The 278,867-nt window shown below is 39.2% G+C and overlaps 3 protein-coding genes across 4 annotated transcripts; 1 reads left to right on the top strand and 2 right to left on the bottom strand.

The window, feature by feature from the left end:
- Positions 1-1,200: 1,200 nt before the first annotated feature.
- On the bottom strand, positions 1,201-13,800 carry POMP (proteasome maturation protein). The gene is made up of 6 exons (XM_060770884.2): positions 13,691-13,800; positions 6,416-6,513; positions 4,146-4,206; positions 3,248-3,349; positions 2,633-2,726; positions 1,201-1,723 (listed from the first exon to the last, which is right to left on the bottom strand). The coding sequence occupies exons 1-6, from the start codon at positions 13,691-13,693 to the stop codon at positions 1,656-1,658; spliced, it is 426 nt and encodes a 141-aa protein (XP_060626867.1). The 5' UTR covers positions 13,694-13,800; the 3' UTR covers positions 1,201-1,655.
- A 44,958-nt stretch (positions 13,801-58,758) lies between these two features.
- FLT1 (fms related receptor tyrosine kinase 1) lies at positions 58,759-199,158 on the top strand. The gene is made up of 30 exons (XM_060770885.2): positions 58,759-59,013; positions 80,366-80,462; positions 80,778-81,001; positions 95,184-95,308; positions 101,586-101,748; positions 101,840-101,976; positions 105,324-105,498; positions 106,731-106,848; positions 111,737-111,906; positions 112,228-112,384; positions 128,542-128,656; positions 131,293-131,401; positions 137,829-138,116; positions 145,889-146,035; positions 150,502-150,633; positions 157,569-157,675; positions 160,009-160,144; positions 170,722-170,826; positions 173,489-173,602; positions 173,978-174,066; positions 176,213-176,372; positions 176,723-176,820; positions 179,107-179,229; positions 180,992-181,103; positions 183,777-183,876; positions 187,629-187,734; positions 188,689-188,831; positions 190,716-190,803; positions 192,004-192,095; positions 196,229-199,158. Exons 1-30 carry the CDS (start codon positions 58,947-58,949, stop codon positions 196,422-196,424), a joined length of 3,993 nt encoding a protein of 1,330 aa, XP_060626868.2. The 5' UTR covers positions 58,759-58,946; the 3' UTR covers positions 196,425-199,158.
- Positions 199,159-201,861: 2,703 nt separating this feature from the next.
- On the bottom strand, positions 201,862-270,834 carry PAN3 (poly(A) specific ribonuclease subunit PAN3). 2 transcript variants are annotated; one of them, XM_060770887.2, is made up of 19 exons: positions 270,030-270,834; positions 253,602-253,723; positions 249,030-249,096; positions 247,576-247,646; positions 239,644-239,805; positions 233,708-233,858; positions 231,845-232,092; positions 229,370-229,474; positions 227,690-227,747; positions 225,488-225,649; positions 225,079-225,195; positions 224,885-224,986; positions 217,389-217,554; positions 216,471-216,558; positions 213,776-213,915; positions 211,948-212,077; positions 207,924-207,988; positions 206,846-206,984; positions 201,862-204,878 (listed from the first exon to the last, which is right to left on the bottom strand). In XM_060770887.2, exons 1-19 carry the CDS (start codon positions 270,499-270,501, stop codon positions 204,738-204,740), a joined length of 2,706 nt encoding a protein of 901 aa, XP_060626870.2. In that variant the 5' UTR covers positions 270,502-270,834; the 3' UTR covers positions 201,862-204,737. The 2 variants fall into 2 exon arrangements, with proteins under 2 accessions (XP_060626870.2, XP_060626871.2); XM_060770888.2 differs by lacking the exon at positions 239,644-239,805.
- Positions 270,835-278,867: the final 8,033 nt, after the last annotated feature.

Raw genomic sequence — 278,867 nt, 5'->3', positions numbered from 1 at the left:
TCCTTGACAGAAGTCTGTGTTCCAGGGCAGCACATTAACCTGATTGCAGATGGAAGGATGATTTGATTTATACCACCTAGGGAGGTCATGATAGAGATGCGCTTCAGGACTGATCAAATGAGTTAATGCACTACACATCATTATAAGCTACAGCTCAGATAGAAAAACTGGCAATTGTATAGGGAAATCAGGAGGGTATGAAGTTAACTAGAACCTTACTAAAGATTTAGAACTATCTCTTGGGGTTTGTGCTAATCTGCCTGGCACTGTGAAGTCATGTAGGAAATTGGCATCTCTAAATGTGCCTCCTCTTGTAATCAAAAGTGAGGTGTCTCCTTTTCCTGGAAGATGAAACTGGCTAGCAAAGTGTGAAACATGTACAGCAGATATACAAGCTCTAGCAAGAAAACATAGCTCTCATATGGAGTGGAGCTATATCACTGTGTTTCCAAAATTAAAGCTCAGTGCTAAACTTGGGAATTACAAAGTAGTCTCTCTACAAAAATTTCATTTTACAGTTTAAAATGCCTGGTTTGAGTCACCCAAAGAACATTATTTCTGGTTACATAGCAGTCTGACATTAGAATTAGAAGCTAGACTTTATATAATCTATGCTTGGTATCCCAGTTGCATATTTTGCATGGAAAATGAACAAAATCAGAAGTTCACTAACAAATCAAGAGACCGGTTTTCTGGCACTAGTGCTTTGGTGGACTGTCAAAATACAAAGCACACCCTCCTCCCCAAAGGGGCATGGAAAGGTCTTTGTAATGTTAAGCAGTGGGGAACGGGGGTGCAATAATCTGTTTAAATATCAGTAACCTCCAGGAGTCATTTTTGGCCAGAAAATGGGAGATCCCAAAGGACTTAAAGACAACAATGAAGAAGGCTTTATTGTCAGTTACTGCTCATCTCTGGGTTGAAAGATAGCACCCCAGTGTTCAATCACAGGAAGCCCAACAGTGTATTGTGCAAATGTGTGATGGAAATGTCCAATTTGTGAGCAACAAAAACACACTTGGGCAGGGGCATTTTTGGTTGCCATAAACTGAAGAAACAAAATGTCTAAGTTATCTGAACAAGTGTTAAATCTAGACTAAGAAGAGCAAATCCTTCTATTATCCAAATGAAACCAAATGGCCCAATAACTAAAGTAGGTGTCTTCAGAGAGATCACTACATATTTGGAAAAGTCACAGCATTTGTTGAAAAATTTATTAGTTGTTTTAAAAGATGCCATGTGAAGTCATCCAGAACAGAGAAAGATTCAACAGCAAATATCTGTCATCAATTGCAAAGACTCTTTAACAAGAAGATCCAGTCTAATATCTTACAACCATTTAAAATTTCTTGTGCTATAGACATTTTAATGTGTAGACCTCTACATATGCAGACATGAAACACTATAGCCCTGAATATAGAAACTGTATTTCCTGATATATTTTAAATACCCAATTACAAGACATTTATATTGACAGTAAACACAGAACAAATGTCATATATTTCAAGCATTTAATGTGCCATTTTAATCCAGGTAGGTGATAAATGGTTTTATCAAACAAGCAGAACTACCACTTAATATGGTTTACTTCAATCTGAAGGGAAACATCTATAGTTAACACAGAATATTTTGTGAACATAATGCTGGACTGTATGTTATAATAAACCAAGTTTGCGTTCAGTCATCAGATGAGGCTCTCCCATTATTTCATTTTGTTCTGGATCTAGAAAAGAAGTATTTTATTAATTCAATATGAATTTGAGAGAACAAATGTGATGGTTAAAATAACAATGAACTACATATAGTTGTCTGCTTGCTGTTTGCTGTATTCCACTACTCTCTCAATTGCTAACTAAAGAGCACAGTTCCAACCATTTCTTTAGATTCGTAGAAGTAATTTAACCTACTTCGTTAGTCTCAGGGGGTAATTTCCTAAGATCAAGACAGGCTCCTGTCTTTGGCCTGTCTAATACAGCATCTTGTTTCCCCATACTTGGCCCATGAGGAGCCCACAAACAGCACTGTTGTTCCCATCAGTGTTGTGGCATGACAACACAGAATTGTTTGCGGAGATGTGGCTTCCATATCCCTGAAGCCAGATTTACTTATTACATGTACTGTCTGATTGGCAATGGTTCTCAGGGCAATTTAAAATAATTAAAACCCCAAATATTCAACAACATTACAATCAAATAATAATAAGGCTGGTTTCACTATTAAATCTCTAAAATGCTACAAAGAAAGCAATAACGCTAATAGTAAAAATAACAAATGACAGATTAAATGTCTACCAGAAAAGAATGGTTGCAACTAGGCATTTAACTGCATTCAATGGGGACACCAAACACACATTCCTGGGGGAGGGGACTCCCATACAAAGGGCCATCATAGAAATGTCTCTGTTCCTAATGTCACATCGCTATTGTGGCTGCTTGCACACAGAGAATAATGTAGGTAAGAGGATTCATGGAAAGCTACTTCAATACTTTGAGGCATGTAAACTATTTGACAGAATACAGGAGTGACTTCAACAAAAACTGCCATCCCAAGTCAACATGAGCAAAGCAGCATAAAGAGAGATTTCCACTGTTTTCAACATTCTGCATGATCCAAACTCTGGAAGGACCCTTACCATTCAGAATATCCTCAAAACCAATGCAGTCGTAGTTGCCTTTCAAAATATCCAGTGACAGGTTAGAGCTATGAAGGAAAGGGAGACGCTGGGCCTAAAAAAGACCACAGAAGGTCAGAAAATTTGTCATTCAACAAAATATTTAATTAATATATGGATAAATTAAAGGTTCAGTCAGAAAAACTTCTAATTGCGTCATATTCAATGAAGACTGAGTGCTACTGCAGCTTAACATTAATTTTTCAAATTCTACATAAACATTCACTGTATATTTTGAGTATGTGTTCCACTGTACTTAGTGTGATAAAGCTTTTCTTTGCACAATTATCTCTGTCCACCTTGCAGAACCCCACAAATAAAAGCACTGTTACACTCACTCACGATTTTCAGTTTGGTGCCCAAACATATATACAATCTTACAATCTTACTGTAAGATTTTTTCAGTGCATGACAAACCTGCTTCTGACAATGTCCTTTATTATTCCTACGTAGAGACAAGGGTCCACTTTTTCTGTGAATTTACTACTCATATTAAGTAGTTATAATTGTTTGATCAAGATATTTCCAAAATTAAACTGCTAGAGAAAATGAAGAAAAACAGCTGAAAAGGGATACCTGTTTCACTGCTTTGAATTCCATTTGCAGCTTAAGTGGTGCATGCAGTCCTTGAATATTTCTCAGAGTAGAAAAGTTCATTTTTTCTTGACTTAACGTAAACTAAAAAAGATGGTTAAAAATGAGTATTTTGTAAAATAACTGGGAATAGGTTTTCCTTGTTAAAAATATTTCTAACTGTCTATTTTACATATTCTACAATGCATATTTTACTAGCTTACTGCAAATAATTATAATTTCTTATTTTTCTATTTATATTTTTTCTGTAAAGAAATAAACTAATAAAAAGATAGCAAATTATCTCTCCTGGAATTTAGAAACGTTTATTTTAACTCCTTACAACATGTGGCTTTGTTGCTCTTCTGCAAGCTAAAAATACATCTGACTCCACCTAGTGGTTAGAGTAAGAGCATCAAGCAGCCCAAACATTACTTACTCCTTTCTTTTTCTCTTTCCTGCCTCTTGGGAACAGGCCAACCACCCACTTCTGCCTAGCAATCGAATGAGCAGAAGGGCCATAACTGCTACCTTCCCATGTCTAATTTATTTTTCTCTTCCCCGCCTCCTGGGAGCCAGCCAACCATCCACTTCTGCTTAGCAATCAAATGAGCAGAAGTGCCCATAACTGCTACCTTGATGGCAGGCAAAAGTGGCCAGCTTTCATACTTCCTGGAGGTAAGGAAGCCCAAAGAAAGCATGCCTGGTGGAGTGTCTCGCAACTCCGACTTGCCACCATTTCTGCTGCTGCCGCCGTATGGTGACCCCAGCATCCACAATTTTTTTACTATCTGCACAGCGTCCTGGAATCAAAGCCGTGTTGATACTGAGGATCCACTGAACCAAGATTTCTTCTACAACTGCAATATCTTCAAGGATAACATATAATTGGTCTACTCACATTTTTCTCTGATAGCTCCAAAGGATGAGAAGGAAAAAGTTCATTCTTCACATTTGCAAAGCTATAAACATCAAAATAAAGAAATAATACATACATACAATCTTTCCATAAAATCTTGTTTCCTCTACTAAGTTCCTAAACTGTTTTGAATGCAATAAAAATTTTAGACCTTTTAGTACCTGAAAATAATAATAATAAATGTGTTACCTACTTCTCCCCACAGCTTGGGGACGCATAAACTGCAGTCAAGATACTGCCAAACAAATTATTAAGAGCTTTTTTCTTTTTGCAACAAGGTAAATGTTTTTCTTCAAATTTCTTAACTCACCTAATGCTGATGATTAATTCATACTAATGGTTTTTGAACAATATTCCCGGAATCTCTGAAGTTTGTCAGTGAGAAACACTTTTTTTCTCTGGATCCCAGCTGTTTTAATGTTTCAATGATCTATTTTTCAATTATTTGATTGTTTACACGCTTATTTGTTTCACCACTCTTATCCTTGGACTCTGGGAATTTTTATGAAATAAAAATCAGCTATGGTGGCCAATTTTCCTGAACTCTCTCTTTGCATTGTGCCACTTTGGGGGGAAAGGGTTCTATGAGCCAGCTGAAGGGAAAGAGTTAGTCCACAATAGGTTCAACTTGTTCCCACGGTGTAGAAGTGTAGATATTTGCATAGCTGTTTCTCTCCAGGAGGTAGGATACAGAGAAAATGCAGCAACCTGCTGCTGGAGGAAGAAAAGCAAAGAGCTTTCCATCCAGTCCAATAGACTGAGCTGCCTCTTCTACTTCAGGGAAGCAGGAAGCACTCAGAGGGATCATAATTATGTGGAAAGTGTCTATATTTAAAGTTTTAGTGACATCTAATTTATCAAGACAAAATAACTGGGTGTAACTTTTAAAGATTGTCTCAGCCTTTTAACACAAATAATATTTTGTAACCAGGGAAGTGACCAGCCCTCATGGAACCAATGGGTTCCTTCCCCTTTAAAATCACAGATGCAGAAATGATGGACAGGGAAAGACTTCCAATATCCCTGATCATGTTTAGTATAGATATATCTTATGACTTTAGTATCACCTTTACTGAACTCTGAATTCATATTTTTTTTAAAAAAAAACATAAAGGGGTGAATAATTTTTGGTCCTAAAGATGTTGCTAGACATTAGTTGCCACCATGGGCTATTCTGGGTAGGGCTGAAGGGAGATGGAAATGGTATAGATGAACCTGCCCTAGCAACATTTTCTATTTATTCTAAGTTGACCGAGAATTACCGGTATCATGCCCACCTAAACAAAGGCTGTGCTATATAAAACAGATGATGTTATGGTAGATTGGCTGGCATATATATTAAGAGGGTGAAATCTGAGTTTGCTCCCATCCTTTGCATCAGTTGATTAAGTACACACTGTACTTAATCACCACACCAGTTCAGTAAAATCAGCAAGCGGTTTATTGAAGGAAATATATAAGCAAAACAATAAAAATGGTAAAAACAGTATAGTCCAAAACAGTATAATCCAAAGATAATAGATAGTCCATTAATTTCAAGGTACAAAGGTAAAAAAACCGGATCCAAGGATGCAAAATCCAGAAAAACAAGATAGCATGGAAATCCAATACACAGAACAGGAACCTGACAAAACTGGAAACATGAAACTAGAAATCTGCTTGGAAACAAGACGTTCATGAAATTCCAACTGTTGCCCAGACTGATCTAAAATCCTTTCCCGTCTCATATAAAGCTTTTCCTGTCTAATGAAATTAAAAGAAAACATTCCGTCTACCTTTACAACCAGATAAGGATTTCTTTTCCCTCTTTTTTAATAAATGGGCAGACCTTCAGGGAGCCCGGGAATTTGCTCTTAGTTTACAAAATTCTTGCCTTCTATCTTCTATCTCATTAACTTCTGCACCTAACCAATCATTCTTATAAGACAGTGGATCCCTTTCAGGAATTTGACCTTCAGAATCTATTGGATAAGCAGTCCATTCATTTTCAAGCCGAGAAACCTCGGGCCTTTCAACAAGGCCAGGATTTGAAAACTCAGGCCAGACACAATCACAGGCTGAACTATAACAGTGTCAAGTAAATCTTGGCCAAACTAGCTCTACACAAATTGTTTTGAGGAAAGTTTTATCATGAGCACATATTAGTCAAGGAACAGAATAGAAAGAACACTTCAGAGTGAGAGTATGTAACAGACAAAAATTGCATCTATGTAATATGTGCATCTATACTTGAATGGTTTTCCATTGCTTACCCTCTATGTATCACACCATGGCTTTCAAATGCTTCTCCTGCTGAAAAGTCAGCAATTGGAATAGTATCCTTTAGCTGAGATCCAAGCCCTCTGGTGTTCTGAAAAAGATAGGAAGGAAGCACTGAGAACACTTTCATACCAACATATTAAATCAGTCAAATTAGGCTACATGTAGTTTAGTCTCAGGTCCAAGATGACTAGCTGTGGCTCTGCAGATCTTTTTTGTTTACAGATCCCATAAGCCCAAGCTAGCAGAGCCAACTGTGAAGGATTGTGGGAGATGCAATCCAAAACCATACAAAGAACCATAGCCAATCTTTAAATTTTGTAATTACCCATTCTTAGAAAACATACTACTCAAATGTTTCCTTAAATGAGTGATGAGTAGAAAAAGGAACAAAGCATATACATTCACCATAACATCTTATTTAATCTTTTAGACATATGGTTGTTAATTGCCATCAAGGTGGCTATGAATAGATGACCTCCATGACATTCTGACATTACCAGCCCTGCTTGGATCCTGCAAACCTGTGGCTATGGCTTCCTTGATTTTGACTATCCACCTGCAATATGATCTTCCTCTTTCTCTTAAGAGATTTTACACCCAAGTTTAGTAGTACTCAAATTAGGCTGATCTGGATATATCAAATTCAAACTATGGCTCCTCTGGAGTAATGTGTTCTGTGGTAACAGATTTCATACTTCCAGCATTATTCTGAAGTGCCTTACTGACAGGCTCAGAGATTTTTCATATGTTAAACTATTTGCTTAATTCTTTGTGCTATACACCTTGTTCAGCTAGCAAAAAAGAACTGGCGCCAACATTCCAACTGCAATTCTAACAAGGGAAGCCTAAAAGCAATTTTGACTTCAATGACTTGAGGTGCAGAAGATGAACAACCTGCCCTCCCCAAAAGCATACACAGTTAATCAGAAATATAAGAATTTTCTCAATCTTTTTGAGGCTTGTTTAATAAGACTTCACATTCCTGCATACTGAAAGCCAGCTTTCTACCACTCATCCAAACCAAGGCATAACTCCACTAATGAGCTTGCAATTTGCCAATAGCTTTAAAAATGGGGTTCCTGCCTATATGTCAACATACGACTGTTTTCAAGTGTCTCTACTGCTTGCCCTCTCCTGTCCTGCAGAGGAACAGAGACAACTGAAAAAGCATAAATATGGCTAACTAATAACAAATGTTTTTAAGGATCACAACCTCCCTGAAGTGTAATAGTTTGTCTATATGACAGTAGGATGATGGGCAACCTCATGGGCTCCCAAAGGTCTGGACCAAAGGCCTTGAATAACTCTCCAGAGTCATTTTCTGGAGCCTAGGAGATGGGGAATTTCAGAAGTTTCTCCAGGAGAAGACAGTATCTAACTGTTTGCAATTATCAAGTTATTTCATTTTCCAATCCTTAGGTTTAAAAGAAAAATAAGCAGTCTTATTGAGTCTTTTGTCTCAACACCTGTCTTCCAAATGTCACCTGTGATTTCTAGGACATGCTTAAGAACTAGATAGGATGGATAAAGGTACACAGAAAGCCTGGGACTGTTGAAAGTAATAACTGAATCTGATTTGGAATACAGCTTCCAGCTCTATCTTCAGTTAGGCATCCTATACTTTTCTTCTCCATAAAAGGCATCAAAACCATAGGTATATTTAGAATTCTGAGCACCTGATTACTCTAAATAGCAACACAGCGGATGGAAATTAAGAACACATTCCAAAAATGGTGAGGGGATATAGAACAGACTAATTCATAAGTAGAGATGCGCTGACGTAATATGGACAACGTACAGGAGACGAGTGGGAGCCAGGATTCCAACAAGTACAAGCAACATTTCTGTTTCCTTTCCCACCATCAGCTTTTCTTGTTTATTTAAGTTGCATTGTTTGTGTCTGTTACCAGTCTGTATAACTTTTTGCACCACATACAATCCTGGCTAGAATCTCCAGGCACTTCCTTTACACAAACACCCTCCTGTATTTTGCAAATATTCGGAGTGCATAAATTTAAAACAAGTTGAATTATTACAGCACGAGGTCTGAATTTGGATAGATTTAAATAAATAAGAGAGTGAACTACAGGAAACCCCTCCGACAGCGACACTGACACTACGGTGCTATTGCTTCCCTGTGGAAGCAAGATGTTTGCAAAGTAAACTAGGCAGAATGCTTGGGAATGTCAGTAGATGGTGACCTGTCGAGAAACTAGAAGATGAAAGGTCAGGCCCAGGAGCAGAGGAAATTACTTTAGTCCTTCAAGGGTGTTTCATGTTATAGTGTTCTTAAAGGTAGGATGAAGCTGCCAGATATAAATAACTAGGCCATTTATAAATAAATAGTCCATTTCTCTGCCAGCACCCCTTTCTGCAAGAATCTTACCAGCCTTTTCCAGCCACTATACCCAGTGTGAATCCAAGCCAGTCTCCTGTATATAACTTGCTTTTTAAATATATGGATAATTTTATTCTTATATTTTATGTATTCCCCAGCCCAACATGCTCCATTAATAACACTATGTAACACGATTTTTGTTTCTGGGTTATAAATGTCATTTCCTAATTGGTTCTATCATAAAAGCATGGAAAAAGTCCTGTAGCACATTTTGCTATAGTTTTTCAATGAATATCACCTAGTCTTAACCAATTCAACATAGTTTGTGGCAGTCACAAAAATGAAGTTTCTGGAGTATAACAACTACTTTCAAAGTACAGGGTTAGTCAAAATGCATAGGCCAATAAGCCATTCAATTGAATGGCTTATTGGCCTATGCATTTTGACTAACCCTGTAAATACCACACAATTAAACAGAAAATAATGCTTTAAAATGAGGAACATTTTTTTCAAATTTTGTCACATAGTGTAATTGTTTTTTTCTACATTTGATACTTTTTATTGTTTTTTTGTTGATGCTAAAAACTCATCAAACATAAAGAGTATAATGTACTCCCACAGAACTGTTCATGATTAAAAAGAAATTGGCTACTTGTCAAAAGCCTGGCTACTTGTCAAAAGCCCATTTTTCAGAAAAGTCCATGAAGCCGTTTCTAACTCTTATTTATTTATTTATTTATTTATTTATTTATTTGCTTTATTTGTATACCGCATTTTTCAGCCTATATAGGCGACTCAATGCGGTTTACATGCAATTAAAACACAACAATTACACAACAAAATCAATAGCATCAATCAACAACAATAACAAATCAAACATCGCCTCCGTAAAATCAGATCCGTTCTCATAATCCTTGTGCCATTCCTATGTTCCATTTACCGTCTTCCTATGTTCAGTTGCACTGTTTAACCAAACGCTTGTTCATAAAGCCAAGTCTTGACCTTTCTCCGAAACGCCAGCAACAAAGGTGCCTGCCTGATGTCTGCTGGTAAGGCATTCCATAGCCGAGGGGCCACCACTGAGAAGGCCCTGTCTCTCGTCCCCACCAAACGCGCCTGCGATGCAGGCGGGACCGAGAGCAGGGCCTCCCCAGACGATCTTAATGTTCTGGTCGGTTCATAGGTGGAGATGCGTTCAGAGAGGTAAGTGGGGCCAGAACCGTTTAGGGCTTTGTAGGCTAAAGCCAGCACCTTGAATTGTGCTCTTATCTCCATGTCAGGAAGAACTGCAGAGAAACTTAACTATGTTTCTAGAATAGAGATGAAATACCTTCCACTATTTATCAACCACATTTCTTTACACTATAATGTTTATAAAGGGCACAGACACCTCACCAAACTACCAGAACAGTAGTCAATTCTTACAGCCCAGCCTACATAAGCTTTAAAATTGATGAAATAAATTTTCTGGGGCAGTTTTCCAGAAAATATGCATATAGATCTCATATAAATTATATGCACACACACACAAATGTACACATACATATACACACATATTTTGAATATTGATAATATTTTTCAGAAGAAAACATAACTAGAAGAAGGAAAACCTCATAACCTTTTAAAAAGAAAAAGAAAAAAAGAGTACTACAGTGACATTGCAAGGAGCAGTTAAGGCAGACCCTTACTCCCCCAAGTCACAGATTGCTTTTTGACAAGGTACAACTCAATGAGAAATATGATCATAAAATAAATATCCACAAGATGCGCTCTTATCTCCAACTTCACACATGGCATGGCTCAAAAGACGGTATGAACTGAAACAAAGGGAAATCAATTTTTGCAAATGTAAAGACTGGTGAAGAAGGAAGATAAAGAGCAGAATTGTGTACTATGCATTGTGGCTGAATGAATTGCAGTTTGAGCATCCCTTATCTGGTCATCCAAAATCGGAAATTATCCATAGGGGTGATCTGGGATAGTAAGTGACGCCTTTGCTTTCACATGGTTTAATGTACACACACTTCATTTCATTCTCAAAAATTTTAAAACGTGTCTAAGGTCATCTTTAAGCTAAGTGTAGTAAAACAATCAATAACGTTTCTGCCTCCAGTGGCACAGCAGGTTAAATGGCTGAGCTATGAACTTGCTGACCGAAAGGTCGGCAGTTTGAATCTGGGAAGCAGGGTGAGCTCACACTGTTAGCCCCAGTTTCTGCCAACCTAGCAGTTCGAAAACATGTAAATGTGAGTAGATCAATAAGTACCACTTCAGTGTGAAGGTAACAGTGCTTCATGCAGTCATGCCAGCCACATGACCTTGGAGGCGTCTACAGACAATGCTGGCTCTTCAGCTTAGAAATGGAGATGAACACCACCCCCAGAGTCAGACATGACTACACTTAATGTCAAGGGAAACCTTTACTTTTATCATTATGTTTGCAAGCACATAAGGAGAAGGACAAATTAAATATTCAGCATTATAAATGAGCTCAGAACATGGAAATGACTGCTCCTTTGGGTTTATATCCTTTTGAATTTATAACGTCTTTTAACATTTTTATCAATTTGAGAACTTTTTGTCTTGTATTAGTTGAGTTACATTGTATTGTTAGTTTTTGTTTAATTAGGTGGTAATGTCTTGTTATTGCTTACGTTAAGATTTACTATGTCATTTTAAATTTATGTCATGTCATATTTATTGATTAGTTGTATTACACGGCATTTGAATACTGTCATTTTATGTTGTGAACAGCCGTAAGTCCCCATTGGGGCCATAGGGCGGGATACAAATAAAGTTTATTGTTATTATTTGAAACCTTACCTTCCTCCTTCCCCAGCCTCTACATTGGAAGCAATTGATTTTCCTTCTTGTTTCAAATAGATGTCTCGTTTAGACATGTGTCCCATTCTCAGGGTGCTGCTACACCAGGCGTGGGCCAACTTGGGCCCTCCAGGTGTTTTGGACTTCAACTCCCACAATTCCTAACAGCCTCAGGCCCCTTCCTTTTCCCCCTCAGCCACTTAAGATCAGGCCTGGGCCAACTTGGACCCTCCCTCCAGGTGGTTTAGACTTCAATTTCCACGATTCCTAACAGCCTCAGGCCCTTTCCATTTCCCCCTCAGCCACTTAAGTGATCCAGTGAATGAAAACACATCCTGCATAGGGTTGTTGTATGTTTTTTCGGGCTACATGGCCATGTTCTAGAGGCATTTCTCCTGACGTTTCACCTGCATCTATGGCAAGCATCCTCAGAGGTAGTGAGGTCTGTTAGAACTAGGAAAAAGGGTTTATATATCTGTGGAATGACCAGGGTGAGACAAAGGACTCTTGTCTGCTGGAGCTAGGTGTGAATGTTTCAACTGACCACCTTGATTAGCATTTGATTGCCTGGCAGTGCCTGGAGCAATCTTTTGTTGAGAGGTGATTAGATGTCCTTGTTTGTTTCCTCTCTGTTGTTGTGCTGTTCTAATTTTAGAGTTTTTTTTAATACTGGTAGCCAGATTTTGTTCCTTTTCATGGTTTCCTCCTTTCTGTTGAAATCCACATGCTTGTGGATTTCAATGGTTTCTCTGTGTAGTCTGACATGGTGATTGTTCGAGTGATCCAGCATTTCTGTGTTCTCGAATAATATGCTGTGTCCATCCTGCATATCATAAAAGGAAAAGAATGGGGCCTGAGGGGGAAAAGGAAGGGGGCTGGGATTGTTAGGAATTGTGGAAGTTGAAGTCCAAAACACCTGGAGGGCTCAAGTTGGCCCATGCCTGACCTACACTGTGGAATGAATGCAGTTTGGTACCACTTTAATTGTCAGAGCTCAATGCCACGGAATCCTGGGATTTGTAGTCTGCTGAGGCGCCAATACTTTTTTTGGCAGAAAAGGCTGGAAAGCTTATAAAACTACAACTCCCATGGTTCGATATCTTGGAGCCATGGCAGTTAAAGTGAGGTTGGAAATGCATTAATTCTTGTTATTGTTTAATTGTTTAATTTAATTGTTTGAAGCAATTAATTTAATTGTTTAAATGTTTATTTAATTGTTTATGGAGCCCCTGGTGGCACAGTGGGTTAAACCTGGGTGCCGGCAGGACTGAAGACCGACAGGTCGCAGGTTCGAATCCGGGGAGAGGCGGATGAGCTCCCTCTATCAGCTCCAGCTCCTCATGCGGGGGCATGAGGGAAGCCTCCCACAAGGATGATAAAAACATCAAAAATCATCCAGGCGTCCCCTGGGCAATGTCCTTGCAGACGGCCAATTCTCTCACACCAGGAATCACTCCTGACGCGACAAAAAAAAATTAATTGTTTAATTATTGTTATTGTTTTTATTGTTTCTACTGTTTTTATATGGCTTATGTTATATGTTAATGTTTTTAATTATATTTTATGTTGTTGGGGGCATTGATTGCCGACTGTAAACCGCCTGGAGTCATCGTCGGGCTGAGAAAGGCGGTATATAAATGTGGTAAATAAATAAATTCTCATTTAGACGGCGACCTCACTGTACCTCAGAGATATCTCATGACTATATTTGAGAACCTTCCAAAATTCATTTTAAAAACCCTCAAATCCCAAACACTTGTGGGCCCGAGCATTTCGAAGAAGGGATGCTCCACCCAGTGGTTCTCAACCTGGGGTCCCCAGATGTTTTTGGCCTTCAACTTCTAGAAATCCTAACAGCTGCTAAACTGGCTGGGATTTCTGGGAATTGTAGGCCAAAAATATCTGGGGACCCCAGGTTGAGAACCACTGGAGGCGAACCAGGACCGGCCATGTCTCCGGGGCGAAAAAGAAACCATCTCCGGCGGAATGCCCACATTTCCCTCGATTGGGGCTTCACCCCACCCACCTCCTTTGCAGGCCCCCTCCCCTCACAGGTGTATTTATGTGGACTCACTCTCACCCCTCTTCCAGCCCCTCCGCTTACCATCTTTGCACAGTCACTAGGCACCAAGGACTTCCTTCCGGCTGCGAGGAGCGATGGGAAGAGGCGCGGTGACGTAAGCACGCCCCTCCCGCGCGCATAGGGAGAGAGAGAGAGAGTGAGTGAGTGAGAGTATCACGTGACAAGGATTCGGGCAAAAGAAAACGAAGAGCCCGCTTTCTCCTTCTGTGCGCGCGAGAGGCAGGGGGGCGGGGCTTGGAGGCGTCGTGCGCCTGCGCACTTGGGGGACCCTGATCTGAAAAAGGGAAGGAGGGTGGAGGGGTGGAGAGCAGAGCTTTGCTGCAAAAGTTTTAGAGCTCTTAGAATCAAAGAGTTGGAAGAGACCTCATGGGCCACCCAGTCCAGCCCCCTTCTGCCAAGAAGCAGGAATATTGCATTCAAAGCACCCCTGACAGATGGCCATCCAGCCTCTGTTTAAAAGCTTCCAAAGAAGCTCCTGGGCAGAGAGTTCCACTGCTGAACAGCTCTCACAGTCAGGAAATTCTTCCTCATGTTCAGATTGAATCTCCTTTCTTTTCTTTCTTTTCCTACTTCATGTCATTGACTGTGAAATCCATGCAGTCCGACATCACTGTGACTGCCATTGGAATTGAAGGAGCCCCCGGTGGCGCAGTGGGTTAAAACCCTGTGCCGGCAGGACTGAAGACCGACAGGTCGCAGGTTCAAATCCAGGGAGAGGCGGATGAGCTCCCACTATCAGCTCCAGCTCCTCATGCAGGGACATGAGAGAAGCCTCCCACAAAGATGATAAAACATCAAAATCATCTGGGCATCCTCTGGGCAATGTCCTTGAAGACGGCCAATTCTCTCACACCAGAAGTGACTTGCAGTTTCTCAGGTCGCTCCTGACACGACAAAAAAAATGGAATTGAAGAGTTCCAAGGTCTTTAATCTTCCCTGCCAAATGTTGGCACCTCACCTCACCCACCTGACATCCGCCGGGAAGTAGCAATCAATAGTGAAGGGACCAAAGCAGTGACATCTCCAGCTCATCCCCTGTTTGGATATAAGCCAGCACATCAATGAATGCATTTTCTCAAGTCGCTCCTGACACACACACACACACAAAAAGCCCAGAAGAAAACCAGCAGGCAATTGAGCTGCCACAGCATGGGAGTTGGTTTCTCCCTGAACGATGCTCCAAGTAGTAACCTGGCTGCCAATTTCTGGACCAGCTGAAGCTTCCAAACTATCTTCAAAGGCAGCCCCACAAAGAGAGTGTTGCAGTAGTCCGAATGGGATGTGACTGAGGTGTGGACTACCATTGGCCAAGTCAGGTGTCTCAAGGTACAGGTGCAGGAAGAAATAGCTTCCTAAGATCTACAGGGATATTCCCAGGAACACCTCAGCAAGCGAAAGTCCCAAAATGGCAGGCTAAAACCTGGAGCCTCAATCAGTGGCTGATACCAAATGAGAAATATGGGCACATAGAAGACTGGGTTACTTGGAAGGTGCTGAACAGACTGTGCTCTGGCACCACGAGATACAGAGCCAACCTTAAGAAATGGGGCCACAAAGTGGAGTCCATGACATGTGAGTGTGGAAAAGAGCAAACCACAGATTTACTACAATGCAGTCTGAGCCCTGCAACATGCACAATGGAGGAACCCCTTACAGCAACATCAGAGGCACTCAAAAGCGGCCAGCTTCTGGTCAAAGAAAATACAGTATAATGCCAAGTTTTTAACTTTATTTGTATTTTTTTATACATTTCAACTGTATTCTCAATTCACTTCAGACACAATAAAAAAGTCAAAATCAGCTACCATATAAAGAATTTCAGCCTGTGCTCAAGCGTTTTCACTAACCCAGTACATGGTTTGGGAATTCCTAATTCAGAAATGTCTCAATTTTATTTATCTTTAAAAGGCATGTAGGAAATGCGCAAATGTAATAATGATCATGTGCAATGTGATATTATGGATTGGTGCCCTGTCCTTTTATGATTTCATATAAGCGCCTTAAGAAGGCTTTATGAGCACCCATGGACTGGAACGTTTTATGAGCAACTTAAGACATGCCTCTTGTTTCTTCTGTAAGGTCACCACCGACAATGCCAAAAAGGATTGTCAGAGTAGAAGGAAGGGCCAGGTGTTTGCGAGGAGAAAGCACTCACAATTTGACAATTTAATGACTTCTTTTGGAGTCTTTTCTGGTCTTGGAATTACATGGATGAGGGTTGCTCACCAGATCCTCCTCCCTCCTCGCTTTTATGCTAAAAATATTTGTCTGCCTCAGTTCTGCAAAGATGGTAGAAAAATGCTCTGAAAATAATTATTTATTTGTTCGTTTGATATCCTTGGGTACACTTTATCTGGTTCTGGCAGCATTTGCAGCTTTAGAGCAGAGCTTTCTAAACATTTCACGTTGGTGGCACACCTTTTTAGACATGCATCATTTTGTGACACAGTTATTCAGTTCTACTAACAACCCAGAGGTTAAACCAACCATGTATAAGAGATACATACATAAATTGTAATAAAATGTGTGGAGACTCATCATATCTCATGAGAACTTTTCATTTACATTTAATTTGTTGTTTATTTGTTCAGATGCTTCTGACTCTCCGTGACCTCATGGTAAAAGGTCTAGAAACCAAGCCCCATGAAAAAGGATTGAAGAGATGGATAATTTAAGCATGGAGAAGTTTGACATATAATTTGATTGCCATCTTTAAAAGCTCTATAGAAAGTTTCTATAGAAAGTTTCTATAGAAAGTTTAATGTGTTGTCCATTAGATCCCTATTTTAAAGAGCATCTCCTCTGCTGTTATTTTATATTTTATATAGTGATCTGTTATAGTATTCTATATGTTATCTGAGGAGAAGGGCCAAGGATCCTACCATGCTACAACTTTTGCAATAGCACCAAATAGAATCTGAATGACAGTTGACATTACAATCATTTCCACATTTGCAAATTTGATTATTCATGGATTTGTTTTTCTAAGAATCTCGAGTTCCTCCATTGTGACTTTATGGTCAATTACTTCCAGTCATGCTGGAAGACAGGGGCCTCATCTACACTACCTTATAATGCAGTTTGAAACTGCATCATATGGTCAGTTTTAACTGTGTTATATGGGTTAACACTGCCCATATAACATTTCAATCTGCATTATATGGCAGCGTAGATAGGGCCCCAGAGATTTCTATTATTATTATTATTATTATTATTATTATTATTATATCCTTCAGGAAGGAAGAGGGGCCAACCAAGGGCAAGATGGATGGATGGCATCCTTGAAGTGACTGGACTGACCTTGAAGGAGCTGGGGGTGGTGACGGCCGACAGGGAGCTCTGGCGTGGGCTGGTCCATGAGGTCACGAAGAGTCGGAGACGACTGAATGAATGAACAACAACAATCCTTCAGTGCAATTCTATGGTCAGTTTTCAGCAGATTTGGCCATTCCTAGAAAAGAATTCTCTCAGGTTAAAAAAAAAGCAATGCTTTATTTGTGGTTATATATATATATACATTTATTACGGCCAATGACCAGCATAAAAAAGGTACAAGTGACAGGGTGTGCAAGTGTCAGAGTACGCACACATGTACAAGCACAAGTACAGAAGTATACAAGCATCAGGTTACACACACATCCGGGTATCAGGAAGCAATGTTAAAACAGAGTTTAAAACCCAATATTGAATATGGTAATTAAAGTGGTGTTAAACATTCAAATACTAAGATATGAATGATAAAATATATGTTAAAACTTTCTAAGTCTGTGTCAGCATCTTGGGGCAACAAGCCATAGCTGCTGCACAGAAGCTAGCAATCCTGACAGTGACCTTGGGGTGTTAGTCAGACAGGAGATAATCTGTATAAAATCTTGCAGATCTCCCTGGTAGACTTTCTAGAATTGGATTTATAAAATGTTTACGAAGGTCACGGTAAAAAGAGCAGTACAACAAAACGTGCTTCACAGTTTCCACTGTCTCGTCCTCACAGGACATAGGCGTTCATTGTATGGTACTTTGTTGTATCTCCAATACAACAGTGGTTTTTCACTTTTACAGGGGCCCTGTGTTCCTAACCCCAGCAAATGGGGCCTTTTAAAAGAAGTTTTGTTGAATGGAGAAGGGATAATTTTGTATCATTTTTACATGTACTGGTATTTTTAAAAGAAATGTTTTTTACACTTTTGCCATTCATTTTGCTATTTGTGTATTTATTTATTTATTTGCTATATTTATATCCCACCCTTCTCACTCCAAAGGGGATTCAGAGCGCCTAACATATAAGGCACAATTCAATGCTACACAACATACATCGAGCAAATAAATATATACATTAAAAACTGCTAAAAACGTATCAAACATTAAAATCCAGTTATTAAAATCACGTAATTCAATATCAAAATCCAAGGCCATTCCAACTGTCATTGTACCATTCTGCATTCACATCTTGTATCCTGTTATCTTGTATCCTGTTATGTTTGCAACAATGTATAGCTATAAGTAATAAATAGTCATATGTTAGTTTGGTTTAGTGCTGATAATTTCATACATTTTTTTCTTCTGGACAGTGCCACTACACAGGAACTTAACTTTTTAAAAAGTTTATCCCGTTCTATTTTATTTTTGAAAGAAAAGTATAAAGTTCCTGTTTAGCAGCAGTGTGTTGAAAAAAAAATCAGGATTGTCACTGAATATATTTATTTACTAAATGTTTGAGTTTGTCGATCAGGATATGAAACATTTACATTTCAAAGTCATCCTTGTAGGTATAGGATATAGACAGGACACCATCGCCACACGTACATTATTGACATCATCTCTTATGTTTAGGCTATATAACATAAAGGAATGTATTGTTGTGGTAAAGATCTCATTTGCTTTTAAAGGCAGACTTCCACATTAAATTTCTAGACATAAATAGAATAAGATGTTTTGACAAATAGTCCCCTCCTAACTTGCCCTTTTGTTTCAGCTACATTTGTAATTAGAGGTGTAATCCTATCATATTCAGTTGGAAGAATGTCCCACTGAATTGAATGCCCCTAATTTCTTTGAAAACCGCTTTGAGTCCCCCCAGAGGTGGTAAAAGCAGTATACAAATACTGTAAATAAATTTCCAACTCAACACATCTGGGATTAAATACAAAAACAGAGCATTGGTAGGGCAAAGAAGTGGTGTGTAGAGTCAAATAGCTGCATGTTTTCTAAGCAAATTCTATAAACCCAAATTGGTGTATACATAAATAATGGCATTTCCAAATTGCAGTTTCCTCATCCTCGCTGTGAAGGAGTGTCGTTATTAAACTGCTGCCACCAATTGTAACGATGACCGTTTTAATGCCACCGAATACCACCAATTGTGAAGGTGCACGTGGTAAAACACCCACTGCCACCTAATCTATGAGGGAAGCCGGGCAACGATCAATATCAGCCTAGGAACTATTTTATAAAGGGACTGTTTCTGGCTGACTTTATTATTGCAGGCTGTTCAACTTAGAAGAAACTGTATCAGGCAAGGCTTGAGGAAAACAGCAACAAGTTTATTTTAACAGGAGTATAACAATGTATAACTGTTCTTCAAAAGAGGCATAAATCTTGATGGTTACATTGGAAAGGTTTCATGAGTAAACTCAGGCAAACACTTCATAAGGTTTCACAGCTGGCACAACAGGCTTAAACCCAGCCAAACCTTGATTCTTAATTCAGAATCAACAACCCCCTGTACCGGGTCCTTCTCTGCAACCACTTTGGTCACCAATTGATTCCCTGAATCTCTAAGAGATTCAGTTTTTCCCTATAGCACACTGGCTACAGACACATTCCCTGAATCTCCACCAAAAGATTCAGTGTCTTTTTCAGCAGCTCTCCGGCCACTGACTAATTCCCTATTTCTCCCACTAGAGAAATTAGTCTCTTCCTGTAGCTCACCGGCTACAGACTGGATTTTTAAAACACAGCTGCCCCTGAAGAGGCGGTTGGCTCCGCCCCCGTTGCTATGGCAACTTAGCTAACATCAAGCCACTCCCACAAAACATAACCTCCCATACTTACCATCCCTAAACCATTGTCCAAACTACACATAACCAAAGGAATAAAATTTACACATCGTCACACCTCCCAACCCATAGGGATTATTTTTGACTTTTCTATCAACTAGAATGGTCAAAAATAATTTGGATAATACCAACATCATATAACTATATACAAACCATATATTGATCAGTTATCCAATATCATCCATGTATGCAATATCAAAGTCTCACATCTCCAACATTCCTCCCATCTCCTTTGCAACATACTTGGCTAATTTCCCTGTGACTCTACTGACATACATTCTCAATATTTGTATATATATCAGTCCTACAATATCATTAAGTCCTTCAAAATCATGAGGAAGTCTGAACAATTTGAAGAGATTCAAGTCTCTATAGTCAACCACAGGTTGTTCACAATCAAGAGTCTCTTGGTTCTCCACGAAGTTACCACGCTGCTGTAGGAAATTTTCTTCCTTCTCTTCTTTTGCTGCTGGAGCTTCTTCCTTCAGCCTGACCTTCCAATTATCAGGAACAGTTCTGCTTTCATTGAGATTCAAGTCTCGAATAAAGGCTTGCTCCAACCTAGCATCAGGTCTTAATGAAGAATTTGTAGTTCCTTGAACATCTCTTCTTGGTATTGAAGAGAATCCGCCACCGTTGGAAGAACAAACAAGAACATTGTCTTTCTCTATTGTAGTCTCATCACTGCTGTCTGGATGAACCTTTAAACCTTGGAACTGGAGATTTGTCTTTTTATCAAGACTAACATAGTCAGTGTATATCCCTTTTCTTAACAGTCCATCAGCTTGGTTTTTATCCTCTTCTTTTTCCGATGTATGATGAGATCTTCTCTCTCTGCTTACTTTCTTTTCATCTGTAGGCATTTTGAAGTGTTCATGTTTAGCAAGAAGAAGCTGATCCAATGTTTCATTCTCAGCAAAATGTCCTTCTTCTTTTTGATAAGTTTCATTTAGATTCTTAACTTTAATCACAGTTCCGATCTTCAAAACTTCTTTTGTGCGATCATCTGGAACCTCCATAGTGAATGAATCATGCCTGGAAGTTATCTTCACTTCAACTAGTCTTTTAGGTGTGTTGATCTCTGCTTTACAGAAGGTTTTTTGATGTTTTGTACTCTCAACCATGTCTATTGTAGCTGAAGGTAATACCTCCTCCAAAGTCAACGACTCCTCCAGCTCTCCTTTCTCCCCAGAATCCATCACTTGTTCTGCAGGAACCACTGTCCCTACATTCTCATCACTAGCTCCATCTGGGTGCTCATCATGTTTCTGAGGTACCACACTTTGGGTGTAAGAAACAGCTGGAGACTTGTGGTCCAAAACTTCCCCGCATAGAACTTCATTTCTGATTACAAATTGGTTTGGTTTTTCTGGGGTTAACTCTGTCTTTTCGGTTTGAGTTGTATCAAACAAGGTCTGGAGTGTGTTCTCAGCCTTTTGTTCTTTAGAGATTTCATTTTCTCCTTTCGTCCCTTGAACCAACTCAGTTACAATAAAACTTGCTTCGGGTTTCGGTCCCATAGGTTGACAGATGGGTAAACATGAAGTGTTTTGTACTCCAGTCTGTTCCACAGTCAGGTCTTTTCCCTCTTTAGGTGACTCTGATATTTTTTTAATTCTTCTGACCAGGTCATTTCCAATCAAGCATGAGTAAGGGATCTCTGAACTCATGGCAAAATCCCACATGCCTGTCCAATTGCCATATTTTATAGGTAAAGAGACTACGTTTGAAGTAATCGCTGGTCCTAAGCCTTTTAAATTAATCTGAGAAATAGGATTTTGATACTTCTCAGGTACCATCTTTGTATGAATTACACAAACTTCGGAACCCGTGTCTCTCCATCCATGTAACAGGTTTCCATCTATTTTGATGGGTTCCAAATAGTCATTTGGGACTGTGTTTAACATCACAAACAAACACTGTCTTTCTATCTGTTCCCCTTTTTGAACCACCTCAGTGCAATCTTTCTTAGCACTGGGTTCCATTTCTTCTTCAGGGGTATTTCTGAAGAAGAAAGTGGACTTCTCTTTTTTTAGGAGATTACATTGATACTTAAAATGTCCTAATTTTCCGCAATGAAAACAAGCCTTATTTCCCTCAGCACTGTTAGGCTGCATGGCGCCTGCCATCCTACAGGTGGTGTCTTCTACTGAAAAGCCTCTCCCTGGCTGACTGTGAGGGGATTTTTTAAATGGCAGTTGGGATTGTCTTGTTTCCTTTTTGACTCCTTCTTCTTCTTTAAATCCTTCCTTTAAAGTAATCAACTGGTCCACCATGATAGCTGCTTGTGCTGAAGTTTCGGGGTTTCTATCCTGTATAATCCATTTATAATCAAGGGGGACCTGTTGATAAAACTGCTCCTTTTGAATTAAGTTTTTGAGCTGCTGGAAGTCATTTACCTCAGCGCCTTTGATCCAGCTCTCAAAGTATTGTGCTTGTTTGGAAGCTAATTGAGAATAACTCTCATATTTTCCTTTTTTGATCATCCTGAACTTCATCCTATAAAATTCAGGTGTCAGCTGCAATTTCTGTTGGACTTCTCGTTTAAACTTAGAGTAATCTCTATGTTCTGTCTCTGCCATGTCGCTGTAAATCTCCAGGAGTTTACCACAAATCTGTGGCCTTAAATATGCCATCCATTTTTCCTCAGCTACATTGAAGTCTCTACAACATCGTTCGAAGGAAATTAAGAACTTTTCGATATTATCTTCTTTATTGTATCTTGGGAATTTTCTCAAAATATGATCCATAGGGATCTCCTCTGGTCTCTCCTGTATATTCACTTGTGTCTGAGGGAGAGTTAAACGTCGTTTTTCAATTTCTAATTCCATTCTCCGTAATTCAGCCTGCCTAACTCTCTCCTCAGCTTGTCTGATTTTTTCCCTCTCCTCAAACTCCATTTCTGCCTGTCTCTGTTGGGCTTCCATTTCTAATTTCCTTAACTCTATCTGATATTTATACTGTAACTCAGACATAGGAGTTTGGTCTGAGTCTGAGCTTCCCTCTTCTTGATAAGACTCAACCTCCTTTGTTACTTTGCCTTGCTTTTTAGCCGCCATCTTTGGCTCCAACTTTTACCTCAGGATTTTTTCTTTAGGCGATCTTAGGCACTAAATTAGATGTTAAACGTATCCCACCGCTTGCCGCCAATTGTGAAGGAGTGTCGTTATTAAACTGCTGCCACCAATTGTAACGATGACCGTTTTAATGCCACCGAATACCACCAATTGTGAAGGTGCACGTGGTAAAACACCCACTGCCACCTAATCTATGAGGGAAGCCGGGCAACGATCAATATCAGCCTAGGAACTATTTTATAAAGGGACTGTTTCTGGCTGACTTTATTATTGCAGGCTGTTCAACTTAGAAGAAACTGTATCAGGCAAGGCTTGAGGAAAACAGCAACAAGTTTATTTTAACAGGAGTATAACAATGTATAACTGTTCTTCAAAAGAGGCATAAATCTTGATGGTTACATTGGAAAGGTTTCATGAGTAAACTCAGGCAAACACTTCATAAGGTTTCACAGCTGGCACAACAGGCTTAAACCCAGCCAAACCTTGATTCTTAATTCAGAATCAACAACCCCCTGTACCGGGTCCTTCTCTGCAACCACTTTGGTCACCAATTGATTCCCTGAATCTCTAAGAGATTCAGTTTTTCCCTATAGCACACTGGCTACAGACACATTCCCTGAATCTCCACCAAAAGATTCAGTGTCTTTTTCAGCAGCTCTCCGGCCACTGACTAATTCCCTATTTCTCCCACTAGAGAAATTAGTCTCTTCCTGTAGCTCACCGGCTACAGACTGGATTTTTAAAACACAGCTGCCCCTGAAGAGGCGGTTGGCTCCGCCCCCGTTGCTATGGCAACTTAGCTAACATCAAGCCACTCCCACAAAACATAACCTCCCATACTTACCATCCCTAAACCATTGTCCAAACTACACATAACCAAAGGAATAAAATTTACACATCGTCACACTCGCACTTAAAAAGCCTTATGCTACTCTTCTGCCATTTAATACAGAATGGGTTTCTGACAGTAAAGATAAAAAAGAAGAACAATGATGAGTTACACATGGAAAACAACAACATCCAAATCCACTATAAAATTCATCAAATGAACCAGGGTTGGATAAAAGCTTCATTTGAAACTGCTGTATGGGTAGAATTAATGCATAACTGCAATGGATCAATGCTATGGAATCATTGGAATTGTACTTTGGTAAGATCCTGGCATTCTTTGGTAGAAATTACCTTAAGACCTTTTAAAACTACATTGATCATTATCCCATAGCAATGAGCCTTGAGAGTTAAAGTGATGTCAAACTGCATTCAGTCGACACGTAATCTCTGCTCTCGGAGTAATAATCTGATCTGTCCTTTGGGCCTTTGAATGCCATGAGGGATAGAATTAAGACCACTTTAATTGCCCTGCCTCAGTGCTAGGGAATTAAAAAATATTAATACACTTTATTTCTATTCCGCTTTATTTCACCAGAGGGACTCAGAGCAGATTACAATATACACATATGAGGCCAACATTCAGTGCCTTTTACACACAGTGAACATTGACATGCAACACAAAAGTAAAGTCCTTTCCCTTTTTCCATCTCTGGTGTCTGGAGGCATTGCTCAACTACAGCCATGGGGAGATGCTCTTGTTTGATTTTTCCATGCCAGGGAGCATGTTATCCATTGACATCACCAATTGTGTTGTTGGCACATCTGCATATCTGCATGGGGCGCCCTTTTACCCTCCCGCTGAGGCAGTACCTTTTAATCTTTCATTGCATGCTTTCGAACTGCTAGGTTGGCAGAAGCTAGGGCTGACATTCAGGCTCTCACCCCGACTAGCAGTTTTGAACTGCCAACCTTCCGGACAGTAGATTTCCTGCAGCTAGCGGTTTAACCCGCGGTACTACCACGGCCCCTAGAATTCTAGGGGTTGTAGTGTCACAAGGTCTTTAGCCTTCACTGTTGGTGTTGGTGTGTCACCAAACTACAATTCCCATGATTCCATAACATTGAGCCATGTCAGTTAAAGTGGTGCATATGTATAAACACTACTCCTGCCTCCACCCAGTTCCTGACCTTGATGTGTGATCATCACCACATTTGAATTGCTTCCTCCTGTGTAACTTTTGTCCCACATTAAATGATATATGAGGCTGAATCTACACTGTCTTATATCCCAGGATCTGATTCCAGATTATCTGTTTATTCCTGGTTATCTGGCAGTGCATCCTCATATAGTCCAGTTCAAAGCAGATATTCTGGGACCAGATCCTGGGATACTGGCCAGTGTAGATCCAACTTAAGGGAAAAAGCTTTATCCGGTTGGGAAAGATTTCTTCAACCAAGACTTTGTCAACAGCCATTCATGAACTTCTTAAAGCGAAAGTCCTTTTTTATTTGCATTCATGAAATAAAATAAACACATTCTCTTTGATCGCTAACCAACCCTTTCTTGTTAATGTGCACAAGACTTTTATGTCTCAGTGTTCATTGTACATATAATTATTTGAAAAGTGATCTTGTTCTAAATTATTTAGTTTTTTCTGAATTTTAGATAAACACAGGCATGTTTTGCTAACGAATAAAAATAAATTTCACACAACGCTGCAAAACGTAGCAAAGATAATAATGTGTAGGCGTCAGTGTGTTCCAAAACAAGACTCTCTGGGGGCCCTTTTTAACACACAGCTACGTTAAAATCGTGTTCCGAAAGCTTCAGGAAACCCCTACTTGAACCCACCCTTTCCTGAAACTGGTGAAAGTATTTTTAAAAGGACTGCAGTGAAAAAGGTTACAGCGAACCCACTGCCAAATAGATATTTTTGGGTACTTTTGCCAATTATTTCAGCATTTAATATATTAATTATTGTAATGTTCAATAGTATGCTGAATGGAACCAGAATAAATATAATAAGGAACATAAACTTCCCAGTTGGAGCAGTAACTGGGGCAAATCTGTCATAATATGGTTTATATTTTTAAAATATGTTGCTACTGTACAAGTTCAAAAACAGAGAAGCCGGTATTGAAACTGCACATGCATGATGCTGAAATAGAAAAAGTTTGAATCAAGAAAAAGTATGAAATTAGGTTGCTAGATCAGGACTATCATAGGGTACATCTACACTTTAGAATTAATGCAGTTTGACAGCACTTTAACTGCCATAGCTCAATGCTATGGAATCATGGGAATTATAAATAAATAAATAATAAGATCTTCTGGGGAGACCCTGCTCTTGGTCTCACCTCCTTTGCAGGTAAGGTTGGTGGAGATGAGAGACAGGGCCTTGTCGGTGGTAGCCCCTCGGCTGTGGAACTCCCTCCCAAGTGACATCAGACTAGCCCCCTCCCTTGTGGCCTTTAGAAAAAAAACCCTGAAAACTTGGATGTGGAGCCAAGCATTTGGATAATTGATTAGGGGAATACGTGAACATGGAATGGTACAATGTTAACTGGAACAGCCTGGACTATGGTATTGGATTATATGATTTTAATAATTTTAATGGTGATATGTTTTTAGCTGATGTTTTAATGTATATGTTTTTATTTGCTGGAGATGTATTGTATGTAATGTATGGCATCGAATTGTGCCTCTATATGCACCGCTCTGAGTCCCCTTCGGGGTTGAGAAAAGTGGGATATAAATATGGCAAATAAAATAAAAAACAAAGTTATCTATAATATTTCAGGCTACAAATAATTATTCAGTAACTTTAGAAGCACTGCCTGTTATTGCTCATTGTATGTGTAAATCAATTTTGTTTTTTCCACCATAGTCTACATTTTAAATTCCACTGTATATCCACTGGCATATTTTTGTTTATTTTTTCTTTCATTTATTGTACTTCTATATCACAAGATAACTAGCCTTTTCTAGACACATTTAATCCATAGGTATTTAAAATTATAATAAAAATGTGTCCCGTCCCCCCAGTATCTTATATAAGGGATTTACACAGTTAATGTTTTCATTCTCATAGAGAATTCTGTACAAATGACTAGTCCACAGGGAACAGATTCCAATGTATCATGGAGTGAACAGGAACAAAAGGCTTACTGTCGAAGGAACCTATTTGTCTACCGTGAGACACTCTGCTGGGAGTGTAACATTTGTAAGTGATCACTAGAGGTTGCTCAGTAGCTAGGCATGCTCAAATGGTGGTGCAGTATAGCGTTGTTTGAAGTGCCAGCTCTGTTTGGGCATCATGCATGTGGAGGTTAGATAATTGTCCTTCTTTCATTTAAGCCTGTATGGCAACAGGGCGAAAGCAAGGTAGATTTGGAAATTTAAGTGGAGAGTGTCTAAAAGTACAGGAAGCATTTTATGGCCAAGTTAAACATGATAGGGGAGAGGCATTGATGCATATTCTGATGTATTTTTTTCTCTTTTGCTGAAAGCTGCTGTGAGGGAGGGTCTTTAACTGGATTTGTACCACAACTCTGGGCAAGAATATCCTAACCCTTCCGTTCACACTGTACCATGGCCTCATCCAACTCCACAGAGAGAGGAGCATGTACACTCATACTTTGTGTAGTCGTTTTTTTCACTATGCAATTTAAAAGGGCTATTCAGATTAAGGCTGTACCATAGGAAGAAGGGATAAACTCCATTCTGCTACCCCCCCATCCTTGGTCCAAATAACTTCCTCCTGTTGACCATGGCAACTTGTAGAAGTGAAACATCCCATTTGTTCAGTTTCTGGAAGGTTGTGAATTATGTATGCATGGCCATTCCTGTGATGGGACACAAACCAATGCACTCAAATGAAAAGAGATTCCTCCTAAACATTAGGAAGTAACAACTCTTCAACTGTGGAATCAATCGAATGTATGGAGCCCCCTGTGATGCAATGGGCTAATCTCTTGTGCCAGCAGGACTGCAGACTGAAAGGTTGGTGGTTCAAATCTGGGGAGTGGGGTGAGCTCCCATATGTCAGCTCCAGCTTCTCATGCAAGGACATGAGAGAAGCTTCCCACAGGACAGTAAAACAGCTGGGCATCCAATGGGCAATGACCTTGAAGTTGGCCAATTCTCTTACACCAGAAGCAACTTCCAGTTTCTTAAGTCACTCCTGACAAGGAAAATAAATAAATGCATAAGGTGTCCTTGTAGTAATGGCTGTTTTTTAAAAAATGCATGTTGCTGCCATATTTCTGTGATATTTCAGAATGGGAGAGGGGCTCAGATTAAAAATAAACTCATGCTTCCCCCTTTTACTCTATGTTGATTGACTCGTGTGCATTTAGAGCACTTTAAATTAAAAATAATTTGTCAGTTTTGCTTCTTCGTTATTTCAGCTGTTATACTGAAATTGTAATGGAAGCACTATATTTATTGGCAATAATAGTATTCATAGGAATGATATATAAATGTTATCTTGGCTTTTGTATGGATGAAACTTAGAAACTCTTACTACAACATAATACACGGAAATAGAAATCTCTCTACATGTCTGGCAATGTCATTAAGAATTTGTACCATAGTTTTCTAACAGTTCCATAAAAGTCTAAACATCTGATACTATTTTAAACAGAAATACACAAAATCCACTTTGGTGGGTCTTTTCCCAGGTTCCCATTCATCTCTGCCAATGTCTCTTAATCCAGACCCACAGCCAGTACTGGCTTTCAATCCTGGATCACCTTCAAAGCACACTGACAACTACACACTGCTTGTGAGATAGACATTCATTGTTCATTTTAGACATTCATTCTTCATTACTTGGAGACCACCGCCTCCTTTTTTTCTTAACCCAAGCCAGGATCATACTGTGCTGAGTATGAGGGACTAATGCAATAATCTTCTGTTAACTCCAGACCTTTGCCTTACATTTTGTCTGGAAAAATATTTTTGCCACTTAGCATTTTATGTAGTCTTTTCCATGATAAAAATGCCTAATTAATAAGTACAGATTTGATTAGATTTAACATTTTCAAAATCAGGATTTTTTTTCCATTTATTTTGTTGCCTGCTCAAAATAATTTTGCAATATTCTGTGAACTTCTTCAAACAAGGAATATTCTGAATAATTTATCTTGCTTCCCTCCTGCCCCATGATTTCTGAAGTTATCTTAGAATTGGGTCAGAATCCAATGTAACCATATCAAGTATCAGTAGAATTAGGATGTTCTTCCTCTTGTCCTCTTACTGCCAGCTTCCATGGGAACAGATACTTGCTCCTGAAGTTTTCACAGCCCAGATTTTTAGTATGTGTAGGAGTTACAGGTGAGGGCCTGTCCAGGCAGTACCTTTATCCCAGGAGCTTCCACAGCAAACAGGAGGTTGGCCAGATGCTGTTCCCTGTAAACACGGAAGCAATCGCTACAAAAGGCAAAAATAAATGAGATTTCCAGGTGTGGGAATATCATGGTTTTGAGCCGAATATGCAGATCTTCGCAGGTTTTAGATGTTTGTTCCTGATTGAAAGAAGGTGACAGTTGAGTAGAACGCGAAAACTTTGTTTGTGTGCCAGAAACTTCATGAAATGTGTGGAGGGCACATTTTCTCCCGCCAGGACAAAGTTGTGGCCCTCTAGTCAACATCGCACATCTTTTCACAATAAGAGCAATCAGGAACAGACATATATAACCCAGGAACAACACCCTGTCTGCACAGATGTCCCTGGAGTTCTGGTTTCGGCTGTTGCTTTTGGCATTTGTGGATTTTTTGTTTTTGTCTGTTGGTGTGTTTTCTGCTGCCCTGGACACTAGGATGCAGAACAATGGCTTCAAACTACAGGAAAGGAGATTCCACCTGAACATTGGGAAGAACTGTCAGAGCTGTTCAGCAGTGGAACTCTCTGCCCAGGAGTGTGGTGGAGGCTCCTTCCTTGGAGGCTTTTAAACAGAGGCTGGATAGCCATCTGTCAGGGGTACCTCAAATGCAATTTCCCTGCTTTTTGGCTGTTCAGACACTCAAACCACAACACCATGTGGGCTCCTAATCAGGCCAAATATCTTCAGTTTTGAAATGAAAATAATTATTGATCTTGTCCAAACTGCAGTGTTTCTATTCAACTTTATGACAATATGTTGGACGAGCCCTATTTTACACTGACAGATATAACTTAGGGTGAATCTACTCTGTAGAATTAATGCAGCTTGATACCATTTTGAAGTGTCACTGTGGCACCAACACTCTTTGGCAGAGAAGGCTAAAAACTGTATAAAAGTTCCACAGCAAGTTCTACAGCATTGAGCCATGACAGTTAAAGTAGTGTCAAACTACATTATTTCTACAGTGTAGATGCACTAAGAGTCTTAAACATTAGTAGGTATTGTTGTAGGTTTTTCCGGGCTATATGGCCATGTTCTGGAGGCAATTTTTCTCCTGACGTTTCGCCTGCATCTGTGGCAAGCATCCTCAGAGGTAATGAGGTCTGTTGGAACTAGGAAAAACAAGGTTTATATATCTGTGGAATGACCAGGGTGTGACAAAGGACTTTTGTTTGCTGGGGCTAGCTGGGGCAAACAAAAGTCCTTTGTCACACCCTGGTCATTCCACAGATATATAAACCTTGTTTTTCCTAGTTCCAACAGACCTCATTACCTCTGAGGATGCTTGCCACAGATGCAGGCGAAACATCAGGAGAAAAATTGCCTCCAGAACATGGCCATATAGCCCGGAAAAACCTACAACAACCCATGGATTCCGGCCATGAAAGCCTTCGACAATACATTAGTAGGTATTATTAGTAAGATTTCAGGAAGGCATCCGACTTCTTCGGGTTTGCATGATGAACTGGGCTGCTGCCCCAAAGACTCACATCAAATTAATTTTTTGGTTTTTAATGTGCCACATAATTTTGCTTTTGTTTTTCTTGCTGCAGATTAATATGGCTGCTCCCAATGGAAAGTGGCAATTGAGAAGATACATATTTGGGTTAATCATTAGGTAGGTGGAGTGGGATTGGCAGCTCTTTTTAGCTTTTAGGGTGCAAAGCTCTTACATTGCTATACATAATAAAAGGACTAAGGCACAGCTACAAGCGCTTGGTCATTAGAAATGTCTGTGTTTAAAGATTATTTTTCTATACGTCAGCTTGCACGGGTCACTTCTCTTTTGTTCTTTCCCATGCTAAAAAGCCAAAGAAAACCACATAACGCTATTCCTCCCTCTGTTTTACCAAGGCAGAGTGGAGTATTTTGCCAAAAATAAAAGGGCTAGTTATTAGTCCCCTGTGGATTCTTTGAGATCTACTCGAAGACTGTTTGGGGTATCTTCTAAATGTTATTTGATAAAAGCTGCGGCTGGATACCCTACTGTTCTTAAAGAGCATGCTGAGGCAAACCACTGTTAGGATAGGCAAGGCTGCAGATTTGTTTATTCTCATTTCTCTGCTTGTTTCCCTGAACACATATGGTCAGTGTTTTTGTTTTGACTAATTTTGAGGTGCTTTTTTAAAAAAGTGCCACAATGTGAGAAAATATGTCAAATGACCTAATCTTTGCTGAAGGGTTATTTGTCTGTGAATGAAGGAAAATGTAGACAGTTCACATCCATATCCACTGATACAGCCAGAAGGAAATGGATAGTCTTCACAAATGCTCAGTTAACACTTTTAAGGAACAATGTTTAATTTCAACAGCGGTGCCTATTATAAGAACACTTTAATTCTGCACAGGAAGTAAATCTCTTCACACCATAAGCTAAGTAGACAATAAAAGGCATTCAATAACATCTGCTTTTCTAGTTGAACATCTATAGATTCTTGCACTTGTACGGAAATATTTATATTCCACCGACGGTGCGTCTAGGCTGCAGAATTATTGCAGTCTGACACCACTTTCATTGCCATGGCTCAGTGAAATGGAATCCAGGGATTTGTATTGATGAGGTACCAGTATTCTTAGGTAGACCATCTAAAGCAGGTATGGGCAAACCAGGCCTGGGGGCCGGATGTCTCTCACCATCCTATCCTTCCTTCCTTCTCATTCCTCCCTCCTTCCCTCCCTCTTTCTTGTTTCCTTTCATCCTTCTTTCTTCCCTCTCTTTCCCCTTCCCTTCCTCCCTCTCTTAACTTCCTCTTTCTCCCTCACTCCTTCCCTTCCACCCTTTCATCCCTCCTTCCTTCCCTCTCTCCCCCTTTCTCCTTCCTTCCTTCCTTCCTTCCTATTATATTCTTCTCCCAAATGGGTCCCAAGTTATCCTATAACAAGGTTAAAGCAGGTAAAGATTAAAAATCTGATTATAAAGAGTTGAATTAAATTAAAATTAAAAAAATAGTGTATTAAAACTTCAATAAAGCACAGCCCACATGCACACTATAAAAATATATCCCGTTAACCAATTACATCAAATGCCTGTTTAATTTTTCTTTAATGTCTTCACTCAAGAGCAAAAGAAGTCGGTTTGTTGGTTTAGGAAGAGTGCATTATCTTTGTCATGTATATTGTTAACCACTACAAGTCACCCTGGGCTGAGAGAGGCAGTATACAAATGTAGTAAATAAATCAATAAATAAATATTGAAATTGAATCCAGACAAGACAGAGGTTAGTCTTATGGTTAGTCTTAAGGCCGAATGGGGCATAGGGTTACAGCCTGCGCTGGATGGGGTTACACTCCCCCTGAAGACACAGGAGTTCTCCTGTATTCATCATTGAGCCTGGAACCCTAGGTTTTGGAGGTGACCAGGGGAGTGTTTGCACAATTAAGATTTGTACAGCAGTTGCACCTTGGGAAGCCATGGTAGCTCATGCTCTGGTTACATCCCTGAATAGACTACTGTAACACACAATATGTGGGGTTGCCTTTGAAGACTGTTCAGAAGCTTCAAGTGGTCCAACGGGCAGCAGCCAGATTACTCACCATAGTGGTGTACAAGGAGTATACAACCCGCCTGTTACGCCAGCTCCACTGGCTGCCAGTCTGCTACTGAGCACAATTCAAAGTGCTGGCTTTAGCCTATAAAACCGTAAATGGCTCTGGCCCTGCTTATCTGTCTGAACACATCTCCCTCTATGAACCATTTTGGAGATTAAAATTGTCTGGGGGAGACCCTGCTCTCGGTCCCGTCTCCTTTATAGACACAACTGGTGGGAACGAGAGACAGAGCCTTCTCAGTGGTGGCCCCTCAGCTATGGAACTTCCTCCCCAGTGAGATCAGATCGGCCTCTTCTCTCCTGACCTTCAGGAAAAAACTTAAGACGTGGCTTTGGGACCAAGCTTTTGACAAGTAATTGGACCGGTATAATAAGTAACCATGAAACACTTTGATTGACAAATGAAACGGCCCTGGATTATGTTTTGCTTGGTGTGATTTTAATTGTTGATTTTAATAATTCTGCTTGAAACTGTTTGGTTTTAATTGTAATTGTTTATTTGATATATGTGTATATGGCATCAAATTGCCTTGAGTCACCTCTGAGATGAGAAATGTGGGATATAAATATGATCAATAAATAAATAAATAAATCAGAAAAATCTTAAAATACTATTTTTTTACAAGAATCATCTAGATCAAAAAGTCTTTATTTTCAGTTGGAACAAAGCATGCTGTCATTTGAGAAACCGTCTCCAGCAAGAATGCTAGGAAAAGTGTCTTCCGAAAGTATACAGTTTATCTGTATAGATAGAAAGGAGGACATAGTAATGTAAAAATAGAAAGGATACAGTATCTTATAAATAGAAAGGAAACAGTTTCATTGTGCAGTAAAGATGATTTTGGAGTACCTTTAAAATATGACGTCAATAAATCAGAATTTTTCCCCCCATAAAGACTGCCTACTCAGCCAAGATAGTATGACCACAAGTGGTAACTGCTGCACAATTTCACAAAAGTATCTTTCTTAACTTAAAAAAATATCAGTGGCTATATATGATCAGTGGAAACTTACCAGTTTTGGACATGATTGGTCATAAATACTTCTTAATAAACAGAAACCTTTTGTACCTGCTTCAAGTTGCCTATATAAAGCTTTAGATCTACCTCTGATCGACAGCAATAAATGTGAGCCCAAGGACTATCTGATTGCCAGATAAAGGGACGTGGATTTGATTTATGTATATCCCAATCCTTAGAAAGCTTAAGGTGGCTTATGTGGAATTCCCTGTGTTTTCTTATCCAGGCATTCACCAGGTCTCCATCTGTATGTGATCAGCAATGCTATACATCTGTTTCTTCCAGCTTATACACTGGAAACACAGTAGATGTGTTACAACTGATCAAAAGAAATTTGCTCCAAAGACTTGAGAAATTGGAACTAGAATATTCTGGATGCAGCACAACAATTTTTGGAAAGAACTAGTTAGATTAATGTGAATTGTAGTACACAGAACTCCAGGTTAGTAGCAGGAAATATTTACTTACTTACTTCCTTACTTCCTTTATTTATATTTTGCCTTTCTCACCCTGTAGGGGACTCAAAGTGCCTTACCAACTCCAGCAAAAATTCAATGTCACATCATAAAGCAACAATAAAACAAGCCAAATTGAACCGAAATTTTTAACAGTTACAACATATAAACAAATCGACACACATAAAAGCAATAAAACAAAAACATAGCAGATTAAAAACATAACAAAGTGCCAAGTCTTGGTTTCCATACTTATTGATTTTTCATAGTCGTTATTCAAGCTGTTGAGGTCAATTCCATAATATCCTATTCTCCGAATGCCTGTGTACATTATCAGGTCTTTAGCCTTTTCCTAAAGACCAGGAGGGATGGGGCCAGCCTGATGTCACTGGAGAGGGAGCTCCACAACTGAGGGCCCACCACTGAGAAGGCCCTGTCTCTCATCCCCACCAGTTACACTTGCAAGGTGTGTGTGTGGAGGGGGGGGGCGGGAACCAAGAGCAAGGCCTCCTCAGCAGATCTTAAAGCTCTGGTAGGCTCATAAAGGGAGATACATTCAGACAGGTAAATTAGACCAGAACCATTTTGTGCTTTATAGGCCAAAGACAGCACTTTGAATTGGGCCCGGTGGCAAACTGACAGCCAGTGGCTTCAGTTTGTATGCTTCCTGTACATTGCTTCAGTAAGAAATCTGGCTGCCGCCCGTTGGCCTACTTTGAGCTTCTGGACAGTCTTCAAAGGCAGTCCCACCTAGGGTACATTGCAGTAGTCTATATGAGATGTAGCAAGAGTGTGGACCACTGTGGCCAAGTCTGGCTTCTCAAGGTATGGGCAAATTTTAATTGTGGAAATACTCCCCTAGCCACCACTGAAACCTGGGGTTTCAAGCTCAGCAATGAAACCCCCAAGCTGCTAATCTGTGTCTTCAGGGGGAAGTGTAACTCTGTCCAACCCTATACCCTATTCGGCCTTACGACTTACCAGGAGTATCTCCGTCTTGTCTGGATTCAGTTTCAAAAGGGAAATCTTAAGAAAGAGGGATCTGGAAGAAATCGGATAAACAAGATAAATGATATTTTAAATGTGTCTTTGGAAAATGTCACATGTTCAGTGCTGTAATAGCAAAGACTGACTTCTTTGTCATATTGTGTGACTTTATGATGGGTGAGTACCTATCATCCCACACCGCTATATCAGCATGGTACAACCTCCTGTTAAGTAACTTCCTGCTTATATGGATAGTGGAAGGATTAGACTTCTGTCATAGAAAGAAAGAAAGAAAAATATTAGTTTGCCTTGGCAATGGCTGCTCATCACAAAAAAAATCTGAAATAGTTGTCTGCTATGCTGTATCTCTTTTGGGTCAGCTTTTCAAATCAGTGTATTTATTTCCAGGTTGGGATCTAGCTTAATGCTGACACAGTAACTATGATTCTAATTATTGCGTGCTTCCCTGCTTCAGTCTTTAATTTGTGTTGTGCTGTTTTTGTAGGTTGTTACTCCCATTCTATATATTGCTTTTTGTGTGAGTAAAATAATAATAATAATAATAATAATAATAATAATAATAATAATATAATTTACAACATTGAGGGAAGTCAATAGTAGTAAATTGCTTAAAGTGTGAAAGACAAAGAGTGAATACTGTAAAAACACAATCCAGAGCAGAAGAGAAAACTGCCGAAAGAAGGCTCTCCATGGACAGTTCCTGGGGAAAATTGAGAGCCAAATTGACAAAGAAAAAACATGGCTGTGGCTCACAAATGGAACTTTGAAAAAGGAGATGGAGGACCTGATTCTGGCAGCCCAAGAACAAGCCATTAGAACAAATGCAATCAAAGCCAGAATTGAAAAGTCGACAACAGATCCCTGCAAGGAAGAAGATGAAACAATAGATCACATCCTCAGCTGCTGCAAGAAGATTGCACAGACTACAAGCAGAGGCATAACACTGGTGCTCAGATGATTCATTGGAACTTGTGCCACAAATACCATCTGTCTGCATATTAAAATCATGTAAACAACAATTTATACACATCTATAACTATAAAACATAAAATAAGCAATTTAAAACAACAATGACATACATTCACATTCTTGTGGCATCATGTCAGTTTATATTGCACTTTGTTCCAGTCCATAACATTATGGTGTTTCTTATCACTCCAGCTTAGTTTTCTTCACTAAAGGCCTGTCTAAACAGGAAAGTTTTTAATTGGTTTTTGAAAGAAAAAAAGGGAGGGGGTTATTTTAATTTATTTTGGGAGAGTGTTCTACAGAGTTGGGGTGGCCACTGAAAATGCCCTCTCCCTTGTCAATGTCAGTCATATTTGTGACGGTGATGGAAGTGAGAGTAGGGTCTCACCAGAAGATTTTAAAGACCAGGCCAGTTGGTATGAGGAGATACGGTCAGATAAGTAAGTTGGACCTGAACCATTAGGGCTTTAAAGGTCAAAACCAGCACCTTGAATTGGGCTCAGAAACTAATTGGCAGCTAGTGCAGGTGCCGTAGCAGAGGGGTTGTCCGCTCTCCGGGTCCAGCACCTGTAAGTAAACTGGCTGCAGCTTTTTGGACTAATTGAAGTTTCCAGGCACTCTTCAGGGACTGCCCCATATACAACCTCTCACAGTAATCTAAGTGGGATGTAACCAAGGCGTAGACCACCATGGCCAAGTTTGGTTTCTCAAGGTACAGGCACAGTTGGCACACAAGTTTTAATTGTGCAAAGACACTCCTGGCCACCACTGCTGCCACCTGGGCCTCCAGGCTTAGCGATGAGTCTAAAAGGACCCCCAAACTGTGGACCCGAGTCTTCGGGGAAGTGCAACTCTGTCAACACAGGTTGCAATCCTATACCCTGATCTCCCTTATGATTGACCAGGAGGGCTTCTGTCTTGTCTGTATTCAATTTCAATTTGTTCATCCTCATTCAGTGCATTACAGCTGCCAGATACCAGTTCAGGGTCTGAGCGACTTCCTTGGCTTTCGGTGGAAATGAGTCATAGAGTAGAGTGTCATCTGCATACAGATAGCACCGAACTCCAAAACTCCGGATGATCTCACCCAGAGACTTTATGTAATTGTTAAACAACATAGGAAAAAGTATAGAACCCCACAGGACAATGGGTGTGAACAAACAATGTTTCAGATATTTACACACCAACGCACAAAATTTGGGAAACAAACAAGATGCAGGAAGGTAAATATGACTTATGAGCATAACAGAGACCTGCTGAGATGACTCCCATCATGGAAATATTACAATAAAGGGTGTGATCTCTTCAAAAAAATGGATATGGCAGAAAAAGAGGAGGTGCAGCATTGCATGTCAAAGACAAATTCAGTTCTACAGAAATACATGAGAGTGCAACCAGTTGAGAGCATTTGAGTCAAAATAAATGGTGAAAGAAAGGGATGCAACATTTTTGCATGTAGTAATCTCAAAAGTGCAAGAGTTAGACTCCAATTACTTGTGAGTGAGACTAACTCAACAAATTCTTGGTGTGCCTTGGAGAAAATTTCCTGCTTCAAAAGCTGCAAAAAGCATCAAGGAGATTGGCAAGCCTGGAATTGATCTTAATCAATCAGGAGTTGGTTGCTGGAATGAAAGTAACTGGTACTTTTGGGGGAAGTGACCATACCATGGTAGAATTCATAGTTCTGGGACAGGAAAAAGAAGAGAATAGTACAACTCCAACTCTGGGTTTCAGGAAATCTGACTTCAACAAGTTCAGGGAAATACTGGGCAAAATTCTATGGCTAGATGTGCTAAAAAAGGGGGGGGGGGATAGCCCACGAAGTGGGAATTCTTGAAGAAAGTATTGTAAAAAGCACAATCACAAACAATCTCATGAAAGAAGAAAAATTGGAAACATCTGAAAAAGCCAAATGGCTGCACAGTAAACTCAAAGGTGAAGTAAAAAGAAAAAAAGAGTATGTACAAACAATGGAAGGAAGGACGAATCACCAATGAAGAGTACAGATGTGTAGCCCAAGATTGTGGGAATATTATTTTTAAAACTCAAACTAAATCAGACCTACAAAAATTGGAAGGGGGGTGCGGGGTCAGGGTTCAAGACTCCCCCCCCCCCAAATTTTTCAGATTAAAAAATCACCCTAGTTTACTCATGAATTGGTTAACCAGTTAAAATTCATGAATAAACCAGGGTTTGTTTAAAATATAAAATATTTGCCGGGGTGAACCTTTATCCAATCCCCCTAGAGGCCTACTCAAAATAAACTGAGTTTCTCAGATACATTCCAGGGAGGAGAATGACCAGGGAGACAGTGGGGTTGCTTTTCAGTAAAATTAATAAAATGCTAAGAGATCACAATGAAGAGACAGAACCACTGAATGCTTATTTTGCTTGTTTTCTCCCCAAAAGAGAATCGTATGCTTCCATGCAACAGGAGAGACTTTGGCAAGTGATTTGAATTGCAAATAGAGATTGATAGGGAGTTGTTCAGGAATTACCTAGGTAACCTAAACAAGTTTAAAATGCAGGGCCAGATGAACAGGATCCCAGAATACAGAAGGGATATGCTAACATACTCTCTGTTCCATGTGCCACATTTTTTTTGCAGAATCTTAGAGAACGGATGAGGTGTCAGAGGACTGGAGAAGGAGAATCCATGACCATCATACCAGGAAAAATATTAGAATGGATTATACTGGAGTCAGTCTGTGGTTATCTTGAAGACAATAAAGTGATCTGAAGAAGCAAGCATGGGTCTGCCAAGAACTAATCCTACCAAACCAATCTTATATCTTTTCTCAATCGAGTTACTAGTTTAGTAAATGGTGGAAATGTTGTGGATGTCATGTATCTGGATTTGATTAGCTTCCACATAATCGTATTTTTATTCTTTTTACTTCCTCTGGGGAGGATCTTCTCTCGCTCCTACCCTGTCACAAGCACGTTTGGTGGGGATGAGAGAGAGGGCCTTCTCAATGGTGGCCCCCCAGCTCTGGAATTCCTTCCCCAGGGAGATTAAGTTAGCACCCACCCTGTCCATCTTCCGCAAAGAACTAAAAACATGGATGTTCCATTGTGCCTTCCATTAGACAACCTCCCAGATAACCTGGCCCAATCATGATTGAAAATCTCATCCTTGCACTTTACTACTGCTTTATACCCAAAGTCAAAATGCCTCGTTTTATACTGCCCACTATCCCTAATGTTACCACTTGACTTACACATTCTACCCACCAGCGCTATCCTTACAATTGAGTTGCACCAGTCTGCCTACCTGTGCTCAGGAATTGTTTATTATTGCAGGTTCATTGTGTTACAGTAAGTCGTAGCAGGATCAAGTGTGTGTTAAAGTTAAAACCTTATGATGTTAATTATTATGTGCAGCTGGTAATGTAGGTCAGCCAGCATATTTGGGCTACACCGGTGGGGTATAACTGTATGGATTTTAGAATACAGTTTGGAGAGAAGCAATATGTTGTAATGCTGCTATGCTCTAACAGCGATGCTCTTTGCTATGGTGGAATAGCTATTCACTCAAGGTTTATGTTTTGCTCTCTCATTTGAATGAAGATGAAGAAGCCTTATTCTGTGTTACTTACAAAGACTATGTAAGTTTGTTGCACTGTTTGATTTTGTATGCAACACTGCAAGTTTATGCCTCTGCTAATAAGAGTAAAGTTTTTCTGTTCCCTTTTCCTCTTGCCTGTGTGGCTTTTGCATGGGACTTGGTTAAAAATTGCTTCTGCACAACACATTGGTTGTTGGTTTGATGGTTGCTCTTATATACAACTGCTGTTGTTTTTATTCTGTTTTGTTTTGCGTTGTGTTTTATCTTATTGTATTTTATATTTAAGTTGTGCATTTTAACCATGTTTGTTTCAGGCTCATTCCCCATTTAAGCCACCTCGAGTCCCTTCCGGGATATGGAGGCGGGGTATCAGAAAAAAGTTATTATCATCATCATTATTATTAGCAAACTAATTTTTATCAATAATGTAGATGATAGCTGGAGAGAATCCTCATCAAATTTCAAGATAACACAAAAATGTGAGGGCTGGCTAACACATTGGAAGATAGGAATAGAATTAAAAGAGATCTAGATAAACTAGAAAATTGGCAAGAAATTAATGACAGGAATTCTAATATGCAAAACTCTACATTTAGCTCCAACCCCCCCTCCCCAAATACACACAAATAGATTTTTTTTTGTCGTATCAGGAGCGACTTGAGAAACTGCAAGTCGCTTCTGGTGTGAGACAATTGGCCGTCTGCAAGGACGTTGCCCAGGGGATGCCTGGATGATTTGAATTTTTTTTTTAGTCATCCTTGTGGGAGGCTTCTCTCATGTCTCCGCATGAGGAGCTGGAGCTGATAGAGGGAGCTCATCCGCCTCTCCCCAGATTTGAACCTGCAACCTGTCGGTCTTCAGTCCTGCCGGCACAGGGGATTAACCCACTGCGCCACCGGGGGCTCCCACATATAGGATGAGGCATACTCACTTTATTAAACTAGAATAGTGCCACATTTTTGTACATGCCATAAGTGTATATTCCTCTCTTGACTGTGTGACTGATTCAGTTGTACAGAAGGACCAGGGCAGCAGGCTTGGAATGTGTGCCATCTTTAATGTACATGAAATGAAACATGTATTATGTACCCCACTAACAGTCATATCTTTCCATATTATCCTCAAGGCAGTTTCAAGGAATGTATGGAATGCCAGTCTGTCTGTTAAAAAATATTGCCTGGGTCAGTGATCATCCTGCAGGATGCACAACGCTGTTGACAGACACAAGCACTAGACATTTCTTAACAGGAAAAGATAAGTAACATCTGAAGAAGAGCCGCAGGTTTCCAAAAAGCAGTTGAGGAGACATTCCTTCCTGTCATGAGCTCCCCCTTCCACCACTAAAAAAAAAAGAGATTGCTTTTCTTTAAATATTTAACAAAACCAAGACTATCATCTGAATGTATTTCCTTCATATAAAAAAGTGGCAGACCAAACAACAGTCTTGGAAAGGAAGTAAACACGTCTTTGCATGAGTTTTCTTTATATGCTTATTTAAATAAATATTTTGAATCAATTAGTTCTTTAGTATACTACATAATTCCACAATGGACCAAATTCAAGAGTTTGCACATAACTAAACATTGGTTTAACAATATTTTCTGGATAGTGGGGGCACTTGGAATAATTTGCAATTTAATTTATTTGTTTATTTGTTTACTCCATTTCTATCCTGCTCTATCTCACCCTGAGGGGAACTCAGGGTGGTTTACATTTTGGCAAAATTCAATGCCACATTGTACATGAGAAAAAGCAATACATAACATAATTTAACTAAATTAACAAACATAAAAATATGAATTAAAACCATTAAGCATGTTAAACATTTTAAATAGAACATTTAAATCCCATAGTCATAATTCAGCTGCTTCATTTAGAAACTTCACTATTCATCATTAAAAGGAGAACTCAACTATAATATTTTATGGCTTATTCCTTATTATAGGATTAAAAAAGACAAAATACTGATACAAATAAAAAAAGACTGAAGGCAAATTTGGGAAACCCAATTAGACAGATTAATTGGTCTCTTTTTGAGGAATATGACAAAAGGGAAAAAAGGAGAAAAGAAGCAGGAGAAGAAAAAAGAGTAAAGAGAGAAAGGCTAAGAGTTGACTAAAGGAAAAGGAAAAGAGGAATAATAAAATATTTGACGAAGAAGAAATATAAATAATAAATGTATTTTGGAACATTACCGCACAGATAAGAAAATAGCTGCAAGGAACAGAAGTCACCAATGATGTGTATATAGTTTTTTATATTGGTGCATTGAATTTTGCTGTTTCTTGTGTGTTGTGAACCGCTGTGAGTCGCCTCTGGGCTGAGAACAGCGGTATAGAAGTAAATAAATAAATAAATAAATAGTGTTTTCTGTTTAGTTTCATAATTTTTTGGACTTTCTACATATATCATTATTATTATTATTATTAAGGTACAGTATTATTATTATTTTCCTTCTTTTCTTCTTGTATTACGTGTGAATCTATGTAATGTTTTTTGAAAACTTAATAAAAATCTATTTTTAAAAGGACTGGAAACATCTATAATAATAATAATAATAATAATAATAATAATAATAATAATAATTTATTTATTTGACCAGTCATATGATTATTTAAAAATACAACATGAGTAAAAGACAAGGCAAAAAGGTGAGGACAGCAGCTGACTTTCTGTTTACAGTCAGAATCCTATTTTCCTGAACTGGAAACATCTAGTAGATAGGTTGCTGGGCTTAGTACAGTGGGTTAAACCACTAAGCTGCAGAAAATCTTGCCGATCAAAAGCTTGGCAGTTCAAGCCTGGGTTGGGATGAGCACCCGCTGTCAGTCCCAGCTTCCTGCCCACCTAGTAGATTGAAAACAGAAATATGAGTAGATTGGTGGTGAGTTCTTCCTGAGTCTGTGCTGCTTAATATAAAATCTGGATTTTTTTTCTTGAGTAATGGGGAAAATGGCTCTATAGAATGAAATCAAATCCCCAAAGGTGAGAATGGGTTGGAATCTTCAACACAACAACTTTGAAGGAGTCCCTTTGGAATTGGTTGGACTTATTTCTGAGTACACATACATCGCTTTCTGCTGTTCTTGTTTCCTCTTGTGTATGCGCAATGTAGCTTCACATTAGGGTGTATCTTCCACTTTGCATTCATAGGGGACATACACCTTTATTCTAAAGATCAAAAGTCTTTCTTGGTTTCTTTTCACAGGCATCCTTTCTTACCACGTCTTTGTTTAAAAAGACAATAGGTTCTTGTATCAGTCTTATTGGCACCAGTTTTGTGTAATACAGGAAACACCATTTCCTTTTAGCACTGGAAAATTAACTTGGATCATGCCTTTTCCCTTTTTATTGCTAATCAGTACACACCCTGAGAAACCTGGCTTGTTGGTTCTGGAAAAAAGAAAGGGAAGCAACCCCAGCCTCCATTCAACATCCTCTCTCTGAAATGATTTACTCTTTTATTAGGATGATGGGTGATTTGAAGGAAGTCAGTGCAAATGTACTTGGAAGTAAGCAGTTTTGTTTATTTATTTCCAACTCAGTTTGTCTAAGAACATCTTCACACATTACTATGATTATCTTCATAGAATGCATGTCTGTTCTGACTTCTGCCAACTCCTTAAGATGGTTTAGACATAAGAGAAGATGGCAAGCTTCTGATTCCACCCTACTCTGCCCATCTCCTGCTCTTACCTTGAATGGAGTTTCTCTCATCTCTTGTCTTGTCTTCCCCTTCCATCCCTGTTTAATCATACTTTTGAATTTTCTGAAACTTGTAGTTTAATCTGTTGGGCTTCCTTGAAAATTATTCAGGGGCTACAACTGCCACTAAATACACAAATTTAGAGTAGTGGTCATCTCCCACCTGTTTGGACTTCATTTCCCAGAATTCTTGACCATTGGCCAAGCTACTTGAAGTTGGTGGTTTGGCCAATTTGAGAAACACATATATTATCTACTGGTAATAGCAGCAACTTTTCATGGATTACTGACTACTTGCTGGTGTCTCATAGAAGACACAGAAGACCGTAGAAGACAGGAGTAGAATACAAAACAATCTTAACTGAGTAGAGAGATGGGCCAGAACTAACAAAATGAAGGACAACAGGGACAAATGCAAGATACTCCACTTAGGCAGAAAAAATGAAATGCAAAGATACAGAATGGGAGACGCCTGGCTCGATAGCAGTACTTGTGAAAAAGATCTTGGTGTCCTCGGGGACCTACAAGTTAAACATGAGCCAATAATGTCATGCGGCAGCAAAAAAAGCCAATGGGATTTTGGCCTGCATCAATAGGAGTATAGCATTTAGATCCAGGGAAGTCATACTACCCCTCTATTCTGCCTTGGAATACTTTGTCCAACTCTGAGCACTGCAATTGAAGGGTGATGTTGACAAGGTGGAATTTGTCCAGAGGAGAGTGGTTAAAATGATCAATGATCTGGAGAACAAGCCCTATGAGGACCAGCTTAAAGAGCTGGACATGTTTAGCCTGCAGAAGAGAAGGCTGAGAGGAGACATGATGATGGCTTTGTATAAATGTGAAGGGACATCATAGAGAGGAGGGAACAGGCTTGTTTTCTGCTGCCCTAGGGATTAGGACGTGGAACAATGGCTTCAAACTACAGGAAAGGAGAACATTAGGAAGAACTTCCTAACTTTGAGAGTTCTTCAGCAGTGGGACTCTCTGTTCCGGAGTGGGGTGGAGGCTCTTCCTTTGGAGGCTTTTAAACAGAGGCTGGATACCCATCTGTCGGGGGTGCTTTGCGTGCAATTTTCCTTCTTCTTGGTAGGGGGTTGGACTACGAGATCTCTTCCAACTCTATGATTCTGTGATTCTAAGTATACTGCTAGTATGGATCTTCATTTCTACAAGATCTTCATTGAACTATTCTGGGGAGGTATATTACAGACCAAAGCCCCCTTAAGGCACCAGATCCCTCTGATTTTGGAAGCAAGATCAGCTTTGGTTAATACTTGAGTGGGATACCATCAATGAATACCCAGTGTGGTGGGTTATATTTCTAAGGAAGGAACAGGCAAAAGTTAAGTATTTTTTTGCCCCAAAAATCCCTGTGAAATTCATGGGATCACTACAAGTTGACAGGCAGCTTGAAGGCACATACACACACATATTACTATACAGTTGTCTGGCAGCAGAATTCACAGTGTGGCAATGCACTGTAGTTTAGGGACTTGGTGTTAGCTTTGAAATCAGGAAGAGACAGTACCTTGAGGCAGGATATGGGTGAATTCATGAATTCAGCCACGTTGTAAAATGAAGGAGCTTTAGTAAAATCACAGAAGAGTGGAAAGGCATTCCATTCCCACTTTCTACACATGATGCCAGTGTTTTAAGCCCATTTCATTATTTGCCATTTAAATATTTGTTTTCATTCATTAAAGGTCTTACAGGAAGACAGAAGAATAAGTGTGTGTGTATGTGTGTATGTGAAAGAGAGAGGAGGGGGAGATGGAAGGAGAAACTGAGATCTGAAACGGTTGCTTGGGGCAATTTCCAGATGGATGTTGCTTTCTTGGGACTAGACAGTGGTTCTCAGCCTGGGGTCCCCAGATGTTTTTTGGTCTACAACTCCCAGAAATCCCAGCCAGTTTACCAGCTGTCAGGATTTCTGGGAGTTGAAGGCCGAAACCATCTGGGGACCCACAGGTTGAGAACCACTGGACTAGAAGGTCAAGAAATACCTTGATTCCATTATAAGGAAAGGTTCCACTTCCCTCTATGAACTGGCAAACAATTAGAAACTAAACTCTTGCTGTTTTCATGAGAAAATGCTCTATTTTTTCAAAGAAGGTGAATGTTTGTAAATGAACAACAAACTTAAAAATAGATATATACTCAAGTATAAGCCAAACCGAATATAAGCCAAGACACCTAATTTTACCACAAAATCTGGGAAAACGGATTGACTCGAGTATAAGCCAAGGGTGGGAAATACATCAGATACTGGTACATTTCTAAATAAAAATATATTAATTGAGGCATCGCTAGGTTAAATGTTTGGGAATATTTATATAAAACTATAATTTAAGATAAGACTGTCCAACTCTGCTTAAATCTTTTTTCTAACCTTCTTAAATGTAAATGTGCTTATGTATCCTTCCACTAATAATAGAGTAAAATAATAAATGTAATAATAATAATAATAATAATAGAGTAAAATAATGGAAAGTTAATAACAGTAATAATAGAGTAAAATAATGTAATCATAATAATAGAGTAAACTAACAACAACAACAACAACAACAATAATAATAATAACAGTACAATAACAAATAACCTTGACTTGAGTGTAAGCCTAGGGGGACATTTTCAGCCTTTAAAAAAGACTGAAAAACTAGGCTTATGCTCAAGTAAATGCAGTAGTTAGGTTTCATAATATGTTTGCATGTGTCTCCAAGCTGCCTGGTCACTAATGGGGAGCCCATGACTTTCATATAGACTTGTCATATTCCAGGCTCTTCATTGCACTATTCTGGGGAGAAGTAAGGTGGGGCAAATTAGAGATAGGGTTTCCAGGTGCTCCTGAAGCAGTTTCCCCTTTTGCTTCGGTTCAGCACTAAGATTACCATAATACGTGAATCTAACACGCACCTGAATTTTGACTAGGGAATTTATCCAACAAAGGTGACCATTAGATTCAAGTGAACAGGGTATTTGCTGATTTTGAATGTAATGCCTAGATTCATCTTCCTGGCTGAGGTGAAGAACTGCCTAAAAACTGGACAGGCTTCTGCTCTTATCCATCATGTCCTGACAGCTTCCTAGATTCTAAAGAGAATCCTTTCACATTTTCTAGTGCAGCATGGAAACAGCTTTTGCAATGAATGCAAATCAACCTACGTTGGTTTTGATAGTGTTGTGTCATCTGCAGTGAACTGTGAATGATGAGCAGTTATCCCTGGTTCCTTATCCTTGGGGAAGTCATGGGTCTTGTAAGTTGGATCCTACAGAAGGAAGTTGGTAAGGCTTGGGCAATTCACCCAAAACCTGACTCGCTTGGGTTCATCCTCAGCAGTTTCTCTTACTCATTCTCCTATCTCAGGTTCCTTATCTTCCATCATTAGAAGACGGAAACAAGTTAACATGACTTACGTGATGGGGAAGAATGAAGCAGAAGACTTTCTAGGGCTGGGAGAGTGGTAATAACATTTGCATGTTTTTCCTAACTTCTCTGTTAAGTATAGGAATGTTTGGAATAGAAGATAACTTTAATGTCAGTAAGAATAAATTGTTATATAACTTACCCTGTGGCTTCTTCCTCTCAAGTGTGTGTTATCAAGGACAGGATATGAAACTACGAGATGGACATTGGCTAATACTACCATGAGACTGGGAATTTTCTGCAATGCCTTCAGGAAACACTCCAATCAAACTGGAAAGCTGAATCATTTTATTAAAAAATCATCATGTTCAGTGATGAATTGGTTCACGTACAAGATGGTTTTGTGGGACTCGAGAGATCTTGAGTCTGCTCTTGGCCCCGTCACTAGCTTCCTGTGATGTTAGACCAATTGCTTAGTTTCCGTGTGCCTTCATTTCCTTCTTGGTAAATTGAGGGTCACGGTGTTTGCTTACCTTCCAGCTGTGTGTTGTGGGAACAGACTCATTAGCACTTACTGATATATGTTAAAGGCATCGACATGAAGACATCTGGCTAAAGGACTGCTATTCTGGGTTGATTGTTGAGACCAGATGCATATCAAGGATGAGATTTTTTAAAATATAATTTTCTGATACACCACTATAATGCAACTTTTCTGCAATCCACATTCCACAAAAACTATTGATTCTGAAGTAGCTATTCTGTCCTTCAGCATGACAGTATGACCAGAGCGCCTTTGCACAGTTAAAACCCGTGCGCCAGCTGCGCCCATACCTTGAGATGCCTGACTTGGCCATGGTAGTCCATTCCTTAGTCACATCCTGTTTGGACTACTGCAGTGCTCTCTACATGGGGCTGCCTTTGAAGATAGTTTGGAAGCTTCAAATGGTCCAGAGATCAGCAGCCAGGTTACTAAATGGAGTGCCGTTCAGGGAGAGAACCACTCCCATGTTGCGGCAGCTCCACTGGCTATCAGTCTGCTTCTGAGCTAAATACAAAGTGCTGGTTCTTATCTAAACGACTTAGGTCCAGACTATTTGACAAACCGCATCTCCCTCTATAGACCAACTCAGACACTGCGATCATCGGAGGAGGTCCTCCACTCAATTCCACCCCTGTGTCAAGCACGGCTGGTGAGAACGAGAGAAAGGGCCTTGTCTGTGGCTGCCCCCACCTCTGGAGCCCTCTTCCTAAGGAGTTAAAGATGGCCCTCACCCTCCTTGCTTTCAAGAAACAGCTGAAGAAATACCTTTGCTCACTGGCTTATGAGAGGAGGAGTACTAGTTGGTAATACTACCATTATACCTCTGGTTAATAGTTGCCATCCGTATCTGTGCCCTGCTCACCTCACCAGCTCAGTAGATATCTTGAGCAATGAATAATCAATTTGCTCCAAGGAAATGGGAAATTATTGTTTCCATTCAATGTTTGATGTTTATTTATTATTTATTTCATGCATTTCTATCCTGCCCTTCTCCCCCCGAAGGGGGACTCCATTTTGTCATATGTCTGTTATAACAGGCTCTGTTTAGTTGTTTAAATTTTATTAGTATGCATATATTTAAATTTTGGGTTGTTTAAATTTTGTTAGTATGGATATATTGGCATTGTATTCTGGCATTGAATGTTTGCCTTTTATGTTTGGAATCCATTCTGAGTCCCTTCAGGAAGATAGAGCAGAATACAAAAAAAGATTGTTGTTGTTGTTGTTGTTGTTGTTAGCTTCCACTAGAAATTCCTAGAGAGAACATTTCTCTAGGCATTTGCAAGTCCTCTAGCATGATTCTATTTGTCATTTCTGACAGACATTGACCACAGAATCATGCTGTAGGATTTAGAGATTCCTAGAAAGATATCCTCTCATGATTCCACATTCGCTAGAGTTAAGGGTGCAAGGGTCATGCACCCTTAACTCTAGCGAATGTGGAGGACTGATTGTATTTATTTAAACCCATCTTATTTAGCAACAGTTGGTTGCTAAAGATTAGTCTATGAGACAATAGCTGGAGCAGCATTTTCTAATGAACTAAGATTTGACTCTTGTCCCTCTTCACAGGCCAACTAACCTTCCTAATGCCACGACCCCTCATGTTGTGGTGACCCCCAACCATAAAATTATTTTCATTGCTACTTCATAACTGTAATTTTGCTACTGTGATGAATCACAATGTAAATATCTGATATGCAGGATGTATTTTCATTCACTGAACAAAATTTAGCACAAATGCCTCATATGCCCAAATTTGAATATTGGCAGGGTTGGGGGTTGGATTGAATTTGTCATTTGAGAGTTGTAGTTGCTGAGATTTATAGTTCACCTACAATTAAAGAGCATTCCGAACTCTACCAACAATGGAATTGAACATGGCACACAGAACTCCCTTGACCAACAGAAAATACTAGAAGGGCTTGGTGGGCATTCACCTTCAGTTTTGGAGTTGTAGTTCATCTACATCCAGAGAGCACTGATAACTCAAACAATGATGGCTCTGGACCAAACTTGGCACAAATATTCAATATGAACACTGGTGGAGTTTGGGGAAAATAGACCTTGACATTTGGGAGTTGTAGTTGCTGGGATTTATAGAGCTCCCGTGACCAACAGAAAATACTGGAAGGGTTTGATGGGCATTGACCTTGAGTTTTGGAATTGTAGTTCACCTACAACCAGAGAGCACTATAGACTCAAATAATGATGGATCTGAATCAAACTCAGTTCCGAAGACCATCAGAAATATGTGTTTTCTGATGGCCTTTGGTGACTCCTCTGACACCCCCCTTGTGACCCTCCAGGGGTCCCAACTCCCAGGTTGAGAAACACTGTATTAGAGTAAATGTGACCCATAAGGTATGAACACCTACTATTAACATTTCTATTCCTTGACTGCTTCCATATGACCACATTCTTACAATGCTTTGGGTTTTCAAGGTTCATGACAAACTCATATTGGCATCACACTTCAGGTAAGGATATGGGAGAGATAAATTTGTTGTAGTGCAGAGCAATGATGTCAACATTCCACTGTCATGAGGGTGAAAAATTGTATAGGATAGGCCTTCAAAGAAATAGCCATGTCAGAAAAAGGAAATGTGGATATGAATGTGTGGGTGGGTAAATCAAGTGGTATCTTTAAGGTTAACTGATCTATTTTAGCGTGAATGTTCATAGTCATGGATACCTATCCATCTAATCATGAAATCTCAAGGTAAAATAGACCACTTAATCTTAAAGGCAATGCTAGATTTTTCTTCCTTCCTTCCTTTTTTCTCCTTTCTTTTTATAGGGCAGGCCTGCTAGTCACTTCCTTTGGGGTAGGGGGTGGGAGCAGGTAAAGGCCATGCACTTTCTGAGTAACTGTTAATGCATCTTGAAGCTATTCAAGCAATGCTAGGCTCTTAAGTTTGTGAAGGCTAAAGGATCTGGAGCAAAGTTTCAGGAATTTATGATTTTCATGAATCCATCAATTGTCATCATCTGTTGCCTTTGAGTATGATGGGAACTAGAATCCAACAACATCTGGAAGGTCACAATTTCCTCATAAGTCATTTTTATTATGTTGATGTTAAACCACACCAATTTTATTCCAAGAGATATACACTGCCCATCTGTTTCAGTGTTACCAATGTAGTTCAAAAGAAAAACACAGTGATGAGTAGTATTATTGGTCTATTGCATATTGACAGCAAGTTCAGCTTGTTGTTTTTTTTTTTAAAGTAAGGTTTCTTGAATTTAGGACAGTGATCATCTTGATGTCAATTTTTATACAATAAGCTCTGTGTTAATATTATTTTTTTATTATATTGCATTATTTTAATTGTTTTTTGCATTTGTCTGGACACTGAATGTTTGATTTTTTTTGTGTGTAAACTGTCCTGAATCCCCTGGGGAGAGAGGGCTGTCTATAAATATATTATTATTATTATTATTATTATTATTATTATTATTATGACACAAAAACATAGTATGACACAGCAAACGAGAGATATATGCTGGATTTTATATTGCAAAATCACAAGTTGAACACTTCCCAAGCAATTAGGACTGTGTGATGTATTTTTGAATGATGCATGCATATCATCATCATCATCATCCTGACCCCTTCATTTCACTGTTGCTGTCACAATTAAATATATTTTTGACAGATGTTTTGGGTTTCATTATTTACACCAAATATTTGTAATGTATTGGTGGTGAGCAGTTCCAACAGACTACAGAATCATAGAATCACAGAGTTGGAAAAGACCTCATGGGCCATCCAGTACAACCCCATGCCATGAAGCAGGAAAATCGCATTCAAAGCACCCCTGAAAGATTTATTTACTTACTTACTTACCATATTTGTATACCGCCTTTCTCAGCCCAGAGGTGACTCAAGGCGGTTCACAGTCGGCAACAATTCGATGCCACAACAATTAAAAACAATTAAAACAGTCATAAATACTATTAAAGCATATAGTATAAAAACAGTACAAAGCAAAAAAAAAAACCCATTAATATAAGCATCTCCTTACCAAAGTCATTATCCAATTGCATCATCAAGTCGTTCAATGATTTCATACAGTATTTACCAGATTATGCTGCATTAGCGAAAGCTTGCTCAAAAGGCCAGGTTTAAACCTTTCTGCGGAAAGTCAGAAGGGAGGGGGCCACTCCTATATCCCTAGACAGGGCATTTCACAGCCAAGGGGCCACCCCTGAGAAGGCCCGGTCTCTCGACCCTGCCAAACGCATCTGCAAAGGAGGCGGGCCCGAGAGCAAGGCCTCCCCAGAAGATCATAGAGTCCTAGATGGTTCATAAGGAGAGATACATTCGGACAGGTAAGCTGGGCCAGAACCGTTTAGGGGAGTTCCACTGCTGAACAGCTTTCACAGTTGGGAATGTTTTTCCTAATATTCAGGTGGAATCGCCTTTACTGTAGTTTGAAGCTATTGCTCTACATCCTAGTCTCCAGGGCAGCAGAAAACAGGTTTGCTCCCTCCTCCCTATAACTTCCCCTCACATATTTATACATGGCAGACATCATGTCTCCTCTCAGCCTTCTCTTCTGCATGCTAAACATGCCCCGCTCTATAAGCCACTCTTCATAGGACTTGTTCTCCAGACCCTTGATCATTTTAGTCTCTCTCCTCTGGACACATTCCAGCTTTTCAATGTCTTCCATCAGTTGCGGTGCCCAGAACTGAACACAAAATTCCAGGTGTGGTCTGACCAAGGCAGAACAGAAGGATAGCATGACTTCCCTGGATCTAGACACTATACTTCTATTTATGCAGGCCAAAATCCCATTGGCATTTTTAGTTGCTGCATCTCACGGTTGGCTCAAACACATTTGTGTGAAGTGTGCTTCCACCTCAAGTGATAATAGCTTCTTGTCACCTAAACTATAGGAGCCCCCGGTGGCCCAATGGGCTAAACCCTTATGCCGGCAGGACTGAAGACTAAGAAGTCGCAGGTTCGATTCCGGGGAGAGTGCGGATGAGCTCCCTCTGTCAGCTCTGGCTCCCCATGCGGGGACATGAGAGAAGCCTTCCACAAGGATGGTAAAACATCAAAACATCCAGACATCCAATGGGCAACATCCTTGCAGACGGACAATTCTCTCACACCAGAACGACTTGCAGTTTCTCAAGTTGCTCCTGACATGAAAAAAATCCCTAAACTATAGTAAAATACTAATTTTCAGCACAGTTGCATATGCAAAGGTATTCTTGAAATGCGTATTCTACAATGCACTAGAGTATTTCCTCCTCTATGCATAAGTTTATCTGCTTATCTGAGCTTGTATGTAAAACCGACTTCCTATTTTTATCCTTTTAACTACTCTTTACACCCATGATTCACATTTCCATTACTTTTCACATTCCCCTTCCCTGTTTGTATTTACCTCTGCTTCCAAACATACATCACTCTATCTTATGAAGTGGATTGGAACTTCCAAAGTTTATGTAAGTTGTTGCTTTTTCATGTTGGTCTGAAAGGTAGTGCTGGGTGCCTTTACGTCTTTTATGCTAAAGCAGGGCTATCATGGCTATCTCTTTGAATATTCATTCACTTCAGGGCATGGCAGTATATGGCTTTCTTCAAGGATCAAGGAAGGTTATAAAAACCTTGAGATGCCTTCTTCCATTCCTGTTGGCCAGACACCCAATTTAACATTAAAGCATCAAGGGAACCACAGGCCAGGATGTTGCTCTGCACAAGCCCATTCACATGAACGCAAAAAAGCACAGGATATTTTCTGCAGAATGGGGTCATTCTGTCCTTAGTTCACATGATGACACATGAAAAATTCGGTGTGAAGTGTGGTCTACCCACACTTCACGCCTGAATCATTCATTTCTAGAGGATGACGAGTGCGTTTTGCAACATGGTAGAGAGCAAGTGTAGGGCTGTGACTCTGGAGACCAGGATTTGATTCCTTGCTTGGCCACAAAACTCACTGGATGACCTTCAGCAAGTCCTACTTCCTCAACCTCAGAGGAAGGCAATGTTAAAACTCTTCTGAACTAATTTTGTCAAGAAAACCCTGTGATATATTTTTCTTGGGGTAGCCATAGGTTGGAATTGCCTTGAAGGCGCACAACAACAAACAACAGGTGAGCCATTTTGTTGTGACCATTTTCTAAGCACTGCTCTCCATCATGCATCAAAAAACCAGTTCCAAAATTTGCAGTACCAAGTTTAGGCATCTAAAGAAAATGAGTAGGCAAAGGTTTCTGAAGAGTGAAATTACTGCAAATAGGAGAGTTCTGGATATTTTTTTATTTATTGTGTCAGAAGCGAATTGAGGGTACAGTTGTAATGTATTTTAAAAACATTAAAAAAATAAAAAACCCCTTGGCATTATACTAAATGTTATTTGACCAGAAGCTGGCCACTTGGAGTACCTCTGGTGTCATTCTAAGAAGGTCCTCCATTGTGCATGTTGCAGGGCTCAGACTGCATTGTAATAAGTGGTTTGTGGTTTGCTCTTCTCCACACTCGCATGTTGTAGACTCCATTTGTGGCCCCATTTCTTAAGGTTAGCTCTGCATCTCGTGGTGCCAGAGTGCAGTCTTTTCAGCACCTTTCAAGTCACCCAGTCTTTTGTGTGCCTAGGAGGGAGTCTCTCATTCGCTATCAGCCATGGATTGAGGTTCTGGGTTTTAACCTGCCACTTTTGGACTCTCACTTGCTGAAGTGTTCCTGCAAGTATCTCTGTAGGTCTTAGGAAGCCGTTTCTTGATTTCAGGCATTGGCATGCTGGCTGATATTTGAGCAGGGGGTGGGGCAAAGATGTCAATGCCTTGGTCCTTTTGTTACTGGCTGCTACTTCCCAGTGGATATCAGGTGGTGCAATATCGGCTAGACAGTATAATTTCCCAAGTGGTGTAGATTGTAGACATCCTGTGATATTGCAGAATTAAGAGCCACATCCACTGTTTTAAAGTAGTGAGATGTATTCCACACCGGGCATGCATATTTAGCAACAGAGCAGCAAAGTGCAAGGGCAGATGTCTTCACTGTATCTGTTTATGATCCCCAGGTTGTGCCAATCAGCTTTCGTACAATATTATTTCTAGCGCCCACTTTTTGCTTGATAGTCAAGCAGTGCTTCTTGCAAATCAGAGTTCTAGATGTGAATGACTTTCAGTGCACCACTTTCTGCAATAATAGACACTTGGGGACTGAAGGCCAAAAATGATGGAACACAGAATTCTTACTTAGGGGCAGTGATGCCCTTATTTTGTCATCCCCTCCAGCTACACTTCATGACTACATAACAGAAACAACAATGTTAGCAACAAAGGGTTTTTTTAATTTGAAAATACTCCAGTATCAACCACAAGGGTAGCAGAGATTGTGACACCTTTGCTTGCCGATGGTTCAATGTACACAAACTTTGTTTCATGCACAAAATGTTTTTTTTAATATGTATAAAATTACCTTCAGGCTATGTATATAAGGTCTATACAAAGCATAAATGGATTTCATGTCTAGTCTTGGGCCCCATCTCCAGGATATCTCACTATGTACACATATGTAAAGACAGGTATTCCAAAATCTGAAATCTTATACTTTTTTGGATAAGGGATACTCAACATGTATTTTGTGGAAATTGTGTGTGATGGGTTATAGTATGTTTATTTAAGTTCGATTATGTATTATATTTGTTTAATTTTATATGTTTATTTTGATATTGTTTTATCTACTATTTTGATTTGATTTATAATTGTCTGTTTTTGGCATTGAATATTTGTCATTTTGTTACTTTTGTTGGAAACCGTCCCAAGTCCCCTTGGGGAGATAGGATGGGGTAAAAATAAAGTATTATTATTATTATTATTATTATTATTATTATTATTATTATGGTAAAGGTTTTCCCCTGGCATTAAGTCTAGTTATGTCCAACTCTGAGGGTGGTGCACATCTAAGCTGAAGAGCCAGCATTGTCCACAGACACTTCCAAGGTCATGTGGCCAGCATGACTGCATGGAGCACAATTACCTTCCTGCCGCTGAAGCGGTAATAATAATAATAATAATAATAATAATAATAATAATAACTGTATTTTTGTATCCTGCCACCATCTCCCAAAAGGGACTCAGGGTGGCTAGGGACAAGCCCGATCAACATAGTTAAAAATATAACACAGTAAAATTCATAAAACAATATCACAAAATAATATAAAACAACCATTGAACAATCAACCAGTAGCCTAACATAGTAAAACAATGCCTGAGTTTGGTACCTACTTACATTTGCATGTTTTCGAACTGCTAGGTTGGCAGAAGCTGGGGCTAACAGTGGGAGCTCATCCTGCTCCCTGGATTCGAACTGCCAACCTTTTGGTCAGCAAGCTCAGTAGCTCAGCAGTATTATTATTTATTTTATTTTATTTCGTAAATCTCCTTGAGGGTGCATCTACATTGTAAAATTAATGCAGTTTGGCACCACTGTAACTGCAACGGCTCAAGGCTATGCAATCGTGAAATCTATAGTTATGCAAAGTCTTTAACCAAAGAGTGCCTGGTGCATTATCAAGCTTACTCCCAAGATTCCCTTGCATTGAGCCATGGCAGTCAAAGTGGTGTCAAACTGCATTAACCCTGAGTTACAATTTGAGGTGAGGGGGTAGAATCATGTGGAGTGATAGATAAGGCTTGTGATAACTTGTCTTATCTCTCCTGGTTGTAGGAAATGGCAGAGAGGTGGTCACTTAGCCCATCCCCAGGGCGTCAGATGCTGATCGCTTGTTGCCATCTCAGCATGCGGAGCTAGCTGTCGTGCCACACAGCCCGCTCTCCAAATGGGTCTCATCAGTGGGAGGTCCCAGCGAGTCGTGACTCTCCTGGCTGCAAAGACAGGACAGGCAAGGTCACTCACTTGCCTGGAGGGACTCACAACTTTGGGATTTGAGGAACTTTGAGCTCTTGGGAGATAAAGCAAATTGAACAATGTAGGTCAGGCCTGAGCCAACTTGGACCTTCTACATAGGTGCTTCTACATTACATAGGTGCTTCTACATAAGACTTCCACATTAAGCAGTTGAGGGGGGAAATGAAGGTGTTAGGAATGGCGGGAGTTGAAGTCCAAAGCACCTGGAGGGCCCAAGCTGGCCCAGGCCTGATCTTAAGTGGCTGAGGGGGGAAAAGGAAGGGGCCTGAGGCTGTTAGGAATGATGGGAGTTGACGTCCAAAGCACCTGGAAGGCCCAAGTTGGCCCAGGCCTGATCTTAAGCGGCTGAGGCGGAAAAGGAAAAGGTCTGAGGCTGTTAGGAATGGTGGGAGTTGAAGTCCAAAGCATCTAGAAGGCCCAAGTTGGCCCAGGTCTGATCTTAAGTGGCTGAGGGGAAAAAGGAAAGGGTCTAAGACTGTCAGGAATGGTGGGAGTTGAAGTCCAAAGCATCTAGAAGGCCCAAGTTGGCCCAGGTCTGATCTTAAGTGGCTGAGGGGAAAAAGGAAAGGGTCTAAGACTGTTAGGAATGGTGGGAGTTGAAGTCCAAAGCATCTAGAAGGCCCAAGTTGGCCCAGGTCTGATCTTAAGTGGCTGAGGGGGAAAAGGAAAGGGTCTAAGACTGTCAGGAATGGCGAGAGTTGAAGTCCAAAGCATCTAGAAGGCCCAAGTTGGCCCAGGCCTGATCTTAAGTGGCTGAGGGGGAAAAGGAAAGGGTCTAAGACTGTCAGGAATGGTGGGAGTTGAAGTCCAAAGCATCTAGAAGGCCCAAGTTGGCCCAGGTCTGATCTTAAGTGGCTGAGGGGGAAAAGGAAAGGGTCTAAGACTGTCAGGAATGGCGAGAGTTGAAGTCCAAAGCATCTAGAAGGCCCAAGTTGGCCCAGGCCTGATCTTAAGTGGCTGAGGGGGAAAAGGAAAGGGTCTAAGACTGTCAGGAATGGTGGGAGTTGAAGTCCAAAGCATCTAGAAGGCCCAAGTTGGCCCAGGTCTGATCTTAAGTGGCTGAGGGGGAAAAGGAAAGGGTCTAAGACTGTCAGGAATGGTGGGAGTTGAAGTCCAAGGCATCGAGAGGGTCCAAGTTGGCCCAGGTCTGATCTTAAGCGGCTGAGGGGGAAAAGGAAAGGGTCTAAGACTGTCAGGAATGGTGGGAGTTGAAGTCCAAAGCATCTAGAAGGCCCAAGTTGGCCCAGGTCTGATCTTAAGTAGCTGAGGGGAAAAAGGAAAGGGTCTAAGACTGTTAGGAATGGTGGGAGTTGAAGTCCAAAGCATCTAGAAGGCCCAAGTTGGCCCAGGTCTGATCTTAAGTGGCTGAGGGGGAAAAGGAAAGGGTCTAAGACTGTCAGGAATGGTGAGAGTTGAAGTCCAAGGCATCTAGAAGGCCCAAGTTGGCCCAGGCCTGATCTTAAGTGGCTGAGGGGGAAAAGGAAAGGGTCTAAGACTGTCAGGAATGGTGGGAGTTGAAGTCCAAAGCATCTAGAAGGCCCAAGTTGGCCCAGGTCTGATCTTAAGTGGCTGAGGGGGAAAAGGAAAGGGTCTAAGACTGTCAGGAATGGTGGGAGTTGAAGTCCAAGGCATCGAGAGGGTCCAAGTTGGCCCAGGTCTGATCTTAAGCGGCTGAGGGGGAAAAGGAAAGGGTCTAAGACTGTCAGGAATGGTGGGAGTTGAAATCCAAAGCATCTAGAGGGCCCAAGTTGGCCCAGGTCTGATCTTAAGTGGCTGAGGGGGAAAAGGAAAGGGTCTAAGACTGTCAGGAATGGTGGGAGTTGAAGTCCAAGGCATCGAGAGGGACCAAGTTGGCCCAGGTCTGATCTTAAGTGGCTGAGGGGGAAAGGGAAAGGGCCCGAGGCTGTTAGGAAAGTTGGGGGTTGAAGTTCAAAGCACCTGGAAGGCCCAAGTTGGCCCAGACCTGATATAGATGCTTCCTAGGATGTCCCTTGACTTCAGATATACTTCTTTATCCAATTCGAGAAACCGGTTACTGTGTTGGATCCGAAACAGCTCCAAAACCCAAAATGCACCTGGGAGGCAAGGATCACGTTGTGTCTCTCTGAATCCAGATGGCCTCCGGGGGATAAGGGGAGGAAGAAGACCTCCGTATTGACAACAACCTGGCTCTGTTGGTAAGCTTTCCCAGTTTGGCCGTCCAAAAGCTAGGCATCCTTGTGGAAAGGCAAGGCTCCCTCTCCTCTCAAAGTCAGGCAGAGCGCACAATATCCTTCCAAATCGGAGATGAAAGAACCTTTTTCCTCGGGGCAAAACCAGAGCCGCAAGCCGTCCCGTTCATAAAATCCTAGAAGAGTTGGAAAAGACGTCGTGGGCCATCCAGTCCAACCCGCAGGAAAATCGGATTCAAAGTACCCTCCCCCCCCGCCCTTGGGAAACTGTCTTTAGAAGGGAGGAAAGTGTCAACCTGGGTTGGGGAGGGCAACGTAGGGAGAAAAGCGGGTGATTTGGTCTTTGCCCCTCTCTTTCCTGCCACCAAAGTAGGGGCTGGAGAAGTTTTCGCGTGGGATGGGAAAGGGGGGGGGGGGGGAGAGAGAAAGCAAGCAGGCGAGTGACGTCTGTCTGAAAGAGAGAGAGAGAGAGGCGTGAAGGGAGCGGAGGATGTGGGCTGGGGAGGTTATAAAGGGGCCGAGCCTGGGCCGCCGGACGCCTTTTTGGATACTGCCAGGACCTCGGACGGCGAAGGGAGGCGAAGGCGAGCAAAAGCTCTCCGTCTCCAGGCTCCTCCACTCTTCCTTCTTTCTCCAGCCTCCTCGCGTGCCCTTCTAGCCCTTTCCCCTGGCGGCATGTGGGGCTGGGGGAGCTCCTGGTCCGCGCTGGCCGGACTGCTGGCCTCTTGGCTCCTGCTGGCAGGTAAGACGCCCGGGCGAACCGTCGGGACGCTCGCCCGAACCCCCGCGCGCTTCGTGGGTTTCCCTGGCGGGGCGCGAGGGCTTGGGCCGCCCCACGAAAGGGGTCCCGCAGGCCTCTCCTCCCAGTGGTCCCGGCAGGGTTGGAAGCCGCACTCACAGGGGAAGGAGGATCCTCTCATGGTGGGCCATCGACAGCGGGCTCGCCATCCTGCCCAGACCTCAGAGATGCTGCCGGGAGGGCGCTCGGAGTGTGGGAAGGACGGGCAGCGCCAATGCCTCCCTTCTGCCAACCCATCCTTGGGAAAGGCCATGTAGATCCAAACTAAGGTCTTCGCAGTCATTCAACGGGCCCACCGTCCCACAAGACTCTACCCCTGAAGACAATTATTCTTGGCCACAGAGGGTTTTTCTTTTTCGTGTCAGGCGCGACTTGAGAAACTACAAGTCGCTTCTGGTGTGAGAGAAGTGGCCGTTTGCAAATACGTTGCCGAGGGGATGCCTGGATTTTTGATGTTTTGTCCTCCTGTGGGAGGCTTCCCTCATGTTCCCAAATGGGAAGCTGGAGCTGACAGACGGGAGCTCACCCCGCTCCCGGATTCGAACCGCCGATCTTTCAGTCAGCAATCCTGCTGACACAAAGGTTTAACCCAGAGTTTCTCAACCTTGGGGTCTGGACTCCGGGGGGGGGGGGGGGTGTCATGTGGGCGTGTCAGAGAGGGTCACCAAAGACCATCATAAAACACAATATTTTCTGTTGGTCATGGGGTTCTGTGTGGGAAGTCTGGCCCAATTCTACCGTTTAGTGGGGTTCAGAATGGTCTTTGATTGTACGTGAATTATAAATCCCAGCAACTACAACTCCCAAAATGCCAAGGTCTATTTCTCCCAAACTCCACCAGTGTTCATATTGAGTATTTGTGCCAAGTTTGATCCAGATCTATCATTGTTTGAGTCGGCAGTGCTCTCTGGATGCAAGTGAACTACAACTCCAAAACTCAATGTCAATGCCCACCAAACCCTTCCGGTATTTTCTGTTGGTCATGGGAGTTCTGTGTGCCAAGTTTGATTCAATTCCATCACTGGTAGAATTGTTGGTGAACTATAAATCCCAGCAACTACAACTCCCAAATGACAAACTCAATCCCACCTCCTACCCCACCAGTATTCAGATTTGGACGTATCGGGTATTTGTACCAAATGTTGTCCAGTGAATGAAAATACATCCTGCATATTGGATATTTACATTACGATTCATAACAGTAGCAAAATTACAGTTATGAAGCAGCAACAAAAATAATTTTATGGTTGTGGGTCACCACAACATGGGGAACTGTATTAAGGGGTTGCGGCATTAGAAAGGTTTAACCCACTGCACCACTGGGGTCATGAGTGATTGCCTACGATAATGACGATAGTGTACCAACTATTTTAGGTGTGCTTGGAGCAAGGGTCAAGGATGTTTGAATACAGTTGGGATGCCACTTCAACAGCCATGGCTCAGTGCTATGGTATCCTGGCAGCTGTACTTTCTTTGGAGCCCCACATGGCACAGTGGATTAAATCCTTGTGCCAGTAGGACTGAAGTTCGATAGGTCAGCGGTTGGAATCCAGGGAGAGCGGGTTGAGCACCCTCTGTTAGCTCCAGCTCCCTATGCGGGGACATGTGAAAAGCTTCCCACAAGGATGGTAACACATCAAACATCCGGGTGTTTCCTGGGCAACATCCTTGCAGATGGCCATTTCTCTCACACCAGAAGCAATTTGCCATTTCTCAAGTTGCCCCTGACACATACACATTTTGGGCATTGAATGTTGGCCTTTCATATTTGGAATCTGCCCTGAGTCCCTTTGGGGAATATAAATAAAGATTATTATTATTATTATTATTATTATTATTATTACTTTGGCAAGGCACCGGCACTCTGTGGCCCAAGGCCTTATAAAACTACACTGAGCCCTGACAATTCAAGGGATGCCTAACATTGCGGAGGCACTCTTTGGCTTGCGCTGCTTGCCTCCTGAGTTGTTTGTCTCAAAACCTCCCTCTTCAAGGAGGGTCATGAGCTTCGCTTCTTTTCTGGAAAGGAGTTGGGGTAGATCAGAATCCAGTCCAGATTTGTTTGCTTCTCTGTGTCACTTGCTTGCGTTCAAAGTGTGACTTGACAGGCTGCGGTTTGCTCAGAGTTGGAGCTGCAACTCCATCTACCCTGTAGAACAGGCATGGGCAAACTTTAGCCCTCCAGGTGTTTTCGACTTCAACTCCCACAATTCCTAACAGCCTACTGGCTGTTAGGAATTGTGGGAGTTGAAGTCCAAAACACCTGGAGAGCCTAAGTTTGCCCATGCCTGCTGTAGAATGAATGCAGTTTGGCACGGCTTTAACTGCCTTGGCTCAGTGCTGTGGAATCATATGAGTTGTACTTTTACATGGTCTTTTAAGCTTCTCTGCGAAAGACATCAGACTCCAAATCCCAGGATTCCATAGCATTGAGCAATGGCACTTGAAATGGTGTCAAGCTACATAACTTCTGAAGTGTAGAGTCACCCTGGGTTCTGAATTGTCTGTTGAACCATATGCGAATTGCCCTGTGTGCTAAACATGATGCCTTCAAAGCAAATAACCTTGTGCTTTGACAAAAAAGCTGGATAGATGAGTTGGAATGGGAACTCAGCATGAAAAAGTTTCTTTGGGTGCCTACACCTTCCAGTCTTTTCAGTTTGCATAATCCCCCGAAATGATTTTTCTATGCTCTGCGGAAATGTCACAGAGTGCTAGCTGAATTCGGAGTGAAAGCATGAGAGCAGCTTACCTCTTCTTCAGGACAGCTACCCTGAACAAACACTGAAGTGAGAGTCCAACCTGTGGTTCCCAACCTGTGGTCCATGGACCACCAGTGGTCCACAAGAACGAAAATATGATCTGCATCCTCACCATTACTACACCATTGCCTTAAAACTATGCAACAATGAGAGCGACTGGTCTCACAAAACCCACTTATAGTGTGGTGGCAACAGGGATGTCGGGGATGTCGGGAGAGGCTGACTACCCGCGAAAGATTACTACTACCATATTAGCTCTAGATTATTAAATATGGGTTTCTGTGGGCGAGCAGATGGTGACTACTGGAGGGCATATAGAAACTAGAGCTGATGTGGTCTATCCAATGCAACTTTCTGAATCAGCACCCCAAATTACCAAACCAAATCTCCACCCTTTAAAGACCGATTGGGAAGGGCCAGTTCTTGAAATTCTGACGCGGGCTTACTTGGGAGTAAATGTGATTAGATACAGTTGCCTTTAGTATATTGAACATTAGAGGTATGTTTGCAGATGAACCTGTTTTGTTTGCCTGTTGGATTTCTCTAAAGCAGTTATTTCTGGTGACTGTGCTTCATTTGTTCTGGAGCAGGATATGTATTGGATTTTCAGATCCTCAGTTATAATTGGGGTCATACATGTGAGAAAAAGTGCAGTGGCACAAAAAGTGCAACACTCGAACAAAGGCAATACTGTCGGAGACTAGCAGGGACTCTTTCCCAATGCACCACGTAGGTCAGACATGGGCAAACTTGGACTTCAAAACACCCAGAGGGCCCAAGTTTGCCCATGCCTGATATAGGCACTCATTGACAGCAGCTTCCTTTTCTCATGAGGATCCACTATCCAAAGGAGAAATTGAGCCACCGAAGGGTCACTACTCTTACTTATCTGCTCAAAGGCTCAAAGGCAGTGTCTCAAAGGCCACTCATGCAAATATTGGTAGTTCTGAATGTATTCTTGACAAAGGGAGAAGATTTGTGATTAGGTATATGCATTTGTGTTGTTGAGTTTCTTTGTTGTACCAATGTAGGTTTTAATTAAAAGTGCCGAGCAGCAATAAAAACAAGTGTAAGTGTTATAATTGAGACTTACATATGCATTCTTTGGACTTGATGCTTGTCCCAGAAGTATTTTATAGTCGCTTGTTGTACTCAAAGTGGTTACAGTGCAGGTGAAGTCGAGAGAAATCTGAAGATGAGAGGAGTCTCCATGTTTCTGACTGACAAACCCATGAGATCTGAAATCTATAGTCTGTACTTTTAGCCATGTTTGAGATTGTTGTAAGCAAGGAAGGTAAGGTAACATATAATTATGTATTTTGTGATTTTATATTGTTGTGAACTGCTCTAAGTCCCTGTGGGGAGAGGGAGCAGGATATAAATAAAGCTATTATTATGGTTGTTACTGTTATAATAATTATTATTATTTGGATACATTTCCCGCACATGTTATGGATACAGTTGAGCCAATGACAAATACCATGCTAATGGAAATAGGGAAGTTAAGCAAGAAAGGTGCAATAAATCTTTCCCACTGACACCACTGGGAGAGTCTTTTGTCTCAGAATTGTATTTGTCATAGCATTCCTGTGGCCACACATAGTGTGAGCACCAACCAGCTATCTTCAAACATATCTTTTCCCACTGCCATGTCCAGTCCCTGTTTCCTTCTGTCCATTGTTATCTTCATGGGTCTATAGTCACCACTTTGGTCACCACTTTGGGACTATTCAAGCTTGGGTGGATTTTTAACATGTGCTTCCACTGCATTTTTTGATAATTTGAGAAATGCACATTTCTATATATGCATTTTTCAAATATGCATATATTTTCTACGTAAATCAGGTAATATCAGGATTCTGGAAAGCCAAAATCAAGGTCAATTCCAAGCAGTGCAAGCTGAGGAAAATCTACTGTGCAAATCCCTAATTAATACAATTGGTTATGGGACCTTGCTGAGTATATATAGATACTAATCTGAACATACTGTTATGTTGAGCGATGTATTTAAAAAGAGTGTATAATAAGGTGCAGATTGTTGACAGTTTGTGGAGTTTTTGTAAGCAATATCCTTTGTTTTCTGTGATATCTTTGCCTTGAATTTCCTTTCTTGGATCCAAAAGACCACGGACACATTTCAGTGGATTCATAGAGTTTATACTTTTTTGGCTGGTTTTCAAGTTGCATAAATTTGGCCATCTTGACCACACTATGGTGTTGCTTGGCTCAGTTCCCATTTGTAAAATGTTGGAGAATTTGAACATCTGGTCTTAGAGAACTAGTAATGCATCAGATTAAAAGTTAGTGCATCTGAAGCAAAATTTAAGTCTGAGCATCTAAAGTGACATCTAAATAAGGGCAAGCAAATCATAGCATTTGTGGGACTAATAATAAAAACTTATCCCCTTGTTTCAAAGGAGTTACAATTAAAATTCATTCTTTAGAGGTTTTTAAACAAAGGCTGGATGGCCATCTGTCAGGGGTGCTTTGAATGCAATTTTCCTGCTTCTTGGCAGGGGGAAGGACTGGATGGCCCATGAGGTCTTTTCCAACTCTTTGATCCTATGGTTTCATATAATGAAGAGAAGTAGAAGTAGAAGGAGATGGGGAAAAAGTTCTATATGGGGTTTTGAAATAAAGCAATACTCCAAAATCTAAAATGATCAGTATGAGATAGTGACACTTTTGTTTTATGATGGTTAGATGCATGGAAAGTTTGCTTCATATATAAAATATTGAAAATATTGTGTGTAAAGTTACCTTCAGGTTAAGTGTATAAGATTTTGTGTGTGTGTCAGGAGTGACTTGAGAAACTGCAAGTCACTTCTGGTGTGAGAGAATTGGCCATCTGCAAGGAACGCCTGGGTGTTTGGTGTTTTACCATCCTGTGGGAGGCTTATCTCATGTCCCCGCATGGGAAGCTAGAGCTGAGATGGGAGCACTCTCTGTTCCCCAGATTCTAACTGTCAACCTGTTGGTCAGCAGTCCTGCCGACATATTGTTCAACCCATTGCATCACCAGGGGCTCCAGTATATAAATGTATAAGAAACATAAATGAATGTTGTGTTTAGACTCTGGTCCCCATCTCCAAGATATCAGGTTACATATATGCATATATTCTAAAATTTGGGGGGGAGGGACCCTGAAATATCAAAGACTGCTGGTTTTTGGGGAAAGGATGTTAGCCTGCACTTAAAAATGCCTCCTCTATGGGATGGCTAAGGGTGTCGCTGATGTTCAAGCATGCACAAAATGCGTTCTCACACTTTAGTCAATAAGGTTGTATGTGTGCAAGGTGTACAGTTTTTGGAATGCAGTTGAATGTATAAATCTGAAGAAAATTCTTATTAAAAAAACATCTTACGACGGACTTAATGCTGTTAAAAAACAAAGAAAAGCCTCAAGCCCCAAACAATGGAGCTGGGCACGGATCGGATGTGGAAGTGGGGGAAGGAAGAGGTCTGTGGATGTAGACTTCAGAGATGTGCACATCCCTAATTATGACTCCGGAGTTGTGCCAAAAACTTCACAGAAGAGCCAGGCGTTCCGTGTAGCAAGGGAGTCGTTTGAGGGAGCGGGAGGCCTTCAAAGAACAGAGGGCGGTGGATCTTGAGCAGCAGAGGTCATGGTCAGAGATGTATCAGGAGATGGGAGCCAATTCTGGGGAGCAAGGCCATGGAGGATGTTGAGGGTAAGGGCAACAAGGTTGTGCTGGAAGCTGGGCAGGGAGCCAGCACAATGCTCAAGAGGCCTTCGACATTGTGCCACTTTCTTGTAAATGCAGTTACCGAGAAGCTCAAGTGTTCAAGTGCCATAATTAGGCCAATATAAATACAATTTTGCTTAGTTTTTTTTGAAAAAATCTTGTATCTTCGAAAATTGTGTATTGTATAATTTTTGCCAATGATAATCAGTGAGGTTTGTATTTGAATGCTGTCTTGAAATGACAGCAAAGTGCTATTGAATTTTCTACCAGCCTCAGACAAAGGTCTGCCGACAATGGGATTGTTAGTTAATTATGTTGTATGAGATGCTAATGCAATAACAGACCCCTTCCAAAACAATCCTTGACCCCTTTGTGCTCTTTTTGTGGGTTGCTCATATTGAGGAATTCAGGCTACGATAGCAAAGGAAATAAATGAGGTTGAGACAATTGAGAATGGAAGGGCACAAGGAAGCCACACAGACCTTGGCTTGAATCTTATTGTTCCTTTTAGTGAGAAAAGGCCATTAAATCAGTGACATTTACAGGGGGACTTACTAATATACCATTGACTCAATGGATCTGTTCTTGGGATTAACATTGCTTTCAGAGTAGAATACAAAGGTAGGGCTGCTGTTTGATTTTGTTTATTTTCCATAAGGAACTAAGGAAAAGACCAGGAATGTAGCTTATTTTAAGGACATAGAGCACCATAATCAGAAAGCCTTATAAGCAAAGACACCTATCATGAGATTATACAACAGACCTACATGGCAACCCTAACTCAAAGATTCACCAACTGTGGGACATTTTGGATTAGATACAAGTGATTTTGAAAATCTGCTACCAGCAACCTATACTGAAAAACTGCTCTGCTGAGTAAGATCTGGTGACAAAAGAGCCAAAAAGAGAAGAGAAGGTTGAGATTAAAGGAGTCAAGTTATGCAAGATCCAACCTTCTGTGGTTTATGATCACAGTCACAATGCTAGCACAGTTAGACTGGCTTAAAACATTGGCTGTACTGACTGGAACTGATAGAACCGAAGCCCAATGACTCTGGAGGACCATAGTTTCCCATATGCCTGGATAAAAATCAGAAAATTCTGACTGCCTTTTCAAGCCAATATGTAACTGCAACTGATGTTACATCTGATGAATTAGGCTACTGACAGTCCCCAAGTTACAAACAAGAGAAAGCTCTACCGAGTCCCTTCCCGGAGATGGTGGTAGGGTATAAAAATAAAGTAGTAGTAATAGTTGTTGTTGTTGTTATTTGAAACACAACAAGATGAGTCCACAGCAGACAAGATCACTCTGGTGGCTGTTGTATTGGATCACACGTCAGACACTTCCCAAGTGTCTAGGGTGGCCTTCTGCAGCTGGCAGAGGGTAATTTTGTCAGCACCAATTGTGTTTAAGTGCAGGCCAAGGTCTTTAGGCACTGCACCCAGTGTGCCGATCACCACTGGGACCACCTTTATTGGCTTGTGCCAGAGTCTTTGCAGTTCAATCTTTAAATCTCATATCGTGTCAGTTTTTCCGGTTGTTTCTCTTCAATCCTGCTGTCACCTGGGATTGCAACATCGACAATCCATACTATGTTTTTTAACACGATCATGAGGTCAGGAGTATTGTGCTGCAAAACTCTGTCTGAATTCGGAAGTCCCAGAGGAGTTTGACATGTTCATTTTCTGTAATTATTATTATTATTATTATTATTATTATTATTATTATTAGATAGGTTCTGTAGGTTTGTTGTTAAGTGGAATTTGTGTATAAGTAGGAAGAGGTGTAATTACAGTCAAAAATATTTTTTTTAGCTTTGGATAACATAGGAAAGGGTGTTTCCTTTGTTGTTTGTGCCCCTGTTCAGAAGATTTCACCTCCCTTTCTGTCCCTGCAATAACTGTATTTTGAAAAGTTTTGCTTGTTGTGGAAACAAAGATTGGTGAGGAAGCTTCAGTGGTGACACCTTTTCCCATGATAACTCTTTCAGGAGTGAATTTCCCTTCCCAGGGGTAGATTTCTCTCACATCCTGTTGTTTCATCCCTGTTTGCAACTATGAGTCATTTATAATTCGTATGTTTGTAACTCGCGGACTGCCTGTATGTTCACAAAAGCTTATGCTAGAACCTTTTTCCTACAAGCTAGTGTCAAGACTGGATTATATTGTCTTTTTAATGCTATAACAGAATAACACCACTTTTGTTATCAAAACAAGAATGCCTAACCTTCTTTGGGAGAAGTACATCTGTATATGTAGAAGTACATCTGTATATGTTTGAATTCCATTGCACTGCAACAATATATTTGGATGAGTCCTAGAGTAAATCAAGCCTGAATTTTCAATACAACCAAAAACGACTAAGCTGAGGCTCTCATACTTTGGATATACCAGTGATTCTTAACCTATGGGTCCCCAGGTGTTTTAGCCTACAACTCCGAGAAATCCCAGCCAGTTTACCAGATATTAGGACTTCTGGGAGTTGCAAGCCAAACCATCTGGGGACCCACAGGTTGAGAACCACTGGGATATGCCGTGAGATGATATGACTCATTAGAAAAATGACAGTGGTGGGTAAAGTGAGATATCATAGGAAAATAGTAAGAATACATTACAGATTGATTGGTTAAATCAAGAAATTTCCTGCCTTGACTTTGCAAAATGTGAACAGAAGTCCTTGGAAATTTCCTATTCATAGGATTGCCATAAGGCAAAGCTGACTTAATGGCAAATAGCACACGCACAAACCAACAAAGAGAAATTATTGACTCCATTGGTTTCAGTGAGCTTAAGGAGGGCTATTTCTGTTTTTATTAGCTACACACAAAATTTACTTCTTTCCATTCATATGCTGAAGCTGAAAGTCACATTGCTTTCAGCTGAATCCACCTCTTGCAATGAAAGGTCTATTGCAGACATGAGTGGGTGATACAAAAAGTGGTTTCTAGGTGACATATCTTCAGTGTCTGCTGCATGATTCATTGCACTGTATTGTGTTGTACTGTTTCAACTGGATATGAGTAGGTTAGACTAACTAGGAAGTGTGGGAGCTCTTATTGAGAAACTGTTTCTTAGGCAAAATTGTTCTACTGTGAAAGAATTGTAGAGTAATTATCATAACAGCCCTAATAGATCAGGGCACAGAGCTATCCGGGAGAGCAGCAGATCTCCAATTGGAGACAACCAAACACTTTGGGAAGCCCACTCACAGGACATGAAAGCAACGGTCCCCTCCTCATTGGCATCTCCTCTTTGGATTTTCTAAACCTGGAGGTGGGAATCATGTGGCTTTTCAGATGTTGTTGAAATGTAAGGTCCCGCAGCTCTAACAGGAAAAAACTTATGGAGAAGGATCCTGAAAACTGCAGCCCAGCAATGGAAGATTACATTATTCTTGTAATAAACACAAAAGGTTAAAGTAAAGTTAAAGGTTTCCTTTGACATTAAGTCTAGTTGTGTCCGACACTAGGGGGTAGTGCTCATCTCAATTTCTAGCCAAAGAGTCGGCGTCATCCATAGACTTCTCCAAGGTCATGTGGCCAGCATGACTGCATGGAGCACCCTTACCTTCCCACCGGAGCGGTACATATTGATCTACCCACATTTGCATGTTTTTGAACTGCTCGGTTGGCAGAAGCTGGGGCTAACAACAGGAGCTCACCTTGCTCCCAGATTGGAGCTGCTGACCTTTCGGTCAGCAAGTTCAGCAGCTCAGCAGTTTAACTCACTGTGCCACTGGGGGCTCCACACAAAAGGTTACAAAGCTGAAAAACAAACATACAGAATACTTGTGTTCACACACACACAGGCTAAAAAGTTAATAAAAAAGCAGGATGGAAGAGACAATAGATTTTAAGAAATGATTACATTTTGGCTGATAGGTAAGCATTTAATTATATTTCAAGTTTTAAAAAAGTAAGCCCTAATGGTGCTTCTAATTTTTCTTAGTTATGTATCATCTTGTAATAGTCCACAATCAGGAAACAACATTATTGGTTTGCAATTATTTTAAAAAATAAAAACAAAACAAGAAGTGCTTTAGACTATTGGATACAGTGTCTAATTTTATTTTATTTTATGAATATGGGATTGTATCCTTGATATGCGGAATAAGTTTGGTTTAATTTTTAAAGACATTTAGTTCTCTGAAAATGTTTGTGGAAGGCAGGCACAAATAAAACAAGGATGCAACATGGGAAATGCCAGTTCTAAAATGATGCTTATGGCATATGTTTATCACCAAAAGTTAGCAAGTTGCCTTCAAGTTGTTTTTAATTTATGACACTGGGATGTCTTGGAATTATTTATTCAGGGGTGGTTTGTTATTAACATTCTCTGATTTTGATCCTTATGCAAAATTAACTGTTAGCCAATCAATTGATTTAAACCCATAGGAATATTCTATGGCATGAAGTCTAAGCAGGTTGTATCCAGTCTGTTTCACTGGCAGCTGATGGATCTGATGACAATCAGGTCAGTGAATTTGCTGAACCACAAAATTGGTTTATCATTTTGGATACTCCTTTAGATGTCAAACTAAAATCCAAAATAGTTTCACCATTAACACTGGCATTGGAGCAGATACTCATTACTGATCTGTCTGACTATTCTTCCATCTGTCCCTGTTTCACAATGAGCTCACCATGTAGTAAAATTCAATTACATCCAGTTACATCAGGTCTGAATATGTCTCAGTGAAACCGAAACAATTCCATGGAAGAATTAGTTTGGGTCTGTTGGAAACTAAGTAAGTGAGGTTTATATATCTGTGGATTGTTCAGAGTGGGAGAAAGATCTCTTGTCTGCTAGAGGCATGTGTGAATGTTGAAATTTGCCACCTTTATTAGCATTTAATGGCCTGCAATCCTTTGTTGGGAGGTGTTAGCTGGTCCTAATCAAGGTGGCAAATTTCAACATTCACATGTACCTCTAGCAGGCAAGAAATCTTTCTCCCACCCTGGAAAAACCATAGATACATAAACCTCACTTACTTAGTTTCCAACAGACCCCTCAACCTCTGAGGATGCCTGCCATGGATTTGGGAAAAATGTCAGGAGAGAATGCTTTTGGAACATGGCCATACAGCCCAGAAAACTCACAGCAACCCAGTGATTCTTGCCATGAAAGCCTTCAACAACACATTCTGAGCTTTCATTTATTTATTTCGTGTCAAAAGCATTACATAAATAAATAAGTTTAAAACTGATAAAATAAAGGAATCACAAGCAGTTAAAAAAAGCAGGCGACAGCAACTGCATTGTCTGTAGCTTTAAACAGTTCCTCCTCTGTGTATGAGGCAAGGCACTGTGGGCAAGCATACAGATGTGGAGTTGTTTGTTCTGCTCCACAGTCGCACAAAGTGGAGGATTCTTCTAGGTAGTGCCATTTTGCCAGGTTATCTTTTGATCTACCCACTCCACTTCTGAGTCTGTTCAGGGACTTCCAAGTTGCCCATTCTGAGCTGATATATCTTGATATAATTTGACTTTGTTTTATGGTGAACCCACTGAATAATTGTCAAAGCTCTTGAATGATGGATAGATGGACAGACACATGAACAATCACATGTCTTTCAGATCACTAAACCTAAACAGAACACAATTAAACTTCCTGATCCTAACCTTTCCAAAGGTGGAAACATTATTAATATCTGGTTACTATGGGGCATTATTTTCAAGTGTTGGGTAAAACGCAGGTGACATGCAAGCCCAGACTGCCATTGCTTTGCTCTCCCAGAGCCATCCTTGTGCAGCGGTCTGAGAGTTAGACTAACTCTGGAGACCAGGGTTCAAATCCCCACTAAGCAATTGGTTGAGTCACAAATGGACTTGCATTTGTAGGTTTTATTATTTGGGTTTGGGAGGCATTTCTGGGAATCTATGCAGACCTGGGTTGGTCATAGGAGCATAAAATTGGATTCTCAGTCTATGGCAGTTTGTAACCTTTGTTTTGAACATTGAAATACAGTGCTCCCTCACCTATTGCGGGTGTTACGTTCCAGGACCACCCGCAAAAAGTGAATATCTGTGAAACAGGGATGCTCTCTCTCTCTCTCTCTGTGTGTGTGTGTGTATAGTTCCGAGTGTGAGGCAGAAGTCCGGAGAGATTTAAAGGCACCACACACTTTTTTTGCTAGCTATCTCTGCTTTGCTTTGCAATCTCTCTTAATTGGCTGCTTCTCTCCTGAGGGGGAGAGTGAAACCCCCTTCCACACTCCATCGTTGCCAGGAGGCAGGATTAGAATGCCACTCTAAGCAATAGCAATCATTCATAAAATGGGAGGCAAAAACTCGTGAAACAGCGAGTCTGCAAAAAGCGAACTGTGAAGTAGCAAGGGAACACTGTACTTCGAGTCACTATTGATCTTCATTTGGCTTCATTCTTGAAGTTAGATGGGATTTCCTTTGGAAACTGCTTAGCAACTAGGGAACAGGGCTTCAAGCCTTCAAGCTGCTATATTCAGATGCCCCCCCCCCCTTTCCACACACACATTTTTAAGTGAGTGGCAGTAACTCTTTATGAGCAGATCTTAGGAAATTGTTTCTTTAACAAACCAATTTCCTGCCATTGTAGTTCCACAGCCCAGAAAAGGATTAGTTGCCACCATTTCAAAAACATTTATAGACATTCTTGCTTGTCAAAAATAACTAGAATAGTTACTTTTTTACAAGCCCACTGGCTAATACAAGTCACTACAGAGTAGCAAAAACATATTCTTCCCCTGTTTCCCTTATTGCAGGCATGGACAAACTTCGACCCACCAGGTGTTTTGGACTTCAACTTCCACAATTCCTAACAGCTGAATTTTGCTCATGTCTGCCTTTTTGTCAACTTCAGTACTTACATTAAGCGACAGTTGGACCATGTGATATTTCTACATTGCTGGAGAATTTCCTAAATCTCAAACTCTTTCTTTGAAATTTATAAAGAAACCTACACATTCTAGGAGTCTTTTCAAGAAGCAAATCCGGCAAAATAGTCACTCATTCCTTAGAATTGCTTGACAATATCCTCTGAATGAAAGATCATGGTGATTTTATTATCATAGAATCATAGAGTTGAAAGAGAGTTTGTGGGCCATCCAGTCCAACCCCCTGCCAAGAAGCAGGAAAATCACATTCAAAGCATCCCCAACAGATGGCCATCCAGTTTCTGTCTTAAAGCCTCCAAAGAAGGAGCCTCCACCATACTCCGGGGAGGGAGTTCCACCGTTGAACAACTGTCTGTCACAGTCAGGAAGTTCTTCCTAATGTTCAGATGTCAAACAGGAAAAAGTGCAAAGGGGGGTTAATAATAGCAAGAAAATGGCACTTCTTTATTCCTTCCATACTCCTCCACTCCTCAAGGTATTTTTCATTTTTTTTAAAAAAAAAACACTTGGGTTTATTATACAAGTTTATATATCTTCCTTCTTACAGAAATTAAGTCATGCAGTATTGAGACATAAATATAAATGAGTCATAATAAATACTCAAGCTTTACCCATTTTCAAAGCCAAAACAGTGATATTATGAAGTCTTGAAAGATTTACTTAGTTGCAAAAATCCTATGTTATTGGTTTGAAGTGCTCTTTCATCCTCCTGTTGTCATATACGCTTTAGGCTTTTCCAGTTTTATTTTCATTTTCCTACTCAGGATAATTGCCAATAATATGATGAGAGCCCATGCAAGTCATAACTGTATTTGTTAAGAAACAAAAAAATAAGGCTACAGTCTTCGTCATACTAAACTGGGAACAAATGCCATTGAATTGTCGGAGGCTTTCATGGCCGGAATCACTGGGTTGTTGTAGGTTTTTCGGGCTATATGGCCATGGTCTAGAGGCATTCTCTCCTGATGTTTTGCTGCATCTATGGCAAGCATCCTCAGAAGTAGTGAGGTCTTTTGGAACTAGGAAAAAGGGTTTCTATATCTGTGGAATGACCATGGTGAGACAAAGGACTCTTGTCTGCTGGAGCTAGGTGTGAATGTTTCAACTGACCACTTTGATTAGCATATCATGGCCTGACAGTGCACTGATTTTGATTTTGCCATTTCATATAATACACACTATTTTACTATCCCATTTTATATAACAGGACTTGTGTTTTCACGGATTTTAGTATCCCTGAGGGGCTGGAGGTATCTTGAACCAAACTGCAGGGAATATTTATTTATTTACAGTATTAATATTTATATTCCACCCTTCTCACCTGAAGGGAACTCAGGGCAGATCACAGAACACAAGTATGGCAAACATTCAATCCCGATTATACAATGACATGACAAACAACAGTGTCTTGACAGAAGGGTCAGTGCCATCCAACATACCATTGCATTGATTTTTCCATCAGATGTTCTTGTGTGCTTCCAAATCACCCCTCTCAAAGAATTATAGTTTGTTAGACAATGGAACCAAGAACTGTAATCAATTTAATCTAAATTATGGTTTATTGAATCAAGACAGGTTCAGAAATTATGGTTTAATCCTGACTTATTTTATTTGGACATATTTAACCAAGAGATCCATCTGAAAGTGCTCAAATATGGTCTATTTATTAGCAGAACATCCCATCTCATTTTTATCTAGGGGTTCTCTGGAGGTGTTTTTTCAGGGGACTATAGAAAATCATAAAAACCATTTATTATTATTCTTAAACAAACCAGATTCCTTTGTATATAAAACCATAATGTATTAGAACTATTGCTTTTGTAGAAGTAACATGTAATAATAATAATAATAATAATAATAATAATAATTCACTTTATTTATATTCCACTTTATCTCTCCGGAGAAACTCAGAGCAGATTACAATATGGATATATGAGGCAAACATTCCATGCCTTTGACACACAGTGAACTATGACATACAACACAGACAAAGGTAAAGGCTTTCCCCTTTTTCTATCTCTGGAATCTGGAGGCGATGCTCAGCTCTGGCCATGAGGAGGTACTCTTGTTCCATTTTTCCATGCCAAGGCGCCTGTTATCCATAGACATCTCCGATTCTGTTGCCAGCATGTCTGCATATGTGCATGGGGAGCCCTTTTACCTTCCTGCTGGGGCAGTACCTATTGATCCACTCACATTGCATGGTTTCAAACTGTTAGGTTGGCAGAAGCTAGGGCTGACAGTCGGGATCTCACCCCGATTGATGCCTTCAAATTGCCAACCTTCTGGACTGCAGATTTCCTGCAGATAGTGGTTTAACCCATTGTGCTACCATGGCCCCATTATGTTTTTTTTTTATTCATTGTTAAATTATATCCTGTCTTTTCTTCTTTGAACTCAAGAGTAGTACACATAGTTCTGCTTCCCTAATTTATCCTCACAGCAACCCTAAAAAATAGATCACATTGAAAAAGTTAGATTGGTCCAATGTCCTAAAGTGAGCTTACTGGGTTAATGGAGATGTAGGGATCTGGATATCAGAAGTACCAGTTCAATAGTCAAATCAGTACACCACTTTTATGGTTTAATATTAATTGTGAAGCAGCTAAAATGATTTGTAGATTTTTAAGGTACAATATAACAACAACAACAACAACAACAACAACAACAACAACAACATTTTATTTATATTCTGCTCTTCTCACCCCAAAGGGAACTAAGGGCAGATCACAGTATACATATACGGCAAATATTCAATGCCGTTTTGTATAGACAATACAAAGACAGATGGAACAGAAGGAGGTGTGTTGTTTTGACTCAGTGGCCAGCTCTTTGGTGTAAAACACCTCCCCCGCTTTTAACAGTACCTAATTTCTCTAATTACAGCTAAATCTGTTTTTGAACTGCTTAGGTTAACAGTAAGCTGGGCTGATGGTTAGCAGCTCACACCGACCCAGGGCTTCGAACTTGCAACCTTTCGGTTGATAGATCTTATAGTTGCTGGTGACTTACCAGCTATGCTAAACTCCCAAACCATCTCTTCTCTCCATTATAGTAGGAGACATAGCCTTTGTGCTATCTTTATGCTTTGCTGGTCCTTTCTATGTCTCTTCATTGTCCCTTCAGTATTTTATAGTGAGATACCCCTCACTGCTGATCCCCACCAATTGTGCATTCATGAGATGATCTGCCCCATTTTCTGTGCCTTTAGAGTGATATGCTGTTCTTGGCTAATTTTTTACAGACATGATTGAAGAGGAATTTCGGTTTAAAACCACAAAAGACCTGATTAGAAGCTCCATGAAGCAAATCAGAACACTGCCTTGATTGTAGTGAATTTTAATCAAGTCCTAAATTGAATAACTTGAGAATTTTGCTCGACATAAATTTCATCCTGCCATCTCTTTCAAAGCAGCAGATGCAAAACAGCTAAGAGATTGAGATGTTTAATTCTAAGACTTATGAGAGTTTAACAAGTTTAATTTTGCAATGACAAGTCTCATAAAATAAAAATGAGCAAGAGGTAGGCAGTATGTAACTGTATAAAACAAATAATAAAGTTGTGGTTGCTGTATTTTAAAAATAGAAAAAATTGTGCACTGTGTAAGTAATTTTATTACTATGTAAGTAGATAAATCTAAGTCATGCTACAATTCTTACCACTCCACTCTGTGTGGATACGTTATCGGTGGCACAATGGGTTAAACCCTTGGTGCCAGCAGAATTGAAGACCGACAGGTCGTAGGTTCAAATCCGGGGAAAGTGCAGATGAGCTCCCACTGTCAGCCCTGGCTCTCCATGCAGGGACATGAGAGAAGCCTCCCACAAGGATGGTAAAACATCGGAATATCCGGGCATCCCCTGGGCAACATCCTTATAGACGGCCAATTCTCTCACACCAGAAGCAACTTGCAATTTCTCAAGTCGTTCCTGACATGCACACAAAAAAAACAAAAACAAAACCAAACCATATTTTGGACAGTTTAGCCTGAAAAGAAGATGAACTGAGATATAATGCCTTAGAGTCCTTTCTGATTCATGGTGACCCTAAAGCAAGCTTATTATGGGATTTCCTTTGAAAAATTGTTCAGAGGCAGTTTGCGTTTACATTTTTCTCAGGCTGAGAGAGTGTGACTTGTCTAAGGTCACATAGTGGATTTCCATAGCCAAGCAGGGATTTGAACTCTAGTTTCTATAGTTATAGTCCAATGCTCAAAGCACTACGCCATATTGGTGTTCACATAAGACATAATGCAGGTTTAAAAAGTGTGTATGATATAAAGAAAGAAGATAGGCAGAGGCTTTTTGCTCCTTTGCACAATGCTGAAAGTCATGATCACCTTTTGAAGCTGAACAGTGGGAGATTCAGGACAAATAACAGGAAGTACTTATTTACAAAGCACAGGGTTTAGCTGTGGAATTCATTGCCCCCAAAAGCAGATATGGTTGCCAAACTGGCTGGCCATCAAAGAGGACTGGATAAATTACACAATGTAACACAATTTTTGTTCCTGGGTTATAAATGTCATTTCCTAATTGGTTCGGTCATAAAAACATGGAAAAAATTTATTAAACTGCAAAAAAATGTTTTTACGGGACATCCTGCAGCATATTTTGCTATAGTTTTTCAATGAATAATATCTCGAGTCTCAACCAATTCAACATAGTTTGTGGCAGCCACAAAAATGAAGTTTCTGAAATATAACAACTTTCAAAAGTTAGTACTGCACAGTTAAACAGGAATAACACTTTCAAACCAGGAACAGATTTTTTTTCAAATTTTGTTACATAATGTTATTAGCAGATGGGGTGACCAATAGCAAATACTCAGGATGGTTGTATCTTTGATGTTCCTCCCACTCTTAGAGGTAGCATGTCTCTGCTGGAGAATATGGAATGCAAGGTACAGTTGCTCTAATGTTCTGTTGGGGGCTTCCCATAGACAACTGATGCCCAATGTCTAACCAGGGGTGGGCTAGATAGCTCTTTAATTTGGTATGCTATGTTGCACTGGATCCTAGTGTTGCACAAAGTGTAAAGGCCATTTAGCAGTGTTCAGGATAGATAGACTAACCTTCATTGCCATTGGAAGGGGAACAATGGCAACACCAAGTGGCCTATTTTTTCAGTACTGTGTTCTCTAATAATGTATTTTCAAAACTGGGGTGGTCAAGGACAACTGGATCGAATGAAGAGATGGAGTTCTATGTCATCAGCATGAGCATACTGATTACATTGTATCTCAAAACTCTGCACAACTTTTGTCCATGGTTTTATGTTAACAACATTGGGGACAAAACTGAGCCCTATGGCACACCACAGGTCAAAGAGTCAAAGAGGAATCCCCTTGCATCATGTTTTGAGTGTGCCCCTCAAACAAAGACCTGTGTCACTGTAAAACAGTGCTCCGATCCCAAAGAGGACACCTTGGTCAATGGTATCAAAAGCCACTTAAAAGTCCAGCAAAACCAGGAGGGCACACACTGCCTGTCTAGTTCCCTGCCTTGATAATCTATCTCTTTACCATAACTAGGCCTGAAGGCAGATTAACATGGATCTAGACAATCCATTTCATTGAAAAACCATGGGAACTGAGAGGCCACTGCACTCTCCAACACCTTGCTCAAAAGAGGATATACATGAATGCCTAAAAGTTCTCCAGTATGGTGGAGTCCATGGAGGACCCTAGTTATGTTTATACAACTACATTAGTGTCATAACAAGACCTTGACCCCTCCCTTTCAGTATGTATCAGAAGCCATACTAAAGTCCATGGAAAGTGGAGTTCAATCAGAGGGAAAAGAGGAAAGGTCTATCATAGAATCATAGACCTCGTGTACCATCCAGTCCAATCCCCTGTCAAGAAGCAGGAAAATCACATTCAAAGCACCCCTGACAGATGGCAATCCAGCCTCTGCTTAAAATCCTCCAAAGAAGGAGCCTCCAGCACACACTGGGGCAGAGAGTTCCACTGCTGAACAGCTCTCACAGTCAGGAAGTTCTTCCTAATGTTCAGGTGGAATCTTCTTTCCTGTAGTTTGAAGCCATTGTTCTGCTTCCTAGTCTCCAGGGCAGCAAGCTTGCTCCCTCCCCTCCTCCTCCTCCTCCTCCTCCTCCTCCTCCTCTTCCTCCTCCTCCTCCTCCTCCAATTGTTCTAGTGGCCTATTTGTTCACATGATTTGTAAAAACTGTAAAAGAAACCTGCTTTAGAAGATTCTTTCTTAAGGAAATATGGAGTTCAGCGTATAATCTCCAACTTTTTCACCTACCTATATCACTGTATATTATTTATTTACTTACCTCCTTACTTACTGTATATTAGGTAATGCAGAAATGTACATGAAATTTGAGTTTAAGTTATGTTGTCTGTGAATAAATATCAAAGTTTATCTGGGCACTGACAATTTCATAAAGTTGTACATAGTAGGAGTTTATACGGTTGCACAGATGTGCCTGCTTACAACCTTTGTCTTCTCTCTTTGGTGGCTTGCTTAAACTCTTTGTTAGTTCTGTGATCATAACTAGGCTTTAGAAATAAAAATCCATGAGAGAAAACATGGCCATACCATCCAATAGAGGACAGTTGTTGTATGCACATGATGAGCAGGGCAATCCTATGATTCTGGAAAATTGTCTAGCTGTTACCCAAGGTCTACCCCTGATATAATGCCATATGCCTAGCAGCAGAATCAATGTCACAACAGAAGTACAACCAATATAACAGAAATGCAATTATGCTTCTGTCATACTAGGACAGTGGTTCTCAATCTGTGGGTCCCCAGGTGTTTTGGCCTACAGCACCCAGAAATCCCAGCCAGTTTACTAGCTGTTAGGATTTCTGGGAGTTGAAGGACAAAACATCTGGACTCCACTTGTTGAGAACAATTGCACTAGAACATACAGCTGTACTCATTTTCCTTGTGGAAAAACTAAGACTCAATCTACCAAGTTTTTTCTCCAATTATTATGTAAACAAAATTAGGACTGCAATACCCTAATGAAAAGGGAAAGCAATGATTTTTTTTAAAAAAACCCTCATTTAACCTGAGATGATGCCTCTCTAGGGATCATTAGGCACTCCAGCATCAGTCTATGGTCAACTTCTGCCAGAAACTGACCATAAAATTGTGCTGAAGGACTTACAAATGCACAAAAATGTTAACTTTAGGAATTTCTAGATCCTCTAGCACAACACAGAGTCATGCTGGAGGACCTAGAGATTTCAAGAGAACTTACTACTTAGGCGATCCCTCGTAGTCCGAGGATGATGGTCCTCCAAGAGTTGTGATTTGGGGGTGGATCCGTAGGTGGCTGTGAACATGCAAATCAAGAGAACATGTGAATCAACTCTGAATAATCAAATCTGAAAAAGTTAAACCCTTAAATGATAAGGGGCAACTGTTGTTAATAGTTAAGTCTATGAAGCTCATCAAGTTTGGGTTTCTTGTCTAATTCTGTCATACAACCTATATACCATGTAGGAGTGTCTTTTGTCCTCCAGATGTTAGAGTGGTCCTAGCCAACATGCTAAATAGTGAAAAATGATGTATTCAGCAACATCTGGAAGGACTACATGAGATTCACTCATGTGAACAAATATATCTGTTAGGCATGGCGGAAATGCCATGGTTGTATCTGCTTTGAATGAATGTGAAAATGAACTGAAGATTAGTTTGACTTTAGCTTACTGTCAACAGTATCACTTCCCCTTGAACTGCAACTTTTGAATATTAACATGTAATGCATACAGGTACAATGAGACTTCCAGAGTTAGGCCGGATGTGGGTTTTCATCAAATTGTTAGTTATTTCACTGGCCATTTTGGGTGGGCAATTTGGGAAGTTATAGTTCAAAAAATAGACTGCTATGGGTAAATGTATACAAATGGATATGAATGCCTGGTGTATTTCCATACAGTTTTAATAAGACTATTTCTAAATTTTGTGTTCTAGGATCTAGTTTGGGGTCCAGATGGAAAGGTCCAAAATTAAATATTACAGGAACACAACATGTCATACAGGAAGGAGACTCTTTAAACATCATGTGCAGGTAATCAGTTGGGTTTTTGTGGGAGGGTAAGCTTCATATACCCTTGCCCTACTGTTAATATACTATTGTTCTAATTTGCCTTTGGTGGGAGTGAGAGAGGGACCTATTAAGAGTGAAGGAGTCAGGCATTAAAAAGACCTTTGTGTTTGTGTTTTTTTCTTCTTCATTTCTGTTGTTGCTTATAGAGAAGGTTATTTCCAAGATCTCCAGAAATAGCTTGATGCAGTCAACTGAAGGCATGGGAATTAGCCCTGTATTATTGTAGCACAACTTAATTGTTCCTTGTTGCTTTTGCTTCCTTATCTGCCTTTACAGTGGGGAAGTGGTCCATTCATGGTCTCTGCCTGAAAGTCTCACTAAGGACAGCAAACGGGTGGATATAATTACCAGTTCTTGTGGAAGGAACGGAAAGCAGTTCTGCAGCAGCCTGACCTTGAACAGAGCTCAGCCCGGCGACACAGGATATTATAGCTGCAAATATCCATCCACAAGTGTTCAGAGAAAGAAGACAGTCTCAAAAATATATGTATTTATCAATGGTAAGATCCCATTTTTTCTAAAAACAATCATTTTGTACAATTCTGAAATTAAGGGAGAATCATGAATCGTGTAGATCTTGTGTAGTTCCATTGCTTGGATAATTTATGACCTAACAAAAAGACACCTGGAGCAGAAATGAGAGATGTTGTTGTAAAAGCTAGCAAGTAATTTCCATCTTTACTGGTCAAGTACTAAATACACCATGCAAGGTTTCAAAACGCCACTGGTTAAATCATCAGGCAAATATGTTAACATAATATAGGCCTGTGATTCCACCACATAATTGTTTTTCTCCTGCATTATTTTTAAGCATCTTTTGCTGTTGAAAAAGCCAGTGGAACTTCAAAAGCTTGCTTGATGTATTTTATGTATTTTGATTGGCCAATAAAGTTATCACCTTTTTTTTGCGGATTTTATATTTTGTTGTATTTTGCTGCAGGGACAAAATGGCAACCTTTAAATATGTTTGTTTTACTTAAAAAAATTATTGTCTGCAAGTTGCTTATTTGTAGTACATCAACACATTACTTTTAAAAGGAAAAAAAAGAACCAAAAGATTAAAAAAAATCTCCAGATTTCCCAAATGACTCCCAGAATCACATTTTGAAAAGTCAACACAGCTCATTGGGGAATATAGTTCAAAACTATAGAGCTCAAAACCAGACTAGAATGGTTAATAACATTGGTAACCATTTCATTGTTTTCCAAAGTTACATTGTTGCCCTTTTGAGTTTCCTTTGTGGGGAGAAAAGCAGAGTATAAATAAACATAAACAATAAACAAATAAACATAAACAATAAACAACAACAACAACAACAACAATGTATTGGCACTTGGGAAGTGTCTGACGTGTGATTCAATACAAAAGTCAGCATAGTAACATTGTTTGCTGTGTACTAATCTTGTGTATCAATAATAATAATAATAATTTGATACATAACAAGAGTAGTGCATAGCAAACAAGATCAATATGCTGCCTTTTGTATTGGATCACACGTCGGACACTTCTCAAGTGTCTAGGACTATGTGATGTATCGGCAAATAATGCGTGTAGATCCAAGTAGGGTGGCCTTCTGCAGCTGACAGATCGTAATTTTGTCAGCGCCTATTGATTTTAACTACAGGCCAAGGTCTTTAGGCACTACACTCAGTGTGCCAATCACCACTAGGACCAGCTTTGCTGGCTTATTCCAGAGTCTTTATAGTTCGATCTTTAAATCCTCATATCGTGTCAGCTTTTCCAGTTGCTTCTCGTCAATCCTACTGTCGCCTGTCAACAATCCATACTAGGTTGTTTTTTTTTTTTTTTCATGATTGTGAGGTCAGGAGTTTTGTGCTCCAAAACTCTTTCAGTCTGGATTTGGAAATCCCAGAGTAGTTTGACGTGTTCCTTTTCTGTAACTTTTCAGGGTTGTGATCGTACTAGTTCTTTGTCACAAGCAGGTGGTATCTGTGACACTAGTTCCAATGTATCATCTGAGCAACTGTGTTGTGCCTCTGCTTCTTCTTCTTCTTCTTCTTCTTCTTCTTCTTATTATTATTATTATTATTATAAGAGTATTTAATTACTTAGTATGGGTTATCTGCAAACTTTGTACTGAAGTACAGAGATCTGAAGTTGTAAAAGGCCGGACATCTGTAATTTTTGTTTTTCTTAGTTTTTAAATTATGGAACATGCTTGATAAACTTGTGGAAAAAATGTACACTTGAGGACCATGCTTATGACATGATCAGTAATCAGATCTTCCATGAAAAAAAAAACCCAACAAATTTACAGTCAGCTGTAACTTTTGACATTTTTGTGTACCTTCTTCAAGTCATTTCTGACTTACAACACTAGGGTTTTCTGGGGCTGAGAGGCTGTGATGTTGTCCAGGTTCACCCAGTGTGTTTTCATGGCAAAATGTGGATTCAAACCCTCTTCTCCAGAGTCATAGTCCAACACTCAAACCACTATGCCACACACTCAAATTAAATTAGGTCAATAGTGTCAGATGAAGTCATTCCTCTGAAGTGCTTCCTGACCAGTTGTGAGGCTACTAAGAGTCCCATTGGGGGAAGTGGGTATTACCAAGGCTGATAGCTTTATGTGAGGGTGTGTGGTTTTTAAAAGCCTTTTGGCAGATCTGGCCACTGATCTCCTCTTGTTACATTACAGTGGAGATTAATCAAAACACAAAGTCAAAGTTTTATAGGCCAGACATGTGGGTGGAAAAAAAGAACAGTAAAGTCGCTTGGCTGGTGGAATTTTGTATGCCTTATCTAAAAGGAAGTGGACCGGAAGTGTGTCTAGAAAACGATTAGAATATTCCATCCAACACTATCAAATGCGTACCTAGTAATATTCTTGCAGTAACAATGTTGCTAGGTGTGTGTGTGTTTTTTAGACAAAGGCCATAAGATGCCATCATGCTGCCAACAGAAAGAACACCAAAATGTCAAAGAACAATGTTGTGGAGTTTTTAGAAATAAAGTGTTATTTAACAAATAAATTGAGGCTTAAGTCACATCTATTAACTTATTTGACTATGTAGCCACAATCAGTTCCCAGAAGCACCACCCAATTTGTCCAACTGTCAGGAATGCTGGGAACCGAAGTCCAAAACATATGGAGGACCATGGGTTGGGAACCACTGACTTAGAAGATTGTCACCAGATGAATTCCCCATTTGTTGAGGATAGGAAAGAAAAAAAATGTCAACAACAGTGTGATCAGGTATTTTTTTAATTTCATGGGTGACAATGTACACATTTGAAATCAGGACTGCATCCTATATCTTTTTTGGCACCTTCCTATTAAAAAAGAATCATGATGCTTCATTCTTTGATTAATAATAAGATTGATTTTTGATTAATAGTAAAGAACTCAAATCAAGGGTTCTTGAATGCCTACAGCACACCGCTCTGATTTGCAAAGCCTGTCAAATGGAACCTGTATTTACAAACCATTTCAGTGAACAGTATTCAATTTAAAACCAAAATTTTGCATGATAGGAAAGCAAAGCTACATATTACAAGGCAGGCATGGGTTTAGACTGTCAGCTATAGGTGGAGTGATGAATTCAAGAAAGCCATGGCTCCGAGTTTGCAAAAACCAGGACCCATCCAAACTGCCATTGCAGTGTATAGTCATACATAGCCAAAGTACATAGTCTGGATTATCTATTTTGATAGTTGGGTTGTATGTAGATCCAGTCTTAGGGTCCTTCCACACAGCCCTATATCCCAGAATATCAAGGCAGAAAATTCCACAAGATCATCTTTGAACTGGGTTTTCTGAGTTGAGTCCACACTCAGATAATGTGGGATTTTCTGCCTTGATATTCTGGAATATAGGGATGTATGGAAGAGCCCCTAGTGCTGTTAATAACAAGATTTCCTGGAGGACTCGCATTCATACATTCACTGTAATTTGAAACCAGTCGACAACACAAATAAAACAACGTTCCCTCAGCGTAGGACCTGAGGCATCTTCCAATATGAACTGAAAGAGAATTCAGCTAACATCCAATCAGTAGTAACATCTAAGGCCCCTTTTACACTACCATATAATCCAGAATATCAAAGCAGATAATTCACATGGTTTGCTTTGAACTGGACTATATGAGTCTACATTGCCATATAATCCAGTTCAAAGCGGATAATCTGGGTTTCATATGGCAGTGTAGATAGGGCCTAAAAAGCATTTTTGAAAACCCATCCAAAAGAGCTGTCATATTAAAATGAAGTACTAAACTAAACAGCAATTTGAGGGGGGAAATATAGCACCTACGACTGAAAGACTCTTCAAAACAGCCAGTTAGTGGTCAAGTACCAGTCTGATCGAAAAGATCTAAACATGGCAGTAGAAGGACAGCAGAAAGAGAACCAGCCTAGGTTCCCATGAAAGGGCATGCCCTGTTATGAGACTGAAAGGAAGACCTCCACAGAAGATGTCAAAACTCAAAACAGGTTTTCAGATAGTCTGGATCCAAATCATAACTAGCACTTTGATTTGTACCTGGAAACAGACCAGTGACCAGTGAAGTTGTCATAACAAGGAGTTTCTGTTCTCTATGTAACCAACTCTGGGCAGAAGTCTCACCACAGCATCTTGGACCTGTTGATGTCTCAGAACACTTTCCAAAGTTAGCCCCACACAGAATGTGTTATGGTCATCCAAACAGGATGAGAGCATGGCATGTATCATTGACTGAATCAGACCTTTCCAGGAACAGGCACAGCTGGCACATCATCTTTAACTGTGCAAAAACAAACTCCTGGCCATAGATGAAACTTGGGTATTCACCCAATTTTCATGGGGAATGTCAACATACCCACCATAGACTAGAGGAACACATCTCTGGCAACAAAAACAAAGCTGGACACTCCTCTGTGGAAGCCAGTGTGGTAAACTGGTTTGAGTGTTGTGCTGCCATTTGATTCCTTGCTTGGAAACCCACTGGGTGACTTTGGGTAAGGAACACACCTTCAGTCCCAGAAAACACAGTAATGGGTTTAGAAATGACTTGAAGGCACACAGCTATGACAACACTCATCTTCTCCTCTGCCCCTGCCACAAACTGGAGGGACACATGTTAGGCAACAAAAACAGAGCTGGACACTTCAGATGAATATACACTGCCCTATATCTTCTTTGAACTGGATTATATGAGTCTACACTGCCAGATAATATGGGATAAGCAGATAATCTGGGATCAGATCCTGACATATCGGGCAGTATAGATTCAGCCTTCTCTGCCTATCCTCCTCCAGTGAGGGAACTGGGAGGGCACGGCTAGTGCTGAAAGTTTGGGTTTAAAGGTGAAAGAAGCCTAAGTATGATTGTTCCACTTGGCAAAACTTCACAGTACCTCATCCTGTTTTAGATCTATTCGGGATTAATGTTACAGGAATCTATGGATCAGCTAGCCCTCTTGCTTCATTCTGATCCAGATCTTCAACCCACTGTGTCTGTCCATTAACAGTATAATTTATTGGTTGCCTTTTGGGACCGGGTAGGATTTTTTTTTCTCCTACATTCTAGGAAGGTTTCTTGCCTACCCTATACTGTTCTCAATGGCAAATTGGGATGGTATAGTCTTAAATAGGTCTTAATGGAAAACAGCTAAGGGACTATACAATTTGGTGTACAACCAAGACACCTCCTTTTGGGATGAAGGCCATAAACTAAAATACTCACCTGTGGTTAACTTAGATGAAGTGAGATGAAAACAAAGGCCTAGAAATGGGAAGTGTCTGGCCTCAGCAACTTTGAGGAAGACTTCTCCAGCATGTTTCCCTTAAAGGTTGCCCAGGTTAGGTTAACAGGGGACCCAGGTGTTTTGCCCCAATTAGCCGAGGAGTAGGCCTAGCAGCTTTTTCCACACCAAGTTCTTGACACCCAAAGAATTAGATTTAGTTGCAAAGTTAACTAGTTAACAGTTAATAAAAGTTGCCCATATTTCAACCCATAACTTCTGTGTGGACTTGTTATTTCAGGAGTTGGCAAGCAAATGAAAAACAAGCAACATGTGGCCCTTAAGCAGTTGTTGATGTTTAACTCCCATCATTTCTAACTATTGACTATGCTAGCTAGGGGTGACTGGAGTTTCAGTTCAACAACAAGTTGCCCATGCTTGGATTAAAATATTTTCTTTGAGTGCCTTTCCATGTGGTTTTCCAGAAACCAAGACCACAAATGTAGCTTTTTGCCTTGGCGTTTGTTTGGAAAATCACAGTGGAAAGTTTGGAAGAGCTGAAAACTGCCTAACAAGCCCAAGTGCATAAGAGATGATCAAAACATTAGAAATGTAAAAAGATCTTGTCTTCCCTACAAGCAGTAAGTAAACCCTTAAAGTGCCACATTTCTTCCCTGAGAAAAATAATGAGAGAGAAACTTTTTAAAGTGCCAACAATAAGCAATCATTGCAACCAAAGAGGAAGGCTTTGTTAGAGACAATTCAGAAGGAATTACAACATTATTTAAATCACTAAACACTTACAAAACATGTAAATCTTTAAAAGAATACAATTATAACTATAATTTTAAAATGAAAACATTAATACAAGTGAGAGGGACAATTACACCAATTTGCCATTATAAATTTCCCATTATGTACTTCAGGATGGGCACAGTGTATTCTAATCATAAGAGAAATTTCTATGAATATAATCGGGATTGCCCAAACTCTGCCATCATCTGAGTGAGGGGGAGAAGATGGCAATTCAAACAATGGTAATGTTCCTTTTCTTCTCATTGCTCCTGACCATCATCTTCCATCACAAAATGGCATTCTACCCACAACATCTTGGTCAGGGGTCCAAAAGTACAAGCTTTTGGGACTTGGATAGCTCTGGAGAGCAAGACTCTGCAATTCTGTGGGTTCAGTGGTGTAGTTCACTGCTTCCAATGCTCCATCGTCCAAAGTAGATATATCATTCCACCTAATGGGAGGACTGGCCCTGAATCTAAAGCTGCTACAGTGAGAGATGTGTACCCAGTTCTCCACATTCACCGTGGGTTAGGGGTGCAGAACCCCCATTAAAATGAAACATTACACATTGCAATTTTTAACCCCAGAGAACAACCCTCTTGGAAGGGAAGTCATGCTACCCCTTTATTCTGCCTTGATCAGATCACACTTGGAATACAGTGTCCAATTCTAGGCACCTTAATTTAAGGGAGATGTAGACAAGATGAAATGTGTCCAGAGGAGGGCAACTAAAATGATCAAGCGTCTGGAGAACAAGCCCTTTGAGGAGCAAATTAAAGAGCTGGGCATGTTTAGCCTGCCGAAGAGAAGGCTGAGAGGAGACATGATAGCCATGTATAAATATGTGAGAGGAAGTCATAGGGAAGAGGGAGCAAACTTGTTTTCTGCTGCCCTGGAGACTTGGACACAGAACAATGGTTTCAAACTACAGGAAAGGAGATTCCATCTGAACATTAGGAAGAACTTCCTAACTGTGAGAGGTGTTCAGCAGTGGAACTTTCTGCCCTGGAGGGTGGTGGAGGCTCCTTCTTTGGAGGGTTTTAAACAGAGGATAGATGGCCATCTGTCGGTGATGCTTTGAATGTGATTTTCCTGTTTCTTGGTAGGGGGTTGGACTGGATGGCCCACGAGGTCTCTTCCAACTCTATGATTATATGATCCTGAGTGCTCTTGAACATTTAGTAACTTTGTAAATTGGTTAAATATCCTATAAATATATATTGATCCATAGTTTATCTCATGACAAACCAGAAAAATAAATTGTGCTTAAGTTCTTCTTCACTGGTTTCTCTAGGTTCTCCAGCATGACTCTAGAGTCAGCTTCTGCTGGAGGTTGCCCATAGAATCATCTTAAAAGATCTATTCTAGAGATTCTTTGAGAGCATTAATAAAATCAATCAGTAACATCCTCAAAAGTCAAACCTGCAAACGTGGAGGGCCAACTGTATGTCTTGTCAGTTTTGTTCTTACTGGCAACAATAAGTAATTATATAGTTTTCATCCTCACTCTGAGAAAGGTGATGAAAGCTACATATAGAGATACACCCAATCAATCCATGCTGAGTTCACTTTGCGATAGCACAAACCATATGATCATACCAACCAATAAACTAAAACATAATACTTAGCTATGTGCCCTGAATCAAATAAAGGATCACGAGAATATGCTGAAACGAAAAGTCAGTGGTGGATATAAAATTAGTGCAGAAGAATATATATATATATATATATATATATATATATATATATATATATATACACACATACATACATACATACATATACACATACACACACACACACACACCACACACACACACACACACACACACACACAGTTTTAAATTACTGCTTCCTGGGAAATAATCTATTTAAAATTGATACTGTGACTACCCTTGGATTGTTTCCTGTGGCGGGATGTTGTGTCAGGCAGAGGTGTCTTTTTCCCATGTTTTAGTGTGTTCCATGGGAACAAATATTTACAAATACGGAATCAGGATCTTGGCGATAGAGGAAGTCGCCTCTCCTTGGCTTTTAAACACTGTGTGCTTCCTGTGCTTAGACTGATCTAGATTATGAATCAAATGGGGGTTGGAGGAAGAGGTATAAAACCCTTCATAATAGAAAAGGATAAGCATATTTATCTTTATTGTTTTTAAAGGCTATTGACCTTTTGTATATATTTAGGCATTTGCAATAGATCCACATCTTTACTGACCAGTAACATACATATTTCCATCCATTTCCCAGAATGGCTAATACATTCAAAACAGTCAAATAAAATACAGACAGTACCAGAGTTACACACATTTGATTTATGAACGACTCATAGTTAAGAATGGGGTTGAGACAATAGGAAGGGAGAGAAACCTACCCTTCAGAAGGGGAATTCATTCCTGGAAGAGTTATCATGGGAAAAGGTGTCTCAACTGAAGCTTTATCATCAGTTTTTGTTTCCATAACAAGACTTTTTTTTTCAAAATCCAATTATCACAGGCACAGAAAATGAGGCGAAACTTTTGGAACAAGAGCACAGACAGCAAAACAAACACCACAGGGGTGTTAACCTTTTCCTATGCTATCTAAAGCATGCATAGATAGATGGATGGATGGATGGATGGATGGATAGATGGATAGATGGATGGATGGATGGATGGATGGATGGATGGATAGATAGAGCTGGAGTTACACTAGATAGTGGTTTGAGTTTTGACTATGACTTTAAAGACCAGTCATGGAAACTCACTAGCTGACCTTGGGCAAGTCAAACTTTCACAGCCTCAAAGAAAGGCAATGATCAGCTTCTTCTGAACAAATCTGGCCAAGAAAATTATGTGATAAGGGTCCTTAGTGACAGACTGCTGTGAGGGTGCTACATAATACACACACATTCAACGTCCCGTACTTTGGTTCTGTCAAGAGAGATATGTTCTAGGGAGAATGGGCTGTAGATCTTTTCCACTGCCTTCTTCGAGGTCTGCCAGTATTTAATGCCCGCTCTAGTCCCATCTCCCAGCTGTGATATGAGTAAACAGGCACATGGTTCATCAGTGCTGCTCTCTCTGAGACTTTGATCTCAGTTATACCAACTGAGACCCAGGCAAGGGGGATGAACCATAGTTGCCCAGTTCCTGAAATCTGAAAATGGGCTGGCTTTGGTCCCAAGAAGGGTTCTCCTTGGACTTGCAGCACTGCTAAGCCTCATCCACTTCAGCACAGAGCTGGCCATCTAATTCTGTATCCACATATAAAGGAACTACTCATAAGAACCAGTCATTTCAGACCAGCCTTGTGCACAGCAGAGAAGGAGGTGGGACTGGAGGGCCTATACCTGGCATGGGCAAACTTCAGCCCTCCAGATGTTTGTCGACTTCAACTCCCACCCGTTAGAAATTGTGGGAGTTGAAATCCAAAACACCCGGAGGGCCAAAGTTTGCCCATGCTTGGCCTATACAATTGGCTCTGCTGAGACACCAACAAACATGTTCCTTCTCTTTTCATGAACTTTCATCAGCAGCTATGTTACCTGGCTCTAGCATGGGAAATGATGGGATAGTGGGACTCTCTCCATCATCTGAATCAAGAGATTGAGGCCCTTTCTATACAGCCCTATAATCCAGGTTATCAAATCAGATAATCCACATTATCTGCTTTGAACTGGATTATTTGAGCCTACACAGCCATATAATCCAGTTCAAAGCAGATACTCTGGATTTTGTATGGCAGTGTAGAAGGGGCCTAAGAGTTTGCTTGTCTTTCTCTTCCATGCCTAACCCCTTTTCTTTTTATTCTGTATTTTCTAAGATTGTAAGCTTGGATGCTGTAAATATTTTGTTTTCAATCATTCTATCATATGAGGAGGGTGAAATGCCTGCTGGTAAACAACAGTTAGGGTGATAAATATTATGAAAGTACACATGTAGTCTCTCTCTTACACACACATGCATGCATACCCATTAACTGTGGCACCCATCTTCTGAATATAGATATACTTTCTCTGGTATTCATGACTGAACTCCATCTATTTCAAAGTATTAGGACTTTAAGATGGGAGAGGAAGTGAAATCAAACCAAGGGTTATGAAAAACCTACAGTGTCAGTACATTAAGTACTACTATACGTGAGAATGTCATATATATTCTTTTCAACCAAAATCAGGAAAATATTTGAAAAGTTTTAGGTTGTTTTGGTCGTTTATTCATTGTCACTTCCGATTCTTCGTGACCTCAAGGACCAGCCCACAGCAGAGCTCCCTTTCGGCTGTCCCCACTTCCAGCTCCTTCAAGGTCAAGCCATTCACTTCAAAGATACCATCCATCCATCTTGCCCTTAGTCAGCCCCTCTTCCTTTTTCCTTCCATCTTCCCCAGCGTCATTATCTTCTCCAAGCTTTCCTATCTTCTCATTATGTGGCCAAAGTACTTCATCTTTGCCTTTCATACCCTTCCCTCCAGTCATCAGTCGGGCTTTATTTCCTGAAGTATGGACTGGTTTGTACTTATTGTGGACCAAGTCTCAGAATTTTCCTCCAACACCACAGTTCAAAAGCATCTATCTTCCTTCGCCGAGCCTTCCGTATGGTCCCACTCTCACATTCATAGGTTACTATGGGGAATTTGGTTTATATATAGTACTTATGGACAATGCCCAGAGCAGAACTTGCCAGTGATGTCAGTAAGAGTGCTACACTTGGAAGTTGTATTTTAATGAGAATTATAACACTCAAATGTATATATCTTTTGGAAGTCAAATAATTAGTTATTGGGGGTTATAGTTCCTACCTACATGCTAAAATTCTCTCTTCTATTTCACTCTTTTTCTCACAGTTTAAATTTCTACTTCTATTTGCTTCCCTTCTACATGTCTATTGTCCAATTCACTGTGACCCATTTAAATGGGAAGTGGGGAAGAGTAGCGGCCTGTAATTGAATGGTTCTTCCTTTGTAAAAAAAACACACACAAAGAAAATGAAAAACAATAGAAAAAAACAGGAAAAAGCAAGAAAGCAGAGCTTTCTGAAATGCTGTTTTTGTTTAAATGTACAAATGGGAAGGAAGATCATTTTTGAATGTACAGCATGCCATTCCTGGCCCTGCTGGGTTAAGACAAAATACCATACACTAGCCTACGATTGTCACCTTGGTGTGTGACTGAAGACCTGAATATATCCGCTCAAGTGAGAATGTTCTTCACATATTGTACCCGTTTCCTGCCACTCTCTTTAAAAGGGCTCCAAGGCTCATGATGACCCCCGTTAGTACATTGCTGGCATCGGCCGGTGGTGACACTCTGTCTGCAGACACTCTAGGGCAGCTCTTCCTCATACTTATAATGGCCCACAGGTTATGCATACAGGAAACTGCTCTGCAAAGTTTGCTGGTTTGAGAAAATAGCCTTTAATTTTGTGACAAAGATAGATGAGTCTTAAGGGAGTAGTAACAAGTAAAATTTCACTGGAGATATGAAGAGCATCTGACCCCCCATTTATAACTGCAACCCTTGCAAAAACAAAACAAAAGTGTTTCTCTGACAATAGTACACTCTGGAGAACTCTGGGCCTTTCCTTGGATCATACTGCAAAGGAAATGTTGTTAAGTTATTTTGACACTTATATATATATTTTTCCTTCTTTAAAAAAATCCTTGGCAATTAAAATAGCTATATACAGTAAAATTAGGTTGTTGCAGGTTTTTTGGGCTATATGGCCATGTTCTAGAAGCATTCCCTCCTGTCTTTTCGCCTGCATCTATGGCAGGCATTGTCAGAGGTTGTGAGGTCTGTTGGAAACTAGGAAAATTGGGCTTATATATCTGTGGAATGTCCAGGGTGGGAGAATCCTTTGTTGAGAGGTGATTAGCTGCCCGCTGAATTGCTGAACTTGTTGAACAGAAGGTTGGTGGTTCGAATCTGCGGGAAGGGATGAGCTCCAGTCATTAGACCGGAGATGCGTGACAAGATCAATAAGCCATCAAAGTGTTTCCCTTCATGATTATCATCACAAAAATATTTTCCATACCTTGCTCACAGAGAAAAATGCATCTAACCCAGAAATTGTAGTGTACAATTGATTCAATGAGATATTAACTTTAATCACTTAAATCAGTTGTTCCCAGCCTGTGGTCCATGGTTCACCAGTGGTCCCGAAGAACTAAAATATGATCCACGGCCTCATAGTTACTACACCATTGCAATAAGAGTGACTGGTCCTGTGAAACCCTCTTTTAGTGCTGAGGCGATGGGGATGTCGGGAGGGGAGAGGCTGACTGCCCACGAAAGGCATGACAGCAAGCAGGGGTGCCTTGGTGTCTTCATTTTAAGGCCTGCTCCTGGGGTTATTTGGGGTGGTGATTCAGAATATTGCATTGGATAGACCACATCAGATCTAGATTATTAAATATGGTTTTCTGTGGGTGAGCAGATGGTGACTACTGGATGGCATATGTTCTGTATCAGAAACTAGTGCTGATGTGGTCTAACCAATGCATTTTTCTGAATCAGAAACCCCAGATAGCCAAATCGAATCTAAAATTGACCAAAAACTGATTCGTAACCCTTTTGGTACTAATGTTGGAGAGTGGTCCCTGGTCAAAAAAAGCTTGGGAATCACTGACTTAAATGGATAAAGTTGCTGCCCTGACAACTTCACCCTGTTGACTCAATAAAACTATGTTAACTTAGGTGGCTCTTTTATAATACAGACAGTATATGCAGAACATATAATTTCATATCATGGGAGAAAAGAGAATGATGTCTAAATATCTGATTCAGAGTAGAAGAACTTGTAGTGGAAATACTTGAAGAACTCCCTGAAAAAAATGCAAGTTTTAATGAAAAGGCAAAATCTATATCCTACCTTTCAAATACTACTTCAGGGACACTAATTTGATAAACTAATATTGAACATTTAGATACATGCTAATGCAATTTATACAATAGTGTAGCATGTGACTATGGGCCACACTTCGGTAAGCTTCAATGCATGAAACTCTTGATTGTACTCAGAGTTTGGACAGTTAGGTTTGTAAATAGTTAATTTGGAATCTTAAATGTATTTGACATTTTCAGTTGATTGCATTATGCTTGTTGATTCAAAATACAAGTCATTAGACATCAGGGATTTGCAGAGAATGTGCAAAAAGTCGACTGTGGGATGGGAGGAAGATAGGTGACAGGAAGCCAAGACAGGATGAAGTTGGGGAGGGTGTGCATGAAGAAAACCTTTCCCTTAATTATTGTGTCTAATGAACACACTAACGGAGTGAAAAAGAGGCAATTGTGGCTCACCTCAAATAGTACTATATACTAGAAAGGGGAATAAAATCAATATACATGAAAGAACTTGAATGAAGGGCTAAAATGCCCTTGCAACCATCACTCAGAAGCTTCCTTGCAGGCTGCGTGATAGTGGTGGTTATGGGACTAGAATTTAGCTCTAAAGGACCTGGGTGCCCAAAGGCCTCCTGCTAAACAAATAATCTTCCCTCTCTGTATTTCCCTTCTATTGTCACTCCAGGCAGGAGTTCACTTCATCCCACCATCTTCATTCTCTTATTTTCTTTAGTTCTAATTCAGTGGTACTCAACCCCAGGTGTTTGGCCTATAACTCCCAGAAATCCCAGCCAGTGTACCAGCTATTAGGATTTCTGGGAGTTGAAGGCCAAATCATCTGGGGACTCACAGGGGATTGATTTTGTCAACCACTGTCTAACTGCTTCCTAAGCTGCTGCCGCCGCCGCCACCGCCGCCTCCTCCTCCTCCTCCTCCTCCTCCTCCTCCTCCTCCTCCTCCTCCTCCTCCTCCTCCTCCTCCTTGTGTGTTAGTGGTAACTTCTCTGTTTCCCTTCTTCCTTCCAAAGAAAGCCATGAGTCAAGTGGCACATTCCCCAGAACAGTCAACACAATGCAATACATTTCTGGCAGTCCAAATCCATTGTCTCCTGAGGTCCTCCTGCCTTACTGTATCTGACGGAGGTGGATCTATCTTGCCTTCCAGCAAATTCCAATCCCTTGAGACAACTAATTTCTTAAATCATAAAGGTAAATTCAGCATGAGTCATGTAATCTGTGGACTTTGATTAAGCCAGGAACTAACAAGTTAAAAGTTCAACACAGCACCCCCACGCTCTGCTTATCCTATGGATTTCCAAGGTGTTTGATCACTTGCAGTTATTCCTTTGACTTAATTTACTTTTCTTCTCCATTTGCAGGTACACACAACCCATTTGTAAAGATGAACAAGGATGTACCAGAAACAATACTTATGATTGATGGGCAAGAACTTATCATCCCATGCAGAGTTACAGCGCCAGATATCCGTGTCAAATTAAAAATGGTACCTTGATAGACTTTTTTGGATTGCTTATTTTAGTAATTCGACATGTGCAGTAAACTAATGTTTTTTGTAGACAAATGGAATGAAGATTGTCATCTGTACTGGGAGAAGTATTATCAATTTCATACAGAATAATTTGGGCAGTTATAATGTAGCTCTATATTGTTCATGTTCGTGAAGGACAGGAGTATAACATCACAGAAGCATTAATGCAACTATTTCTTGTGAGCAATGCACAAATGAATCTATTAGCAGTTCCACTTTGTTCTTTTCCCTTCACGAGCAACAGAAACTAAAACTTTCTGTTCATGATATAAAACCAAGCTTTAATATCTGCTATATCAGATATTAAATGGAGGTTGGGACCCCTGGGGGGGGGGTGTCATGAGGGGGTTTCAGAGGGGTCACCAAAGACCATAAAAAACATATATTTCTGATGGTCTTAGGAAACCTTTTGGCAGTGAAGGCTGAAGATCTCTCCAATTGTCCTTCTCTTCCATTTTGGAAACAGATGGCGAATCCTCCCACCAAAAGTCTTCCTCCTGCTGTGATTGGCTGGCCTCTCAGCTGGCCTCTCAGTCAAGGAGAGGGCTGTTTCTGAGACTCCAAGCGGGGAGGGGAGAGCAGGCATGCTCAGCACATGGCAGTGTCGTGCACATGTGCCGGTGAGGGAAAGTGTGCAAGGCTGGAGGGAGGCTTGCATCCCTTCAAGACAGGGGGGAAAGCGCCCTTAGATTGTAGGTTAACTATAAATCTCAGCAACTACAACTCCCAAATGACAAAATCAATCCCCCACAACCCAAACAGTTTTCAAATTTGGGCATATTGGGCATTTCTGCCAAATTTGGTCCAGTGAAGAAAACTTACTTAGGTGATCCCTCATGCCCGAGGATGATGGTCCTCCAAGTGCATTCAGACAATGTGGCCAGTCCAGCAGAGTTGATGGCATAGGAGCATCACTTCAATGCTGGTGATCTTTGCTTCTTCTAGCACGCTGACATTTGTCTGCTTGTCTTCCCGAGAGATTTCTGCCAAATTTGGTCCTGCATATCAGATCTTTATATTGCAATTCATAACAGTAGCAAAATTACAGTTATGAAGTAGCAACAATAATAATTTTATGGTTGGGGGTTACCACAACATGAGGAACTGTATTAAAGGGTCATGGCATTAGGAAGAACCACTGTGTTATATAATTCCCCTCTGAAGACATTTCTTCTCGGTTTACCAAGAAAGATCAGCACTATTCACCTTCTGTCACAGAAGGTGGAGAAAAATGCTATGTGTCAGCTCCAATATATATATGTGTGTATGTATGTATGTGTGTGTGTGTGTGTGTGTGTGTGTATATATATATATATATATATATATATATATATATATATATATATACACACACACACACACACACACATACATATAAAAATCACAGCCAGAAACAGCATTTCTTTAGCAGCTTAACATCTTAGGAACCAACATTTAGTTGCTATGTGGTGCTGTTTGAAAGGAGATAACTCATTTTCTGATTACAATTTTGTTTTTTGTTTTTTACTCATTTTTAAAATTAAGAATAGGTACCCTTGAACATTTCATAACTTTGTAAATTGGCTAAATATCCTATAAACATATATTGATCCGTAGTTTATCTCGTAAGTAACTATACATGACAAATCAGAAAAATAAATTGTGCTTAAGTGCTTCTTCACTGGTTTTGATGAGATTCAAGTGTAATGTTCACTGCAGAAAAGAATAGAAAGTGGTATACAATAATTTGAAGTGATGCTTTGATCTATTTCATCTCCTTTGAGATCAGAGGGGCTGTGAATATTCTTTAGTCTGAATTTGAATGGAGCTCATCATAGTGCTGAATTTATTTTAGGGATTTGGTTAAACCCCTTGCTCAACCTCTTTGAAGTCTGACCAAAATCTGGAACAGATTCCCTGCTCTATTGATATGAGAGTAGATAGCTGCCGGAGGTACCATCAGAGCCAAGACACCAGCATAAGCAACTGCACTATATCAAGTGAATGCATCCCTTTCCATCCCATTACTTCCTGTAGACATTCATGACTTTGGCGGAAATTTTATAGCAGACAGAATCTGCCCAACTGGAAATTTATGCGTGCTGCTTATTGTCAGGGTCTGTATGTATATGAAATGATGAATCAGTTCAGAGAACAAAAGGCAAATGTTTATATCTGGCAGCAGGAACCACAATAGAATCCCTAGAATTCAAGACACTTTGGAATGTCAGCCAGCAGGCTATATCATAACAGACTGCCTTTGTATATGTAGGGCACACTCCTCCCATTATTTCAATGGTTATTATGGCTTCTTAGCAGATGCTGTAAAGATAAGGAAGTACATTCTCCTGAGTCCCAGTGGTGCTAAGCTGTGATCTTGCTTATTCTAGGAAAGCATCTTTTCTGTGTGAGGAAGTCAGATGGAATGAAGGGAAGTGCCTTCCTTTTGCAATTCTGAATGTGTGATGGTGCAGGAACACTGTTATCTATGCAAAGTGAAACTGCCTCTTGCTGTGTCTGTTCTGCACAGATTTCTAGGTCTCTAGGACAGGGTGGGGAACTTCAGAGGAGGTGGAAGTGGTTTTCGAAAATCCTGAAATCCCCTTAGTGGAGATATCACACGGGCACACCAATGTCTCCAGACCTACTACAAAAAAGGGCTGGGTCTCTCTGCCCCCCCCCCCCCCCGAATGGCTCAAAATTGCTGTAGAGCACAGTGCTTTGCTCCTTCAGGCTCACATGTGTTTAAACCTTCTGGATTTTCACCCCCACCCCAATTGATGGATAACTTGTTTAAACTGAAAGAAGAGGTGACAATGCTTCTGATTTTGATTTAATTTGATTTTTGGAGATTCTAGTGAGTGTAGCTTGGCTGAGCAAAACCATTGTGTTTTACTAAAACTTTATGCCATTTTGAGTGTGGAATCGAAAAATTGCCTAGACCTTTTTATTTAAAGTGGCATCTGAGACTTTGATGGTGATGATGGCGCTTCCGTGCATCAAATTCTGTAGCGGAGCTGTCCAAGTTGCTGAAATGACTTTGGGACTATGTCAAGCCTGACAAATGCAATCTTAGTTTAGGGGGTTTTTTTTAGGGCCCTTACAAACAGGCCCTATATCCCAGGATCTGATTCCAGGTTTTCTGTTTATCCCAGATTACCTGGCAGTGTGGACCCATATAATCCAGTTTAAATCAGAAAACCTGGAATCAGATCCTGGGATATAGGGTCTGTCTGGAAGGACCCTTAGTGAGATTTATTCAGAAGAGGTTTGTCATTCCTGGAAGGGTGTGACTTATGGAAAGTTACTCAATTGGTTCTTATGGCTGAATGGGGCTTCAAAATCTGGTCTCTCAGGGCCCTTCCACACATCCATATAACCCAGAATATCAAGGCAGGAAATCCCACATTATGTGTTTGAACTGGAATATATGGCAGCGTGGACTCAGATGACCCAGTTCAAAGCAGATATTGTGGGATTTTCTGTCTTGATATTCTGGGGTATAGGGCTGTGTGGAAGGGCCTTCACAATATCTATCTGAGTTCACAGTACCATATATTCCAGTACAAAGCAGATATTGTGGGATTTCCTGCCTTGAGATTCTGGGTTATATGGCAGTGTGGGGGGCCCTCCACACTGTCAGAATCCTAGTCTGACAGCCAACCTCTACAGTACATTGGCTCTCAAAATATGACTGTGTGTGCTTCAAGTTGCCTGTTGATTAATGACAACCCCACGAATTTCATAGGGATTCCTTGGGGAACAAATACTCAGACACTGTTTGGTGCATTTAAGGTATTTATGTCCTAAATGTGACTCTTCTCAGATGCTATTGAAAGCTGCATTTATAGATAATCAAAATACTATTTATATTTGGAATAACTCACTGGAAGGCTAATAACTATATAGCCAACAGAATGTAGTACAGGCTGGGATTGCACATTCCCCATAAAAAGAGAGGATTGTCCATGTGGGTAGATGAAGCAGTGAAACCTTTGCTTTCTAATGGGTCAATGTATATTTTGTTTCATAAATAATAAATTATTAAAAGCCTGTATACATGTGTGCACGAAACAGAGTCTTCAACTATATATATCAGATATATATGACCCATAAATGAATTTTGTGTTTAGACTTGGGTCCCATCTGTAGGGTATCTCATTATGGAAATACAAGTATTCCAGAACCAAAATACAGAACACTTCTAGTCTCAAGCTTTTTGGGTAAGGCATTCTCAGACTATATAATGAATACAGGAGGATTCCTCCTTTCACTGTGAATGCTAAGAATCTGTGTTTAGTTTATCAAATTTCCAGTGAAAGGGACCATGAGATAATACTGAACTTGAAATCCCCAGGCCTCAGGCTGTTTGGACTGAAGCATACTAAAGAGTAATATATTTTCCCCTTTACACATAACATTTAATATCATTGTGAGTAGTAAGGAGTCACTGAAGAGAGTTCTGGAGTTTGGAATGTCAGGGCACCCTAACCTGCACTTGCTTATTAGTGGCTTTGGATTGGTACTATGATTTCATGTCTGGCATATGTATCACTATATTCATGGATAAAATGCATTTCTTTCTTGGAAAGTTAGCTTTCATTATCATAAGAAACTGCATTTATATCCCAAGCTCCTCATAAAAGAAGAGTTATCTTTTGTCTGGAATGACCTGCTATCAACATTAGACTTCCCCAACACCCTTAAAAGTAAAAAAGTAAAAACACTGTTGCGTGATAATGATGTGTCTGCTGATGAAAGAACCACCCTTCAGTACTAAACCTATCGATTAAACCAGATTGGTCAACAGGAAGCCAGTGATATGGGAACTGAGTGCAGAAATTCCAGCTGTGTCATTCTGAATAAGGACAGTGTGGAAAAACCTGAAATAGTCAATTTTTAAACTAAACTTTTATAATGTTACAACACAATGAAGCTGCCAGAAACTGAGTACTTGATAAAAACAGAATGTCATTACTGTTTGTGTGCGTGTGTATAAGTGAATAATAAAAATATTGATATCATTAGCATCAAAACAATTTAGAAATACTGTGTGTATACACACACACACACAGTGTTTCTAAATTGTTTTGATGCTAATGATATCAGTATTTTATTATTCCACTTACTCTTGGTGATGTTTATTAGTGACATCGACAGCTTTTAAAAAGTTTTTTTGTGTAAGGAGCGACTTGAGAAATTGCAAGTTGCTTCTGGTGTGAGAGAATTGGCCATCTGCAAGGATGTTGCTCAGGGGACGCCCGGATGTTTTGATGTTTTACTATCCTTGTGGGAGGCTTGTCTCATGTCCCCGCATGGGGAGCTGGAGCTGACAGTGGAAGCTCATCTGTGCTCCCATGACAAGGCTGGATAAAAATGTAATAAGTAATGGAAATTCCATAACCTATTGGAAATAAAAGGTTAAAATGATGTCACATCCATTTGGCAAATGTGAATCTTCATGAACATGTGGAGACTGCCTTTTGAAAACCACTAGTCAAGAAAAGCATGACCTTGTTAGAAGTCAACTCTTTGAACAAGTGATACTCATAAGCACTCATGTAATGGCACACAGGTAACTCAGCTGTTAAATTGAAGAATCATGTCTTTAAATTGCCAAGGATAAAGACATGCCACTGCAAAAATATATTTGGTTAGCAGAGGATGGTTGTTTCTTTGAAGTTGAATTGCCCAAAAGATATACACTTCCTTGAAACTTCTTAGTTAAAATATGCACTCAAGAGACAAAAACAAAGTACCAGTAGTTTTCTTTAAAAATAACATTTCAGGTTTACTAACAAACTTCCTGTATATATTCAGAATACTAGTCCACAGTCCAATGTCTTTTAGCATATAGATATAATCCAAACTGTATAACTGTACTCACTGAAGTCTGAAAAGAGACAAACTGCAATCTACCTCCATTGAGGTCTGATGCAAACTGAATACACATGGAGTCCCGTGTCTGAAGCCCCTCCCACACCAAAGAGATACAGTCAAACTGGCAAACCAAAATGTACATACAATATAGATTAGCAATTATACACATTTGCAAGCAGTTAGTGCGGACTTGGAAAGTTGCACTTTCCAACAATAAGAAGTGCATGTGCTCAATACCGCATATTGATTACCATCTTAATAACTTTGCTAAAATTCCCTTATAAGTATTAATATACAAAGGCAGAGGAGGAAGCACCTAATCAGAAAAGGCACATGACAAGGGATAGAATTAATCTGTAGTTTTCATTTTCAGAATCAAGGAGAAAGCGTCATGCCTGATGGGAAGAGAATAGTCTGGGACAGCACCAAGGGATTTGTAATACCAAATGCAACATACAAGTTCATAGGCCTTCTCGCCTGCGAAACAAATGTTGATGGGCATGACTATAGCACTAATTATCTCACATTCAGGCAGGGTAAGTATCGTTTCTTTATCCCACTCATTTGCTTCAGCTATTCAAAGCGATTGTTCATCTGATTCGTTTTTCTCTCCTGGTGTATGTACAGCCAATGAAATCCTCAGTGTCCATTTGAATGCCTCAAGGCCAGTCAAGTTATTAAAAGGGCACAACCTTGTCCTTAACTGCACGATCACTGCAGCCTGGAACACAAGAGTTCAGATCACATGGAAATATCCTGGTGAGGTGAGTGGTGTTCTCCTGTCTAGAAAACTAGTAGTTTAGGGTGCATCAACACTGTAGAGTTAATGCAGTTTGACATCACTTTAACTGCCATGGTTCAATGCTATGGATTCAGGAGAGCTGTAGTTAGCTACAAGAAATGTTAGTGTGTCACCAAACTAAAAATCCGAAGATCCCATAGCATTGAACTGCAGGAATTAAATTGGTGTTAAACTGCATTGATTCTACTTCTAAGAATAATTTAGAGCAGATGAGGTCCATTGACATTGGCTATTATATGGTTTAATAGTTTTTATATGGATTTTATCATGTTGTTTTAAATGTTTTAATTGCATAATGTGGATTGTTATGACATCAAATTGCTGTCAACTTGTAAGCCACCTTGAGTTGCCTTCAGGATGAGAAAGGCAGGATAGAAATATTGTAAATAAATAAATTTTGCATCCTATTATGGTGATTCTTATCTCTTGAATGACCCCCCCCCCCCCGAGTGTTGCTTCATTGAATGAGCATATTTTCACACAATGCAGCTGTGTGCAGATTCCATACTGATAAGTTTAAAAAATACTTCATAGATTTGATCAGGAGCTGGTTTTTATTACCCACTGCAAACTCAGACTTAATTATTTATTTTTGTAATTACACAGTTTCCCCTGAAGTAGCAGTCAGGCTTTGCTGGAAACATTCATCTGTTTCTTTAAATTTACAATACTTACCTTTTACCAGCTGCAAGCAGGAGCTTAAAAATCTCTTTTCTTGTGAAGTCTGGAGTATCTTCAGAAAGACTGATTTACAAACCTTCATGAAAAATCCAATCTTTTTAAAAGTTTGCTAAATTTTATTATTAGTGATTGCATATGTTATAGCCACTCACTATACGTCATATACTGACATGCTTACTTTTTCCTAGGTCCACATACGCTAGGCACATTTAATTATATTATAGTCACTCACGATACGTCATATACTGATGTGCTTACTTTTTCCCAGGTCCGCATACGCTAGGCAAATTTAACTGCATTATAGCAACTCGTTATACGTTATATATTGATACGCTTACTTTTTCCCAGGTCCTCATATGCTAGGCACATTTAACTGCATTATAGTCACTTGCTGTACCTCATATATTGATATGGTTATTTTTTTCCCAGGCCCACATACGCTAGACACATTTAACTGCATTATAGCCACTCACTATACATCATATACTGATACACTTACTTTTTCCCAGATCTGCATATGCTAGGCACATTTAACTGCATTATGGCCACTCACTATACATCATATACTGATACACTTACTTTTTCCCAGATCTGCATATGCTAGGCACATTTAACTGCATTATGGCCACTCACTAAACATCATATACTGATTTGATTATTTTTCCCCAGGTCCACATACACTAGACACATTTAACTGCATTATAGCTACTCACTATATGTCATCTACTGATATGCCTACATTTCCCAGGTCCGCATATGCTAGGCACATTTAACTGCAAGAATCTCACATTCCTCAAGAGAGCAATTTATGATTTTAGATCATGACTTGTGGAATTTCCCAATCAGCATGGCCACTATAGTCTAAAAATAAATTTCCCAGCTTCGTCTTTTATGTGGTTACTCCAATTTCCATTTCCTTCCCTTTCCTCTATTGTCTGTTTCTAGATTAAAGGCCTTTGGGAGATGAAATGTATCATCTCATTCTCTGTAAAACATCATGTATATCAACATGCATGAATTAAAAAAAACAAATGAACACAAGTATAATGAGAAAACACAAATGTAACATTCTGAGATTTTCTTTTCTCATCCTGAATAATGTGTTTTGTGTGTATGTGCCTTTAAGGCTCATGTCAGCTTATGGTGACCACATGAATACTAGGCAAGGAATATTCAGAAGTGGTTTTGCCACTTTCTTCCTTTGAATTATAGCCCACAACACCTTGCATTTATTGACAGTCTCCCACCCAAGTAATAATCACTGCTTACCCTCCATAGTCTCTAAGATCAAGAGGGATCTGGTATCTTTAGGATAATTATAAAATGTTAGAAATGTCTAACAATGGTAGAGTTTTAGAATACATTTATTTATTATTTATTGATTTACCCTATTTATATCCCACCTTTTTTACCCCGAAGGGGACTTAAGGCAGTTTACATATAGGTCTTAAAACATATACAATTCCAATGACATTAAAATTAAATTAAAATTAATATATATTAATCACTTAAAACATTTTACAATGTTACATTCAATATAAATCACTCCATCCATAATCATAGTCTAAAGACGTTCCATAGTCATTGCACATATTTCAAATCTGTTATTGCACTGTACTATTCTCCCAAACCGTGATCCCAAAGCCAAGTTTTTGCTTTCCTTCTGAAGGCTAGGAGCAAGTGGGCTGATCTAATGTAACTGGGGAGGGAGTTCCATAGCTGAGGGACCACCACTGAGAAGACCCTGCCCCTTGTCCCCACCAGTCACACTTGCAAAGAACGCAGGAATGAAAGCAGGGCCTCCCCGGGTGATCTTAATCTCTGGGGGGAGATACGTTCGGACACTTCACTTTGTCACGTTATTTTTATTTATACTATATAATCTGTAATTTTAAAAGTTCATACATTGTATAGCAATGCAGTTTGTGTTTTATATCTATTTGATGTGTTATTATTTATTCCATTTTATGTGTTTTATTGAATTGCACTTAATGTATTATTTATGTTGTGGAGGTCCTGCACCATTAAATCCCAGCCATCTATCTGTCTGTCTGTCTGTCTGTCTATCTGTCTATCTGTCTATCTATCCTATGCATACCAAGCTGAGAGGTAGAGGACAAGCAAGCAGCAGAGAGATGGGTTTTGGTTTATAATTTGAGGTGATTTTTCTGCATACCAAACCGCTTCAGCATCAGTCTGTTGTCACTACAGCTAATGTCTGCTCTCCTCACACTGGATCAAAAAAATATGGGATTTGTGGCTGCTATGCCTCAAAAACTAAAGTATAAGTGACATAGTTGGGCTTTTTCGGGCAGCTGGTCTCTGGTAATGTGTACCAGATTCCCACCTCTCTTACCATGCATATTGACATTGCAGGAGTCTACACTATGACGTCACTAGCCATATTCCTTACGTTTCCATTTGTGGCCTTGAAATCTTAGGGATCCAGGGTATTCCCAACCTAGAAGTCCTAAAAGTGAGGCAGTTCCATCTTTCTTTTGAATATCACTTGTTGCAAATGGGTTGTTTAATACTGAACAAGATGGTGTCAGAACATAAATATATACATGCATTCACATTCCAATGCAAATTGCTTTTCATTGGGGTACATTTCTTTCTCTTCTTTAGGCAAGCAAAAGAGGCATGATTGCCAAAAGTATTGTACAAAGGAGTGATGAACCCAACTTGTTCTATAGTATTCTGGTTATTGATAAAGTCCGTGATATTGATAAAGGACAATACACTTGCAATGTAAAAAGCGGCCCATCTCTGAAATCAGTGAATACAACTGTTCATATTTATGGTAAGAAATGTTTATATGCACAAAATATCTGATTCTTGTATCCCATTAGAGCAGTATTTCTTTACCTCTCATGTCCCCGCATGGGTATCCGGAGCTGACAAAGGAGCTCATCCATGCTCTTCCCTGATTTGAACTGCTAACCTTTTGGTCAGCAGTCCTGCTGGCACAAGAGTGTAACCCATTGCACCACCAGGGGCTCCTAACATGTATTAAATGCAGCATCGAAGGCTTTCACAGCCAGAATCACTAGGGTGTTGTGTGGTTTCTGGGCTGTATGGCTGTGTTCTAGCAGCATTTTCTCCCAATGTTTCACCTGCATCTGTGGCTGGCATCTTCTGCAGAAAAATGCTATTGGAACATGGCCATAGAGCCTGAAAGCCGCATAACACTCAAAAAGAATTTTTAGTTTGCAAGATCAGGTGTGTGTGTATGTTTTAAAAAATTAAGTGGGAGGTGGAACAAATTGAAAAGGAAAACCAATAAAACCAACATGAAATGGAAATGGTTCAAATTCTGCATCGATAGGTTAAATTCATGATTTTTTTGCCCCAACGGTAAGAAATAGCAGGCATATCATTTCCTCACTCACTGAAGCTTTTCCCCAAAGCCATAGTTTTTTAAAGTAAAGGTAAAGTTTCCCCTGACATTAAGTCGTGTTCGACTCTGGGGTGTGGTGCTCATCTCCATTTCTAAGTCGAAGAGCCCATGTTGTCTGTAGACACCTCCAATGTCATGTTGCCAGCAAGATTGAATGGAGCACTGTTACCCCACAGAAGCAGTACCTATTGATCTAGTCACATTTGCATGTTTCCGAACTGCTAGGTTGGCAGAAGCTGAGGCTAACAGCGGAAGCTCACTTCACTCCTTGGATTTGAACTGCCAACCTTTTGGTCAGCAAGTTCAGCAGATCAGTGGTTTAATCCACTGAACCACCAGGGGGTAAAAGAAGAAAACAATAATGAAGCCAAACTGGCTCTCTTTCTTTTAAAAGATGCCACTACTAGCAATTATTTTTTGATAGATAACATATTCATTCAGGACAGTCATATATAAGTGATTACATTCTACCGTAGGCTGAATGATAAACATTTGCCCGTTGTCTGGGAATGATGGGGAGTTGTGTCAGGTGTTCCATAATGTCAGGTGTCCCATGTCCAATGAATTTTTTTTTATACATTTCCCTGTCCAGAACCACGTTCTCAAATATATTATTCCTTTCTTCATTTTTTAAGATAAAGCATTCATCACTGTGAAACCTCGAAGAAAAAACATGCTGGAAGTTCTATCTGGCAAGAAGTCCTATCGACTTTCTATCAAAGTGAAAGCATTTCCTACACCAGAGGTTATATGGTAGGATTACAGTTACTTCTGTATACAGAAAGAAGCCACTTATATATATTATTGAATATGCTGAAATTAATTTGGAACCAACTTATCTAATATGCTTCACACTTGTAGGATACAGCTGTGCTTATTTCAGTGCAATTTTGTTTTACATGGTCAATATATTCTATGGCACAATGATATATATGCTTAAGATTCTGATCTAGAGACACCCCATGAATCTTTCAAGCTCTCACTCCCATGTTACATGTAGATATCTCATTCCTACTTTTAAAATCCTACTTTGGAGGCTTAAAGTGCAATGCTGCTGGAATATTTCCAAGGAGAAAGCAGACATTGCCAAAAGGCCGTTGAAACAGTGCCTGAGTCTTTTCCTAAGGGAAGTCTGTGCATTAATACAGGGATTTTAGACCCCAGAAGAATGTTTAGAATTCAGGGCAGCCCCTTTATGAGACTAAAGTGGGCAGTTATTTGGCTAAATTGGAGAGTCCATAATAGACATTGTGAATTTCATGAGGAAAGTATAAGAATAACCCTGTAGAATCAATCCAAAGCCCTTTCTGCTTCAGTATCCTGCTTGTTGCAGTAGCCAACCATTGTGAAAACTACGCTTCTTTGGATATCGTTCCCCAAACGTATGCTGCCTCTGATCCTGGAAATAGTTGATAGTCATTATAGTCACTTGCTAGCCTTATTATCCCAAATTCTGTTAATGAAAACAAAAGAAAATTTGTAAGGCTTTCGTCTTTAATTGGAGTAGGTAAAGGTTTTCCCCTGACATTAAGTCCAGTTGTACTCAACTCTGGGGGTTGGTGCTCATCTCCATTTCTAAGCTGAAGAGCCAGTGTTTTCCGGATACACCTCCAAGGTCATGTGGAGTGCCGTTACCTTTCTGCCAGAGTGGTACCTATTGATCTACTCACATTTGCATGTTTTCAAACTGCTAGGTTGGCAGAAGCTGGGGCTAACAGTGGGAGCTCACATCACTCCCTTTTGGTCAGCAAGTTCAGCAGCTTTAGTGCTTTAACCCACTGCATCACCAGGGGATCCCTTAAGTGGAGTACTGTGCAGAAATTTATAATGTAAAGTAGAAAGATGCCCAAATGTTCAAATTTCATCATCTGCCATTGCAAGTTTAAATGCAAGTCTGTTGTTTTTTCACAACGGAAGCTGGAAACATTCAAGGGATATGTGTTCCTCTCTAAGGGATGACCCCTAACAGGGTAGAACCATTCTCCAATATGTAATTTTTGACAACAAATAGAGATGCCATTTGCTGGTGGAAATAAATCTCAGAGGGAAAGAGCTACGTTGCTCCTCTTTGCCACGTTCCCAATCAGGATATGAGCCCCCCCCCTCCCAATTGCTACTTGTTACTGTTTCAGATCAAGACGTGTGTAATGTCACGTCTGGTTTGACCCTAGGAGATGACATGTTTATCTTTTGGGTGACCCATTGTTTCTTTCTAGAACTTGTTTGATACAACTTCTAGTAGCCAAGATTTGCTTGGCTCCGGTACACTGCATCAAGAAGCCTTGCAAAGGAGTCTTTAGTATTGCTTTCTTATGGGACAATGTTATCAGTTTTGATCTTGTTTTACTCCTTGTTTTTGTTTACATAATTGCAAATGGCAGGGAATATGGATAAATTCTGTTGAATGCTGAGCTGTTCCCAACAACAACTGTGCAGTAAGACCGAGTAGGAGAACAATTTGCTGCAGCGCCCCTGCGGTGCTAGTTTCACAGTATCTGTGTCAGACGTAATTCATGCTCCTGACTTTTGATTTCAAACTCTCTGCTATACTGAATTTATAAGTGGTGTGTGTGTGTGTAAGGATAGGGGAAAGTAAGCCAACATTGTTGCCGTGAGCCTTCAAGTCATGTCTGACCTATGGCAACCCTAAGGCAAAACTATCACAGTTTAGTTCAGAGGGCATTTTGTTTTTGTCTTCCTCTGAGGCTTAGGGTGTGTGACTGACCTAAGGTCACCCAATGGATTTCTGTGGCTGAGCCCTAGTCCATGGAGTCCAAGACTTAGACCACTTCATTATGCTACTAGCTCACAAACTGATACAAGCCATGTTTTCTTACTAAAAACTGTAACTGGCTATGGCATAATTTACACAGAAAACTCCCTCCAATAAACAGGCCAAAGCACATAACACTTTACATGAAAAGACAATCCATTACATTAATATTATTAGAATAAAATATTAATATAAGTAATAGATAACATAGAAAAAAATGCCACCTTGAGTAAAGCCACCTTGAGTCTCCTTTGGGGTAGAGAAAGGCAGGATATGAATAGAGTAAATAAATAAATAAATAAATAACCAATACAATACAACCTCCATATTCGTAGTGGATACATTCCTGGATTTACCATGGTTGGTGAAAGCATGGATAATAGTGAACCCTACTGAACAAACAACTGCCTAGAAGGCACTAGGTCCTCTAGTGTGAGTCTATGGCTAACTTCCAGTGTAAGCATATCATATAGTTGCACTGGAGAACCTAGGAAATACCCAGTAAAGTCACATTTTGTCAGATGGAGGTAATGAAACAGTGTGTATTTTTCGAAAAGATATTAGTGTTGTACTGTTTGAAATCATGGGCTGATCACTACATATAGAGTTGTAAAGTAGTTTATTTTTTACTTAATTATTACTTGAATTTTAATTTTGGTCCTTTTAGCATCTGTTCACATTGTATAGATTAGCAGTTACATTATCTGGTTTGTCATTTAAAGTGGCGGAGACCCTTCATTGTCAAGTTTGTCTTGAGGGTTCGGCATGCTCTCCATCACTATCCACAGGATTCATTGCTTTGTAGTAATGCATACCCCTCTCTCCATGCCCATTCCATAGCTGATGAAGAGTAAAGAAGGAGATTGGAAAGCCTTATGGCGGAGTTCCCATTCCTAGATGCAGACCAAAATCTACTGTAGTCTTCCAGAGGTTTCATGAGATGATGTCATTGATCTGCATCTAGCTGGACCCTTTCCCACAACAAAAATACCAGGGTCAGGGATTACACCTATTGCAGAAAAACAGTGATTTCAGGTGGCAGAGAATCCTTTGAATGTTGTGGAAGGAAGAAGGGAATACCAACCTCTGCACAACCAACAAAAGTGTATTAAAGCATAGAGTGGATTTATGTTTGCATTTGCCACTAAAATAATATGTAGTGCAGGAATAAGTGATTGCACCCAGCTTCTCAGTACATTGTGGGAACTTTGATTGTGCTTTTCCTGCATGGCAGAGGGTTGGACTAGATGCCCCATGTGGTCTCTTCCAACTCTGTTATTCTATGATTCTACATGTACACACACTAAAATTAACATATACTTATTTTTATTCAATGGGTTAGTCATCTTCTCATATGTTCTAGATTACATTTTAGGTAAGCACAGAATACAAAAAGAAAGGTTATAGAAATGGGTATACCTTTAATAAAAGACTGGCTACTGTAACAGATTAGTCAGATTTCCTCAAGTCTCTCCATGTGCATCACTATACTTCCCATAATTCTACTGCATAGCTTTGTCTTAAAGCATTAAAATGACACATATTTTGGGGGACATGTATCTTCAATCGACCAACATCCTTCCCCACCACCATATATACCACTTCCTTCCTACTGCTACAATTACTATTGATTGCATTTCCTTTAAAAAGGGGGCGTATATTCACAGGAAAATTATATGTGCTAACAAGCACAAGCAAATTTTAAAACATATTGTAATTTAAACCATATGTTTTCATATATGATATAAATAGAAATCTTGCACAAATCATAACTTAGTCTGCCTCAAGGCATCAATTGTTGGTGGACATTTCAAGAGTTGCTCCCCTTTTGTGGTTTTCTACCTTTGAGTTAGACTTGAACTGGACACAGATTTTCAAATACGCCTGTCCTCTGTAATTTGGATTGTGATTGTGTATTCCTTTTTGGTTGTGTATTTCTGCATGTCAGGGGATTTGACTGGATGGCCCTTGAGGTGTCTTCCAACTTTATGTTTCTACTGAAGTCACTGCAGGCCTGTCTAGGACAAATTCATTAGGTGCCATTAGCAGTTGGAAATTTTCATGTTAGTGAGACATGCTCTGAGTTTAGTCTTAACATTAACGAAGCTATCCTCGGTCCTGAAAACTGTCACCAATACAAATTTAGCACCTTTGATCATTCCTTTAAAATATGGATTAAAACTTGGATTGGAATAACTACTGCATTGACATGGAAGTCATGCTAGTTGTTGTCACTGAGACACAGAATGCAACAGTGGACACATCACATTTCTTTATTACTGCTGGGGATAATGATTCCCAAATACAGATTCCCCATAGCATATAGTTAAATCCTAGTGTGATAGATCCCTTGACACAGTCAACATCCAGTGAATGTTAGTTGGTTTATTATATACAGGTCGTTTCCCCCAAAATTTATGCTAATGGTAGCTATGAAGGCTAAATAAATGCATTTATATTGAAGAATGAATGTTATAATAATGATTTAATCAGAGTTACAAATTTCATTTTAAATTACAATTTTATGTAAGGTGTTTAAATTTCTGTCCCTGCACAACGGTGGACTGCTTGCATTGGCAAAACACATCATTGCAGCCCTCATTTAATTTTCTCTTTTGTGACAGACGTCAGTATTGTAATCTTTATGGCTGCACTTTTGGTGTGTGTGAGTGTGAAAAAATGTATGCTCCCTTATAAATTGTTAAGGGAGCATACATTCTGGGGGACACCCAGTATGTTATAGCACCAGGACACAATTTGCTCACCAGATATAGAATGTCTTTGGTTAATACTTTAGATTACCAAAGTAGAAAAGTAAGATCAATAGTGAAACTGTAGACAATTACAAATCTGGTTGTCTTTTAATAGGTTGAAAGATGGGCTTCCTGCTGCTGAAATGTGTGCTCGGTATAAAATTAAAGGCTATTCACTCACCATAAAACATGTTTCTGAAGAAGATGCAGGAAACTACACTATATTGCTGAACACGTCGCCATGGAATTTGCATAAAAACCTAACAGTCACACTAAGAATAAATGGTGAGTTATCTGTGTAGTTGACATTGCTGGTTCAGCTGAATAAGACATTGAAAAGACTTCTAGGCCTTATCAAGGCTCTTTATAGGGACAGCAAATTACTGGTTCAGGCTGCAATCCCATATACTTTTTCCTGGCATAAATCTCCTTGACTTTTCTGAAACTTACTTCTGAACATTGAATACACTAGGAATGGTCACTCCTAGCTTGGAATCACTTTGTTTTGCAAATGTGTCCATAAAAAAGAAGGATCTTATTTTTTATGTTGAGAGCAAATTTAAATTGCTTGACCTTTTGTTGCATTTTTGTTGCTTTGTTTCACAGTGAAACCTCAGATTTATGAAAAGGTCTCATCAATATCTGGCCCTAATCTCTATAAACTGGGAAGTGAGCAAATTCTAACATGCATTGTTTATGGTATTCCTCAACCTACACTCCAGTGGATCTGGCATCCCTGTCAACAGAATCACTCCTTGGCAAGGTAGATCACATTAATTATTTACTTTTAGTATCTTCCACTGACTACCTTAGTTGTCATTTTAATAAACCAACAACCTTGTTCATAAGATTGGTAACTCAAGTTATAAAATGCGTGATTGATGCAAGATACACACCAAACGTCAAAGTAATTACACTGCCATCAGTGCTGGTTTGAAATGCAGAGTTTTTAAGGAAAGAGCACACGTGGTTTGGCCATCACGCCTGATGAAGGTGATGTTATGAGATGTGAAGGCACCATCACCGTCCTCTCCCTTACTATTGGAATGGGAAAGCATAAAAACACTTCTACTCCTTACCCACATTTACTTCCGATGTGAAAAAATAAAAGCTCCTGTTTTCTCATATTACTTCAGAGCTTGAAAGAAGTAACTCTGAGAATCCTTCAGCCAGATATCCTCCATGATATTTTGTTAACTCATCCCAACCTTATTTCTTAAGAAATCTGGTATTCTGTGTCCAATTCTGGGCACCACAATTGGAGATGTTGACAAGCTGGAATGTGTCCAGAGGAGGGCAACTAAAATGATCAAGAATCTGGAGAACAAGCCCTATGAAGAGTGGCTTAAAGAGCTGGGCATGTTTAGCCTGCAGAAGAGAAGGCTGAGAGGGGACATGATAGCCATGTATATGTGTGGGAAGTCATAGGGAGGAGGAAGCAAGCTTGTTTTCTGCTGCCCTGGAGACTAGGACGTGGAACAATGTCTTCAAACTACAGGAAAGGAGATCCCACCTGAACATTAGGAAGAACTTCCTGACTGTGAGAACTGTTTAGCAGTGGAAGTCTCTGCCCCAGAGTGTGGTGGAGGCTCCTTCTTTGGAGGCTTTTAAGCCATCTGTCAGGGTGCTTTGAATGCGATTTTCCTGCTTCTTGGCAGGGGGTTGGACTGGATGGCCCACAAGGTCTTTTCCAACTCTGTGATTCTATGAAAGCTATAAAAGTTGACTCTGCCATAGAGTTGACACGTTATCTTCTTCATAATCATAACATTATAGAATCATTGAGTTGGAAGAGACCTCATGGGTCAGCCAGTCCAACCTCCTGCCAAGAAGCAGGAAAATCGCATTCAAAGCACCCCTGACAGATGGCCATCCAGCCTCTCCTTAAAAGCCTCCAAAGAAGGAGACTCATTTACATTATTTTGTAAAGAAAGCTTGCTGATTACCACATTACATTTGTAGATGTAATGATTCTTAAACAAAAATGAGACAATAAAATAATAGGCATACTCTAGTTTCAGCAAACTGTTGGAGTTTGTGTTACTTTAAACAATAACATTTGCAAGCTATATAGTTGGGTGATTAAATTTGACCCTGGTTGACGTATTGTTGATAGTCCTGTTCAAGATCAATAGTTCATGGAATGCAGGAATGATTGAGATGGGTTTGGTGCTCATCTTTGTCCTAGAAACAGATAAATTAATCTTCAAAGATGAGGAAAACAAGTATTGGAGCAGAAATTCCTTCTCTGGCCTATCAGTGAGGACATGTTAGTCTTCATTATCTTTTTCTTGGGAGCAAGAGGTAAAAGCATACTCTTAGGCCTTTGGCTGCTAGTGGTTGCTTGCCAATATTTTCAATCCAAAACAATTACCATATCTATGGGAGTAGAATACTTTAACAGGGAGATGAACTTAGCTTCCTATAGTTATTCTTCTTGTCCACAGTTGCCAAGATTCCATTGGGAATCATGAGACAGCAGTCACAGGCAACATATTTGGGAGGGCAGCACTGAGTGTCACAGGACAGGACTATGGGTGCTATGCTTGATGGATGACTGTAAGTAAACTTTATTATGGTCAATGACCAGATCATAACTGGGGACCCAGTCCTGCACATCCATGTCAAACCCAAGTGGTTATATGCTTCAAACTTCAACAAATTTTAAAATCTAGGCTAAAAAGCACATACAAGTAGTTATTAAAACCCAACTCAACCCACAAGATCACCTGAAGGCAGTATAAAGGGAGGTAGTGATGGATGATTGTTTCATTGCTAGACTTGAAATAAGATTCAACAGCTTCTGTGGGTGGTTTTTTTTAATTCAGTATCAAATATTGGAGTTGAGTGTATTATCCTTCATATTCCCCTTTCCTTCTCCTTGGTTGTGCTGTCACCTCTTCTAATGTCAGAATGGGGCATTCAAGATGGCCAGACCTTCTTTGGGAGGAATGTGCCCAAGGATAGTAGTGACAGTGGACCTCACCATATGAAAAAATTCTTAGTGTCCTAGGATGCTGCTGCCCCAGTTAAGCAACTGAACCCCACATGCCCATGACATGATGTAGCCTCACTTCCAGCAGAGCTCCGTTGCTCAACTGGGGTAGCATTCTAGGACATGTGATGGGGACGTGTTGCTGTCAGCCGGGAGGGGCACCAAGATTGTTCCACTGCCCTGTTAATTCACCACAGACGCTGGGAAATCGGAACATGGGACCTTATCAATTTGATGAGATCCAGTAGCACAGAACGGATCCATTCCTTTCCCTGACTTTCCTTAATGCAGGGGCTAAACCGAATAAGACCAGTTTACCTTGCAATAAGGATCAGACATCCCTGGATGTTATTAAGACAGCCTGGAGTGATTTCACGGTCAATGTGGGCTATTCATCCTGTGTAGACAAGCCCTTGGAAACTGCAGAAAGCTGTTGGCATGGCAAAATCCATTAGAGCACAAGCAAAGGGGTGTTGAATAATCAGTTAGGACAATGTAACCTCATTGTGTGAGAAACATTAGGTCACAACCTCAGGAAGCGAAGGGCCATAACAGCTATAATGAGCTTAGAGAGGTTGCTTGCAATATCCTTGGTGGAGTGAAAAAAAATGAGCAGCACTTTGTTGGATCTTTGCCAAAGCAACTTGTTCTCATTGTTTACCAGTGCTGCAATGTGTTAGCACTGATTCTAGGGACTAATATATAACTGCTCACAAAAGTCTAGTTACACAAGATGTGAAGAGATCCCAAAGAAGATAGCAGCCGATATTTGGATGAGAAGTGATTCCAGATTGCTCTGCTCTTAGAAATATTCCCCAGAGCCTTCTGCTAAGATTACGTTACTTATACAAGTAGACATCTGAGAAAAGTTGTCATTTTTGCATAATTCTGCAGCTTTGAATCTGACGAGCGATGGACTGGCTAGCTATGTGCATCCATAATATCGATTCCTTTAACTACCGGTAATTGTACAGGACATGAATAAAAGCGAAGTTGAATTCTGATCTCATATATGTCTATTCAGAAACAATTCCTACTAAGTTCAAGGGGACCTAGGTTTCAATGGGGCTAGCACTGTAGTCTACATTAAACACTCAATATTTTGTTTATTTCTGCCATGAATTATGTGTCTATTGATGTGTATGTGTGTGGGCAATATTCTGTGCTGTGTGCTGTTTGGAGTCAAGGTGGACAGAAAGCAGACTAGAATGAACCGGTAGCTCTTTTGATGATTTTCACTCTATTGTCAAAGGCTTTTGATTTTGCTTAAGAAGAAAATTACTTTCCCAGTCTAAGTTAGATAGCTCAAATGAAGAAATCTGGGGGGATCCAGGAGTGCAATTTTGTTTGAAAGACCTTATGAGTTTATGTTAGGCCAAATGGCTCTTCCAATGACACAGTTGTAGCGGTATAATTCCAATTTAGCTTCCATGACTGCATTCTGTGGAGGCCTGGAGTTTGTAGTTTGATGAGTCGCTAGAGCTCACTGGTCAAGAATTCTAAACAACTGCAAATCCTGAGAATGCATAAGATGACATTTAAAGTGAAATCATAGTTCTGTAATTGTGTAGTATGGAAGGGTCCCAGGTTTGGGGGAAAAAGAGGTTTAGAAATGTGCTTAATGGAACTGTACAAAGAAAATTCAATGATAAGAAGTCTCTTTACCTTACATTGTAGCTCATTTTTCTTTTACTCTATATATATTTAAAACTTAACTTTCTTAATGAATTCCACTAGTACTCTAACAATTGGTTTGCCAACTAGATGTTCTTATCCCTGTGTTTTGCATGCTAATCTTTCACATATTTTTTAATTACTGAATGTGAACTACGGAAGAGACCTACACATTATCTTCACATAGTATACACTGCAAATATATACTGAGAAAACATGTTGGCAGTATAGCTGAAATTAAGGGCCTAGATACTATAAAGACATCAGAGCCTACTGATATTGGAAGCTAAGTGGAGGTTGGCACTAGTTAATGCTTGGATGCGAGACCACCAAGTAATAGCAGGTACAGCAGACTGTATTTCAGATGGAGGTAAGGGAAAATCTCTTCTGGATATTCCTTACCTATGAAAACATGAAATTTATGTGGTTGCTTCAAGTCGATAGGTGACTTGAAACACACACACTGAAATTATTCAAACAAGTAATATAATAATAATATCACCATCATCATCATCATCATCATCGAAGGAACTCAGGGTTGCTCACAAGGCACTCCAGAGTACATATGTAACATACAACAGGTATAAACAGTACAAAAGTATAAAACAAGTCACATAAAATCAAAACAACAACCCTCATCAACACAGGTAGCATAAAAACAAAACAATACAATTTTAAACAACAGTAGATAAACCTAACTGTCGTCAATTTACCACGTACCAAGTGGCAGCTTCATATGGCCCCATTCAGCCTACTCAGGTCAAAGGCCTGTCTGAACATCCATGTTTTCATGTTGGAACAGAAGGATTGAAAGATGGGGCTAATCTAATCTCTTTTGGGTATTCCAGAGCTGGGGGGCCACCACAGAAAAGGCCCTCTCCCTCGTTCCCACCAACGGTGCTTGAGGTGATAGTGGGAGTAAGAGAAGGGCCTCCCCTATTGATCACAGAACCCGCACTGGTTTGTAGAAAGAGATGCAGTCACGAAGATAGGTTGGACCTAAAGTATATAGGGCTTTTTAGGTAATCACCTGCACCTTGAATTAAACCCAGAAACTATGTTGTGTATTGCATTTTAATGATATTTATTGCAAATTGACTAAATATTCAAAACATAGATGAAATATTGAAAGAGGGGGAATAATATAATCAAAGAAAAGTAGGAAATTTCAAAGAATAAAAAAAAGATATAAGAAGGAAAAAAGAAAAGGGGGGCAAAAAAGGGAAGGAAGGGGAAGTTTGTTGTGGCTTCCGTTCTTCTTCCTTACGCGCATCTCTATTAATTTTTATTATCCGTCAGTGTTTCTTTCCCAAATTTGTCTTTATTTGTTTTTATTTTATTTCTTATCTTATATTACCTTTAAATCTTTATATATTCTTCCAAAATTGACCAGTCTGTCATTTTCATGCTTTTGCTGGTATTTTTCTTTAATAAAAATGTCAATCCGTCCATATCTTTAATCTCTATAATTTTTTCTATCCAGAGTTCCTTTGTTGGTATAATGTCCATTTTCCAAACTTTTGCATAGACTATTCTTGTTGAGATTTTTTTTAAAAAAAATCCTCCTCTTTTGAAGTATATTAGAAATCTTGTATTAAGATAATATGTGTGTCTTGAATTCGCAGAGAATAGTAGCAATTGTCTAAGAATGAATGAGCTCATACCATTCAGTAGAGCCAAACTTTCCCTAATTTTTTAAAACTTGAAACAAATGCCGTAAAAATATGTGACATATGATGCCAATCCATGGTCAGGGCAGCATTTTTACCTGTCATCTAGACTTATTCAATAATACTAATCTTTGGCTTAGTTCTAATAAAAAGAGTGCTCATTGCTATCAATAAGATAGTTTGTACTTTCAATCTACAAACATTGAGGTGACATGTAGTAAACTCTGAGCCTGGAAAACTTCCCTGTCGATAGTTATAAATATATCATACTATTATGCTTGGCAAGCTTCAAGCAAATGGAGGCAAGATCTCATTAAGGGAGCAAGCTGTGGAGTAGCGAGAGGACAGTGTGAAGCTAAGGGTGATAACAGTGGCCTTGTCCAGAATAGGCCATGGGAGTTTTCTTATCTCACGGAGGCAGGAGGTGCTGAAGGCTTCCTGTGCGAAATTAGGAGCATACGCTGCTTTCCTCTTGTTGTTTGGCTTCCTCCTCTCTATAAGACGGTTCCCAGCATAGTGATTATCTTTGCATCTTCAAACATGGCACAGTCTAACTTCCTTAAGAGCTTGATGTATCCTTATGAGTCGAGATTTCTTTTCTTTTCCCATCTCCCCCTCTGCCCCAGATTCTATTTGAAGAGATTTCCACCATTTATCCTAGGTGCATCCAACCTTTATGGGGTTAGTGGTATGTAAAATGCCCATGCAGATTTATAAGACCAAAGCATTGCACCTTTGCCTTTTGTGTATTGGAAAAATCAGAAGTGAAGAACTGCACATAGCAAGTGCCCTTGAGTCCTGGAGTGTCAGATTTATAGCTCTGACCGCTCCTTCCCCTTCCTTGAGATATCCGTGGAAATCTAAATTAGCATTCATAACTTCTGGTTTCCAAAAGTGATTGTTTGCTTCCCAAACATGTTTCCATTTAATATTTTATGTGTCCCTAAGTATTCATACATGGCATGCACATAGAAATGTGTGTGTATAGGCACTGCAAAACACTTGTATTTGTGAGTCACACTTGCTTTGACTGTCCCCTCTGCGAATTGATCTGCATGTGATGGGACTGTAAGAGGCAGAACAATTAGAGATATTCACTTATCACTAGGAACATACTGCATTTCTTAAATTCTAAGAGTCACTTTTCTTCCTATATGAACATCTCAAAAATGTGGTGTGTCTTAGAACTGTGGGTGTTTTTTCTATATATAAATAAAGCTGTTTTTCTGTTGATGGTGCTGAAATTATTGTACATTTTACAAGCACTGGCATCATAGAATCGAAGAAATTCAGCAGTTTTTTGTTTTCCAAGCCTAGCCTTAGAACGGAGTTGGTGTTCAGAGAAGCAACACACAGCAGTTGAGTAAATAAAGCCAATACTTTTTAAACTGTACCTACACTGGCCAGGTACAAGGCACTGGATCCAGGAATTGGAGAAACCATCTGCTATGCCCTGCCCGCTGGGGAATAGCTATGAAATGACACCATGAAATCCTTGTGTCAGCTTGGCATGAGCGATCAATTTAAAAAAATGCTTTAAAAGTCATTACAAAACTGGGGATCCCTGGTGTTGCATTTCTACAGTGTTTCTAAAATTTTGTTACTTTAATGAGAGTAACAAAAATTTGTTACTTTTTCGTAATAGTAATTGCAAAAGTAGAGAAACTTCAAGGGGTCCTTTCTCCCTTGGTTTTACAGCTATTAGGGTGAAACATGCTACGATGATAGAACACATTTAACACCATTAGCCTAGCAAATTTCAGAATATTTTGTTATGCACAGATTTTTGGGGAATTTCTCAAAGTGTTTATAAACATTTTTTTAAACTACAAGAGATAGCTCCTTGAATTTTCAATACAATGCCACAAGATAACAGGGGTAACAGGGGATCATTCCCCCCAACTTTAAGAAATATTAATACATCTACTGGTTTTAGGAATTTTTTTTAAAAAGTTTTGACAAAAAATGTTTTTTTAATAAGCCACAACAGCTAATTCGTTGCAATGACCAATATAAACAATTCTATTTTTTCATAGAATCCTAGAGTTGATGGGGACCCCCAAGGACCATCTAGTCCAACCCCCTTCTTCCAGGCACCATCAAAACTTTCCTGACAGATGGCCATGCAGTCCCTAAACTAATAAATATGCTTCCCCTATTGAGTTGGAAGAGACCCTCGAGGCTCACCCATTAAGGAATTTCTTCCCAGCCCAGCACAGAGATTTACTTATTAGAAGTATCAATCAGTCCTCTCCTTTGCAGATTCAACAATTTATTGGAACTCCAGCAGGCTGCTGCTACTCTCCCCCCTAACCTGACTGCGGCTTTCTGATTCTTGGCTGTGTAATTTAGGGCAGGGAAGCCTGTGTTTCACAAAGTAACAACTTTCAGCTGCTGCTTGGCCAGATTTGCTGGGCTCCACAAGAACAGCAGAAGGCTTCATAGAAGTAAGAAGCTGGAAGATGAGAGCCCCATACTCATGGACCCACAAAAAAGTCACACTCTGAGTTCAGGAGGCTTCTGCTTCTTGAAAGATTCACACTTTTAGCCTGCTGTGAGCAGTCCAGATGATGTACAAGTCATCCCCAACAGAAGTGCTGCTTCCAGCTTTTAATCCATCAGAACCATAGGTTATCTTGGAGCCCCCAGGAAACTTGAAAGGTACCCAAGTGTTTTTGATGTGTGGACAGCTGGATTGGGTTGGATTTTGGGAGATGCACTCTCCATAAGTCAATAAAACCCAACAACCCCACTGCTGCTTCTGTGGCCAGAAGCACCTCCTTTGAGTCGCCAATAGGCTGAGAAAAGCGGTATACAAGTATAGTAAGTAAGTAAATAAATAAATAAATGTTAGAGCCTTGTTGTCAATGGTGATTCTGATAATCACATAACTGGGTGTGATGTTGTAACCTCAGCAGAAGTGATGTCACCAGGAAAACTGCCAGGGAGTTGTTTCTGACTAGTTAAATGGCAGTAGCTGCCTCCAGGAAGAAAGGTGATGATGCACTGTTGTTTTGGCTGGCTGTGTGAACTGCAAAATAGTTGGTGTGCTTCCTCACTGGTACCTGTGAACTTTCTGTGCTACGTTCAAGGCATCTCCGAAGCAGATTACTCGGATTATTTTTCCTGGTGTAGACATAGATTGAGCCTAATGAATATCTACAATTGATAGCAGTGTTCTTTTAAGTCTTGGATAGTGTCCAAGAACTACAGCACTTCTGACTAGCAAACAGGATGGCCCATTTACTTTTCCTGGTGAATGAACTGAAATGATTGAGAGTGTTAAATGCCACCAAGTGACTCACAGTGAAACTGCAACACAGTCAAAGCTGTGACAGATTTTACAATATTTTCACTGAAGTCTCCTCCTTCCCACACATCTGAACCTAAAACCAGTTTTTTCCATAAATTAAAAATGAAAGAACTAGTGGGGATTCCTATTGCTTATCTCTCTTACCCTTCTGGAAAGAGCAATGTTAACATCTGAACACGTTAATGAGAGCAGGCACAGCATAATGGCTAAGCAACTTGGCAAAAAAATCCATATTTAAATCTTGTGGTATGATGTAGCTACAACCTGTGGAGTAAAATTCAAACAATTTTTGATTATCAGGGATATGAACAATATCTGGGATAAGTACTTTTTAAAATAATATACTATTTTTTCACCTTTTCAGTGTAAGAAAATTTTGGATGATTTGATTTTAACTGGGTGATTACAACCCAAGTATTTTACAAAATAAACCTACTCCTGGTAAATTCAGAAGCTGCTTGAAGATTAACCAAGGAACATCTACCATGTTTGGAAGCATTTTTCCATTGACACAAGTCAGGCACCATGTATTTATTTAATTTCCAGTATATAGTGTGTGGCTGGGGTATTTTTTATGCAAAAATAAGTGCTTTCCCCTTTTTTGTTTCTCTGAGATCAACAATACTGGAAGTGAGCCAGAATGGGGAGAAGATTTGGAACAATGGATATGTAATGGAGGGTGAAAGGGCAGGGTTTATTTGACACCACTTATGTGCTCTTTTTTGTCTGTAACACACACATTGTATATCAGAATCATGTAAAACATCACATTTGGTGAGACCCTAAAGTAAAATCCATGGGACACTTTAGCCTCTCCAAAATTGATTTTCTTCCTTTTGCAATTACCAGATGCCCAACCATTCCATAATTTGTGTTTAGTTCTTTCCCCCCTACTCCTCCCCTTTCTCCTCCTCCTCCTCCTCCTCCTCCTCCTCCTCCTCCTCCTCCTCCTCCTCCTCTTCTTCTTCTTCTTCTTCCGCCTTCTTCCTTCTTCCTTCTCCCTTCTTCCTTCTCCTCCACATGGTCTACAGATCTACTTCTCTCCTTCAGTAATTCCTTTAACTCCATGTAGACACAGAAGCATTGTTTAAGAAACAAAAACGGTGGGCAGTGGCAGCCCAATTCTTCATTTTGTAGTACTCCTCCCAAAAAGAAAGAGGAATTAAGGCTTAGGATTGGGGGGGGGGATGCTTTGATGGTGGGGACCATCCTGGAAAATATGGGGAGACTGGGAACAATGAGAAGAGGGACAATTTCCTCTCTGCCAGCTACTTTGTGAGAAGGTCTATGACACTATATCTAATTAAAATGTGCCTCTTCCTCAAAATGTTTTGAGACTTTGGCTCTATAAAATACTTGATTTAAGTATGGATGTGCTTAGATAATAGTCCTAAAAATATAGCTGATAAAAGTCTGCTCCAGTACTTTTCAGGAGTGAAGATGAAAAGAACATTTCATTCACTCCTATTCACATCCAGCTTCCATCAATGTTTTGAATCCATTTCCAATACATAAAAGAACACAGATGTCATCTAAAAGCCTGTTTAAAAAGTCTGAAACTAGGAGAATGTGCAATATGATCATCCTAATACTGCTTGGTAGTCTTATCTGTTATGAATCTTGACAGTTGTTCTTTTCTGCTTGCAGTGATGGGGTGATGGGAGGTAATGTTGTTCTGGGGCAATCTGTTCCCAAAGCAAAAAAAAAAAAAAAAAAAAAAGCTGGTTATTATTATTATGTGGAACAAATCTATCAGGTTTTTTTTTTGTTCTAAAAAGCATTGCTTACTAATTTTATAGATGTTTCTTGACTTTCTGTTGTATGTATAACAACAAGAGTACTCTTGTTTAAACTCTCAATTACATCAAAACTTTTCCATGATCCCTGTTTCCATGGCTTTCCATATTTTCACCCAGTCCTACTTTGAATGGGTGGCATAGAGTGACAAGGCAACCAGAACTGCTATTTGAGAACACAAATTCACATTCACTCCGATCTTTTATCAAACTGAAACATTAATCAATTTATATGAACTCTGGACTTGTTGCATTAGGACTGACACTTCTCAAACACCAGCTTTCTCTATTAAATGCTGAACATCTTCTGAAAACAAATAGATTCAGAAGCAGTTTCTGAAGAGTTCTACAAGATGTTTCAAACTAAATAACCAAACCAACCATAGTAGCCTTGGGCATTTTGCAGTGTTCAAAAAATAGCTTATTGGAACCTAGTTTCTGTCTTTTCTTTTTCTTTTTTTACCATATATTTTGAGATAAGTGTTAGATTTGGGGGAGAAAACACTCCAAAACCTTTATGTTGCTTATGTAAGCATATAGATCTGATTGTAACTTCCAACAAAGGGGTGACTATTATACCATTGATGATAGGTCTTAGAGAACTAAGGCTAACTATCAGATTCAGGCCAGAGATTTGTAACAGATACTTAATTCTCACATAGGATTTAACAGAGCTTGATTTTGATCATATTTTAATCTATTTATTTGCCTTTTGCCACCTTCATTCAATTGCACTAGTGTTTGCTAATGTTTGCTTTTATTTGTTGAATGTGTTTGACTCCACTGAATGTGTAATCTGCTGTTTTTGAGTGGGTGTGCTATTAAGAAAATATGTGCATTTGCATGTGATTCTTCCAGCAACTTTCCAGAGTTAAACCAGCATCTTGTTTTCATTACAACACAACCTGAATGTTTGAATGTATTAAATATGTCCTTCATCAGACTGTGTTTTATTTGAGGATATAAGCAGTTTTATTACTGCATCAGAACATTTGACTATCTAACCTTGTCATGTATGCCTCGGTAGTTTCTAGATGGGTATTTTCCAATACAATATCAGATATGCACAACTGTGGGAGGCTGGGGGTTGCATGACCCTCTGAGGTCTTGGAGGCCTGCAGCTTCCACTAGTTGCCCAATTGTTGCTTTTTTGTTAATTATGAATGGAATTATAATTGCCATTCTATTGATTTTATCTATGGGCATTCTGCCGATGAAATGTGGAACCCAGTCCAATTGGTCAAAGGGCAATCCTCCTTCCCTCTGCAGTCCCCTTGTAGTCCTACCACCATCTCCATAGGGTTGGAATACTATCTGTGCCCAGTTTTTAGGTGTTAATGGGGCCTGAAACAGGAGGCAAGGAGATCTATCATGATCATTGCATTTTGTCATGTGTATCTGTCCTGTTATGTTCTGACCACACCTGTGAACGTAAGTACGTTCACCAGGCAAAAACAGCCAGAGGTCTTGTGCCATGCATGACAAGCAACCATTGCTGAAATTTCCTTCTCTTCCTTTGCATGCTTTCAAGTTCTTTCTAAATTATAACAACCCTAAGGCAAGCTTGCCATGTGTTTTTCTTGCCAAGATTTGTCCAGAGGAAGTTTGCCATTGCCTTTCTCTGAGGCTGAGAGATTCTAGCTTGCCCAGGATCATCCAATGCACTTCCATAATCCAGAGTTGTAATCTAATGCTAAAACCACATCATCACACTGGCTCCCAAACCTTTCTCCAAAACCATTAAATGTACAGGAGTCTTGTCCTGGTTTTCATCTGCTTGGAACCATTTAAAGCTCAGTTCATTTGTGCCAACCATTATAACTTTTACACTAATCTCTTAGGACTTCATCTCATGGCATAAGTAAAATGTTTGAGAATATTAGTTTTCCTTTAAGCTTCACCACACCCTGTTTTGAAATTAAAGATTTTCCTACCCCATCACATCTATTCCTTTTCTCCGCTTAAAAAAATTATCTGTTTGATTTACCATCACACAGGAGACAGGTGAAGATGATATAATAATCCCTTGAAGTAAAAGGCATATTTCATTTACTATATAAGCACAGATATCTCACAATTAAAAAGCAAAATCTATTTATTTTACATTTGAAAAGAGATCTATTTCTCCTTGGTCCCAAAATGGTAATAGCAGAAGAAAGGAAACAATATTGCCCATTTTGACTCCTCCCTCCATGATGACATTGTTTTATTTACAAACGGGCAAGGTGGATTCCCATCACATGTTAAATTGGGCGTTTTTACACGTCTCTATGCTGGGAAGTTAAAAAGAAGTCAATTACCAATTGACTTAGGAATTGTGGGGACAATCCACATTTTAGAAACAGCAAAATATATGGAACCCACAGTTGAAGTTTGCATCATGTGATGGGTTTTGTGGGTTGCCATATTTAATGTGTAGAAACACTGGTTTTTTTGGATGTGATGAAGTCCTTAGTTATCACGAAAATGTTTCCCAGCTAGAAATACAATTCCAGTTAAAGAGAGATTGTTGCTGTGTATCTTCAAGTCATTTCTGACTTATCACAACCCTAAGGTGAACGTATCATAGGATTTCATTGCCATGGTTTGTTCAGATATGGTTTTGCCTTTGCCTGAGAGACTATGACTTGCTTTACATTACTCAGTAGATGTTCATGGCTGAACATTTGTCTCCGGAGTCATAGTACTCAGCTCAAGCCACTACACCACACAGGCTCTTATACAGAGGTACAGCAACATATTAGCATAATACTATGATATTAGTACTGTGATCATGCTCTTATACAATAGTCATCATTAGAGAAAGATTTAAAACAAATAAAAAAAACCTTGAGTGCCATGACAAGGGGGTACTTTCTGACCCCCATGAGAATTCTAATGTGTTTTGGATGAATAAAAATGCTAATGTCCACAGGAATGTATCTGCATGCAGACCTACAGGCCATGCATTAAAAGCAGCTTTCTAGTTCTGGGTGTGAATAATGAGTATATCAATGGCTATTAGTCATGATTATTGTACAGGACCTTTGTTTTAATCATTGTTGAGGAACCACAGGAAGAAGATGGTTTCATTCAAGTGCTGGTTACTACAGCTTCCTGGAAACATCTGGTTAACCATTGTGGGGAGCAGGATGTTGGATTTTGTGCATTTTTGTTCCAATTAAACAGCACTATTTACACCTTATCCAGCATTTGTCGATGACATTTTGCTGCCAGGGCTGATATGGTGAACTCTGTATGAAAATATAGGTTGTTCAAGAGATGTGCATTATCATGTCTATTGCCCTTTCCAGCTTCCATTAGAGTGCAGCCCAAAGCCCAAGGAACTGATAGATTTTGTACCCAGTACCTCTAATTACTAAGTAGAAAGGCCAGGGAAAGTAGGATTCTACCTTGTACCAAGTTGGGCTACTATTCCTTCTAGCCCTGTAGAATTATAGGAGGAGACTGCAAGGGCCATCTAGCCCAACTCTCTGCTGTGCAGGGACATACAATCAAAGCACTCCCAACAGATGGCCATCTGTCCTCTGTTTTAAAACTTTCAGAGAAGGAGACTTTACCAGACTCTGAGGCAAAATATCCCAGCATTGAACAGCTCTTATCATCAAGACATGCTTACTGATATTCAGGTGGAACCCCCTTCTCTTTGAACCCATTGTTCCATGTCCTAGTCTCTAGAGCAGAAGAAAATAAACCTTCTCCATCTTCAATACAACATCCTTTCAAATATTTAAACATATCGATCATGTTCCCTCATAACCTGCTCTCCTGAAAGCTGAACATACTCCGCTCCCTAAGCCATTCCTCATGACCTTTTATAATCTTGGGTGCTTTCCTCAGGACCCCTTCCATCTTGACAATAGCTTTTATGAACTGCAATTCTCAGAACTGGCCACATTATTCTAGTATTGTTGATACTGGTAAGAGATGGCTCCCCAGGTTTTCAGGAGTGTTATTTCATAGCTGTATATGCACATGGAAGGGACTGAATCTGAGACCTCTTGGCATGCAAAGTGTTTCCTCAACTGTTGAGTTCTAATTCTTCTTTTGAATGTTGATGAGAAGAATTTAAGAGAGCGCCTTTTGAAAAAAAATGCAAAACTTTTTAAAATGATCATAGATTTTGTAACCTAAGAAGTTTAAAGGGCTTTCAAATGTGTAAACAGACTATTTTTTCTTTTGTGCAATGCAAAACAATCAGATGTTCTTCTCATCCAGTGATATAAACAAATGAGGACATTACATTCTTAGGAAGCATTGATGCTTGTTTGATCTGTGATCAGTGCCAGCTATTAGTTTGTGATTTGAATCCCATGTTGCTCAAGAGATTTACATAGATATAACTTACTAATGAAGGAATTTAGTTTAATTTGTTGAGGACATTTGATGGATGATAACAACTATGTTTTGAAAAAAAGGTTTCATCAAGAGTGAAGACTCTCTCATTAAAAGTAATCACCTGGTTGAGGAACACAAACAAACATTCTACCAAAAGGAATCTTCAAAGATGGACACAATTCCAGTGGAGTTGTTGCCATATGTATCAGATCAGATTTGAAAACAGAAATTAGTTCCAAGAAGGCTTAAGATGTAAACTCTGATTAAGAACCAGCACCGTGTAATACTAAACAGAGTATTTTCTTCTTGCTTGAAATTTTCACTGATTGAATTGATAAGATTTTGCAACACTTTCCCTCCCTCTACTTGACAAAATGCAGGTGAAATTAGACGTTTTGATTTAAACGTACATTGCTTGACACATTTTATTCCAGATCTACTAAATTGTGGAAGCCATTCTCACCTGTTAGTTTCTTACATTTATAGCAGGTATAAGGGTGTGATCTTGTGTGTGTGTGTATACACATACATACACATATATACATGCAACTATAATGCTAATAGCAATGGGGAACAGTATTATCTTACTTTAATAGATGTTCTTATGAGATTTGAAGATCTGCTCCAACATTAATCCCATTGCAGTATTTCCAAAGATCAAAAAAATCATGTGTGAACAGGAATTGCACGTGCTTTCTTCTATTTTATATTAAAAGTGGAATAAAATTTAACTTGGGTTAACATGAAAACATGGAAAAGGCAGAGACCCTCTAAGCAGTCTTGACAGTCACACAACCAGGAGGTAACAACACAGACTCCTCAGTTTGAAAATGGAGGGGAAAAAAACCTCCCCAGAGCCAGAGATGAACACTGCCTCCAGAAGCCGGAATTGAAAGGAGAAGCCTCTGCTTTTCTTTGTGTTTGTCTGTCCCATTGTATATGACTGTAAAGGCATTGAATGTTTGCTTATGTATGTAAATGCTGTAATCCACTCTGAGTCCCCTAGGGGAGAAGGGCAGAATATAAATAATGTTTATTATTGTTGTTGTTGTCATTATTATTATTATTATTATTATTATTATTAATTTTCTATAACACGAGATTCTTGCTTCACTCTTATTTATCCTATTACAGGCATGACCTTTGCTCCAATTCAGAGAGATCTTTCATCTTGAAATCTGGAAGCACTACAGGAAACAAAATCAAAAGCATCACACAAAGAACAGCAATAATTGAAGGGAAGAATAAGGTATAGTAGTCTGAATGCCAAAAGAAAAAAGCGCACACCTTTTCACAACTTATCAGAATATGAAACTGAAGCCACTGTTGCTGATATTAACTTCAAACCAATTCTAACGGGTAAATAATATTGAAAACAGTATTGTGACCTGGGGCATTTAGTAAGCTTCAGAGCTAAATTGAAATTTGGACTAGGATCATGCATCAGCAATCAGCCCTCATAGGATCACAGTTGCTCACTTTTTATCATAGTAGGTACATATGCATATATGTCTTCCTTACTCAGATCTCTGAAAATTGGGTCATATTATCCATGCAAATAATTGCAAGCAGACTGGTCCTCTTCCATAGTGTAACCCTCAATAATTCACTATATGGTCTTCAGAGCCTGCTAACAATTAACCATAGAAATCTCCTTGGCTTTTACATTCTTGTTGAGAGAGAAGAAAACAAAATGTTTGTGCCAAATGGGATAAAGTATATTACTAATACATGATTTACCAAATAATATGGGAAAATACAAGAATTTATTATTGACTAACTGCTTCACTGTGAGCAATTCTGTTGAATGTGTTTCCTTTCATGGTTTTGAAATTCTTTAAGTGTCCTCAACAGGTACATACCATCCTATTTCTTTAGATTAATGTTCCCTTGGATCAGAGCTGATTAATTCTCCACATAATTACAAATTTAATTGGAACATTTTTTTCAGACAAATCATTTGAGAGATTGGGTTGCTGTAAGTTTTTCGGGCTGTATGGCCATGTTGCAGAAGCATTTTCTCCTGATATTTCGCCTGCATTTATTACAGGCATCCTCAGGTTGTGATGCCATAGATGCAGGTGAAACATCAGGAGAGAATGCTTCTGGAACATGGCCATACAGTCCGAAAAACTTACAGCAACCCAGCAATTTTGGCCATGAAAGCCTTCGCCAACACATTTGAGAGATTTGTGCCATTCTCATCCCACCGGAGCCCCCAGTGGTGCAATGTGTTAAACCCTTGTGCCGACAGGACTGCTGACCTAAAGGTTGGCAGTTCAAGTCCAAGGAGCTCCCATCTATCAGCTCCAGCTTCTCATGTGGGGATATGAGGGAAGCCTCCCACAGGATGGTAAAACATCCAGGCATCCCCTGGGCAACATTCTTGCAGATGGCCAATTCCCTCATACCAGAAGCGACTTACAGTTTCTCAGGTTGCTCCTGACATAAAAAAAATCTAATGTATTTTCTTTGCAGTCTCATTATTGGATGTTAGTGATACAGACAGAGAAATGCAATCCTAATCTTAAAACTGGCATAGAATTCAAAAAAATATTTGCTAATTCCTGCACAGAGCAAGTCAAAATATGACATTAATCTATCACATAATACAAGAGACCAATGAGGTTCTAGGGCAATGATTCTCAACCTTTGGTCCTCCAGATGTTTTGGACTTCACCTTCCATAATTCCTAAGAGCTGATAAGTTGGCTGGGACTTCTGGGAGTTGAAGTCCAAAATATACGGAAGACTAAAAGTTGAAAACCACTGTAGGGTGGTTTTTGTTTTGGTTTGTTCTTTTCTTCTGTATACTAACATGATGGTAATGAAAACCGATCAGAACATAGTGCATGTTCTGTTTTATGCAGAACGTGCTGCATTTTGTTTTATTTAGTGGTACAGAATAGACTTCTGTATAAATCTCAATTGGAAATATTTGCTGATAATGGTTCATAGTTCCAGGATGTATTTTTAAACTTGAGCAGGCTGCCATTTTTTTAAATAAAAGCCCATAAACATGAATGATTATTTAAAGCAGTGTTTCTCAAACTCTGCTGTCCAAGTACTTTGGACTTCAGCTCCCAGAAATCCCAGCCAGCTTACCAGCTGTTAGGAATTGTGGAAGTTGAAGTCCAAAACATCTGGAGGAGCACAGTTTGAGAAACTCTGCTTTAGAACACAAAGTTGGGCATTTCATGACAAAAAATTGCTCTATTTGTTTATTCATTGTTGAAATGTGATCGGTTTCATAAAAGAGTGAATTTTGTTTTGTAAGCAAGCTTTCATTGGTCAAGTATGAGATCGATTCCCCAGGGTAAATCCTGATGATTTAATCAAAATATGCAACACATCTTACCCCATTTTTCAAACATGATGCTCCCAGCAGCAAAAGAAGTTGCCAGGAAAAACATGCTGTTGGCATTATTCTTTTGCAATGATATCTAATATCTAAACCCAAAATGTAAAAAGAAGGAAAAAGAGCCGCCACCCTGTGTCTGTCCCTTCTTGACTCAACAGATGAACCTGTTTCAAATGGGAGCCAGATTTTCCAATACTGTGTTATTCTTGCCAACAGCGTTCCCTGACTGAGTGACCTTTGGGCAGCCAGCAGGGTGCTTTGTGTCACCACGCCTCATTTATTGTAACCTGTCATCGGTACATGAGATAAATCAATTTTTGATCCTCTTCCACATATCCAGAATGTAGAGACTCTGATTATGTACAGATCCCCTGGGGAAGCTGCTTTCCTGTTATTTTCCCATTATTTCCATGGTTTTACATACTCGTTCTCCCTTCATTGCTAATCTTGCTTGCATTGGAAGATCAATGAGAAAAAGAGCTTTTTGAGGGTCTTGTAAGAGCTAACACTCTCCTTTCTTCACAGACTGCCAGCATATTGACTGTGGCTGAGTCCAGGTCCTCTGGAAGCTACAGCTGCATAGCTTCCAACAAAGTAGGAAGTGATGAAAGAAGCATCAGTTATTTTGTAACAGGTAAAGTGCAATTCATGCAATATGAAATCATGCAAATTCTTGGATAGAATTATTTTTATTGCTCAGAGAATAAGTATGGTGGATGCAAATAACAGAATTGCTAGAGTGCTACCACATTAATCTATATGGGTAAAGGTAAAGGTTTCCCCTGGCATTAAGTCTAGTCATGTCCAACTCTGAGCCAAAGAGCCAGCATTGTCCGTAGACACCTCCAAGGTCAAGTGGCCAGCATGACTGCATGGAGTACCGTTACCTTCCAGCCAAGGTGGCACCTATTTTTTTTTATACTTTATTCACAATTTTTCTAGGGGGGGGGGGTAATGATATTGTAAAAAGACTATAATAGGGGAAGGGTGGGGTAGGGAAGTTAGGGGAAGCTGAAGAGGTAAGGAGGGGGATGTATAGTGAGGTGGAAGGAAGGGAAATATCCCAAAGGAAAGTCAAGGAGAGGCAATAGGAAAGGGAAGAAAAAAGAAAGAAAGAAAAAGAAGAGGGTAAGAGGAAGGAAGGGGGATTTGTCTTTTTTCCCCAGTCTTCTTCTTCACGTGGTTATATCAACTTACAATCTTCAATTGGCCATATGTCTTTCCTCCTTTTGTTGGCTCCATCGAGATCGTGTTTTTCTTGTCACCTCTTAATGGCTTCTATTAATCGTCTTCTTTATTCTCTCTTTTTTTCATATAGTTTTTAAATAGCTGCCACTCAGTTGTCTTGATAGGTCTTTCATTGTGTTTTTTCAAGAAATCTGTCCATATCCATAATGTCCCAGATCTTATTCAGCCACAGGTCTATTGGGGGAGGTTCTTCGTTTTTCCAATTCTTTCACTAAGGTGGTATTTATCTATTCACATTTGCATGTTATTGAACTGCTAGGTTGGCCGAAGTTGGGGCTAACAGTGGGAGCTCACCCTGCTCCCCGGATTTGAACCGTCAACCTTTAGGTCAGCAAGTTCAGAAGCTCAATGGTTTAACGCCCAAAGCCACCAGGGGTTCCTTAATCTATATAGCATACAACATAATAACAGGCTGGAAATGCATATTTATGTATGTATTTATTTACAGTATTTATATTCCACTCTTCTCAGCCTGCAGAGGACTCAGGGCAGATTACAATGCACATATACATGGCAAACATTCAATGCCATAGACATATAACATGTATAGACAGACACACAGAGGCAATTTAACATTCCAGCTTTTCTGGCTTCATGAGGGTTTGCTCAATTCCAGCCACAGGGGGAGCTGCATATAGCTAGCCATTGTTGTTGCTGTTGTTGTTGTTGTTGTGTGCCATTTCTGACTTATGGCAACCCTAAGGCATGTCTATTTCAGGTCTTTCCTGTCAAGATTTGTTCAGAGGAGTTACCCTTCAGCTCATGGTTTCCCAAAGAAACCAAAGTGTTATTGAACTCTTTCTATACACCAGTGCATGTTGGAGCTCTCTGGACTAAAGACTTTGTGGTGTGAGACAGTCAATTGAACGTGAGCTCTTTGTAATTTGTGCTCCTGTTGTCAGTTCACCTTTTCTTCTTGCAGTTAGCTAAAAAAACCTACATGTTCTTATTGTTCATCCCTTGCTGAGAAACAACAAAAAAGCAGCTTTAAACTAATGCCAGTACAAAATACCAATGGCTGCAAACAAAAGACCAGGATGCTAAAAAGGATTTCCTTTCAGTGTATTCAAAATAGATCCTTCAGGGCTAGACTGATTGCTAGAGGGTTGTTAGCTTTTCAGCAACTTTCAAGTTGTTCCCATTTGAAGTCTAGTTTGATCAGAGAATGTCAGGGAGGGACAGGAATGTGTGGGGCAGGAAGAAGCTGCCTTCCAGGGCCATATACTTTTCTGTACTGACCAGAGGAAAAAAATCCTGAGACAAATAGGAGGTCTACAGAAGCAGAACAAGACTGTTAGATGCCTGAGGCAAAGGACAGAATTGTGTCTTCTCTCTTATTCCCTGTATATGGACGTCCAATGGAAGTATGTGAGAGGAAGTCATAGGGAGGAGGGAGCAAGCTTGTTTTTTGCTTCCCTGGAGACTAGGGTGTGGAACAATGGCTTCAAAATAGAAGAAAGGAGATTCCACCTGAACATTAGGAAGAACTTCCTGACTGTGAGAGCCATTCAGCAGTGGAACTCACTGGCCCGAAGTGTGGTGGATGCTCCTTCTTTGGAGGCTTTTAAACAGAGGCTGGATGGCCATCTGTTGGGGGTGCTTTGAATGTAATTTTCCTGCTTCTCGGCAGGGGGTTGGACTGGATGGCCCCATGAGGTCTCTTCCAATTCTTTGATTCTTTGAATGGTGGCTGGAATGTACTCCAGGGCTTGTGACAGAACATTACAATAAACCACCTGAGATAGCAGGCTGGTTTAGGTGGGTGTGGTAGAACAGGTTGTATGAGATATACAGTTGTCTTCTGCACAAAAAAGAGGGGTGGGGAGGCAGGCAAGGAAATCCAGGTGAACATCTATGAGGTTGTGCTATTGCTGTCCCCAGTATCTACTCCCCAAGAGACTTTACTTACTCTGCCAATAAAAGGGCCCATCCTAAAAGCCTGGCCACAGGGTAGGAGGTCCACACTTCTCAAATAGTCTGCTTCCCCAATAAACAAGTAATAAATAATAGTAAATAGCAGTAGGAAACAAAATAACCCTGGTCTCTGAGTTGATATATTTGGTAGTTTGTAGGAGAAGTACATAAAAGGTTTTGATTGTTCTGTATCAACCAATGCTTGGAAGTAACATGTTATAAGTAATGATGTTATATGTCCTCCTATCTGCCTTTACCAAATGCCCCTGAAATAAAAATTCTTCACCTGCCAGAGGAAATATTCCTTTTGGTACATCTATGCTTAATTTTATTAATACTTACTTGGGCAATCCCTCGCAGCCTGAGAATGATAGCCCTCCAAGTGTAGTGTCTTGATGGTGAGTCTGTAGGTGGCAGTGGAGCCCTATTCTTGAGCTGTATGTTCTCCCACAGTGAGGAAATCGGTTTTGGGGTGGGAGGCAGTCCCGGTCAGGGTTGGCTTGACACGCCTTCCTCTTGGCACATTTCTCCCTTTCGCCCTCCATTCATGCCTCCTTGAATTCAGCAGCACTTCTGGTCACAGCTGACCTCCAGTTAGAGCACTCCAGGGGCAGGGCTTCACAGTTCTTGGTGTCTATGCTGGCCACTTGACCTAGGAGGTGTCAAGGAACAACGCTGGCTCTTCAGCTTAGAAATGGAGATGAGCACAATTCCCTCAGAGTAGGACATGACAAGACTTAATGTCAGGGGAAACCTTTACCTATACTATGAATGACAGGACTCTAAGCATTTTCAACAGCTTGGTGAGGTCTTGCAGACCCAGAACCTTGATTGAAGTGATATTCCTTTTCTTCTTACTATTATTTCCTTTCCCAATGAGTCATGTCTTCTTTTAATATATCTGAAATATGATAGCCTCAGTTTTGAAAAGATTGAGCATCTATAATGTACCATGCTCACAGTGGAACAAATGAGTTCAGTGTATTCAGGAATATTTGTTGTACCATAAACTTTTGGAAGCCACAACCATGTAATCAGATGCAAAATATACTCTGATGTGAACCACTATTACAGTAAGTCCTGGGTATTTTATTCTGTTACATTCATTCTATGAGGGATCTCCTGACATCCAAAACTGCACCAATTTCCATAGGAATCCTTTCATGCCAAACGAATCCATTCTTCCACGCACCCCAAGCCTTTGGCCCGATCCTTCCCCTGTTTTCTGACTGTTTTGCTGGCACACAGTAGGGCCATGGGTGTGTTTGTAATTACTGAGAGTGAGACAGGAACAGCACAGCCTTATCTCCTGGCTGGCCAGTGTCACTAAAGCATTTTATTTTGAGATTCCTGATGGTGCTTGGCAAAGATAAACAAAATCTTCCATCAGGAAACCTGGGAGCTATTTCCACAGGAAGTTTCAAATCACTAAAGTAAATAAAACTCTTTTACATTATTCCAGTCATATCCAGTTTGTCTCAGGCTTTAACAACCTACAAGACGTTGCAGATCAGGGGACCACATGTAAAGAACTTTGAGTTTCTTTTCTTTTTGTTTCCTTTTCCCCTTCCTCCCCTCCTTCCTTCCTTCCCTTCTTCCTTCCTTCCTTCCTTCCCTCCTTCCTCCCTCCCTCCCTCCCTCCCTCCCTCCCTCCCTTCCTCCCTTCCTTCCAAAATCACATAATTTATTTTGGTAGCATAAGAATTGGACTGAACGTTATAATATGGCCCCAACTCAGTGTAAATAAGATAGGACTTTGAAAGTTACCAAAGTGTCTATAAGATGCACAGTGCACCATTCGGCTTTTCTTTGGCCTTTTTACTACTACGACCAACTCAAATTGTCCTTAATACAGACCGGGTCAAACTCCAAATTAAGAGGAAGAAGCTGCAGCTCATATGTTAGCCCATAGATTGTGTAAATTAAAACTTACACAATTTAATTACAACTGACACTTCAAAAACTGAAAATCCAGAAAAGGTCAGCATTTCCCAAATGTTGATTCCAATTCTAGCCACACGTGCAACAAAATTGTTCTAGGGCCAAGAAAAAGTTATTTGTTTTAGTTTTGAAATGTAGTCAGTGTGTAAGAGACCTAATAGAGACGTGAAAGCTAATTATGTAAATCAATAAGAAATGCTGTTTTATTAGCAGAGTATAAGTTTGTTTTGCCACTGAATTCATAGTTTAGTATTGAGGAGGAAACCATAAATGAGTTAGATGCAGGATCTTCCTTGCTCTGTTGGAAGAGATATTTCTGTTGTTCATTGAAGATGCTCTGTCCAGTGGCTGCTGGCATCTGGGCCAGTTCGGTTTTTGGCCACTTTGGCAACATGTATTTAAATATGGCCCCAACTCAGTGTAAATGGAGCACAATTCAATCAATAACCTATGTGGCTGTGATGCTAGAGGGCCTTTTAATGCATTTGTTTAATATTGTTGTGAACTGGCTTAGCCAAATTGCAATAATGTAAAATTGATGTATTTTTTAGCCCACCTTTCTTCCAGCATAGCACTAATAATACAGTCAGCCCTCTGCATTCTCTGGGGTTAGGTAACCAGGACCCCCATGAAAATGAAAACCATGAAAAAAGAAATTGCTAATTCTTTTATCCAAAAGAGCACCTCTCAAGGAAATTTTAGTCTTCCAGCATGTGTTATTATTATCATTATCATCATCATCATCATCATATCATCATCATCATCATCATTATTTTACTGACACAAAAACACAGTATGTCACAGCAAATGAGATATATATGCTGGTTTTTGTATCACAAAATCACAAGTCAAACACTTCCCAAGCGTCTAGGACTGTGTGATGTATTTTGAAATAATGATGATCATTATCATCATCCTAGTGGCTCGAGTGGGTTACAACATAACTAAAAACACATAAGCATTATATAAAATACACACATTAAAACACATTTCTACAAATTACATATATTAAAATACACAGAAAAAAAGATTAAAATATAATGAATACAAGAAACAAGTTTTAAATTAATGATTAAAACTGGCTGGGTAGGCTTGCCAGAAGAGGTAGGCCTTCAGGTGTGTTTTAAATTCCAACAGCTCGTTTAGCTGTCAGAGCTCTTCTGGCAGGTCATTCCCCAGTTTTGGGGCATTCAATGAAAAGGTTCTCTGGGTGACAATTTCCAGTTTGTTTCTGGGTGGTTGGAGTAGACTTCCCCCAGTGGACCTAAGTGTTTAGGGTGGATTATAAGGGAGAAGTAATGTTTTTAACTCTGACTACAGAATCACATTACAGGACCTAGATATTCTTAGAGAGGTGTTCTCTCTAGAAGTCTGTCTAGAAGTCTCCAGTATGACTGTAGGAAATTGATAATAAAGTAACACTGAAGGACTTAGAGATTGGGTTGTTGTAGGTTTTTTCAGGCGACATGGCCATGTTCTAGAGGCATTCTCTGACGTTTCGCCTGCATCTATGGCAAGCATCCTCAGAGGTAGTGAGGTGAGATTCCTAGGGCCCTTCCACACAGTCATATAACCCAAAATATCAAGGCAGAAAATCCCACAATATCTGCTTTGAACTGGGTTATCTGAGTCTACACTGTCATATATTCCAGTTCAAAGCATAAAATGTGGGTTTTTATTCAGTGGAAGGGGCCCTAGAGTGAAGACTTTCATCAAATCTGTGAACAATCAAATCTGCAAATGTCAAAACTGCAAATGTGGAGAGATGACTGTAGAAGGCCATTCTGCCTCTCATTTAGACCCTAACCCAATTCAGATACCAATGTGCTTGGCTTCAATAAGATTGCATGCCCATAATCGGTGGCCAAGCATATTAGATGGATGAGAAGGATGATAGGTGAAATTATATTTTTATTAGAGTTTTCCATGAATGAAAATTATGTTCTGATTTTTGACAGATGTGCCAAATGGATTTCATATTAACTTAAAGAAAACACCTGTGGAAGGAGAGACGCTTGTGTTGTCCTGCTTAGCCAACAAACTTCTGTACAAAGACCTTGCCTGGATATTGCCAAGGACAGTCAATCAGACAAGAATAAAAAAGCCAGCCCTTAAGGAGTACTCCATTGACCTCACACTCATCATCAAGAATGTTACGCTTGAACACTCAGGGACCTATGCCTGCCGAGCAAGGAATATATACACTGGAGAAGATGTGGTTCAAGAGAAAGACGTTACAGTCAGAGGTGAGCACTGTAACAAAAAGGCTCTTTTCTCACGGATCCGCAAATTTAAGAGCGCAAGGAATGACTGTACAACACAACACAATGTAAACCATTAAAGGACTCACTAAAAATTGACAGCACTCTCGTAAAATCTTGATTGATTACTACTGTACACTTTCAAACACGAGAGGTTTGGACCTATAGACGGTGTAGCCCATGCAAAAACGAACCAAAAAAAGAGTGGAAAAAAGTGACCAGTGAATCCCTAAACCTGGGCTTCCAATTTGGCTCAGAAAGATTATGTCTGCTTTGAAAAAGACATGGAAGTTGGGATTTGGAAGACTTCCCCAACCCCCTGCATTGCATTTTCTGTGTTATGTTGTATTGTTCTTTGCTGTCTCCCACCAAGTGCTAATGAAAAACTTTGGACCCACCTTCTCTACGGCTTTGATATTCAGCCTCCTCTCAAGTGTCAAAGCTGGATAAACTGAAAACTTTTAACAGAATAGGGAAAAAAACCTTCTGGCTTTGGTCACCATTGGACTTTTGATAAGTTAAACTTTAAAAGTGCAGAATAAGCACAGCTCAGTTTGAGAGAGTGATTGGACTATGTTGGATTTACTTTAATTTGCTCTCTGTGGATTTATAAATATTGCCTGCCAAGCAAGTACTATGCTTATTTATTTGAAGTCATTTTCTACACTAAATATATTAATCTTTTTTTAAAAAATAACTCTTCTCAGGGAAAGCTCTGAGGATGCAGAATAAGAAATAAACACATTGAAATAAGACACAATGGTTGTGGATTGTTTGCATAGATTAGACTATTTAAAACAGTGTTTCTCAACCTGAGGGTCGGGACCCTGGAGGGGTCACGAGGGGATGTCATAGGTGTCACCAAAGGCTGTCAGAAAACACAGTAACTTCTGTGTGGGTAGTTTGGCCCAATTCTATCATTGGTGGGGTTCAGAATGCGCTTTGATTGTAGGTGAACTATAAATCCCAGCAACTACAACTCTCAAATGTCAAGGTCTGTTTTCCCCATCTGGGATACTTCCATTGCCTTGTAACTTCACCCATTTCTCTTAAACTAAAGCATAACAGAGTATTGTATAATAAAGAAGGAATATATTTATTTTAGAAAAAAAACCACATGACATATACAGGACATGCAATATTAATGAAATTTCTTAGGCAAATGCCTTTGACACTTCCTACCAGCAGATTCAATATCAGGTCAGATCCCAAATGTATTCAAAGATAGTTAGAGGGAAAAGGCAAATCCTGGGAAATCATGGGAAGTTAAGCCATTTCCCATCCCTTCAATAAGCATGGCTTACCTACTGCTTACAACACCCTTGATAATTTTGTGACTGATAATTGCTAGTTAGGTGGAAGTTCTGCTTATTTCTCATATTGCACATTTAGAGCCTACCAAAAAATCTATACTTTCATATAGACCAGCATTTCCCAACCTGGGGGTCAAGACCCAAGGGGGGGGGGGTTGAGGGGGTGTCAGAAGGGTCACCAAAGACCATCAGAAAACAGTATTTTCTGTTGGTCATGGGGGTTCTGTGTAAGAAGTGTAGCCCAATTCCCCAAACTCCACCAGTGTTTACATTTGGCCTATTGAGTATGTGCCAAGTTTGGTTGAGATCCCATCATTTTTTGAGTCCACAGTGCTCTCTGGATGTAGGTGAACGACAACTCCAAAACTGAAGGTCAATGCCCACAAAACCCTTCCAGTATTTTCTGTTGGTCATGGGAGTTCTGTGTGCCAAGTTTGGTGCAGATCCATTGTGGGCTGGGTTCAGTGTGCTCTTTGATTGTAGGTGAACTAAAAATCCCAGCAACTTCAACTCTCAAATGACAAAATCAACCACCCCCCAACCCCATCAGTATTCAAATTTGGGAGTATTAGATATTTGTGCAACATTTAGTCCAGTGAATGAAAATGCATCCTGCATACCAGATACTTACATTACGATTCATAACAGTAGCAAAATGATCGTTATGAAGTAGCAATGAAAATAATGTTATGGTTGGGGGTCACCACGAAATGAAGGACTGTATTAAGGGGTTGCAGCATTAGGAAGGTTGAGAAACACTGATTTAAAACCACCCAAGTTGGGTTCTCTTTCTTTGAAAAAATAAATTGAGGGTGCTTTTGAAGTGGCCATTTGTTTGGTTACCTTTTATTTAAAATTAACATTGTTATTGATAAAAATGTGTTGACATCTATGGAGAACTCTTCTTTGACAGAGAAATATGTTGTTGTTACAGTAAAAGAGAATCACTATATTCACTCCCTATTGGAAAAGTTTCGGTCAGCACAAAATAATGTTGAACGCATTAAAATGTAAATGTAAGGCTATTTGTTTGAGGTGCACTTAAAGATACCCTGCATACATCATTCCATTTTTATACTGAAATGATAATAGAATTTCACATAAGAATTCTAAAAAAAAAAACTACTGATAGAGAATTAAAAGTAATTTATCATTACTTTTAAACATTTCTCATTGTCTTTTGTGACTTTATTTCAAGGTGTTTCTCTGTGTAATAAAAAATCTGTATAAGAAAGAAGTTACTATTTTTAATAGATCTGATAACTTTATTTTTTTACAATGTGTATCATTATTATATTTTGGAAGGGTGTTCGTTTATGATTAATTATGATATAGAAATTTTAGCCAAGCATGTGAGGATCACAATGGCGAGAGCAAAAATGGAAACAAAAGTGGCTTTGCTATTAAAACAAGAGGGTGACAACATGACAATTTCTTGTGCCTGAGAACTCGCCCACCCATTTCCTCCTTTAAGGTAGCAGGACCGTGTCCCCAGCCAAGCTTGTCGTTCACGTGGGAATTGCTTTTGTCAAGTGTGAAAGGGTAAACAATAGCATTTCCCCCATCATGGCAGTTTTTGTGGAGCCTAAATTGCTCTGAAAACAATTAGCTACCTGGAAGTTGTCAGGGTAAAGAAAAGAATGATTGTTTATGTCTTGAAATTTCACCTATAGCCTTCTTGTATACAGCAGATCTCTCCCCACTCCCCCCTCTCATTATTACCGTGATGGCTTCCAGAAATAATGTATGTTTCTGCAAAATAACTTTCAGTGGCCATTTCCAATATGGTTATAAAGCCATTTTGGTTACTTGGATTCCAGTGACAGCAAGGATTATTGTGTATTCATGGAAGAGAATGGGGAAAGGTCTCATTTAAGCAGAAATTACATGAGAATAAATATATTTTGTGGCAAAATATGTGCTGCAATGAAAGGACTTTGTCAATTCCTAGTAATTTGAAAACTAAAATGTAAGAGATTTCTGAAGTTTCAAAGAATCAGATTCAATTCATCATATGCTGATTCGGAGCTAGCTCCATGGAAAATTGATCATGATTTACCAAGGCTCCATCTGCACTGACCATTCAGTGTAGTTTAAACTATAATTGAAGAAAGTGGTTTTGCTGCACAGATTATTGCATAGGAAATTCCGGAACCAATTTGAGGCCCAGATGGTGGTTCCACAAACCACAGAGCACTGATGCGCACTAAGAATTTTCTTTTGCACACTTTTGTGAGTGTTCATTTCTTGGTCCCTGCAGTTTGAAGCTAGACTCTAACTGCAACAAATGGTCAGTGTAGATGGGGACATAGTGATCCAAGGGACTTTTTTTTAAGTTCACCTATTTGGATAAATGGACATTACAGCAAGTCCAAGGAGAAGGAAGATAGCCTGGCCTCCATGACATGGAATTGGCCAAAGCTCCAATAGTCATGAATTGCAGAAGTGTATTTTTTGTTCTTGTTGGAATGTTGGGAAGATACTCAACAATTTTGTGTAAGGTGAAGAATTTAGAAGACTGTCTTTTGCAATGTGATTGATGCATAGATCCCGCTGCCAATGTTACTGAACACACACTGGAAAAGGTTGAAAATTGTCCTTCTTTGGATGATTTATCATTTCAGTATATGACATGGAGAAATAATAACTGTAACTTAAGTTTGTATTTTTAACTGCATATTACCAGTTCAGTTGTGTATTTTACTGACTCATAATTGGTAATTGGGCAGATAATATAAGTTGCCTTATAATTACATAACAGTGTTAACTTAAAAGAACTATGGAAAAGAGAGTTTAGAAATGTTGAATGTCGTTTTTGTTGGTTATATTTATGTACAGTGGGGTATTTTTTCTGTCTCAGGGTTAATTTTCTTCTCTGTCTTGCTACTGAAAGCCTAGGATCAACAATGTAACTGTAACGGGGTGTTTTTAGCCTCTCTGTAGTTCCCTATCCATTTTTATGATCAGAGAGAGAAACAAAAATGCACAAAGTGACATTGAAATTCACTTTTGATTGTGAGATGAATTGGCCAAATGATTATTGCAAATGAAATAATGCAGAGATTTCTATCTAAGTCAAATGGGAAAAGGTTAAGCCATTCAGACATGTCTGTGAAAATCCCTGTCTGTTTAGTTCAGAAAACACAGAAGTAGGAGTAAGGGAAAAGGTTATTTCTTGCTTTAACAAAGCATCTCCAAACCAGCTACTAATGGCAGCAGCCTTTTAAAAAGTATGTGAAGAGTGATGCAAGTAAGACTTTTGAGTAAGAAAGTGTTTCTCAATATGGAAAAAATGTGTATGGCTATAAACAAATTAAAAATAATCAGAAATAACCATCAAACTGTGTGACCTCTCATTTTTTCCTCCCATGTGTTTGCTCTTTGTCTCAAATGACTTGGACATGTTGTTTACTAAAATAATCCAATGGAGCACAAATTCACACACATGATTGGGTTCGTCAGATTCTATAGACAGATCTGTGTTCAAATAGCATGTCTTCATAGACAACTAATTTTGAAGAATGTAAAATAGAATAGTCTATGATTAGTTATATATCAGCGTGGAATGGAAAACACAAGGGGTTGCCCTGAAAACTTTTTGTATGGGCTACCTTGAAAACATTTGGCTATAGCTGCATCATATTTAGGACCTGATTGGGTACAAAATGTGTGAAACAAGATTAGACAGATACTCTGTTAAATAGCTAATATTAATGTGAGGGAAACCCCTCTTTAATTTAATTCTATATAAAAGGGACCATATATAAAATGACACAAAATGGTTGTTCTCCCAAATGATTGCTGTAATCAGTGATATGAGGACTCTTATAATTTTCTATAGATGTCCAAATGTCCTACACAGAAAGGAAATTGCCATCTCAACAGTGAGTGAGATGCTGGCTTTGATCCCAACACATAGCCCATGACATACTATGACTAAAGAGAAAAATCACCACCACACTACCCTAAATGTCCCTCATCTTGTTTGACTTTCGAAAATGAGAAGGGTTACATCTACATAGCATGACAATGGCAAAGCATGAACCCTAACCAAGGATCTCCAGGTAGAGATCCTTGGTTAGGGTTGCTCCAGGTAGAAGCAATTCTGCCTGAAAGCCCAGAGAGTTGCTCCTACTCCTAAAGTAGACAAAACTGGAATAGACCAACAGCAAGGGAGCTTTCTATGCATTTCACTAAGCATTCTGTTCCAGGTGAATCTATAGCCCTTAAGTTCATAATAATTTTCCTTCCAAGAATCTGCTTTCACATATCCAATCACAATTGGCCCAACCATTGGGCAGTATGATGAGAAGTCAGCTAATTCTTGGTTATTAGCTCATTTATTAATGTATTTAAAACACCCAAGGTAAGAAAGAGGTGCTTGTTGGATGTCTTTATTTAAGGTTAGATGAAACAACTTGATTCAGTACTATGAACTTCAAACTGAGGTGGGGTGGAACGCTATTTGCTGCTCTGTCTCAGGCAGCAAAGTGTCTTATGCCAACACTCTGTGCAACAAGATGTTGGTGTAAATATTGGCATAAAATAAGTATTACAGATTCAGTTAGTCTGTTGTAATTGGACTAATGAACTCCATTTTGATAATAGCTGACATTGCATCCATGGCCTGTATTGTTTTGCTGAGTTTTGTCATTTGTGCTATATTAGAAATGCTATAACTCCATTATTATGTGCCCAGGACCATCCCATCAGATATTATGGCTACAGTGCCAGATCCTGAGAAATTCTCATAAACAACAAACAATCTCTGATTACATTCTTTGCTGGTCACATACACCATTATGAATAACTCTGACATTCTGTAAAATACTGATGCTTGCAATAAACGTTACCTATCTCCCTATTTATGCAAGTAGATTGAACATAAAGTTGAGCTGTGTCATTCCTTTGATTAAATTTAATGTTGTCTTTCTGCTCAGTTTTAGGGCTCATCCTAGCTTTGTGTCCCACCAAAGATGATACTGTAGGGCTGATATTTAAGTTCGACCCAAAAATGGTACCTGAGATGTAGCTACCTCAGTGAAAAGGTAGCTACATTTGGTTGTCTCAAAGGTAATTATACAGTGCTGGATCCTCTCTGGTGGAACAGCAGAATGCAACACAAAGAGTGGGAACAGATAAAGGATTCTTCAATTCCAGTGGTTCCCAACCTGTGGGTCCCCAGATGTTTTGGCTTTCAACTCCCAGAAATCCTAACAGCTGGTAAACTGGCTGGGATTTCTGGGAGTTGTAGGCTAAAACACATGGGGACCCACAGGTTGAGAAATACTGTTCCATTCCAATAGAAATCCCTACATAAACTGTGCTCAAGAGGTCTAGGAAACCTTCGGGCACCAGTTTTGGGACAACTCCAGGGCAGTTATGGGAAGTGAAAGAGAAAGTAGATCCACCAGTGTTATTTGACCAAGAAAACAGGAGTGGGATGGGGGGCATGAATAATGCAAGAAGTTGGAGTAAGATGGCAAGAACATTTGAAATACACAACGGCTTTATGTGGCTGATTTTAATATAGTGATCAATTCGTATGAGAAATATATTCATTCAGAGAAGGAAACCTTTTCACACCTCACCAGATGTACAGAAAAACATACAGCAGTCCATTTACAGCAGTCTAAATTTATTTCATGTTGTATGAAATTAAAACCTTCAAATTATAGGGTTGAACATGCTGAAGGCTTTTTATTAAAACACATTTAGTTCAGAAGGATGACTGTAAGGAATGACACATTCTACCAGTGATCTGAGATGTTTGTATGCTGTAAAATCCCCCCAAACACAATAAACTTATACAATTCACATTAGATTGACTTGTTGACATGGCATGACATCCCCTTGACTCTTTGATGCTCAATAAACCAAAAGCTTAAACTCCCAAAGGCCTATTTTATATTCAAGTTTTGAAATTATGGTTGTTTTGAGAGAGAGAGAGAGAGAGCATGTGTTATCAAAATAAATGATTAAAATTGCATTCCTAATACAATTAGATTGTAAAGTAAAACAAACATTAAATGACATTAGTGATTTTGTCTGTCACTGCAGTACATTGCCCTGAAATAATTGAACTGGAAATAAAATTTGTCTTTACATTTTAAGAAAAGCACAAACAGAATATAGCTGAATTAGCTACTTTGTGTTCTGCTCCCTATTATTTTGCTGCCAATTACAGTAATTGTAGGTATTATTAGCTAAAGAAGAAAGGACCAGTTGGGCTATTTCCCCCCTTAAATTCTTAGTGAAATAGCCTACTTGTCATTCATTATCAGATTTGTATTTCTCATTCCCATAGAATAATATTTCTTCACATCAAACAGTTGAGAAAACTATGTCATGTACAATACAAAGCATAAGACAAGCAATTAAAAACAATGATAGACCCTCATGACTGTAGGAATATACTAACCAATCTGTCAATGTGTTTTGTAGCTCAGGAAGCTCCATACCTTCTCCAGAACCTCACTGATCAAGTGATCAATACCAGCCACTCTGTTAGCCTGGAGTGTCATGTTTATGGTGTGCCCGAGCCTCAGATATCCTGGTACAAAAACAACAAACAGATACTCCAAGAGCCAGGTGAGTCTAATACTTGTCATCCTTTCTTCCCTCATACAGGTAGAGAATTCCTTATTTCAAATTCCAAGATACTCCAAAGTTCAAAATTGCCCACATGAGATAGTGACATTTTTGTTTTCTGATACCTGAATGTACACAAATTTTGTTTCTTTCAGAAAATGATTACAATATTGTATATGAAATTATTTTCAGGCTATGCATATAAGGTGCCTATGAAACGTAAATAAATTTTGTGTTTTGATTTGGGTTCCATTTTCATTATATCTTATTTATTTATTTTTTGCAGCCTTTATTTTGGTCAATAAACCTTCCACTGTAGTCAAGTGGGAATAAATTACAACATGTAATTACAAATTATAACATTACAAAATTTGAATCATATATAACATCAAGTTCTGACTCATGTATAGGCCAAACAGGGTATAGGGTCACAGCCTGTGCTGGATGGGATTACACTCCCTCTGAAGGTGCAGGTTCACAGCTTGGGAGTTATCCTGGACTCATCGCTGAGCCTGGAACCCCAGGTTTTGGTGGTAGCCAGGGGAGCTTTTACAGGTCTGACTTCCCGTACGTTGGGAAGTCAGACTTGGCCACGGTGGTCCATGCTCTGGTTGAGATTAAGATTAAGATTGCCTGGTCTCGATTCGACCTTCCTCGCAAGCACAACTGGTGGGGAAGAGAGCCAGGGCCTTCTCAGTGGTGGCACCTTGGCTGTGGAACTCCCTCCGTAATGACATTAGATCAACCCCCTCCCTCCTAACCTTCAGAAGGAGAGTAAAAACCTGGCTCTGGGATCAGGCTTTTGGAGATGGCGCAGTGCAATAATATGATTGGAATATGTGCAATGACTAGGGTATGGCCTTAGACTATGATTTTTGGATGGTGTGATTTTAATACTGAATGTAATTTAAAATGTTTAATATGCATTAATTTTAATTCAATTGATTTTAAATTTACCGTTTGTATAAGTTAAGGCTTTGAATAACTGCCATATGTAAGCCACCTTGGGGAAGAGAAAGGCAGGTTATAAATAGGGTAAATAAATAAATAAAGTGATAATCGATATCTCTAATCTCTACAAGTTGAGTCACTGTTTTTGTATCTGAATTGAGTACCCTAAGTGCTCTTTATTACGGGCAAGGGAGAGCATGTGAGGCTGGAGGGAGGCTTGTGCCATCGAGTCCCTTCAAGGCATAGGGGTTCTGTATGGGAAGTCTGGCCCAATGCTACCGTTGTTGGGGATCTGAATGCTCCTTTATTGTAGGTGAAATATAAATCTCAGCACTACAACTCCCAAATGTCAAGGTCTATTTTCCCCAAACTCCACCAGTGTTCACATTTGGGCATATTAAATATTTGTTCCAAGTTTGGTCCAGAGCTATCATTGTTTGCGCCCACAGTGCTCTCTGGATGTAAATGAACTACAGCTCCAAAACTCAAGGTCAATGCCCAGCAAACCTTCCAGTATTTTCTGGTGGCCATGGGAGTTCTGTGTGCCAAGTTTGGTTCAATTCCATCGTTGATGAAGTTCGGAATGCTCTTTGATTGTAGGTTAACTATAAATCCCAGCAACTATAACTCCCTAATGAGAAAATCAGCCCCCCCCCCCCCCCAACTCACCAGTATTCAAATTTGGACGTTTTGGGAATTTGTGCTAAATTTGGTCCAGTGAGTGAAAATACATCCTATATATCAGATATTTACATTACAATTCATAACAGTAGCAAAATAGCAGTAGCAACGAAAATAATTTTATGGTTGTGGGTCACTATAACATGAGAAATTGTATTAAGAGGTTGTGGCATTAGGAAGGTTGGGAAACACTGATATAGACTTTCATAACATTTCTTCATACAAACCGAAATTGAGAGTTTCATAGATTGAGTAAATGACCATTCAAGGCTCTTTTACTTTTGTCCAGAAATAGGCCACTGGATGAATTGCTTCATTCCTCCACCTCTTAAAGCTGGTTTTTGAGTCTAACCTAGTGACCATAAGATCAAGCCAGCCATTGTTGCTTCAAAGCTTCATGCTTTTTTATTTTAAAAAATGTGTTTATTTTTATTTAGTAGGGTTCTGCCCCACCCTTCAAAGACAATTTTTCCAGGGTGGCTGAAAGAGAACAAATGTTGAGGTACTTCCTGCTCCACAGGAAGGAACTGCCTTCTGGAAGTGCCTTAAATGTACTTCAAGGATGTTTAGATCAAATGTATTCTTGGCACATTTTTAAGAACCTTCTAGTATAAGCAGCGTGCCAGGTCCTACAACTCTAACAGCTACCACCCTAAAAGACATTTAGTAATACGTCCCAAGTCTCTTACACCCTTTTCCATTTTGCATGGCATAGCTATTTTTTAAAAGGAGAACTCTTTAAAGGTAGAGTAATGAAATGTGGATTCCGTGCAACAGAAGAAATGAAAACATATAAAAAGGTTGCAAGGTTTAATGCCAGCTGCCCCCCCCCCCCCCTGGAAATTCCCTACTCATTGAGGAGCGAGATCAACAATCAGAATTGTAAGGTGCAAAAATTGCATTCCTAACACTCTTCCAGAGGGGATTGAAGGATATATCGGATTGATGCCTTTGAATTCCTAGGTCAAAATTGGTTTGTCACTAACAATGCAAACTGCTATGAAAGACTTGGCCAACATTAGTGTGACCTATTTAAAAGAGAAGCCAACGTGACTTAGGCAAGCAATGTAACATCTTTTTATAATAATAATAATAATAATAATAATAATAATAATAACCTTTAAAGCCCTAAACGGTTCTGGCCCTACATACCTATCCGAACGTATCTCGGCCTATCAGCCCACCAGGACCCTAAGATCTTCAGGAGAAGCCCTTCTCTCCATCCCGCCTGCTTCACAAGTGCGGCTTGCGGGAACGAGAGATAGGGCCTTTTCTGTGGTGGCCCCCCGGCTTTGGAATGCCCTCCCTACTGAAATAAGATCAGCCACCTTGCTAATGGCATTTCGGAAAAAACTGAAAACTTGGATGTTCGAGCAAGTTTTCAACTAAATTCCGATGTGATGTTGTTTTGACCATGGACTAGCAATCAAGGATAACGAATTGGATTACGACTTCAACTATGAGATGTTCCGGTCTGTATTGGTGGCCCAATACTATGTATGTATATGTATGTATTTTGATATTTTATTTTATAGTTTTAAAGTGAATATTGTATTTTAAATATGTTGTAAACCGCAATGAGTCGCCGCACAGGCTGAGATATTAGCGGTATACAAGTGTACCAAATAAATAAATAATAAATAAATAATAAATAATAATTTTTATTTATATTCTGTCACCATCTCACCAACGGCACTCCGTAGTGCATCATAAAACATAAAACAGATTTATTTATTTATTTATTTATTTATTTATTTATTTATTTATTTTAAACATTTCTATTCTGCCCTTCTCACCCCGAAGGGGACTCAGGGCAGAGCACAGCATATATACGGCAAACATTCAATGCCGGGACAAGAATTCATTATATGCATAGATAAACATTAAAAACATTTGTCTCAATATTAAAATACATTGTTTAAAACTGTCTAAAACAATAACAGATAAAATTATAACTCACATAGCATAAAATAAAATGGCTCAATTTTAAAAAGTAGTTAAAACCAGCTGACAAAAATTAAGATACATGATTGTTTTAATGCTTGTTGATGTATTGTTTTAATTATGATTTATGTTTAATTATGGTTTTACTATTGTAATTGTTTGTATTGGCATTGTATCGGTGCCCAATGTAAGGCATTGAATTTTGCCATTATTTATGTGTAAACCGCTTTGAGTCCCCCCAGAAGTGAGAAAGGCAGTATATAAATACTGTAAATAAATAAATAAATAGGCCCATTACAGCCTACTTGAGGTCAAAGACCCTGAGTAGAACTTCACCAAAGCGTATTTGGTTTTTCTGTGTGTTTCTCTTTGGGAGAAAACAGCAATGTTGACATACAGTAGAGATAGGAACACATGTTCTACCTAATATTGAACCTCAGTAGGTGGCAATTAGTATGGGGACTTATTTGCTATTGATTTGTATTGAGCAAGTAGAAGTAAGTACACACCTCTGGACTTCTCATAGCATAAGCAATATAAGTTTGAAGATCACTAGTGTTTGTCTTCCTTTTACTATGCTGTTTCTCTTCAGCCATCACCTCAGTTGCCCAGTATGATATAACTAATATCCACTAAACATTAACAATCATCAGGCTGGGGTCTTCCAACATTACAGCTCATGAAAGGAACATTTTTCATTATTCACTATATAAATATTTTCTGGGAAACAATCTCTACATCACACATATATCATGTTTTTCTGGAAGGATAGATAGCATTATTTTTGAGTCTGCAGCCCAAATTTCTTTTAAAAGAAGATTCACTTGAAGAAGCAAAGTTTCACATTCATGCATTGTTTCAGTTTATTTCAAATATTTCCCCTTCTACAGGTATAATTCTGGGTCCAGGAAGTCAGAGTCTATTGATTGAAAGAGTGCAAGAAGATGATGCTGGCCAATACCAGTGTGTAGCTAGTAACGTGAAAGGGACAGTGGAAAGTTCAGCCTACATCACCATTCAAGGTAAAACATTGCATACAATTAACAATGGGCACTGTTGGGTTGATGTTTCCGCTTAGATTTGCTCATCTGTTCCCAGTTGCTACCCATACAGAAGATCTTGGTTTTTCTAGAAAAACAGGTAAGTAGCCTGTTGACTGTGTGTAATAATTTTTTAAACAAAGTCTTAACAAGGGAAATGCACCAGGTCAAGAAGAAAGCCAAAGGAAATGCAAGATGGGAATATGTTTATACCGACTCAAAAATAAGCATCACTGTAACCCAATGACCATAGGGTCAGGGTAGAAGTAGGGTGTATATTTAGCCTTGTTAAAGACTTTGCGTTGCTTCATTTCCTCTTCCAGACTGCCAGAGGTCAGGATGAGATATATTTGTCATTTTCGTGTCTTTGATTTCAAGACAAGAGTGAACTGTGAGATAGAACTTGCAGTCTGTCCAGTAACCAGAAATACATTTATAGATGCATTTGCTTTCTTCCTCCTGGTTTCTAATATCCGCCTTTTTAAAAAAGCAACTGGATGGATTCTTAGTTTTATAACATTACGTCACAAAATCTTGTGATTGAGTGCCCTAATTATAATGAAGCATTTCTCCTTTTGCTCATTTTCTCCTTCGGGGGAGATTGGGATTCTTCTGTTGAGCATCTCCAAATTGCCTCTTGGATTTTCCTTTCCCTTATTGACATAGAGTACAGTGTCAATGATGCCTGGTGATGTAAGGCAAGTATTTATTCCATTCTCTCCCAAGGGGGCATTTCTGCATATAAGTGGAGAACTACATCTGTGGCAAAGGTCTCCAAACAATACTTTCATCCAAAGAAAACTAAACGCAGTGGTGGTTCCCCTAAAAAAATTTATTGCTGAGGGAGGTGGGGAATAAGTAACATTATACAAAGACTATCTAGGTAATATAAATACATGATAAAACCAATATTATAGTTGATTGTGAAAGTTGTGTATGCATCCCATCACACAGGAGTAATGCAATTCATTTAAGTCAGACTACATCAATTAATTGCTCCATAGTTTGACAAATTTGAAAGGAAGAAAACAAAACAATCTGTTACTCAAGCAGGAAGGAAGTTGTCTGCTCTTTGTATTTCCTTTAAAAAATATTTTGTCTTTACCAGGACAACTATGTGCTATTTTGTGATCAAAAGGAGATGAATGAAGAGATGGTTCAGAAAGTCTGCTCAGCAATGAAATTAAGGAGCAATATAGTAAATAATGCTTATATAAATTTCTGCCATAGATTTTTCAAAGCACATCAGTTCATATGTCGCACCCCAGAATTGAAGTCAACTATGACCATAGTATCACACAAGAGTTCAGAGTAGAAGCAAACAGTTTATTGCAAACACACACAAAAATATATGGTAAAAAAGAAGGAATAATGAAAAAAAGAAGGAATAATGAAAGTCCATAAGCAAAACTTAAACAAGAATACAAAACAAGAATATGGAGAACTCCCAGATTACTAATATACAAAGCCAAGACTTAAATACAAGAACTAGAGAACCTAGGCTTAGCTGTACTTGAAAGCCACGTTGCCTGAACTGAAAGCAGAGTGCCCGTTAGTTCCCTAATAAACAGACATTATGTCTGCCCTGGAATTTCTGCTTCCCACGAAGCCATGTTGATCTATGAAGCTGATTATCCATGTTAATCTGCAAGCATGCTTTCTTGCTTAGGTCAGTATCTCCAGGTACAGAGTTTCTCATCAATTCATCTTCACTAGATTCCTTATCTAGAGAGGATAAGTCCAACTCCTGTGACTGGCCTTGAGGTTCAGAGGCAGGCCCAGCATCTGAATTAATCCCAGGAAAGCCCACAATCCCATCTGATTCTAAGTCATCAGTGAAGCCATAAGCCCTTGGCTGCTGAGCTACAACATCATATGGTACCTACAAATTTTAATGGATTGTTAATATGCTATTGCAGTTCCTCAACACAATTTGCGAGTATGTAGTTATTACATGCATATAACCTTGGCCAACATCACATATATAATTTTGTTACTCTCACACTGCAACACTGTGATTTGCATCACAACCTTCCTCTGAATGCTTTTTTGGTTTTACCTGCATATTAATTACAACCACTCATTTTGCCAAAAACTAACATTCCTGCCTCATATTTCCCACAACCTGGAGCATGTCCTTATAGGAAACCCCATTTGTTGGAGTTGTGACTGAAGAATTATATGCACACTAGCAATTTTCCCAATACGTGCTGCATATCCCAGCCAAAGAAATACAATTTATGCCACCCAGATCTCCTGGAGTTTCACCATTCTCTGTCATTCCAAAACTCTTCAAGCAGTCAGTCATTTCTCAAAAGACTTACATATTTTAAACTGCATATAATTGTATCATATCACATGCCAAGGCTAGCTCCACTTCATTTCCCAGTTCTCCTATTTAGAATACATTTTTCTATATAATATATATTGTATACCAAGTAATAATTCTCTGCTGAAAGAAACTATCTAGCAGATCTAATCAGTCCTATGAGGTTTTCCATAAACAGCCTGGTTTAGACAAAATAATTTAATTGGCAATGATATAATGAGTACTGGATTACTACTCCAAAGAGAATTCAGCTCAGACTTCAAACCTCAAATTCCTGATGATGTGGAAAGAGTTAGGTCTGTGATTGAACCCATGACTGTTAGCAAGGGCTTTTGACAACTTTGGCTTAATGATTTGGTTTTGGAAAACCAGATGGTCTGATTTGATTTCTTAAGATCTTTTGAGATCCCTAATTTAGTATATCTGAATGGCTACTTTCATTGGTTAGAAACCATTGCTATGAAATGTCATCCCACATAACATTACATTTGGGAACCAACTCCAAACTAAGTATGCAATTAATCGATTTGTTGAGGTTAACAATAGACTCACTATCGTGAGGAAAATAAAGAGAACTCTTGACGGTTCTAATAGGGCGCAACCTACCATATTTTGGAAAACACAGAGACTTTGAAAGTCTCGGATGAAGTAAAAAAACAACCCCCAACAAAGAATCCCGCATTCTCATATAAGAAGAGCAAAGTTTTCTCATGTGGTTGCAGATCCATGCTTTCTGTCTTATGAAAGGGTATTTAGTAACAGCAGAAGTAGATCTTGAACAGTTCATCTCAAAGGAGAGCTCATGGTTCATTTCACTGGAGCAACAATCCTGGCTCAGAATAAGGTAACTTCGTTGGTTCATATGAATTGGAATTAACATTGGCAGGTCCCTTTTAAAGAGTTGCTTATTTTGAATGTATTATTTCCCCATTTGTAAATGGGGGAATGTGGTAACAAATAGGAATTTATTTATCACAAAACAGATTTTGCCTTGGAGACATTGTTGACTACACATTAGGACCTGAGCTGCAGAAAGCCACCCAGCATGTGTCCAATTGTTAGTCGACTCAGAATCAGGCAGGACAGATGTTTGGTTTAGCCAAGCACCCCACAAGGAAGATATTAATCGTTCCTTTCTCCTTTGCCAAGAATGATGTGAGCTAGAGGTCTGGGCAGCAAGAGGAGAGACAAGGAGATCACGTTCCAAACTGGTTCTTGCTGTCTCACTGATGTTGTTGTGTGCTATGTCAAGACGACATTTCAAGAGAATGACAGGGGAAGAGGACAAGAATGAGTCTGTTAAGAAGTTGCGTATACTTTGTGACAATGAACTGAAAATGAATCCTGCCTTTGGAAAGATTTTATGAGAATTGTGTGGGGAAAATACTTTGATGTTCATGTTTTGGTGGAGAGTGCTGAATGCTCTCTAATATTTTCCAGATTTAACCCCCTTTTTGTTTGTGCTATTCGGGTGCCAGATATGATCCATATATTTATTTCAGGTTGTGACTTCATAGAATCTCTTATTACAGGACCATTGCTTTTGTGCTACATCAATGGAATCCAGCTTTTAATTTTTGGCAAAGACTTAATGGACAGCATGCCGTATAAAAGAGCAAGTAGCCAAAACAAGATATGAGGAAGGACCCAGTATAGAAAAATGTACTGGGTGTTGCACCAATGTAAAAATATGCTGAAATGTTAGACTGGTGTTACAGTTCAGATAATTTCTCCACCTGGGATGCCGCATAACTGCATTATGCAGGAGTTCAGAACAGTCTGGAAGTGTAATGAAGCTTTTCTACTAACCTGTAGCTCTCTATAAGTTACCCAAGAGCCAATGTGCCCCTAACAGAAAAAGGTTGCCCACTTCTGCTTTACATTAGCAGTTGGACTTGACTATTGGTTCAGACAATGTAGCATTTTCTTGAAATAAGGCAAATGTGTGCTCAACACTCTGGGTTATTTTGACAGGATGCAATGTTTATAGCACAGATATTATAAAACGCATGGAGTCTCATATCCTCCTGGTTGACCTTTGTGGCCTCTTCCAACCCTGTAATTCTATGATTTCACTGCAGCTTTCCAATACATAGGGTTCTCCAGATGTTATGGACCACAACTTCTTTCATCTTTGGCTGCTAGTCATATTAGAGATCAAAATTAGAGTTCAAAACATCTGGCGTTCACCAAATTAAGGATGGCTGGCCTATTTAATATCATAAAGTCATCAGTGCTTTTCTTCCTCTGCCTCCTGAACTTGCTGTCCAGTAACTTTTCTCTGAAAATTCAACCAAATATTGCACAGTACACATCCTGAATTATTACAAGCCATCTGGGATACTTCCATTGCCTTACAACCCCCTTCTCTTAAACTAAAGCATAACAGAGTGGTAGCATACAGGATTCAAATACCTAGTATTATATAATAAAGAAGGAGTATAGAAAAAAATGAAGATTGCTTAGGCAAATGCTGTTGACACATCCTACCAGCAGATTCAATATCAGGTCAGATTCCAAAATGTATTCTGTTCAAAGATAGCTCGGAGGGAAAAGACAAATCCTCTAATCTGTCTTGGTGTCCTGGAGTATGACAAATGATGCTGTTCTGTGGGTAGTACTAAAGTAACATACAGCTGGGAGTCCAGTCAGTTTTTGCATGTGGAATGAGGGGTAAGACATCACATAACTCTTTGCTTGAGGAACCAAAATGTCTTGGAACCAACACCTGGCATTAATACCAAAAGAAAAAAAAGAGAGAAAAGAAGCTAAACAGAAACCAGGAATCATGATCAGGTTAGCGAGAAAAAATTGAGGAAGTGATCCAATCTATTTTATTTGCTTTACTTATATACTTTGCATCCCCAGAGTGGGACTCAATCTGTATCTTCTTTGGTAGCTTATTTGTCTTAGGATGCTTAATGGCAAGCATTTCTGTCTTATCTGGATTCAGTTTCAATTTGTTTTTCTTCATCCAGCCCATTGCCTCTTCCAGACATTCATTCAGAGGAAACATGCTATCCATTAGTACCTGAATGGATGACTACTAGAGATTATCAGGTACTATGGGCTGTATTTCATAGGAAGGAATTGGCAAAAACCACCTCTGAGTACTCTTTGTCTAAAAAAAAAAACCCCTATGAAATACATGGGGTGACCATAAGTCTTGGCTTGAAGGCACATACACACAATTGCAGGCATATGACAGCCATTTGCAAAACATCTCTGTGCTTCATGCAAAGGGAGAGAAATGTGAAGGTAAGTGCCATCAAATATCGAGCGATTAATCAAACTGAAGAAACATACAGTGATGCTTCACCCCCTATGAGGCAGTCTGTCAGGAATTAGGAAATTCCTTTAAGGCAGGCCTCTTTCACAGGCTTCTCTGGTTGTTCTCAAGAGCAACACCATCTGGGCAGGAAATGGGCAGGAAGTGAGGAAGCTCCTATTGTCTAAGACACCCCAGGAATCCATAGGAATTTGGGGCTCTAGACATTTGGGAGCAAAACTAGAAAATGTTGCCCTTCTGAAAGTTGTAATGTTAAGTTGTCACAGTCTTAGACACTTGGATAGTGTAATCCATTTTCATCAGTAATAAATTAAACTTAAATGGTCTTGTGGTTGGGATTCTGAATGATACTAAGAAGTAAGAAGTTACTGAATGAATACAATTCTTGTGCTTATTTTATTCATTTACCACATTTATATCCCGCCCTTCTCAATCCCATAGGGGACCCAGGGCAGCCTTACAAAGGCAACAACTCAATGCCATTTATTTTGTCTTTTACCAGGACAACCATATGCAATGCCATATATTTTGTCTTTATCAGAACAACTATGTCGAATGTTCACAGATCATAGAATCATAGAGTTGGAAGAGACCTTGTGGGCCATCCAGTCCAACACCCTGCCAAGAAGCAGAAAAATCGCATTCAAAGCACCCCCAACAGATGGCCATCCAGCCTCTGTTTAAAAGCCTCCAAAGAAGGAGCCTCCACCACACTCCAGGGCAGAGAGCTCCACTGCTGAACAACTCTCACAGTCAGGAAGTTCTTCCTCATGTTCAGATGGAATCTTCTTTCTTGTAGTTTGAAGCCATTGTTCCACGTCCTGGTCTCCAGATGTGTTATTGTAACTTCTTTCAGTGGTTAATGGTTGTGATAATGAGAAAAAAATACAAATTAAGAGCAATAACATATCCTTTAACTGTTCCAATCTAACTGAACAAGAAAAAAATACATTTGAAAAAAAATGCATGGATTTGGAAGATGTATGTGGAAAATACATAACTCTTAAAATATGTACTGACATACTTCAGGCACTGCAGGAAAACTGGGCATAACTCAAAAAATGTGACCTCAAATGCATTCACATTGAAAAAGAAAAGAAATACTTGTTCCGAGTTGGAGTGAGGTTGAGTGTGAAATACTTGATTATAGCCCTGGGGACAATCATATTTTTGCTTCTCCTCCAGGTTCTGTGAAAAGCACTTGAATCCACTAATCATTTTTTCAGTATTTTCAGTGCCAGATGTTACCAAAATCAAAGTTGTTGTTAAATAAAAATGTTTGTTATTTGATTTTTCCAGGGATTTCAGAGAGCTCAAACCTGGAGCTAATAACATTGACATGTACCTGTGTGGCTGCAACACTCTTCTGGCTTCTATTGACACTCTTCATACGTAAGCTAAAAAGGGTAAGGACTAAGCCTCTCTCAATTTTTAATGGGTGTGTGGCCACCATTAAGTGCCTTGTAGAGTTATTGTAGCATTTCTTGATCAAAATTATATAATTCGTGGATATGCATTTTCCCCCCAGATAAGAACTCTGTCACCCCATGAAATTAATATTCTGCAAATTTCTAGTATTTCAGCATGAGACAGTAAAAATCATTTACTCCCAGAGCTTTTCTTCTTCCTATATTTACATTCTTTTAGTAGTTTTGCTTTCCCCCTTTCATCGGCTGATTGTTAGTTAAAATCAATATTTTAAATGGTTGTAATGATAGGAATTGCATAAATAAGTAAGTATAAAACTGATAAAATAGAGGGAATACAAGCGGCTAAATAATTTTAGACCAAAAACGGACAATAGCAATCACATCGTCTGTAGCTTTAAACAGTCCTTCCTCTGTGCATGAGACAGGACATTGTGGGCAAGCATACAGATGCTGAGTTTTTTGTTCTGCTCCACAGTCACACAATGTGGAGGATTCTCCTAACCCTAACCCTAACACTTTGGCCAGGTTGTCTCCCAACACCGCTTCTGAGTCTGTTCAGAGACTTCCACATTGCCCATTCTTGGTTTGCCACTGGAGGAAGACCCTCATAGGGGGCTATCCAGCTGGAATTGTCTGATTTTGCTGCCCACAGGGATATTATTGCTGTTTCTAACATTAAGAGGAGTTGTGGTCCTCATGAAACTTTTCCTTGATTTGAGTCTACTAGAAGGAGGCTGATAGCCGTGCAGAGGATGGCTTTCACAGTGTTCAACCTTATTTCTCTCGCAATTGGCAGCAACTTCCTGTCACACATCAGGTGCGGGGGGGGGGGGGGGGGCTGCACCAGCTAACTTATAGAGTCTGTCAGTGGGTATAGGTTTGAGACATCCTGAGATTATTCTACATATTTCATTCAGCCCTATATTCACTTGCTTCATATGGGCAGACTTGTGCCAAACAGGGCAGGCCTACTCAGCAATTGAGTAAGACAAGGCCAGGGCTGATGAGTTCAGATGCATGGTGTCAATGGCTGTAGCAGTTATTCAAGGGCATCTAGTGCTGGGATTAAGCAAATAATATCTTGTACAAACATTTAGAAGTTTGCCACATTTGATGCACTAGCAATGGGACAGGTTGAGGTTCTCAACATTGGTGGTGGGACAGTTGGAGGCCCTCATAACCACAGTCTCAAGGGGCTACGTTAATCCTTTCAACATGTCTTGGCACAGCTTGATTGCTGAATACACATTAGACCGTAGATGGAATCAAGCAATCATACTGCTTACCATTGCAAAATATATAAAATAGATTTCCTGTATCCGTCCGGAGACGGACTTGGTGGCAGTGAGACCTTTTCAAAACAACTCATGTTACAAATATTTTGTGGTCATATTGTATTTTCATTCAGTTCTGAATTTCTATTGAAAAAAATGATTAAAATTCCATAGTTAATTTGTCTTGCCTTGGAGGAATCTCCTCACTAAGGAAAGACTCACAGTGATTTATTTCATATGAATGTCTTGAAGCAGCCCAAACGCTATTAGAATGAGTTGTAATTTATCATTTCTCTGATTCAACAATCTGAAGCTATGCATATTTACTCAGAAGTAAATCTCTCTGACTTTAATGAGCTTTATTCCTAAGTAAATATGTAGGACTTCAGCCTAAAACCTTCCAACAGCATAACAATTCCCAATTACTTGTTAGGAATGACTATGGGGAAATAGAGAGTGCGTAGGCAAGAGCCTTCAGGGAAGTGTGAATTCTTGAACATTTGAAAAATGTGGACTCAGAATGTTACTCATGAATGCTTTCTAGATTACATCTAAGTCTTGCACAACTTTTAAAGCCACATTTAACTATTAAAAACAAACAAACAAACATCAGCAGATGAACTCATCTGTCACATATTGCCAGATTTTTTGTTTTGCGTACAGTTGTCAGCCAAATCTATTTTTAGTGATTGTAGTTAGTCATTTTTCTGAAAATACCCTATCTAAAAGTACAGTCTCAAATAATCTCTATCACATGGCTAGTTTTTGAGTGGTTTTTTCATATGGATTTAATTGAAGCAAGCAATGTATGAGCAAAGGTGGCGTAAATAGAGTTGTAATGAAAAAATAAATGGAGATGGCAAAAGGAGGAATCTTTCACATGTTGTATTTTGGGGCATGAAGTGCTCCATATGGCAAGAGGTAAAGCTGTCTTGTCTCATTAACCTACCATCTTCTTAATCAAAGCCAGAAGGACATGCTCAGCATTGTTGTGTATTCTGTAGTGATTTGGAATTTTAAAAATTTGTTTCCTAGACTTCTCCTGCTGAAATAAAGACAGATTATTTATCAATCATAATGGATCCTGAAGAAGTCCCCCTAGACGAACAATGCGAACGACTTCCTTATGAGGCCAGCAAATGGGAATTTGCCCGGGAAAGACTTAAACTGGGTAATGATATCTTTGTTTTTTTTTCTACAATTGTTCAGCATACTTGGCTTGATAATAATGAAATAGAGGCATTTTTCCATGCTCCCTGTCACTTTGAATAGTAGTTTAATTTACAAAAGCTCAATCAGGACAAATGTGAGTCAATGGAGCCATGCTACAATACGTGTATGTGGTGTAGGGTGAGAATTAAGAAAATATTGTGCTGGATATGTTTCATCCCATCCTGTGTGCCTAGGTGCCTATCCATATAAATTAAAGACTTACATGTTAGTGGCCATCCAATGACCAAGTCTACTAGAACTGAATTTCAAAACATACTCACTTGTGTGAGGAAACACTTTTTATATCTATCCCAAATGTTTTGTCAGTCAGTTACATCAGATGGGAAACATATACACCAAGTGCTAATGTAATGCTAGCCATCTGCTAACATGGGAGATGATCTCCCAGTTGGAAGTGGTCTCAGATGGTAGGGAAGTCCATTCTGTTTTGATTGAAGTCAAGACAGTGTGGGAAAATGTGTAAGAGAATGGATCATCTGCCCTTTGCCATGCTATTAATGCTAATTAATTTCAACATTTAACTAAAAGGTCTTTTCTCTTTCTTTCCTTCAACTCTTCCATCATCTCTGCCAAGATCGATCTTTTTATCAGCTAATGCAATGCGGACCTCTGGCATTGGGGCTTATGAAGGGAAACAGGTGTATAGATATGAGGGTTGAATGAAAAGTAATGCCTCCACCTTCATAACTCCTCAAAAGATGGCAGTACTGGTATGCAGCAGGTATTGGCTTGTTCAGTAGACTCTCCTCTATGGTTCCATTTTGGCAGGAAGCCTTAGCATTGAATGGTTCTGTTGTTAAAGAGCAAAGTATGGAACCCTGCGCAGACTGTTGGTCAATCCGACTTAAGCAACGTGCAGTCATTGCATTCTTTTTTTCCACAAGAATTTTATTGAATTTTATATAATTACAGCGAAAGAGGTGGAATAATGTGAGATGATAGAAAAGTAGGAAAATACCAAGAGAGAGAGGGAAAAAAAAGAAGAGAAAAAAAATGCAAAAAAATACAAAAAATACAATACAAAAAAAAGAAAAAAAATACCAAAAAGTGGTAGTGGTGGACTTCCTTCTGATTCAGTTCGAACGAAGATTTTCTTTTACAGTGTATATATGAATAGAAGAAAAAAAAGAAAAAAGGGAGAGGATGAGTTCCATGGCTCATCCTCCAAGTTTCCTCAGTTCAATTTTTAAAATATTTTATAGTGTTTTCATGTAATCTTCGACTATCGACCAATTAGTCTCTTTAAGCGGGATACCTGTATTTCTTTTTAATAAAAATGTTAATCTATCCATGTCCTTTATTTCATTTATTTTATTGATCCAATTAACTTTTTCTGGTATTTCTTTCTGCTTCCAAACTTTGGCGAAGACGATTCTAGCGGCCGTTGTAAGATATATAAACAAAATGTCCTCATTACCATCCAATTCTATATCTCCATCCACAATTCCCAGTAAGTAATATTCAGCCTTTCTTGGGAATTTCTTTTTGAATACTATTTGCATTTCTTCGTGAATGCTTTTCCAATATCTTTGGGATTCTTTACAGCTCCACCATAAATGAAAAAAGGTCCCGTCATGTTCATTACATTTCCAGCAAGTTTTCGAAACATTCTTATACATACTGTTAAGCTTTACTGGGGTCATATACCACCTATGGAACATTTTCAACCAGTTTTCTTTTAAATCCGTTGCATAGGTGTATTTAAGTTTTTTCTTCCACATTAATTCCCAATCACACATTGCTATTGGTCTTTTGAGGTTTTCTGCCCATTTGACCATACAATTTTTTACTAATTCCGTCTCAGTTGACCATTCTAGTAATTTTTCATAAAGTTTAGTTATACATTTCGTATCAGTCTTTAGAAAGTTATCCCAAAAAACTTCTTTCACTTGGAAACCTTGTTTTAAATCTTGCGTATATTGTTCCTTTATTTGTAAATAATGTAACCATGTGATTTTAGGGAAACTCTGAGTTATTTCTTCTTGAGATTTTAGTGCCATTGAACCCTTTTTTAAAAGATCTTCATACGTAGGCCAGGTTATCCAACCTAGTAACCTTCTCTGTTTGGCTTCCATCAAGGAGATCCAGAGAGGTGTTTTAGAATAAAAATATTTTTTATATCTGTCCCAAATTCTGACTAAAGAAGATCGGATAAAATGGTTTCCAAAATTCTTTTCCTTCTGTTCTCTTCCGTACCAAAGATAAGCATGCCAGCCTACGCGTAGGTCATGGCCCTCTAACGTAAGAAGGTTCTGCCTTTTTAAAACCATCCAGTCCTTTAGCCAAATCAAAGCATTAGCTTCATGATATAATTTGAAATTGGGTAATCCGAACCCGCCTCTTGTTTTCTTATCTGTCAGAATTTGGTATTTTATTCTTGGTTTCTTACCTCTCCAGACAAATTTCATAAGATCTTTATTCCAATCATTAAATTTCTTCACATTTCTAATTATTGGTATATTTTGGAAAAGGTATAATAACTTCGGGAGGACTGACATTTTGATCAGAGCAATTCTACCCATCAAAGACAGGTTTAAATACTTCCACCTCTCTAGATCTTTCTGGACCTCCTTCCAAAGCCTTTCATAATTATTCGTGAAAAGTTGTGCATTTTTCGATGTGATCCAAATACCCAGGTATTTCATTTTACTTACTATTGTGAGACCCGAAATGTTATTTAATTCAAGTTGCTTTTCCTTTGTCATATTTTTTGTTAGAATGGAAGACTTTTGTTTATTTAGTTTGAAACCGGCCAGTTTCCCAAACTGTTCAATCGTATTTAACCAATTTTTAATGTTCTCTCTTGGGTTTTCTATTATTCCAATTATGTCATCAGCGTAGGCCCTGGCCTTAAATTCTTGTTTACCTATTTTAACCCCCTTAATATTTGGATCTTCCTTTAAATTTTTCAGCAGAATTTCTAATGCCATAATGAAAATCAGGGGTGAAATCGGGCAGCCTTGTCTAGAACCTTTCCCTATCACAAATTCTTCCGACAGTTGACCATTTATTTGCACTTTTGCCTTTTGAATCTTATAGATTTCATCAATTGCCAAGATGAACTGGTGGCCCAAGTCCATTTCTTTCATCAAAATTTTAAAGAAATCCCAATTGAGATTGTCAAAGGCTTTATCAGTCGTTACCTCTGCTGTCTCCGTTTTAATTTTAGTGATTCTTTGCATTTGTGTCTTTTTCCGAACTTGTTTGGACAACCATTTGCCTGCTTTATTTGCATTTTCAAACTGGTATTGTTTCAAAAATTTTAATTGTTTGGCTTGTTCCTCTATTTCTGTGCTACGTCTTTTCTGATGTAGAGCTATTTCTTTCATAATTTCTTTATTACCTGGTTTAGTCTTTAATTGATTTTCTTTTATTTTTAGTTTGGCTAAAATTTCCATTCGGGATTTATGTTTAATTCTGAAGTTTCTTGCATTGTGTTGGATGAAGTGGCCTCTCACCACCGCTTTTGCGGCATCCCATATTATATTGTGATGCACTCCTGGGGTATTATTTAGTTCCATATATGTGCTGATAACTTTTTTATAGTTTTCCACATCTTGCTCTCTTTTTATTAAATTCTCATTCAGCCTCCATCTTCCCTTTAACCTTTTCTGGTTGAGAATAATTTCCAGAGGCGCATGGTCAGATATGTCCCTTGGCAAGATATTTATATCCCAAACTTTTGTAATAATGTTATTTGTAGCCCAACACATATCTATTCTCGACCACGATTGGTGTCTATGAGAATAGAATGTGTAATCCTTCTTGCCAGGATTTTTCCATCTCCATACATCCTCCAACTTCTGATCTTCCTTTAAGTCCATCAGCCTTTTTGGTAAAATATTTACCTTTCCTTTGGAGCCTTTTTTCGAAATTGCTGTTTTATCTAATTTATTATTAAGTATTCCATTAAAATCCCCCAAGAGTATAAGATCATCAAATTCCACTTCATCTAATTTGTCTTTAAGAGTTTCCACGAACTGAGTTTTAGGCCCATTTGGTGCATAGATATTGCATATCAAAATCTTCTGATTGCCAGATAATATTGTAGCTGCCACCATTCTTCCTTCTACATCTTTGAAAGATAAATCCGATTGTAATGATTCTTTAATATAAAGCGCTACCCCCCTTTTCTTTTTTTCAAAAGAGGAGTAGTGTAATTTGCCAATCTTCTTATTCACTAAATTAGTTACATGTCTATGCATAATGTGAGTTTCCTGTAAAGCCACAATGTCATATTTTTCCTTTTTTAATCTATTAAATAACTGTTTCCTCTTATTTGGGGAATTAAGACCATTCGTATTTAAAGAAAGTATCTTTATTTGATATTCAGTTGCCATTAGTAATGTCCTCTGAGACAGGTCCAGGTTCATCTCTCTCTTCATTGGAATTAGAAGTGTCTTCGTCGTCCGTTCCTGTTTTCTCATACTCCGGAGAATTGAATCTGGCCCTTTTACTTCTTTTACCCTTTCTCGGTGTAGTTGATGTCGCACCGGGAGAGAATTTGCGTTGCGGTTTTGGAGATTTGTCTCTTACTTTCTCAGAATCTTGATCTTTCATCAAAGTATCATAGAAATCCTTTGCCTTCTCCACGGATGTCAACCAATATTTTTGTTCATTAAAGGTCGTCATTATGCCTTCTGTTCTTTCCCACCTGACTCTTATATTTCTTCTCTTCAGCTCTTCAGTGAGAAAGAAGTATCGCCTACGTCTCATCAGCGTTGTTTGTGGAAATTCTTTTAACACTGCCACTTTCATTCCGTTATACTGCAATGGAATTTTGCTATTACTTTGCAACACCTCGTCTCTTGTCCGCTTCCTTACAAATTTAACAATAATATCTTTTGGGGTGTTGTTTTTCCTTGAGAACGTGGTCGATATACGATAAACCTGGTCCACTTCTTTCTCAAGTTGTTCCTCTGGGACCTTTAATGAGGCTTCCAGGATTCCTAGAACAATTTTTCTGATGTCCTCATTCGGATTTTCTTGCAAATTTCTTAAGCGTAATTGATTTTCCAAATCCCTTAATTCCAATAATTCTTGATTCTTTTCAAGCTTCTGTCTCTGCTTCTCCCATGCTGACATTTTTTCTTCTATATTTTTTTGGGTTTTTTCCTTCTCCTTTGTTTTTGATTTTAAGTCCTTTAATTCTTGTTTCATCACGGACATATCTTTGTCTACCCTCTTGATTTCTTCTTTAATTTCCTTCTTTATTTCGTTTTTTAATTCAATTTTTAATTCCTCAAATTTTGTCTGCATTTCTTTATGATTTTTTTCCTGTTTTGCATCCAGATCCTTTATTCCTTTTTCCAATGAAGTTTGTAGATTAACCTGTGCTGTTGCTAAATTCTGAATTTCTTTAACCACATCTTTCAAAGTAACCTCTTGGGAACCTTGGGAGTTCCTTCTCTGTAGCAGTGATTGATCAATTTTCAAATCTTGCTTAATTTTGGTAACTGGGTCCTGTTTTGCTTTTGGTGTTGTCATTGTTATCAGGTTTAAAAAAAATAATTCAGATAAATCAAATATTCCAAATTAATTATACAGAGAGAATGTATAATAATTAATTACAGAAAAATATTTAATCTAAGAGCAATCAATTAATAGTAAATTAATTTATTTTAAATCAACAGTCTTGGTTCTTCAGAATTAAATCCCTATATAATAATTCTTTACAGTCTAATTTAATCTGATTTGATCAACCAGAAAACTTAAAGAGACACTAATTACTTGTCCTTAATTAATTATGAATTATAAATTTATGATATTTATAATAATGAGAAAAAACAACTTTAATAATAATCTTCTAAATACTTGATTGCTCTATCTTCCGTAATTGTAGTTTCACCATAGGTTTTCCCTGTCTTCAATATCTGCTTCTCTTGACACGTCGCTTCTGGCTCACCTTCGTCGTCTCCTCCGTCTTCCTTATCTTCTCAGTCCCGTTCTTCCCGTTCTTCCAGCCCCCTTTCTTCTCCCCCCGTTCTCTTTTTCTCTTTTTCCTTTCTGTATCTCGTCCTTCCCCCTTTCACTTCCGACCTTCTTGTAATGGCGGATTATCTTCTTCCGCCCTCCTTCTTGACACACTTCCGCCCTCCTGGTGTCACCGCTCTTTCTTCCGACCTGGAGCCCGGAACTCTCAATCGGAACACACCACGTTTCTCTACGCTCCTCCTCTTCCGCTTTCTCAGTTCCTCAATCCAGCCATCTGCGTCTTTGTTTACAAGAAGGAGGAGTGGAAGACATAACAATATGGCTTCAAGGTCGGAGTTATTTACTTTCTTTCTGCGATGGTATTTTAAGAGGGTGGATTCAACAGTTGAGGGGGGAGGGGGGATTCTGGGGGCGAAGGGTATGAAATTATTATAATAAGTCGATGGATCAATCACTTTGTCTGTTATTTGAATTCGCCTATAGTATAATTAGATCTTCCAGTTCATCCAGTGCAAGACACTTAATTAAACAAATAATAGTCCTCAAGTGTTTAAACGGTCAGTCAGCCGACTGCCTCCGTATCTTTCTTGACTCGGCTTGGTATTGCAGTCTTTCTTTAATATATTTTAGAGCCGAGGTTGCCGGGTGTCTTTGCCCCGTTCCTTTGGTATTTTATGCCGACACAGAATCAGAAAAATAAGGGGTCCTTCTTATTCACCCTCTCTTTCCAGGAGGGTTATTGTTTTATTTAGTTTTCTTAGCTCTTAGTTAGGTGGGGAGGTGGCGAAAGTTCTTGTAGGGGTTCCCCCCCACTTCCCACGACGCAGCCCGCTACCAGCGGATTCTATCCCGGGCCCTCTCAGCCCCCACCCTTGAGGGGATAGCGGTTTTTGGGGTCTACGGGAGATCCGGCTCGGTTTCGCGTACCTTCAGCACTCGATCCGGCTGAGGAGGGGAGCTATTCGCTCTACCCGGCCGCTTTCCGTGGGTCCTTGCCGAGGAGCTTCAGCAAGGCACTCCTGCCGCCATGCCGTCCCACCGGAAGTCCCCCCCGGTCATTGCATTCTTGACAGCAGAAGGTGTCACCCCAAAGGAGATTAATCAGAGAATACAAGCTCTTTATGGTGATTGTGTTGATGTGAGTACTGTGCATCATTGGGCGAGTAAGTTTAAAGACGTTGAGATGGGAACATCTGACTTGCGTCACAAACAAAGAGTTGGACGTCCTGTGACAGCAACCACTGAGTTTCACAAGCAAAAGTTTGACAGATTGATTCAGGACAATTGTCGTATCACTCAAAGAGAAATTTCAAGCATAATCAGCATTTCACAATAACATCTGGATCACATTATTGCTTTGCTTGGCTATTGGAAGCTCTGTGCACAATGGGTACCCAGAATGCTGATGCCTGAAATGAAAGTGCACAGACTTGAAACTTCAGAGACTGGATCTCAACACCATACAACATCCTCCATACAGTCCAGATTTAGCACCGTCTGACTTCCATCTGTTCCCGATAATGAAAGAAGATCTGCGGGGACATGATTATGCTTCTGATGAAGACGTTGAGAGAACTGTGAGACGCTGGTGGAGGAAACAGAGTGTTGACTTCTTCCGTGACAGCTTCAGAAAACTTGATCATCATTGGCAGAAATGTATCCAATTGTTTGGTGATTATGTAGAAAGTGAATAGTGGTACATTCTAAGGATTATTTTTGAGTTTGATTTATTAAAATATTCCCATCCAAACCCAAGTAACGAAGGTGGAGGCATTACTTTTCATTCAGCCCTCGTAGATTGGGTGTTGAAATATAATGATAAACCATTGTTAACCATGAATGAGCCAAAGGGAACGCAGGGGTTGTTTGTGTGCCAGAAGTGATTGGAAACATCCACGTCTGATATAAACCTAGCCACAATTCCCTGTGACTTACAACTTGGGAAGCTACAATTTGTTTACTGTAGCTCATGGAGTGGAAAGCATAGTCTGTCCCTATAGGATTGCAACTCGCAGCGATTGTCTGTAGCTATAAACGTCAGTGGCGGATCTGTGATTGATTTTCCTGGTATGTGGAATGCACCTTACACTTGTAACAAAACTGTTCTGCATGTAATTATCTTCTGAAGCTGCTGGAGGAATTTATGTAGCTTGCAAAGCAAGAAGAATTTGGTCCAAGAATTAAAATATTCAAACATGCCCTTAAAGTGCTTAAGAGCCCATGTTTGGCATTAAAATGTAATTTGACTGAAAGCAGAATATTAGATTTTTTTAAAAATAGCTGTGAGGTTTATTAGATTTTTCCATGAAACTGAGACTGTGCAGATGGAAGGGATATCTGGAAAATGTATGAGTTTTCAAATACAACAATACCCCTGTGGTGTTTTACTGAGTACAGAGTGAGGTTTACAAGTTGCTTATTCCAATGTGCTAAATGAACTCTTATAAGTAAAAATGAATGCAGGATCTTCCATCCAAATGATGAGTGCAAGGAGATCCAAATGGCCTGAGGGCAAACATTAAGCTTATGCCATAATCAATTTAGAACCACACATTTATTCACGTCTTTTTTCTCTCTCTCTCCTGCCTTTCTGCTGACATGAAACAATTTGTCATCCTATTTGTCATATCATTTATTTATGTAAGACATTTTTAAAAAACAGTCTTACATTCTGTTTAGAATTCCAGGATGGTGCAGGATCCATTAAATCTCAACATAAGATATGATTTATGTGTTTCTATTTTATTCATCAAAATGACTTAGTTTCAATAAAAAATAATATAAAATCCTTCCAAGGAGGCTTACGAGTTATATTTAATTTCTTAAAAATTGATTGGCAATGGTCAAGCTCATGAACAGGAGAGAGAGCTTTAGCAATGTAATTATGATCCATTTCCTGATCCAACCCCCCCCCCCCCCCCCAAAAAAAACTACATTAAAAGCAGGCAGCTGCACCAGTTAAAGAAGTTCTGCAGCAAGCAAAACACTGAAGAATTATGCAGCCCTTCTATCTGCTAACTGGGATGCAGTCAACAGATGGGGTATATAAAAAAAAACAACTGTTGCTTGTTGCTCCCCATTTGCCAACAGGAAGAGGCTGGAGAGGAGATGTCTTCCTTTTTGCTTTGAGAATGAGTTTTATAAAAGTGGGATTTGTGATTGCAGCAATGCTGCCATGATTATAAGTGTGAACAGCAAAATTTATGAGGCCATAAGTCTATCTTATGACATCATAAATAGTAATAGGATGCTAGTCCATGGAGCAACATTTTGCCTGCTGTTCCATTGTGTAGGACCCTAACCAAGTTGTTCGAATTACAAGAAAGGAAATTTCAGTTAGAAATTAGAAAGAAGTTCTTCTTAAAGAACTTCTTAAATTGGGCATTTTTAGATATTCAACTTGTATGCAGAACACATCATGCAATGTGTGGGGCTTGATGAATGCAAGGCTGGGGTTAAAATTGCTGGAAGAAGCATTAACAATCTTAGTTATGCAGATGATACCACTTTGATAGCTGAAAGCAAGAAGGAGCTGAGGAGCATTCTAACCAAGGTGAAAGAAGAAAGTGCAAAAGCTAGGTTGCAGTTAAACATAAAAAAAACAAGATTATGGCAACAAGACTGATTGATAACTGGCAAATAGAGGGAGAAAATGTGGAGGCAGTGACAGACTTTGTATTTCTAGGTGCAAAGACTACTGCAGACACAGACTGTAGCCAGGAAATCAGAAGACGCTTACTTCTTGGGAGGAGAGCAATGTCCAATCTCGATAAAATAGTGAAGAGTAGAGACATCACACTGGCAACCAAGATCTGCATAATTAAAGCGATGATATTCCCTGTGGTAACCTACCGATGTGGGAGCTGGACCATAGGGAAGGCTGAGCAAAGGGAGATAGATGCTTTTGAACTGTGGTGTTGGAGGAAAGTTCTGAGAGTGCCTTGGACTGCGAGAGGATCCAACCAATCCATACTTCAGGAAATAAAGCCCAACTGCTCATTGGAGGGAAGGATAGTAGACGCAAAGATGAAGTACTTTGACCACATAATGAGAAGACAGGAAAGCTTAGAGAAGACAATGATGCTGGGGGAAATGGGAGGAAAAAGGAAGAGGGGCCGATCAAGGGCAAGATGGCATCCTTGAAGTGACTGGGTTGAACTTGAAGGAGCTGGGGGTGGTGACAGCTGACAGGGAGCTCTGGCGTGGGCTAGTCCCGAAGAGTCGGAAGCGACTGAACGAATAAACAACAAAAGGTTGGCCTCTCTGCTTGAATCCATCAAGTATAAATGGCAGATCAGAAGCAGCTTTGTGTTATAATTGGTTCTTTCCCTGAAACTGTTAATATTTCTAATGCCACTCATACCTTGATTATAATGGATTTATTCACTCAAGGGCTCCATTCATATGGTAAACTGGTGGTATAATGGTTTTAGATGTTCAGGAATCCCTTGTGGACTATTGTAATCTAAGTACTGTTGGACTTCTAAAACATAATGGAAAATGTAATATTATGAATTATTCAATGACGCTCTCTCTTTAAAACAACCACAACAAATCACCTATTTTTTATTCTTGATGCAGGAAAGACACTTGGGCGAGGTGCTTTTGGGAAAGTCGTACAAGCAGCTGCTTTTGGAATTAAAAAATCCCCCACATACAAAGTTGTCGCTGTGAAAATGCTGAAAGGTACTGTGTGGCAGAAATCTATTCTTACTTGATGCTGTTCAGAGAGAGTGAGATGAGTTCCCATTTAATCTGTTCTGTGAGGTGTGTACAATTAAATGCATGCATGATTGCATTTGTATAATAATAAATTATCGGTTTCACAAACAGCTTAGATATTGCATGAACTAGTAATTACAACCTCCGCAATTCTTTAAAGCAATTCTGTAAGAATGCATCTAAAACAACATGAATTATGTATGTCATAAAAGAAAACATTTTTATGACCCCCAACATGGCTTTGTAAAAGCTTATTGCAAAGATACAGTCCAAGGGATAGAAGTCACAGTCAGCTCAACTGAGCTCTGTGAATTTATTCTTTTAGATTACAACTTTTATAATTTCCTCAGACAATGCCCTTACTAGGTGTTGGTTTGGGGAAGTGTAATCCAAGAGTGTGTTTAAGTACAGGCCAAGGTCTTTAGGCAATGCATCCAGTGTGCCGATCACCACTGGTATATTATTATTATTATTATTATTATTATTATTATTTCTTATCCTCCTCTCCTTATGGCATGAGGTGGGTTACAAAACAATAAAAACACACAAGCACAGCAAAAACGTACTTCCATAAAAGTTACACACCAAAACGTTTCTCTACAAAATATATATTAAAATGCACAAACCAGAGATCAAACTAAGGACACTTAAAATTCATGTTTAAAGACTGTCTGGGAAGGCCTGCCAGAAGAAATAGGTCTTTCCATGGTTTTTCAATTCCAACAACTCATTTAGCTGTTGAAATTCTCCTGGCAGGTCGTTCCACAGTTGTGGGGCGCCTAATGAAAAGGTCCTCTGGATGGTGATTGCCAGTTGGGTTCTGGCTGGTTGGAGCAGACGCCCCCAGAAGACCAAAGTGTGTGGGAGAAGGCAATCCTTTAGGTAATCTGGACCCAAACCAGGTGTCTGCTGGGGTTTGGTTCCCGGAATACTCAGGTCTCATTATATGCAATTGCATATATAAAATTGCAAAATCAAGGCTTACTTTTGAGATTAAAAAAAAACATTTTGAATCCACTTGTGCAGAACCTACAGATACAGAGGACTGACTATGACATCATAGTGGATGGCAGCTAATGGCTGGGCACTCATGATTACATCTGACCAAACCAAATAATCCGTAGACCAAACCAAATAATCCATTTACGTTCAATCAGTTGTGTTCAAAGAAATCCCATGAAAATGGAAAAACCATAAATTGAAAAGCCACTAATATTTTAGCAGAGAGAAAACCTCCCTGGGAATCTCTAGCTGAAGTTGACTATAGAGCAGTGGTTCCCAACCTTTGATCCTCCAGGTGTTTTGGACTTCAGCTCCCACAATTCCTAACATCTGGTAAAATGGCTGGAATTTCTGGGATTTGCAGTCCAAAACACCTGGAGGACCTAAGGTTGTTTTTCTTCTTCAGGAATGTGATGTTAGAAAAGAAGATACAGCAGAGTCTGGCTTATCCAACCTTTGCTCATCCAATGTTCTATATTATCCAACGCAGTCTATCTCCTGCCTGGATCCACAGCTGTTTCAATACATTGCAATGTTTTGGTGCTAAATTCATAAACACAGTAATTACTAGAATCATAGCATCATAGAATTGGAAGAGACCTCGTGGGCCATCCAGTCCACCCTCCTGCCAAGAAGCAGGAAAATTTCATTCAAAGCACCCTCGACAGATGGCCATCCAGCCTCTGTTTAAAAATCTCAGAAGAAGGAGCCTCAATCACACTCTAGGGCAAATAGTTCCACTGCTGAATTGCTCTCACAGTCAGGAAGTTCTTCCTAATGTTCAGATGGAATCTCCTTTCTTGTAGCTTGAAACCATTGTTCTGCGTTCTAGTCTCCAGGGCAGCAGAAAACAAGCTTGCTCCCTCCTCCCTATGACTTCCTCTCACATACTTATACATGACTATCATGTCTCCTCTCAGCCTTCTCTTCTTCAGGCTAAACATGTCCAGCTCTTTGAACTGCTCCTCATAGGGCTTGTTCTCCAGACCCTTGATCATTTTAGTCACCCCCCTCTGGACACATTCCAGCTTGTCAACATCAATTGTGGTGCCTAGAATTGGACACAGTATTCCAGATGTGGTCTTAGGCAGAATAGAGGGGTAGTATGATTTCCCTGGAATTAGAATCCCAATCTTTGACAGCAAAATATCTTCAAGTGGGCTTCACTGAAAAACAGGAGACAGCCAAGATGTGGGAGAAATGTCAGGAGAGAATCCTGACATTCTCTCAATTGTGGTGCCCAGAATTAGACACAGTATTCCAGGTGTGGTCTAACCAAAGCAGAATTGAGGGGTGGCATGACTCCTCTATTGAACTGCCTATTCTGTCGATTTGTTGTAAAACATGATATTTTGATGCTTAATTTGTAAAATCATAATGTAATTTGATGTTTAATAAGCTTTTTTCTTAATCCCTCATTGTCCAACATTTTTGCTTATCCAACGTTCTGCCGGCCCGTTTATGATGGATAAGCAAGACTCTGCCGTACATCCGAAACTGTGCCTTGCTTTGGAGTGTGCTGACTGCTCCAAGAAGTGATGGTGGTGGCAGAAGATTCAGCTAGATTGCAGAAAAAAATCCTCTAAGTTTAGCAGAAAGTAAATAATTTCTCTTGGTTTTGCAGAAGGGGCCACTGCCAGTGAGTATAAAGCTCTCATGACTGAGCTGAAGATCCTGATACATATCGGCCATCATCTCAATGTTGTGAATTTGCTGGGAGCTTGCACAAAAAGTGGAGGTACCATGGTGTCTTCTCTCTCTCTCCCTCCCTCCCTCTCTCTCTCTGTGTGTGTGTTTAAAATTTATTAGGAGCTAAAAGATGATCCTGAATACTCAGGTCAGTAGGACTTTGTTAGTTTGAGGGTTTTCTCTCCTTAACCTTGTATTGACCCCATGGGTATAAGTCATGGACCTTAACAAAATTCAGCACAGAGAAAACTTCCCTATAAGTGAATCTGAAAAGCAAGTAAAGTCTATGTGTGAGTTATCAATTGTATAAACATTATTTCAAGTAAAATACATATTGATAAGTTTTGCTATGCTGTTCAGTTTATGACTTTTAAATGACATGGTTGTTCCTTTCTCCATTAAAAGTTACTTACTTCGTTTATAGGACCATTAATGGTGATAGTTGAGTATTGCAAATATGGAAATCTGTCAAGCTACTTGAAGAGCAAAAGAGATTTTTTTGTTACTAACAAGGTAAAGACCCAGATGCTGTATTTTATATCTCCCTTGAGCTGTATATTGCCTATTGAAATGAGTAACATATATTTTGGATTGCTGTTCAAGATTATTTGTTTGTTTGTTTATTGCATTTATATCCTGTTCTTCCCACCCCAAAGGGGACTCGGGGCAGCTCAAAAAACAGGCATCATTCGATACCATATATACAAACACAAGATAATGCAACACATGCATTAAAACCAATAATTAAAACATGTCAATTTTAAAGCAACTAATTAAAATCATACAATCCAAATGCATATTCCAGGAGCCATTCTGGTCGTCAGTTGCATTGTTCCATGAACAATCATAGGAGCCCCCGGTAGTGCAGTGGGTTAAACCCCTGTGTTGGCAGGACTGAAGACACAGGTTCGAATCCGGGGAGAGGCGGATGAGCTCCCTCTATCAGCTCTAGCTCCTCATGCGGGGACATGAGAGAAGCCTCCCACAAGGATGATAAAACCATCAAATCATCCAGGTGTCCCCTGGGCAACGTCCTTGCAGACGGCCAATTCTCTCACACCAGAAGCGACTTGCAGTTTCTCAAGTCGCTCCTGACACAACAAAAAAAAGAACAATCATTGCACTGAGTGTTATTGTCCAAAGGCTTGTTATTCCTTTTATCCAAAGTTATTGTCCAAAGGAGATAACTGTCCAAATGTATCTCCCGTTATGAACCATCACAAAGACTAAGATCATCTGGAGAGGCCCTGCTCTCGATCCCACCACCATCACAAATACGATTGGTGGGGATGAGGGACAGGGCCTTCTCGGCAGTGGTCCCCCATCTGTGGAATTCTCTCCCCAGGCACATCAGACTAGCCACCTCCCTCCTATCTTTCAGAAGGAAACTCAAGACTTAGCTATGGGACCAAGCATTCGACCATTGAATAGCAGCAATGTGAGAAGATTTAAGCAACTTGTGATAATGAATTGACCTGGATTTGGATTTTAATTGGCATGATTTAATAGATTGTTTTAGTTTACTGTTCTTAATTAACTGTTAATTAACTTTTTTAATTAACTGTTTTACTTAATTGTTTAATGTTTATAATTGTGATGGTGCTTGCTGTGAGGCCGCCCTGAGTCCCCTCTTGGGGGTGAGAAAGTGGGTTACAAATGCAGGAAATAAACAAATAAAATTGGTCCCATAGCCATGTCTTCACTTTCTGAAGGTCAGGAGGGAGGGGGCTGACCTAACAACAACAACAACAACTAAACAATGAATAGGATCAGCTTTGCATAAGCTCTTGCAAATATAATTAATAAAAACCTAATAAAATCAGTAAACAGCAGATAGCTTCACTGCAGCAGCACACGACCACTCATAAATGGCCAGATAAAATCAAGAATTTTAACTTTGAACTCATTCAACAACTGAGAACTACAGCAATAAATAAAGTAACGGCTGGCACATTTGTCCCATATGAAGGAGACAAAAGATTAATAAATTATAGATAGGTTGATAAAAGCTGGGTAAAAGTAGAGCCATTGTTATTGTGTGCAACTTGGTTTTGAGTTACGATGACCCTATGAATGACAGAGCTTGAAGAGATCCTGTTGCTAACCACACCACTCGGGTCTTGCAAACTCAGAGCTATGCTTTCTTCTGCTCAGTGAATCCAATTGTGATGTGGTCTTCCTCTCCATAATTCCATAGCATTGAGCAATGACAGTTAAAGTAGTATCAAGCTGCATTAATTCTCCAGTGTAGATGCACTGTATATCTAGCTCTAGCTCATTGATTATAATCAATGATAGAAAAGGACATGCTTATTTTTCCCTTGTTAAACCCTTGTGCTGGAAGGACTGCTGACTGAAAGATTGGCGGTTCGAATCTGGGGAGCATGGTGAGCTCCCATCTGTCAGCTCCAGCTTCTCATGGGGGAACATGAGAGAAGCCTCCCATGGGATGGTAAAACATCTGGGAGTCCCCTGGGCAACATCCTTGCAGACAGCCAATTCTCTCAAACCAGAAGCGACTTGCTGCTTCTCAAGTCACTCCTGACACACACATACAAAAGCTTACTGAAATAAATGGGGTATAACTTGGTCTGAATCATATCATCAGATAATCTCTTTCCCACCTTGTGCTTTGCTAATTTCCTCTCTCTGCTTATAGGATACCTCCATTCAAGAAGAGCTGATAACAGAGGAGAAGGAAGCCGAACCAACTGTCAGTAGGAAAAAAAGATTGGAGAGCATCCCAAGTCACGAGAGTTTAGCAAGCTCTGGGTTTCAGGAAGATAAAAGTTTAAGTGACGTGGAGGAGGAAGAGGAGGGTATGTAGGAATTCCTTCCTCTTTTGACAGACTCTGGGATATTTTTACAGCCATGCTCGGCATCTTTGACATTTTCTTTCTCCATTTATCATTCTCATAAACATCCGTGGGAGATACTACGTTCCAAGAAAAGATGGGTTGAAATGAGTTTATTTACAGCATTACTCAACCTGACAGGAAGACGTTGTGATTGTTTTTTGGTGATCTCTTCCTTGGGGGAAGTACTCAGTGTATCAAAAGTGATGCTTTTCTGTTCCCACTAAACTAAACTTCAAGTACTCTATTGAGAGTAAATTAACTACAAGAAATACAAAAATGATGTTAACCTTGTATGTGCTGAATGATTTCAGATTCTGGTGAATTTTACAAAAGGCCTCTCATGATGGAAGATCTGATGTCTTACAGTTTTCAAGTCGCCAGAGGTATGGAGTTCTTGTCATCTCAAAAGGTTAGTTTTGCTTCTGTGCATTTCCCAAATTCATTACCTTGATATCCCAGAGTATCTTAAAATGCTGAGGAAGTTTTCTTTTTGGGGTTTTATATATCAGTGGTTATCAATTTATTGGTCAATAGGTGTTTGGAGTTTCATCTCCTGGAAGTCTCAACCAGTCTCACCAACAGGGACAGGAGCCCCCGGTGGTGCAATGGCTTAAACCCTTGTGCCAGCAATACTGCTGACTGAAAAGGCGGCGGTTTGAATCTAGGGAGAGGGGTGAGCTCCCATCTGTCAGCTCCAGCTTCTCATGTGGGTACATGAGAGAAGCCTCCCACAGGATGGTAAAACATTCGGGTGTCCCCTGGGCACCATCCTTGCAGATGACTAATTCTCTCACACCGGAAGTGACTTGCAGTTTCTCAAGTCGCTCCTGACATGAAGAACACCCAATAGGGATTAAAGCAGGGGTCCTCAAACTAAGGCCCGAGGGCTGGATACGGCCCTCCAAGGTCATTTACCCAGCACTTGCTCAGGGTCAATCTAAGTCTGAAACAACTTGAAAGTACACAACAACAACAACAATCCTATCTCATCAGTCAAAAGCAGGCCCATACTTCCCACTGAAACACTAATAAGTTTATATTTGTTAACATTGTTCTTAATTTTAATTATTGTATTGTTTTTAAATGTTTTTTACATTACAAATAAGATAACTGCAGTGTGCATAGGAATTCATTCATTTTTTTTATTATAATGCGGCCCTCCAAAAGTTTGAGGGACTGTGACCTCGCCCTCTGTTTAAATAGTTTGAGGACCCCTGGATTAAAGTCTTTAAGTTCAAAACATCTCCACCAACAACCAGTGGCTTCCATGTTAGAGTTGTGATGAATGCACTATGAATTTTATTCCAGGCTTCAAAGGAATTATCCAGGTGTTGAACCTATTTGTCAGATAGGATCAGCACCATGGATAATTCATTTTAAATTTTAGTCCAGATTATTATTATTAATATTATTATTTTTATGTTTATTTATACCCCACTTTTTTCTCCACCAGAAGACTCAAGGCACCTTACATTAGAATCATTTCCATACAATTTAAAATCTACTAATATATAAACATTAAAACAGAATTAATTATCATTGGTATTTTTTAAAATGAGTTAAAATTACTAAAAATATATTCAAAACAGATTTTTGTTTAATTTTGTAGAGTTCCCTGAAGATAGCTTTGGTTTATTGAATTCCAGTCATATAAGCTGAAAATAGCTGGTTATGTAGATACATGCAATGTCTTCTTTACTATTATTATATATTTCAAACTATATTACACAGGGTTGCTGTGAGTTTTCCGGGCTGCATGATCATGTTCTCTCCTGACTTTTCATCCACATCTATGGCAGGCATCCTCAGAGGTTGTGATGTCTGTTGGAAACTAGGCAAGTGAGGTTTATATGCCTGTGGAATGGCCAGGGTGGGAGAAAGAACTCTTGTCTGCTGGAGGCAAGTGTGAATGTTCCAATTGGCCACCTTGATTAGCATTTAATATCCTTGCAGCTTCAAAGTCTGGTTGGTTGCTGCTGGGGGGTCCTTTGTTGGGAGTTGTTTGCTAGCCCTAATTGTTTCATGTCAGGAATTCCCCTGTTTTTGAGTGTTGCTCTTTATTTTATGTCCTGATTTTGGAACTTTTTTTAATACTGGTGGCCAGATTTTTTCATTTTCATAGTTTCTTCCTTTCTGTTGAAATTGTCCACATGCTTGTGGATTTCAGTGGCCTCTTTGTGTAGCCTGACATGGTAGTTGTTAGAGTGGTCCAGCATTTCTGTGTCCATAGTGGTCCACAGATGTGGGCGAAACATCAGGAGAGAATGCATCTGGAACATGGCCATACAGCCCGGAAAACTCAGAGCAACCCTGTGATTCTGGCCTTCGGCAACACAATATTACAAAGTCTAAAATAGTGCAATGTATACCTGGGTATACTACCTAATAAATTTACAACACAGCTATTCATGTGAACTTAGAACAAGAATGCAATCCTATAGATACCTGGAATATGTCCCCTTGACTTCACTGGGCCATATTTCTTTGTAGACATATATAACATTGCACAAGAAACATGCCTATGTTTAGATTCTGAAACAGCTCAAATCTCATTGTTGTAGTTTTGTGTTCATTGCAGCAAATTTCATGAAAAACTGATTTACTTTGAAAAAGCTGCAAGAAGGATATCAAAGATATTATGTGTATGATTTATGTCCTGTACTGGAATGAGATTGTGCAACTATTTTTCTTGTAGTGCATCCATCGAGACTTAGCAGCCAGAAATGTACTTTTATCTGAAAACAATGTTGTGAAGATCTGTGATTTTGGCCTTGCAAGAGATATTTATAAGAACCCTGATTATGTGAGAAAAGGCGATGTAAGTCAGCACGCTGATTATTATTTGTCTCCTTGTTTATCATTTTGAATGGCTCGCAAAACATGTTCTTTCAATGTTTACATTCTCTGCACTTAAAAGGCCCCTGAAAGGGACTGTACATTTTTTAACATGGAGATGAGCAATCCAGATGAGTTGTATACACTGCAATGATCTGCATCCTCTACAACAATGCTCGGAAATACTCACCAGCTCTGTGTTTTAAATAGTTTACATGTTGTTATTTGTTCCCTGGCTAACCTCACTAGACGAGCCAGTGAAAGGCTTCAAGCTAACACACAAAAGAAAAGGGAAACAGACTTCAGCTTTTCTACACTGAGGCTGGAGTAGACCTGGAATAGTGATATGGCCATCACAGTTTAGGGGCCAGTCTCCATTTCAAGTGCTCCATAGATAGCTGTTTTGTTGTAGAGAAAGTCCAGCATGTGTCAGCCTATATTTATGTGTTTTATGGCCTTCTTCAGAACCTGCATAAAAACATAAGCTAAATATTTATTTATTTATTTATTTATTTATTTATTTATTTATTAACAATCTTTATATTCCACCCTTCTCACCCTGCAGGGGACTCAGGTCAGATTACAATGTACATATACATGGCAAACATTCAATGCCATAGACACATAACATATATAGGCAGACACAGAGGCAATTTAACATTCCAGCTTTTCTTGAGGGTATTCTAGCCACCAGGAGGCGCTGTCCTTTCACCGACCATTTGTGACAGTGATGAAGTACTTCCTCATTCTTTGCATACTTGCTGGAGATTTTTATGTCCTCATAAATTAGCTAAATTAGCCTCCCTGCATAAACAGTACCTAAATTTCCTACTTGACAGATGCAACTGTCTTTCGGGCGGCAAAGGTTGACAGCAAGCTACACAAAATTGGTTGGAAGCTCACTCTGACCCAGGCTGGCTTCGAACTCATGAGCTTTTGGTCAGTAGTGATCTTAATGCACCTGACTCCCACCCAGCTGTGCCACAGTCCCGCTAAAACATACATAATATAGCATAAGGCAATTCGTATTAATCTGTATACACTTCCTAGCTTTCTGCAGTCCGATTTCACATCAGCATGTATGGGTCCTAGACAATGACATTGTCCAACTCTTGGCGGGGGGGACGGGGGGGGGGGGGGGTACAGGATCCCAAAGCCAATATAACAATGTCAATAATTGTAATGCTTGCTATTGTGGCTATTTCAATGTACACTTTGCTGTTCCCCATAAGAGCCCAAGGCCAGTAAAAATCTACATAAAATATACTGTTAATAATACTAATCACAAATATGTAAAATAATAAATGATAAGCTAGCTATACTGAGTCTCACTTGGCACAGTCTTCAAAGGGGAATGCAATATATGCCATGGCTCCTGCCTGTGTCTACTTGGTCCCCAGTCAATTTGTATTGCAGCCCAGATGTGTCAATGTATAAATCCCCATTGGCCAGGCTGACTGAGGATAATGACCTTTGTATGAACCAGGAGGGTGGCTGAGAAAAGTTTTGGATACACATAACAGTTAATTCAATCTGGTAGATGCAATAGAAATAGTTGCAAATAAAAACTGAACAGAAAGCCTCCTTGTTTTGCATGTGCTGAGTTTGAGTCAAAAGACCATTAGTATAAGGACAATAGCTTCTTGTGTTATTCTACAAATGTTTGTACATAAATTTGTGATACAATCTTAGCCATGGAAATTACTTCTGTAAAACACATTGTTTATGACCAGTTTTTCTTACAGGCCCGTCTCCCTCTCAAATGGATGGCACCAGAATCAATATTTGACAAAATCTATAGCACCAGAAGTGATGTTTGGTCATATGGGGTGCTACTATGGGAAATATTTTCCTTAGGTAAGTGGTATTTTTAGCAACCCACAGCATCCTAAAGTTTCTGAAAACAAGAATTAAAAATGCAACAAAACTATTACCTAGTTAATCCTATACATATTTACTGGTAAATATTACTGAGTTTAGTAAATAATATGTAGATGTGACTCATTTTCAGGTAAGTTTATTGTCTGAGTTTAAGTACAATCCTATACATATATATGTAGTGTAATCCTATACATGTCTGTTTGGACATATGTACAATGGAATTTTTTAAGGGTTACTGCCAATTTGGTGAGTACACAATTTCACTGTTATTTTCCCTACTAAAGTTGCAATCTAAATACTATAAATTAAGAGAGGGCTAACTTCAGTCGTGAATGATGCATTTGTATTCTGTCAGATGAACCAACATGTTTTCAATATATGAAGCAATAATCTCTACTCAGAATGTTATAATTGTGTATTTGCAAATTCTAAGTAACAGACACAAAGTGGACCATCACAATAACTCTAGCCCTACTATACATTATGTATATTGTGACACACTCCACAAAGTCCTATCCACTCATTATAACATAGATATGACCCTAAGCCTGAACTTTCAAAGGTCATGCCAGTGAAGTGCAAAACTGAAGCAGTCACAGTCAAGCAAACAGTGTACTTTCTGTGATGGGTAAGGACTGAGATATTCTGGACTGGAGCTCCCATATTTGCTTACAATTGCTTGTGCTGGATGGAACATTGGGGAGCTAGAATCAGAAACATCCAAACGACTAAGTTCCCTAGACTTGCTTTGTAGGCTTGTGCATGGATTCGGAGAGGTCGGTTCCCTTCGGCCAATCTGGCTTGTTCACAAGGGCCCAACAGTCACGTTTCTTGTCCATTACGGGACCATGTGGCAGAAGTTAATTGAGGGTACAGTTATAATGTATTTTAAAAAAATAAACTAAGTTAAAAACTTGGCATTATGCTAAACGTCCTTTGACCAGAATCTGGCTACTTGGAGTGCCTTTGGTGTCACTGTGAGAAGGTCCTCCATTGTGCATGTGGCAGGGCTCAGATTGCGTTGTAGTAGGTGGTCTGTGGTTTGCTCTTCTCTGCACTTGCATGTCATGGACTCTGCTTTGTAGCCCAATTTCTTAAGGTTAGCTCTGCATCTCATGGTGCCAAAGCACGGCCTGATCAGCACCTTCCAGGTCACCCAATCTTCTGTGTGCTCAGGAGGGAGTCTCTCATCTGGTATCAGCCACTGATTGAGTTAAGATGATACAAACAAATGTGCACCCATAGGTCAAGTCAAATCTTAGCAAAGTTACCTTTGGGGACTATAATTTCTAGACCTGCTTGGCTGGATTATCCACTGCTCGCATTGCTTGAAAGCTTCTTGGAGTTGGATTCCCAAAAAGTAATTTTTCTTTCAGGCTGTAGTAGTGGATATGGGAAAGAAGAACCAGTCACAGTTGTCCCCAGGGTCACATAGTGCCTGGTGTTGCCATTGCAGCTGCTTCCTCCTTGAATTGATCAGCAGGGCTCATAGAAAATGCTCAAATATCCCAAGACAATTGCATGCAAGAGGAAAATGCTGAGCAAGGCATTAAAAAAAGAAGATGAAAAATGCAGGATACACAATCCATCCTAGAAAGGAAACCAGTTTCATTCATCAAAGAAGAATGGTAGAAGAGGCAGACACAACAGCAAAGGAAGTCGGTCCAGGCATACAGTTCCTTAGACAAACAGTCTCTTGGTCGTCTAGTGCAGGCTGCTCTGTCAGTTCTTACCTTTGAAATACCCCTTGTGATTCTGGGAAAAGAAAGCCAGTTGAAAATCTAAGTTTAAGAAAAAGCATGTAAGGCTGTAATATGATACCTGCTTACCTGAAAAGAAGCTCGGATTAACTCAGTAGAATTTAACATAGGAACAGATGTGTGTACAATTCAAGAAAATGCTCTATGTATCCTGGTTTTTTAAACTTAGCTGAGAAAGGAATGAAGCTCTGACATTAACAGTGTAATTGTCGGGTTGTTGTAGGTTTTTCGGCTGTATGGCCATGTTCTAGATGTATTCTCTCTTGATGTTTTGCCTGCATCTATGGCAGCATCCTCAGAGGTTGTGAGACCTCACAATCTCTGAGGATGCGTGCCATAGATGCAGGCAAAACGTCAGGAGATAATGCTTGTAGAACATGGCCATACAGCCCGAAATGCCTACAACCTACAACAACCCAGTGATTCCAGTCATGAAAGCCTTTGACAATACAGTGCAATTGTCATCATTTATTTATTTCTAACATTTCTACACCGCCCTCAAACCCCGAGGGGGGACTTAGAGCGACTTACACTGGCAGCAATTCGATGCCGAGATGTAAAAAACAGATACAATAAATATAACAGAGTTTAAACAGTAAAAACAGTAAATTATAGTTAGACAAGGTTTCATCCCATAGGGCATATGGAGGTCCAACAGAAGGTTCTGAGGGTATTTTTTTATGCAGGCCATAGGGCTGTAATCAAGACAGTAACTTTTCCAAGCAGAGCTGATAAGTCATTCTAGAAAATGATAGAAAAACACATAGGGAAGAGGGTCTCAAAATTATGTTGAACTAGGTACTTGCTCAAAGCAGTCTGAAATATTTGTATGCTTACATTGTTGTTGTCTTCTGTGCAACTTTTATTTTTAAAAAACCTTCCTTTTTAGGTGCATCTCCATATCCAGGTGTTCAAATTGATGAAGACTTTTTCAACAAATTAAAAGAAGGCATAAGAATGAAGGCCCCAGATTTTGCAACCTCAGAAATGTATGAGTGCTGGTATTATTACTCAGGAATATTTTAAGAGTTCCATTTGTTACATTCTAGACAGGTAGAGACTGTGTACATATAGCATACCTAAATTGTGGATCTGCACCTGCATTTACATCTGGCCTGTTCATATGGTATACTGTTCAAATGTTTGTGAGAATATTTGTTTTGCCAGGCTCTATTTTGGGACTAATGTCAAGGTGAAGGGACACTGAGTAATTGACATAAGAGCAATCTCTAGGATCCGAATCCTAACAGCAAACATGACCAGAGCACAAAGTGCTATGTTTCCCTCACACAGCTTTCACACAGATATGCACACAGTCAACACCAGTATCCAATTTTACAGAGATCAGATTGCCCTCTATTTGAAGGTCTCCACCATTTGAAAAAAAATATCTGCATGGGTGGATGAAATTGTGACATCTTATAATAATAATGGAACCCCCGGTGGCACAAAGGGTTAAAGCACTGAGCTGCTGAACTTGCTGACTGAAAGGTTGCGGGTTCGAATCCTGGGAGTGGGTGAGCTCCCGCAGTTAGCCCCAGCTTCTGCCAACCTAGAAATTCAAAAACATGCAAATGTAACTAGATCAATAGGTACTGATTCAGCAGGAAGGTAACAGCGCTCCATGCAGTAATGCTGACCACATGACTTCAAAGGTATCTAGGGACAACGCCGACTCTTCAGCTTAGAAATGGAGATGCACACCATCCCCCAGAGTTGGACACAACTGGATTTAATGTCAGGGGAAAACCTTTACCCACAACAGCAACAACACCTTCATTGTTATACCCCGCATCCACTTCCCCAAAGGGACTTGGAGCAGCTTACACATGGGATGAATGTCCACAAAACATCAAAGCAAAACAATCAATTAAAACAAAAACACGATTAAAATGAAAACATAGCTAAACATACCAATCAAATAAAACACAATTAGATACAACATAAAGGCATAAAACTACAGCTTTAAAATTTGGTCAAACAATGCACGACAAAAATCAAATAACTAGAAATACTAAGATGGACATGAGTAGGCTATAAAAAGGATTGGGCATTGGATGTGCAAAACAGCGTAGCATAGGACCAGGGATTGGAAGAGGTGCAGAGACAGAGTACCTTAGATTTCCAATGTATATCGACTTCATTTCATGTGCAAAAGTATTAAAAATATTGCGTGTAAAATAACCTTTAGGCAAAACTGTATAAGATATATATGCAACATAAATGAAATTCATGTTTCGATTTAGGTCTCATCTCCAAAATATCTCATTATGTACATCAGTGGTTCTCAACCTGTGGGTCCCCAGGTGTTTTGACCTACAACTTCCAGAAAACAGCCAGTTTACCAGCTGTTAGAATTTCTGGAGTTGAAGGCCAAAGCATCTCAGGACCCTCATATTGCGAACCACTGATGTATATAGATACAAATACAAAATCTAAAACCGCAAACACTTGTGGTCCCAAGCATTTTGGAAATGGTAGAAGTCAACCTCTATCTGAACAGGAGTAGTTTGATCTCTGTAAACCTTGTTCCTCCTTCTGAGATGTTTTTATCTGGCTTCTAAGGCTCTCACCAACAGTATGAATGCAAAACATGTGATTTGTTTCTCAAGTGGTAGGCCTTCTTTCATTCTTGAATGTTTTACATATTTCTGTACTTCCCTGGAGAGAGTTATAACTCTAAAGACGTCACAGCCAGGGAGAATAAAACTCTGTGATGAGGCTAAAAATGTGTGTGAAGGTTAAAATTAGAAGTCAACCCTCCTCTGAACCCTCCCTCCTGCTGTTTAAGACATTATTCCTGACTTCAGTCCAGCTTCAGAAATTCCATCAAATGTTGCTCACAGACCTTTAATCTGATCTTGACAAGCCCGCAGAGGCCTGTTAGAAAAGAGATAGGAAACATTGTACATGTGCACAAGCATCACAGGCTCACCAGCATCATATTCCAGCATCAGTGTGTTTGACCAACACAAATGTCTAGAAGGATTTATGAACAGCCAGATAAGATGGTGGAACTACGGAGTGAAACTTTCTGATCTGGCTCTTGTGGGGAAGCCGCCAAGACAAGAGAAAAAAAATTCAGCAGAGACCATCAAAGGTTATCCGGGACTGCGATGGAGAGATCTGTGGATAGCAAGGAAGCTGCAGAAATGTAGCCTCCAGCAGAGAAAGTTGTTGCAGAAGCTAGATAACACGTCTTCATGTACAATGTACGTGAAAGTTGGATAGTTCAACAGTGCTTAGAAAAAAAGAGATAATGGGCTTACACTAGGGTAGGAAAGATCAGAAATATTGAAGCAGCAGGGATTATTTTAGCTCTAAAATTAATCAGTCAAATGAGCAATTAATCCACGGAGCCTTTGTAGAGCTTAAGTAAAAGTTTCTTGATGATTTGTATACTGAAGGAGAAAGTATTTGAAGTAATGATAGTGCCTAGGATTCCCCCCCCCCCCCCACTTTAGTTACTTGTTATCAATTTAATTGACTATTTACAAGAAATTGTCAATTTACTTTACCATAATTACTTTATTCCACAATTACATTAATGTTAGCTTTTGATTTCCACATCTTTTTCTGCTCTCATTCAAATAACATGACCATAACTAAAAAAAGGTTTAATATCCCTTATCTGAAATCCTTGGGACTAGAAGTATTCCATAATTCAGATTTTCTTTATTTTGGAATATTTGCATATGCATAATGAGATATCTTGGAGATTAAACCCAAGTTTAGTTTTAAATTCCTTTATGTTTCATATACATCTTATGAACATTAGCCTGAAGGTAATTTTATACTCAACATTTTAATAATTTTGTACATAAAACACAATGTATGTATCTTTAACCATTAAAAAACAAAGGTGACATTGTTTCAGCCATGTATTTTGGGGGATTCTGGATTTCAGAATTACAAGTGCTCAACCTGAACCAGGTTTTAAAATTTGATGCAGTCTTCCTCAGCCTGGGAGCCTTCCAGATGGGAGTCACCCAGGAAAGCACAAAATTGGAGAATAGCTCCTTAAATCAGTAGAAATCCCTGAAATTCTTCGGATCATCAATGCATTTTCCAAAGTATTCCACAAATTCACCACTACACATTTCACACTGTAATTTTTTTCTGGGGAGGGGGGGGGGGTGTTGGTGTTCCAATACCACTATTTGTATTTTAGTCTGTTGAGAGTCATCCTAGATTTTGTTTTAAATATGTTTAAATAAAGAGGCCCCTTGGTGGCATAGCAGGTTAAATTGCTGAGCTGCTGAACTTGCTGACGAAAAGATCAGCAGTTCGAATCCAAGGAGCAGGGTGAGTTCCTGCTGTTAGGCCCAGCTTCTGCCAACCTAGCAGTTCGAAAACATGCAAATGTGAGTAGAACAATAGGTATGGCTTCTGCAGGAAGGTAAAGGCATTCCATGCAGTCATGCTGGCCACATGACCTTGGAGGTGTCTACAGACAAAGCTGGTTCTTTGACTTAGAAATGGAGATAAGCACCACCTCCCAGAACTGGACACACCTAGACTTAATGTCAGGGGAAACCTTCACCTTTACTTAAAGAAAGATGAAAAGAAAAGAAAAATGGAAGAGAAAGATGGACATGTATAGATTCCATATTGTTGGGTTAGATTAAGGTTGCTTCCAGATGTGGGAATGAGAACAACTGTTCAGATGTGACCCTAAATTAGAGGTTGGGCTGTGATATACTATACTTTCTTTTCACCATGGTTCTTCTATTTTTGCCAGCTACCAGATCATGCTGGACTGTTGGCAAGGAGATCCAAATGAAAGGCCAAGGTTCTCAGAACTGGTGGCGAGATTAGGAGACCTTCTTCAAGCAAATGTGCAACAGGTTAGCAGTACAATTCAATATGCACCAAGCTTTTTCACAATGAAAAACTCTCAAACTATACTAGACCGACATATAAGTGTACAGTTTTTGTCTTGAGGGCCTTACATGTTTGCTGTATGGTGACCATGTTGGTTCCACTAATCGTATTTCAGAGAAAGGAACTGGTAAAACCAGCTCTGAGTTTTCTTTACCCACTTTCCCAAATTATTTTTAAAAATAATTTACACTACCAGTTTTTTTTAAATATTCAGTAGAGTCTCATTTCTCCAATTTTTGCTCATCCGACATTCTGTTTTATCCAAAGCAGTCTGCCTCCTGCCCAGATCCACAGCTATTTCAATACATTGCGATGTTTTGGTGCTAAATTTGTAAATCCAGTAGTTACTACATAACGTTTCCATGTATTGAACTGCTTATTCTGTCAATTTGTTGTAAAACATGATGTGTTGGTGCTTAATTTGTAAATTCATAATATAATTTGATGTTTAATAGGCTTTTCTTAATCCCTCCTTATTATCCAACATTTTTGCTTATCTAACGTTCTTCCGGCCTGTTTGTGTTGGATAAACGAGACTCTACTGTATACACAGATATAATAAACTTTTCTAAAACCTAATCCCAGTTTTCATATTGTAAATTTCAAACTTGGAACTCTGCACAGTATGTATTTCTTTAGTAGCACAGAATAATATTCCATGCTCGTTTGGAAGCACTCAGACGATGTTTCTGAATAAGTCTTTTTTACCTATGATTCACTGGTTGATAATATGGTTTCCTTGCTAATGTAACAATAACAATGAGTAAACAGGATCATCCAGTATTAACATAAATGGATTAGGGGGTCTTAAAAGGAGTTTTTAAAGTCCAGCAACATCAAGATGACAACAAATCTCACTCCTTCTGTTTTCATTGTATTTATGTGTCGTTGATGAAGTTGTATTTTTATGCACATAGGATGGCAAAGACTACATCCCACTGAATAATATTTTGTCAGTGGACTCTGGATTTGACTGTTCACCTCTGATTTCCCCTAATCCTCATGGGATGGAAAATGATTCAGTGACCATTTCGAATTATACTGTTTCTGAAAATACTGGGTAAGATGGAACACCATGGTCCTTCACGTATCGAAAATAGATGAATGTCAGTATGATGTTGATGTTGAATACAGAAAGTTATCATAAAGTGATTGCTTTGTTTTAAAAAAAGAAGACGAATGTAAGAAGAAAGTGATTAAGTCACTGGTGTGATGTGAATAAGATCCAAACAAATTTTAACAAGGCTGTGCTTCAACAAAGCAAAAGACAATTTCACAAGGAGTAGTGGGGTACACTACATGGCTTTTCCTTTTGCATACCAGAAAAGTAGGTTGAACAAAGTGCAGGCTTCCAGGTATTATTGAATTTAAACTTTTTCCCATTAGCCCTAGGCAGCAATGCCAGTAACAATTTCAATGCAGTAGGAATTTCTAACAGGGCCGAGGAACTTTTATCCTGTGGTGTAATGCAAAATAAACCACGTGTGGTTCACATTTGATTAGCCCTCACATTGCCTTGTCAGAGAAAGAAAAAATGCCGCGCAGATGAACAATAAAGAACAAGTAGTTAACTTGTCTTTCTTTGTCCATGTTGATAAACTCCTTCAGCAGCTCATGAAATAAGAGCACACTCCAAACCCTGTCTCTCTCTTCTTCACTCTTTTCTGTCTATGAACACCACCATAGCTCAAGCCTGAACAAAAATGTAGCATTTTCCCAAAGTCCCAGGCTCAGCCATCTCCCCGGCCATTATACAACCAATCAGCTTCATACATCTTATTTTATGCAAATGATTTATGTGTTATTGATCTTGTTATGGTTTTATATTATATGTTAACGTTTTTAACTGTTTTAAATGTTTTCATGGTGTTGTTGGGCATTGAATTGTTGCCCCTGTAAACCGCCTTGAGTCGCCTGCAGGCTGAGAAGGGCGGTATACAAATATAGTAAATAAATAAATAAATACATACATACATACATACATACATACATACATACCGTTGACACATACACACACACAGATTCCTTGCATGCTCCAACATATCCCACCAGATATTTCTCAGCTACAACTCCCATCAGCTCTACCCATTACTAGGCTGGCTAGAGAAGAGGTCCCTTGAAGACCAAAAGTTCTCCATGTCTTGATGACATGAAGTTCTTTGCTGGATTGAAACAAAAATCTATGAAGGCAAAGTTTCTGTTTCCAATAATGTCTATGGCTGCTGGGAAGCTCCCAAGTGGGTTAAGAAAATGGCTAAGGCATGGGTGTTTGCTAAAGACTTTGGAATGTAGGGATATTACATATTTCTACTTAAATTGATAGTTTTAAACCACTTTAGCTGGTTTTAATCTGTCATCTTTTAACTTGTTACACTGGTTAATATGTGTTTAGCTTTTTAAATTATCATAGAACAATTGTTTATATTATTTTAAATATGCCAAATATTTTATATCCTTCTGTGAGTAAAATATAAATGTTTAAATAAATTAATAAATGGTAGGAATTAATTGAAAGGGCAATGATAGATATGCAACACCAGTGAAAGTAGCTGGCCTAAATACCCAAAAGGCAGCGGATCCCATTTAATCTTAGATGCTAAGCAGATCCAAGCCCTGGTTAATACTTGGATGGGAGTCTGCCAATGAATATCAGGTGCTTTAGCTTAAATTTTAGAGGAAGAAACTGATAAATCCATCTCTGGGTATTCCTTGCCTAAGGAATCACTATGAAATTCATGGGATCACCATTAGATGACGGATGGCTTGAAGGCACATACATGCTCACAGTAAGGCATTCAAATGTAATCCCAAGCATAGGATGGGTCATCTTCATGCTCTTCTCCCACGTTCATGTATTCACAAGTAGTTTGTTGCTTATATTCTGTATGTGGTTTATTTTGCATTCATCCAACTAGATTCTTTTCCTTCTTTCCTGTCTTTTAAGAAGACACATGAATGCCTTCAGAATGAAGCCACCACAAAGGGTCAAGACCTTTGAGGAACTTTCACCCAAGGACAAATCTGAACATGAAGTAAGTTGCAGTCAACTTCCTAAAATCATAGAATGAGAGGGTTTCTGCATACAGAGCATTATTGCACTTCTCTTCCAACATCCATCACAATACCTAGTAATCTTTATCTTAAAAAAATGGAAGTTTGTGTGAAGGGGAGGTACAGGGATTTATGGTGGAAATAAAATGGAAACACTGGGAATTTCTCTCTGACCCAGATTTCACTCTGAGTCACATAACAATTTGGGTGCATATAAAATTCTTGCTAGAAGCAACCTATTGAGCCGCTTAAAACTATCTCTCCAAATGAACTAAGAAAACTCTGCTAGTATCTTATAATAGCTATTATGGGTCTATTAGGTCACAACACACCTAGGAATAACTGCATAAATGGAATTCCTATTGAACAGCATTTTATCAACCTTTGGCAAACAATTTGTTTTTTGCTCCAGAAAATAATTACGATAGTTTGCCGAAACTCATATAGGCACCATTCTTGTGAAAAACATAGTGTGTTACCATCACCGCACCTGTTGGTCAGGGGATGTATACCTATTAGGAATTCCACAATGGTTACACATGATCCCCATATCTATGAGACTGATATATGTAGCTTTACTTATCCGTGGGTTAACTTATTCAGTTAATCACACAGGGCGTCTTGTACAAGTGCCTCTTTTCAGTACTTCTGTTTTAACATGGTTTGCTGTTTTTCATGGGTTCACACATCCACATGAAGTCTGAGAACCGATCCCTTGTGGATACAGCAGTGGTTCCCCACCATTGTTTGACCAGGGACCACTCCCCAACATTAGTATCAAAAGGGTTATGAATCAATTTTTGGTCAACTTTAGATTTGGTTTGGTTATTTGGGGTGCAGATTCAGAAAACTGCATTGGATAGACCACATCAGTTCTAGTTTCTGGTACAGGACATATGCCATCCAGTAATCACCATCTGCTCACCTACAGAAAACCATATTTAATAAACCTTAGCACTATATGAGGGTTTTGTGAGACTAATCGCTCTCAATGCAATGATGTAGTAATGGTGAGGCCGTGGACCATATTTTAGTTCTTGTGGACCAATGGTAGTCCATGGACCACAGGTTGGGAACCACTGGGATACAGGAATCATATTGTACTGACGTGAGATGGGGACCGAATTAGATTTGGTCTGTGCTAAATAGAATAGAGCCTTTACAGCTGGATTTTCCCTCAGGGTTACCAAGCAGACAGTGGAATTGCACAGCCTTCAGAAGAGCCGAAACGTTTTACATGGACTGGAAGCAAACAAAAGCACCTTTTCTTTGGGTAAGTCCAGTCATGTTGCATCCAATTACAAATACGAGACAGGGGTGGCCAACATCTTGGTACAGGTGAGTCTCGTTCCCTCCAAGAGTCTCGTTCCCTCCAAGGCCGAGTCCTCATGCCCCTCCCAGAATTCTATTAAAAATTAAAAACCAAAAAAAAAAAAAAAGATCCAAATACTGAGCTCCCCTTATTAAATTTAGGCCTAGAAGAAAGGCCTTGGATTGGCAGAAAAAAATGTTGGATTGGCAGGAAAAAAAAATGAAATGCAAAGATACAGTATGGGTGATGACTGGCTCGACAACAGTCCATGTGAAAAGGATCTTGGAGTCTTTGTGGACAACAAATTGAAAATGAGCCAACAGTGTGATGCAGCAGCTAAAATAGCCAATGGGATTTTGGGCTGCATCAAAAGAACTATAGTGTCTAGATTCAGGGAAGTCATGGTGCCTCTCTATTCTGCTTTCATTAGACCTCACCTGGCATACTGTGTCCAGTTCTGGGAACCACAATTCAAAAGAGATACTGACAAGCTGGAAGGTGTCCAGATGAGTGTAACTAAAATGATCAAAGGTCTGGAGACCATGCCCTATGAGAAGCGTCTTAAAGAACTGGGCATGTTTAGTCTGCAAAAAAGAAGGTTGAGAGGAGACATGATAGACATGTATAAATATGTGAAAGAATGTCATAAGGAAGAGGGAGCAAGCTTGTTTTCTGCTGCCCTTGAAACTAGAACTTGAAACAATGTGTTCAAATTACAGAAAAGGAGATTTCATCTAAACATTAGTAAGAACTTCTTGACTGTAAGAGCTGTTCAACAATGGAACTCTTTGCCTCAAAATGTGATGGAAGCTCCTTCCTTGGAAGCTTTTAAACAGAGGCTGGATGGCCATCTGTCAGGGATACTTTGTACTTTTTCTGCATGGCAGGGGGTTGGACTAGATGGCCAATGTGGTCTCTTCCAACTCTATTATTCTATGATTATATGAACTACACCTTCACTTTCCTTGGAGCCTATCTCTCTCATACTTGTGACCCAATGCCTTTGCCATTTTGTGCCTGGCTTTGGAGACATGCTCTCTGGTCTCCAACATCTACCATGTTTAGGGAACTCCCGCATGAGACAGGTATTTAAGGAGGTGGTGTTTGTTGCACAATGGAAGTACTGAATAGCTTCCTCTTTAATGACCAAAACAAAACACAGGCTAGCATTGCACTATGTGTGTGTGTCATCAACAAGATGCCAACCCTAGTTTGATCCTAAGCAGGGCTGAGATTTACTTTTTTAAAAGATCTCACATCAGCCTCTTTCGGAAGTGCTGTGTAAATTCACAGTATAATGCTAGTGTACCACATGAGAAAAGTTGTACCTATGTTTCTGCAGAGCACACACTGGGACAGCTGCTAGTTTGAGGCAGCATGTTAAGGTATGGCATTAGTTAGGAGTAAGGTATGTTTTCAATCTACAGAACTGCATCCTGACCAACAAACAAGGAGAACATTATATAAAGATGCGTGTTCGCCCCTTCCCATTCATGACTCAGCGAGACATGCACAACTTAAAATTCAAGGGCTCAGAATACGAAAATGGCAACATGACAATGAAGGGATGCAGGAGCGTCATTTCTCTTCCTGCTCTCTGCTGTTTCATATTAACCACTTTCCTCTGTTTGGCTCCTTTTTAGAGAATAAGAACTTCCTAGGAGGGGGGGAAAAGGTCCTAACAGGAATTATTTCTGAGACATTAAGGACATTAAGGAAGTGCAGAGTCTTAAAAAAGCACAGATGATTCTTGCGTTGGGTGTGGGAGACTGGCTTCTACCGACCCCAGTAGGACATTCTCTGTGAGAAAAAGGGAGAAGGACCGGGCTATCACTAGATTAGAGAAGTTGGATGAAAACTCTTTGAAGGAAGATTGTATCTTAGAACTCCCAGACAGGAACTCTTGGTTGCCTTCATGCCATTCTTATTATTTTCCAAAAGCATGTGACTTTTCAGAAGAATTTGGCTTGAGTCCTTTTGGTAATTTATGCCAGCATAACAAGATTTTACACCAGTCGATGTACTTTTCCCAACACTGTGAAAGAGCTATCTATTCGTACCTCCTTGAGCAATGTTTTTTTCCAGGCTGGTCAGATGCCACCTTGGAACAAATCCACCATTGATCCAAATGTCTCCAGAGTGATCTCTTCCATAAGTGTGCTGGTGGGAGTACACTGCATCAGGATCAAATAGCATCTTAGGATGTATTTCAGGCTACATAACAGTGTGCTGCATTTCTTTTTTTACTATTATGAATGGCCTAAATACTCTAAAGCTGGGGCTCTCAAACCTTTTAAGCAGAGGGCCAGTTCATGGTCCCTCAGATTGTTGGGGGGCTGAACTATAGTCTGAAAAAACATGAACAAATTCCTATGTATATTGCTCATATTTTATCTGTAGTGCAAATAAAAACATGAAAGAGCAATACAATATTTAAAATGAAGAACAATTTTAATCAACATAAACTTACCAGTATTTCAATGGGAAGTGTGGGCCTGCTTTTGGCTGATGAGATAGTCACGTTAATTAGGGTTGTTGCTGTTGTGTGCCCTCAAGTTGTTTCAGGCTTAGGGCAACCCCAAGTATAAAGTTTAGGCTGGGGCTGGGGAAATGACCTTGTAGGACCGCATCCAGTCTGCAGGCCTTAGTTTGGGGACCCCTGGTCTAAAGGCACCAGATCCTATCTTCTCTTGGATACGAGACTACCAACCAATACCCAGAGCTGGAGACTATATTTCAGAGGAAGCAAATAACCTCTGAGTATTCCTTGCCTAAGAAAACCCTATGAAATTCATGGGGTGATCAAAAGTTGGCAGGCAATTTGAAGGCACAAACACATGCACATGGACAGATAGGGAGAGCAGTTGCAACTACTCTATCCTTTGGTTTGATTTGCAGGTGGGTTTCAAGGGGCACATGGGGGAACAGATTGTATTCATGACATCATGGCTTGGCTGCATCTCTGATGTAGGATCTCAGCCTTTGTTACCTGAGATGATGATGATGATGATGATGATAACAACTTTATTTTATATCCCACCACCATCTTCCCGAAGAGACTCGGGGTAGCTTATGAGTGGGACCAAGCCCAACACAAGGTTTACAAACAAAAAACACATTTAAAAATATAATACACATATAATAAACTAAATAAAACAATTAAAAACAGCAGAATACAAAAACAACAATTAAAATGAATAAAAACAAACCTTAATAGCCAGAGCCAGGGATAAGGTGAGCAAGATCAGAAATTGGAGAGGGCTGGGCATGGGCTTGTGCAAAAAGCAGATTATAGGACCAGGGCTGGGGTAAAGTGCTGAGTTCACTGCAATGGTCAGCTTGGGCTGGTCATTCATAGACAGGGGCCTGATCATTATCAAACACACACTGGAACATCCAGGTTTTGAGGTCCCTACAGAAGGTGGGCAGAGTGGATGCTAGCCTAATCTCCCCGGGGAGTTCCAGAGCCGGGGGTCACCACCGAGAAGGCCCTCTCTTTTGTCCCCAGCAACCATGCTTGTACCAATGGCAGGATACTGATATTGATATCAATTTTGCACTGGTGATATAAAATTGCTCTCTCCACCTTGCACATATAATTGGGTGTGTGCACACACACAGAGACTTACACACATACACACACACTTCATAAAGTTGTGGGGAGAGGTTCCCTCTGCAACAATAGCTGGCAGGAATGGAGCAGTTTAGCAGCTAGGCAGCCTAAATATAAAGGTGTATGAACATATTTTTCTCTGTTGATACTGCATTGCTAGTTACTTGTTGATATTAACAGAGAAATTTACATTTTATGTTTCAACTTTAGACACAAGCTAAAGCTATCAAGGGTTTTAACATAATCAGGAAACTATAACCTGAGAGAACTTTTGTGGATTAGTTTACGGATATTTTAATTGAACTATTAGAACTTATATCCATTTTTATATGAGTTTTTGTTGATATAAAGCTTGCAGAATCAACTAAACCAAACCAGCAGACTGGGTAGAAACTTGAATTTTTTTTAAAATGAAAACAAATGGTGAAGTTTGTTGTCTCTGTGATTCTTTCATTTCAAGAGTATCTTGTCTACTTTACAGCCTCCACTCTGCCAAGAGGAGCAAGGAATCTCTCCTTTCCAACATCACCAAACGAGATTTCTACAGTTTCAGTTGCGGTCATATCAGTGATGTGACCCAGCCCTTTACACATGACAGCGTAACATTGGGAGAAAAACATGGCTTCCCTCCACCCAACTATAATTCTGAGGTTCGGTATTCAACTCCCCCAGTTTAACAAAGGACTTTTTAATTATTCAGAAAAGCTGTTCCTCTTACCTGTCATCATTTAAATACTGAACTGTGCTTCCTGCTGATGCCTACTGATGCAATACTACCTATGTACAGTATTATATTCTCTGAAGTGCCATACATGAACACTTCCACATAGTGCTTCTACTGTGGTATTAGCTCCCCATTCAACAGTGGAAACTTGATAAAGAAAAGATGCCAGCTGAGGTGGAAGAGTAGTGTTTCCTCACTATGAAATGCCATATTGTACATTTTTGTGCTAGTCTCAAGCAACACAATGGCGAGGAAGATGAATTAACTGAACTACAAAGCTGCTTCCTGTGTAGTCTAGCCAATTCTGTTCCCAGATGAAATGTTGCATCTTTGAGTTGAGTGTGTATTCATTCTCTCAAAAATAATTTTAAACAATTTTAAACAAAATGCTAAAAGCCATTCTGGCAATGTTCTGTTTATATTAGTTAAGGTGGAAGAAAAATGCAAAACTGGCAGAAGGTAATTCTGCCCATCAGATTCAAACATGGACATTTTTCCTATTTGGCTTTCTGGAGAATAGCTTCCACTTCTCTAGATCTTGGTGTCCATGTAAACAAAGTCGAAGCAGACCTCATAGGGTGCTATCTTACAACCTCCAAGTTTTGTTGCAAACACTGCAGAGACCACATCTACACTGCCTTGAAAATAAACCAATTATACATTGATTTAGATGTGTTATTTAAACTAATAGGACTTCCCCCTAAATAATTCTGAGTTTAGGCTTGGTTAAGAAGCTGAAACTACTTTTATAGTGCTCTTTACCATACAGTTCCAGGTGAAGATGAGCAATCTTTAATGTATATTTGATGAAAAGTAATATTTTGTGCAGATATCTTTTAAAAGATATTGATATCCTGGGTGCAATAGGACAATATATTATTACACCTGCTACCATACCTTCCAAAAAAGATGAAACCTGGTCCAAGCATCCTCAGAGTGGGTTTGAATGGCTGACTTGACGAGGAAGGACAAACAAGCCAAGACAGGCTGGAAGTAGCCTGCTTTTGCCTGAGCCTATTGGGAACGGCAAGACCCCCCCCCCCCCCGCCCCAAGTTGTTTTTCCATGGTTTCAATCACCTCCTTTCAATAAGGACCCTTCCTAGTGCTTGGCAGTTGCTGGATTATAGACGGATGAGTAGGAAACATAGGCTGATGCAGGATCGTGGCCTGTTTTTTTTTTTTTTTGGTTTTTTTGCCACTACTGTGCATTCCTGCAAAAATTCCAGTGTGCCAAAAGGATTCTGGTTTTTGTTTACAGTGCTGAGGCAGATCCTTGAAAGAAGCACAAGAATTGGGCTGTTGCTGAAGCCATGTCAAGACCCACAGCACTGTCCTATCAGTGTTAAGTATCAACAACTCAGTATGCCATAGCACTGGCACAGCACTGTCATAGCCACTGTCACTGAAATGGGGGGAAAGGAAATTGTGAGCCAATCCGTCAGTAAGCAACATCTACAGAAAGTGTCCCGAACCCATTCTATCAGTAGTCTTCCACAGACACCACAATGCTGGCCTCACACTGTTGTGGTATTACATTTGATCCTGTGGTGGAGAACAGGGTTCTAAGAACATCGTTATCAACATACACACACTTCTTGTCTCCATTATAAAGGGATAATATGAGAAGTTGGATGCAACTTAAAATTTCTAAACCACAAGTTGGCAGCTGAGCAGAGTTGCCCTGGATCATCAATATCTTGCATAGCTCTTTATAGCTGACTACAGAGTCTATATGCTGCTTCAAAGTCACAGCACTATTTGTTGATGCTTTATTCACTGCACTATTTGGGAGTCCCTAATTCATTTTCTTGTTGTTGTTTAACCTTGCAAGACTTCAGAATTCTTTATTTCTGTCTTATTATATTTTCCTTTTATGTTCCAATTCCAAGTGACAACACAGTGTGGCAGCTAGTCTTTGGTGAAACCACTGTGTCGCATTGCAACTGTACATGCGAATTGGAAGGCCAGTTAAGCTATGTCTAATATACTGCTGAATCTAATGTTATTGCTGCTATTTACAATTATAACATTTATTTAGTGCAAAGAGCATTTATGCTAAAATGTGGTGAAAATATTAGTGAACCATTATTTCAGTTCATAAAGAAACCATTGAGAAAATTAGGTAACAACAGTCATGTTCAAGTACCCGAGAAAGCAATGCAATTTCCAAGTAGTAAACAGGTCCCATTGTTTTCATGGGACTTTGTCGTAACAAATGTAAATTGGGGCCAAAGTTCAATAGATTTATGATATAAATGCATACCTGATCTGGTATAAGTGATCTTAATACAAACTTCTGAACAGAAATGTGTAGGATTACACTCTCAAAAGAGCTTTTCAGTACAGAAACATTTGAAACTCCCACTTCTAAAACCCAAAGGAGTGCAATCTTTGTGCACCCTCTCAAAAGAGCACAGTCCCAGACATCCTTTGATACATGGTTCATTTATTAGCTATTGAGGAGATAATGAATGGGAGTGTTAGTGTCATCTTCAAATAGGATACTAATAGCTGTAAATATAATATTTAAAAATAAAAGTGCTTTAATAAATCACTGGGGTTTTATTTCTTTTAAGTGAATTTTGCTATGGATAAGTGTATGTAAATAAACTCATACTTATGCTTAAACCTTTAAATTTATTTTCACACGCATTTTCTAAATTTTCACAATAAAACTGATTTCCAAGCTTTGCTTGATAAGACTTGTGTTGTACTAATAACCTATTTACATGTTGCAGTGGTATCTGTTGGAATTACTACTCTCTGTTTGAAGAAATTTCAAAATTTCATATGATGTCAACATTGTCAACATTGACACTGAAATATAACATCACCTGAGCTCTGCGAGTGCAGCATTCTTCCAAATGAAGCAGAGTGTGTTTGAGGACCAGGACATCCGTAGGAATACCAATATGTCCAAAAACCCAGACCCTTCATGAAGGATGATTACCGCATGTTAAGCCACTGGTGGGATTGCCATGAGAAGCTTGTTTTGTGAATTGTCTCTGTGAAGAATGAGTTCACACATACATGTTCTTCTGCATCATCACTATGCAGGACATCATTTTGTATGTTATAGATACTGAATATGGAACTCGTTGCTAACCATATGTTGCACTAAACTCCTTTTACTTTAACCCAGTGGTTCTCAACCTTTTTTTGACCAGGGACCACTTGACCAGGGACCACTCTCCATTAGTACCAAAAAGCGTTATGAATCAGTTTTTGGTCAACTTTAGATTCGGTTTGGTTATTTGGGGTGCTGATTCAGAAAACTGCATTAGATAGACCACATCAGCTCTAGTTTCTGATACTATACAGAACATATGCCATCCTGATACAGAACATATGCCATCCAGTAGTCACCATCTGCTTGCCCACAGAAAACCATATTTAATAAGCCTCAGCACTGTAAGTGGGTTCCACGAGACCAGTCGCTCTTGTTGCAATGGTGTAGTAAAGGTAAGGCCACAAACTATATTTTAGTTTTTGGGGACCACAGGTTGGGAACCACTGCTTTAACCATTAGCTGGCCAGCTGAAAGTGTTGGAAAGTGGGTTTAACAATTCCCAACTGTAGGCTCTGTAGGAATTTAGCACAACAGCCAGGAACACAAACCAAAGTATTCTAATTATAGGAAAAGAGATTCAACCTAAACATGAAGATGATCTTCTTGAATTTGTGTCAGTAGCGACTTGGTGTGAGAGAATTGGCCATCTGCAAGGTCATTGCCCAGGGCATGCCCTGGATGTTTTGATGTTTTATCATCCTTGTGGGAGGCTTCTCTCATGTCCCCACATGGGGAGCTGGAGCTGATAGAGGGAGCTCATTTGTGCTCTCCCTGGATTCGAACCTCCGACTTGTTGGTTTTCAGTCCTTCCGGCACAAGGGTTTAACTCATTGCACCACTGGGGGCTCCGAACTTATTGAATGTAAGAGGCATTTGACTGTGGAACACATTGCCTCAGAAAATGGTAGACTCTTGGTCTTTGGAGATTTTTAAATAGAGACTGAATGGGCATATTTCAGGATTGCTTCACCCTGTTTTCCCCAAACCAAGACCTAACTGGAAAATAAGCCCTAGCATGATTTTTCAGGATGCTCGCAATATAAACTCTACCCCAAAAATAAGCCCCAGTTCAGACTGTCAGCCAGATGGACATATTTACAGTAGTATATCCATTGCAGCACAAAACAAACACATTGAATTATAAAATAGTTATATATAATTAAATAAAAACAATATCATTGACATTAATACTTGGACATGAAGTGCTCATTTAAGGAGAACTCTATTGCTGGACCAATGGTTCTACTGGAAATGAAATCACAAGAAATTCAGGCTGGAATTCGGGGTTTGGAGAGTTATGATGATGTTCTAGAACAGTGGTTCTCAACCTGTGGGTCCCCAGGTGTTTGGCCTACAACTCCCAGAAATCCCAGCCAGTTTTTACCAGCTGTTAGGATTATTGGGAGTTGAAGGTCAAAACATCTGGGGATCCACAGGTTGAGAACCACTGTCCTAGAAGAAGATAACATGACTGTATTTGAATTAAATATAGATGTTTGTACATGAATAAATGAATGAATATGGACTGTTGTACAAGAAAAATAAGACATCCCCTGAAAATAGGACCCAATACATCTTTTGGAACAAAAATGAATATCAGAGCCGTTCTTATTTTGGGGAAAATATGGCAGTTGTGTATGCCTCTATGGCAGTGCATTGTATTAGATGTCTTTTGCGGTCTCTACCAACTCTATGATTCTATGAAGCTTTCCTGAAGGCGAACTCTTAACTTCTGAGAAAAAGAAAGGGGGGGGGGGGACATTTTCAATATAGTATTGAAATGCACATGTTATCATTCAGTATTTTTAATGAACACTTATCTTCCAGGATTTTTTTTAATGCATTAGACATCTCTTTTGCCTTCTTATTGCAAGAGCAAAGAGTACCAACCAAATTTGCTGTGATTTAAGTTTACTTTGCTTGGAAATAAACTTTTTAAGGTAAATTGACAGGTGGTCCAGGTTAATTTATGCAGGCAAAATCATAATATTTACATTTTAATGTAGTCAGTGTACAAATGTTGCAGAATTTTTATGTTTGGAATAAAGGAAAAAATTCTTTGAGTGGAATATGCTCATGTGGATTTAGACAGTGGGGCAAAGTAAGATACAAGAAAAACAAAAGCCCTATTGTTGTTCATTCGTTCAGTCATCTCCGACTCCTCGTGGCCTCATGGACCAGCCCACGCCAGAGCTCCTTGTCGGCCGTCACCACCCCCAGCTCCTTCAAGGTCAGTCCAGTCACTTCAAAAGCCCTACAATGCAGTTTAAAACACCTAGCCAAGGAGGAACACAATACCCACAGTTTCAAACGAAGACATTGTTATTTCTGGAATTCTTTATTAAAAATACTGCTGTACACATGAAAAGAATGAAAAACAGGATTAAAAGGTAACACATTGTGGGATCATGACATCAGAATGTAACATACTGGTGCTTTTTAGGGGAAGCGGTTCACATCTAACGTATACTGGAACAAGGGCAAAATAAAAAAGCAAAAAAAAAAAAAAGTACTTCCCAAAATATTTACAGTGTAGCAAAAAACAAAAAATCCCAGACAAGCAACTTAAAACAGGTAATAAAATGTAAATGGACTAACATCACATGATTTCAAAAGGTTGTCCTTTCTGTGCTTTTAACTGTAAAGATAGGAAGGTCGGAATTGTTTCCCATGTGGAAAAAGGGTGCCTTGCAAGGATCTTTTATGCTGCAGCTCTACTTTAGGGATTATGTAACTCTTCCTATGAACGGAACATGCTATTTAATGGACAGCCTTCTAAATGGAATTATATTGGAGTAGAAGGGTTCTCCCCCCAAAAAACACCAAAGCAGAAACTTCCAAAACATGGACCAAAGAAAATAAACAAAATTCCACATTGTTTTATGTATTACCCAACAGCAAATATTTCCTGGATGGCATTTACTCATGGAAACTTATCAGATCTCTGCTCTTTATTTTAATTTTAAATATACTTTAAATCAAGTCCTGAGATTACTGGGGCTAAAGCAATGGACATGTGTGTTGACAGAAGTTTTGCAAAATGCAATTTGTCTGTTTTAAGAGGTGGATATTGCTGGTATAAGCGAAGATGAGACTGAAGAAGCCCTGCTTTACCCCTGCCTTTGCTTTTCCCAAAATATTGGTCCACAAAATAATCGGTCAAAAAGTTCCCAATTCCCGCAACTCAAGAGATGATCCCCTTTCATTTTCAACGAAAACAATACTGGGAAAAAGAAAAGAGAAAAAAAGCCTCAGCCCGCTTATAAATTAAGCATTCAATATTTCTCCTAGAATACAAGTACTACTTTTTTGTACAAAAGAATTACAATATGATTTCTCAAAAACATATAAAAGACAGCTGCTCTTCCTCAAATACATGAGCTAACGATAAAAGACTGGTTTGCCATGTTCATATCCCAAAGTCTCTGTTCCTCTTGACATTTTAAAAAAGAACATTATGGCAACTGTAATCCTCTGAATATTAAACATTATGCTCCATTTAAAACTTATTTTCAGATCAAACAATAATTAATGTTATTTCTTTAAGCTCCTCAACTGATGCTCTGCCACATCTCCTGAACGGTGTCCCTAGACTTTCAAAGCCTTGAAGAGCTCTGCTTTTCTTGAGGCAAATCCAAAGTAGGAGTGTCGTCTTTAAAGCTTATAAAACTGGAGATAATTATTAAAAATTTATCTGAATTTACAAATATCCAGAATTAATAAAATCGATGCCAGTAACATCAGTTGCAAGTGCTTTGAGCCAGTCCGACACCTTTTGAAGAGAGTTTCCACATGTTTTCTTCATAGCGAGCACCCAGTGCTTTTAAACATTCAGTGCTGGAAAAAGATGCAGGTTTACACAATCTTCACTACTGTTTGTTAAGAAAGAACAAAGAAATAAACAGTCCTACTTATTTGGCAGTCTTCAGTATCAAAGTGGAGGTGTTCTACTACAAATTCCCTTGAATACCCAAAGCTTGCAGACAACAGCGGGTCCAGTATCAGAAAACTAGTTGCGGGCAAAAAGCAAAATAAGAAGATAAAATAAAATAAAAATCCAGACTTGAAGACTGAATATTCATGCGTTGGGTATTATCAAAAGTAATATTACTTTGGGCAAAGCAGTGACTGCAAAGGCACAGCATACCATCAATTCCTCCAGAATCAGGCTATAAAACTTCAAAAAGCTCTTGATGCCAGACAACTGCTGTGTCTTAATCTTCTGGACAGTGTCTCTGTATCTGTATCCAGTGTAAAGTACCATAATAAAGCTGTGGTTCCAAGAACAGAACTTTATACAAAAACGAAAAGGATACTATAAGTAACTTAAAAGAATACACTCCTGAAACATCAGACCTGTAACACAATTTCTCTTTAAAAAATTCTATTAAAAATTGCATAAATGTAAATGCATCGATTAGCAGGAAAATATACAAACAGGTATTTTATTTAAAAGGCGCTGGTTGTGTTTAGAGAATTTGGGTATGCTCTTGAAGTTACAGATCTCAAATGGTGCTTCGACCAAATAAAGGGGGATATTTTTACATGTGACATCTCTACAATATCTTACTTGATTTTTTTCTTCATTTTTAAATACGCATCTTCTGGTTTGATTAGTTAACCTAACAGTGGGTGGCATATGACACAGTTTTACAGAGGTTACAAGCTACATTTTAATTTACAGAACACAATTTTTAGGAAATTATTCACCTGGTCCTTTATAGCATTCTGGGGTGCAAATAATATCAAAATGAATAAAACCCTTGGTGGTAAAAAAATAAGGGGGAGGGAGAAAAGAAAGCAAAAGAAAAAGAGTTTATCCCAGAAATGTCTTTGCAAAGAGATTCCCTTAGTAAGTATCCAATGTGGCAAAACTTCAGAGATCAGAAAGTCTTCTTAAAAAATTAAAATTAGTGCATATACGAGTGGAAAAAATAAAAGCAGGAACATCACGCCCCTGATGTGTTCCTTTTTTTAAAATAAAATTTTCACAGATAAAGCCTCCAATGGCAGCCAGAGCTCAAGGGTAAGCAAAATCATTCTTCCCTTCAAGTAACAGTGTACCTGACCGAAGTGCAGCACATCTCCTGCTGTTTTGTTTCCCAAAGTGTGAAATGAGATGATGACAATCAGTTGTAGTGCAATTTGCTACTGGTTCCTTTCCTCAGCAATGTCCGGCATGCTTTCAGCAAGTACTACAACTGACCGTTTGCAGCTGCAACCAGTTCTTGAAAAGTGTTTTCAAAGCAGCGTTTTAGGTCGCTATACGTTACCACAAGTACACTCTTCTCGTCTCTGGAAATGAGGCTTATTTTTTCTGGCACACCAGCATCTAGCTGAAAGAAGAGCACAGGAAACCTGATGCAGATTGATGGCACAGGACTCGCTATCAAAAAGTAATAATAGCGTGTTGAAGTCTTTTTGGCACACAAAGGCCTATAAACACTTTCCTTCATCCTCACAACATTCTGCTAAGAACTATCATTATTTTTCTATTGTATAGAAGGAACAGCCTGGGATTAACAGATTCTCTAGCAATCTTCTGTGCATCTGTGCATTGTAAAACCCTAAGCAAGTTGTGCTGCTTTGATAATAGCGGCACAACTTGAGACTCGGAGACTCAGGAAACATATTCCAAACTACAAAAGGAAAACATATTTTCAACAAAATCCATACACTTCTGAAAGCATACTGTACAATCACTTGTGGGAGGGAGTGTCTATGATCTCATAAGACACATAAGCAATCTTTCTTATGTTACGACTCTTCCCCAATTCTCTACCCTGCGATACACACAGAAAGCTTACACTTATCCTTGAAGAACATGCTTTCCATGTACAGAGATATTCTGATATGGAAGAAGAGTTAAGGCAAGTAGTCAATGATGTGACTAATGGAACAGTACAGTCCCAACTGAAGAGTGTATTACTTTATAAATGACATACCACATATTCTTGTGTATATTTTGAAATATTTATGCCAATTATTTTACCCTAAAAACCTGGGTCAAGTTGTACACAAATCTTTATCTGAAAGCTGTCTACCTGGGCATAAAAGAAACAATGACTGCCCCTCCTCCCCATACCTCAGTGGGACTGTTTAGATCTTCCACCAAAGAGAGGAGAGCTCGGGTGTTTTTTTTTTCAAAGGTAGCACAAGAAACTGCAATATACACACACATAAGCAAGCATGCATTCCCCATGCCTCAACAGGGCTCATTAAATCTCCTGTGAAGGTACAGGAGATGATGCCTGGACGGAATAAGCAGTCCTTCTAGCACAGTCTTGTGAAAAAAAGAGTACCGATCCTGGCAGGGAATGTCTAAGAGCCCTGTTGCGGCAAGTTGTACCCTTGACTTATTCATGGGTCATGTATTTTTGGCCCACAAACACATCCTCAATTTGCATATGAGGTCAATTCATACATGAGTATATACAGTAAGTGGGATTAGCTTTAATATTAAAGCAAACCTAGGGCTACAAAATAAAATGTAATTGCATATTTGCTACATGGAACATTTTGCTCTTTAAAGACTAAAATCTGAGAAGGAATTCACTATACACCAATACATAATGGTCTCAAGCATTTAATGTTCAGAGATATCAACATATGGCATTTTTTCAACTGAATATAAAATATTGGGCCGTTTAGTCACAATCCTAAACCCATTTGCCCAGGTCTATAGAAAGTCTGAGTGGATATAATAATAATCATCATCAACATCTTTTTTTGTATCCCGTCATATCTCCCCGTGAGGACTCAGGGTGGTAATTTGACTTGCATGCTGCCCATTCCTCCTCTAGCATGCCACAAGTATTCATTTAACATATCAACTTTTAAATTAATACTGCGTTAACACTAAATAGGATAGGCTGTGCCGGATCCAATTGTGTACTATAAGTGATATAGTAAAATGTGTCCCTCGTATTAAATGGCAAAATTAAAGGGTTTTTTCGGGGGGGGGGGGGGGGGTTCAGGCCAACAATACTGGAATCTGTTGGTGCAGAATCTATAGATGTGGAGGACCTCCTCACATTCCAATTAAAACTAAAGTAAAATAGTAAAACACCAGGCACCAGAAATTGCCTGACAAAAAAAGAAATCTACTTTGAAAAGACAAGTATAATGAGGTGCTGAGGTCATGACTAAATGAACAATAATAGGATGATGTTCTGGGTTACTAAAAAAAGAGCTTAAACCAGACACTGCTTGTCCTTGTCAGTTGTAACAAGATTGCTTCTTCCTAAAAGTAAATTTTTATGTCCACCTTTTAGAAACACCCTGTACAATAGTTCCAATTTACCTTGTTAAGACAAGAGATAATGTGACTGAGGTCTATCCATGGAGTACCCGCTTCAGTCACCTGATGGAATAGATGATCCCTAAAGAGCTTCAGGAGGTATCGGTCTCCAGTTTCTGACCATGTTGGGTCCTTCTGAAATCTATTGTAAAAAAGAAAAGTTGTGTTTCCTATTAAGAGAACGAGTTCACAATCATCTCAGGTTAAGTAATACCTGAGCTTCACACCAACTCCCCCACCCTCCATAACACACAATTTAAGAAAAAACAAAAAAAGTATCATCCATTTAGGTCATTGAGTTTAAACTGTTAAAAAATCTTCATCGGTCCAAAAGTATGTTAAGTTAAACTATACTGGACATTCTTTGAATATTATCATTTCATTGATTTGAAAACCGGGTGAATAAGGTTTTCATGTGAATTTGTGTAGCTTCCAATGCTCTGCATGAAATGCTGTATTATTTTATTTTTTGTTTTGCATTGTTAGTGATTATGGATAGACTTACAGTGTCCAGGAGAATGCAATCTCTATAAATATCAACTACTGTTCCCAGTTTCCAGAATTGGCATTGTAGCACTGTCTGCACTTGGAGGATATTTGCTGCTGTTGGGAGAAAAAACTGAAATACCTTCCCAGAAAAGCACTACTAACAGCTTGGAGTTTTAAAGTTAAGTCTTTCAAATAAGTCGAATATGGTCAAATCTATTATGAAACATATATTGCACGAATTATTCTCTGCATCCAGACAAGCCACAAACCAGGATGGCATCATCCATCTAAGCCATGAGTAGCAAATACATCTATATTCACGCACAAGGAAGTTCTGGCCTGTGTCCTACAAAACTGACCAGAATCACAGAATCAGAGAGTTAGAAGAGACCTTGTGGGCCAACCTGTCCAACCCCCTGCCAAGCAGCAGGAAAATCACATTAGAGTGGCAAAACATGAAGCTTAGCCCATTCTAAAGTGGCCAAACCCATCTTTCAAAGGCTTCATTATGTTTCGTAAAACGGGAACATTTGGACTCTTTGCGGTGCCCCTGGATAGAACACTGTGAGGGAGAAAATGCTTGGTCCCTTACTCTGGCCTCTCATTGATTGTTCCCAGTTTCGCAAGAAGTCGAAATAATCTTCCATTCTGAACCTCCTAGAAGGCAAGATTAAGAGAAAAATAAAAACTGGCTCACAATGACATGGTTATAAACCATAATCACAAAACCAACCATTTACATAGACACATACCATAATCATAAAACCAAATATAAATGTCTTACATTTACTGTATATTCCAGGGTATTACATGACTGGGGCTATAAGACGACCCCCCAACTTTAGCACACAAAATATAGAGTTGGGGACATACTCGCCGTTTAAGACAACTCCGCATTTTCTGTCCTCTAGGCCTGCTGTGTGGTTGCCCCTGGGCCTCTGGGCTGCTTCCTGCGCCACCTCCAGAAGGGCCTCCCATGCTGCTCGGGCCGCTCTCCTTATTTCTGCCGTCATGGTGTCTCTGGCTCCCAGCCTCATCAAGCCTTGCGGGAAGCGCCTCTTTTCCTGCGAGACAATGTTGTCTTGCAGGAGAAGAGGTGCTTCTCTCATGGCCTGGCCAGGAAGAAGGAGAGCGGCCAGAGCAGAAGGGCTTTCTGCGCTAGTCAGGCCGCTCTCCTTCTCCCTGGCCAGGACTCACGAGAACCTCCTCTTCTCCCACAAGACAACATTGTCTCGCGAGAAAACATTGTCTCGTGGGAGAAGAGGAGGTTCTCGCGAGTCCTGGCCAGGAAGAAGGAGAGCAGCCTGACCAGCGCGGAAAGCCCTTCTGCTCAGGCCGCTCTTCTTCTTCCTGGCCAGGACTCGTGAGAAGAGCCTCTTCGCCCGCGAGATCACATTGTCTTGTGGGAGAAGAGGAGGTTCTCGTGAGTCCTGGCCAGAAAGAAGGAGAGTGGCCTGACCAGCGCGGAAAGCCAGGAAGAGAGGAAGGACGGGGAGCCTGCCTGGGAGGCTGCCATAAGCCGAGGCAGCGGAGGAGGAGGGGAGCCCATGGACAAATACCCTCCACACCAAAAGGTCTACCGGTAGTTTTATTGTTATTTTAATTTTATATCCGGGGTACTAGACGACCCCCAAAATTTTATAAGGTTTTACATGCCTAAAAAGTAGTGTAGTACCCTGGAATATACGGCAATTAGTAGAACAAGCTGAAACCTGTTTTTATCTTCATTCAGTTATGTGCTATTTTTAAAAACCATATTCTATGGTCTCTAGTGAACTGTGCTTTCATTGGCCAACACACATTTTGATATCTCAAATGTTAGACCTGTTTCTGGGTATATTTGACCTGCTGATATCAAAAATGGCATTAGTTTTCCCCTGTCAGTTTTTGAGATACAAAATATATATTATATATCAGTCACCATCTGCTTGCCCAAAGAATAGAATATTTAAGAAACTAGAGCAGATGCAGCCTATCCAATGCAATTTTCTGAATCAGTGCCCCAAATAACACTGGGAACAGGCCTAAAAACAGAGACACAAAGAGAAACATGTTTTGTTGGGCTGCGTTATCAAGAACTTCCCAATGATTTAAAAGGGCCTTAAATTTAATGAGAATTTGGAAAAGTGAGAAGGCTATGCTAAAGCTAGGGAATTCTGGGAAATATAGTTCAAAAAGTGTGTGTACCCCCCCCCCCACCACCACCCCTTAATTCTGAGTCAACTAATTGTCCCTGAGAAGATGTCCCAGTGAACAGAGATGAAGATGGAGTGCCCTGTCCACATTGTGGCAAATGGGAAAACCTCTGTAACCTTTGCATCTCCAGGATTGATGCTTGGAACTACAGGATCATAGCATTTCCTTGTTTCCCAGCTAGCAGCAAAATTATGACAGTTCAATCACAAACCCAGTAGGACACAGGAAAAGGAGATTTGGCCATTTTGAGTTCTCACTAGCCCAGCATGACTTTGACCATCTGTCACTGAATAACACAGGAACAAACAAAAAGTACGACTAACCAGTTCTAAAAGCAATGAACATAATACAACCAATGTTTAGATACACAAAGAGCAGCAAATATAAATATTATGTATTAAATCTAGCAGCAATTAGAAACTATTCAAAAAAGCAAGTGTCTTAAATTTCTAGCTAAAGACGAACATGTTGTGAGCCTTATGCATTTTAAGTGCAATTCCACGATAAAGTGACCACCACAGGAAAGTGCTCAACTCTCATGTTCATTTCCTAGATCTCCTGAGTTGGCTCAAAGAGAAAGGCCTATGACCCTGGTTTTAATATGTTGGAAGGTGTATGTAGGATGAAGTAATCCCTAGGGTAACGTAGCCCATAATCGTTCAGGATTTCAGGAAGTATCAGTATAGAAGCAAATAAAGAGACAATGGAGTTTAGATAACGTTGGATTGTGTACTGCAGCCTTTGAGCACTAGGCAAAAACCTTGTTGTTGCATTCTGAATCACCTGAAGCTTTTGGACCAGGCTGTAAGTAACTGAAGCATTGGAAGACTACAGTTTCCATCTCTATGATTTGACCAAAGTAGATGCAAGGCATTATTATGGAACAACATTTGACCAAAGTAGATGCAAGGCATAATTATGGAGCAACCTTCAGGGAAATGAAGGGCTGTTGAATATCAACAAATTATGGATCTGTTTCTTCAATCTCTTAAAACAGGTTGAACTAGTACATACAAAGATACAACACAAGGGGGCAAAATTGAATGGTAAAATAGTGACTCTGGATATACCTTAGAAGGCTGGGGGGAAATCTAATTAAAATCACAGCTAGCTTGTTTTATTTCTAACTCATTAAGTGTACTTAGTACCTAGCAATTCTGCCAGCAGTAGCTTGGCGAACACTTCTTTGTCTGTCTGTCTGTCTGTCTGTCTTTCTTTCTTTCTTTTTTTTCTTTCTGCTCTTTGTTAATCTTAGGAATTTCAGTAATAGTTCTTTAAGTCTTCTCTTGAGTTTTTCTCTCCCTTTTTCCTACCTCAGAAATATTAACCGCACTTTCTCAGAAAATACCTAGCTATTCCCCCATGAGTTATACCAGACACATCTTACTTTTACTCCCTACTTGGGATTTCTACTTGAAACGACACATTGCACTTTGTGCATGAACCCCCAAAATCTTTAAATTTGGAAGCATTTACCAAAATTTCTCACTTAGATAAATGGGAAGTCCCTTTTTTATTAGAATATGCTCTTTCCCCAATTTGAGGTTTTACCTTTTCAACTTGAAACTTGACTTTGCAAAATGGAAAAGACCAAAAAAAATCTGTCCTGTTTTTACAGTCTACCACAATTTCCTGATGCATGTCCTACCCTTCTGCTGCTTCTATCTAGCCTATTATTAGGAAGTTTGGCTTGAAATTCACTACAACTCCAGTGATAGCCAAAACCATTTTGTCAATATTTGAAGTGTCTAGCATGATCTCGAGATGAGTTTCCAGAAACATTATCTTTTTATCTTTATAAAGGATTCATCCATCTGACTAAAGTATTTCCCAGCCTGGCAGTTAATCTCTTTACAAAGTTAAGAGATCCTTTCTAATCAACTTCTTACCCTAAAAATAACTATTCAACCAATACTTCTTCATTTCTGGCTAAGCCATAGAAGACCAGGGGAGAGTGGGGAATATTTTAGTGTGTTTTGCTTTAGAAAAGATCATAAATTTAGTTCTGTATTTTCCAAGTAGTATGTCTGCGCTCATTTTTAGAGGGCTGCATTACCAGAAAAGACATAGAATTGGATCATACCTTCAAGATCCAGTCTTAGCTGCAATCTGAACAACATGAACTGAATATAAATAAAGAGATACTTATGTAATATCTTCACACATCTGCTATGGTGAATGAGCAATATTATCTGATCACTACTAGAAATGAAAGGTGTTCTATATTCTACCCTTTATGTAGTAAGCACAAGCTTCTGATGATAATCAAGCCTTTTGGTTTGATTCTCCCTAAAGTTGTATGTCTTTAGGGAGAAAATCCTGAGTAAAATCTATCATAAAGGTTTTGCTAACAGATGCAGAAAGACAGCTTCAGTTTACTAACTGAATTATGCAACACTGGACAGAACATAATAATTTACCTTTGCAAGATCTTCTTCTATTACATCATTTCTCATTTGGGCAGCATCCAACTGAGTATAGAATCTTGCACCAATCATAGGCATGATATCATTTACACTTCGAAGCCTGTTTTGGTCAGTCAGCAAATATCTACCAAAACAATTTTATATGACAGTTCAACAAAATTGGCTTCTAAATAAGAAAAGCACTGTCAGTATAAAATGTATTTTATTCATCTATAAAGCAAGAGTATTTAATGTTACATGGAAGATTAACTATATTTCAAGTTCAGCTATGCCAATTAAGAATAATTAACATATTTGCATTATGTATCATGGAATGAATGATGTGATATAACATTATATATTTAAGTATCATTCTGCAATTACTACCTTGCTAACTGTTGCAATAACCATGTTATAATAAGCCCCAATTCTAAATTACGATTCTGCAGATTCATCACAAAAACGTGTAGTGCCTTGAATAGAATGTAATGTCGACCTTCCACAAGCATATCCAGATTCTACTGCAACAGCAACATTTCACATATTTCTTTTACTTTTTCAGCTAAATAAAATGCTGAGCTAGATAAAATATGTTACACTATTTTTATCTAAAATGAGCCAACTGTTCTTGCCAGTTACTAATCTGAACACAACTGCGGTTATGGTAACCACAGCACTTCTGCAGAATGATTCTGAGATGATATTATAATACTATGATAAATGTGAATGCAATTTAAATCTTTTTAAGGTTCTGTTTCACTGTATCCTACTCTCTCTTCATAAAACCAGATATATTATTTCCCCCATTTAATCTCACTACAAGGTCTAATGTAAATGATACTTATTCAAGAGAAATATGTTACTGTAATGGCTGCCAATATATTGTATCTACATTGTGGAAGCATAGTACATACAAATGCTGCCAAAAATCAGTTTCAACAGAATTCTAGAATACTTACAAATTTAGTTGCATCCCATTCTGTCTACCTACCTCTGGAATGGAGGGGGGGGGGGACACCCAGGAGGAACCCATGCCATTTCCTCTGTGCAACACCCGTCCCCATGTATCCCCCATATCAAAACATTTAGAAAACTTCTGGAGCAGATCTGAGAGGGCTAAAGCAGGAGGAAGAGTCCTGCTGAATGAGGTGAATACCATGTGTTATGAAGTAAGGGAAACTCGGTGTTCTTATTTATGTGGGTGAACAAATCTGCTCCTACAGCTGCCTAAAACGATCACGATCCAGGATAGACAAGAATTCTGCAATATAATACAGGGTTAGTCAAAATGCATAGGCCAATAAGAAGCCTATTGAATGGCTTATTGGCCTATGCATTTTGACTAACCCTGTATTTGCAAAGTTTTCTATCACATGAATGTTATTTTGATGTTACTGTAATCATGCTAAAGTACATCATACGCACACATGAGCATTCTATGAGCAATTCTACTTCAGTTTGATGATTCCTTATCTGAAATGTTTTGGGTCTTTTGGATTTAGCAATTTTTTGACGTGTGTGTTAAAATGTATGCACTTGCAAATAAGTAACTTAATGAGAAATGTTGGACCAAAGCCTAAACCCGAAATTCATTCATGTTTAATATATGCCTTATACAAACAGCCTAAATGTAATTTTATACAATATTTTTAAACAATTTTGTGCATGAAACAAAGTTTGTGTCCTTTGAATCATCAGAAAGCAAAGGTATCTCTATCTAAGCTATCCCGATGGACAATTCTGAAGTATTTTAAATCTTGGGATTCTGGATAAGTGATGTTCAATCTGTGTTACATTTTAATCTAGTAAAAATAGAATTTGCTATTCATTTCAAATAACTCACAAAATAAGATTCTTCAAATCAGAGGAATAGTTGATTGTCACCAGTTCCATCGCTTTCTGCAAATTTTCTCTCTGAATTCCTGCTAAAGAATTGCAAGCCAAGGCCAACACAACCTTCCCCAGGGAGATCAGATCTGCTTGCTACAAAAAAAATGAACAAGTTCTATAAATTAATTACCGAGATGGAAAAAGTCATTATAAACTAGTAGACTTGGCCCTGTAATTTAGTTTAACAAACAGTACACAGTGTAGCAAAGTTCAGCTGCATTAAGAACCCTTTCCCAACTCAGTTTCTTGTGGGAATTGTTTTCCTTATCAGCTTTCAGTAACTTCTCAGTAAGCATTATCTATCAGTTATAAAGCACTTGCAATGCATGAAGACCTATATCCTCCACCATGCAAACATGTCACCTGAGGCCATGCCACCTTTTTCCTGCTAAACACATTATGTCCCTGAAACCGCCTACACGAGGCAGCAGCATTCATAAAGCACAACAATGAGAAATAAAAACAATTTAAGGCAACTATCATATTTTGAACCCCATTATATTGAGAAGAGTATATCACAGGCTTTAAAAGGCCTAATTTGCTCAATTAGGAAATGGTATGAGATCAGACAAGAGAAAGAAAAACACTTTTAAGTATGTGTGTGATGTTGACATTCAATTTAAATGAGCAGCATGAACATGAAAATCAAGATGTTATTGAAGTGCTCACTGGCTATAGGAAAAATAATGTATTAATGCTGATTGTGTATCACCCTGCAGCTAATTACATTTTCACTTTAATCTCCCTTACAGAATACAGACAGAAGTGGAAAGTCAAGAAATTCAAAGCAAGCTGCCTTTAAATTTGTAATTACCTTGGTCAATATGGGTTTACTTTGTTTAATGGTAACAGCCCGAAAAAGGGAAGGAAACTACACGCTAACCCTATAGTGTGAAGCAAGTTCAAACTCCTAAGTGGAAGTAGCAGAGAAACAACATGATAGGAGGTTGGAGCCATCTCTTGAGACACTCTACACTTTTCTCGTGTGCAGGAAAGACAGAACCGGCTGGAGTTTCAAGTTTTATGAAAACAATTTTTAAGTTGAAAGCAATTACAATTTAATTTGCCTGTATCTAAATGAGATAGAAACGGTTATCTTGTTTCTATGTGACTCCATCTAACTTTAAAATCGAGAGGCATACAACTAACAGGTTCATTGTTAAAAGGAGGATAAAGATAGAGAGGGCAAGCAAAAAGGAATTTAATTTAGTTTTTATTTAGCTAATATTCGAGTTGTTCAAATTTGATGAGTGGCATGAAGGGACCAATTTAGAGAAGAACAAAACATCAGGTTTTTTTTTACTATACACATCTAATTTTAAAACTTCAACAGGTTTGTGCAACGCTTTTTAATGCAAGGTACAGATTGTGTATGCGCAGTGAGCTCACTTAATCAACACATCATTTTGAAACCTCACACACTTGGTATAAATGTCTTTTTTCAGAACACTATTTCTTCCAACTAGCTATGGGTAAACTGCAACATTCATAAAAAGGAAAATACCAAGGGCACATTCATGCAAATGTTTTAGTGCACATGAAGACTTCGAATGAGACCACATCATTCAAAACAAATGTTTTTTAAAAAAATAGAACCCGTTGCACTTTAGTTACTGGTTTTAAAACAAGAATTAGCTTGTTAAACTAAATGCTTCAGAGAAATAACTGGCCCCGTTTTCAAACAATTCCTAAAACCAAACATCAAAAACATGCATTCCAACATACACGTACATACATACCCCCTCACCTGTCTGCCAACAGGTTTCGCAAATGAAGGGGAAAACATGCAGTTTTGCTGTAAAGTACAATACATGTTTTGTTAGTTTCCAACAATTGGAAACTAGTTGATTGGATGGTGGGATGTTCCCTCAGTAGCAGAAAATGAGTGAGAAACTCCAACAGATTTTCTGGCAAACCTGCATGCTCGCTGCCCTTCTGAGAAATGGCTAACAGATTAACCATTTCCAAGACAACAAGATAGTGGCTATCTTATCCCACATAATGGGTTGAGCGAGAGAAAAAGTGTGCTCAGAAAGGGATTTCCCTGTGCTCTAGATCACTGAAGCCTCTTCTGGAAACCTGGACCCTTCTGAAAAGAGTGAGCTGTGACACAACAGGGGTGCTGAGAAACAAGACACAGACACTTGAGAAATTGGCAAAGTTCCTCCCACTTGACTCATGAAAGGGTTTTGCCTCATCTTTGTAGTTCCCAATCTCAACTGTGCTACTGTTCAGCTCATCCGATTGAACATAAGTTTGCCAAATCCAAGAGATATTCTCGGAAGGCTTGGGGGCTGCTAGGGAAGGAGAGAAAATGAAAATCAACTTTTGTGCCTCCTACTTCACCTGTTTTGTTCTTAATGCAGCCCAGAGATATTTTTCTTCCTGTCAATTTGAACTACAATAAGGTCTAGCAGCCCCTTATTTATTCTTGTTCTTCCCAAATAACACAGGTGGGGAAAGAAAAACCCATGCCTCTCATACAACCTCAAGGACTCCCTAGCATTCGAAGACAAGTAGTTTTAAAGGGGGGGGGGGGGGAGAGAAGACTTCAAAAAATAGTTCAAATACAGTTTTCTTCAAGATAATCAATGATTAATATGAAATAAATTAATATAGTGTAAAGAGAGAGATTGCTGCTCTCTTACCTGATACTGAGCCATTAGGGCCAGGGGATTGGTTTGGCTGTTATCAAATGTTAACACGTCAAAGACTCCAACACAGTTCACCCGCAATCTGAAAGACAGAAACATTAAAATCTTCTCTGTTCCTGCTCAACTCACTGTGTAACACCCAGAGCTACATTACAGATATTAATGGCAAGTGTTTATCAAATTGTGAGGATGTACACACACGCACACTCTCACACAATCTTTGCTGCAATGCTTTTAAGTTGAATGGAGAATATTCACAAACACAAGCAACAGTGTATATACAGTAGATTCTCAATTAACCAGAACTCTCAAACAACTAGCAAAATCAAAGTAGTAATACTTTAAACAAAATTAAAATCAAATCAAATTTTATAATACAGTAAATCTGTGGTACATTAACTTAAATTTGTCTTTATTTGTCTTTCTTTGATTTTAATTACTGTATTTCGATATGAATATTAAGTCAATATAAAGTTTATTGTACAGCGTGGGGTATAGTATTAGGCCTATTTTCAATAATAACTCTGAAGCTAAAGAAATGATCACAGCCTTGCAGTCCCTTTTCAGCTCAAGTTAATGTTCAAGCTAGTACTAGATTTTTGTCATTATCATCACTAGCACTACCAGCACTGGATTTAGATTTCTCCAAAAGATGGGACTTAGCATATGCCACTGTACTATAATAAAATAATACAATTCAAACAGAAAAAAGACCAAAAACTGAAACAGAAACAAATTAAAAGATAACTTTAAAACAATTTAAGATGACATTACTAAGTGAAGTACAGCAAACAGTTGCTAACAAACAACTAATCTTTAATGGCTGTCCTAAGTCAAATTATGAAATACCACTCTAAACCTCCACAACAAATATGCCTTGGCTGCCAGTAATATAATGCCAAAATATGCTACCTTGTTTTGCCAGTTACCAGAATCTTTGTGGGGTCCATCACCCGACATGCCAATCCTGCTGTATGAATGGTCCGCAATGCAGAGCTGAGCTGCACAATGTAGGCCCAGATCAGAGACTCTGGCAACAACCCAGCATGTTGCCGTGGCAGAGGTCCATCATGCTGACCTGTTAGCAGAATTAAGAGAGGAAATTAAATCTAGACTTTGAAGTTTAAACACATTTGTTAATACTTTTTTTTTTAAAAAAAAGGCTAGTTAAACAAAAGCTTAAGTTAATATTATTTCACTGCAAATCTAAAACAGCTGCGATAAGAATAACTTTCCAACTGAATATAAAAGGTGAATTTATTGTTATAGTCAATAACAGTACAACCAATAATAATTTATCCCTTGAAAAAATACGGATACCACTTACCACAATTTACACGTATTTTTAAGTGCAAGGTCATTTTAAAGTTAACACACATTATAAAAATATGGCATTTTAATAGACTAAATGAGGCTTTGATATCTCTTCCTTTAGCATAACCAATATATAGAAAACTAACTGCCAAAGGCGTTGCAATGGCCACTTCTTTGGCAGTGGATTGAATACACAGGCAGTTCCCGAGTTACAAACATCTGACTTATAGATTACTCATAGTTATGAACAGGGGTGAGACAATAGTGAGAGAAATCTACAACAAGGGGGAAATTCACTGCTGAAAAAGTTATCATGGGAAAAGGTGTCTCAACTGAAGCTTTATCACCAAGCCATTTTTTTTCAAACTCCAATGATCAAAGGGACAGAAAATGAGGTGAAATATTCTGAACAGGTGCACAGAAAGCAAAACAAACATCACAGGCATGTTAACTCCTGGTGTTACACTTAAAATATGTACCTGTTCCGACATACAAGTTCAACTTAAGAATAAATCTACAGAACCTATCTTATTTGTAACTTAGGAACCACCTGTATATTGTCTGTTTCCCAATGTGTTACAAACATATGAGTCAACTTATCTGGAAAGCTGCACATTTTTCTTCCTACTGCCTTTGCTTCATTTGCCAAAAACATTTTAGAGCTTTGCAACGAAATTGTCTTTACTGAGACAATTATTCAGTTCAGGCAATATATGCAAAACTGACAAACTTAATACATTATAGCTATCATTAACTTTAGTATTTACAAGATTTTTCAAGAATAAGGTTAATACAAAAAGCGCTCTGGAGGGAAGGGCTAACATTTGGGAGTCTCTTCATTAACAGAACTAAGAATGAAGCTGATTACAATCAATCCTCTCTCTATTTTCATGGAAGTAATGGGCAGAGGACACCCACAAACATGGAGATGTTTATATTATCACAAACATGGTCTGGAAGATGAATGTAGCAATATTCTCACAAAGGATCTCTTTCTACAAACAGCTCCCCCAGGTTTAAAAAACATTTGGACAGAAGGATTAATGCAAGAGCTAATAAACAGAAGTTAACTTATAGTGCAAACATTATAGTAGATAGTAGAGGATGATTTGCACAACAGTTTATTAACAGTTTTTACTTCTGTGCATAGTTAAAAATGCTTTTTCTCATAATTATAATAAATTTGAAAACAATGTATAATCAGTCCTCCACATTCGCTGGGCTCAGGGGCACAAGACCCCCATTAAAGTGAATAAACGATGTGCTATTTTTATTGTGTTTCTTGTCTATTTATCTATATATATAAATCTGTTAAGTTGGTTCAACCGGACAGCAAAACTCCACAACCCCCCAACGAAACTTAACCAAAATTCCCATGCCCATAACACAACCCACAAGGTACAAACATATCTACTCAAAATGAAGAACAATACAACAACACACTCACAAAACGGCAAAACAACAAAACTCAAAAAACCCCCAACGAAACTTAACCAAAATTCCCATGCCCATAACACAACCCACAAGGTACAAACATATCTACTCAAAATGAAAAACAATACAACAACACACTCACAAAACGGCAAAACAACAAAACTCAAAAAAACCCCAACGAAACTTAACCAAAATTCCCATGCCCATAACACAACCCACAAGGTACAAACATATCTACTCAAAATGAAAAACAACACAACAACACACTCACAAAACGGCAAAACAACAAAACTCAAAAACCCCCCAACGAAACTTAACCAAAATTCCCATGCCCATAACACAACCCACAAGGTACAAACATATCTACTCAAAATGAAAAACAATACAACAACACACTCACAAAACGGCAAAACAACAAAACTCAAAAAAACCCCAACGAAGCTTAACCAAAATTCCCATGCCCATAACAAAACCCACAAGGTACAAACATATCTACTCAAAATGAAAAACAACACAACAACACACTCACAATACGGCAAAACAACTGAGCATGCGCATTGGCGCCCAGCCGCAAGTTCCCTGGGCGCGCACACAGCCTTCCGGCCAACGTTCCCTCTGCGGAAGCCATGCCCACTCCAAGCCCCGCCGCGCCGCTTCTCGCACACACACACACCCTGCCGCACGCACACACACAACCCCACGCTCCATCACTCCCCCCGCCGCCGCACACACACACGCAACCCCACGCTCCATCACTCCCCCCGCCGCCACACACACACATGCAACCCCACTCCCCCCGCCGCCGCGCACACACATGCAACCCCACGCTCCATCACTCCCCCCGCCACTGCACACACATACACAACCCCATGCTCCATCACTCCCCCCGCTGCCGCACACACACACACACACAACCCCACGCTCCATCACTCCCCTGCCCCAATCTTACCTCCTTTTACTTCACACCACCTCCAAACCCCACCCCGCCCCTTCCTGCCCTGCCAAAATCCAGGAAAGACAGGAATGAAGGAAAGAAGGAAGAAAGAGAAAGGGAGGTAAAGAAAAAGGGGGAAGGAAGGAAAGTTAGAGAAAGAAGGAAGAAGAAAAGGAAATAAAAGGAAAGATGGAAGGAAAGAAAAGAGAGACAGCAGAAAGAAAAAGGGGGAAGGAAGGAAAGAGGTAGAGAAGGAAGAAATGAGAGACAGAGGGAGGGAAAGAAAAAGGGGGAAGGAAGGAAGGAGTGAAGAAAAAAGGGAATGAAGGAAGGAAAGAGGGAGTGAAGGAAGGGGGAAGATGTAGAGAAAGAGGGAGAGAAGGAGAGAAGGAAAGAGAGAAGGAAGAAATGAGAGACAGAGGGAGGGAAAGAAAAACAGGGAAGGAAGGAAGGAGAGAAGGAAAGAAAAAAGGGAATGAAGGAAGGAAAGAGGGAGTGAAGGAAGGGGGAAGATGTAGAGAAAGAGGGAGGGAAGGAAAGAAGGAAAGAGAGAAGGAAGAAAAGAGACCATAAGAGAAAGAAAAAGGGAGGACGAAGGAAAGAGATAGAGAAGGAAGAGGAGAAGGAAAGATGGGAGAGAAGGAAGGAAGGAGGGAAAGAAGGAGAGAAAGAGGGAAGCAACACGTGGCGGAGAAAGGTTGTTATTTCTATGATTATTATGATGCTATTCTTCCTATGAGACCCTTTTAGGGGGAATGGGAGAGGTGTCAGGTCCCAGAGGCAATGCATTGCATTATTGTTATTGTTATGATGGTGGTGAAATAAAAGGAAATAAAAAGTGAAAGAAGGAAGCAAACAGGGAGGGAAGAAAGACAAAGGATGAAAGGGGGAGGGAATGAAGGAAAGAGAGAAGGATGAAACCAAGTAGTGAAAGAAGGAAAGAAAGAAAGAGGTAGAGAAGGAAGAAAGGAGAGAAAGGGGGAGGAAAAGGGGGAAGGAATAGGAATATGAACCTCTCTTTCATAATAGTCCAGATATCTACCTCAACTTTGATAAGTTTTACTATAGGCCACAGCAACGCATGGCAGGGCACAGCTAGTATTGTATAAATCTCAATATTTGGGATTTTTTATCTGAGAGAACACCTCACTAGGACTTTCTAGGTCCTTCCAACAGAAAATGAGAGTGGAATTTGAGAAAACATTTTAATGAATTCCTTGAATAATTAAATGTGCCATAGTCAAAACCTAAAATGTGGAGGTCTAATTGCACAGAGGTTATTTCTGGGGAAAAGGTCAGTTTGGCTGTATTGAGTATTTCCATGAGTTTGTTTTTTAAAAAAAGGATAGTCTTGGAGGAAAAAATGTGGTAGTTCCCAAGAAACATTCTTTCAAGTTTTCAAGTTGTCTGTACTATAGGGAGAAAAGAGAATCATGGCACATGCAGCCTACTGTGGCACAGCTTGCAGACAAATCTACAGGATGTATATTTAGAAATATACTTCAAAGCCATCAGCAGCAGTGACTGGAGACACTGTTTGCTCCCATCCCATCATAAGGCAAGCGCAGCATCTTGCAGCAGGTTTCCAAGCCTCTTTCTTTTAGTATTTTGGAGCTGACTGATGAGCATTTTCTTCTGCTGCTTCTGAGATAAGGCTATGTGTCTCAGAGTAACATTACCTCAAATTACATCATTTTGTACAGAATTCCAGATAATGTTGTACTAGCATGAAATAAAGGCAGTCAATTATCAGTATTCACAATTCTGAATATAACGGTCATGTCCTGCTAATAAACAGCAAAATAGTTATAGGCTCCACAATAGGCTGGGCAAACTAAGACCCGTGGGCTGGATAGGTTCCCTTCCACCCTCCTCTCAAATCCTCCTCTCCACATGAAGACGCAGCGAGACACCACATCCTCTTGCAGAGAGGAGGGCCCTATAAGGACATGCAGCTGCCCAGGGCTCTCCCAAGAGCCCTGGGCAGCCATGTGTCGAATCCTCCTCTCTGCAGGAGGAGGGCTCTGCTGAGAGGAGGGCCCCTCCCCTCCTAGGCCCTTGGGCTCTCTCTGGTCCAGCACTTTGCTCTCGGCAGGAGCACGCAGCGTCCTTTTGTCAAGAGGAGGTCCTGCTCAGTCATACACCCTCCTCTGTGGGCCACAATGTACTCCTACAAAGAGCCCCCCCTGGGCAACTGTGTGTCAAATCCTCCTCTCTGCTGAAAGGCAGGGCCCCAACCCCCTCCCTCCCCACCCAGCCTGGCCCAGCCTGTGACCTCACTTCCCCCTGGCCCAGCCTGCAATGTGGCCAGAGGGCAAAAGAGTTTTCCCATGCATGCTCTACAATCTATCTAACACTTTATTTCTTATGTCCTTCCTTTTTTACTTCTTTTCCTCATTCTCTTCCAAGTCACACACATTTTACAAAAATGTACTGAGACAATGGTGAAAATGTTAAATTCCTTAGAAGTGTGTAGCACAATGAGTATTTCATAAAATTCTACTTATGTGTGATGTGCATGCTAGCTACTCTTTATGTGAATGGTCAATTACATTGTCTTTTAATGGTAATTATTTGTATTTCTGCTCTTGCCTATAGCTGAAGAAAAATACAAGAAAAACTGTAAAATTTTTGGATCTTTTGATCTCACAACCTAGATTATTCATAGCCCTAAATTTGTAAGGCCGCAGCATGTCTATTAATAGGAGCATGTTTCACAGGTCTCTCATTCCCAAGGTTGCCATAAGCCAAAGACAATTTGATGGCAGATGACAGCAATGTTCTCCTTTCTTTAGTATGGTTATGGCTGCTTCATTTAAAGAAAAACAAAACTATTAATTAGGACAGCAAGAACTCCACTGGGTTTCTTTTGTGCTCACATAGCAATACTACTGAAATACAGCTTTTGCTGAGCATATGTCAAATTGGTTTTTTCTTTAAACCCAAAATTTATTATATGCCCCTAAAAAGAAACACAGATAAGTAAGAAAGAATTCTGTTCGAGAATGAAACAGTTTACAGGTGTTCAGGTACAGAAATAAACCAAACTTGCTATGCCTTGATTCATCTCTTCAAATAAAACTTTATACTACATCCTTGACAATTCAGATATATTAACAAATGACATAGTAAAACAAAAACAACTAACCACACTGTGACAGTACAACACATCTATAAACAGCCATATTGCCAAATCTGTCTTCTTCCAACTGGCAATTATCAATTTTACTTAGAAGAATCAAAAGTTAAATCTGACATCCTTGAACATAGTATATGCACTACACGAATAAAATGCTTCTTCTTAAAATATGACAATGAGCTGCTAAATGCCAATTACAGAATGCAAGCAGTGGCAAATACACGGCACAGTATATTTTAAAAAGAAAGTGAAAGATTTTTGTATCCCTAAGCGTCATCCTTAGTTCAAAAAATATTACTGGAATTTTTGTCTATATTTTAGCATTGCAACAATACTGCTTGGTATTGTCTAATTGCAAGCTATTTAAGTACAGTAGTAACATTTTTTTTACTTTGGCTAAATTTGTTTTCTCTGCCTTGATCTCTTACTGAAAGAGGAATAAAAAGGAAAAGGCATTTATTTGGTCTTTTCCTTTTTAAAGAATCAGAAGCAAAGAAATAGAAGGACTGGAAAGAGAAAAAAGTAGATGAAATAATATAAAGGAAAATTGTTTAAGACAAGAGACAATTTTTAGTATTCGTATCACTGATGTTTAAATCTGTATATTTGTGGACTTTTAAACTGTATTGAAATTATTTTAATGTCAGCCACTTTGAGTCTCCTTTGGGGAGAGAAAAAGCAGGGTATAAATAAATATTAAATATGTTAGATCTAGCAATATAAGCACTGTGAAGGGCGAAATCACTGGGCACATCTAATTGGCATGGGAGGACAAAAAAACCTGAGAAGAGTCAATGGATAATAAATAATGGGCAGCAGGACATTCCTGACTTAGAAGCTAGTACATGAGGGATAGTGCTGATTGGTCTTCTGTAAAACCCTGAGGATTTTTCATTCATATCTTACTTTTACATCAGTATGCTATAAATAATGTGACAACAAAAATACCAATATAACTGACCTTCCATATCCATGGATTCTGTATCTGCAGATTCAACAGTTAAAATATTCCACTGTTCCCACCTCCCAAAAGGAAATCTTGGTTTTGGCATGTCTAATAAGAGGCACCATTTTTACTATGTAATTGGATACTATGGGACTTGAGTGTTCATGGATTCTGGTATCCAAGGGGTGTTGTGGAAACAAACCCCTGAAGACACCAAGGGCCCATTGTGTCTCTACTTTTACCGCACACTCAGTGCTATGTTTTCATATACACTGGGCTATGCAATACAAAATCTAACATGGAAAAGAGTAGTTTCTTACATACATACCGAATGCTGAGAAATTACCATACAAGCATATAATACACACAGCAATAAAAAAAGACCAGGAGAAATACTACAGAAAAATGCAGAAAAGGTATTTGGACTCAAAAAGATTTAGATGAGTATACTAGATACTTTTTTAAGATGAGTATTTCTTTAAAAGAGTATACTAGATACTCATCTAAAATTGGACATTTTCATTAACACAAACATTACTTTCACTCCATATATTATAAAACAAACTATTTGAGACGAACAGACATCATTGCTCATTTTGCTCTACTGAAAAAGGGTCACGGGTCTCATTTGCTGGCCTTACCCCACTTCCTTTTCGTGAAATAGGCATCAGCACTAGGATCATTGAAGTGTCTGCTCATCATAGTCTCTCCTCCAGCATGGAAGTCGTATGCAAACACAAGAGCTTTTCAAAAAGAGTCCGAGGTGAGAATTAGGTATGCAATTGATGCAAATCTTCCAATAAAATTGGTTAAAATCTTAAAATGATAAACTTACAATGCTCTCCAAATGCTTTAGTGGTGAATACTTCCCGCAATGTTACAATATTTGAGTGTTGGATTTTTTTCCACATATCAACCAACACCATGCACTTTGTGTTAACAAGACGAAAACCTGAGGACATGAAGAAAAATACACTTTGAGAATTCTCATTCTTCCAACTGAATTTCCACATTAGTTTCAAAATACTGAGCTGCCACCAACAGAGAGACACCAAAACAAATGTATTTATTTGTACATAACAAACTCCATGGATTGTTAATTGGGCCAAATTTATATTCCTTAATTTAAACAAATTGTTTGAAATCCAATTTGTGATTGATACACAGAAAAGAACAAATGTTTTAGACTTAAGAACTGGTAGCACTGAAATTTTTAAAAGATGACAACTTAGCATTTCCCTCACCATGTATCCTCCGAAGGCAATATGGCAGATCATCTTTGCTATTTACAGCTTTGTAGCATGATGTTATATACCCAAAGTTGCTTGTTTTCTGTATCCGATTGGGTGGTGGCAGTGGTTCTAAAGGGAAAAGGCTGTGGTAGCTGTCAACTTCTGTTGGGACAGCTAAACCGATTTACAGAAATATATTAGACACTACTTAAAATTAGGAAGAAAGCAGTTATAATAGATAGATAAGATCAATCAGACACCAAAACAAACACAGTGTTTAGACTGGAAGACTTAAAGTCACATCTTTTTGATGACACCAATGAAAATCATATAAAAAGCTTCCTTGTAATACATACATTTCTCATAGGAAAGACAGGTGTTCCACATTAGAAACAAACGTATTAGTGCAAATGCCTAAGATTCAAATTATCTATTGGATAGAGTTGGCACAAAAAGGAGTACTTGATCATAGTTAATTGTGAAGAGAGAACTTTAGCACAAGAGCCATAAACACCAAAGTTCAGATATAGCTGAAATTATCATAGGATATTTGAGCAAGTTTTTATTGTGCTGTGTCTTCTGAATTAGTTGTACTTATTCTACTTATTGACTTGTAGATCCCTGATGTACTGAACCAGAACAACAGAGACCTGAAAGAACCTTTTTTGTGGAGACTCAATACAACTGGATCTTTCCTCCCTGTCCTGCCCCACCTTCCACTGGCATTATGTCATACCTGTTGCCTCTTCCCACTCTTTCAACAAAAGACTGAGAATATGAAGAAGACACCCACCACAATTGCCATTTCAGTGTTTAGCTTCTTGTTCTAAATGTCTCAGTGACCTTAGGAACCTAAGTATTTCAGGAAGGTTAAAGATGGCCACTTGGGGCAGTTTTGCAGAACAGGGAAGAGGCCCACCTCCAACCGAAATTTATTTATTATTTGACTGATTGGCAACCTTTTCCATTATGTACTTGGATCAAGAATAAGATTTAAAGTTGCACTTCAATGGCAAACAGATTTTTTACTGAATTATAAAGATTCAACAGGCATATTCTTTGCCACAGAGAAAAATACAATTCCAACCTTCAAAAATCTGAAGAACATGGTGGCTAAAAAACAAAAAATGTAATTTTGCTCTTAAACCTGAGAGGTGTCTTAGTTGTGCTACATGTGATACTGAGTGGGTTTTTTAAAACATTCAACTCTTGCAAACAGAGTTGCAATTCAGAGAAAGCCATTTCTGGTGCAAATGCTTTGATGTTTTTTGTTTTGACCCTTCCTGTTTTCCACTCCATTTCTGAAACTGGCCTAAGCTATGCTACATAGAGGACATCATAGTCCAATGTCCTGCTACAGACATGGAGATGGTATGGTTTGTACCCAATAAAGTTATGGTAAGAACTTGTCTGCTCACTGACTTATTTTTTTTTTTTAAGTTTCAAGTTATTTTACTTACTGGAAAAAACTGCTGTATCTCAGAAATATCCTCTTGATTAGCATTTGAGCTTTTAAACATACTGCTCAGACATACTGTCCTAAATAATCAGCCAATTAATTGGAAAGTTCTGCAGATGATTTGAGGACCATCTAGATTACATTGACATGCAGTTTTGTATGTTAAGTACACAGCAACAGTATCCTTTCCACAACTTTGTGCCATTTATGCTAACTCCTATGAAACCCTGAGGCAGCATTTTGAATTAACCAATGTTAACACAGTTGCTGTGTGGCTTAATAATCTTGGATCCACACAATTAAATGCCTCACATTCTGACCTCAAAATCCACCACATGGGTATAACCTAAGAAACTGTGTAAATACATAGAGACTATATGCAGGGCTGTAAAAGCAGTATTTAATAAATAGCAACACTCCTGGGCTAGAAGCCAAACACATTGTAGATAATCTAATTTTGTACCATTAGTGAAATCAAACACTTCAAAGAGCTAAGATACAAGAAGAATACAAAGTCTGGATCACATACTACAAAGACATAAAGGAAAAAGGAAGGCAAGAGTTAGTGACAAACAAAATAATACAATCCTTACTACAAAGAAGAAATATTAGATAGATTCCAATTTAACACTTGACCTCACATATACATTTTTTCTTTTCATTATGCTTTTAATTTTCTTACAATTATAAAGCTGAAAGCAAGCAAAATAAAACTTCAAAAATGCAATTTAAATTTGGAGTGATAGTTTACTTACCAGGCATATCTGCTTGATCTATCTGAGCCATTGTAATTAAATGTCTGTTGATCAGCTCCTATAATGAACATAATTTTCATTTTTACAAACAGACTTATGAAAATCTAGCTTGCTTTATTAAAATACTCTTCTACAGCAAGTCATGACAGCAGTTTTGCAAAAAGCCCTCAGATTATCAAGCAGAAGCACATCTAAAGGTAGCCTTGTCTAAGGAATATATTTCTCAGGATATAGTTGGAAGAGCAGACTTAAATAGATCCCATAAATACGGTCAACTCTTCTGTGTCTAGGGTGGCTTCCTGATGAATTATTCCTACTAAACAATTCTGCAATTAATTAGATCTAGTATTTAACTTGCTTTGAAACCACATACAATGGCCTATGTATGCGCTCTGTTCCTCTTGTACTAGATCTTCTGAGTAAAGGAATAATGAGGACTTCCCAGATGTTTTCATTCCCCATAATCCCCTGCTACTGGAAACCTTGCATGGGGAAAATGGGAAGTGAAGTCTCACACAGCTGGAAAACCAGTCTTCCCAGCCTCAAAGTAACTCTATTTGCAAGATTATGCTATACTTTTTGCATTTTCCTGATTTTTATTAAACATGGCAGAGTACAATGAAGATAAAAACTCCTTCACAGTTGCTTTGCTCAATGTGGGTTTTACTGGCTTTTCTTGTAATCCTGCTACAATGCATTTATTTCACAACAAAACAGCTTTTAAAATGTCACTTGGCAGGAAAGTTCACAAAAACATAGAGTAATCACATGCTACCACTGTGTCATTGGGGCAGCAGACTTGCTAGACATTTAATGGTGGAGATATGCAGTCCATGATGAACCCATTGAGAATACTGGTTTTGCATAGACTTCTGCCATAAGGTGGCTGTATAAAAACCATTCAGGGTGAATAATGGCAGAAGGACTTTGCAACCAAAATGCCACTGATAATTTACATCCAAACCATCTGTATTCAAATTCAGCCAGTTACTTCAGTGACCTGACTGATACCTACATAATATGCTGGCCAGCCTGGCATCGGGGTACAACAGCAAAACCTGAAAACAACCCCAAGCCAATACTGTCCTTCATCCAAAATGCCAGCTACAACTACCTGGGCACCACAGCATTGCCTGTTGATAGATTGCATGTTTGCTGCTGCTGTTCCTACCTGACTCAAGGAAAGGACGGGATAAAACACCATAGGAGAGAGGGAAGGAACTGAGGGTTCTGCTAAACCTGACCGCAGCACTTCAGTTGTGATGCGCACTCCCAAATTGTACTAATTCCTGTACATTCCAACATGTTCCTTCTCAAATATGCTACCCTATAAAGAACACATAATAAATAAGCATACTAAGGCATACATGGTATTATAACACAGTTTTAAGATATGATATGCTTAACCGTGCAATCCTACAACACTTCCAATGAAATAAGCAAACCATTTGGACTTCCCTGGTAAGTGTGTGTCAGATTGCAATCTAAGACAATAACAGACTATTTCAAACTCAATCGTTTATGTTGTAGCATACTTGTTTTACTTATTAACTTTCTCAGTAACTGGAATTATTTTTGACAATGCAATGTTGTACACAACTTTTGCACTGTTTAAGTACAAAAGCAGTACAAATATTTTAAGAATAACATTAAGTTATATTATTATCTTTAAAAACCTACTTGTCTGAGTTCATCTGCCATGAAGAAGGAAGGTGCATTAGCTTTTGGCTGCATGTAAGCAACATGAGGTGCAGTTGGAGGATAAATGTGATAACTTGGGAATACCTATGAGGAAAAAAAAAGACACAAGCTATTTCGCAAATTGGATATTTAGAACAGTGTCAAATTTTTCTGGTGTAACACCAAAAAGACATATCTAATAGCAAATACAAGGTTTCTTAAACTTTTTCCACTTGTGATCCCCTTCCATTTGAGAAATTTTTCATGACCCTAGATATATAAGTATATAAAATAGGTATAAAATGTAAACATTTACTAATAAATCAGCATTTGCAAAACTTGATAAGCAGGCTGATTTCCCCCTTTTATGACGTACAGAGGAAGCATTTTCTGCAAAATCCACTGCTACACTGCATATTGTTGCTAACATATTTGTGTAATGTCTAAAACAGCCAGTAGGTGGTGATTCAGAAACCTTTTAGTAAAGGTAAAGGTTTCCCCTGACATTAAGCCTAGTCCTGTCTGACTCTGGGGGGTGGTGCTCATCTCCGTTTCTAAGCCAAAGAGCCGGCATTGTCTGTAGACGCCTCCAAGGTCATGTGGCCAAAATAACCGCATGGAGCACCATTACCTTCCCGCAGAAGCAGTACCTATGGATCTACTCACATTTGCATGTTTTCGAATTGCTAGGTTGGCAAACGCTGGGCCTAACAGCAGGAGCTCACCCCACTCCCAAGATTCAGACTGCCAACCTTTCAGTCAACAAGTTTAGCAGCTCAGCAGTTTAAACCGCTGCAGCACCAGAGGGCCCAGAAACCTTTTACTGTTGCCAAATGTTCTGCAACCTCAACATTGAACTAAGCAGGCCCCATTTGGGGTCAGGACCCACAGTTTAGGAAGCAGTGATCTAATACTGAAAAGGTGGTATGTTTGTATCATTCTGGGATGGTGGCTACTAGTAAATGCAAATGTAAGAAGAATCCTGTTGGATCAGATATTTAAATCTTCCATCACAGATAGCTCATTTTCACTAAACACAGCATCTTTGTTGTCATGGAATCTAGCTTCCTTAAGCAGTCCATTTTTGTTTTGAAAAATCATTTTGGCATGCATCTTGCAAACATAGGGATATTATCAACTTGTGGTTGGAAGTACAAGAAGAACCAAAATTAACAAAGTTTGAAAAGCTAAGCTGAGAAGAAATAATAACAGGGGAACAGCAAGAGAAAAAAACAATCTGAAATGCTGATAGAATCTGATGTGTCCCAATGCTCCTGAAAAATGAAAACTCAAGACTGTATAGCCCCACATAAACCTGCCTAGATAGATATGTCCTGCAACAATTTTCAGTGGGACCCACATTCAGAAGATTTGGTGACAACTAGAGAATGAATATTTTTGGTGTAGCATACCATCAGTGAGACCCCAGAGAGAAGCACATATGATAATTAATCTCTTTATTTTATTTTTATGTAGGATTTTAATTTTTACAGGCTAAAATTAAAAGCAACTACATTTTGGTGATACACCAGTGATGCACAAAGAGCACAATTCTTACTTCTAAAATTAAAACAAGTTCTTCTGGAAATTTGATTCAACATGTAAACAATGCATTATTTCAAAAGAAACGTACTATGTTTTGCCACTATTGTGATGTCAAAATTTGGAAGCAAGGTAGTGGCATAGTTCATTGGATTCTGCTATGAATTATTCTTATGCATCCAATCTAGACATTCATCTGCCATGGCAGGAGACAGGCTTGGTTTTCCTAAAATAGAAGTATACATGTAATGTGACATGTATCGCCACAGCCACTATAACATGGCTTCCAAAATCATGTAGGTCTCTGTGTTCTTCAGCTCATGAATGAAGAATCAGTTCCCATATTTATTTAGACTTCCTGTGGCAGCTTTATTATACGTAATTTTGAAAAGATTGAGCCAGCGTTTCCTGAGTATGAACATTGCTCATCTTGTTTAGCACTGTTTAGCACCAACTAGCAGCCATTTCCCAATGTCTCAGGAGGAGACTGTTTCTTCATGTCAGAGATAGTCAAACTTGAACTATGATAGGAATTGAACCTATTCTGTATTCTGTACATGTCATAATACCATTGACTTATGGCTTCCTCCAGGTTGTTCTTGGAAGCAAGAACTGCAAACAGAACATTACAGGAGGAAGTGACAATGAATGGATTCAAATGTCACAATAAAGTAAGGTTACTGTGATGGGAACACATCTAGGAAATCCCTGGTTTACTGAAATATCCACATGCAACCATCATTTCCCCTGCAGAGCCCTGTACATGCTATAAGATAATTTCAGAAATTAAAAAAAGCTAATTTAAACTAAAATTGGGGGTGGCAGCCAAGTTTAATAGCCATGTTTCAATCCTGTTTATGATGTGGTGTGATATTACACTGAATAACAGTATCTATTGACACATGAAGTAATAAATAAAACTAAAAATCTTACCATTCCAGTTAGAGGTGCTGGAGTTGTGTCAGTGTAGAAATAGGTTGTGCCACCCACCGTTTCCTTCTGAATCACTTGGCCAGCAGCAGAGGGCTGGGAGACAGCATTAGTAACTGGCGTAGAGGCACTAGTAGGCACCATATAATTTGCTGGGTTTGGTGTATGACTTCTTCGTCTAGGAGCAGGAGACGTGTGAGGAGTAATTTTAGGGGAATGAAGGGGAGAGGATCCTGCTGACAGTGACATTCCTTATGGGAAAAAAGGAGGAGGGGGAGACTTGGAGATCAAAGTGCATTTGTTTCATAATGAGTTATAAGGCTTGAAAAACCTATTTCCTTGTATATTTGGGGACACCTGAACAAGACAACTGGCAGATTCTCGAACACTGAAAACTGCACTCTGGGTGTCCCTTTCAAATAATATTGCTAGCTAAATTCTAACAATTGATAAAGAAAGTGACTGATCTGAGAATGGTGGCAGAAAACTATAAGTAGCACATATTTAAACACATGTGAGAGACTCATTAATTAACTTCTTTTAACTGTAATTCAGCACCCTTTCTGTGGTTTGTAAAGGGCTCAAATAAACTGCTGACAGTACCACTGTTTTCGTTTAATATTGTGACTTCTACAAACCAGCCCATTTGATTCATACATGGCAGTGTTATTATTCTATTTAGGAAAATATTATAATACTAATTGGAGACACCAGAGTTAACTGACATTTGCCACAAAATAATGTATTTAATCCTTTTAAGATTCCAAACTTTTTAACTTAAAAAGAATTTAGATTTCTTCAAGTTTTTTCTTAAACAGGTATCCTTTTAGCCTTCCAAACTCTGAAAGCGGGGCATTTAAATCTCTGCATCCTTGGTGCTACCTGCAAAAACAAACTCCTTTCAGCAATTTTTTTCTCAACTCTGTAAGACTACAGGGCTACTGCAGATAAGCACTATCCATTCTTCAGCACTCTAATAAGGGAAATTCATTTGCACAAGACAACATGTGGCTTTACAGTGCAGAAATGTATTCTGTGACAGAAAACACATATCTAGACAAGATACAAGGATTCCTGTGCAAATACTATGTGTAGTACTTCCGCACATACACGGATGTAGATGTGTACACTGCATAAATGAAATGCAAATGTGCAACCTTACACAGTTCATAGAAGTATACATGTACTTTTCCAAGGCAAAAAAAAAATCTTGCAAAGAGATATGTATGTTCTGTGTAAATTACAAGATTTCTGCCCAAAGACACACTGGCTGTGAGTAAAAGAATATATAATTATAGTGCTAGTGAATTTCTTGCAACCATGTTCCAAACTTCAAAAGTTTCAAAGTACCAAAATGTCCATTTTTAAAAGTATATGAATGTTGCATTTTTGAAGGTTATATGAATATCAATGAGACTCCATAATCCCACTCTCCAATTTCTTTGTGCATTTTAAACCTTGCAATTCAGCAAATTTTAGATAATACCTCAAATTATTAAAGAAAATCAGCAAATCAAATTACTACATTTTAAATCGTACTAATATAGGGCAGTTTTCAAAATCAAGGCCGGTTTCTACAAAGGTATGAAAACATTCTTACTTTGCTGAAAGCTTGAAAGCCAAGGCTGCACTTTCATAACTTAGTAAAGGTTTTATTATATTAACATCCAGTCCCTGCAGGGAATTTTACTATCACCAAATTTCATACTTGATTGTCCTGAATACATTCCAAAATTGCAACCTGCTAAATTTACTCCAGCATAAACACTGTGAACAATCAAGCTTATGAAAGCCCTGTCTACAGCACAAGAAGCTTCCATGGTGCTACTGTGAGTCATAATGTAAATGAAGTTATTCGAACCTTACCTGGAGCTAGTCCAGCATTTGCAGGACCTCCCATGGAAGGATGAGAGAACAAGGCTTGAGAAAAGGCAGATATATTTGACTGCGACATATTACTGAGTCGGGAGGTTGATCCTCCTTTAGGAATAAATTCGTTTGCAGTGGGATTTGGTGTCTGTTTAAAATCAAAACAGAGTATGAGTCAAATAATGGAAATATACTTTCCTCCTGGATAAATTAAATGAATTCAATGACTCAATAATTAAAAAACAGCAGAGGCTATAAACAACTGGAAACTAGGTCCAGAAGCTCAACTGAGTCTTTAATTGCTCTGCTGTAAGTTGCTTTCCAAGCCATGTATTATATGTCAAAGTTTTCAAAACTGGTTTGATAGCAAAATGAACTGCGAGTTTTGTTGTAAACTGCATCATCTCTGCCCCAAAACACAATAGCTAACAGCGCTACATTGATTTTTAGCAATGGAAACCGTGCCAGAAAATATTTTTTCGTGCAACTTTCACTGATAAAACTTTTTTTTAAAAAATTTAACTTCTTTTAATTGATCTATAATCTTATTCTCTGAGACATTACTTGACCACATAACAACCTACTACTACTAGCTAGTCCCCTTGGGGAGACAGGGCGGGACATAAATAAAGTTTTATTTAGTTAGTTAAATTGATAATTCAGTTGTGTTCACAAACCCTTAACTTGTAAATCCTAGATTATTCACATTGTCATTTTTTTTGCTTGTTTCAAAGGTCTGGACCTTTTTTGTGGGGCAGTGGGAGGAGGAAAGATAAATTTATGTATTTAGAATGAGAACTAAAGGGGGGGAAATCACTGGATTGATTATGGTTTAGACTATTATCCAAAAAAAGGAACCTTGCAAGACCATAAATTTATTCTTTTTCTCCAAAAGCTTTATATGGCAGCTTTTATTAAACACAAATACAGATTCTTACACAATTCAATATATTCACTCATCAATTCATCATAAAAACCATTGTAATGGGGCAGCAAAATAAAAGATATCCTAAAGAAGCTGCAGAAAGCAGCACCATACTGTACTGCTTAATATGCTAGAAAAACACATAATTTGGTAAAGATCCCAAATTTGTTATCATAGTTAAAATTGTTGTAAAATTGGTGCACTTGACACTTTTTAAAGAATCTAAAAATTTCTTTCTAACTTTCTACAACAGACACTTCTAGTCTCTTTTAACTAGCAGGATTATTCTGTCATAAGAACAGCAACAACCAGAATACTTTGTCACGCAAAATATAATAAGAATTTTTCTGGGTTTTGTTTCTGAAGACAAACATTTTTGCTCTACTCTGCTGCACATACATTACTAACCAAATTCATCTTAATATATTTCAAACAGCTATTTGAAATATAATATGAATGTTAGATATCGTACTACTATGCAACATTGCTAGTACAGTTGTCTATTTACTTAGAACTCAACATGACTTACACCTGAATAGGAATTACAATATTGCACCTTAATTAGTTCTGTTATATTTATTTCTAAAAAAGACAAAGTGCTTTGACAAGTCAGAAAGAAAAAAAGAGATCTGATAAATATCTGGTCCAAAGCACCAGCATTTTTTCCAGAGATAAAAGGAATAATATAGGATTAAAACACACACACACACACACACACACACACAGTTTAGCCCTTTGAAAAAACAAAATGGGATCACACATGTTCTGTCAAACTGCTTGGAGCCACTAACATTCATTGAAGCATCATAACATCGCCAACAAGTTATCTAAAACAACAAAGGTTTTAAGAAGAAAAGTTAAACAACTAACTTTCCACCCACAACTAAATAGGCAGTAAATAGCAGTCATTCAAATATAATGGAAAATATAGATGAGAGATCCTAAAACATTTGAACAAAACCCAACCAAAGCATGTGCTCAGCTTTCACTAGCTTTATAAACAACACCAAGTAAGCCACAGTCCTAGCCTGAAATGTTACAAGGGAAATCAGCAGAATACAATAACCTTCACACATACCTCTTACATCACTATATTCACACCTCATTTCCCAAAATAGCTAGGTCCGAAATGTATGTTAGCAGAAACAAGCAACATCTCTTTTATCTTTTGCCTCGCATCAAAATAAGACTAGGATTTTCAATATTCTAGGAGATGGCTAAAGATTCAGCAAGAGGATCATGAAACAACCCCACAAATAATAATTTCTATAATAAAGTGAAATTAAAGGAATAAAAAAAATATGACTGCCCATATGTGAGAATGTTGTCATCCAGCACTCACTGACCATGCAGTCCACATAGTCTGTGTGCTCTACAGGTGGGGAAGAGAGTGGACATTAAACAGCAATAAGGTTAGGCCATAATATATAGAACCCCCCCCCCCCCCCGCCGCCTTCCCAATTAGATGTGATAATTTGATGGCAAAGTGCATCCTATTGAGTCATCACTGTCAATGACTATGATTGCTGGAGATTATAGGAGATGAGGCCCAGCACACATAGAGGTCATTCGTGTGGATGATTGGTTCATATGGTTGAAGAAGCACTATCAGTTTGAGATTCTTCTACATTACCTTGTTCTTGTTTTTCAAGTCAGTTTCCAATATCTCCAGTTTTGCCCAGATGTGAAGATATAATGTCACTATGTTCATGCTGAGGCCAAGTCTCATAGTAAGAAATTTGTACTAACGGTGAGACTACGCCTCTTTTTCCTTACAAGCTGCTTTGCTTCAGGAATGGCTCCTAGAACTGGCATTAGAAATGAAGAATTTCTTGGATAAAAGCTCTGTGACTTGGAAAATGAATGGACTTTTATTAGGCATACCTCCTGCACACACAAATGCACACTAACGAAGCCAAGAACCAAGGTTTTTTGTAACAATTTAATCCTTATCTGATCTAAACCTGATCAAATTTATTCATACAATATTAATTTTTATCTGCTTAAATACACGTTGTAAAAATTGATTTATTAAAGTCTAAACACACACAAATCTCACACACTCCACAGTCTGGCTTGGCCATCTGCTACTTTTTTCAATCATCCCTTATCCATCTTTGATGTAAACCGATAGGGTGCTACAAAATTCATTTATATTTTGCCCAAGAGCCTATGAGAACACTGGGAGTTTATAAGTCCCCATCAATATACAAATGCTGCAGGAGAAGGTGAACGCACCACTTCTCATCCCGCTTCTACTGATCAGCTGGGGGAGGGACATCTGGTGCCCTCCTGTTGTCCTGGGAACCCTGAAGAAGACAGAAAAGTCACCCCCCATGCAAGGCTCACTCTTCCTCCACCACTGTGTGTGAAGGCAACAGAACATGCACAATTGCACTGCTGAAGTTGTGGGCAGAGCTGCTTGGGCAAGGGAGTTCTGGATACTTTTTTGCCCCTCTAAGTACAATTATGCTGGTGTATCTGAGCTCATATGTGTAGACACTATCATGTGTTACCGGACAGAAAAACACACATAAACACAAATAGGACAAGTTTTGCTGCCAATTCCTTTTAAGCTCTCCAGGCTACATAGTGTACATTGTTTGCACATCTCTATCTTTCTTAAAGAGCCTAATGAAAGTCTAATGAAAAGTCACTGTACTTAGTGAAGACACAATTATTGCCAAACACACACAAAAATCAAAACTATACCAGTGCGCAATCCATCCCCTCTCTCTATATACATCTATTTATCCCTTGTTTTGGTGTAGTATCTACGAAAGATGCACTCATCTTCTAATCACTGCTGAAATGAAATCAGGTCATTCCAACCAAGAGATCTGCCAAAGCACACATTTATGTAGGTCAAGTCATTAAGGGGGGGGGGGGGGGGACTTCACCACACCCTCACTTATGCAACACTATAACTTACAAGATACATTTGTGAGAATTCCCTGCCACCACAGAAGAAAACTGCTTTAAAAATGTATACAAAGAAAGTCAAAATACTGTTGCTCCTTCAACAACAGAAACAGTATACAGTGATAAATAGTGTATTACTCTCTACTGCCACTTTTTTCTTCTTATGAGGTCTTCAGCAATAAAAAATTTATTTTGTCTTTTATACTAGTTATGTTTGCTGCAGAACTGAGTGGATGAAGCTTAATGTGCTAGTAGTATTGCAGAAGTAGGAATTTGTGCAATGAAATGCAAAATGTAACACATGGAAAACAACATGAAGAAAGTTATTATGTTCCCATAACCTTCACAAGGTATGTTAATACACCTCTTCTATTCAAAATGAAGTCTAATTAAAAACAAAATCCTCAAGAACATTCCAGGATCCAAGTTTTCCCTATTTTATTTTCTTCAAGATTCAGAAATTTATGATTTATGATTACTCTTGTGAAACATACAAATGTCTCTCCCTTTGGTAGGGGAATACTAAGATAACAAATGACATTTTCTCTGCCTCGAAATTCATTTTGTGACGAACACTATTACAACTGCCATTCAGAATGTTGCTGCACTGGAATCATAGGGAGTTATCACTTGGCAAGAATGGTTTCCATTCAAATGCTATTATCTCTTTATTTCTTTATTTTCATTTTCATCTGATTTTTTGCTTTACAGAGAGAACTTATCACATATACTCATGTATAAGGTATATATACCTTATGTATATATCAAGGGCATGTTTGGGGGCCAAAATTATGGATTTTGATGTGACTCATTACTAATTCAAGGGTCATTCTGTGTAAAGAGGAAAGCACCAATGCTGACTCATGGGGCCAGCCATCACCACCAAAATGTCATCACCCAGGCATTTAAAAAACCCAGAAGAGACGCTGCCATGGAGAGTACACAGACTGGTGCTTCTTTTAGGTTTTCCCAGGACAGACTAAGCTCCCACCTTTTGCCACTCTACTCAGAAAAGGGATGGTTGCTTTTAAAATAAGAATTAATTAGAGTACAGTGATCTGTGGAAAAGCTAACACATTGTTGAGAGGTTACTTTTTTGACTAAAATTTCTAGACTATGAGTATATACATATATGATTATATACAGCAACATCTTTCCAGATGTTGCTGTACTACCACTCCTATCATCCCTGACACACTGGCTGGAAACTGTAGTTAAAAATAAGTATGTTCAGTTGATAATCATAGGAAAGAACATGCCAGATCAATTATTATTAGTAGTACTGTTTTAGACATAAGGTATTATACAAGGGGGAAATAGTTGCTTAAATCTACTACTAAATTATATTATGTGACATAATTATTACCTATTTTATTAATGGGTGATGTGTTTTTTAAAATAATGTTTTGTGATTTAATTTTCTTTCTTATCATATTTTGTTTTATTCGCCATTTGATTTAATTTCTAAATTGTTGTGTGTCTATTGCTATTTTATATTGCTTTTCTCTGTTGTAAGCTGCTCCAAGTCCCCTTGGGGAAAGGGGATGGGATATAAATAAAGTTTGATCATTGTTATTACTACTAATACACGTGGGCAAAGGTTTTCCCAACTGGAAATGGTGTTAACCTCCTCGTGTGTGTTTGTGTTCATTAAATTGTGCTAACCAGATGATTCTGTTGGATACTGGCCTATATAACTGGCCATTGTGCACTATTTTGCTTTGTTAAGTAATATTGGAGTTTTGAAAGGCCACTCCTGTTTGAATTCTGTGAAGCATTTCAGATAAACCGAATTTGTTAAACAGGAAATTTAAGTCACTATCAACTTTCTTCTGAATTCATGGCTAGAAAATATCTAATTTGAAAAAAAGAACTTTTTGTATAGGATGATTTGCCACTCAAATCAGGAGATACATAAAACACTTGAGAGATACGTAGTTCATTAGATATCCAGTTTCAATGGAAAGGCTTAATTTCATCCATGGAAATTTTTGGCAAAATCCAGCTTCACTACATTAATCTGAGTTCATCATTTTCCAAAATAGTAATCAAAATTAATTAAAATGACTAGAAAAAATAATTTTACCTGTAAATTGTTTTCTGTGACTCTGTTCCACCAAACCATATTGATGGGTACTCCTGTTTTACACCTGTCAGCCAAGCAGCCAATAGTGTTCTTTGATTTTCGAGCCTTTGATCCCACCGGAACTATCCTCTCCTCCAGCATCCCCAGACGATACTTTCTTGGCTATGGAAAAGAAGCAAAAAAACCAGGGCACTCCCAACATCCCTCAATCTGAAACTCAAGCTAAAACTACATAAGAACATGTTTTTGGTTTGATTGGTGGAATCGGAAACAATTTGCAAGTAAAATTTCTGTGCTTATTTGCTTCAGTCTAATTAACATGCCTTGAAAGCTTGGAGGTATCAAATAAAGACTGTATTATCTAAAATGCAATCCTTTGCCTGTCCATTCAGAAACTATATCTCACTGAGTTCAACTGTACTTTTTCCCAAATAGGTATACAAAGGATTGTAACGTAAGTCAACTTTTATAACAGTCATTGGGAAACTGTGACTCTCCACATACAAATGCAAGCCCTTCTCAATTGTCCAACTGCAAGACCATAGGGAATTGTAGTTCATATGTGTCCCCATTTCTGTTTTACAGACTGACTGTATCAATTCTAAGAGTTCAGTAGAAACAGCCAGGCCAATTCATAGTCTTTTTCCAGAATAAATCTAGACTCTCCTAAGATATATTTTCAATTAGGACAATGAATGTGAAGCCTTTTGAAATTACAAAAAAATATTCAAAAAGTTAATAAGGGCAGGGGTTGGATACAGGTCGTTTAAAGAAAAAAAATCTAAAGGCACTAAACAACAAGAAATTGAAAGCAACTGGCAATCTCTATGAACAGGTATTCAACAGCATCTATTTATTTCCATTTCAATTGGCAACTTAAGATCTCAAGGTATTAAGAGCTGATCCCAAAGAAAGCTATGTGAGAACCCATCATAACAGCTTCTACAAGTGTATGGCTGATAATCAAATGCTTGTAACTTGGAAAAAAACTATACAAATGATAATTTGGCATCATCATATGCTTGCAAAAGAAAGATATATTGTCTATCAAAGTAAATAAATAGCATGATAAAATGAAACCAAATTCTAATTCCTTGGTGAGTCCATGCTCAAGTGGTATGATTGATGCTTGAGGGCAACTATGAGGAGGCTGCTTTCTATGGAACACAATTGTGAAATGACCCATGTGAATTTAGTCCTTTTTTATACACTCTACTACTGCAATCTTAATTTTGCTCATTTGCAGTGAGATATCAAAATGCCAAATCAGGATCTCTGTGCCTTGATTGATATGGAAGACTTCATAAGAACACAAAAGTAATAGAAAGGTCAAAGCAAATCATATACACAAAGAAATAATTATGGTGCCCTAAATTCAATTACAAGCCCCACTGAATCATGAAGATTCCATGTGTTGTTTTCCCATTCTGCAATTGACCCAATGGCTCTATCACAGTTGGGACTAGCAAATGGATATAAGCCAATAACAAAAGACATAGCAGCCAAAAGAGTTAAATTTGGAGGAATAAATTTCAATGTATCACTTTTACATGTAACACAGTACCCAGGAATTCTTCAGAAATAGCTTTTACTGTTTACTTGAAGTTTTTTTTTCTCCACTTAAAAAAGCTTTATTGCTTTAATAGACAAATTTGTTCCAGAAGCAGAAATAACATAGGAAGCATAAGGTTAGATTCCTTTTTTGTATACATTTTATTGTGATATATGTGAAAAAACAACAGCAACAACATACAATCTTCGTGATTCAACAATCAAAATATAAGTATTATTTCCCCTGTCCTGTCACATCTCCATTCCCACCCGTGAACACCTATGACTTCTGACACCGCACCAAATTGAACTAGTATCTTTTTAAAAATCTGTCCTTATCAGTACACTAATATATCCCCCATTTACCTATTTCAAAATCGATTTTTGTCTTCTTTTTTAAATACCCAAAGGCCAGTCTCCATTTTCTAGCAAATTCTTCTTTGTTTCCTCCCCTTATGCCATTGGAGATCTTGGCCATTTGGATATACTCTACTACTTTTCCTCTCCAGTCCTTAATAAGTACTTCTTTTTCTCCCAAAATTTTGCTATGATTCTCACTGCCACATAACTATATAGGCAAATTTCTACATTGTCTTTGCCAATTCACTCCTAGAACAAACCCAATAAGCACATTTCCGGGTTTTTCTTAAATCTTCTTAGTAATCATTTTATTGGTTTCTTTAGTCACCTTTTTCTAAAACGTTTTCCTACCACACAGGTCCACCAAACATGGAAAAAGGTGCCTTTCTGCGTTTTGCAAAGGTTTGTATTCACAAGCTAGATCCTTGCTAAAAGTGAAGAAATGCTACTTCTCCTCAAAAGTATAAAATTATGAACACCAAATTGTCTAAACAGATACAAGAAAGTCACTTGAGAATTTTTCTGCTTTCTCTCCAAACAATATTCGTATGCAAAGCAATCTTAGAGATTGAGAGAATAAAGTTGGTAGCATAAGCTTTTGTAGATGAAGAGTGCATCTACAATATAGATATAATGCACATTGACACCCTTTTAACTGCCAGAGCTCAATGCCATGGAATCTTGGGATTCATAGTTCGGTGAGTCACTAACACTCTTTGCCAAAGAAACCTAAATGCCTTGTAAAATTACAACTCCTGTGATTCCACAGCATTGAACAGTAGCAGTTAAAGTGACATCAAACTGCATGAAATCTATAATTGCATCTGAGGAAGTAAATGATTTATAAAAGCTTATACCACCGACTCTGTTCTCTCAGTCTCTAGGGTGCTACAAGATCCCTTTGCATACTGATATTCCAGACAGAAGATATTCCAGACAGAAGATTTTAGTGGTGTATTTTAAACTATCTATCTATTCCTCAGCAATCACTGTGGGCCCAGTGGCTGTAAGAAAGATTCAGCAATTTACAGAAGCACCAAACTTCTCTCAATAGTGATGTTAATATACTTTTGATTGATCAGGATCAATCTGAAATATGTCCCTTAACCAGGTCAAGCTAGTTAAGGAATTCAACTTTGACAGCAATTATCGTCATAAAACATAAAATACTATACTGTATATCTTAGCCCATGCTGATAAGGGGACTAAGTTTCTCTCTGGAACTTCTTCTAAGAAGATATTAAGAAGAAGAAAAAATACTATGATATAAACAAGGACAAAAACACAAATTGAATAGACTACAAACTGAAGAGACCCCATTGTGGTTTAACTGCAGAATCTATTTATTTGTGTATTTCCTTATCCTCACAAATAGAAGAGGCCAGACACAGCTGAGTCTAAAGTCTATTTCAAAAGTGTAACTGGAGGAAACCTTTCCTCTCTTTTGATATATGTAGTTCTAGCCTCCAAAAAGACTCTTTGCAATGCTCCTGGGAGAGGAATCCTCAGTGCAGCAAGAGATTGCAGCACCAAGGCTAGCTACAAATGACCACTTTTTCCGCCAAGACTGACAGTTCAGCTTTTGTATTTTTTTGCCTAAACAGACCCCTCCCAGATTCCCAGAAACTCCCTCTCTCCCTCCCCAGCAGGAAATGCAAGTCTTAAAGGGACAGGTCACTGATCTAAAGCACTGAACCCAGGATAGTGGAGCTTCTGGTGGATAGTCACAGTGCTGAAGAGATTATCAATGATGCTTCAGCCACAGAGAACTTAAACACTGCCATTTCTGGGCTAAAGTGAACTGCATCCTCCACCAATGCAACTAGATCATGAACTTCTGAATCCCAGCCACTTCTGGACTTCTGTGCCATGATGACCCACAATATTCTACATATCTTTCTTTCGTGATTTTGGCAAAATCTCTTGTCCATATTGAACCTTGAGTGCAATGGTCACACAGTCCTAAATTTCACCATTAACAGGCTCAATTCCCAGCCTTTAATAGTATGGACACAGACTAGAAATTCCAAGAACATATAAACAAGAAGCGTCAGAACAAGGTTTCTAGCTTCCCCAGAGTGTTGGTAGGCAAGGGCAAATATTCACTTCTTCTTCACAATGTAATGGCACACTGCATAGAGTATATATTAGAAAATGAGAATGGTTCACACAAGCACTAATCATTTCTCTCTTCATTCACCCCATTTAAAATAAAGTATATCCCACTAATTCTTGCACCCCAAATGGCAAATGACATAAAAGCTCAAACCCAATCTGAGATACTTAATTTGCCCATATGTAAAAATGAACTGAATCACAGGTGTCTAATCATCATCATCATCATCTTTATTTATATCCTGCCACCATCTCCCCAAAGAAACTTGGGGTGGCTTACAAAGCACTCTAGAAAAAGGAGAATGGAAAGCAGTATAAATAAGCATTAAACTCTTAGTTTATATGCTTCAAGTGCTCATTAGGAGTGACTGCTTTAAACAAGGTACAACCAGTAGCAATGCTGAACAACGTGCCACCAATCCTGTGGTAAACATATGCCTAGAATATACCACTTATAGGTGAGGGAACAATTCACACATGTCTGAACACTCTCCTTGTCCCATATTTATAAAGCATACCCTATACTCATGTAGAAGTCCAGAAATTCCAGTCAAAAATAAACCCTGAAAACCTGGGTCAACTTATCCATGAGTCAACATGAGTAATGTACCTTACCTCAAAAAGGAATGTCTTTCTCTGAGGAAAGTGGTGGAAAGCAAGAGCTTAGAATGCCCTGGGAGAACATTAAAAAAGCACCAACCTCCTCCACTCTCTCTGCCATGTTGCTGATTCAAGCCTTTTTGAATGTCTAGAAGGGAAAGCAGTGGCCAAGGCAGCATTGGTGCTTTCCTCTTCCACAGAATGATCCCAACTTATCATATAAAAATACATGATTTTGCCCCCAGTAGTTGACATCCTCTGAAATTGAGGGAAAGATGGTACTGAGGTCTCCAGGTAGGAGAGGAAAAAGCACTGTGCTGTTACACAATCTTCATCTTAATGCAATTCTGGATGCCTGAATTAAGTGGTTTATATAAACCTCTAACTACATCTATAAACAGTATATCTTTAATCATATAAACAGCTGCAAAAGCTGGGCTCATATTACCTCTCATTTTTAGCTTATGGAACTATAGCTTAACAGACTGTTTCTGAAAGGATCAGAGTTTCCAATATATTATGAAAAGAACTGCCAAAAGTAAAATATACAGATTTTTTCAAAAAGATGGACCCAATTGACAATCACTATATCTCTGCAACGATGAAGTGTCCACAAACGAAACTCTTACCACTTGAAAGTGAGGGACATGGAGTTTCAAATGATTATTACTATATGCCTCTCTCTGCTCGCAGGATACCCCTAGCCTCATAGAGTCATAGAATCAAAGAATCAAAGAGTTGGAAGAGACCTCATGGGCCATTCAGTCCAACCCCCTGCCAAAAAGCAGCAATACTGCATTCAAATCACCCCCAACAAATGGCCATCCAGCCTCTGTTTAAAAGCTTAAACAGAGGCTGGATGGCCATTTGTTGGGGGTGATTGGAAAAGCTTCCAAAGAAGCTTTCATTTTCAAGATGGCAAACTTGCAACAATAAAGCCCAATGAGGTATTCTCCATTTGTGGAGGGTTTTTAAAAGTTTTTTTTTTACCCTAAACCATTGCTAAAGCTTGCTGACCCATTAAATCATTTGCCATCATGACATATCCCGCTTTGAAATTAGGTCCATCATAAATAGCTTCAAGCAGTATAATACTGCTAACAAACATGTTTAACACTTACTAATACCAGAAGGTTGAAGACACAGCAATAGTATGACACCAAAATATTTGCACACTTCAAAGAGAGGTTTAACACTTTAAAAAACCACTTAAATTATCAATATCCTAATGGACTGACTCAATGGTTAATCAACAGGGCAATAAATAATCCCAACCTTTTAGGACATGTATTACTAAAGGAGGGTACCAATGGGTTATGAATTGCTCATTCTGTGATTACTGGCTAGAAGCCAAATGCCTATGGATTTTACTTCATGTACATTTATCAGATTTGGAATGGGGGACTGTTGAGTTCCCCTAAGACTATTTTTGGAAGTTACACACTCAAATCTAGAGTATACATGACCACTGGCAAGCTTATTGTGTGGGCAGGAGATAAGGGCCTAAATCCAATTGCTAGTACAAATCCACCGATTTAATAGAATCATTTCAAGTGCTGATTTACCACATGACCATTGACTAGTTGGTTCTACTCTACTCAATTCAAGACTACCAGTATGATTTCATTCAACATTCCTTTTATATTTGCCAGCACCTCTACTTGCATATGATCAGAGCTAAGATTATTTTGATATCACAGTGGCCATTTTGGCTTTTTTTGTGGTTGCAAATACATGCATGCATGTATATTTCTCTTCTGAAAGCAGAAGTTTTATATAAGCTTTGCCATCCCACATTCCCAGATGGAACATAAAGTCTGGTCTTGAGGCTTCCAAAGGTTTACAATTTTAAAAGCAGCGCAGAGATGTATTCGCATTGTAAATACATTCAATTTCTCTACACCCCAGTTTAATAAATATTAATCATTCTTGCATGCCCACACCCCCAAGAACAAAGCAACGAAGAACTACTGCCTGCCTGAAGTCAAAGGTATATAGATTTGTGAAACTAGTTGTATTGGGTTTATTATACCATGTATGGTGGAAGTTCCTTCTTTGGAAGCTTTTAAACAGAAGCTGGATGGCCATCTGTTGGGGGTGCTTTGAATGCAATTTTCCTTCTTCTTGGCAGGGGGTTGGGCTGGATGGCTCATGAGGTCTCCTCCAACTCTATGAGTTTATGACTCTATGAACATTATTTAATTTTCTTTTTCTTTAGATTTCTTTTTTTTTTTTTTGTACTTTTCACTATACTTTAATATTTTCAAACAGAAAAAAACCAGGGAAATGACTGTGGCTTTTGTCCAGTCATTATTTCTAAGGAACAGCCATCGCACTGAATGGATGGAAACAAAGTAAATAAACAGTTATGTAGATTCTATTGTTTAGACTACTTGGGACTAGAATCTGATTTAAGTCCACAGCAAACCAATTTATGTTATAGCTCATGGGCTATATTTTGTCAAGACTTGACTTAGAAAAAGGGAAATTCTTAATTTAACTTCTTAGTAATGTGAAATTTTGATATGAGTTGCTTACCATCAGCATCAAGAGGTATTTATGCAACATTTAGAACATTTTTATTAAGAAAACTCTCTATAATAAAATGCAAACTACAGTCAGTCATCTTATACTCAAATTTGATTATACTTGACATGTACAATCAAGAATGGATATTTTAATTATTACATATTTAAAATGCATGCTTAGATAATTGCATCAAACTATACCACTGAAGAAAATAAAAATGAACTCGTCTAGATACTTCACTATAGGAATATTCCAAAAAAGTTACTGAAAGTAACTGCTTTGATAAATAGGGGAAATTTAAAGCTTTCAACAAATAACTTTAGAGCAAAAAAGAAAAAAATGTTCTGGAAGAATGATAACAGTACTGCAGCTATCACAACATAACTTTACATTAATCTGAAAATATGAAATCAGTATAAAGCGGCCTTGCAACATCTATGATTAAGATGGACTTACTGCACCGAACAATGAATTCATTTAGACTGATTAAAGCTCTGGACATCTACTTGGCTACAGCTGTATTACCATAATTCTGCAATACAACAATGTAAAAAGTAATCTCTTGTACTTTTTTCAGGGACAAAATGTGAAGTTAAAGTAGAAATAGCTGTTCTTGAGAATCCTGAGCAATTATGTAACTATATTACAACAAATGCTCAAAATTAACACTGCATGCCGCTCTGTCTACTATTAATATTAATTTTACAAACTTTCAGTATCTAAGAAAGTAGCTCTTTTGTTCAAACACATAAAGTTAGAAAGTTTGGTAATACTTACTTTTCTCCTTTGAGATAAGCTGAGGGCAGCAAAATCATTAAACAAGGATGAACCAGGTGAAGTAAGATGATCTATTAAAAAAGTGTAATAAAACAATGGGGGAGAGAGTTACTTTATTACTATGGTTTTTAAAAAATAGTTTTACAAAACTAGAACCAGGAGCCAAAGACTTATCCATCATGCCAAAATTTCATGCTCTCTCTTCTCCTATTAATGACTTATCATTATACTTTGTAAAAATATGGAATTCCTTCCTTTTTTCCTTTGGATCTTTTGAGTATAAATGTATACCGCCCCCTGCCCCCTAAATGAATTTTAACCAAAACACCATTCAGGAGTTTGTTTGTTTTTTAAAAAAAATAAAGTACTGAAATATCTAGGTTATGGAAGAAAACAGAATAAAAACAAAATGAAACTGTAATGTATTAGTTTTAGTTAATCAAGTCACCATATTTGAAAATTCAATATAAAGTTGGTAGGTAAACTTCTTTAAAATACAAAGCTACTTAGAGCTGCATAGCAAGTATGTTTTAGTTGGAAGTCTGGAAACTACATTTAAATTCTAGATTATATTATTTACTTTTTAAGTACCTAAAATAAATGTTCATATTAATTTACACATTCCTTGTTCATTTATTTACATAAATTGTTATGGAAGGTATTAAGTTGTAAGAAAAGTAAAATTTACCTTACTATCATGATGAATATATGATTGTCAAAGATAGATATTTAAAAGAAACTGGCCACACCTATAGTATCAACATGTTTATAGTTGATTTTGAATTCAAGAGTTTAAGAAGACTATGTGAAATGTCCATGATGGTAATACTGCCTGCTTTCTAAAATATTTATTAAAATACCTCAGAGTACACTGGAGTAACAGCTCCTAATTCTGGGATGACTAGTTCAGAAAGAACTAAAGGTATTATTTTACTGTATCGACTTTCAGCTGTGAAATCAGTGTGCTATTCATGAAAATCCTGGTGTGAATTATTACATCTTTACCGAGTTACATCCTTAGTTCAACATGAAATAGGGAGAAAAGCTATGGTATTTACAGCTTCCAAGATGCTGTTAGACTACAACTCCCATCATCTCCCACCACTGGCAAGGATCAATGGGAATTGTAATCCAGATACACCTAGAGAGACACTACATGTCCAGGTCGGTTTTTGTTGTTGTTTTTTTTAAAAAAACTGTTTTTTTGCCAAATCGTTTACCCAATTTAAAAAAAATGTTTTTTTTAATATTGCACATGTTACAGACCAGTGGATGAGACTCAAAGCAAGAAAACATTGCATAAAAGCACCAATTAATTTTGAAAACAATTTATAATAAGATGGGGCATACATTCTGTATACATAAACATCCATTGAGTAAAGATTTCACATTAAATGCGAAGAATTCCCATTAGAACAGCTCAAAGTTCTTGTTGTTTAAAGAAACCTTCTTACCATGGCCTGCGTACGGCTTGGCACTGTCGTTGAGAAGGCTAGGGGAGCTGCTGCTATTAGTCATCCTCTGCAGAAAGTAAGAAACAAATTACACAGTCAAAAAAGCTACTGGGACCATTAATATTAGCCTGTGTGTTTATAAAAGGAAAATAGGTTTAGGGAGTCTTGTTACAAGATTGCATCAAGCCTAGGTTCTCCAAGGGCATACAAAGTGGTTATACATATAAAAGGCAAACATGGAAAGAAAATAATTTGGACAAGAGCTGTTACAGCAGACACTACCCTATTGCTCATGTGCCAGAAAGTCTGTGTCTCCACAGTCTCAGTCCACCCCCCCCCCTCCATTCTTCCATACTCATGCACCAGTGAAGGGTGCAAAAGACAATTTAAACAGGGAGGAGGAATCTAAGATCTCATTTTCCTCTCAAAGGTGGAGATATTTCTGGCATCTGATGGGAATTATCAATCTGGAAATATGATTCCTGGGATGCTTTTCCAAGGACTATAAAAATACGACATTAAGATACATGAATTAACGTCTTCCTTTTTAAAAGGGACATATTTAATTATTTGAAGAAGAAAAAATTACTTGAACATTATTGAAGTCTTGTGCCAGTACCACCCAACAGTATTTTTACAGATTGAGACAAGTTTGCTTCTAGCAAATACAATTCTGATGCAAATATCAGGAAGGGAAGATAAATTATATTATTTTCCCATTAAATTATGCCGTGAATGACAGAGAAAGTATTCTTCAAAGAGATGGTCTTTGTGTAAAAGCAATACATTTGTACGAAACTGTTTATTCACAATGAATCACATTCAAATAGAAAAAGATACATTATGACCCACATACCTATTAGACTAGTTTCCAGAAACAGATCCTCCGCAGGCTCGTATAATATAAAAATGATATTTTTCTGCCTAATAGACTTCTGTCTAATAGACTTGACACTGATTGACTGGCTCATATTTTTGCATGCAAACTTGGCCACAACATTGATATTGAGTATAGCAAAAAACTTATATGCAAATTTACTTTACCAAAATTTAAATCTACCTTCCAAACTGGGCATCATATTCTCAATATAAAGACAGGACCTAAAATCGAAGCCTTTGCCAAATAAACAGAATCTGAAGACTCCAAACCAACCTTCATCATGAAAGATAAACTACTAGCCATGGCCACCACAAATGATCTCCAATGCAAGATGCAATGTGACTCAAAATACTAACTGTCAAGAAGCATTCACAGTGAGATCCTATGGAACACTTATGTTCTTTTCATCTTTCCACTCACTTATGGGTAGTCACTGTCAGGAAAGATAAAGATAGGTGGTCATGACAGACATTTGGCAGGATCGTATATGGCTCTGCTTAGAATCAGAATGTATTACAATCAACTTTCAGTATGTATATTTCAAGAACTGAAAAGGTTTTCCCTCAGTAATGTGAAGGGTTTCTACTTTCTTCTTATTCTATCTTATAAGAATCATTTCCTTAAAAATGAACAAATATTCAACAAAATCATCCCAGTCCCAACAGTGAATCCACAGTTTCATGTCCTTTTAAAAAAAGAACCGCAAGTGAAATTACGCTTAATTCTTTTTTTTTTTAATTTATGCAAAACTGGATACAATTAAAATGGAAACCTGAAACGTATTTGCCATATATCAGTACTCAGTTTATTGTCATTCACTGCCTTTTTTCAAAAAAGAAAAAAATGAAACAATGTAAAGTTATATTTAATTTCTTCAAGATACATAAAGAAGCCAAAAGCATCAATTTTAAAAGAGAAGACTGTGAGATGCATCTAGAGAAAGTCTATATATAACAATGAACATAAATTTATTCAGACAAGTTCATATGAAGGCATTTCTATGTAATATTAAAAGAAAAAATAGTGATTCAACTTAATAGGAGAAGCAAAATGTACTTCATTTCTCCAAATCCCATAATCATCCTTAGATTGGGAAAGAGGTTGGGACAGCAGTTAAATACTGACTTTATAAACCAAGGGCAGTGCCCTCTCACAATGAATTGGAAAAAAAATCAATCACACAGCACCTGCGGGTACAATAAAAACAGATGTTTTAAGAGGAAGTTACAACAATGGCATATTATAAATACTAAGACCTTTCCATAGCTCAGAAGAGTTCACCAATAGTCAAAACAAACTTTTAACAACTGGTTGGGGGGAAAAACACACACACAAACCCTTTTCTTAATTTTCATAGAGATGTCACTCAGCTCCATGGTCATCCTTCTGAATTTCTTTGATACAAGATGCAACACACTGTTGCTATGGATCTAAATACGTCATAATGGCCTATTTAAATTTTAGACTAAGGACAAACATGGACAAAAAATACTGTTCAAGTTTCAGAGGTCAGGTACATAACCATGATATTAAAGGATTTGATTTTTTCTTAAGTGACTAAATACATGATTGTCACAAGTGTGACCTAGAAAACATGAGTACTGATTCCATCCTTCACAAATGATGGCTCTTAGCCAGAGCTGTCTTTATTCTGGAATTCTGTATGGGACGAATCATTCAGATCATAGTATAGCTGATTTCTATGGATAGTTGTAAAAGTTGGACAGTGAAGAAACATAATAGGGAATTATTCAAATGGCGCTTAAGTAAATTCTGAAGGGTACCATGGACTGCCAAAAAGACAAATAAATAGGTCCAAAACCAGGTTCAGCCAGAACTCTTACTAGAAGCCAAAATGACTAAAATGAGGCTTTAAATTTTGGATATATCCTGAGAACTTAACTCACTAGAAAAGACAATAGTTGGTAAAACTTGGAAGACATTAAGAAAAGATGAAGCTACTACTACAGTTGGATAGATTCAATCAAGGAAGCCACATCCCTAAATTTGCAAAATCTTAGCAGCATGTTTTGGTGGAGATCTCTCCTTTGTAAGGTTGCTATAAGTCAAAGTTGACTTGACAATAATTAACAGCAACATTTTACTTTTTTGCTTAGATGATTATACCATATAAACTGATACTTATTATCAAGATCATCCATTTCTGGTCTCTACCTCCCAGAAATCAAAATCTTTGTTATAACCTATCTCTCCCTTTGGGAAGATGCTTTGTTTCTCTAGAATGAATTTCTGAATTTGTAATTCAAAATCAGTTTGCCAAGATCTCTAAAAATCAAATCTTCAATCTGTAAAGTTTTCTTATGAAGTCCGGATTGTACATTATTCCTTAGAATGAAAATGAAGATGTTGAGAAGCCTTTTATGAAATGTCAAATTGTAAACTACACAACTTATTTAATATTTTATAAATTGCCTTTTATACGAAATTGATTATGTAAAGTGTAAAACATGTAAAACTTCAATATTACAAATAAAATGTACAACAATTTATTTACAACATTTTTACCCCACCCTTCTCAACCCCCCGGGGGGACGGGGACTCAGGCAACAAGACCCAAAATATGAACACATAAACAGCCAACCATAAAGGCTGGGGGACATCAAATAAATACACAGTGCCTAGAATTGCACCAGAGCCAGAATTCACATGGTTGGAGAACCAGGACGTTTTTTTCTGCAGAAAATATAATATGACCTTTCAATACATTTCAAATGGCTATGGTCCCTAAGAGCTTAGATAAAATTTATTAAATATTTCAGGATGAAGATTTTTTTCCTGAAACAATATACTGCTATGAACTCTTGTTGCAAAGCATTTTGGAATTGTTTTATCATGAATATGCCATTTCTCTTACAAAAGAAATATTTTACAAAAAAATTTTTACAGAAAGATCAAAACAAAGATTTAACTGGAAAGGTCCATCCCGGAGTACTGCAATTCCATCTCTTATCTGTGACCAAGAAAACTCGGGATCTCTGACTGATATATGCAGCAAAACATAACTGGAGAGAGAACATGAAAGACTAACATCTTCCCACAACCTAATCATGTCTTGAGCTTTTATGTGAAAGAAGCAATATGTTATCAGGCAACGTCTCATTTCATTTATCATTCTAAAGGTAGCAGCCCTAAAAACAGGATGCAGTTTTAATTTCATAGCTTTTGGTTGCCACAGGTTCTATGCAGCCCCAAAGATGATTCTATTGGCTCCAGGATTCCCAGAAATGATGTCACCAAAATACAACAGCAAATCATGTTTGAGTAATACAGCTGCTAAGTGCTAAAATCATGTTTTGGGAGTTCTGTGGTTTGTCATGAAAATTCAACTGCAAACTAGAAAAAAATGCTTTAAAACAAGCATTTTCCCCTTAATTCAATTAATTTTCTGATTTTCTGCTGAATTTTGAAATAGCATGGCTGCATTAGGAGAAAATACCCTTTGGCAAGTCAGAGAAAGGCAAAGGTGGTCCCATAACTGTCAAAGTTGTCCATCCTTGCTCTACTGCAAAAACACCCATATTGTTCTGAGCTAGCACACTATTACTCTGAACAAAATACATGAACATAGAGTTCCAAAATTACAACAAAATGGTTAGAGAGAGCTTTACTGAAGAAATATTTTTAAATCTTCATTGTATATTAATCTAGCAGTTTATCAAATAAGTCATTACCTGCATCATAGGATACTTTGCTTCAGCAGGACTTCCAAACCCATTAACTCCAATGAAGCTTGTGCTGAAGTAGGAGTCTGTAAGACTAGGTTCACCCAGGGCACCTCCATCTATGCCGGGAACTAGAAGAAAAATGAAATTTGTTTTAAGTGGTATCAGCTTTGCAGAAATTCCTTTCTGTGCGCACAATTGAATTTTTCATCTGCCTAACCATTGACCAAATAGAGAAAAACAGCTAATTCTGCATTTTGCACCTGACTTGTAGTGATGAATGGCTAAAGTAATACTTAAGAGGCAAATTATCCTTGTCCTACCACAGAAATAGATTATCAAATTGACTACTGACACTGTGGCGTACCAGGTCACATTTTAACCTATTTGGGTATCATCAGCAGAAGAGAAAATCTCAATTCATTGGCTCCATCTCTGCATTCCCTGCTGTGCCAACCCCTCTGCCACCAGCAGGCCAGTAGCGAGAGGGGGTGGGGGTTAGGGGTTCAACCCCCCCCCCAATTTTCAGGTTAAAAAAAAACCTGGTTTACTCATGAATTTTAACTAGTTAACCAAATCCCCATGCTAAGTTATGAGACGCAAAAAATTAAGAGTCCCTCCAGAACTGCAAGCACTATCTCAAGCAAATATTGACAATTTATTCACACTGTCATTACTTGCAGCAATAGCCAATGTAGTGAAGCAACCAAGTTGGGGGGGGGGGGTGTTGAATGCTCTCATTAAGGAGGCCAGACTTGGTGGAGGTGGTTGACAGGGGCAGAGCTGCAGACTATTGAAGGCTGCTCTGCCCCTGCTGTGCTCTTTGCTTCAGCGTGAGCCAAGAGGCAGGTTTCAACTCCCCCCCCCCCCTGAAATTTTCAACCCTCCCCGAAATTTTTTTCTGGTTACGGCCCTGGCCACCAGCATGTTTGGGATAGGCTAGCTTTGCCCCATGCACTTAAGCTCCCTCTAATATTTAGATATTTGTACATGGGAGGGCAGTAAGCCTGGGCAACAAGGTGGGAACAATTAACATAGCCAACTTTTTCATAGCTCTCAGCTATAAGAACAACTTTTTCCTCTCTCCCCTCCCCCCGCTTTAGATCACGTAACAAGAGTAAAACCACATGTTCTATCTATCTATTTATCAACGTCATGTTAAAATAATCTCAATAGGCCTGCCAGATTCAAATCCATTTTTTTCCAGCAAGTCATCCTACAGTTTGGGGGCAAACAGTCCCCTTGGTAAAACTAGTCCATCAACTAGTCAGTCCAGTTTTAAGCTGATTCAAGATGATGAAAACCACACAAAGAGTAATGGGTGAACAAGTGCATCCTGGATGTTGGAAAACAGCAGAAATTCTAATTTCAGCTGCCAGCACAGGGAGTGAAAACAAGGGTTAAGAGAAAACAGGAAGTACAGACAAGATGACATGACAGCTCAGGAAATAGATGGTAAGGGGGATAAGAGCTGAGACACTGTTAAAGAAAGAGACTTTATGAAAGGCAAACTATTTCATTAGGTGATATTGTCTCACTGGGATGCAGAAATAGCACAGCAAAGGAGAGGTACCAGAGAAACAAAGGGCCTGTTTAGATGTTGTCCCTTTTCAACTCATTGTAATCAGATCCCTTGCCCAAGGATGAGGACTGTTCAGATCTGATCACCTAGATCAGACATTATCTTCTGGGACTGAAGGCAAGATTTTACCCACTCAAAATGTAAAAAAATAATATGAAAAACCGTATATAAGAAAACATACAATTTTTTTAAAACAATAATTTCTGCCAATCAAATTATGAAAAAAGCACTTTATGATACTAAAGCACAATATATATTCAAATTTGATCAGAACATAGATACAAACACACGATTCAATTCTTCTACATATTTCAATTCTCTCCCCATAAATGCACTACCAAAAAAAATCTTCATTTATAAATGAACTAGCACACATAATTGCTTTTAGTTCAGCAGAGATAGTGCAGGTTACATAGAGCTTATGGCTGACCTATTTCTGCTTAGAAACCTCAACCATATGTTTGTATCAAAGCACAATTTGTGCTATTCAGTATGTTAAGCAAAAAATCTCCATGTTTTCGCTTTATATAATTGGTAATATCACTACTTAAAGATCTTCAGTGCTTCTTATAGTATCGATATCTAAACTCCGCTTTAGAAAAAAGGCAGACAAAATGTATTATCTTGTACTTGTATTCAATTACAACAACTTCATTTGTAGAAGACGACTTTGAAACCAAAGAAGCACAATAAGTTGATTTTTTAAAATTTAAATACTAAACAGTTGTATATGCCATCCAGTCTTGAGAAACGCAAGTATCTAACATGTATTTAGAACTGTGTAAGTGTGGGAAAATATTATAATATTAAATATTTCCCTATTGGCTTAATCTCAGACCATACAGTATTTTCTTCTGCGATCTAAAATACATGCTCTGAAACAGGTTTTGGAGAGTACAAGGAATACAACTCCAATGATATGAGTAATCCCTGAAAAAATGCTCTATGTGCCCTTACCTTTTACACATGGGCTACAGGTATTTTTCAGAAGAGGAATAATACCAAGTAGTGTTGGAAATGACAACCTTCATCAAGCCTTCTCTAGCAATCTGTTTGTCTATTACCTTGTTGCTTACTGTTTCCTATATGTATATGTTAGTGTGCAGCTTTCTTTACTCTATGGTTTCTGAGAAGCTATAAAAGGGGCTGTAGACCACATGCTCTCCTTTTCTCTTTTTGACTATGTGACCTGTTGATAGATGTTTTCTTACAAGAGGGACACCTTGGCCAGCTGGCAGGGGACCAACTCAAAGATATCTGAAACTGGACTAATACGTTTTTGTACTTGTGTACACTGAAAACATGACAGTTGTGAGTAAATCAAACATGTTATTTGCATCAATGTCTACTTCATTTTGTCTCTTGAGTGCATGATACAAAGTAAGTTATTTTATGGAAGAGTCTTTTTTTGGGCACTAATAAAAATGCTTCTAAAGCTCTGACGATTTTATGCATTGACATATATCTGTTTTCCTGAGAGATCAGAGATTGCTGGTTATTCAGTCTAACAACTGAAACCATTGCATAGCATAATTATATTTGTTTGTATACCACAAGAGGAGATTCTGCTCTAAAGGTTTGATTGGCTCTTATCAAAAAGATTGTGTTCTCTAATAAAGAGTACATATTAAACATAATTATATATATATATATACACACACACATATATATACATACACACACACAGACAGACAGCCAACATCTTCTAATACTTCATTCTCTACATGAAAAATTGTTATTGTGTGTTCGAAATCACTTCAATGGCTACATCTACACCATTGAATTAATGTAGTTTGACACACTGCCATGGCTCAATATTATAGAATCCTGGGAGTTGTAGTTTGGTAGAGAAGGCTAACAATGCCATACCTCCCAAAATTCCATAGCACTGAGCCATGGCAGTTTAAGTAGTGTGAATTTGCATTAATTCTAGTTTAGATGCCCCCTAAAAAAACCTTTTCACTGAGTTTTCTAGGTAGAATTTGTTCAGAGGGGGGTTGTCCTTGCTTTCCTCTAAGGCTATGAAATTATGTATTACCACCCAGTGGGTTTCCATGGCTGAGTGTCTTAGTCCAACATTTAAACCACCATACCACCATAGTCACCTTCAAATACCAATTTTTATTAGAAAACTAGCTTGGGGACCCGGCATTGCCCGGGTTATTAGAGAAAGTGGGTAATGGTGGTTCTGTATGCCAAGTTTGGTCTTTATTGGTCTTTGGATAACGGCTGCATTATTTTCAGGAAGTGAGTGAAGGTACTTGAAGTCCCATCATCCATGGGCCATCCTCCTACAAATAGCAGCAGGATATAGAGTGGGTCATGGGGGCTCTGTGTGCCAAGTTTGGTCTTGATCAGTCATTAGATGAGGGTGTCAGTGGTGTCTGTAAGTGAGTGAAGGTACTGCAAGTCCCATCATCCAAAGTCCATCCCCTTTCAAACTGCAGCAGGATGTAGAGTGGATCATGGGGGCTCTGTGTGCCAAGTGTGGTCTTGATTGGTCATTAGAAGAGGGTTGCAGCAGTCTTGGGTAGTGAGTGGAGGTACTTGAAGTCCCATCATCCATGGTCTGTCCTCCTCGAAAGTGCACCAGGATGTAGAGTGGGTCATGGGGACTCTGTGTGCCAAGTTTGGTCTTGATTGGTCATTAGAAGAGGGTTGCAGCAGTCTTGGGTAGTGAGTGAAGGTACTTGAAGTCCCATCATCCATGGTCTGTCCTCCTCGAAAGTGCACCAGGATGTAGAGTGGGTCATGGGGACTCTGTGTGCCAAGTTTGGTCTTGATCAGTCTTGGTGAGGGTCTCAGTGGTCTCAGGAAGTGAGTGAAGTGACTGCAAGTCCCATCATCCATTGACAAATTCTTCCAAAACGCACCAGGATGTAGAATGGGTCATGCAGGCTCTCTGTGTAAATTGTGGTCCTGACCCATCATTGTTGGCAGTTGTAATGGTCGTAGGAAGGGAGTGCAGGTATTGCAAGTCCCATTGTCCATGGTGCATCCTCCTTCAAACTGCACCTGGATGTAGAGTGCGTCATGGAGACTCAGTGTGCCATGTTTGGTATTTATCGGTAATTGGATGAGGGTTGCAGTCGTCTGAAGAATTGAGCAATGGTACTGCAAGTCCCATAATCCACGGTCCATCCCCAGCCAAACCACACCAGGACATACAGTGGGTCATGAGTGGTCTATGTGCGAAGTTTGGTCCTGATCAGTCATTGGATGCGGTTAACAGCGGTCTCAGAATGTGAGTGGTGGTACTGCAAGTCCCATCATCCATGGTTCATAGTCCTCCAAACTGCAGTAGGATGTAGAGTAGGTGATGGGGGCTCTGTGTGCCTATTTCGGTCTGTATTGGGAGTGTTCCTACCCAGCCCCCTTTGGCCTTTCCTTTCCTCTCTTTGTCATCTCGGAATGTTGGATTTGAGGCTGGCCAATCAGAGACCATATGCAAATTTCCTTCTGTCATGCCCCGTTTCTGCCATGAACCCTCTTCTCCACCAGGGGCTTCTATTGAAGCTGCCCAATCAGAGACCATATGCAAATAGCACCACAGCGGCAGCCAATCAGAACGCTGCCACATACACCGCCCGCCGCCCTTCCTCTGTCCGATACAAACACTCTTCTTTATTATATATATAGATAGATAGATATAGATACATCAGGTGATATTTATGGGTAACAAAATGTATTATAGTGTGCACTTTTTCTACTTCACCAAATGGGCAGAGCACTACACAGAATTTCAGGTACACAGACACATACCAAGTTCGTAATCTGGATAATACTTTATATATAATACTTTATGTATCTGATAGTGAAATAATGCCTAGGAAAATACAGGCACCATGAAACATTTGGTTGTTTCTCCTTCAACCCATCTGAGCTTGTTAAAAAAAAAGTCTACTATAAATGATGATTAAGCTGGGGTGAGCGGTGGGTCTGAGGTATTGGGACTAGGTTGCTTAGCATCAACCTGCTGTATACCAATTTTCATTTTGTCTTTTATTTACCATATCCAATTCTGTTTCAGTAAATTGTACTTGCACAATTGGAGCCACCTCTCTTAGATCATGGTATGTTCAAATTCTGGGTCATGCTACCCCTCCACCAAAAGGTTTTTGAATAACTACGTTTTAAAACTTATTTTAGCATTCTCAAAGATGCTTTGAAGTCAACATTAAATTGATTCCTGTTTAGTAAAATATTTTATGATAAATGTATAAAATTACTGGAAGCAAATTATTTCTTTTCCTGTCTTTCTTCCTGAATGGGACCCAAAGCAGCTTCCAATACAGATTAAACACAACTGAAAACTGCCATTATAATGAAAATAATTTAATAGATAATAAGCTATCTTACTAAAAGTTGTGAATTGAAAGTAGTATTTAAAGGATAACTATGAGAATAAAAATACAATGGATACACACAATTAAATAACCTTTTACATCAATCAGCTGATAGACAAAAATCCTATCTGGATAAACAGGTCTATGTCTTCTAAGAAAAGTTAACAGAAAAGGGAGTTAGCTTAGCTTCTTGTGGGGCAGAGTTCCACTGCCTGGGAGTAGTCACTGAGAAGATCTTTTTATATGCCCTCAGTCCAACACATGTGATATTAGCAAGACTGAAAGAAAACCCTGATTGAAGCATCTTAAAATTTTGATAGACCCATATAATGTGGCCTACCAACCATAAAGACACCAAATTCCATCTGATCTTGGAAGCAAAACAGTGTCAGCGCTGGTTAATACTTGGGTGAATTACCAGTTTCTGTGGGTTCTATTTCAGATGAAGGAAATGGTAAAACGACCTCTGAGTATTCTTTGCCTCTTAAAAAAGCCCTATGAAATTCATCAGATCACTATAAGTGAACAGATAACTTGAAGACTGTAGTCAGACATACTGCATCCAAGCCATATACGACTTTCATAACAAGCATTTTGAATTTTTCTCAAAAAGGAATGTTGCCAGTGAAGATGTTGCAACAATGCTTGTATCAACATAAGTTGTACCAGAAAGCAACCACCATAATAATAAAAAACTTTCTCTAGAAGCAAAACATGAATCTCAAAAACAATTAAGGAATGCACGTTGAATTGTTTTACACTTCCTTAAATCATTTTAAGATTATTTTAAACTGCCTTTTAAGTTGTTTTATTAATTGCACCTCATCCCTGTTGGGATAGAAGATGAAACAAAAATGGGGAGGGGGGAGTATGCTGACTGCAGACCTTGGCACCTCAGAAAAAAAAACCCCAGGCAATATTTAATTTCCTATGTGTGTACATATGTAATGAACAGTACAAACATATGCATGTTTGCTAAGGAGCTTGTTTCACTCATTGAAACACACTGCCAACACACTGGGGAAAGCCAAGGCTGATCATTCATGCCAACCTCTAATGGTACACACCTATTGGAAAATAAGTTCTACCAAACTCAATAGGATAGAAATCTGAAAAAAATGCTAGCAGATACTGCACTGTGTTGTAACTCCACATTAGTGATCTTTCACACTAACAACCAGCTGTCAAAAACAATACTCAGAAAAGTAATGCTGTGGTATTTTTTAAAAGAAGTAAATAAAATCTCTCACAGATATGTCAGTATTTAATTTTGTAAAATAGTTTTTGGAGAAAGGTAAACTAAAATTTACTTTATTGCAGCATATGGGTCATACTGTATCATACACTAGTGGACTTCATTTCCACACCTACATGCTTCAACGTATTTGCAGAAAAATACTGCAATCAAACATCCCTTATCTTCAACCAGTAGTTCCCAAAGTAAGAATTCCTGGTGGGAAATGATGATATAGATATGCATAAATCAATATATTCTTCCCCAATGGGTACAGAGGGACACAAGATGCTTGACAACAAGAGCACATAACAAGTACATTGTTTGCGTTCCTTTAACTCCTCACAAATGGTAGCAGAAACTCATAAGCTGAACTGACCCAAATATCCACCCATGCAGAAAGATTTATTACTCTACTTCTTTTAGTGCTTTATTCAGTCAATGCGATAATATTTTAACAGGTGTGTACCTTCTCTTTTTCACTGGAACTAAGGTTACCTTCCTATTTACGAAATTTCCCGAAACAGAAGTTTTACCTTCTCACTGGTCAATTTAAAGTATCCCTTATATCCGAAATGTCACCAATCCATCATTCCTATATTTTTCAAACATATCTTAACCAGACCATAAACAGTTGTAACCTGTCAAAGCCTTTACTACTATCTTCCTGCAGATGACATTCCACTCATCCAATCCAGCAGTTAATGCTGCTGAAAATGCAGTACTACCATCTGCCTACCAGTTTTAATTCTATCATCTGCAGATCATCCCCCTTTCCACAACACAAGCAGACAGCTGCCATTTCTTTCCCTACATTTCTCTAAATAAATACCCTCTGAATAACTTCAAATGCATTATGCACATTGAAAACATAATAGTAGCAGTAATCTATTGTTGTTAGCTTTACTAGCATTACATAACTATGCATCATTTAGAGTACATAATTTTTCTTTAATTTTTGTATTATTTAAGGGTTTTCCCTTTATTGTATCATGGTTGTGCCCACTGAAGAATGCAAAGACAGCCAAATCTTTATGTCAACATCACTATGTGCCTTTCCACACAGCCATGTAACCTAGAATATCAAGGAAGAGAAATTCACAATATTTCCTTTGAAGTGGAGTATCTGAGTCCACATGACCATATAATCCAGTTCAATGTGGATTTTATACAGCTGTGTGGATTGGCCATATATTCCAAGATAATAAAATTTGCAAGGTCCCTCCATCATAAGCGTTCTAATAGTCCAATCCTATTCATATTCACACACACAATACTGTTATGGGGCTTACTCTCAAGTAAATGGGATAGAATTGTAGCTTGGAATCCACATAGTGAATAAAAATTGCATCAAAATAAAAATAATATATCCAGCAATTAAAAGAAATCTTACATTTCTCCACCGAAAAAGCTGAATGCATAATTAAAATATTTTCAGTTTTCTCCCTTTCAATTAATTTGTCCTACTTCATCGTTTTTTTCTGTGCAAAATTTCATTTAATACACAAACATCATTACTGATGTACTTGTTTACTGAAGTATTAAATCTTATCTCTGCCAAACAACAATTCCAAACTCATCTTGGTAGATTAAGAGTCAGCTATCCTTGCTAAACAAGCATTAAGGAATAATTTATTTCAGAATAGTCAATGCTGATCTCAGATGTTATAAAAATAAAATTAGTGTTTACCGTGTGTAAGCAAACTAAGTGTATGATGCAGAACTCATTTTAGGTGGCACATCCAGGGGAGAAAAGACCCAGATAATTTTAATTCAGGTATTATTTTTAAAAGAAAAAAACCTTGTGAAATCAAACTTGTAATGAGCCACATAACAGCACTAGGTATACATGTTAGAATCTGAAATTACTTAATTAAACCAAAAAGACTGATCATTTTTTGAACCTGGGCTGTCAAATCTCAAAAATAACTCTTTTGGTTATGTAGAAGTTCCACCACGACAACATCTGTTCATATAGCCATGGGTATTTGACAGTAATTCTTAATGGCTGTAATAGCAGCTATACTGTTGTCTAAGGAATAAGGCAATAGAGTGTGATTCTACAAAGCCAATTACTGTATAAAATAGTCAGAATCGACACCTATTGTTCTTTCACACACAACACGTACTCCCAATAAAAATGAAACATAACAAGGGATATTTACATCTCGTGGGAGGGATCACAATCCATGGAAAGCAATAGCTTCTCTTCAATGTTCAGAAGTTTGACTACTATAATGCTACAGTTCTCATAGCTAACTCATGTCATAAGCTTATCTCCTGTATAGTAAAAAAAATACTTCACAAATATCAGTAGCAGAACCTGAACACACCCAATCATTTTGAGAACAGTTAGTCTATACTTAGTACTTGGATTGGAGACCAAAAAGAAGTAACAGGGATCTCCAGAAATGGTTAGAAAATAAAAATTTGCCCAAAACCCTAGAAAGTCATTGTTAGTCAGCAATTAGCTTAGCAACACTCAGCTACATAGACTAATGGTTTCATTCACTACAATAAATGTCATCAGTTCTCTTCTGCATCACCTAAGACTCTGAGATAGTTTGCACCCTGTTTGCTTACTATCAGGTAGACAACTAAAACTTTACAGCCAACTAAAATTTACAATTTCTTGTGAAATTGCTTTGGGGCTATTTGTGTATCAGTTTTGACAGTATTACTGTGAAGACATTTGATTATGATTGTTTACTTTTGAATCCTGACATTGATATATATGTAACTGAGCAAAATGTGAGACAATGGAATAAAATGGGACAACAGAGTAGAGCTACATCAATGTTTCAAAACATAACACAATTTCTTTCGTAGCAATAACCTTCTGCACTCTTCTCGAGCAATCATAAATGTATATTCTAAACCAGGGGTCCACAAACTTTATAAACAGAGGGCCAGGTCATAGTCTCTCAAACTGTTGGAGGGCCGGATTATAATTTGATAAAACATGAATATCCTATGCACACTGCACATATATTATTTGTAGTGCAAAATACACTTGAAAATAATACAGTAATTAAAATTAGGAACTATTTTAACAAATATAAACTTATTAGTATTTCAATGGGACGTGTGGGTCTGCTTTTGGCTGATGAGATAGGATTGTTGTTGTTGTGTGCTTTCAAGTCATTTCACACTTAGGTTGACCCTGAGCGAGGGCCGGGTAAATGACCTTGGAGGGCCGTATTCTGCCCTCAGGCCTTAGTTTGAGGACCCCTGTTCTAAACCTACAAAAAGGAGCTCAACTACAGTTTAAATGTCCAGCCTCAGCAATCTTAAAAACATTACAAACTTTACATTTCTTTAGGTCCGCTAGTATGCCCTTACAATACACCTTATCTCCTTTCGTCCATGTCCCAACATTATTTCCAATTTTAAGTTTACATTTGGCCTTCCCAATGTTTTTAATTGTGTGTTGTCTTAGTGATAATGTTGTATATTTTATTGCCTATGTTTCATTTTTATTTTTAATTACGTTGTATTGTTGTTTATTGTCTGTATTGTTGTATTTGGGCTTGGCCTCATGTTAGCCACATCGAGTCCCTTGGGGAGATGGTAGCGGGGTACAAATAAAGTGTAATAATAATAATAATAATAATTTTTAAATGCTTCCAACAACGTTTTAATATAAACCAAGTATTCATTATACTACAGATGGTGGGAGTAAGCTAAGAATGACAAACACCACCTAGTGACCCTGTGACTTTGTAATGGGAAAAGCTTTTATCCGAAACTATCCTTTGAGTTGTTTCCCTAATTCCAAACAAATGTTGATTAACTAGTTTCCCAACAAATCACAACTACAGCATTGGTAATGTGAAAATTATACTGCTAACAACTGAAAATACTCATGAGTGATTTTTTCAATATTGTTTCATTCTGAAAATCCCACCAAAAAGTGGAATTTATTCATACTCTTTTCCCCTTTTTGTGCAAAACAAACACAGGAAAATATGTATGACAACACCCTTGAAGTGTTTTTTTTTTCCTGCTGCAGCTTAATACCCTAAAGGCTCCACATCCTACCTGATCTTGGAAGCTAAATGGGATACCTGGAAGAGAGATCACCAATGAATACCAGGTGTTGTAGATTATTAAAAATACTTGTGTGTAAGTCTAGAAATCCTAGTCAAAAGTCAACCTAAAAAATAGGTCAACTTGTCCATAGGTCAGTGTAAGTACTTTACCAAGAAAGGAACCATCCCTTTCTTTGAGTAGAGTGGCAAAAAGTGCTTTGGAAGAATAAAAAAGAAGCAATGGTTCCCTCTATTTCTCTGATTCAAAAAGTGCCACTTCTGGCCTTTTTGAAGGCCAGAGTGGTAAAATGGTGGCTGAGCAGCAGGCCCCAAGGCAGTGCTGGCACTTTTCTCTCTCTGCATGATGACTCTCAACTTATCCATGGGTCATACCACAATCGATGATGTTGGCCTACAAACCAGCTTTCAACTTATACCTAAGGTTGACTTATACACAAGTATATATGGTATATTTCAGAGGAAGGAACTAGAGAAACCACTTCTGAGTATTCCTTGCCTGAGAAAGCCCTGAGAAATTCATGGGATGTCTTAAGTCAAGAGGCAACTTAAAGACACACATAATACAACTACTACCCTAGAAGTTTAAGTAAGATCTTCACATCCTATCCTGAACTCAACTATTTTTGTACATTTTCTTCCTAGCGGTCTGAAAGTATTGCAGGACTTCATGTTTAAATATTTAAGTGATATATAGCATCAATAAGGATTCCCCTGCCACTATCCTAACCTTGATGGGTGGTACATGTGTGCCTGTCTACCCTTAAATGAAAAAGGGGGAAAGTAAAAAAAAGCCTACATCTTCCCATGTCCTGATGGTTGCAATGTGGACACCATGCCTGTTTGTGTATGTGTGGGGGACTTCAAGTCATGTATTAACTTCTAATGACCCCATGAATTCCATATGGTTTTCTTAGGCAAATAATACTCTGATCATTTGGCTCACTTCTTCTGAAGTGTAGCCTAAAGCAATAGGTATTTGTGGGAAGTCTCCCATCCAAGTAAAAATCAGAGTTGACTGCTTAGTTTTCAAGATCTAGTGTGTTTAGGGCACTCAAGTCTGTAAACAATCCCTACAGGGATCTCAAACTGCACATGGTGGTCTAAATTCTATCGCTAATTCCAAACACAGAAGTCCCACTTAATGAATAGTAGCAGTCAACATATATAAGTTCCATCTGCTCAAAAGGTCTACCTCAGTTAGATTCAAGGCTATATAGGTAGTTTAATTTTTAGAACTGTAATTGGAAGCTGGCATGACAAGTTGTCAAAACACACTTGAAAATATCTCTAACAAGTTTTGCCAGTCCCCCTTTTCACACAGTGCTGACAGATCAGCTGTCTCTATCAAAAAGAGTGAGGTGTTACTTTACTACTTCTGGAACATACAGCTAGATGCTTTCTTGATTCTTTGAGGGAAGCCAAGTCAAGTTTTTTCTACGTAGTGTCTCAAGTGAGTATGGTCCCACTTAGTTACAAAGCAATCAGCATTGTATGAATGTATGCCCTAATTGTGGATTTTGAATTCACAACAAAAATGAAACAATGACCAGCTGAGGTTACAAAATAATAACCATGGACTACTCTTGTGCCTACACAATAAAGGGATTTGTGAATCAACTACTAACCCTATGTTGCTGTTGTTGGCTTTCAAGTTTCCAATTTATGGCAACATTATCATTGGATTTAAAGTTTTCTACCATGGTCTTCCTCTAAGACTGACAGAGCATGACTTACCCAAGGTCACCCAACAGGTTCTCATGTCTGAGTGGGTCACCTCCAGAGTCACAATCCAACAAATCACTAAGCCATGCTGTCTCTCGTTAACCCTATGTGTGTTGTGCCTCCAAGGTACACACTGGCTTAACACAAGTCTACGAATTTTGTAGATTTTTCTTAATACTTTTGTATTCCTCTGAGATGTAGCCTCCAGTATTCATTTGCCATCTACAGACTAATCGGGGCTAACTTTTTTCAGCTGGACCCTTAAGGGTATTCAGAGACTCATCCCTAAACCCATAGGAATCTTTTCAATTGTCAGAAAATATTGCCATCCGTATTTTTCACCAAAGAGGCACAGGCAGACATCCTTAGTCCCAGCCGCCTCATAAGGGAAAAGCTGTCACCACACCCCCTTTCCCATATTGTGAAAACAGAGAATCCACCACCTTTGTTTCCACCTGACTGTGTAGGTGTGCCTTGAAGTTACATGTTGACTTATTGAAACCCCATGAACCTTTTAAAGGTTTCTTGGTCCTTTTACCAATTTATTCTATAAAGCATAGCCTCCAGTATTTATCTTCCATTTCCCATCTACGGACTAACCAGGGCTGACCCTGTTTAGCTTCCAAGTCCAGACTGGACCTGGTGTATTCCTTAACCCTATAGGAATCTTTAAATTGTCAGAAAACATTATCACCCATCTTTTACACTGACATCCTCAGAAAGAAAGAAAAAGCCATTGCCACACCCCTTTTCCACCTATTCTTAAAGCAGAGCACCCATCTCCTTCATCTCCATTTGAACTGCCAGGCCATGAGAAGGAGCAGAACAAACAGCAACAATACAGCCTTATCTTACCTTTCTCAACTTATCCCTCCACAAAAATTGCATGTGCCAACTCACTCTGAGGGACCGGGGAGCAAAAACACTGTCAAACCGACATTGAAGAGAGTGGCTTCTTTAAGACCCAGATGGTGATTACACAAACCACAGAGCACTGCTACACACTTTGAGGGCTTTCCTTCTTTCATGCACTTTTGTGGGAGTTTGCTGTTCAACTGCTGCCACAGTTTGAAGCAAACTTCAAACTGCATTAAGTTGTCAAGTGTAGCATGAATCCTTGCTTGCCACCCACCATCCCTTTACCTTTTGGGTGCATCCCAAACGCCGCTGATAGCCTTGTTGCCCTTGAAGCAGTGGTTCTCAACCTGTCAGCCCCCACGTGATTTAGCCTATAACTCCCAGAAATCACAACCAGTTTACCAGCTGTTGGGATTTCTGGGAGTTGAAGGCCAAAACATCTGGGACCCACAGGTTGAGAACCACTGCCTTGGAGGGTCTGGAGCCCAGAACTAGAACAGTGGAGACTCAAGACCGCTTTCCCCACATTCACCTAAAGCAGTGGTTCTCAACCTGTGGGTCCTTAGATGTTTTGGCCTTCAACTTCCAGAAATTCTAACAGCTGGTAAAATGGTTGGGATTTTTGAGAGTAGTAGTCCAAAATATCTGGGGACAAACAGGTTGAGTACATCTGGTCATCAACCGTAATAGTTTACTTATTTACTTACTCAGGTTGAGAACCACTGACCTAGAGAAACCTGGGGTCCAGAGAAACATAGGATTGGAGGAATCATAGAGTTGGAAGAGACCACAAGGAGCCTCCAGACCATGCAGGAACACACATCAAAACAACCCCCACAGATGGCTAGCCAATCTCAGCTTTAAAACCTGCAGAGGAGACTCCTCCACACTCTGGGCAAGCATATTTCACTGCCAAAGAGTTCTTATCACCCGGAAGTAATGTTTAGGTGTGATCTCCTTTCCAGCAATTCGAATTCATTGCTCCCTGCCTTAGTCTCCAGAGCAGTAGGAAACTAACTCAATGTGTATCATCAAAGGCTTTTATGACTGGAATCACTGGGTTGCTGGGAATTTTCTGGGCTGTGTGGCCATGTTCCAGAAGCATTCCTCCTAAAGTTTCACCTGCATCTATGGAAGGCGTCCTCAGAGGTTGTAAGGTCTGTGGGAAACTAGGAAAATGGAGTTTATATATCTGTGGAATATCCAGGGTGGGGGAAAGAACTCTTGTCTGTTTGGGGCAGGTGTGAATGTTGCAACTGGCCACCTTGATTAGCATTTAATGGCCTTGCAGTTCCAAGGTCTGACTGATTCCTGCCTGGGGGAATCCTTTGTTGGAAGGTGATTAGCTGGCCCTGATTGTGTCTTGTCTGGAATTCCCCTGTTTTTAAGTGTTGTTCTTTATTTCACATTTTGATTTTATAGTTTTTTTTAATACTGGTAGCCAGATTTTGTTCATTTTCATGGTTTCCTCCTTTCTGTTGAAATTGTCCACATGCTTCTGGATTTCAGCGGCTTTTCTGTGTAGTCTGACACGGTGGTTGTTAGAGTGGTCCAGCATTGTTTGTGTTCTCAAACAATATGCTGGGTCCAAGTTGGTTCAACACCTCCCAAGAAAGTATTCCCCCAGGCAGGAAGCAGCCAGGCTTTGAAATTGCAAGGGCATTAAATGCTAACCAAGGTGGCAAACTGTAACATTCATACCTACTTTTAATATATGTGTGTTATAGCGACAAATATTATGCTTAAATTTTGTTCGTTAATCTTATGGCTAAGTTGTTTTTACTCTGTATGTTTTGAGATGTTACTTGGGAACCGCTCTGAGTCCCCTCGGGGAGATGGAGCGGTATATGAATAAAGTTGTATTGTTATTATTATTACCTCAAACAGACAATAGTTCTTTTTCCCACCTTGGACATTCCACAGATATATAAACCAATAGACTTCACAACCTCTGAAGATGTTTGCCATAGATGCAGGTGAAACGTCAGGAGAGAATGCTTCTGGAACATGGCCATACAGCCTGGAAAACTCACAGCAAACCAAAAACTCGAGGTGACATCTCTCAACCATTTAAAGCAGGCATGGACCAACTTCAGTCCTCTCTCTCCGGGAGCCCCCGGTGGCACAGTGGGTTAAACCCCTGTGCCGGCAGGACTGAAGACCAACAGGTCGCAGGTTCGAATCCGGGGAGAGGCAGATGAGCTCTCAGCTCCTGCTCCTCATGCGAGGACATGAGAGAAGCCTCCCACAAGGATGATAAAAACGTCAAATCATCCAGGTGTCCCCTGGGCAATGTCCTTGCAGACGGCCAATTCTCTCACACCAGAAACAACTTGCTCCTGACACGACAAAAAAAAAAAGGTCCTCTCTCCAGGTGTTGTGGACTTCAACTTCCACCAATCTTAACAGCCTCGAAGGGGCTTGAGGCTGTTAGGAATGGTGGGAGCTGAAGTTTAAAACACCTGGAGGGAAGGCCGAAGTTGGCCCATGCCTGCTTTAAACACAGGTAACACATCCCCTCTCGGCCTTCTTTTCTCCAAGCTCGCCTCCAAACCCCAAGGGCCATGCAGGTGGTAGACACAACCAAAGCAGCCCCGACAGATGGCCTCGCCTGAAAGCCCTAGGCCGCATACTGGCACTCACTGGCCAGCCGAGGTCCGTCCATGCTCGCTCCTCCCCCGGCGCCGCTTCCTGCTGCTGCTGCTCCTGCTGCTGCGGCCAAGTCGGGGCCCTTCTTGGGGCCTGCCGCCAGCGAGGCCCCGTGCGGGCCTGGGTACCCCCCGCTGTGCCCCGGCGAGGCGGCCACGGGTCCCGGCCCCAGCCCCAGCGGGAGCCCCCCCAGCGCCACGGCGGGCGGGAGAGGCGGCGGGGGCGGGCCCGGGCAGGCGGCCGAGGCGGCGCCGCCGGGCTCCTCGTGCAGGAACTGGCACTCCTCGCCGTAGAAGCACGTCTTGTCCTTGGCGTAGTAGCGGCAGAACTTGAGCTTCAGGCCGCCGGGGAGGCCTCCCGCGCCCGCTGCCACTGCGGGGAGGCCCAAGCCCGGCCCCGGAGCCAGAGCAGGCCCGCCCGCCGCCGCCGCCGCCGGGGAGGAACAGGGCAGCCCCGCGCTGTTCATGGCGCCGACGCTACAGCGCCATGAACAGCCGGGCCGCCTCAGGAGGCCCCGCCGTGGCCGGACGAGGAACCATGAGGGAAAGAGGAGGAGGAGGAGGAGGGAAGGCCGCTGCCGCCGCCTCCTCCGCCGCCACTGTCAAGGCCCAAGGCTGGGCAGCTCAAGCGGAGGGCTTCGCTCACGCGGAGAAAGGCCCGAAGGATGTCGCTGAGGGGGAAACGGAGCTGGGCCTCGAATGGTCCCTGTTGCGGTGGCGGCAGCGACGGCGGCGGCGGGGTTGTTTATGCCATTTTCCTCTTCCTGAGCTGCCGCCTCAGCGCGCCTGCGCCACAGCCAGAGCGGGGGCCGATGGGTAATCCGGGCCTGGAGCAGGAAAAGGCGTCCAAAGAGGCCTGGCCCTCAGAGAGAGAGAGAGAAAGAGAGCCTTTCCAGGCAGGCCCCCTATATCCTAGATTCTGATCCCAGGTTTTCTGTTTATCCCAATTATCTGGGGCTCCTTCCACACAGCTGAGTAAAATCCCACACTGGAATATATGACAGTTCAAAACAGATTTTCTGAGATTGTCTGCCTTGATATTCAGGGTTATATGGCTGTGCAGACTCCTATACCTAAAGGTAAAGGTTGTGTCCGACTCTGGGGGTTGGTGCTCATCTCCATTTCGAAGCCAAAGAGCCGGCGTTGTCCGTAGACACCTCCAAGGTCATGTGGCCAGCATGACTGCATGGAGCGCCCGTTATCTTCCCACCAGAGCGGTACCTATTGATCTACTCATATTTGCATGTTTTCAAACTGCTAGGTTGGCAGAAGCTGAGGCTAACAAGGGGAGCTCCAAGGTCATTTACCCGGCTCTCGCTTAGGGTCAACCTAAGTCTGTAACAACTTGAAAGCACACAACAACAACAATCCTATCTCATCAGCCAAAAACAGGCCCACACTTCCCATTGAAATACTTGTTGTTGTTGTTGTTCATTCGTTCAGTCGTCTCCGACTCTTCGTGACCTCATGGACCAGCCCACGCCAGAGCTCCCTGTCGGCCGTCACCACCCCCAGCTCCCTCAAGGTCAGTCCAGTCACTTCAAGGATGCCATCCATCCATCTTGCCCTTGGTCGGCCCCTCTTCCTTTTGCCTTCCACTTTCCCCAGCATAATTGTCTTCTCTAGGCTTTGCTGTCTCCTCATGATGTGGCCAAAGTACTTCAACTTTGTCTCTAGTATCTTTCCCTCCAATGAGCAGTCGGGCTTTATTTCCTGGAGGATGGACTGGTTGGATCTTCTCGCAGTCCAAGGCACTCTCAGAACTTTCCTCCAACACCACAGCTCAAAAGCATCTATCTTCCTTCGCTCAGCCTTCCCTAAGGTCCAGCTCTCACATCCGTAGGTTACTACAGGGAATACCATGGCTTTGACTAGGCGGATCTTTGTTGCCAGTCTGATGTCTCTACTCTTTACTATTTTATCGAGACTGGACATTGCTTTACTATTTTATCGAGACTGGACAAAAACCACTTTAAAAATACAATAATTAAAATGAAGAACAATTTTAACAAATATAAATTTATTAGTATATATTGAAATACTAATAAATTTATATTTGTTAAAATTGTTCTTCATTTTAATTATTGTATTTTTAAAGTGGTTTTTGCACTACAAATAAGATATGTGCAGTGTGCATAAGAATTCATTCATGTTTTTTTTTCCAATTATAATCCAGCCCTCCAACAGTTTGAGGGACTGTGACCTGGCCCTCTGTTGAAAAAGTTTGTGGACCCCTGCTTTAGGATATAGTACAATATACAGGGTGAGGCAGCATAACTTCCTTTTTTAAAATGCACACCATTCAGTCAGTTGAAGACGTAACAGAGCACTAGTGGTCTCATTTGAGAGGCAGGAGTATAAAGTTTTGTCCTGACACAGTTCAGTCGCCATCATGCGCTGGAACAGTGAGGAGCGTGCTTTTGCCGTTGAGGCCTATTTTTGAACGGATTTGGAGTGGCCAGCCTGCTCTCCAGATATGGCTCCTTGTGATTTTTTCTATGGAGTTTTTTGAAATCCCGTGTTTATGTGAACCGTCCAAGGACTCTACAAGATTTGAAGACCAACATCCAGGAAGAAATTGCCAACATAACGCCTGCTATGCTGGGAAGAGTCATGACAAACGCCAGAAATCGGTTTACTCAGTGTATGGAGAATGGGGGACGTCACCTACCTAATTTGATCTTCAAAACTACATAAAACAAAACTTTAGGTATGCGCCTACATTATAAAAAAAATTAAATAAAATAATTCTGATTCATACAATGGGTTTTATTAAGTTTTGAAAAAAGGAAGTTATGCTGCCTCACCCTGTATTACATAATACAAATAGTATAATATACTGGTCGTGTATTATATATATTGTGGTATAATAGTATAGTACAATATTTTTTTTGTCGTGTCAGGAGCGACTTGAGAAACTGCAAGTCACTTCTAGAGTGAAAGAATTGGCCATCTGCAAGGATGTTGCCCAGGTGACACCCGGATGTTTTGATGTTTTACCATCCTTGTGGGAGGCTTCCCTCATGTTCCCGCATGAAGAGCTGGAGCTGATAGAGGGAGCTCATTCGTGCTCTCCCTGGATTCGAACCTGCGACCCGTCGGTCTTCAGTCCTGCCAGCACAGGGGTTTAACCCACTGTGCCACCGGGGGCTCATACAATATAATAATTGTATATTATATATTACATGTAATATTACTGATAATATTGCAGTATAGTGGAGCCCCCAGTGGTGGTTCAAATCTGAACCAAAAGGTCAGTGGTTCAAATCTGAGGAGTGGGGTGAGCTCCTGCTTTTAGCCCCAGTTTCTGCCAACCTAGCAGTTTTAAAATATGCAAATTTTATATAAAACATTTATATTCTGCCCTTTTCACCCAGAAGGGAACTCAGGGCAGAGCACCACATATATACAGCAAAAATTCAATGCCAGAACATAAAATAAACTATAAATATACATACACACTTAAATCAGTTATCTCCACTTTAAAATCAATTGTTTAACACCATCTCAGATCAGCCATACCATATCCAGCCAGCACGGAAAGTTTCCCATTGTTGCCTTATTACACTGTCCCAAAGGCTTGGTCCCACAGCTGAGTTTTACCATCTTAAGGTAACAGCAATCAATGCAGTCATGCCGACCGCATGACTTCAGAGGCATCTACTGACAATGCTGGCTGTTTCATTTAGAAATGGAGATGAGCACCACCTCCCAGAGTCGGACATTATTAGACTTAATGTCAGGGGGAAACCCTGTACAATATTATAATGTTTATTCACTCAATCGCGTCCGACTCCTTGTGACCTCATGGAACAACACATCAGAGCTCCCTGTCAGCCGTCGCCACCCCCAGCTCCTTCAAGGTCAAGCCAGTTCACTTCAAAGATAACATCCATCTATCTTGCTCTTGGTCGGCCCTTCTTCCTTTTTCCTTCAATTTTCCCCAGCATCATTCTCTTCTCCAAGCTTTCCTGTCTTCTCATTATGTGGTCAAAGTACTTCATCTTTGCTCCTAATATCCTTCCCTCCAGTGAGCAGTTGGGCTTTCTTTCCTGGAATATGAACTGGTTTGATTTTCTCATTGTCCAAGACGTATCAAGGGTTAGTTTGTTTACTATGGAGAATACTCATGGCTTCTCATATCTGGACTTTAAACAACTGCATCTGTTACAACATGAGTTTATGGGTGTTTAGTTGGAATTAAAGCTTATTGAATTCAGTAGCACTTATTCCCAGATAAGGGATTAAACCACACAATCCTATAGTCAAATACTAAACTTGATAATGGGTAGTGGGACTGGATAATTGGACATATAATTGCAGCCTCATTATATTGTCCTGTGGTTTTGAGGTAGGTTTTTGTGTGTGGTCAGTATCAAAGAAAAAATGACTAAAATGGGATGAAAATTTTTTTTATATACTGTATATACTCGAGTATAACCCTAGTTTTTCAGCCCTTTTTTAGGCTGAAAAAAACCCTCTTGGATTATACTCAGGTGAGGGTCCTGGCAGGTTGGCATGAGGCTGAAAGAAGGGCTTTTTTCAGCCCCACGCCTTTCTGCCAGGACCCTCACTTTTCCACACAGCAACCTAGCTCTCCTTCCATTCCTCCTCTCTCGCGCAGCTCACACCTTCCTCTCCTCCTCTCTGCCTCCAGTTTTCCTCACTTTTCCTTATTCATACACACACAGCATTTTCCACAACATGTATAGTTAAAATAAACTATGGTAATTATTGGAAGGATACGTAAACACATTTACATCGAAGAAGGTTAGAATAAGGATTTAATCAGATAAGGCAGTCTTATCTTAAATTACAGTTTTATTTAAATATTCAAAAACATTTAACCTACTGATGCATCAATTAATATAATTTTATTGGTATCTATTTTTATTTTGAAATTTACCAGTAGCTGCTGCATTTCCCAGCCTCAGCTTATACTCGAGTCAATACATTTTCCCAGTTTTTTGTGGTAAAATTAGGTGCCTCAGCTCACATTCGAGTCAGCATATACTCGAGTATATACAGTATTTGGTTATGCTAATGCATATGTATGTATCTTTATGAGTGGCATGAAGAATCAGCACACAGCACCAAAAATGGCAGGTAAGAGCAAATCCTCAAAAGATGCAGAATCCATTGTGTGTTTTGCATGTTGGATTTATTTTTTTAATGAATACCTGTATTTGCACTATGTCCATAATGAAATATCTTAGAGATGTGTCCCAGGTCTAAACATGAAATTCATTTATGTTTCATACACACCTTGCACACATAGCCTGAAGGAAATGTTATACAATTGTTTATGTTGAAGACAATAGTTTTGTACAGATCTATCAGAAAACAAATGTGTATCTTAGCAATGTGTGCAGACAGTTTTAGATTGCTTGTCTTTTAAGTCGCTTCCTGACTATCAACTCTGTGTGTCATGAACTCCAACTCTCCCTTGGGAATGGCTGCATTCTCTTGAAATGGTACTCACATATTAACTAGATATTCTTATAGGTGCACAATATCCTCATTGCTCCTAATAATGACATTTGCATTCTGTATTCCTTCCCGAAACCAAATCACTTTGCATATCTATCAGCACATACCACAGAGTGGCAGGCTGCTTCCATCTAAGCTCCAGTACATGTAATGCTATCAGAGTTATTTATTGGAAACATTTTTTCTCTCTCTGAAGTTTGACTTTTTTTTTACTTTTAAAAATCTGCACTTTTTTCAAAAGGTTTGATTGAAAACAATGATTCATTATTCCTAAGATTACTATGATGAAACAATAAATTTAGGAGAACAGCTTCATCTACAGTGTGCCATTAATGGGACTTGCATTTTGGTGAAGCACTACTACTCTGACAGAGAGGGTAAGGAATTTGTAAAATTACAACTCCCATGATTCCAAAGCATTGGGCCATGGCACTTTGCACCAACATTGCAAAGCACACAAAAAGAATTGACTTTACAGTTTTTCTCAATACTGGAAGGCAAGGAGCCAGTTTGTGTGTGTGTGTGTGTGTGTGTCAGGAGTGACTTGAGAAACTGCAAGTCGCTTCTGGTGTGAGAATTGGCCATCTGAGTGAGAGAAATCTACTCATAGGAAGGGAAATTAACTCCTGAAAGAGTTATCATGGGAAAAGGAGCCTCAGCTGAAGCTTTCTCGCCAATCCTGGTTTCCACAACAAGCCAAGTTTTTCAAAATCCAATGATCACAGGGACAAAAAATGAGAAATTTTCTGAACCGGGGCACAGGCAGCAAAACAAACACCACAGGGGTGTTAATCCTTCCTTATGCTAACCAAAGCTAATTTGCATATATATATTTGACTGGAGCTACACTTAAAAATGTACCTGCTCTGGTTTATATACAAATTCACCATAAGAACAAACTTACAGAATCTATTATGTTCTTACCTTGGGAACTGCCTCCCTTTTTTTGCCCCACTCCTCTCCCACTGGAAAGTGAATAGTCCCCAGAAAAAAAATCACTGGCTCACACTCATTCCACACACGAATGCATATAGCTGGTTTTCAAAACTAGAATTTCCAGCTTCTAGCTGGTTTGGCCTTTGGGTCACTGTGTGTTTCTTGTAGGGTTTCAGAGAAGAAAATTTCCCTCTGGACATGCCACACTTGCATTGTTGTGGTTGTTATGTGCCTTTAAGTCATTTCTAACTTATGGCAAAGCTAAACAAAATCTTTCACAAGGTTTTCTGGATTTGAGAGTGTGAGTTCCCAGAGCCTAGCAAGGGATTGACTCTGGTCTCCAGAGTTGTAGTTCAGTGCTCAATCCACTACACTACATCCACTCTACCCTTGACTAAAGAAATATGTGTCTTCCATCTGTGTATCTGTGTCTTCCATCTGTACAGATTTGAACCCACCCAGAAAGTGAAGTCTTCACCTTTCTAGAATTACAACATTCAGCTGTTTTACAGCTGTTTCTTAGAAGCCCATATTTATCATCAAAGTTGGTTATTCTAAGAAACAGATAACAGTAAACATTGGGGTCTGAGCTTTCTTGTTTTTCTTTCCTTCCCTTTCTTCGCTGTCATATCCTTTTAAGAATGTATGCCAGAGAGGCTTTTTGTTATCTACACACTGCCTTAGACTCCTTTCTATTTGAAGAATGAAGCTAACACTATAAACAAACAAGCAAAATGAACACCTACACACATACTTAGTTTTATGATCCTAGTATTTAATACACATCACCACTCATTGTAGGAACAGTCAATGAATCTATGTCGGTAGGACAGTGAATTCACACCTAGATTTATTCCAGACTTTAAAGGAGCAAGTCAAGACCCTGAACCTATTTGGAAATAAGGCTCAGTACCTTTTTGTTGTTGTTTATTTAGTCGTTTCCAGCTCTTTGTGACCTCATGGAACAACACGCCAGAGCTTCCTGTCAGCTGTGGCCACTCCCAGCTTCTTCGAGGTCAAGCCAGTCACTTCAAGGATAACCTCCATCCATCTTGCCCTTGCTCAATCCCTCTTCCTTTTTCCTTCCATTCTCTCCTATGTGGCCAGAGTACTTCATCTTTGCCTCTAATATCTCCCCATTCTCTCCTATGTGGCTAGTGTATCTCATCTTTGCCTCCAGTGAACAGCTGGGCATTACTTCCTGGAGTACGGACTTGTTGGATCTTCTCAGGGTCCAAGGCACTCTCAGAATCTTCCTCCAACACCACAGTTCAAAAGTTTCTATTTTCCTTCACTCAGCCTTCCTTATGGTCCAGCTCTCGCATCCATAGGTTATTATGGGGGATACCATTGATTTAACTATGCAGATCATAGTTGCCAGTGTGATGTCTCTACTCTTAATTATTTTATTGAGATTAGTCATTAATCTCCTTCCAAGAAGAAAATGTCTACTGATTTCCTGGCTGCAGTCTACGTCTACAGTAATCTTTGCACCTAGAAATACAAAGTCTGTCACTGCCTCCATGTCTTCTTCTTCTATTTGCCAGTTATCAATCAATCTGGTTGCCATAATCTTGGTTTCTTAAATGTTTAATTGCAACCCAGCTTTTGCACTTTTCTCTTTCACCATGATTAGAAGGCTTCTCAGCTCCTCCTCGCTTTTAGCCATCCAAGTGGTATCATCTGCATATCTAAGGTTGTTAATGTTTCTTCCAGCCTTGGGTTCACCAAGCCCCACATGTTGCATGATACATACAAGTTGAATAGGTAGGGTGAGAGTATACAACCCTGCCATACTCCTTTCCCAATCTTGAACCAGTCTGTTCCATGGTCTGTTCTTATTGTTGCTATTTGGTTGTTACACAGATTCCTCAGGAGACAGACAAGGTGGCTTGGAATCTGGAATAAAACTAAGGGCAAACTCACTATACCCCTGATATGAAAATTAAAGAAATATAAGATTTGTGGAGAAGAAATGTTACTCTCACAATCTAGCGCAAAGGTTCGTATATGGTTTTGTGTTTCCTGTGTTCTAAGGGGAAAATAATATTTCATGCTTTTGGTCTTTAGATGGAAAATGATGTTGTTTCTGATTATATAACTAAGTATCAGTGCTTTAGATTAGTTTTCCAGATATTTAAGATTTCCAGCTTGGGAGGAAACACTCTAACAATGTTGCTACCCTGTGAATGAATCACTGTTAAACAGAATGCAAAAGGCGGAGGTGGGGGTGGGGGCGGGGGCGGGGGCGGGGGGGGGGTGGGAGGGTACACTATAACTTGCTTGGCTGCTGGAAGAGGATGTTTTCTATGGGAAGTAGTCCCATTTCCAATGCACCAGGAAACCCCTTTTCCAGATGCCTTCTTACTTAATTTCTTCTTATTTCTACCTCTGTGACTTCAATCAT

This window comes from Anolis sagrei, chromosome 3 (genome assembly GCF_037176765.1).
Source record: "Anolis sagrei isolate rAnoSag1 chromosome 3, rAnoSag1.mat, whole genome shotgun sequence".
Taxonomy (NCBI): domain Eukaryota; kingdom Metazoa; phylum Chordata; class Lepidosauria; order Squamata; family Dactyloidae; genus Anolis; species Anolis sagrei.
The sequence above is the reverse complement of the archived record's forward strand: the minus strand, read 5'-3'. Positions and strand labels throughout refer to the sequence as shown.

Coding starts and splice junctions, on each gene's coding strand:
- POMP (XM_060770884.2), bottom strand. Junction 3,350..4,145: donor TGGAGCTATCAGAGAAAAAT/GTGAGTAGACCA, acceptor CATCTTTTTTAG/TTTACGTTAAGTCAAGAAAA. Junction 1,724..2,632: donor TTTTGAGGATATTCTGAATG/GTAAGGGTCCTT, acceptor CTTCTTTTCTAG/ATCCAGAACAAAATGAAATA.
- FLT1 (XM_060770885.2), top strand. CDS start 58,947: ATGTGGGGCTGGGGGAGCTCCTGGTCCGCGCTGGCCGGACTGCTGGCC. Junction 101,977..105,323: donor CATGGAAATATCCTGGTGAG/GTGAGTGGTGTT, acceptor TCTCTTCTTTAG/GCAAGCAAAAGAGGCATGAT. Junction 138,117..145,888: donor GAAAGACGTTACAGTCAGAG/GTGAGCACTGTA, acceptor TGTGTTTTGTAG/CTCAGGAAGCTCCATACCTT.
- PAN3 (XM_060770887.2), bottom strand. CDS start 270,501: ATGAACAGCGCGGGGCTGCCCTGTTCCTCCCCGGCGGCGGCGGCGGCG. Junction 206,985..207,923: donor ACAATCAATGAGAGGCCAGA/GTAAGGGACCAA, acceptor TTTTTACAATAG/ATTTCAGAAGGACCCAACAT. Junction 204,879..206,845: donor TTATCTCTTGTCTTAACAAG/GTAAATTGGAAC, acceptor CTCTTCTTTCAG/CTAGATGCTGGTGTGCCAGA.